Source organism: Macaca nemestrina, chromosome 10 (genome assembly GCF_043159975.1).
Source record: "Macaca nemestrina isolate mMacNem1 chromosome 10, mMacNem.hap1, whole genome shotgun sequence".
Taxonomy (NCBI): Eukaryota; Metazoa; Chordata; class Mammalia; order Primates; family Cercopithecidae; genus Macaca; species Macaca nemestrina.
Window position 1 is genome coordinate 135449742 of NC_092134.1, and position 243367 is coordinate 135693108.

At 39.9% G+C, this 243367-nt stretch overlaps 4 protein-coding genes, 1 long non-coding RNA gene and 2 pseudogenes across 12 annotated transcripts in view; 4 read left to right on the forward strand and 3 right to left on the reverse strand.

The window, feature by feature from the left end:
* Window positions 1–318, forward strand: part of LOC105484239 (growth differentiation factor 3) — a 5897-nt gene extending 5579 nt beyond the window's left edge. The window contains exon 2 of the mRNA XM_011745714.2: window positions 1–318. This exon is cut by the window's left edge and continues 604 nt beyond it. Coding sequence (XP_011744016.2) covers window positions 1–223 — 223 coding nt within the window. The 3' untranslated portion in view covers window positions 224–318.
* Window positions 319–28274: 27956 nt separating this feature from the next.
* LOC105484237 (apolipoprotein B mRNA editing enzyme catalytic subunit 1) lies at window positions 28275–32024 on the forward strand. The gene is made up of 3 exons (XM_011745712.2): window positions 28275–28668; window positions 30342–30460; window positions 31732–32024. The coding sequence occupies exons 1-3, from the start codon at window positions 28362–28364 to the stop codon at window positions 31879–31881; spliced, it is 576 nt and encodes a 191-aa protein (XP_011744014.2). The 5' UTR covers window positions 28275–28361; the 3' UTR covers window positions 31882–32024.
* Window positions 32025–32573: 549 nt separating this feature from the next.
* On the reverse strand, window positions 32574–55522 carry LOC105484238 (uncharacterized). Its single transcript, XR_988827.3, has 4 exons — window positions 55402–55522; window positions 36915–37029; window positions 34154–34320; window positions 32574–32698 (listed from the first exon to the last, which is right to left on the reverse strand). It is a non-coding gene; the product is annotated as an uncharacterized lncRNA (long non-coding RNA).
* Window positions 52199–150343, forward strand: LOC105484236 (MKI67 FHA domain-interacting nucleolar phosphoprotein-like). 4 transcript variants are annotated; one of them, XR_011609415.1, is made up of 5 exons: window positions 52199–55132; window positions 55404–55721; window positions 56297–56423; window positions 61438–61525; window positions 148725–150343. XR_011609415.1 is itself a non-coding variant. In XM_071072274.1 (4 exons), exons 2-4 carry the CDS (start codon window positions 56410–56412, stop codon window positions 72991–72993), a joined length of 393 nt encoding a protein of 130 aa, XP_070928375.1. In that variant the 5' UTR covers window positions 55581–55721; window positions 56297–56409; the 3' UTR covers window positions 72994–73727. The 4 variants fall into 4 exon arrangements, 1 of the variants encoding a protein (XP_070928375.1); XR_011609416.1 differs by lacking the exon at window positions 148725–150343 and adding an exon at window positions 96513–96841; XR_988826.2 differs by lacking the exon at window positions 148725–150343 and adding an exon at window positions 62094–63882.
* Window positions 69336–69815, reverse strand: LOC105484255 (clathrin light chain A pseudogene; annotated as a pseudogene).
* Window positions 81742–82193, reverse strand: LOC139356578 (small ribosomal subunit protein eS26 pseudogene; annotated as a pseudogene). The gene has a single exon (XR_011608604.1). The product of XR_011608604.1 is annotated as a small ribosomal subunit protein eS26 pseudogene (transcript).
* Window positions 150344–188089: 37746 nt separating the features above from the next.
* Window positions 188090–222424, forward strand: LOC105484234 (CD163 molecule). 4 transcript variants are annotated; one of them, XM_011745706.2, is made up of 17 exons: window positions 188090–188181; window positions 189269–189355; window positions 190393–190716; window positions 192641–192961; window positions 194717–195037; window positions 196436–196756; window positions 205871–206185; window positions 206285–206599; window positions 206971–207063; window positions 207144–207458; window positions 208542–208862; window positions 209976–210284; window positions 210650–210688; window positions 210890–211006; window positions 212391–212486; window positions 213651–213787; window positions 222199–222424. In XM_011745706.2, the coding sequence occupies exons 1-16, from the start codon at window positions 188136–188138 to the stop codon at window positions 213776–213778; spliced, it is 3468 nt and encodes a 1155-aa protein (XP_011744008.1). In that variant the 5' UTR covers window positions 188090–188135; the 3' UTR covers window positions 213779–213787; window positions 222199–222424. The 4 variants fall into 4 exon arrangements, with proteins under 4 accessions (XP_011744008.1, XP_011744011.1, XP_011744007.1 ...); XM_011745709.2 differs by having other exon boundaries at window positions 213734–213787; XM_011745705.2 differs by having other exon boundaries at window positions 205871–206599.
* The last annotated feature ends 20943 nt before the right edge of the window (window positions 222425–243367 follow it).

Genomic DNA, 243367 nt, shown 5'->3' on the forward strand with positions numbered 1-243367 from the left:
TTACTGCCACGGAGAGTGTCCCTTCTCACTGACCATCTCTCTCAACAGCTCCAATTATGCTTTCATGCAAGCCCTGATGCATGCAGTTGACCCAGAGATCCCCCAGGCTGTGTGTGTCCCCACCAAGCTGTCTCCCATTTCCATGCTCTACCAGGACAATAATGACAATGTCATTCTACGACATTATGAAGACATGGTAGTCGATGAATGTGGGTGTGGGTAGGATGGCAGAAATGGGAATAGAAGGAGTGTTCTTAGGATAAATCTTCTAATAAAACTACCTATCTGGTTTATGACCACTTAGATCGGAAATGTCAATATATCTGTGTTTATAATTTGTCTTCCTGAAAAACCCAGCATAATTAATGATGCCCATACTTGCATGTGCGTGCACACAGACACACACACACATACACACACACACACACACACACACACACACACACACTGGAGCCCTAATAATCATGGTTAATTTCTGTTCTAACATACTCATTATGCATATGACAGTATGGACACTGGCATTTACTGATGGCCAATTATGGGCAGGCATTATCCTATGTGTTACTTTACAAACATTTCACTGTTGTTTGAGGGAAGCATTGTTGTTTATGCTTTATAGACAAAGAAGCTGAGGTTTAGAGAAGCTAACAAATTTTCCTAAGGTCAGCAGCTATCCCTGGCTCTCCCTGGCAGATCTGATATGCTAATAGTGTTACATTAAAAAATTTTTAGACCGGGCGCGGTGGCTCATGCCTGTAATCCCAGCACTTTGAGAGGCTGAGGCAGGCGGATCATGAGGGCAGGAGATCGAGACCATCTTGGCCAACATGGTGAAACCCCGTTTCTACCAAAATACAAAAAATTAGCCGGGTGTGGTGGTGCTTGCCTGTAGTCCCAGCTACTTGGGAGGCAGAGGCAGGGGAATCGCTTGAACCCTGGAGACAGGTTGCAGTGAGCTGAGATCGTGCCAGTGCACTCCAGCCTGGCTACAGAGCAAGACTCCATCTCAAAATAATAATAATTTTTTTAAAGGAAGCCTCGGCCTCCCAAAGTGCTGGGATTGCAGGTGAAAGCCACTGCGCCCAGCCCTAGTTAGACCAGCGCCTTCTGGTCTTTTATTGATGTTCCATTTGATTCCTATAGTGCAGATCACATTGTACATACAATTTTATTTTATTTTATTTTATTTTATTTTATTTTATTTTATTTTATTTTGAGGGCTGGGCACGATGGCTCATGCTGTAATCCCAGCACTTTGGGAGGCTGAGGTGGGCAGATCACCTGAGGTCGGGAGATCGAGACCATCCTGGCTAACTTGGTGAAACCCTGTCTCTACTAAAAATACAAAAAATTAGCTGGGTATGGTGGCACATGCCTATAACCTCAGCTACTTGGGAGGCTGAGGCAGGAGAATCACTTGAACCTGGGAGGTAGAGGTTGTGGTGAGCTGAGATCGTGCCATTGCACTCCAGCCTGGGCAACAAGAGTGAAACTCTGTCTCAAAAAAAAAAAAAAAGAAAAATTTTGAGACAGGGTTTCACTTTGTCACCCAGGCTGGTGTGTAGCGGCACCATCTCAGCTGTCTGCAGCCTCTACCCACTGGGTTCAGTCGATTATCCTGCCTCAGCCTCCCAAGTAGCTGGCATTATAGGCACAGGCCACCATGCCCAGCTAAGTTTTTTGTTTGTTTGAGATGGAGTTTTGCTCACATTATTCTATTTCTCTACTAGAATCTTCATGTTCGTCAGACCAGTCTACAATAGGCAGAGTATGCACCCTGTAGGCCAAGTTATTGGCTGTAATTTGGGCAGATTGGGGCAAGATAGGACTCTTTATTCCAAAATTTAAGTAAATTAAGCATGTGTGTACAGCACAGCTATTTCAGAACATTTTAAGACTCATGATTTTATTTAATGGCAGTAATTTTTACCATCAATTTAACTTATTTCTATTCAATTTCACATTTACTGAACGCCTTTGTTGGGGGAAAGAGATTTCTTTCTTTACCCATTGCTAAATTCATGACTGAGGCACATATAACATGAGAAAAGAAGGATTGGTCGGGCACGGTGGCTCACACCTGTAATCTCAGCACTTTGGGAGGCCGAAGTGGGCAGATCACGAGGTCAGGAACTGAGACCATCCTGGTCAACATGGTGAAACCCCGTCTCCACTAAAAATACAAAAATGAGCCAGGTATGGTGGCGTGCGCCTGTAGTCCCAGCTACTCAGGAGGCTGAGGCAGGAGAATGGTGTGAACCCGGGAAGCGGAGGTACTGCGGTGAGTGGAGATTGCACCACTCACTCCAACCTGGTGACAGAGCGAGACTCCGTCTCAAAAAAAAGAAAAAAAAAAAAAGGATTAACAAGAGAAAAGCAATCAAATTTATTTAAGTTTTAGTGAAAAGAGAATCTTCAGAAATGAAGACTCAACGAAACAGGGAAACTTGTGCTAAGTTTGATAAAGGGGTGGACAGTTGTGCAGAAGTATGATTGGACAAAGGGAGTCTGATCTAATGGTAATATACTGGGAATAGCTGGGCACTGTTGTGTGAGCCTGTAGTCCTTGCTGCTTGGGGGGCCAAGACATGAGGGTCACTTTAATCCAGGAGTTCAAGACCAGCTTGACCAGCTTGGGCAACGTGGTAAGACCCCCCACCTCCAAAAACAGAAAAACAAACAAACAAAGGAACTGGAGAACTTAGCAAGGCCTGTTTGTTCAGATTCTTCTTAGTGCCTCTGTGTCTTTAAGGATAAAGATATTCCTTTTCTTTGGGAATAGAGAGGATACATCTAGAATGAAGGTTTTGTGCAGAGGAAGGGCAGAGCATTCTTTCATGGCCTGCTTTAAGAAGAAGGGCAGGAGAAAGTGCAAGAGACTTTCAGGCTTCTGTTTCCTCAAATACCAAGGTGCTGTATTTTGGGGTAGCATGTCCTGAGCCCCATTACCTTGAAACGGAGAAAAAAAATAAGATACAGATTCTGTCTTTGAGTAGTAGTTTATCGTAAAATTGTACTTTCTCAAATCAGACTGGGTTTAATTTTTGTTTCTTTTTTTGTTTTCTTTTCTTTCTTTTTTTTGGGGGGGGGAGGACGGCGTCGCTCTGTTGCTCAGGCTGGGGTGCAGTGGCATGATCTCAGCTCACTGCAACTTCCACCTCCCGGGTTCAAGTGATTCTCCTGTGTCAGCCTCCTGAGTAGCTGAGATTACAGGCTCATGCCACCACGCCCAGCTAATTTTTCTATTTTTATTAGAGATGGGGTTTCACCGTGTTGGTCAGGCTGGTCTCGAACTCCTGACCTCGTGATCCACCCACATTGGCCTCCCAAAGTGCTGGGATTACAAGTGTGAGCCACCGCACCTGGCAATTTTTCTTTTAAAATAAAACAATCTTTGCTCCTTATCCACTCCTGCTGCTTCACTTGACTAGCCTAAAATAAATAAATAAATAAATAAATAAATAAATAAATAAATAAATAAAAAAAACCAGGCTCAGTGACGTGCACTCAGCTACTCAGGAGACTGACAGGGGAGAATCACTTAATGCCAGGAGCTCCACTCCATCCTAGGCAACATAGCAAGAAATTAAAATCCCTAAAAAATTTAAAATGAAGGGATTCATTTTTATGAGATGAAGGGACTCATATAGGCTCACGCCTATAATCCCAGCAGTTTGGGAGGCCGACGTGGGCAGTTCACTTGAGGTCAGGAGTTCGAGACCAGTCTGGGCAACATAGTAAAACCCCATCTCTACCAAAAAAAAAAAAAAAAAAAGAAAGAAAGAAAGAAAAGAAAAAAAAAAATTGCTGGGTGTGGTAAAGCGGGCCTGTGGTCCCCAGCTATTTGGGAGGCTGAGGCGGGAGCATTACTTGAGCCTAGGCAGCGGAGGTTGCAGTGAGCTAAGATCACGCCACTGCACTCCAACTTGGGTGACAGAGTGACGCCCTATCTCAAAATAATAATAATTAAAAATGAAAAAATTAAAATTACATAAAAAAGCAATGGAGCATAAACATCAGTACACCAGGGGTTGTTGTAGGATTGTTTTCTCAACATTTTATTGTCTCCTCAAAATGATGTTGAACACTTCAACTCTTATCGCAGTGGTTTCTGTGCTTTGCTTTTGAGTGGAATATTTGGAGCATGTGTCTTTAAAGATCTGAATCTGTTGACTTTTGACAAGAATTTTGACTGAAAACAGGCACCTGTTTCAACAGGAAAAGGGTATGTTCTGTTGTTTTTTTCCACTTTTTGTAGGGTAGAAATCATTGTCAGTGATTGCATATGCCGAGATTTTCTCCTGGACCAAACTTTGGTCGGGCTCTTCTGAGCTTGCTTTTCTACTCAGCCTGACCTTGAGCTTTTTTGTTCAGTTCTGGCAAGAATTCCCAACCTTGATATAAGATCACCGTCATTAAGCGACCAAATTCCTCATCCTGCATTGCCCCCAGGTGATGTCTGATCACCTTGGCCTGTCTTCAGCAAGAATTCTGTTAGGTTGATTTAGCCAGACTCCCCCTTTACTCCTAATGTTTTTTCATAGTAATTTTCCATCAGAGATAAAAGTTTTCCGTCAGAGACTGGAAAATTACTGGTCCTTGGCACTTCATACTTTCATACCCATTTTTCCTTGTTATATTTGGAATTAAGCCCATTCTAAACTAGGCCCCTTTTCCCCTATTGCAATTGTCCTGAATAAAATCTATTTTGACCGCTTCAGCTACTGTTTAGCTCTGGGTTTTCTTCAATACATGCAAACGTATATACATTCCTTTAGGTCCGGGCACAGCGGCTCATGCCTGTAATCCCAGCACTTTGAAAGGCTGAGGCACAAGGATCTCTTGCGCCCAGGAGTTTGAGACTAGCCTGGGCAACACAGGGAGATCCCATCTCTACCAAAAAAAAAAGAAATTAGTCGGGCGTGGTGGCAGGCCGTGTAGTCCTAGGCTGCAGCCACATCTGAGATGGTAGGATCACTTGAGCCTGGGAGTCGAAGGCTGCAGTGAGCTGCGATTGCACCACTGCACTCCAGCCTAGAAAACAGAGCAAGACTCTGTCTCAAAAAAAAGAAAAAGAAAGAAAAAGAAAAAGAACAGGTATATCACACAGACACACATATGTACCACACACATGCATACATATATATATATATATATTCAGGTGGGTTTAATGGTCAGATAGATTCTTTCTTCTCTCTTATAATAACAAAAAGCTTTAAACAGCAAGAGTAGGGGTAATTCTTTCTTTTTTTTTTTTTTTTTTTTTTTTTTTTTTTGAGACGGAGTCTCACGCTGTTGCCCAGGCTGGAGTGCAGTGGCGCGATCTCGGCTCACTGCAAGCTCCGCCTCCCGGGTTCCCGCCATTCTCCTGCCTCAGCCTCCTGAGTAGCTGGGACTACAGGCGCCCGCCACCGCGCCCGGCTAATTTTTTGTATTTTTAGTAGAGACGGGGTTTCACTGTGGTCTCGATCTCCTGACCTTGTGATCCGCCCGCCTCGGCCTCCCAAAGTGCTGGGATTACAGGCTTGAGCCACCGCGCCCGGCAGGGGTAATTCTTTCTAAGCAAAAATTTATCACTGCCATCATTTTACCCTGTTGCGATAACGTAAAATTTATCTTTCTGAGACAGTGAAACTTAATTGAGAATTGTTTTAGCCACAAACTATTTCCTGCTCCTCCTCCTCCTTTGTTTTGAGACAGAGTCTCACTCTGTTGCCCAGGCTGGAGTGCAGTGGCTTGATCTCGGCTCACTGCAACCTCTGCCTCCCGGGTTCAAGCGATTCTCGAAACTCAGTCTCCCGAGTAGCTGGGATTACAGGCATGGCACCACACTCAGCTAATTATTGTATTATTAGTAATGACAGGGTTTCGCCTTGTTGGCCAGGCTGATCTGGAACTCCTGACCTGAAGTGATCCACTAGCCTCGGCGTCCCCAAGTGCTGGGATTACAACTGTGGGCCACCGGGCCCAGACCTATTTTCATCTTTCAAAAAGTAAATCATATGTAATAATTATGTGGTAAGTGATATGGGAGCTTTAGGCTCCTCATGGGGTAATTGTTTTTTTTTTTTTTTTTTTTTTTTTTTTTTTTTTTGAGACGGAATCTCGCTGTGTCTCCCAGGCTGGAGTGCAGTGGCGTGATCTCGGCTCACTGCAAGCTCCGCCTCCCGGGTTCACGCCATTCTCCTGCCTCAGCCTCCCAAGTAGCTGGGACTACAGGCGCCCGCCACCACGCCCGGCTAGTTTTTTGTATTTTTAGTAGAGATGGGGTTTCACCATGTTAGCCAGGATAGTCTCGATCTCCTGACCTCGTGATCCACCCGCCTCGGCCTCCCAAAGTGCTGGGATTACAGGCTTGAGCCACCGCGCCGGGCCTAAAGACTTAGTCCAACTAAATAAAAGAAGAGGTAGGACGCGGTGGCTCACGCTTCTAATCCCAGCACTTTAGGAGGCCAAGGGGGATGGGTCACCGGAGGTCAGGAGTTCGAGACCAGCCTGACCAACATGGTGAAATCCTATCCCTACTAAACACACAAAAATTAGCCAGGCGTGGTGGTGGGCTCCTGTAGTCCCAGCTACTCGGGAGGCTGAGGCAGGAGAATCGCTTGAACTCAGGAGGTGGAGGTTGCAGTGAGCAGAGATGGCGCCATTGCACTCCAGCCTGGGTGACAGGGCAAGACTCCATCTCAAAAAAAAAAAAAAAAAAGGAAGAAGAAGAAGAAGAAGAAGGGCTGCTTATCTTGATATGGTTATTCAGAGATAGTAGTATTTTGACAGAGGGAGATGTCAGGGAATTTGATCTAGAGCAAAGGCAGGAAACAGATGGCAGAAACTGAGAGAGACTCAAGGGGTTTTAGCAATTTCTGTATTGTTGTTGGCTCTGCTAATTCTATTGTTTTTCTGCCCTCTGCTGACTTAAATGGGGAAAAGCAAATCTATGAAAACATGGTTCCTTTCATCTGGGGGATTGAAGGACCCATTAAGAACCTGATAAAACATGTAGACACTCCCCCAGAAAATAATGCACATAAACACAAACTATTTTGCATATAATTTCAGTGGCTTCATGGATAAACCATGGGATGATGAAAAGCACACTCCTCTTGAGTCAGGTATTTTCCCTTTGTCTCTGTTTATAATTGTGTGTGTGTGAGTACGCATGAACTCCTTCGTAATATTCAATTCCTTTTAAGAAACCTATTTCCCACTCCAACTCTTTCTTTCTCTTCCCGTATGGGGTTTCACCATCTTGGCCAGGCTGGTCTCAAACTCCTGGCCTCATGTAATCTGCCCGCCTCAGCATCTCATAGTGCTGGGATTACAGGCGAGAGCCACCGCGCCCGGCCAAAATTGGGTTTCTATTTCAGGTTTGATAGATGATTAAATAGGGCTTGGAGTCCTTGGTTACAGGTATATTATTTTTGAGACTCTGGCTGCATTTTGAGAACGGCAGTACAGGAATTGGAGACTAAAGATTTTGATTTATGGCTTGATCACCCAACAGAGGTGTCATAGTGCCAGATGGTCTCAGAGTCAGTGGTATGAAGGAAAAAGGAAGTCTGTGGACCTCACTGTAAGAGGCTCATGACAATAAAATTGAGTCTGAGGACTCTTCTCAAGCTAATATTTTTAAATAATAATCACTTGGCTCATATTGATTGAAAATTTAGGTTGGGTGCAGTGGCTCACACCTGTAATCCCATTGACTTAGTACAAAATGCAGCTGGTTCAAATGATTCTGGCTGGGATGCCAAATATATAATTCAGATGTTTATCTTAGAAGTATTGTTGTTTCCCTTTTTCCTCTGTATTTACACACACTCACACACACAGACATATATACAATACTCTAGGACACCAAGTGAGTATTTTTTGCAACCCAAACTGAAAATCCATAAGCATACGCATGGCAAACCAAATGGTAGAGATAAGAAAGAGAAGTATTCTTTTTTTTTTTTTTTTTTGAGACGGAGTCTTGCTGTGTCTCCCAGGCTGGAGTGCAGTGGCGTGATCTCGGCTCACTGCAAGCTCTGCCTCCCGGGTTCACGCCATTCTCCCGCCTCAGCCTCCCAAGTAGCTGAGACTACAGGCGCCCGCCACCACGCCCGGCTAGTTTTTTGTATTTTTAGTAGAGACGGGGTTTCACCATGTTAGCCAGGATAGTCTCGATCTCCTGACCTCGTGATCCACCCGCCTCGGCCTCCCAAAGTGCTGGGATTACAGGCTTGAGCCACCGCGCCCGGCCAAGAAAGAGAAGTATTCTTACACAGAAGGCCCTCATCTCCTCAAAATTCCTGAGTTGACATTTAATGTCAATGATGTTCTTGCCATTGAAACAAACATAAAACAGGCATCACTCTGTTGACTTGGCTAGAGTACCGGTGGTGTGATCATAGCTCACTTCAGCCTCCTGGGTTCAAGCAACCCTCCTGCTTCAGTTCCTAGTAGCTGGAACTACCCTGAGGAAGCTGAGTGCAGTTTCCCACACCCGTAATTCCAGCATTTTGGGAGGCTGAGGAGGGAGGATTGCTTGAGCCCAGGAATTTGAGATCTGCCTGGGCAACATAGTGAGACCCAGTCTCTACAAAAAATTAAAAAATTAGCTGAGCATGGTGGCAAGTACTTATAGTCACAGCTACTTGAGAGGCTGAGGCAGACAGGTTGCTTGAGCCCAAGAGTTCAGGATGCAGTGAGCTGTGATTGTTTCACTGCACTCTAGCCTAGGCAACAGAGACCTTATCTCACTTAAAAAACAAATACAAAAGAAAACAAAACACTTAGAGGGATCTCAGAGAGATCTTTGCACACCTGTGTTTATAGCGCCACAATTCACAATAGCCAAAAAGTAGAAGCAATACAAATGTCACTGACTAATGAAAAAGCAAAACGTGATATACACATATAATGAACATTATTCAGGCTTTAAAAAGAAACAAATCCTGTCACATGCTACAACACGGATGAATCTTGAGGATATTATGTTAGGTGAAATAAGAGTGGCTGGGTGTGGTGGCTCACACCTGTAATCTCAGCACTTTGGGAGGCCGAGGCGAGTGGATCACCTGTGGTCAGGAGATCAAGATCAGCCTGACCAACATGGTAAAACCCCGTCTCTACTTAAAATACAAAAAATTAGCCAGGTGTGCTGGTGGGCACCTGTAATCACAGCTACTCGGGAGGCTGAGGCAGGAGAATCAGGAGTTGGGGAGGCGGAAGTTGCAGTGACCAGAGATCTTGCCACTGCACTCCAGCCTGGGCAACAGAGTGAGATTCCGTCTCAAAAAAAAAAGAAAAAAAATTACAAAAAGCCAAATATTGTATGATTCCACTTGGCTGAGGTATCCAAAGTAGTCGAATTTACATAAATGAAAAGTAGAATGTGGATGCCAGGGGCTAGGGAGGAAGGGGAAGTAGAGATTTGTTGTTTAATGGGTATAAAGTTTCAGATTTGTAAGATGAACAAGTTCTGAAGATCTACTGCACAGCAATATGAATACTCCTAACACTGCTGAACTGTACTCTTTTTTTTTTTTTTTTGAGACGGAGTCTCGCTCTTGTCGCCCAGGCTGGAGTGCAATGGCACAATGTTGGCTCACTGCAACCTCCGCTTCCCGGGTTCAAGTGATTCTCCTGCCTCAGCCTTCTGAGTAGCTGGGATTACAGGCGTGCATCACCATGCCTAGCCATTTTTTTCTCTTTTTTTTAGCAGAGACAGGATTTCACCATGTTGGCCAGGGGCCAGGCTGGTCTCAAACTCCTGACCTCAGGTGATCCGCCCGCCTTGGACTCCCAAAGTGCAGAGATTACAGGCATGAGCCACCGCATCCGGCCCTGAACTGTACTCTTCAAAATGGTTAAGATGGTGTATTTTATATTATGCCATTTTACCACGATTAAAATTAAAATAAAATGAATTGACCATAGATGTGCAGGCTTATTTCTGTGTAGAGGTCTTGCATATGCCTTTTTTCTTTTTCTTTTTTTTTTTCTTTTTTTTTTTTTTTTGAGACGGAGTCTTGCTCTGTCACCCAGGCTGGAGTGCAGTGGCCGGATCTCAGCTCACTGCAAGCTCCGCCTCCTGGGTTTACGCCATTCTCCCGCCTCAGCCTCCCGAGTAGCTGGGACTACAGGCGCCCGCCACCTCGCCCGGCTATTTTTTTGTATTTTTTAGTAGAGACGGGGTTTCACCGTGTTAGCCGGGATCGTCTCTCGATCTCCTGACCTCGTGATCCGCCCATCTCGGCCTCCCAAAGTGCTGGGATTACAGGCTTGAGCCACCGCGCCCGGCCCTTCTTTTTCTTTTTAAGTCAGAATCTCGCTCTGTCGCCCAGGCTGGAGTACAGTGGCATGATCCTGGCTCACTGCAAGCTCCACCATCCGGGTTCATGCAATTCTCCTGCCTCAGCCTCCCGAGTAGCTGGAACTACAGGCCCCCGCCACCGTGCCTGGCAAAATTTTTTTTTTTACTAGTTTTAGTAGAGACGAGGTTTCAATGTGTTAGCCAGAATGGTCTCCATCTCCTGACCTCGTGATCCACCCTTCTCGGCCTCCCAAAGTGCTGGGATTACAGGCGTGAGCCACCGCGCCCGGCCTTTTTTTTTTTTTTTTTAGATGCAGTTTCACTCTGTTGCCCAGGCTGGAGTGCAGTGGCATGATCTTGGCTCACTGCAACCTCTGCCTTCTGAGTTCAAGAGATTCTCCTGCCTCAGCCTCTGGAGTAGCTGGGATTACAGGCATGCGCCACCACGCCTGGCTAATTTTTGTATTTTTGGTAGAGATGGAGTTTCGCCATGTTGGCCAGGCTGGTCTCAAACTCCTGACCTCAGGTGACCCACCCGCCTCGGCCTCCGAAAGTGCTCAGATTACAGGCGTGAGCCACTGCGCTTGGCCGCGTGTGCTTCAAGAGATAAAAAGAGAGAGAGAGGGGGGGAAAAAAAATCAAGGTTAAGAGAGAGAAAGGCAATAAAACTGCAAATATGGATAAAATAAAAAGAATGATGAGAATATTATGTGATAATTCAATATTAACAAAGGGGAAAATCATATAAATCATCCCAATAGACGCTAAAAAAAAATCATATGATAAAATCCATACCCAGCCGGCACAGTGGCTCACATCTGTAATCCCAGCACTTTGGGAGGCCAAGGTGGGTGGATAACCTGAGGTCAGGAGTTCTAGACCAGCCTGGCCAACATGGCGAAATCTCATCTCTTCTAAAAATACAAAAATTAACTGGGTGTGTTGGCGGGCACCTGTAATCTCAGCTACTCTCGAGGCTGAAGCAGGAGAATGGCTTGAACCTGGGATCCCGAGGTTGCAGTGAGCCTAGAATATGCCACTGCACTCCAGCCTGGGTGACAGAGCAAGATTCTGTCTGAAAAACAAAAGAAAACAAACAAACAAAAAACCACACCCATTCATGATGAAGATTCTCAACAAAATAGAAATAGAAGGGAGCTTTAACCTGATAAAGGGCATCTATGAAAAACCTACAGCTAACATCATGTTTAATGGTGAATAACTGAACAGTCCACTGAGACTGAAAACTAGGCAAGGATGTTCACTCATACCTTCTCTATGCAACATTTCACTAGAGTTTTTAGTGACTCCACTAAGGTGACAAGAAGAAATAAAATGGCATACATATTAAAAAGGAACAAGTAAAACTGTATTTTTTTTTTTTTTTTTTTTTGGAAATGGAGTTTCACTCTTGTTGCCCATCAACAATGGCTTGATCTCGGCTCACTGCAACCTCTGCCTCCTGGGTTCAAGTGATTCTCTTGCCACAGCTTCCCAAGTAGCTGGGATTACAGGCACACGCCACCACGCCTGGCTAATTTTTGCGTTTTTAGTAGAGATGGGGTTTCACCATGTTGGTTAGGCTGGTCTCGAACTCCTGACCTCAGATGATACACCTGCCTCAGCCTCCCAAAGAGCTGGGATTATAGGTGTGAGACACTGTGCCCGGCCTGTGAAACTGTCTTTAAATGAAGACAACATGACCACATGCCTGGAAAATGCTAAGGAATCTACAAAAAACTCTACTCGAAATAAATGAGTTTAAGCCGGGTGCAGTGGCTCACGCCTGTAATTCTAGCACCTTGGAAGGCCAAGGCAGGGGGATCACCTGAGGTCAGGAGTCTGAAAACAGCCTGGTCCCCGTCTCTACCAAAAATACGAAAATAGTCAGCCGTGGTGTCGGAGGCCTGTAACCCCAACTACTCGGGAGGCTGAGGCACAAGAATCGCTTGAACCCGAGAGGCAGAGGTTGCAGTGCCACTGCACTCCAGCCTGGGTGACAGAGTGAGACCCTGTCTCAAAACAAAACAAAACAAAAAGTAAAAATAATAAATAAATAAATAAATAAATAAATGAATTTAGCAAGATCACAGGTTAAAAGGTCAGTATACAAAATCAATTCTATTTCTATACACTATGAATGAAGAGTCAGAAAATGAAATTTAAGAACCAATACCAACACACAATGGGGACTTTCAGAGGGTGGAGGGTGGGAGGAAGGAGGGGATCAGGAAAAATAACTAATGGGTACAAAGCTTAATACCTGGGTGATGAAATAACCTGCACAACAAACCCCCATGACACGAGTTTAGCCATGCATTACAATAAACCTGCGCTTGTACCCCTGAACTTAAAAGTTAAAAAAAGGAACCAATACCATTTACAATCACAACAAAAACAATCAAATATTAAGGAATATACATAATAAACTATGTGTAAGACTTATACACCAAAAATTATAAAACATCGCTAAATGAAATGAAAGAAGACCTAAATAACTGGAGAAATATACCGTATTTGTGATTTGGAAGCCCTTTTATTGTTTATGTTTCAATTCTGTCCAAGTTGACCTATAAATTTGACACAATGGCAATCAAAATTTCCATAGGCATAGCTATAGAAATTGGCAAACTAACATTTATTCTTCCAAAGCCGCTTTAAAATTTTGGAAAAATCAGGATTTATACTATCTGATTGTAAGACTTACTATAGCTGGGCACGGTGGCTCACGCCTGTAATCCCAGCACTTTAAGAGGCCGAGGCAGGTGGATTGCCTGAGGTCAGGAGTTTGAGACCAGCCTGGCCAATATGGTGAAAACCTGTCTCTACTAAAAAATATGAAAATTAGCCATAATTTCATAAAAATTGAAAATTTGCATAAAAATTTTCATTTCATAAAAATATGAAAATATGGTGGGCTCCTGTAATCCCAGCTACTCAAGAGGCACCATTGCACTCCAGTCTGGGTGACGAGAAACTCCGTCTTAAAAAAAAAAAACTTACTATAAATTTATGATAATCATAACAATGTGGTGTAAACATAATAATGGACATATAGATCAATGGAATGAGAGGATTCCAAAACGAATTCATGCACATATACGGCCAATTAATTTTTTTTTTTTTTTTTGAGATGGAATTGCACTGTTACCCAGGCTGGAGTGCAGTGGCATGATCTTGGCTTGCTGCAACCTTTGCCTCCTGGATTCAAGCAATTTTCCCGCCTCAGTCTCTTGAGTAGCCGAGACTACAGGCACAGGTCACCACACTCGGCTAATTTTGTATTTTTAGTAGAGACGGGATTTCACTATGTTGGCCACACTGGTCTCAAACTTCTGACCTCAAGTGATCCACCCGCCTCAGCCTCCCAAAGTGCTGGGATTACAGGAGTGAGCCACCGCACGTGGTCTTTTTTTGTCGTTTGAGATGGAGTCGCACTGTCACCCAGTCTGGAGTACAGTGGCATGATCTTGGCTCACTGCAACCTCCACCCTCTGGGTTCAAGTGATTCTCCTGCCTTAGCCTCCTGAGTAGCTGGGATTACAGTTGCACACCACCATGCCCAGCTAATTTTTGTATTTTTAGTAGAGATGTTTCACCATGTTGGCCATGCTGGTCTCGAACTCCGGACCTCAAGTGATCCGCCTACCTCAGCCTCCCAAAGTGCTGGGATTGCAGGCCTAAGCCATTGCACCTGGCTGCCAATTGATTTTTTATTTTTTTTATTTTTTATTTTTTGAGACTGAGTTTTGCTCTTCCGCCCAGGCTAGAGTGAAGTGGCTAGATCTTGGCTCACTGTAATCCCCGCCACCTGGATTGAAGAGATTCTCTTGCCTCAACCTCCCAAGTAGCTGGAATTACAGGCACCTGCCACCACGCTCGGTTAATTTTTGTATTTTATTTTATTTTATTTTATTTTTTTGAGAGGGAGTTTCGCTCTCGTTGCCCAGGCTGGAATGCAGTGGCTTGATTTCGGCTTACCACAACCTCCACCTCCCAGGTTCAAGCGATTCTCCCACCTCAGCCTCCCGAGTTGCTGGGATTACAGGCATGCGCCACGATGCCCAGCTAATTTTTGCATTTTTAGTAGAGGTGGGGTTTCACCATGTTGGTGAGACTGGTCTTATACTCCCGACCTCAGGTGATCTGCCTGCCTCGGCCTCCCAAAGTGCTGGGATTACAGGCATGAGCTACAGCACCTGGCCTAATTTTTGTATTTTTAGTAGAGAAGAGGTTTCACCATGTTGGCCAGGCTGGTCTTGAACTCCTGACCTCAGGTGATCCACCTGCTTCTGCCTTCCAAAGTGCTAGGATTACAGGTGTGAGCCACGGCGCCCAGACTACCAATTGGTTTTTAAATAAAGGTGCCAAGATAATCCAATGGGGAAAATGTACATACACATACACACACACATATGTCTGTCTTTCTTTCTCTCTTTCTTTCTCTCTTTCTTTCTCTCTTTCCTTCTTCCCTTCTTCCCTTCTTCCCTTCTTCCCTTCTTCCCTTCTTCCCTTCTTCCCTTCTTCCCTTCTTCCCTTCTTCCCTTCTTCCCTTCTTCCTTTCTTTCTTTCTTTCTTTCTTTCTTTCTTTCTTTCTTTCTTTCTTTCTTTCTTTCTTTCTTTCTTTCTTTCTTTCTTTCTTTCTTTTCTTTTCTTTTCTTTTCTTTTCTTTCTTTCTTGAGATGGAGTCTCACTCTGTCACCCAGCCTGGAGTACATTGGCGAGATCTTGGTTCACTGTAACCTCTGCCTCCCAGGTTCAAGGAATTTTCCTGTCTCAGCCTCCCGAGTAGTTGGGATTACAGGTGTGCACCACCATGCCCGGCTAATTTTTGTATTTTTAGTAGAGACAGAGCTTTACCATGTTGGCCAGGTTGGTCTTGAACTCCTGACCTCAAGTGGTCTGCCCACCTTGGTTTCCCAAAGTGTTAGGATTACAGGCATGAGCCACAGTGCCTGGTGGGAAAAGTATATATTTTTTGAAACAAATGATGCTATAAAACTAAATCTCCATACGGGGGAAAATAATGCAGATATTCATATGTACAGAAAATAATCCTGGCCAGGCGCAGTGGCTCTTGCCTGTAATCTCAGCACTTTCAGAGGCCATGGAGGGTAGATCACTTGAGCTCAGGAGATTGAGACCAGCCTGACCAACGTTGTGAAATCCCGTCTCTACTAAAAGTACAAAAAATTTATCTGGGCATGAGGCTGCACACCTGTAATCCCAGCTCCTTGGGAGGCTGAGGCAGGAGAATCACTTGAACCCAAGAGGCGGAGGTTGCAGTGAGCCGAGATTTCGACACTGCACTCCAGCTTAGGCGAAAGAGCAAGACTCCGTCTCTGACCCTGACATCACACCACATACAAAAATAACTCCAAATGTATCACAGGCTTAGTGTAAAAGCTAAAACTAAAAATATATAAGTACCAGAAGAAAATATAGGAGAATATCTTTGTGCCTTTTGAGTAGACAATGATTTCATAGACAAAAAGCACTAACCATAAAAAGTAATCCTGCCGGGCGCGGTGGCTCACGCCTGTAATCCCAGCACTTTGGGAGGCCGAGGTGGGCGGATCACAAGATCAGGAGATCGAGACCACGGTGAAACCCCGTCTCTACTAAAAATACAAAAAATTAGCCGGGCGCGGTTGTGGGCGCCTGTAGTCCCAGCTACTCGGGAGGCTGAGGCAGGAGAATGGCGTGAACCTGGGAGGCGGAGCTTGCAGTGAGCCGAGATCGCGCCACTGCACTCCAGCCTGGGCGACAGAGCGAGACTCCGTCTCAAAAAAAAAAAAAAAAAAAAAAGTAATCCAATTGATAAACTGAACTTTACTAAAACTTAATTAAACTTCTGCTCTTCAAAAGACACCATTGGCCGGGCGCGGTGGCTCAAGCCTGTAATCCCAGCGCTTTGGGAGGCCGAGGCGGGTGGATCACGAGGTCAGGAGATCGAGACCATCCTGGCTAACATGGTGAAACCCCGTCTCTACTAAAAATACAAAAAACTAGCCGGGCGTGGTGGCGGGCGCCTGTAGTCCCAGCTACTCGGAGGCTGAGGCAGGAGAATGGCGTGAACCTGGGAGGCGGAGCTTGCAGTGAGCCGAGATCGCGCCACTGCACTCCAGCCTGGGTGACACAGCGCGAGACTCCGTCTCAAAAAAAAAAATAATAATAAACAAAAGACACCATTAAGGAAATAAAAAGGCAAACCAGAGGCTAAGGGAAATATATACAGACAGTCCCCAGCTTAATGATGGCATGACTTAGATTTTTCAATTTTACAATGGTGTGCAGGTGATATGTGTTCAGTAGAAATTGTATTTCCAGTACCCATAGAGCCATTTGATTTTTCCCGTTAAGTGCAGTATTCAATGAATTGAATGAAATGTTAAGCACTTCATTTAAAAATAGTCTTGTGTTGGATGATTTTGCCTAAGTGTGTGCTAATATAAGTGTTCTGAGCATGTTTAAGGTAGGCTAGGCTATGATGTTTGGTAGGTTAGGTATATTTTTTATTTTTTTATTTTTTTTGAGACGGAGTTTCGCTCTTGTTGCCCAAGCTGGAGTGCAATGGCTCAATCTCGGCTCACGGCAACCTCCACCTCCTGGGTTCAAGTGTTCCTCTTGCCTCAGCCTCTTGAGTAGCTGAGATTACAGGCATGTGTCACCACGCCCGGCTAATTTTTGTACTTTTAGTAGAGACGGGGTTTCTCCATGTTGGTCAGGCTGGTCTCGAACTCCTGACCTCAGGCGATCCACCCGCCTTGGCCTCCCAAAGTGCTGGGATTACAGGCGTGAGCCGCTGCACCCATCCAGGTTAGGTGTATTAAATGAATTTTCAACTTAACCATATTTTGAATTTATAATGGGATTATGGAGACATGACTTCATTGTAAGCTGAGGAGCATTTGTATACAGATATGACAAAGCTTGTATCCACAATACGTAAAAAACTCTTACAACTCACTAATGAGACAAAGAACCCAATTAAAAAATGGGCAAGGCCGGGCGTGGTGGCTCACATCTGTAATCCCAGCACTTTGGGAGGCTGGGGTGGGTGGATCACCTGAGGCCAGCAGTTTGAGTCCAGCCTGACCAACATGATGAAACCCCTTCTCTACTAAAAATGCAAAAATCAGCCACGTATAGTGGTGCGCGCCTGTAATCCCAGCTACTCGGGAGACTGAGGCAAGAGAATCACCTGAACCCGGGAGGTGGAGGTTGCAGTGAGCCAAGATAGCGCCATTGTACTCCAACCTGGGCAGCAAGAGCAAAATTCTGTCTCCGGGGTGGGTGGGGGGTGGGCGACACAGGAAGGGAAGACAAAAAATTTGAACACGTTTCAGAAAAAAGATATATAAATAACTAATAAGTACATGAAAAGACGTTCATTGCATTTAATTTTAATGCAAATTAAAATTACAATGAGATACTAACACACACTCACAAGTATGATTGTAACTGACAGGGCTGACATTACTAAGTGCTGATGAGGTTGTACTCTTACACACCTGATGACAATGGAAACTGGTAACAACAATTTGGCATTTTCTTCAGTTAAGTGTCGCTGGGTGTAGTGGCTCACACCTATAATCCCAGAACTTTGGGGAGGCCAAGGCAGGAGGATTTCTTGAACCCAGGAGTTTAAGACCAGCTTGGGCAATACAGTGAAACCCTGTCCCTATAAAAAATAAAATCAATAAAAAAAGAAAGAGTTAAATGTGCATTTACCTATTTGATCCAGCAATTCCACTCTTGGGTATTTACCCAAGAAGAAGAAAAAGAAGCATGTGTTTACACAAAGAATTGTACCCAAATGTTCACAGCAACTTTATTCATGAAAGCCTAAAATTGGAAATAACCCAAAGTACATCACACTGACAGAAGAATATACAAATTGTAGCATACCTATGTAATGGAATACTATCCAGCAGTGAAAATTAGCCACCAATACACCTAATCATGTAGACCAATTTTACAGAAAAGCTGAAGACCAGCCTGGCCAACATGGTGAAACCCCATCTCTACTAAAAATACAAAAAGTTGTATAGTGAGATCCTGTCTCAAAAAAAAGAAAAAAGGAAAAGCTGAGTAAAGAACACACAAAAGTGTACACAATGCACGATTCCATTTGTATGAAGCTCTATAGTAGTCAAAACTAACCTATAGGGACAGAAAGAGCAGTATTTGCCTGGGACTAGGAGTAGGAGGATAATGGCTAACACAGAGAATTGTGGGGTGGGGGCTGGCCAGGCATGGTGGCTCACGCCTGTAATTCCAGCACTTTGGGAGGCCGAGGTGGGTGGATCACTTGAGGTCAGGAGTTTGAGACCAGCCTGGCCAACATGGTGAAACCTCATCTCTACTAAAAGTACAAAAATTAGCCAGGCATGGTGGTGCGTCTCTGTAATCCCAGCTACTTGAGAGGCTGAGACATGAGAATGGCTTGAACCTGGGGGGCTGAGGCTACAGTGAGCCAAGGTTGAGCCACTGCACTCCAGCCTGGGAGACAGAGCAAGACCCTGCCTTAAAAAAAAAAAAAAAAGAACTTTTGGGGCGATGGGAATTTTAAATATCTTGACTGGAGCAGTTACATAAGTGTATGTATACATTTTTCAAAATTCATAAATTTCCAGATGCAGGACAGACTTAAACTGAATAGCTACATTTCATACTTGATTATCTTTGACCTCACTTACAAATAATTAACCACATGATAGCCTATCATATGTCATATTTCCAAGTTTTCTTAAACAAAACGGAAGGCGGATGAAGCGCTCAGTAGGCATTCTAGTAGAAAACAAACCCAAGTTTTGCATCCTCTTGGCTGCTGCACGTTTACTTCCTGGGAGCATGTCCTACCATATCAGTTTCCTGTTGCTGCTTTACGAAATTGCCACACACTTAATGGTAGTAAATGACCCACATTGTCTTATAGTTCTGGAGGTCTGAAGTACAAAACGGGTCTTAATGAGCTGACATCAAGGCGTCATCAGGGTAGCATTTCTTCTGGAGGCTCTGGGGGAGAAGCCATTCCCTGCCTTTTCCAGCTTCTACAGGCTTTCCTCATTCCTTGAATCGTGGCCCCCTTTGAGCCAGCAAGCAGAACTCTGCTCTCATCCTCACATCTCCATTTCACATCCTGACTCTTGACTCTTCTACCTCCCTCTTATATGGACCCTGTGATTAGACTGTGACCGTCTGGATAATCCAGGATTGTCTTCTCATCTCAAGATTTTTAATTAATGACAAAGACACTTTTGGCATTTAAGTTCACATGTTTAACAGATTCCAGGGATCAGGACATAGATACTGCTGAGGGCTATTAGCCTACCTTTTTTTTTTTTGAGACATAGTCTCACTCTGTCGCCCAGGCTGGAGTTCAGTGGTGCCGTCTCAGCTCACTGTGAGCTCCGCCTCCCGGGTTCACGCCATTCTCCTGCCTCAGCCTTCCGAGTAGCTGGGACTACAGGCGCCCGCCACCACGCCCAGCTAATTTTTTGTATTTTTAATAGAGACGGAGTTTCACCGTGTTAGTGAGGACAGTCTCGATCTCTTGACCTGTGATCCGCCCACCTCAGCCTCCCAAAGTGCTGGGATTACAGGCATGAGCCACCACGCCCAGCCTTTTTTTTTTATTTATTTAGATGTAGCCTCACTCTGTTGCCCAGGCTGCAGTGCAATGGGGAGATCTCAGCTAACTGCAACTTCTGCCTCCTGGGTTCGAGCAATTCTCATGCCTCAGCCTCCTGAGTAGCTGGGATTACAGGTGCCTGCCACCACGCCCAGCTGACTTTTATATTTTTGGAAGAGACTGGGTTTTGCCATGTTGGCCAGGGTGGTCTCGAACTCCTGGCCTCAGGTGATCCTCCCATCTCTGCCTCCCAAAGTGCTGGGATTACAGGCGTGAGCCACTGTGCCTGGCCTAACCTACTTTTATTCTACAATTATTCTACTCTTGCCTAGCTTAGAAAAATTTGGTCTCTGAAGGGCCTCTATTGATGATGTGGGATTTCTGCCCCTTCTTCAAAACACTGGTCTGTCCCTGTCCAAACACCTGCTTTATCTCATGGAGGCTCCAGATTGACTTTCATAACTAAGTAAAGTCTTGCATGTAGGATTCAAGTTTCAGGTTCATGGGGCCTTGAGATTCAAAGTTCAGGGGTTCTAGATTTGAGACACTAGAGGGAGACTTAGGCCTTGAGAAAGTGACCTCAATTCTAGAAGTAGGTGATGAGACTCAGAGGAATTTTTGACTTGAACTTGACCCAGGGTTCAGGCAACAGAGAGCAATGGCACAGGGAAGTACGGCATTTACTTTTTCAAGGGGGATAAAAAAGCGGAAGTGGCCGGGCGAGGTGGCTCACGCCTATAATCCTAGCACTTTGGGAAGCTGAGGCGGGTGGATCACCCTCGGTCAGGAGTTTGAGACCAGCATGGCCAACATGGAGAAACCCCGTATCTACTAAAAATATAAAAATTATCTGGGCATGGTGGTGGATGCCTGTAATACTGGCTACCCAGGAGGCTGAGGCAGGAGAGTCACTTGAACCCGGGAGGTGGAGGTTGCAGTGAGCCGAGATCGTGCCACTGCACTCCAGCCTGGGCGACAAGAGTAAAACTCTGTCTTTAAAAAGAAAAAAAAAAAAAAAAAAGCAGAAGTGGACTTGGCCACACGCTTAATCTCAGCTTCAAGGATGAAGAGAGCACCAAAGACTGGCACACAAATGAGCTGACTCAGAGGCCAAGGTCCTTGTCGTTTTGCATCTAATAGTGCCCCTCCCCTCTTCAACAGAGATGTGGGGCAAAGAGCAAAATGAGAGGAAGTTGGAAATAGGTGAATAATAGCTGAAAGCCAAGGCCACAGTGTGCTTACCAGATAACATAAAAATTTTCAAGCTATAGTTACAGGTTAAATTTCTCTTAACTTTATTCTTCCTCTCATCTCTCCATTAAAGAATGATGGATGCATCCTAGGCTAGGCCCGGTGGCTCACGCCTGTAATCCCAGCACTTTGGGAGGCCGAGGCGGGTGGATCACCTGAGGTCAGGAGTTCTAAAACAGCCTTACCAACATGGTGAAACCCTGTCTCTGCTAAAAATACAAAAAATTAGGCGGGCGTGGTGTTCGATGCCTGTAATCCCAGCTACTCGGGAGGCTGAGGCAGGAGAATCGCTTGAACCTGGGAGGCAGAGGTTGCAGTCAGCCGAGATCGTGCCATTGCACTGCAGCCTGGGCGACAAGAGCAAAACTCTGTCTCAAAAAAAAAAAAAAAAAAAAAAGAATGCTGCATGTTTGATGCAGAGTAGGAGATAATGAAAAATAAATAAGTAAAACAAAACAAAAAAATATACAAAGAATGACAGATGATCCACCTTGCCTTAATCTTTATTTAAAGAAAGAGAAAGGTTACTAAATTCAGATGTCATCGGAGAAGAACTTTGGAATTTGGTAACCCCAGTGATCCACTCTACAGAATTCATGTCATTTGCATCGCAGGCTTTCTCATCACTGAAGATGCAAATCCCCACGATAAGGTCCCTCTCAGTCAGCCCCTTGTTTGTACAGGCAGCCCAGATTCCCATAACTGCCTGAGATGCAGGAATGAGTCATCCTCTGCCCAAGCAGGTAGCAGTGGGCACACCTGAAGAAACAAAGTCCAGGAACAATCAGCACAACTTATGACTCCAGAGGAAGAAGTCCAGAGACAGAGCACCATGACTTCTGAGAAAGGTAAAATGGATCTGGGGGCCTGGCAAGTATTCTTGAACAATGCAAGAATGGTGTGTGTGTGTGTGTGTGTCTGTGTGTGTGTGTGTGTGTGTTCTGCTGATTCTTGCATCTGTGGGTGTTTTCAAACTTCCCCATTATTGATTAATATATTAGTCTTAAATAAGATGATTTATTATTATTAAGTATTTACATGTTCAAGTGACTTTAGCCAAATCAGTGTTTGTTTCACCATAATAAAAAATTAAGTAGCTGGGTGTTGTGGCTCACACCTGTAATCCCAGCACTTTGGGAGTCCAAGGAGGGTGGATCACTTGAGGCTCAGGGTTCGAGACCAGCCTGGCCAACATGGTGAAACCCTATTTGTACTAAAAATACAAAAATTAGCCAGTCATAGTGGCGCATGCCTGCGGTCCTAGCTACTCCGGAGGCTGAGGCAGGAGGATCGCTTGAACCCAGGAGGTGGAGGTTGCAGTGAGCTGAGATCATGCCATTGCACTCCATCCTGGGCAACAGAGCAAGACTCTGTCTCACAAAAATAAAAAAAAATTTAAGTAAAAGTACAACTGTTTAAATAACAGTTTAAGGAAACAACAGATGTGATAGCATGAGAACAATGTGCTAATTGATAAATGAATTGACAATAACTAATTGATAAATTAGTGCCCAGTAAGTGTTAGAAAAATGCATGGGAGAGGAAGAACACTTCAGGCTGAAGGAAATAATTTCAAATGAGGTAGGATTTGAACTGGATTCTAAGAGACGTGTAGACCTAAAATTTATTTTATTTTATTTTATTTTTAGGGACTAGGGGGTTGGTTCACTACTTTTCCCAGGCTGGTCTTGAACTCCTGGGCTCAAGCAATTCTCCATCCTTGGTCTCTCAAAGTACCAGGAATACAGGCATGAGCCACCATACCTGACCAATTTTTTTTTTTTTTTTAAGACTCGCCCTGTTGCCCAGGCTGGAGTACAGTGGTGTGATCACTGCTCACTGCTGTCTTGACCTCCTGGGCTCAAGAGATCCTCCCGCCTCAGCTTCCTGGGTAGCTGGGACAACAGGCAAGGGTCACCAGGCCCTGCCAATTTTTTTGTAGAGATGAGGTTTTGCTTTATTGCTCAGGCTGGTCTTGAACTCCTGGGCTCAAGTGATCTACTAGCCTTGGCCTCCCAAAGTACTGGGATTACAGGCATAAGCCACCATGCCGGGCCAGAAGGCAGACTTTGGATCGACAAAGAAGAGGAGATTGCAGGTTGATTGAATCCTATTGATAAACAGAATTTAAAAGCTTTAACAGAGACTTGTGTCTGGAATATAATGAATAAACTGGTTAGGCTACAAAACAATTTATGTAAACAATTTGCAGTAAGACTAGAAAGCAAATTTGAAGTGTTGTTATACCATAGAGGACTTTGAATGCTAGGTTCAAGGAATGAAAGTTTTTCTTTATGGTAGAGGGAGTATCTTTGGAGAATTTATGAATAGCACAGAGATATGACTAAAATAGTGCTTTAGACACATTTACTTGACATGTGATGGGTTTTGGACTGGAAGCACGGAGACCAGTTAGAAGACTATTGCAATAGTGTGAGTGTGATGGGGCAGGAGGTAACATAGGTAACAGTTTGGAGTTCAAGTAACAATTTATTTTCTCCATTATGTTCTCCATCTACTAGAATTCTTTTTTAAGTTCGGGCATGGTGGTTCACACCTGTAATCCCAGCACTTTGGGAGGCCAAGGCAGGTGGATCATCTGAGGTAGGGAGTTCGAGACCAGCCTGACCAACATGGAGAAACAATGTCTCTACTAAAAATACAAAATTAGCCGGGCCTGGTGGTGCATGCCTGTAATCCTGCTACTTGGGAGGCCGAGGCAGGAAAATCGCTTGAACCTGGGAGGCGGAGGTTGCAGTGAGCCGAGTTGCACCATTGCACTCCAGCCTGGGCAACAAGAGGGAAATTCCATCTCAGAAAAAAAAAAAAAAAAAAAAGAATTCTTTTTTAAGTGGCATACTGGGGGAAAGACCTAACACATTATTTAATTGTAGTATCTACTACCTTCCCTGGACTTTTCTTATGAAGGTGGTGTGTTCTATACCTCAAACCGTCCCCAGTCATGTGGCTGGTATCCTCGTCTTTGCACCCCAGGAATAATATTGTAGACACAGCATATATCTCACCGTCCCTTTCTGAACTTCTCACTGCTGCCTCAGTTCCTTCAGAGAAAGTGTCTTCCCATCATCAATATGCCTTTTTCCTATGATACGGCCTCTGTTTTTGTAAGGCTCCCTTGGAGTGGATTACCGGTTCAAGGGCCCCAATTTGTACTAAGGTCTGAGAAGAGCTCATTTCAACATGCCAGCCACGCCCTTCCTCCTTCCTCCCAATGCTCAAATTCCCCATTCCTTCTTTAAAAGTAAGAGATTTGTTCTTCAGGTCACACTTGGAATAGTGTTTTCTGACTTCATCCTATTTCCTAGATATCTGGCTAATTTCTCATTTTAGTTCCTCTCCCCAGCTAGAACCACTCTCCATCTACCAAAAAAACATGCCATGGCCAAGAGTCCTTTCTACGACTCCTCTACCATCCAGTGCAGATGCATAAAAAGTAACACACACAGACAGGCACACACACAGCCTAGGGTAAAGCGTGCTCTGTTTTAAAGGAAGTGTCTCCCAGAGCCTGTGACTCTTCTTTGTTCAAAAGTAGCACCTGCGAGTTAAGGTTTGGCCAGAAGAGTGGGATGAATTTCTTGCCTGAATCTCCCCAAATCACCCTTAGAGGTTCAGGCCTTGTCAGTGCCCATTTTTTTGCTAGGAACATCCCCAAGGCTCTGAGTCCTGAGAGGCGCAGGTCTCTAAAATCCAGTACTTTCCCTTGAATCATCCCCATATTCTCTAACGGCTTCTTACACTTAACATACTATCCAGGGCTGGTAAGGCCGTATGGCTTACTCCTTCCATTGCCCATCTCCCTCCACTGCATGTCTTGATCACTCTGACCCAGCCAGGCTGACTTCCTTGCTCTTCGTTGAACAAGTCAAGGTCCACACTTCAGGTCGTTTGCACCTGCTGTTCCCTGTGCTTGGAATCCTCTCCCCTTCCCCAATGTCCACATGTCTTGCTCTCTAACTTGACCTTCAGGTCTCAGCTTTAATGTCCCTCTTTACAGATGTCTTCTCTGACCGCCATCTCTGATGTGGTTGATATGGTGCCCCCACCACCTTTTGTCTCCTTCCAGTACTTTTCTTCTTCTTCTTTTTTTGTTTGAGACAGAGTCTCTCTCGCTCTGTCGCCCAGGCTGGAGTGCAATGGTGCAATCTCGGCTAACTGTAACTGCCACCTCCTGAGTTCAAGTGATTCTCCTGCCTCAACCTCCGGAGTAGCTGGGATTACAGGCACGTGCCACCAAGCCCGGCTAATTTTTGTATTTTTAGTAAAGACAAGATTTTGTCATACTGGCTAGGCTGGTCGGTAACTCCTGACCTCATGTGATCCACCCGCCTTGGCCTCCCAAAGTGCTGGGATTACAGTCATGAGCCACCACGCCCAGCCTCTAATTGCGCTTAATCATTTTTGTTGAAGCCTTAAGGCAGACTACCTTGCTTGGGATTGGGCATCTGGGAAAACAGATTTTGGCAAAGCCCTTAAAATCTTGCTTTTCTTGGGTGCAATGAGCTGGTCCAATACAATTCATCCATGAAAGAATCTTCAAATTCCATCTTCTGAGATGATTTGCAGGTTTGGAATAATAGAACACTTTTTCTTAGCAACTCATTTGATATTTGAGTGTTATTTGACACAATCCTATCTTGGTCAACAGGTCCTTCAACAGGTGACCCCACTCTGAGGTAAGAATAATACTATCACAGTGCACATTTAATTCGATCAAGAATCACTGGGTGTTTAAGAGCTGTGCATGGTGGCACATGCACCTATAGTCCCAGCTACTCAGGAGGCTGAGGCAGGAGTGGGAGGATCGCTTGAACCCAGGAGGTCAAGACTGCAGTGACCTATGATTGCACCATGGCACTGCAGCTGGGGTGAAAGACTGAGACCCTGTCTCAAAAAAAAAAAAAAAAAAAAAAAAAAAAAAAAAAAAATGGAGCTGTGGATATAGCTTTCTTTATTGTTCCTTTTCTCTTTTGTCATTTTCCCATTCTTTCTTTCATTTTTGCCTTTTCCAACTTCATTTTCTATGGTTATTATTTTTTATATCTTTATAAAAAGATTTTCATTGCTTTAAATAAATGATTTTCTAGCTTGCTTATATGTTATTGTCTTTCAATTTCTCTTCTCTTTTTAAATCGCATGCTTTTATAGCCATCACTGAAATACCTGGGAAACTCATTTGCCACTTTAACTTCATCTTATTTTATACTGTCTGCCCGTTTTTCAGACATATGACAGGGAAGTCATGTCAAGAAATATATTATCTAGTGATAGGTGGAAGGATTGATCTATATAAATGAATGTGATACTTTAGGGATGAGTGGGAACTATTAGGATGTAATAAGCTTGTGACTTAACCATATTTCTTTCTTTTTTTTTTTTTTTTTTGAGACGGAGTCTCGCTCTGTCGCCCAGGCTGGAGTGCAGTGGCGCAATCTTGGCTCACTGCAAGCTCCGCCTCCCGGGTCACGCCATTCTCCTGCCTCAGCCTCCCGAGTAGCTGGGACTACAGGCGCCCGCCCCTGCGCCCGGCTAATTTTTTCTATTTTTAGTAGAGACGGGGTTTCACCATGGTCTGGATCTCCTGACCTTGTGATCCGCCCACCTCGGCCTCCCAAAGTGCTGGGATTACAGGCGTGAGCCACCACGCCCGGCGACTTAACCATATTTCAAAGAGGACTCTGCAGCTCAATTCTGAGTTTCCCTTGAGTCACGGCTTTCAGACATAGAGAGTGCTAAATCTAAAGATACCACTGAGAGCAATTAGAATTTCTTTCTTATAGGAGTTAGTATATAGAATCCTACTGTGGAAGAATCTTGAGGCTAAATTGCTCTTTTGTCTGTTCTTGACAATACAATCTTGTTGGCAATTTGGGGCTTCAACACTTGAGAAAATCTGGTTAGAGTCCCTTGAGGAATAGAAAAGATAAGGATTGGAACATGGCACCTTTAGGTGTGAAAGAGAAAAATTGGAATATAGCTAGGCATGGTGGGGCACACCTGAAGTCTCGGCTACTCAGGAGGCTGAGGCAGGAGAGTAGCTTGAGCCCAGGAAGCAAGACCAGCCTGGCCAGCTTAGAGAGACCCTGTCTCAAAAAAAAAACAAAAACAAAACCAAAAAACAGGTTAGAATATAGTGAAGGAAACTTTAAAAGAGAAACAAAGCACACAAAGTCAAGACTGAAATATAATGGTATTAGAGAGTGGTCACCAAATAATGTGACCAGGGTAAATATCCTGTGTACTATGTTTGTGAGAAAAAAAATCTGATAATTCAAACAGACCTCTTCAGATAACTTCGAGACATATACTAGAAAAAGAAGTTTCCTGAGATGTTATGCCTCAGATCAGCCTGATGGAAGAGGGGAGCAGGGGCTGGGCGCGGTGGCTCACGCCTGTAATCCCAGCACTTTGGGAGGCTGAGGTGGGCGAATCGCGAGGTCAGGAGTTGGAGACCAGCCTGGCCAGCATGGTGAAACCCCGTCTCTACTAAAAATACAAAAAATTAGCTGGACATGGTGGCAGGAGCCTGTAATCCCGGCTACTTGGGAGGCTGAGGCAGAAAAATCTCTTGAACCTGGGAGGCAGAGGTTGTGGTGAGCTGAGATCACACCACTGCACTCCAGTCCAGGCAACAGTGTAAGACTCCATCTTAAAAAAAAAAAAAAGAGGCCGGGCGCGGTGGCTCAAGCCTGTAATCCCAGCACTTTGGGAGGCCGAGACGGGCGGATCACGAGGTCAGGAGATCGAGACCATCCTGGCTAACACGGTGAAACCCCATCTCTACTAAAAAAAAAAATACAAAAAACTAGCGGGGCGAGGTGGCGGGCGCCTGTATTCCCAGCTACTCGGGAGGCTGAGGCAGGAGAATGGCGTAAACCCGGGGGGCGGAGCTTGCAGTGAGCCGAGATCCGGCCACGGCACTCCAGCCGGGGCTACAGAGCAAGACTCCGTCTCAAAAAAAAAAAAAAAAAAAAAAGAAAGAAAGAAGAGGGGAGCAGGAAAAGATTTCTAAGATCTCTCTAAATATGGCATGACAGCGTGGGCTGCTTTTTGCATTTCAGGAGAAGAATCGAACCCTGGGAGTTTGACATCTTCTATGACCCCAGAGAACTTCGTAAAGAGGCCTGTCTGCTCTACGAAATCAAGTGGGGCATGAGCCCGAAGATCTGGCGAAGCTCAGGCAAAAACACCACCAATCACGTGGAAGTTAATTTTATAGAAAAATTGACGTCAGAAAGACGTTTTCACTCATCCATCAGCTGCTCCATCACCTGGTTCTTGTCCTGGAGTCCCTGCTGGGAATGCTCCCAGGCTATTAGGGAGTTTTTGAGTCAGCACCCTGGTGTGACTCTGGTGATCTATGTAGCACGGCTTTTTTGGCATACGGATCAACAAAATCGGCAAGGTCTCAGGGACCTCGTTAACAGTGGAGTAACTATTCAGATTATGAGAGCATCAGGTAAAAACAGTAAACAAAGAAACTTCATTGTTTCCAAGAAACTGTGGTGATAGGAGCTGTCTTTAGGCCAGAAGATTGGTTAGTCCAGGCTGGAAGTCTCAGAAGTAAAAGTCCAAAATAATGTGATAAAGGACTAGGTCTGAAATTCATGACAAGGAAAGTAACAAAAATACAACTCCTGGCTGGGTATGGTGGCTCATACCTGTAATCCCAGAACATTGGGAGGCCAAGGCAGGAGGATCACTTGAAGCCAGGAGTTCAAGATCAGCCTGGGCAACATAGTAAGACCCCATCTCTAAAAAAAAACTAAAAAATCAGGCCAGGTACGGTGGCTTACTTCTGTAATCCCAGCACTTTGGGAGGTGGAGGCGGGCGGATCAGGATGTCAGGAGATGGAGACCATTCTGGCTAACACAGTGAAACCTGTCTCTACTGAAAAATACAAAAAATTAGCCGGGCGTGGTGGCGGGCGCCCGTAGTCCCAGCTACTCGGGAGGCTGAGGCAGGAGAATGGCGTGAACCCGGGAGGTGGAGCTTGCAGTGAGCCAAGATCCGGCCACTGCTCTCCAGCCTGGGCAACAGAGCGAGACTCTGTCTCAAATAAATAAATAAATAAATAAATAAATAAATAAATAAAAATAATAAATAAATAAAATAAAGTTAAAAAATCAGACAGGAGGCCGGGCGCGGTGGCTCAAGCCTGTAATCCCAGCACTTTGGGAGGCCGAGACGGGTGGATCACGAGGTCAGGAGATCGAGACCATCCTGGCTAACACGGTGAAACCCCATCTCTACTAAAAAATACAAAAAACTAGCCGGGCGAGGTGGCGGGCGCCTGTAGTCCCAGCTACTCAGGAGGCTGAGGCAGGAGAATGGCGTAAACCTGGGAGGTGGAGCTTGCAGTGAGCTGAGATCCGGCCACTGCACCCCAGCCTGGGCGACAGAGCAAGACTCCGTCTCGAAAAAAAAAAAAAAAAAAAAAAAAAAAAAAATCAGACAGGCATGGCGGCATGCACCTGTAGTCCTACCTGCCTGGGAGGCTGAGGTGGGAACATCTCCTGAGCCCAGATGTTCAAGGCTGCAGTGAGCTATGATTGGATCACTGCACACTGGCCTAGGTGACAGAGCGAGACCCTGTATCAAAAAAGAAAGACAAAAGCAAACAACAACAACAACCCTTTTTTTTTTCTTTTTTTTTTTTGAGATGGAATCTCGCTCTGTTGCCCAGGCTGGAGTGCAGTGGCGGGATCTTGGCTCACTGCAAGCTCCGCCTCCCAGGTTCACGCCATTCTCCTGCCTCAGCCTCCTGAGTAGCTGGGACCACAGGCAGCTGCCTCCACACCCGGCTAATTTTTTATATTTTTAGTAGAGACAGGGTTTCACCGTGTTAGCCAGGATGGTCCAATCTCCTGACCTTGTGATCCACCCGCTTTGGCCTCCCAAAGTGCTGGGATTACAGGCGTGAGCCACCGTGCCCGGCCAACAACTCTTTTCTCTAGTCTTGCCTCTCAGCCATCTTTAAATGAACTGCTTTATTCTTTTTAGGGGGTCTAATGTCCAGCAGCAACTAGACCAGAGACTAGAGGCTTTCTATATGGTAAACTAGGTTGGGGATCTTCTTAAGTAATTTACCACTGTGCTTGTTGAATGAGCCAAGATTCATGTTTCCTTAGAGTATTATCACTGCTGGAGGAATTTTGTCAACTACCCACCTGGGGAAGAAGCTCACTGGCCACGATATCCGCCTCTGTGGATGATGTTGTACGCATTGGAGCTGCACTGCATAATTCTAGTAAGTTACTTTAGAGACACAAATGCTGATGCCAAAAGAAGCATCCTTCTTCAAAGTTCTTTCCTGAGAATTTGACTCATATCTTCTCTTTGACGTTTATATTGAGATTTAGTTATTTAACTAGCTAGCCCGTCTTAAGAAAATCTCGCAGCCAGGTATGGTGGTGCACACCTGTAGTCCCAGCTACTCAGGACGCTTGAGTCTAGGAGTTGCAAGCTGCAGTGAGCTATGATCACGCCAATACGCTCCAGCCTGCGTGGTAAAACAAGACCCTGTTTCTAAAAAACAGCTGGGTACAGTGGCTCATGTCTGTAATCCAAGCACTTTGGGAGGCCTGGCCTGGCCAAGATAGTGAGACTCCATCTCTGAAAAAAAGAATTAGTTATCAAACAAACTAAACAAGCAAACAAACAAACAACATCTAAGCCTAAGAACAAGAAGTACGTTTGTGGGAAGTAAGTGGGAGAAGGGAATTTGGGTCAACAGATCTAAGATATGGGTGGTCCCCATATTAATTACATTTTATCATCTTTATTCTTATTTTATTAGTATTGTCCTTTAAGCCACAGGGTCTCGCTGTGTTGCCTAAGCTGGGGTGTAGTGGCTATTAACAGGCACCATCACAGCACACCACAGTCTCAAACTCCGAATTCCTAGCCTCAAGCAATCCTCTGACCTCAGCCTCCTGGGTAGCTAGAACTACAAGGATATGTCATCATGTCTGGCTTTATCGTTATTATTGTTCTTGTTACTACAACACACATTGGCTCTACTGTATTTCAGATATTCTCCTTTCCCTTATTAGTGCGTGTAGTCTTATTGAAGAGAATGTACGTGTTCCATTGGATTCTCTTGAAAGTGGTTCAGGCCGGGTGCAGTGGGTCATGCTTGTAATCCCAGCACTTTGGGAGGCAGAGGAGGGTGGATGGCTTGAGCCCAGCAGTTGGAGACCAGCCTGGGCAACATGGTGAAACCACATCTCAACAAAAACACACAAAAATTAGCTAGGTGTGGTGGTCCCAGCTACTTGGGAGGCTGAGGTGGGAGAATTGTTTGAGCCTAGGAGGTTGAGGCTGCAGTGAGCTGTGATTGCAGCACTGCACTCCAGCCTGGGTGAATATGCAGTAAGTCCAGAGCAAGACCCTGCCTGGGGGAATAAAATAAAAAAAGTTCAATTGTCTTCCAATTGACATTTTAAAATGTTTGTGGTGATAATACTATTAATTAAAATATTTATCCTAAGGATTAAATAGAATCCTTTTTTATTCCAGAGTCTTCCACCCTGTTTAAAGATTTCAAGAAGATGGCAAAATCATCTTACATTTTTCAGACTTCATCTTCAAAATTGCCATTACCAAATGATTCCACCACACATCCTTTTAGCTACAGGGCTGATACAGCCTTCCGTGACTTGGAGATGAATATAATGATTCTATGTGCGTACTGACTCAAGAACAAGCAATGATGACCCACTAAAGGGTGAATGCCATTTAGAATCTAGAAATGTTCACAAGGTACCCCAAAACTTTGCAGCTTAAACCAACAATAAATATGTATTATCTCTCACAGTTTCTGTGGGTAAAGAATTTAGAAGCAGCTTATCTGTGTGTTCCTGTCTCAGGTCCCCCATGAGGTTGCAGTCAAGATGGCAGCCAGCGCTGCAGTCATTTGAAGGCCTAACTGAGGCGGGAGAATATGCTTCCCAGGTGGCAGGCTCAGATGGCTGGCAAGTTTGTGCTAGTGGCTGGTAGAAGGTTTCAGTTTCTTGCCACGTAGACCTCTCCACAGGGTTGCTGAAATAACCTCAAGACAGGGCAATTGGCTTCCTACAGGTTAAGTTACCTTTTGAAATATTTCCTGCAGAGATGGAGTTTTGCCGTGTTGCCCAGGCTGGTCTCAAAGTCCTGGACTCAAGTGATCCACCAGCCTTGGCCTCCCAAAGTCCTGGGATTACTGGTGTGAGCCACCTTACCTGGCCCAGAGCAAGTGATCTAAGAGAGACCAAGGTGGAAATTTCCATGACTGCAATGAGTTCATTTTGGAATCACACCCTATTTCTTCTGCAGTATTCTATTTGTCACACAGGACGGCCATGATTCAGAGTAAGAGGGGACTTATCCACAAGGATCTGAAACTCAGGACGTGAAAATCACTGGATGCCATCTTGCATTTTCCCTGTAGGGGCTTTCTCTGTTTTCAGGACAAATAATTACATGGAACCAATTTCTGGAGACACAGCTAGAGGGAAACAAAAGACAAAGTAGTAGCACCTGTTTTGATTTGTTTCTTAATTAGAATATCATAAGATTTATAGGTGATCTATAGAGGACTGGATGACCAGATGCAGAGAGGAGCTCCCCTCTCTGTGAGAGCTTCAGAAACCTGCAGACACATTGCGCGACGTGCCTGTGGACGTTGTGTGATAGGAATTCTCATCGGGTTACAAAATAATATTGGTTAGTGATTGGCTGGACATGGTGTCCAGCACGGGGCATTTTGTGGCTGCTTGGCGTCAGTCTAGAGCCCATGTTGCAAGGGGCTTTAAGAGGTAATTAGCTCAAGCAGAGAGTGAGCTGTGATTGCTGTCACATTTAAAATGTTCTTCTGGGCTTGATAATTTAAAGGAGCTCACATTCCTCAAATAAAACGTTCATTTTCTTTCTCAAACCTAAACATAATATTAACCACTGCTATATTATTTTTAGTAGGAGGATGAGAAGGGCTAAGTCAGGCACAATTACAAAAAACTCTTAGCCTATTCATCAATTACTCGTATAAGCTGAATAACAGCAATTCTAATTTATAGCTACTTTATAATAATATTAAATCTACTAATGAGGCTGGGCATGGTAGCTCATGCCCGTAATCCTAGCACTTTGGGAGGTTGAGGCAGGCGGATCATTTGAGGTCAGGAGTTCGAGACCAGCCTGGCCAACATGGTGAAACCCCGTCTCCACTAAAAATACAAAAATTAGCTGGGCGTGGTGGTGGACGCCTGTAATCCCAGTTACTCGGGAAACTGAGGCAGGAGAATCGCTTGAACCTGAGAGGCGGAGGTTGCAGTGAGCCGAGATCGTACCATTGCACTCCAGCCTGTGGGACAAGAGTAAAACTCCATCTCAACAACAACAACAACAACAAAATAGATATATATAATAAATAAATAAATTTACTAATGAGAGAAGAGAGCAAAAAGAATCAGTTAGGCAGATAGCTAGGACTAGTCCTTGGTAGAATTCCTTTCTAACAAAGAAACAGCTTGAAAGATGAAACTGCAAGCACAGATAAGGGGGCAAGGTCCACCATAAAAATGCGTTCTGTGTAACTAACAAGGGTCACATATACATGCTAGGGTTCGGTGAACACATCCCTTTCCTTTTTTGGACATACTCAGATAAGGGAACTTGCATAAAAGCGGGAGGGCTTATTTGAAAGATACCTGCAGCTGCACACATAAGGGGAGTTATATAGAACCAGACATGTCCGCAATGGAGAATTCCATCCCCTAACACATGCACAGTAAGGGAAATTAAACCACATGGAGTCACTTAGGCTAAGAATGCACATGTGCACTACAAGGACAGGGTCAGGAATTCAAAGGGGCTGTCAGGAATTCACACTTTATGCAAATGAAGCACCTAGCCCTAACTGATTTTTTGTGCCTTATGTAAATGAAACATCCCTCCTACTAACCTGTTTATTAAAGGCTTTGTATTCAACTGTAGAATGGCAACCCTCTTTCGGGTCCCCTCTTTGCTGTGGGGAGCTTTGTCCTTTCACTTATTAAACTCTTGCTCCAACCTCACCCTTGTGTCCATGCTCCTTAATTTTCTCTGTTGGTCCTGAGACAACACTGAATCCTACGTCAAACCACAAAATCAAAACATTGTGGTGCATTGGCAAGACTGCAACACGAGTTTATAATTTATACTACATCAACATCAACTATGTTCATGTTATCTAAATATATGTACCACAGCATTATCATCATCATACACATGAAACAAATTACCACTCTGAGCAACCACAGTCTGTTATTTTCCTTAAGAAGTCTACCATCACTTACTGAATTTTACCTAAATGAATTATTATAAATGTCAAAGAACAATGGTATTATCATACCAACATTTGTAGCTATCATAGCATTACTTAGTTTATATTTTTATGTATGACTGATTTACTCCACATCACTTAAAATATTGCCAACTACCAACAACATAAAACCAAAATGCCAGGTCAAGAAAACAAACAAAATAGCCTTTTAATCCCCACTTACGATATTATCAATCCTTTCTTTCTCCCTTGCACAAATATTTTTAGCATTGGATTAAGAATTTAGACTTATCGGCCGGGCGCGGTGGCTCAAGCCTGTAATCCCAGCACTTTGGGAGGCCGAGGCGGGCGGATCACAAGGTCAGGAGATCGAGACCACAGTGAAACCCCATCTCTACTAAAAATACAAAAAATCAGCTGGGCGCGGTGGTGGGCGCCTGTAGTCCTAGCTACTCAGGAGGCTGAGGCAGGAGAATGGCGTGAACCCAGGAGGCGGAGCTTGCAGTGAGCCGAGATCGCGCCACTGCACTCCAGCCTGGGTAACAGCGTGAGACTCCGTCTCAAAAAAAAAAAAAAAAAAAAAAAAAAAAAGAATTTAGGTTAGCCAGTACAAGAACCCTCAAAACCTTAAGCAAGTATGTTAGACTTAATTCCTGAAAAAATAAGGATTGTAAAACTTTATCTTACATTAATTGAATGCAAATAAAACATTTTTTTAAAGCAAAAGCCTCATTAGACTGGTAGGCTCCAACCTCATGAAAATTTAGTTAGCAGCTAAATATCCTAACCAACTGACTTTAATTTACCTTTCCCTCCCTAGAGGAAAAAAGGCAGGAGAATCTCCCCTCTCCTGCCCCCACACTCCAGAATTGAAGCTGCTCATTTAACCTTGCAAATTCAGTGTGAAATTTCACCTCATGACTTGGTAAAAAGAGGGTTTAATCTTTTTTTTTTTTTTTTTTTTTTTTTTTTGGTGAGACGGAGTCTCACCCAGGCTGAAGTGCAGTGGCAAGATCTCGGCTCACTGCAACCTCTGCCTCCTGGGTTCAAGCGATTAACTTCTGCCTCCTGGGTTCAAGCAATTCTTCTGCCTCAGCCTCCTGAGTAGCTGGGACTAAAGGCAGGTACCACCACACCTGGCTACTTTTTGTATTTTTAGCAGAGATGAGGTTTCACCATATTGGCCAGGCTGATCTGGAACTCCTGACCTCTTGGTCCACCCGCCTTGGCCTCTGAAAGTGCTGGAATTACAGGTGTGAGCCACCAGGCCCAGCCCTAATCTCTTTCTTTAGATTTATAGACTAATGCTTACTCAGCCATTTTTGCCTTGCTTTTTCCTATGTTCATTAATTGTTGATTATTCTCAACAAACCACAAAGACATTGGCACATCATGTTTACAAGTTGGTGTCTAAGCCAGAATAGTGGGGACCGTCCTCCATTTTCTTTTCTTTATTTCCCAATTTTAATTTTTATTTAAGTTCTGGGGGTTCAGGACATGTCCATACTGAACTGGGTCAACCAGGAGTTATGTGTGAGGAGATGATCAAATCTGTAATGTTATTATTGCTGCCTATACATTTGTAATAATTTTTCATGGTTTTACCTATTATAATCAATGGATTCAGAAATTGATTAATTCCATTAATAATTGAGGCACCAGATAAAGCATTCCCAGGAATACATAATAGGTTTCTGACTTCAGCCCCTATCATTCCTCCTCTTCCAATAGTCTAAGCTGCTCTTAAACAGGGTGAACGTTCTATCCATTTGTTTTCTTTAAAAAAGGAGATAAAAGGCTGGGCACAGTGGCTCATACCTGTAATCTCAGCACTTTGGGAGGCCGAGGCAGGCTGATCACGAGGTCAGGAGTTCAAGATCTGCCTGGCCAACATGGTGAATCCCTGTCTCTACTAAAAATACAAAGTTTAGCTGGGCATGGGGGTGCGTTCTTGTAATCCCAGCTACTCAGGAGGCTGAAGTAGGAGAACTGCTTGAACCGGAGGAGCTTGCAGTGAACTGAGATTGTGCCACTGCACTCCAGCCTGGGCTACAGAGCAAGACTCTGTCTCAAAAAAAAAAAAAAAAAAGGGATAAAGTATGATTTCATGAATCACATGGTTTATTGCTATACAAAAAGAATTTTTCTTCTAATCACTGGCATTTGCGTGTCAAAGCTTGCCGGCCTGGTTTTTCAAGCTGCCTGTTAGAAAAGAAATGATTTTGGGGTTGCTTCTCATTACAGGAAAATTTCCACTGAGAATCTTGACCCTTTCTAGTGGCCTAAAAATTATTTCTTAATAACTCCTGTATTATTCCCTGCCTCAAGAGAAGTAAACGTAACTGCTGTCAGGGGGTGTTGGACGACGATTCTTTCTGGCTGCTTCCTGTTGAAAAGGCACCTCATGTGAGGGAACAGCAGTTGGTCCTCCTCCTGAGGTTGATCTAAGCGTTCTCGGAAGAATAGTGTGTCCATGTGTGGCTCTGCTCGCAGCATTGTTTGGAGTTCGATTGCTTCTAGGTGAAAAGAGATAAATTTTACAAGAAGGTTTAAAATATAGGGTTAGAGTATGAGTATTAAGATGACCACGGTTAGTGGGAATCCTGTAGACCATAACTGAGTTTAAGATCTGTCAGTGACACCAAACGATTGCAGTACCGGTTTCCCTCCACTAGATGTCGTTGTACATTACCAGAGATTTTAATATAAAAGTAACGTTTTTCCTGAGAAAAGCATACATTTTCTTCTTGACTTCCCATTAGAGAATAATTTTAGGCATAGGCCATTTTTATGAGTTGCAATATGATTGGGAGAAATAAGATATTGGGTGGCTAAAATAACTTTAGCGTTAATCTTGACAATTCCTTTCCTTTAATTAGTAAATTCTTTTGTGACATTCACAGACCCTCTTAGGACATACTCAAACTTTCTGACCTGTCCTAAACGTCCTTTCTGTAAACGACTAGTCATTTCCTTTTAGGACAAGAATTTACCATCCTTCCTTATATAAAATCTCTTTCTTTACAAACTTCTTTTAATAGAGTGCATCCTATTACCAATTTTCAGTAAAAAGTTTTATTAAACTTAATGATAGTAAAACTTTTATACTTTCATGCTTGCTTCGTTTTTTTTTTTTTTTTTTTTTTTTTTATTTGAGACGGAGTTTCGCTCTTGTTGCCCAGGCTGGAGTGTAATGGCGCGATCTCGGCTCACGGCAACCTCTGCCTCCCGGGTTCAAGTGATTCTCCTGTCTCAGCCTCCCGAGTAGCTGGGATTATGGGCATGCGCCACCACGCCCGGCTAATTTTGTATTTTTTAGTAGAGATGACGTTTCTCCATGTTGGTCAGGCTGGTCTCGAACTCCCATCCTCAGGTGATCCACCCGCCTCGGCCTCCCAAAGTGCTGAGATTACAGGCATGAGCCATGGCATCCGGCCTTATGCTTGCTTCTTATCCATAACTATCACTCCTGCTATAAGCAAAATAAGCTTGACTAAATCTTTTCTGCAATTATTAATCCTATGATAAGGAAGATAATAAGGCAAAATATTACAGCAATTAGAATTTTACAACCAAAATTCCGCATTGTGGGTGCCACGGTGTATAGTTCCATTGCGAATAGTGGTGGAATTATAACAATTCCCACAAGAGTGGCATAGTAAATAATTTTCTTTTTTTTTTTTTTTTTTTGAGACGGAGTCTCTGCCGCCCGGGCTGGAGTGCAGTGGCCGGATCTCAGCTCACTGCAAGCTCCGCCTCCCGGGTTCACGCCATTCTCCTGCCTCAGCCTCCCAAGTAGCTGGGACTACAGGCGCCCGCCAGCTCGCCCGGCTAGTTTTTTTGTGTTTTTTAGTAGAGACGGGGTTTCACCGTGTTAGCCAGGATGGTCTCGATCTCCTGACCTCGTGATCCGCCCGTCTCGGCCTCCCAAAGTGCTGGGATTACAGGCTTGAGCCACCGCGCCCGGCCTAATAATTTTCATTTACATTTTTACTTGCCAAGATATAACATTTCCCTTTGGGGATCTACAAAGTTACAAATGCAATCCCATCTATAATTACATCTCGCTGCAAATATGCCTTAAAGGGGGTTTTAATATTTGGTGGCAGATTTTGAGAGGAAAGGCAGAAACAACAAAAAGTATCCAGTGAGGTAGGAGCAGTCCTCACTCAGTTACCTATCTTTTACGATTTTCAGCTTAAGATCTTCTATTTCTCCACACTGATATTCAGGACGTTCCTCTGGGCTGTGAGGGGTTGCTCCCTCAGCTCTTCAGGCTTTGATTTGAATGTGATGTATCCAGGAGTTGATTCCTGTAACTTTTACTGCCAATGGGGTTGAAAGAAGAACAGCCTAAGGCCTTTCCCAGCTTGGCTTAGGGAAGGAGACAGAGATTAGAGTTTTGCTAACACCAACTTTCCTGGGTTAAATAAAGGTGGTTCTGTTTGCTGAGGCTGGACTTCTGCTAGTTGTGTTAATTCTTGTTGGAAGTGAGCTAGAGAGGTTAAGTGCTTAACTAATTTAAGAGGTTTCCTGCCTGAAAACAATCTCTGAGCACACTGGTAAGTTTTATCCTTTCCCAAGTGAAAAGCTTGGTGAAGGATTTTAAGGACATTGGCTGGAGGCTGGCAAATGGCGTTTGCCATCCTCTGACTGTAGCCTTCCTGAGGGCTGGGAAGAACGTCCTCGAAAACTGGCCTATTTTATTTCTGCAGAGGAATATTGAGGTTTAAGTTTTCTTATGGAGCCTTCCTAGATTAGAAGGGGCTTGAAGTGCGTTAATGACTTGAGGCTTCCTTGCCTCTGACTTAACTGCCTGATCAGCTAACCTATTTCCTTTGGCTACCTCATGTGTTCCCTTTTGACGTTCTTTACAATGCATTCCCGCTATTTCTTGTGGAAGAAAAACTGAAGATAACCTGCTAATTTCCTGGTGATATTTTTACAGGGGATCCATTAGTGGTAAGAAAATGTCTTTTCTGGCCGGGCACGGTGGCTCAAGCCTGTAATCCCAGCACTTTGGGAGGCCGAGACGGGCGGATCACGAGGTCAGGAGATCGAGACCATCCTGGCTAACACGGTGAAACCCCGTCTCTACTAAAAATACAAAAAAAAAAAAAAATAAGCCGGGCGAGGTGGCGGGCGCCTGTAGTCCCAGCTGCTCGGGAGGCTGAGGCAGGAGAATTGCGCGAACCCGGGAGGCGGAGCTTGCAGTGAGCGGAGATCTGGCCACTGCACTCCAGCCTGGGCGACAGAGCCAGACTCCGTCTCAAAAAAAAAAAAAAAAAAAAAAGAAAAAAAAAAAGAAAATGTCTTTTCTGTCAAATGGCAGCATGAGCATGGAGAACCAAGAAAGCATACTTAGAATTAGTATAAATGTTAGCTACCTTTCCCTTGCTTAATCCAAGTGTGCTTGTAAGAGCTAATTGAGCGCTTGTGCCTGGGGAGAGACGTTATTTAGAGTGACTGCTGCTTATCCTACCTTATGTACTTCTTGCTTTACTGGCTGTTTGTTGGCTAAGAGCTCCCCCTAGAGGACAGTAATCCTGCCACATTATGTGGCGTGTAAACAGTTAAATTATTTCCTAAGGTTAACTTGGAGGCTTTTCTGATGAGTAGCGCTATCATGACAATGACTTGGAAGCATGTGTCAACTAAGCTTGAGAAAAATACTAGATTAGAGTTTTTCCTGAGATGCCTCTTCTGGTTGTGCTATGGGCAGAGGGGAGGCCTGGATTAGAGAGGAGAAAAAAGAGAGACTTGCTCAGTGTTTAGAAGGAGGTCTACTTTCCTTCTTTTAATTTCCGGAATCACCCGGCGCTCCTGTGCTATAATGGCAGTTTGAGCCGCTGGAGCCGGAGTTTGAGCCCCGGGACCCGTCAGTTCTGTGGGATTATCTGTGAGACTGGTTCTGAACCCAGTGACCTTCACCTCTGGGGGCAGTTCCATCTCCTGTGCTCTCTGCCCCAGGCTGGAGAGGGTTGGGGTGGCTTTGTCTTGCTGTATGGGCATTCTTTCTTAACATGCCCTGGCCTGCCACACTGCTAGCAACCAGCAGATGCATCTCCGGGTCCTGGACTTTGCCAGCCTGCAAGCTGCTGCCAGAGCCTCTGTCCTTCTGACCATTCTCTCTTTCTTTTGGGCCTCCTCCTGGTTCCTATTACAGAAGACCACAGTGGCCACTTTCAGGAAGTTCTCTAAGGTGCTCTCTGGTCCTATAGCTTGCTTTTGTAGTTTTCTTTTAATATTGGGAGCTGCCTGTTTAAGAAACTTCTCCTTTAGGATGAGCTGTCCCTCCACTGAATCAGGGGATAAGGAGGGGTGTTCTGTTAGTGCCGTTCTCAGTTTTTCCATAAAGGCTACGGGATTCTCATCTGGCTTTTTGTTTATCCTGGACAGTTTAGAGTAATTGAGAGGTTTAGCCCTGGTTTTCTGTAGGCCCTGTAATGCACACTTTAAAACGGGCTTCCTTTTCCATTCATCTCCTGAGTTACTGGGGTCCCAAATAGGGTTGTCAAGGGGAACTGCTTTCCTCACAATTGGGAATGGCATTTCTGCTATTTCTTCTCTTTCCTTATCTGCTTTTTTCCCTTTTGGTGTATTATAGGAGATCTGTTGCTCATCTCGGAAATCAGAGCTGCCTGCTTTTCAGCTGCAGTGAGGGTCTGGCTTAGGAGCAGCATAACATCTTTCCATGTGAGGTGAAATACCTGAGTTAAATTTTGGAAAGCTTTTTTTTTGAGATGGAGTCTCACTCTGTTGCCAGGTGGGAGTTCAGTGGCGCGATCTTGGCTCACTGCAACCTCTGCATCCTAGGTTCAAGTGATTCTCCTGTCTCAGCCTCCCGAGTAGCTGGGATTACAGACGCAAGCCACAATGCTCAGCTCAGATAATCTGTTACCCATCTAGAAAGAGAAGCAGAATAAAAGTGTCCTTTTAGTCTGCTTCGTTTCCCTGTGACCCCCGATGGAGAATAAAACAGTGGAGTGTCCTCCTGTTTTCCTTCCCTCGTTCCTGGGTCCTGGCACCCTGTTAAATGTGCCACCCATGGTTGTAGGCATGATCCTCCAAACCATGGGACCAGATGAGCTAAGTGATGGGACTAACTATGCTTTACTTATGCAACCTTAACTTATCGGCCTTGTGTGATTCCCTTTGACTTCCTAAACCTTTGTGATCTACCTGGCTCCCCAAAAAATTGATCTTTGGAGAGACTGTTGTTTTTGGGCAAGGCTCCTTTAACAGAGGCAATGTGCTAGACTGCCTGCTATTACGGCCCATGCTAAAGCATTTACCCTCAGAAAAATGGTTCTGGTTAACCTCTGAACTTAAAATCTCCTTACTAATTATACCATTTTAACAGGAAACAGACTAGGTGTCTTTAAAAAACGTAGGAACAGAATGGCCATTTTCCTGCTTATGGGACAATATCGAGACTAAAATTTGGCAGGAGACATATTATTTCTTTTTGAGACAGAATCTCACTCTGTTGCCCAGGCTGGAGTGCAGCTCACTGCAACCTCTGCCTCCCCGTTTCAAGCAATTCTCCTGCCTCATCCTCCGGAGCAGCTGGGACCACAGGTGCGCACCACCAGGCCCAACTAATTTTTGTGTTTTTAGTAGAGACGGGGTTTCACCATATTGGCCAGCTGGTCTCGATCTCCTGACCTCGTGATCCACCCGCTTCAGCCTCCCAAAGTGCTGGGATTATAGGCGTGAGCCACTGCGCCCTGTTGAGGGCATATTACTTCTAACTGCTGAAGGCAGAACTTTCCCGTTCACAGAAGTAGCTTAGAACCTGATTTCTAGCGGCGCAAAATGAAGCTAATTGTTACTCTAAAAAATGTGCCTCCTGAAGAGGATTTCTACTTCCACTAGGTGGCGATGTTGGCTTAGAAATACCATGTATTCCCCAGAGACGCCCTAGAGCGCGCGCTTACTGAGTTACTGCCTGCAGTGTTTGCCATTTTTCCTAACAGACCTGTTTCACTGAACTGTAAAAATCCCTGCACTTTTCACAGAGAGAGAGAGAGTAAGAGACCGCGGATAGAGAAAGAAGGAAAGTTTTGCAACAGGATAGTAGGAAGAGAGCTTTGAGATTAAAGGAGAGATTTGAGGTTGGGGCTTGCTCTGCAGTCACCACTCCAATGAATGAATTCCCGGCCAATGCAATCAAAATGATACTGCTCTGATGAATGGAGGAACAGCAGGGTCCTTGGTCTAGCATCATTTAGATAAAGCGACATGGACACAGAGAGTGGTTTTAAGGAGTGGAGAGTTTAATAGGCAAGAAAGAAGGAAGAAGCTCCCCATTACAGAGACAGAGGGAGGGGGGCTCCGGGAGAGAAACCCCGTGCGTGGCAGAGTAGTTGGTTATATTAGGAGGCTGAAGGAGGAGGTGTCTAATTTGCATGGGGCCCAGGAGATTGGTTCACGTAGCCCGAAAAACCTGGCACTCCCACCTTAACCTTTAATATGCAAATACAGGCAACCGCGATATCCTGAACACGTGTGAGTTAATCTGGAGGCTGCCATGACACTTGGCACGTGTGTTGACAAGGAGGAGAGGGAGGCACTTGTCATTCTGGCCATGTTGGGTGGACCTAGTTTCTAATCGCCGGCATTTACATATCAAAGCTTGTCGGCCTGGTTTTTCAAGCTGCCTTTCTGTTAAAAAATAAATGGTTTGGGGGTTGCTCTAATTACAGGAAAATTTACACTGAGAACCTTTACCCTTTCTAGCTGCCTACACATTATTTCTTAATTCCTGCTTTATTTGGAGGTGTTTGGGTCATGTGGGTAGATCCCGCATGAAGTAATGAGTTCTCACTCTGTTAGTTCACACAAGAGCTAGTTGTTTAAGAGTCTGGCATCTCTCTTGCTCCCACTCTCACCTTGTGGCACACTGTCTCCCCTTTGCCACCATGATTGTAAGCTTCCTGAAGCCCCCATCAGAAGCAGATGCTGGCACTATGCTTCATGCACAGCCTGTAGAACTATGAGTCAATTTAACCCCTTTTCTTCATAAATTACCCAGCCTCAGGTATTCTTTTAGAGCAATGCAAGCAGACTAACACAGAACTCGTTATATATTTACAGTAGAAATGGATGTTGATACATGAGCATATTTTATATGAGCCACTATAATTATTGCTATTCTTATAGGAGTAAAATTATTCAGCTGATTAGCAAACTTTCACACAGAAAATATCAAATGGTCATTAGCTGTACGATGAACTTTAGGCTTTATTTTCTCATTTACAGTTAGTTGGAGGCTCAACAAAAATTGTATCAGCTAAATTATCATATTATCATTTGATATCAACCTTCACGATAGATATTGTTGTAGTGAAGTAAAGCAAAGTTAAAGTAAAGTAAAGTAAAAGCAAAGTAAAAGGCTACAGAGTGTTAGAAGCAATGAATCCTATTTTAGATGGACTTGCCAAGGATACTGGTAATTTTTTTTTTTTTTTTTTTTTTTTTTTTGAGACGGAGTCTCGATGTGTCACCCAGGCTGGAGTGCAATGGCGCGATCTTGACTCACTGCAACGTCTGCCTCCCAGGTTCAAGTGATTCTCCTGCCTCAGCCTACTGAGCAGCTGGGAGTATAGACATGTGCCATCACACCCAGCTAGTTTTTGTATTTTTAGTAGAGACGGGGTTTCACCAAGTTGGCCAGACTGACCTCGTGATCTGCCCGCCTCAGCCTCCCAAAATGCTGGGATTACAGGCATGAGCCACTGCGCCTGGGCAGATATTGGTAATTAAATAAATGAACAGGCCATGTGAAAATCTGGAGAAAGATTATTTCAAGCAGATGGAAGAAGGTGCTGGCATGCTAAATCAGAAAAAAAAAAAAAACTTGGCATTTTTTAAAGAATAAAAAATGTGGTTAGAGTGCAATAAATGAGATGAGAAAATGAAGATCCAGCCAGGGAGACAAGCAGGGGTAAGATTATGTACGGGGGAATAGGCCATGGAAAGAAATTTGGATTTTCTTTTGAGTAAACTGGATTTAAAAAAATTGTGATAGTGCAGGATTTGTAATGTATTAACAAGAACTGTTGCCTGCTGTGTGGAAAACAGGTATAGTGGGGCAAAAGTGAAGTAAGGAAGTCCAGTTAGAAATGCAGCAGATATCTAGTGAGGACTAACCTCTGATTTTTTATCTCGCCCAAATTAAGGGATATGGGGAGCCACGACCTACAAACCATAAATTCTCATCAGATGGGTTTTATTTAATCCTGTATATTGTGACTTACTTTCCAATCTGACTCTGGCATAACTAGAAAGAAAATAAAAATGTTTTACCCCAAAATATATTTTCTCACTATATCTTGAAATTGCCTGCAAAGTCTCTTGTGGGAAAAATCCACATTCTATAGAGAATCCCCTCCCCTTTTGTTTTCCTTCCTTCCTTTCTCGATCCAGGAGATAATCAACTAAGAGCCAGGCACCCTTTTAAGTCTGGTAGGAAACATTTTACAACCTGCTCTCTCTAAAGTCTGCTATCTGAGAGCTTACTCTACACGATAAACCTTTTTTTTTTTTTTTTTTTTTTTTTTTTTTTTTTTTTTTGAGACGAAGTCTTGCTCTGTTGCCCAGGCTGGAGTGCAGTGGCGCGATCTCAGCTCACTGCAACCTCCGCCTCCTGGGTTCACCATTCTCACCATTCCCACCATTAAATAATTAAAATTAATTCTAAAATTACCATTCTCCTGCCTCAGCCTCCCGAGTAGCTGGGACTATAGGCGCTCGCCACTACGCCTGTCTAATTTTTTGTATTCTTTAGTAGAGACGGGGTTTCACTGTGTTAGCCAGGATGGTCTCGATCTCCTGACCTCGTGATCCACCCGCCTCGGCCTCCCAAAGTGCTGGGATTACAGGCATGAGACACCGCGCCCGGCCTTGCACGATAAAACTTGATCTCCACAATCCTTTATCTTAACCTGAACATTGCTTTCTTTTTTTTGAGACAGAGTCTCATTCTGTCACCCAGGCACGAGTGCAATGGCGCGATCGCAGCACACTGCAGCCTTCGCCTCCTGGGTTCAAAAGATTCTTGTGCCTCAACCTCCCAAGTAGCTGGGGTTACAGGTGCTCACCACCATGCCAGCTAATTTTTGTAGTTTTAGTAGAGACAGGGTTTCATCATGTTGGCCAGGCTGGTCTCGAACTCCTGACTTCAAGTAATCCACCTGCATTGGCCTCCCAAAGTGCTGGGATTACAGGCAGGAACTACCACACCCAGTCTGAACATTTCCTTCCTGTTGATTCCAGGTCTTCAGATAAACTCAACCAATTGTCAACCAGAAAATGTTTAAATTTACCTGTAACCTGGGAGCCCCTGCTTTGAATCGTTCCGCCTTTCTGAACCAAACCAATGTATTTCCTAAGTATTTGATTGAAGTCTCATGCCTTCCTAAAACATATAAAAGCAAGCTGTGCCCCATCCACCTTGGGCACGTGTTCTCAGGACCTCCTGAGGGCTGTGTCACGGGCCATGGTCACTCATATTTGGCTCAGAATAAATCTCTTCAAATATTTTACAGAGTTTGACTATTTTCATCCATACTAGGAAATGTGACTATTATCTCTACTGAAATCAAGATACAAGTGGTGAGAAGTAGTAAGATTTGGGATACATATTAAAGGCTTAGTTGACAGGATTTGTTGATAGAATAAATGTATGCTATAAAGGGAAAACTCATGACTTTTAGGTTTTTAGCAAGAACAACCAGATGAATGATACTGTCATTTACTGAAATGAGGAACACAGGGCTAGGAGTGGTTTGAAAGTGAAGACAAGAGTTCCATTTAATTATGTTAACTTTTAAAATGTTTATTAGACATACATGTGGACAGTTATTCATGTGTGAATTTGATAGAAAAGGTAAAATCTGGGGATAAAAAAACGGGCTTTATCAACATATGCATTGTCTTTTTTTTTTTTTTTTTTTTTTTGAGACAGAGTCTCGTGCTGTCGCCCAGGCTGGAGTGCAGTGGCGCGATCTCGGCTCACTACAAGCTCCGCCTCCCGGGTTCATACCATTCTCCTGCCTCAGCCTTCCAAGTAGCTGGGACTACAGGCGCCCACCACCACGCCCGGCTAGTTTTTTTGTATTTTTAGTAGAGACGGGATTTCACCATGTTAGCCAGGATGGTCTCAATTTCCTGACCTCGTGATCTGCCCACCTCGGCCTCCAAAGTGCTGGGATCATAGGCGTGAGCCACCGTGCCCGGTCGCATTGTCTTAAAGTCACAGGAATGGTTGACCTTACTTAGGTATGTGAATATGAATTGTGGAGATAAGAGAATTGGAGGTCAATCCACAGGATTTACCAGCATCTGGAGATCAAGACAAAGATGAAAAAACGGCAAAGCTGGCTGAGTAGCAGCAGTCAATAAGATAAAAGATAAATCAGAAAACTTTTATCCCAGAAGCCAAGTGGAGAGAAAAGTGTTTTAAGAATGAAGATGGGGAAGATTCTAGGTAGGTGGTTTTAGTACAGTGCACTTTAAAAATCTGCATCTAGGCCGGGCGCGGTGGCTCAAGCCTGTAATCCCAGCACTTTGGGAGGCCGAGACGGGCGGATCACAAGGTCAGGAGATCGAGACCATCCTGGCTAACACGGCGAAACCCCGTCTCTACTAAAAACACAAAAAATTAGCCGGGCAAGGTGGCGGCGCCTGTGGTCCCAGCTACTCGGGAGGCTGAGGCAGGAGAATGGCGGGAACCCGGGAGGCGGAGCTTGCAGTGAGCTGAGATCTGGCCACTGCACTCCAGCCTGGGCGACAGAGCGAGACTCTGTCTCAAAAAAAAAAAAAAAAAAAAAAAAAAAAAAATCTGCATCTAGGGCAGCAAAACCAAGGAGCAATGAACAAAATCCATTTATAGCAAAACTAGATGGTAAGGTTTCCCCATGAACTTTCAATTATGAGAAGATGGTGACAAGTTATCAATAACTACACAACCCACAAAGTATCAGCCTCTGTTTGGGCAGTTGAACAAGATCCAACTCAGGAAAATCTAACAGGGCCACAGTGCAATAAAGTCTAAGGATGTTTGATAAGTCTGGGCCCTACAGACTACCTTTTTAAAATTTTGTTTAACTTTTAAGTTCAGGGTACATGTGCATGTTTGTTACATAGGTAAACTTGTGTCATGGGGGTTTGCTGTACAGATTATTTAATCATCCAGATGTTAAGCCTAGTACCCATCGTTATTTTTCCTGATCCTCTCCCTCCTCCCACCCTTCACCCTCCAACAGGCCTCAGTGTGTGTGTTGTTCCCCTCTATGTATCCATGTGTTTTCATCATTAGCTCCCACTTATAAGTGAGAACAGGTGGTATTTGGTTTTCTGTTCCTGCATTAGTCTGCTAAGAATAATGGTCTCTAGCTCCAGCCATGTTCCTGAAAATGACATGATGTTTGAGCTCATGGATATCACAATTACTTTGATTTGATGATTACATACTGTATGCCCGCATTTGATTATTACATACCGTATGCCCGCATCAGAATATTACATGTGTTCTATAAATATGTACAACTATTACGTATCAGTAAAAAATAAAAATAAACCATGGCAGTCATTTTCAAGCTACAAAATAAAAAAGGCAGTTAGGTCCTACATATGTGCTTTTCCATGTCATGTAAGTCTAACTTGGCTTGTAAGATCAATCAATATCCTACATGGGAATTTGGGACTTTAAGAATTTTCTCTTAGCTTTTAATTTTCTTTAGCTTCTAATACTTCTGTAGATAATATGCCAGTATATTGAAAGTACATATATCACATGGGGGCAACAGTTATTTTTCCATGTAAGAATGTATTCCCCAAATAGTTATTCAACATTTACAATGTGCCAGCCTTGAGTATAAATTAGGAAGCAAATTAGACATATTTCCTATTATGAAGAGGTTACACTTACATATGAGTAGATATTAAAAGCAAATAAACAGGCAGTGTTGTAAGTCCTAAGACAAGGTAAGAAAACCAAATAATGCCTCTTAACTTAGACTTGGAAGAGCAAGGATGTCCTCCTGCAGGGAATGACAACTCAATAAATTTGGTCACTAGTAGAAGTTACGTAGCTGAAGAATTGAATGAGGGCTGTTCTGAAAATTATCACTCTTGGAAAGTATAGCAGTGTGAAGACCCAGGACTAAAAGAAAACGTTGCAGGTATAAGGCTAGAAATTGGGTGAAGCATGATGTGAATGGGTTTGGAGGTCATGGTCAAAAATTAAATTGAATTGCTAAGTGGGAACTTGTAAACAATGTTGAAAGAGTATAAACCTTTTTTTAGAAAAGCATGCAAAAGGGAAAATAAGGTTTGCTACAGAAAGCCTGTGGCAATAGTGGAGAATGGGAGGAAATTGACATTAGGCAGCTATTGTTGAAAGCCAAGAGAGATATGATCATGTAATTGTAAGGAGTGAGAGTGACGATGGAGAAAACTAGACAGACAGATATTAGACCTGAGAAGAATTTACCTACAAGCAGCAAATTCATAGCACAATAAGTATTTAATTTCTTTTTTCTTTTTTTGACATGGAGTTTCGCTCTTGTCATCGAAGCCGGAGTACAATGGCACGATCTTGACTCACTGCAACCTCTGCCTCCCAGGTTCAAGTGATTCTCCTGCCTCAGCCTCCCAAGTAGCTGGGATTACAGGCATGCGCCACCATGCCTGGCTAATTTTTTGTATTTTTAGTAGAGACGGGGGTTTCTCCATGTTGGCCAGGCTGGTTTCGAACTCCTGACCTCAGGTGATCTGCCTACCTCAGCTTCCCAAAGTGCTGGGACTACAGGCGTGAGCCACCGTGCCCAGCTAGGTATTTAATTTCTACTGAGAAGACAGGTTCTAGATTTTTCTGAAATAGACCACAGAGATAATTTTGCTGTATCTTATGTTGCAATGTCACAAATTATAGAGATCTAGGATCATCTAAAGCACAATCCAGTTAGTGTGACAGGAGGAGCTTGAGTGGAGGGACACACCGATTGCCAGAGGTTAGTCTTGCCAATTTACCTTATTGATCCTAAATGGAGTTCAGAACAAGACATGTTGATTCTCAGGCTGACATTCTAGTACTACATGCTACTTTGTCTTCCTAGGTTCCAAGATGGCCGAGAGATCCGAAGTTTTGGGTGTGGCACCTGTCATACTGCAGATGAGCAGAGATCCCACCAACTTCTACATAGGGCGAGCACTGTGGTTCAGCATTGCTCTTCTTCATGCTCCAGTTGTGCATGTAGGGCACATCCCCTGGCTTGATATCAAGGAAGAATTCCAGTGCCACAGGAATAGTGGAAGCCTGTCTAGCAGAGCGCTATGAGAACCACTTCACATGGCCTGTTCCAGGAGTGTGGGACATGGTTGGCTTTATCTTCTCCTCCATCCTTTTTGTGATGGAGTTTGTTGTCTCTCAGAATATGCATAAACAAACCAAGATGCATAAGAAGCAGTCTGTAGATGAAGAAAGATCCCATGACATTGTCAGTGATGCCGACGACGCAAAGATGGAAGACATGACTTTTGACCTATCCCAGCAAAAGTCCCTGTTGAAACAGTGTCTGGTCTACTTTCTGGGACACATGTCTATACAGGTGATCTTCTTGGCCATCCTTCCTCACTATCACTGACCACTGACCACAAAACCCATTTGGTGCAGTGATCATTTGTGTCCTGGGCCTTATTCATGTGTGTTAATGGGGACACAGGAAAAGATAATGTCCGTCATACTGCTGATTACACTTTCAGTCTTATCATGACTGTCTGTCTTATATGCTTCATGTGCACCCTGAGCTCACTCACGGTGGCATTCTGTCAGAGACAGAGGGACTTCATGAAATCCTAACAGAAGACAAAAACAAAGTAGCATCAGGTGGAAAGAATGACTGCATTTCAGCCCATCTATCCATACAGTCCCTGCTGTTGTCGTAAGTGCTCTCAGCAAGGGTACTCAATTGTCTTAGGTGAGAGGAGCATGCTGAAGACATTTTAGGAGAGTGTCAAAGAGAAATAGGCTTATTTCATAATATTTCTTATTATTCTCTCATGTACTAACTCCTTTTTCGAATTTTCTCTTATTAGTCTGTCTTTCTTACCGGCTTTTATTCTCCAACTTCTTCCCATAGTTTATTCAGCTCTCTAGATAGTAGTTATCCATCCTGTTTTCTCTCATCACAAATTCTCAGTGTCATTTCCTTCTTTTTCTAAGTTACGTACCAACCTGTGCCAAGCAACCCACTTCAGCCAACAGTTCTATGACAGCTCCAACTGTCATAGAACCCCCATGGGTACCTGGATGCAGATGCTTAAACGGGAGTCTTCACCACTTCTCTGTGAGGAGTACTTGTTTGAGATGGGTTAATGGACTCATTGGTATCATTTCAGGCTATTCCTAAAGTCAACATTTCCAAAGCCTTTCACCAATTTCAAAACCTGTTTCTGATTAACCAATCAGGAAGAATGAATCAACATATAATAGTTATTGCCTTCTACTGGAAGAACAGATTAAGTTTCTCATTTGCTCTTCATCCTGCTGTTCATTTGAAATTTTCATTGGTTCACAGATATTTTGAGCATCAACCACAGTTTTGAGTGCAGACAATGAATAAGACAGTTTTTGCCTTGAATTATACATCTGATGGTGTGAAGAGTAGTTTGTTTCCCAGTCAGTCTATCATGACCTTCGTGGCTCCTGTGATTTATTTTCCTTTCTATGAACCAAAAACACGTCATCAGACCGATTTACTAATAACCTACTGTAACAGCCAGCCCCTGCTCTAGCCCTCCCTGCCAACATGGCTGGGGCTCTCTTGTGCCTGAGCTGCAGTTCAGATTCTTCCTCAATCCCATTCTGCTCTCTCACCATCGCCACTCTGCTTCCTGTCACAGGTATTCATTCTAGCACGTGTTTTGAATCCCTCACTCTATTTCAGAATTTGCTTCTGAAAAACACAAACTGCAAAACTCCTCTTCAGATCTGTGGATGCCTGGGTGGCAAGCCATACCCACAGACAGAAGGGTTCTTTCTCCAGCCTCGAGGTCACAGTTACTCTACAATTCACTAAGCTTCATCCTTGCCTCAGAGCGCTCTGAAAATAACTCATTGAGCACAGAGAATTGACAGGCTTGCATCAACTATCTCTGTGAGGATTTCCACAGAGCCTGAAGTCTTACATGTTCCACCAAGGACTTGCTGGACTGGTGATTTTAGCTGCTGCTCAACTTCACAGAGGAGAATGCATTGCCATTAAAATTGGAGGGGAGGAAGGTTTCCTTCAGATACTGAAATATGTCTGACAAATCCACCTAACTTTTTAGGTTCTTTAAAAATGTTTTTCTAGTTTCTTCAGTAGAATTTTTACTACACTCTGAACTTGTCTTTGAAGTCTAAATGCGTAGAAAAAAGTACCCAAGTTGGTGGGCGCGGTGGCTCACACCTGTAATCTCAGGACTTTGGGAGGCCAAGGTGGGCAGATCATGAGGTCAGGAGATTGAGACCATCCTGGCTAACATGGTGAAACCCCGTTTCTAATAAAAATACAAAAAAATTAGCTGGGCATGGTGGCAGTGTCTGTAGTACCAGCCACTTGGGAGGCTGAGGCAGGAGAATGGCATGAACCCAGGAGGCGGAGCTTGCAGTGAGCCAAGATCGCGCCACTGCACTCCAGCCTGGGCGACAGAGTAAGTCTCTGTCTCAAAAAAAAAAAAAAAAACAAAGTACCCAAGTCACATTGTTCTGACCTATACCTTTCATAGATTGAGCTCACTCATGTAATTGTCATCCAGGTCAAGAAAAAAACGTTACTGACACCCCCAATCCCATTTGTACATTCCTTCAGTTACCATCCTCCATCACATAACCAAGAGGTAAACATCTCACAATGTAGTTTCCAATATGCTTTGGAAATGCATATAAATAGAATTATAAAGAATAGAATCTCCTCTGTTGGATTTTTTGTTTTATGTATTGTTTGTGAGATACATGTATAATCTCTTTGGCTGTGGTTGTAGTTTTTTCATTCTTGTTACTGTATAGCACTCCAGTGTGTGAAGAGACCACATTTTACTTATTCACTTTACTGCTGGTGTTTTCCAGTTTGGAGCTATTATGAATAGAGCTGTTATGACTATTTTCTACGTGTCTTTTTTTTTGAGACGGAGTCTTGCTCTGTTGACAGGCTGGAGTGTAGGGGTGTGATCTCAGCTCACTGCAACCTCTGCCTCCTGGATTCAAACAATTCTGTCTCAGCCTCCTAAGTAGCTGGGACTACAAGTGCACACCACCAAGCCCAGCTAATTTTCTGTATTTGTAGTAGAGATGAGGTTTCACCATGTTGTCCAGGATGGTCTCGATCTCTTGACCTTGTGATCAAGGCCTTGATTCTCTGACCTTGACTTTCCAAAGTGCTGGGATTACAGACATGAGCCAGCACACCCAGCCTGTAAATGTCTTTTGATGTATTAGTAATCTACTCCCATAAGCCTGAGTGATCTATTTGCTCCATATCCTCATCAACACTTGGAATTTTCAGGTATTTTTAATTTTAGCCATATAGTGGGGATGTAGTTGTATCATATTATGGGTTTAATTTGCATTTATTTGATTATTAACAAAATTGAGCAATTTTCTTTTTTTTTTTTTTTTTGAGACAGAGTCTTGCTCTGTTACCAGGCTGGAGTGCAGTGGTGCAATCTAGGCTCACCACAACCTCTGCCTCCCAGGTTCAAGCAATTCTCCTGCCTCAGCCTCCCAAGTATCTGAGATTACAGGTATGTGTCACCATCCCTGGCTAATGTTCAATATTTGGGTGATGAGTACACTAGAAACCCAATCCCCTCATTAGCTGTATATCCATGTAACAAACATGCACGTGTACCCCTGAGTCAAAAATTAACCCAAAAAAGGAGATCTGAACAAGACAGAGAAGTGAATTAAACCTTTTCTGAGGGGTGACATTTGAGCTCAGTTTGAATTTACTGAAAGAACAGAAAACAAGGCAAAGAAGAGAAGAGCCTTCTAGATATGAGGAAGGGCCCTGATATAGGAATGAGCATGGCAATTATAGAGGACAGAATGCCAATGCATCTAAACCTATCCCTGGACAAATGTACTTAATATTTGCATACAATTTCAGAAACATTGACATCCCGAGGTTCATAAGCTCCAGTACTGCTCTTCTGTCACATGATGGCCATGAAAGAACAAAATGATAAAACCCCTATGGAGGAGAATTTGGCAAAATCTATAAAATCACGTGTTTATCCTTTGACCCACCAATCTCACTTCTTGGATCCTATCTCAAAGATATGCTTGCAAAAATACGAAATGGCATATGCATATGGTTATTTTCACCATTATTTACAATAGTAAAACTGGAGCGCCATCTGAATATTCATCAAATTCAGGACTGATGAGGCAGAGCAACGCAATGTATTATTATGCAGATATACTAGAGAATGCAGAAGTTCTAAAGGAGAGAGTGAACTCTAGGACACAGGGCGAAGTGAAGAAAGCAAGGTGCAGAAATTGCACACAGTATGCCATCTTTTGTACTGGGGAAACGAATTCAAAGCAGCGGAGAAAGGAATGTGCATGCATGTATATGTAAATACAGTCATTAAAACTGAAAACAAAGTGGCACGAATAAGTCTAATTCCCTAGCGAGTTGGCATTGCTGTCTTAACCACACAGAGGAAAGTATTATTACAACTGACTTTGGAACACAGTATCTTCACTGTATTTCTTCAGTACGATATACTCCAAAGACAAAAATACTGCATAGACATCTCAATGTCACTTGAAGTGAAATAACATAAAAATGGGAACAGACTCCTGCTGCTGCGCCAGAAAGATGAACATGAGAAGGGGACCATCATCTCTAACGGGAAAACTTCCGGCCTAAGGGTTGGGCCAAGTCGAGGTTCTGTGTGGGAATTCTGGGCATATCAGCCGGAAGTGGGCAAGGCTTGTCATCTCGCTGAGGACTTGTTTCTTGTCCATGAACGACGAAAATAACATATCTTTCCTGTTTTAAGTAGTGTTCTTTTTCTTTTTTTTCTTTTTCTTTCCTTCTTTCTTTTTGTTTTTTTGTTTTTTTTTTTTTTTTGAGACGGAGTCTCGCTCTGTCACCAGGCTGGAGTACAGTGGCGCGATCTCGGTTCACTGCCACCTCTGCCCCCCAGGTTCAAGCGATTCTTCTGCCTCAGTCTCCCAAGTAGCTGGGACTACAGGTGCGCGCCACTGCGCCCAGCTAATTTTTGTATTTTTGGTAGAGACGGAGTTTCACCGTGTTGGCCAAGATGGTCTTCATCTCTTGACCTCGTGATTTGCCCGCTTCAGCCTCCCAAAGTTCTGGGATTACAGGCCTGAGCCACCGCGCCCGGCTTAGTAGTGTTATTTTTCATATACACCAATAGGCATCTTCGCTCAACATACGAAAGCCCCTTTCCACAGAAACAGCTGCCTCCAGCCTGAAGAAGTTGCCACAGGACATAGAAGGAGGCTCCTTGCCCAAGCCTGGGAGACCCAACCAGAGTGGACAGGGAAGCGGCCCGGGCCACGGTGCCAGACTCAGCAAATAAACACAGCACTCCCAGGTAACTCTGAATTTCAGATAACCAACGAATATCTTTGCATGGTACTATATTTTCACTCAAAAGTAACTCGTTTATCTGAAATTCAAAGTTGACTGTGCATGCGGTACCGTATTGCATCTGACAACGCTGCACCCGCAGCCCTCAGGTTTGTGGACGGGGCGCCCCCTGTTCCGCAGGTGCTGCAGCGCTCTCCACCCAGGAGGAGGAGGGGGAGGGGGAGGAGGAACTCGGCACTGATTGGAGACTCTGGTGCGTCCCAATCAACTCACAGGGCCCAACGGTCGGAACCGCCTCTGTGGTGGGCGCGCAGCCTACGCACGCGCGTACGCTCAATCCGGGAGTCGCCTCAGGCCACTGACTGGAGACGCGGTCGAGTCCTAAGCAACTGACAAGGCCCAACGGTCCAAACCGCCTCTGTCCTGCGCCCTCACCCAATGCACCGGCCTACTCTCTATCTCATTCCGGGCGTCGCCTCCGGTTGCCAGGCAACGAGGGCGCGCGCAGCAAAGAGAAGGCGGTACTGATGGATGAGGAAATTCAGGTTCGGACCGACGGCGTGACTTGCTGAAGATCTCACAGCTAACAAGAGGTAGAATCAAGACTGGAACTTGGGGGGCCGGGCGCGGTGGCTCATGCCTGTAGTCCTAGCTACTCGAGAGGCTGAGGCAGGAGAATCGCCTGAACCCGGGAGGCGGAGGTTGCAGTGAGCAGAGATCGCGCCACTGCACTCCAGCCCGGGCGACAGAGCGAGACTCCATCTAAAAACAATAACAAAACAACAACAACAGCAACAACACAAAATCGCGCCACTGCACTCCAGCCAGGATGGTGAGACCTTGTCTCAAAACAAACAGCAGCAACAAAACAAACCCAAAAACCAAACCAAATAAAAAAACCCTGAAAGTTGAACTTGGTCCCCAGGATGGAAACAGACTACCTGAAGAGGTGCTTTGGAAATTGCCCGCCCAGGCACTGGCACTTGACATGCAGGGAGTATATTCTTCCACGTACAATTACATATGTGCATTCATATGATTAAGTACAGTAGTAGTAGATTATTACATGTTGAAGAGCACTAACACACCACGTACATAATAGAACTGTATTTAATATTTATTTTTGGTAGTGATATGGCACATGAAAATAATTTGTTTTCTCATGTAGAAAACGCAGTGAATGGCTTAAATAGAATTTCAGCTTTGGGAGCTCACGAGTGAGAGGCTTCTTCCTTGATTACCCTGGGAAGGAAGAAATCTTCATTTTTGGTTTGCAAGACCATGAAAACAAGACAGTAAGTACAACAAATGAAATACTTTACACTCAAGGAAACATGTTTTATAAAACAGAGAAGATATAGAAAAGAACTATAAGTAACATATTCAAGGAGACATTAAACGATATTTTATTAATTTTTTTTTTTTTTTTTTTTTTGAGACGGAGTCTCGCTCTGTCGCCCAGGCTGGAGCGAAGTGGCCGGATCTCAGCTCACTGCAAGCTCCGCCTCCCGGGTTTACGCCATTCTCCTGCCTCAGCCTCCCGAGTAGCTGGGACTACAGGCGCCCACCACCTCGCCCGGCTAGTTTTTTGTATTTTTTTCGTAGAGACGGGGTTTCACCATGTTAGCCAGGATGGTCTCGATCTCCTGACCTCGTGATCCCCCCGTCTCGGCCTCCCAAAGTGCTGGGATTACAGGCTTGAGCCACCGCGCCCGGCCTATTTTATTAATTTTAAAAGCCATAGATTATAAAAATAAAAATTTGCCCTATGAAAATAGAAAGAAAACCTTTAAGATAATAAGTGAAGAACAGAATGGATAATGCCAGAAAAATTGTTGACCTGAGAGACCTAAGTAATTCTCCTAAAATACAGTAAAATGGGAATAATGACAAAGAGTATAAAACAGAAATGGAGGATACACATACAGAAATTTCAATATGCAGCCGGGCACGGTGGCTCAAGCCTGTAATCCCAGCACTTTGGGAGGCTGAGACGGGCGGATCACAAGGTCAGGAGATCGAGACCATCCTGGCTAACACGGTGAAACCCCGTCTCTACTAAAAAATACAAAAAACTAGCCGGGCGAGGTGGCGGGCGCCTGTGGTCCCAGCTACTCCGGAGGCTGAGGCAGGAGAATGGCGTAAACCCGGGAGGCGGAGCTTGCAGTGAGCTGAGATCCGGTCACTGCACTCTAGCCTGGGCGACAGAGCCAGACTCAGTCTCAAAAAAAAAAAAAAAAAAAAAAAAAAAGAAATTTCAATATGCATCCAAGTTATAGAAATATATTAAATGGAGTAGAGGACAATCAATAAAAATTATTAACTAAAACAGATGAGACATTTTCAGGATTTAGCTAAAACATAAATCCTCATCTAAATTTCAGAGTGGAAAAACACATAATTCTCAAAGGAAATGCAATTATACTGACTTCCAATTTCTCATCACCAACACTAGGAAGAAGAAATTTAAAAGAAAAATCTTTGTCACTTTGGGTAAGCAGGGAGTTCTTGGACATAAGACCAACACCAAAGGATAAACTGATAAGGTAGATATTATGAAAATTAAAAACTTTACTTCTTCAGAAGACCCTTAAAAGATTGAAAGGCAAGCCATAGTCTGGAAGAAAATAATTGCACATCATATATTTGATAATGTTTGTATCTAGAATACATAAAGAACTCTCATAACTCAAAAAGAGTAAATAATAGGCAAAAAGATTTTAAGAGACACTTCCCCAAGGAAGATACTCAGAAAATAAGCACCTGTTTAAAAACTAAAAAAAAAAAAAAAAAAAAAAGAAAATAAGCACCTGAAATTAACATCACTAGTCATTAGAGAAATGCAAATTAAAACCACAACCAAATACCAATACCCAATGATTAGAATAGCTAAAATAAAAAGACTTTACAATACCACATACTGGCAAGGAGGAGGAGTACCTAAAAATTTCTTATTGTTTAAATGCAAAATGGTACCATGGGGGTTGGAGCCTACGAGTCTAATGAGGTTTTACTTTAATAAAAGTGTTTAATTTTCATTTATTTAATGTGAGATAAAGTTTTACAATCCTTATTTTTCAGGAATTAAGTATGATATACTTGCTTAAGACTTCGAGGGTTCTCGTTCTGGCTAACCTAAATTCCTAATCCAATGCTAAAAATATTCGTGCAAGGGGGAAAGGAAAGGTTGATAATATCCTAAGTGGAGATAGAAAGGCTATTTTTTTTTTTTTTTTTTTGAGACGGAGTCTTGCTCTGTCACCCAGGCTGGAGTGCAGTGGCCGGATCTCAGCTCACTGCAAGCTCCTCCTCTCGGGTTCACGCCATTCTCCTACCTCAGCCTCCCAAGTAGCTGGGACTACAGGCACCCGCCACTTCGCCCGGCTAGTTTTTTGTATTTTTTAGTAGAGACGGGGTTTCACCGTATTAGCCAGGATGGTCTCGATCTCCTGACCTCATGATCCGCCCGTCTCGGCCTCCCAAAGTGCTGGGATTACAGGCTTGAGCCACCACGCCCGGCAGAAAGGCTATTTTATTTGTATTCTTGACCTGGCATTTTGTTTTTATGTTGTTGGTGGTTGGCAATATTTTAAGTGATGTGGAATAAATCAGTCATACATAAAAATATAAACTAAGTAATGCTATGATAGCTACAAATGTTGGTGTAATAAACTATTGTTCTTTGACATTAATAATAATTCATTTAGGTAAAAATCCGGTGAGTGATGGTAGACTTCCTAAGGAAAATAAGATAACTGAAATTGTGGTTGCTTACAGTGATAATTTGTTTCATGTGTGTGATGATGATAATGCTGTGGTACATATATTTAGTAATAACTGCCTTCTACTGGGAGAACAGCTTAAATTTCTCATTTGCTTTATACCCTGCTGCTCATTTGAAATTTTCCTTGGTTCACAGATATTTTAAGTAGCAAACACAGCTCTGAGTGCAGAAAATGAAAGAGTTATTGCCTTGAATTATACTTTTGATGGTGTGAAGAGTAGCTTTTTTCCCCCATCATACTTGTGACCTCTGTGGTTCCTGTGATTTTTTTTTCCTTTTTATGAACTAGAAATACATGATCAGAACAATCTATGGCTGGGCACGCCTGTAATCCCAGCACTCTGGGAGGCTGAGGTGGATGGATCACCTGAGGTCAGGAGTTCGACACCAGCCTGGCCAACATGGCAAAACCCTGTCTCTGCTAAAAATACAAAAAGATTAGCCAGGTCTGGTGGTGTGCGCCTGTACTCCCAGCCACTTAGGAGGCTGAGGGAAGAGAATTGCTTGAACCTGGGAGGCGGAGGTTGCAGTGAGCCGAGATCACGCCATTGCACTCCGACCTGGATGACAAGAGTGAAACTCCATCTCAAAAGAAAAAAAAAAAAAAAAGAACAATTTATTATTGAAATACTGAGTCAGCACCTCCAGCCCTCCCTACCAAGATGGCTTTGTGGCAGGCCAGGTCTCACTAATACAGGCCTCCATAACAACTGTTTCACAGTGGTTAACGATTAAAAGCCAGTGCTCTTATACAAAGGTTGGAATGTAACAAAAGCCCAGCAAGAGTTTTGCCTAGGCCTTTCCTGAACTTTAAAGCATGATTAAACACGTTTATTGGAAGTCTGAAGGAACTCCCCAAACCTCTGTGATTTAGCAGGAGACAAGATAAGGGTAAGTACCCCAGCACCTAGACTCATTTCGACTAAGCAAATTTACTAAGGCTCCAGAGGAAGGTCGTCAGGACTCAGACCTTAGTTACAGATTAAAAGAAGTGAATCACTGGCTGGGCGCGGTGGCTCACGCCTGTAATCCCAGCACTTTGGGAGGCCGAGGCGGGCGGATCACAAGGTCAGGAGATCGAGACCACGGTGAAACCCCGTCTCTACTAAAAATACAAAAATTAGCCGGGCACGGTGGCGGGCGCCTGTAGTCCCAGCTACTTAGGAGGCTGAGGCAGGAGAATGGCATGAATCCGGGAGGCGGAGCTTGCAGTGAGCCGAGATCGCGCCACTGCACTCCAGCCTGGGCGACAGAGCGAGACTCCGTCTCAAAAAAAAAAAAAAAAAAAAAAAAAAAGAAGTGAATCACTTATGTCTTTAGATGAATGCACACTTACACATAGACATACAGCTTAGAAGGTATATGAGCTCTGGAAAACTTTGTAATTTTGAGTTGGTCTGGTGATAATTTCTGGGCCTTTTCCCTGTAACCGGTTACAGAGATAAAAACTCTCTTCCTCCCCAGTAAGTCAGCATCTTGTTATTGGGCCATGAGAAATAGCAGCCCGACCCTCAGTTTGGTCCAGGTACTCAGTTTGGTCTCTGTTGTGCCTGGATCACAGTTCAAATTCTTCTTGTATCACCTTTTGTTCTCTCATCATTCCCCAGCTCTGCTTCCTTTCAAAGTTATTAATTCCTAATAAATGTTTTGCCACCGCCACTTTGTTTTAGCATCTGCTTCTGAAAAATCCAATCTGCAACACTCCTCTTCAGATGGGTTGAAGCCCAAGGAACAAGCCATGCTCCCAGGGAGCAGGGTTCTCCCTCTAGCCCTGGGGTCACAGTTACTTTACAATTCACTATGCTTCATCCAAATAAACTCTCATTAACACAGAGAAATGGCAATCTTGCATCAACTATCTCTGTAAGGATTCCACAGAGCCTGAAGCCTTACATTTTCTACCAAGGCCATGTAAGGATTTTAGCTGCTGCTCAACTTCAGAAAGGGAAATGCCTTGAAAGTAAAATTGAAGGCGGGGGTAGGATCCATTCAGATAGTAAAATATTTCTCACATTCTAGGTTACTTAAAACTATTTTTCTGGTTTCTTCAGTAGAATTTTTAGTACTCTTTAAAGTTATTTTTGAACTTTGAATGCATATAAAAAACCATACAATTATATTGTTTTCTTCTACACCTTTCATAGATTGAACACACTCATGTAATTGTCATCCAGGTCAAGAAAAAAACATTACTGACATCCCCAATCCCATTTGTACATTCTTTCAGTTACCATCCTCCATCACATAACCAATAGGTAAACATCTAACAATATAGTTTCCAGTGTCCTTTGGAACTCCATATAAATAGAATCATAAAGGGTATAATCCTCTGTTGATTTTTTATTTTATATATTGTTCGTGAGATCCATGTACAATATCATTGGCTATGGTTGTGGTTTCTTCATTCTTGTTACTGTATAGCACTCCATTGTGTGAATAGACTACAGTTTATGTATTCATCTTACTGCTGGTGTTTTCTAGTTTGGCGCTATTATGAATAAAGCTGTTGTGGTTATTTTGTACAGGTCTTTTGATGTATTGTGTCTGGAGCTGGTTCCTTCTGGTGGGTTCGTGGTCTCGCTGACTTCAAGAATGAAGCCTCTGACCTTCATGGTGAGTGTTACAGCTCTTAAAGGTGGCATGGACCCAAAGAGTGAGCAGCAGCAAGATTTATTGTGAAGAGCGAAAGAACAAAGTTTCCACAGCGTCGAAGGGGACCGGAGCGGGTTGCCACTGCTGGCTGGGGTGGCCAGCTTTTATTCCTTTATTTGTCCCCACCCATGTCCTGCTGATTGGTCCATTTTACAAACCGCTGGCTCGCTACAGACTGCTGATTGGCACATTTTACAATCCTCTTGTAAGACAGAAAATTTCTCCAAGTCCCTACTCCACCCAGGATGTCCAGCTGGCTTCACCTCTCAGTATTAGTTATACTCCCTCAAGCCTGAGAGATGTATTTGCTCCACATCCTTACCAACACTTGGAATTTTCAGGTATTTTTCATTTTAGCCATTATGGTGGGATGTAGTTGTATCACATTTGAGTTTTCTTTGGTGATTAATTAAATTGAGCAATTTTCAAATGCTCTTTGGTTATTGGAAAATCTCTTTTTGTGACGCATCTGTTCAAGTATCTTGCTAATTTCTTTCTAAGTTGTTTTATCTTTTTTTATTACCTGTAGGAATCGTTTATATATTCTGGATATAAGCCCTTCATAGACATCTGAACTGCAAAACTTCTCCCTTTACGAGAGATACCTTTAAAACTTTTTTAGTAGTGCTTTTTAATGAACAGAAATTCTTAATGTAGACTGGGCACGGTGGCTCATTCCTGTAATTCCAGCACTTTGGGAGGCCAAGGTGGGTGGATCACCTGAGGTCAGGAGTTTAAAACCAGCCTTGCCAACGTGGTGAAACCCTGTCTCTACTAAAAATACTAAAGTTAGCTGGGCGTAGGGGCAGATGCCTGTAATCCCAGCTACTCGGGAGGCTGAGGCAGGAGAATCACTTGAACCCCGGGAGTGGGGAGCGGAGGTTGCAGTGAGCCAAGATTGTGCCTTTGCACTCCAGCCTGGACTCCATCTCAAAATAAATAAATGAGTAAAAGAAATTCTTAATGTTAATATTGTTGGAACTTGTGTTTATTTCCTGTGGTATATGTATACTAGTTAAGAAAACTACTTACTCCAATGTCATGAAGATGTTCTATGTTTTCTTCTGAAAAGTTTATTGCTTTATCTCTTTATGTACTTTATATTAAAGTATACTACAGTGTATTAGTTCTGCAAATGTTGACAAAGGGATATAGTCATGTAATCACCGCCATAATTAATATACAGAAAAGTTAAATTACAACAAAAAATTTCCCTCTGTCCCTTTGTGATTAACTTCTCCTTTGCCAAACCCTATGCTTTCTATTCCTATAGTTTTGTCTTTTCCAGAATGTCATTCATTGAATTCATGCAGTATGGAAACTTTTGTGTCTTGCTTCATTCACTTAGCACAATGCATTTGCGATTCATCCCTGTTGTAGCATGTATAGGTAGTTCTTCCTTTTTATTGCTGAACAGTGTTTCATTGTTTGGATGTTCTGCAACTTGTTAATCCATTAACTAGTTGAGAGACATTTGGGTTCTTCTGGTTTGGGTAGTTACATATAAGGTCACTATAAACAATCATGTACAGGTTTTTGTGTAAACATTTCATTTTGGTAATATGTAGGAGTAGGGTCTCTAAGTTATGTGGTACATTTATGTTTACTTTTATAAGAAACCACCAAATTGTTTTCCAAACGTTGGTACCATTTTGCATTTAAACAATAAGAAATTTTAGTTACTCCTCCTTCTTGCCAATGTGTGGTATTGTAAAGTCTTTTTATTTTAGCTATTCTAATCTTTGTGTATTGGTATTTGGTTGTGGTTTTAACTTGCATTTCTCTAATGACTAATGGTGTTAATTTCAGGTGCTTATTTTCCATCTGAATATCTTCCCTGGGGAAGTGTCTGTTCAAACTTTTCTGCCTATTGTTTACTCTTTAAAATTGAGTTATGAGAGTTCTTTATGTATTCTAGATACAAACTTATTATTAAATATATGATGTGCAATTATTTTCTCCCAGCCTATGGCTTGACTTTTCAATCTTGTATAAGCCATATCAGGCTTATACAGTGAATCTTAGGGAACCAATAGATATTGTGTTTTGGACTATTCCTATGTAACTGAATAATTCTTTTTTCCTGAATATGTTACAACATGTGAAACTCTTCTAAATCTGAGTAAAATAAGAATATAGACTTCTGTAAGAGAAAAAATCAGAAAAAACTTTGATATAAAATTGAGTCTCCTCTTTTTGTGGGATCAAACATAGTAGTATTAAGGTATGTTTGTGAATAGCACAGGTATAGTAATACCAGGGCTAAAACTAGAAGAGAAAGTAGTAAGAGCACAGCTGTAATTAATACAGGTCAAATAAATATCAATTTTTGATGTTGGATATAGTTTGTGGTTGAATATTAATAATTGTTATAATAACATTAGTAGCATCTAACATTGATGAAATACTTGCTAAATGTAATGAGAAAATGGTTTGATCTATAGAGGCTCCTGCCTAGGCTAAATTTCCAGCTAAAAGTGCTGTTTTAAAGCTTTAAAATGATTTCACGTCTATAGTTTGCTATGTGAGTGACTATGGAATATATGGAGTATATTTTGATGTGATAAGAAAATTTATTGTAATTTCCCTTCCCTGCAAGAGTGTTATGTCACACCTCATCAGACCACATATGTGAGTAATTGACCTTAACTACTAGACTCCAAAATACATATAAACCTGAGATTTTGAGAGACACTTTGACAGCTCAGACTGTGGCAAAGCCCCAGACAGGTGGGTAGACTGGTCACCCTGTTTACCAGCAGCTTAGACTATTGCAGGAGGAGGAATGATAGGGGCAGAAATCAGAAACCTATTATGTATTCCTGGGAATACTTTTTCTGGGGCCCCAATTATTAATGGAATTAATAAATTACTGAAACCATTGATTATAATAGGTAAAACCAAAAAAATTATTGCAAATGTATAGGCAGCAATGGTAACGTGACAGATTTGATCATCTCCTAACACGTAGCTCCTGGTGGACCAAATTCAGTAGGGATACGTCCTGCACATGTACCCTAGAACTTCAAATAACAATACAAATTTTAAAAAGCCCACAAGCTACAAAAACAAAAAAACAAACAAAGAAGATGGAGGGCAGTCCCCACTATTCTGGCTTAGGCACCAAATTATAATGTGTCAGTGTTTTTGTGGTTTGTTGAGAATAATCAACAATTAACGAACATAGGGAGAAGCAAGGTAAAAATGGCTGAGTGAGCATTAGTCTGTAAATCTGAAGACAGAGATGGGTGGGCAAATGAGAGGAACTGGTTAAGTTGATCTCTAAGAGTTAAACTGATAAATTCTACATACAGTAGGGTGAGGTCAGATCTTTCTGGGTTTTTTTTTTTTTTTTTTTTTTTGAGATGGAGTTTCGCTCTGTTGCCTGGGCTGGAGTGCAGTGGCTCCATCTCGGCTCACTGCAACCTCTGACTCCCAGGTTCAAGCAATTCTCCTGCCTCAGCCTCCTGAGTAGCTGGAACTACAGGTGTGCACCACCACGCCTGGTTAATTTTTGTATTTTTAGTAGAGATGGGGTTTCACCATGTTGGCCAGGATGGTCTCAATCTCTTGACCTCATGATCTGTCCTCCTCTGCCTCCCAAAGTGCTGGGATTACATGCATGAGCCACTGTGCTCGGCCCTCTGATTAGTTTCAAAGATTTCTTGATTTTTGCCTTAATTTTATTGTTTACCCAGAAATTGTTCTGGAGCTAGTTGTTTAATTTCCATTGAATTGTATGGTTTTGAGTAATTTTGTTAGCATTGATTCTATTTTTGTTGCACTGTGGTTTGAGAGTGTGGTTGGTATGATTTTTAGTTTTTTTTGGTATTTGCTGAGGGTGTTTTGTGTCCAATTGTGTGGTCAATTTTAGAATTTTAAATTTTAGAATGTGTCACATGCACAGACAAGAAGAACGTATATTCTGTTGTTTTTGGGTGGGGAATTCTGTAGATATCTATCAGGGCCATTTTGTCAAGTGTTGAGTTAAGGTCCAAAATGTCTTTGTTATTCTTCTGCCTCAATGATCTGTCTAATACTGTTAGTGGGGTGTTACATTCTACCACTATCATTGTGTGGTTATCTAAATCTTTTCATAGGTCTCTAAGAACTTGCTTTATTAATCTGGGTGGTCCTGTGTTGGGTGTGTATGTATTTAATAGGTCTTCTTGTTGAATTGAGACCTTTACCATTATTTAATTCTCTTCTGTGTCTTTTCAGATCATTGTTAGTTTAAAGTCTGTTTTGTGTGAAATTAGAATAGCAACTCCTATTTTCCATTTTCCATTTGCTTAATAGATTTTTCTCTATCCCTTTACTCTGGGCCTATAGGTGTCATTGCATGTGACATGGGTCTCTTGAAGAGAGCATACAATTGGGTTTTGCCTCTTTATCTAACTTGCCACTCTGTGCCTTTAAATTGGGGCATTTAGCCTGTTTACATTCAAGGTTAGCTCTCATATGTGTGGATTTGATCCTGTCATCATGTTGTTAGCTGGTAATGATGCAGGCTTGTTTGTGTGCCTGCTTTATAGTGTCACTGGTATACGTGCTTAAATTTTGGAGTTTTTTTGGGGGTACTGGCTGGTAACAGTCTTTCCTTTCCATATTTAGCACTTTCTTGGGAAACCGTTGTAAGGCAGGTCTGGTGGTAACAGTTTCTGTTAGCATTTGCTTGTCTGAAAAGGATCCTATTGCTCCTTTGTTTGTAAAACTTTGGCTGAATATGAAATTCTTGGTTAAATTTTTTTTCTTTAAAAATGCTGAATATAGGCTCTAATCTCTTCTAGCTTGTAGGATTTCTGTTGAAATGTCTGCTATTTGCCTGATGGGGTTCTCTTTGTAGGTGAAATGTCCCTTCTCTCTAGCTGCCTTTAACGTTTTTCTTTCATTTTGTCCTTGGAAAATCTGATGACTATGTGTCTTGGGAATGGTTTTCTTGTGTAGTATTTTGCATGGCTTCCCTGTCCCTGCACTTCCTGAATTTGAATGTTGGCCTTTCTAGTGAGTTGGCAAAAATTTTCATGGACAATATCCTGAAATATGTTTTTCAAGTTGCTTAGTTTCTCTTTCTGTCTCTCAGGCACACCAATGAGTCATACACTGGGTCTCTTTACATAAGCCTGTATTTCTCAGAGGTTTTTGTTCATTCTTCTTTATTGTTTTTCTTTATTTTTCTCTGACTTATTTCAGAGAGCCAGTCTTCAAGCTCTGAAATTATTTTTTTAACTTTGTCAATTCTGCTGTTGATACTTGTGATTACATCATGAAATATTTGTGGAGTATTTTTCAGCTCTCTCAGATAATTTTAGTTCTTTTTTTCAATGGCCATTTCATCTATTTTCTCCTATATTGCTCTGTAATCCTTAGATTTCTTGGATTGGATTTATACTTTCTCATGTATATTAATAATCTTCATTTTTATCCATATTTTGAATTCTATGTCTGTCACTTCAGCCATCTTAGTCTGGTTAGGAACCATTGCTGTGAAACTAGTGTGGTCATTCGGAAGTAAGAAGACACTCTGGTTTTTTGAGTTGCCATAGTTCTTGCACTGGTTCTTTCTCATCTTTGTTGCCTGATGTTCCTTCAAACTTTGAAGTTGCTAACTTTTGGGTAGGTTTTTTTTTCTTTTATTCTTTTTATGTCCTTGGGGATTTGATTGTGATATAAGGTGGGTTCAGGCAACTGGCTTTGTTTCTGGAAGATTTTAGGGGTCCAAGGCTCAGCTCAGGACTTCTGGACTGGACTGTGGTGCTCTAACTCTGAGCAGCTGGTATCAACCCCTTGCTTGCTTTTGTAGCTCCCGAATGTTAGAAGCCTGCTATATTGGAGGGACCAATTTGTTCCTGGACCACTGGTCACAACACTGTGATGGATGGTACCAGCTACAGCACTTTGTAGCATGGTAGCAGTGGGATTCATCCTCACTTGCATATGCCAGCAACAGCAGCAGTGCAGTAGGCTGCATGCTCATCAGCTGTAGTAGGGTGCTGGTGGGTGCAGATATGCCAGTCACTGTACAGGCAGTCACAGCTTTGGTGGTGGCTGTATGGCATGGGGGGTAGGGGACCCCACTGGTGCCCACGCACACATTTGCACTGGCAGTAGTGTTGGCAGAGCACTGGTTGGCATGGGCTTGTGTACATCCTCTGTATGCACATTAACATGGGCAGCATCTGCCACTGAGTTGGGGACAGGTCTGCTGGTCTCCCTCGGTAGTTTTCTGCCAGTGGCAGTGTTGGCATGGGGGAATGGTGCTGGTGGGTGCAAGTCTGGTGGTTTCTGTGCCTGTGAATGCTGTTTTCCAATGGTAACAGCGGCACAGCAGGGTGTTGAAGGTGTGCAGTGTACTCATGCTGGCAGCTGTGGCATGTCAGGGTGCATGCCCACATAGGAACTGACAGGGAAGTGGAGGCAAGTTCTGCCCACAAGCACATGCGCCAGCAAAGCAATGTACTACACTTTCTTTATTTAATCTGTCGTTGACTACCATTGATGAGCACCTGAGTTGATTCTTTGTCTTTACTACTGTGAATAGCACAGGGATGAATATACCAGCGCATGTGTCTTTTTGGTAAAATTATATATATATATATATATATATATATATATATATATATATATATATTTTTTTTTTTTTTTTTTTGAGGTGGAGTCTCACTCTGTCATCCAGGCTGGAGTGCAGTGGCGCAATCTCAGCTCACTGCAAGCTCCGCCTCCCAGGTTCACGCCATTCTCCTGCCTCAGCCTCCTGCATAGCTGGGACTACAGGCACCCGTCACCATGCCCAGCTAATTTTTTTGTATGTTTAGTGGAGACGAGGCTTCACCGTGTTAGCCAGGATGGTGTGAGTATATATACAGTAACAGGATTGCTGAGTCACATGGTAGCTCTGTTTTAAGTTTTTTGAGAAATCTCCAGACTGCTTTCCAGAGTGGATGAATTTACATTCCCACCAGCAGTGCATAAGCATTCCCTTTCTCCACAATGCCACCAGCATCTGTTGGTTATTGACCTTTTAATAATGACCATTCTGACTCATGTGATAGTATCTATTGTGGTTTTGATTTGCATTTATCTGAAAATTAATGATGCTGAGTATTTTTTTTTTTTTTTTGAGGCGGAGTCTCGCTCTGTAGCCCGGGCTGGAGTGCAGTGGCCGGATCTCAGCTCGCTGCAAGCTCCGCCTCCCAGGTTTACGCCATTCTCCTGCCTCAGCCTCCCGAGTAGCTGGGACTACAGGCGCCCGCCACCTCGCCCGGCTAGTTTTTTGTATTTTTTAGTAGAGACGGGGTTTCACGGTGTTAGCCAGGATGGTCTCGATCTCCTGACCTCGTGATCCACCCGTCTCGGCCTCCCAAAGTGCTGGGATTACAGGCTTGAGCCACAGCGCCCGGCCGATGCTGAGTATTTTTAATAGGTTTGTTGGTCACTTGTATGATTTCTTTTGGGAAGTGTCACATCCTTTGCCTGTTTTGTTTTTTTTTAAATAGTTTGAAACAGAAATTTATTCTCAAAATAATGCACAAAAGCACAGGTTGAGGCTACTGTTGAGATACTTCCCTCCCTTCTTCTTCCTACTCCCCCTACTCTCGGAATGCCGGGTAGAACACAGTTGAAGAAAACATGCAATCATGAACAATGATCAGCTCTAAAGACAAAAAGATTTGGTCCAAAAGAACTCAACATAATTAATCCAATGACTATGAAGAGCTTCGCTGATTTGGATTAAGATCTTACAGATGTAGTGTATCCACAGGGTGGCTCCTCAGTGCACCAGCAGGGCCTGCTTGAGGGAGATGAGGACTGAGTGCCTGTGTGAGATGTCTTTGGCCTGCTTTCTGGACTTGAGGTTAAAGTTACACAGACAGGCCACACATTCCTACTCAGTGCCTGGGAACAACTGGTCAATGTCATTTACAAAGGCTTCTTCTGCTGCCCTGTTTGTTTTCATTTTCTGTAGCTGCTCCTCCTATCTTGCATATCACACCTCTAACTTCTTTATTGCCTTTTCTTTCCACTCTGCTTCGTGCTCCTGAGAATTGGCATCAAGGGCTTCCAAGTGTTCCGTTTGCTTTTCTCTCCGTTTATGGATACTTTCAGGCTCTGACTGCAATCTATCCACTTGTGAAATACTGCACAACTGTCTGTTGGATCATTACTTTCCTGGTAGTATTTGCCATTCATTACTCCATCGAGCATCTGGACCCCCAGGCAGCTTGCCATGTGGCTGGGGCCTGGGGGCACCACCGTCCAGGATGGTGAAGTCCTCGTCATTCTTTTTTTTTTTTTGAGACAAAGTTTTGCTCTTGTTACCCAGGCTGGAGTGCAATGGCACGGTCTCAGCTTACTGCAATCTCTGCCACCTGTGTTCAAGTGATTCTCCTTTCTCAGCCTCCTAAGTAGCTGGGAATACAGGAGTGCTCCACTACATCCAGCTAATTTTTTTGTGTATTTTTAGCAGAGACGGGGTTTCACCATTTTGGCCAGGCTAGTCTTGAACTCCTGACCTCAGGTGATCTGCCCACCTTGGCCTCACAAAGTGCTGGGATTACAGGCATGGGCCACTGTATCTGGCTGGCCTCGTCATTCTTTTTCTTTTTCTTTTTTTGAGACAGAATTTTACTCTTGTTGCCCAGGCTGGAGTGCCGTTGCATGATCTTGGCTCACGGCAGCCTCCACCTCCCAGGTTCAAGCAATTCTTCTGCCTCAGCCTCCTGAGTAGCAGGGATTATAGGCACCCACCACCTCACCCAGCTAATTTTTCTTTTGTATTTTTAGTAGAGACGGGGTTTCACCATGTTGGCCAGGCTGTTCTCAAACTCCTGGCCTGAGGTGATCCACCTGCCTCGGCCTCCCGAAGTGCTGGAATTTCAGGTGTGAGCCACCATGCCTGGCCCAGCCTTGTCATTCTTGATGCCTGCAATTTCACTCTCCTGCTGTGCCAAGAAGGCTGTGGCCAGATCTTCTTCACTGGCGCTGGCCACTCCGTTCCCCACTGTCGGACTGCCAGGGGTGCAGGCAGGTCACCAAACTCAGCCAGGGCGGTTTGATCCAGCTCAGCCAGGGCAGTCAATTCAATGGCACAGACACAAATGGTGAGAGACAAACCAACCAGCCCATGGACACCATACCTGGCAGCCACCACTGTGGTGGCAACGGGGAGAGGAGGACAAGTGAGAGGAGGGAGAAGACCTTTGCCTGTTTTTTAATGGGATTGTTTTTGGCTTGTTGATTTAAGTTCCCTGTTTTCTGGATGTCATGTCTTTGTCAGACAGAGTTTGCAGATATCTTCTCCCATTCTGAACATTGTCTATTTGCTCTTGTGAGAAACACATTCACCCATCCAAACCCAAAGAAGAGACATGAACAGTGGAAGTGAGACTTTTTATTTTTTAAGATGGAGTCTTGCTCTGTTGCCAAGGCTGGAGTGCAGTGGTATGACCTTGGCTCACTGCAGCCTCCACCTCCTGGGTTTAAGCAATTCTCCTGCCTCAACCTCCTGAGTAGTTGGGATTACAGGCACATGCCACAATATCTGGCTAATTTTTGGGTATTTTTAGTAGACGTGAGGTTTCACCATATTGGCCAGGCTGGTCTTGAACTCCTGACCTCAAGTGATCTGCCCACCTTGGCCTCCCAAAGTGCTGGGATTACAGGCATGAGCCACTGCACCAGGTGGGAGTGAAACTTTTAATAGCAGTCTTGCAAGATCAGGTATCTGGTAGGCAGGCACACCCAGGGCAGTTACAGCAGGCAATTTATTTCCTAGCACACAAGTCCTTCCCCCAGTTCCTCATTAGTCGAGTACTATTGGGTTACAATCTTCCCAGATGTCACCTAAGTTTCAGTATCTCCTTATAGGGTCATACCCTGGTCCCCTTCCTTGCTTAAGTTTTGATTTCCGAATAACAAAACTTTATTCCCTTTTATGGGCTAACCTTCCTCTACCTTCTGTTTGCTTATTATGACTTCCTTCATGCATAAGCAGTGCAGTTTGTCACATCTACAGGCTGACTGCGAGTACTTAGATCTATCATGCCTTGAAAATGGACCATTAAAATGTTTTCTTACAAGTTCCCTTTTCTTTTCTTCTCTTTCTCTGTCTCTCTTTCTCTCCTTCTTCCTTCCTTCTTTCTTCTTTCTTATCTTTTGGTCTTATTTTTACTTTAATCTTTAGGTCCTTTGGTCCTCAAATCATTTTAGGACTACTTTACTTTCTTTTTCATAGTCTGGTTAAGTGTCTAACAACAGTAAGTTATTTTGCTGATAGGTCATGGGCATTTGTTTGTTAATAGCTGTTCCAATTAACCTTTGTGCTAGTCCCCTTAAACAAGGGATAATGTAGCATCCCACTGCTGTTAATGCCCCTGCTACAATTATTAGAGATGTAAGAACTGAAGCTACCACACCTTTCCATTTCCCAAACCAACCTTCTAGCCAGCCAGTAAATCGATCATCAATTCCAGCATTTTCTTCCAGTTGGCAAGAGTTTTCAGTCCTTGTAATGCTTTTGCGATAGTTCAATCTGGGGCAGTATTCTTGGGAATGAAAATACATTTCCCACCCAGCATAACACATAATGCCCCCTTTATCTGCTAGTATCATGTCTAGTTCAAGCCTCTTTTCCCAGGCCATTCAGCCGGTGGCATGTAACTGGCTAGCCACCCCTTTGAGGATGTCCCAAGTATAATTGATGAATCTCTGTTGATAATAATAAATAGAATTAATCCAATCTACATTTTTATTAATAGTTGATCATGAGAAGAGTGTTGACTGAAACCCAGCAGCTGTTTGATTTCAGGCCTTAAATTCATTAAGCACCTCCTCTAGGGACTCCTATTAAGTCAACATATATATTATGATAAGAAAAATTTGTCAGGGAGCTGAGAACCTGACATTTCCAGGAGTGCCTCATGGATTTAGTGATGGCCACTTTTGGCATGGCAGCATTTTCTGTCCCAGCTGGGCCAATCCTGTCACTTAACCCACAGGAAGATGTCGAGTTTCAAAAGGAGGTGGTACAGGTTCGCAAGCGCACAACCCAGCAAAAAGAACAAGAACAACTTACTCCTGCAGTCGTCTTTGTGTGCCACCCACTTAATGAAACCCAGATCTTTTCGTATTTCTCCTAGTTTGGCACTGTTACATGGTTCAGACTGTTCAGAAGTAAAAGGACTGGAAATAGCAAAGGCTCTGCATCTGTGAAGTTTGAGTTTGAGGATGTTGCCAAGATGGTTGCTGAAACAATGAACAACTACCTGTTTGGTGAAAGACTCGTGGAGTGTCATTATATGCCACCTGAAAAAGTACATAAAGAAATCTTTAAAGACTGGAATGTTCCATTTAAGCAGCCATCATATCCATCAGTGAAATGGTATAATCAGAATTGGACACTAACACAAAAGCTACGGATGGAGGAATGATTTAAAAAGAAAGAAAGATTACTCAGGAAGAAATGAACTAAAAAGGAATTGATTATGATTTTCCTTCTTTGGTTTTACAGAAAACAGAAAGTATTTTAAAAACTAATCATCAGACATCTACAAAAGGTCAGGTTTTATGAAAGAAGAGAAAGGTTTTAGGCATTCTTGACACTTCTGAGAAGACTGTGGATAGCCAGGGCCCCATACCAGTTTTTACACCAACATTTTTGGAGAGACAAAAATTTGAAGTGGCTGAAATGAATGATGATGATAAAGATAATGAAATGGTTTTCAAACAGCTCATATCTTGTATAAAAGAAGAAATACAAGAGACTCAGACACCTACACATTCATGGAAAAAAGAAGAAAAAGCAATGAGTGATTTTCAATGTATTATATGTAATATTTCTTCTGAAAAATATAATATTTTTATGAGAAAAAAAGAATTGTCAAGTCTCTCTAGTTTCAATGGCCTTGTGTATTTTCAGGTATTTTATGGAATGCCAGGGTGAAGGGAATGGCCAACTGAACTAAAGCCCCAGGCCTGGTCCAATTAGATGGTAACAGGTTACCAAGGTTCCTGTTCCCATAATACCATCAGACATCAGCCCAGGGTATGTAAGAGCTGAGTAATTGCCATTGCCTGACTTACCAGTGATGTTTAGGATGTGGGTACAAGTCAAGAGTTCTCCTACAGGCTTAATGAACTCTGCCCCTGCCTAAAGAGGCAAGAGGAGTGGTTGATATTCCCTATAGAGAAGGAGAAGATTGCTCTGGAATCTGATCTCCACAATGTCGGAAAGATCAATGACAGACTCCTATGAACCTCATTTCCCCATGCATTCTTGTCCTGGTATGGAGCCTGAAGGGGTGGCCTACCCCTCCACACCTGTGGGCATTTCTCGTTAGGTGGAACGAGAGACTTGAGAAAAGAAATGAGACACAGAGACAAAGTATAAAGAAAAAGTGGGCCCAGGGGACCGGCGCTCAGCATACAGAGGACCCACGCCACACCAGCCACACCGGTCTCTGAGTTCCCTCAGTATTTATTGATAATTATCTTTACCATCTTAAAGATAAGGGAGTGGCAGGACAATAGGATCATTTTAGGGAGAAAATTAGCAGTAAGACATATGGATAAAGATCTCTGTGACATGAATAAGTTCAAAGGAAAATGCTGTGCCTTGATACGCATATGCAAACATCTCCATAAACCTCTTAGCAGCATTACGGCCAGCAAGTCCCGCCAGCAAGTCTCACCAGCAAGTCTCACCTTATGTCATAAGGTGGTTTTCTCCTATCTCAGTAAACAGAGCATACAATCGGGTTTTACACCGAGGTGTTCCATTGCCCAGGGACGGGCAGGATTTTTAACCAGCAAGCTGCCTTCAGGCACTTGTTTAACAAAGACACGTCCTGCACAGCCCAAAATCCATTAAACCTTGAGTCACCACAGCACATGTCTCTTGCAAGGACAAGGTTGGGGGTAGGGTCACAGATTAACAGCATCTCAAATACAGAACAAAATGGAGTCTCTTATGTCTACTTCTTTCTATATAGACACAGTAACAGGCTGATCTCTCTTTCTTTTCCCCACAGGAGCCAACATGCAACACATTTCTTCAGGATCAATATCCCAGGCTAGGGGAAACAAACACCTGTGCCTGAGGTCCTCCCACAGCACACGTGTAGTAGATGCTCTTGTTGAGTGTCTATACCAAAAATTTGAGCCATTTGACCCAGGCATTCACATCTCTGTTCTCTGTCTCAATTTCTAAGATTTGCTTAGATTTTCTTACAAGTCTCAAATTCTTAGGTTTCTAAGGAATCCTTTACTTCAATTATTTCTACTCTTTTAGGGTCATTATTTGGTGGATTAAAGTGTTTGTTAGGGTCTGGGGTTGGAGTAGTCCCAGGCAAATGGGGTTGGTCAAGTTCTCGAACAGTTTGAGAACAAATCACCCTATGGGGTCTTTTCTTGTAATGTCTGCCCCTAACCATATACTCGAGACAGTACGTTTGGTTCTTGGTCTAGAATGGCTGGATTGTCAATGGTGATAAGTGTAGGATTTCATTCTATATTCCAGCAGTTATTTGGTGGGGAGCCCTTGGACAGATGTAGCTTATTCTTCAAGGGTCTCCAGCTCAGTGTTACCCACCTCATGTTTATTGTCCAACCATGAAATTTGGTAGTCCATCATACATCATTCCAGCTGGGGCAGGGTGATGCCCTGTCATAAGCTATATCTTGTTCAGAACAAATATATTTATCCACCTGCAAGAGCTGTCTCTGGTTTTCTAAATTCCCATGAGATAAAACCTGGCAGGCATCAAATCTTATAGTGTGGGGTGCTACTGTCTTGGTCACATTAACCACTAACTTGATTGGGTATGGAGGGGTCCCCTGCCAATTTCCATTTTGACCTTCTGCTCTTTGTGTAGTAACCCATCCCAGCCATATTGACTTCCAGAGATAAGGCCAGCTCATGTTTTCTTTTTAGGTTTTTCTCAGAGTTAACTTTAAGGTTTCCTTGGGTGACCCATGCACTTTGCATTGGTTTTCTTTTCTTCTTCTTTTTTTTTTTTTTTTTTAAGTGGGGCCTTGCTCTGTTGTTCAGGCTGGAGTGCAGTGGTGTGATCTTGGCTCCCTGCAAACTTCACCTCCCAGGTTCAAGTGATTCTTCTACCTCAGCCTCCTGAATAGCTGAAATTATAGGCATACACCACCATGCCGGCTAATTTTTATATTTTCAATAGAGACAGGGTTTCACCATGTTGGCCAGGCTGGTCTCAAACTCCTGACCTCAAGTGATCCACCCACCTCGGCCTACCAAAGTGCTGAGATTACATGTATGAGTCACCCTGCCCTGCCTCCCTTTTTTTTTTTTTTTTAATCTCCCTTCTGTTTTTTGTTAGTTTGTTTGTTTTTACCAGTTCCTTGACTTGAGTAAAGTGAGTCCACTTTTGTTCAGCTGTTTGCATATCTGTTTTCATGGTCAGGAGCACTTGATAGGGACTCTCCCAACTTGGGTGGATCTTGTCTTTTTTTCAAGTCTTAATTAGCACTGTGTCACCAGCCTGGGAGTGGTGAGTCATGAACTCAAGAGGTGGAGTTTCAGTCAGAAGTCCTTTTAACCTAAGGGATGACAGGATGGAGAGTATGGCCAGTATATAATTCCTTAAGAATTGGTCCCTGGTTTCCCTAGTAGGAAGATCTGTAGCTCTGTCCAAACAAGGGAACCCATATAATAACTCATAGGGAGACAATCCCAAGTATTTTCTTGGGGCTGTCCTAATCCTAAGGAGTGCTATTGGGAGATATTTGCTCCAAGGCATTTTCGTTTCTAAGATTAGTTTGGTAATATGCTTTTTGAGAGTTTGATTCATTCCCTCTACCTTTCCAGAGGAAGGGAGATGCCAAGGGGTGTGATAATCCCATCTAATGTGTAAACCTTCCATAATTCCCCTTAGCATCCTTGAGGTAAAGTGGTTTCTACTGTCCAAATCAGTATTTTCCACCAGGCCAAATCTAGGTAAACTCTGTTCTAATATTATTTTTACCACATTCCAAGCAGTGGCTGTCAGAAAGGGAAAGGCTTCCACCCAGCTGGAAAGGTGATCTATGATCACCAACAAATACTTTAGTCTTCCTACCTTGGACATTTCTGTGAAATCTACTTGAATGCTCTGAAATGGTCTTAGTCCAGGAGGTCTTCCTCCAAAGGCCTGTTTTCTAATCACCTTTTTGTTTATTCTTTGACAAGTTACACAGCTTCTACATAGTTGTTTAGTGAGGGTGTAAATCTCTATACATCCATAATTCTTAAGCATTACATCACACAGAGCCTGGGGTCCCCAGTGACTCCGTTTGTGTAACATAGACATTAGTTCTCTCATCTGGGGTTTACTTATCATTTCTCTCCCATCAGGAAGTACCCACCTTCCATTTTCAGTCTGAGTGGCCCCTATCTTGCCTAGTTTCTCTTTCTCTTCTCTAGTGAATTGGGACCTTAGTATTAACTTCAGGATGTCTGGAATTAGGTTAAATAGCCTAATTTCTTCCTGCAGAGAGGCTTGTTTGGCAGCTTAATCAGCAAGCCTGTTCCCTACAGCTTCCATAGCGTTCCCTTTCTCATGGCCACTTAAATGAACTATGGCTATCTCTGCTGAAAGCAGAAGTCTCTTTAAGACCTGCTGACTAGTTTCCCATGTATCTGTTCCTTTCCCTTGCTATTTCTTAAGCCCTGCTCTGTATAGATTTTCTCCAAAAGTGTGTACCATCCCAAAGGCATATTTAGAGTCAGTATATACAGTGCCTTCTTGGCCTTCAAGGAGCTTTAGGGCCTAGTTAAGAGCATATAATTCACAGGTTTGGGCCAACCAGCCATTAGGTAATCTACCTTCCTCACATAGGGAGTATTCATTTCCATCAATGACAGCATAACTATTATATATCTTGCCATCTGTCACTTGGGATGACCTATCCACAAACAACCTAATCCCATCATGTAGTGGAGCTTCTCTAAGGTCTGGTCTAACTTTGGTTTGGCATTCTATGATGTCTAAGCAGTTATGGTCTCATGCCTCTTTGTTCTCCTCTCCTTCCCATAGGAAACTGGCTGGATTCAGTCAAGTATCTGTTGTTACAACCAAATCATCTTTTTCTAGTAATATGACTTCATATTTTAGAATATGAGAATCCATTAACCATCTCCTAGATTTTTGATTTGATATATTCCTGACCTGATGTGGGGTGCTCACTATTAGGGCCCCACCAAAGATTAGCTTTCGACTTTCCTCTGCCAGTGGGGCTGTGACAGGTACTGCTTGCACACATTAGGGCCACCCTTGAGAGTCAGAATCAAGAAGCCTGGGGACAAAAACAACAGATTGCCTCTTCCCTCCCCAGGTTTGAGTGAGCACCCCAAGGACAACACCCTGGTCTACCATTACAAACAGATGGACTGGTTTCTCTAAAAATAGGAGGGCTAGGATTGGGGATGTCATGAGGGCCTGCACCTACAGTAGCCAGTTAAACCTAACATATTTTGGAGCTCTCTCTTTGTTTTAGACAAAGGCAGAACCACTATTCCTGATATTCTTTCTGGGTTTATTTTCCACTTTCCTTCACTAATCAGGTATCCTAAATATTTAACTTCTTTTTCTATAAATTGCAATTTGTTCTTTTTTATTATTATTATTATTGTACTTTAAGTTCTATGGTATGTGTGCGAACGTGTGGTTTTATTACATAGGTATACACATGCCATGGTGGTTTGCTGCACCTATCAACCCATCACCTACATTAGGTATTTCTCCTAATGTTACCCCTCCTATAGGCCCCCACTCCACAGACAGGCCCCAGTGTGTGATGTTCACCTCCACATGTCCTTGTGTTCTCATTGTTCTACTCCCACCTATGAGTGAGAACATTTGGTGTTTGGTTTTCTGTTCTTGTGACAGTTTGCTGAGAATGATGGTGTCCAGCTTCATCCGTGTCCCTGGAAAGGACATGAACTCATCCTTTTTTATGACTGCATAGTATTCCATGGTGCATATGTGCCACATTTTCTTTATCTAGTCTATTATTGATGGATATTTGGGTTGGTTCCAAGTCTTTGTTATTGTGAATGGTGCTGCAATAAACATACATGCGCGTGTGTCTTTATAGTAGCACAATTTATAATCCTTTGGGTATATACCCAGTAATGGGATGGCTGGGTCAAATGGTATTTCTAGTTTTAGATCCTTGAGGAATCAGCACACTATCTTCTACAATGGTTGAACTAATTTACACTCCTACCAACAGTGTGAAAACATTCCTATTTCTCCACATCCTCTCCAGCATCTGTTGTTTATTGACTTTTTAATGATTGCCATTCTAACTGGTGTGAGATGGTATCTCATTGTGGTTTTGATTTGCATTTCTCTAATGATCAGTGATGATGAACACTATTTCATATGTCTGTTGGCTGCATAAATGTCTTCTTTTGAGAAGTGTCTGTTCATATATCCTTTGCCCGCTTTTTGATGGGGTTTTTTTTTTCTTGTAAATTTGTTGAAGTTCTTTGTAGATTTTGGACATTAGCCCTTTGTCAGAAGGATATATTACAAAAATTTTCTCTCATTCTATAGGTTGCCTGTTCACTCTAATGATAGTTTCTTTTGCTGTGCAGAAGCTCTTTAGTTTAATTAGATTCCATTTGTCAATTTTGGCTTTTGTTGTCATTGCTTTTGGTGTTTTAAACATGAAGTCTTTGCCCATGTCTATGTCCTGATTGGTATTGCCCATGTTTTCTTCTAGAATTTTTGTGGTACTAGATCTTATGGTTAAGCCTTTGATCAATCTTGAGTTGATTTTTGTATAAGGTGTAAGGAAGGGGTCCAGTTTCAGTTTTCTGCATATGGTTAGCCAGTTTTCCTAACACCATTTATTAAATAGGGAATCCTTTCCCCATTTCTTGTTTTTGTCAGGTTTGTCAAAGATTAGATGGTTGTAGATGTGTGGTGTTATTTCTGAGGCCTCTGTTCTGTTCTGTTCCATTGGTCTATATATCTGTTTTTGGTACCAGCACCATGCTGTTTTGGTTACTGTAGCCTGTAGTTTGTAGTCAAGTAGCATGATGCCTCCAGCTTTGTTCTTCTTGCCCAGGATTGTCTTGGTTATGCGGGCTCTTTGTTGGTTCCATATGAAGTTTAAAGTAGTTTTTTCCAGTTCTGTGAAGAAAGTCATTGGTAGATTTATGGGGATAGCATTGAATCTACAAATTACTTTGGGAATTATGGCAATTTTTACAATATTGATTCTTCCTATCCATTAGCATGGATCGTTTTTCCACTTGTTTGTGTCCTCTCTTATTTCCCTGAGCAGTGGTTTGTAGTTCTCTTTGAAGAGGTCCTTTACATTCCTTGTAAATTGTATTCCCAGGTATTTTATTCACTTTGTAGCAATTGTGAATGGGAGTTCACTCATGATTTGGCTCTCTGTTTGTCTGTTGTTGGTGTATAGGAATACTTGTGATTTTTGCACATAGATTTTGTATCCTGAGACTTTGCTGAAGTTGCTTATCAGCTTAAGGAGATTTTGGGCTGAGACAATGGGGTTTTCTAAATATACAATCATGTCATCTGCAAACAGAGACAATTTGACTTCCTCTCCTCCTATTAATACCTTTTATTTCTTTCTCTTGCCTGATTTCCCTGGACAGAACTTCCACTACTATGTTGAATAGGATTGGTGAGAGAGGGCATCCTTGTCTTGTGTTGGTTTTCAAAGGGAATGCTTCCAGTTTTTGCCCATTTAGTATTATATTGGCCGTGAGTTTGTAATAAATAGCTCTTATTATTTTGAGATACGCTCCATCAATACCTAGTTTATTGAGAGTTTTTAGCATGAAGGGGTGTTAAATTTTGTCAAAGACCTTTTCTGCATCTATCGAGATAATCTTGTGGTTTTTGTCATTGTTTCTGTTTACGTGATGGATTACATTTATTGATTTGCATATGTTGAACCAGCCTTGCATCCAAGGAATGAAGCCAACTTGATCATGGTGGATAAGCTTTTTGATGTACTGTTGGATTTGGTTTGCCGGTATTTTATTGAGGATTTTTCATTGATGTTCATCAGGGATATTGACCTGAACTTTTCTTTTTTGTTGTGTCTCTGCCAGGTTTTGGTATCAGGATGATGCTGGCCTCATAAAATGCGTTAGGGAGGCTTACCTCTTTTTCTATTGATTGAAATAGTTTCAGAAGAAATGGTATCAGCTCTTCTTTGTACCTCTGGTAGAATCTGACTGTGAATCCATCTGGTCCTGGACTTTTTTGGTTGGTAGACTATTAATTACTGCCTCAATTTCAGAACTTGTTATTGGTTTATTCAGGGATTCGAGTTCTTTCTGGTTTAAACTTGGGAGGGTGTATGTGTCCAGGAATTTAACCATTTCTTCTAGATTTCCTAGTTTATTTGCATAGAGGTGTTTATAGTATTCTCTGATGATAGTTTGTATTTCTGTGGGATCAGTGGTGATATCCCCTATATCATTTTTTATTGTATCTGTTTGATTCTTGTCTCTTTTCTCTATTAGTCTGGCTAGTGGTCTATTTTGTTGATCTTTTCAAAAAATCAGTTCCTGGATTCATTGATTTTTTGAAAGGTTTCTTGTGTCATGTCTCTATCTTTTTCAGTTCTGCGCTGATCTTAGTTAACTTTCTTGTCTTCTGCTAGATTTTGAATTTGTTTGCTGTTGCTTCTGTAGTTCTTTTAATTTTGATATTAGCGTGTCAATTTTAGATCTTTCCTGCTTTCTCTTGTGGGCATTTAGTGCTATAAATTTCCCTCTACACACTGCTTAAAATGTTTCCCAGAGATTCTGGTCCATTGTGTCTTCATTCTCATTGGTTTCAAAGAACATCTTTGTTCCTGCCATTATTATGTTATTTAGCCAGTAGTCATTCAGAAGCAGATTGTTCAGTTTCCATGTAGTTGTGCAGTTTTGAGTTAGTTTCTTAATCCTGAATTCTAATTTGATTGCACTGTGGGTCTGAGAGATTGTTTGTTATGATTTCCATTCTTTTGCATTTGCTGAGGAGTGTTTTACTTCCAATTATGTGGTCAATTTTAGAATGAGTGTGATGAGGTGCTGAGAAGAATGTATATTCTGTTGATTTGGGGTGGAGAGTTCTGTAGATGTGTATTAGGTCTGCTTGGTACAGAGCTGAGTTCAAGTCCTGAATATCCTTTTTTTTTTTTTTTTTTTTTTTAAGTACAATTTCCATTTTATTTTTCTCCAGAGAATAGTCTGTCTCAGTCTTTAAGGACTCAGCTCCTTACATGGGCTTTGGTGGGGGACGTGGGGCAGCACCCGCAGGTCTAAATCGGGGAGGGGGTGTTCGGTCCTTGCAGGCTTCACGAGATCGATTCCTGACTACTTTGCTGTGAATTGCACAACTCACACAGTAATGCAGCTTCACATACAGCTTGGGAAGCACATAGGCATCAAAGACGCTCGCTTCAGAAATGTCCCTGACCGCTGCGGCCTCCACTATGTTTCGAATGATGAATTTCTTAATGGCCTTGTCCTTGGGCACGCATCGGGCACAGTTAGTGCAGCGAATAGGCTGCACATGGCCGCGGCCCTTTTTGGCACGACCGTTGTTCCTTCTTTTCTTTGTCATTTTGGACGTACGGACCGAAGAAAGAAACTGAATATCCTTGTTAATTTTCTGTCTCATTGATCTAATATCGACAGTGCCTGTTAAAGTCTCCCACTATTATTGTGTGGGAGTCTAAGTCCCTTTGTAGGTCTCTAAGGACTTGCTTTATGAATCTGGGTGCTCCTGTATTGGGTGCATATATATTTAGGATAGTTAGCTCTTCTTACTGGATTGATCCCTTTATCATTATGTAATGCCCTTCTTTGTCTCTTTTGATCTGTTAATTTACAGTCTGTTTTATCAGAGAGTAGGATTGCAACTTTTGCTTTTTTCTGCTTTCCATTTGCTTGGTAAATATTCCTCCATCCCTTTATTTTGAACCTATGTGTGTCTTTGCACATGAAATGGGTCTCCTGAATACAGCACACTGATGGGTCTTGACTCTTTATCCAATTTGTCAGTCTGTGTCTTTTAATTGGAGCATTTAGCCCATTTACATTTAAGGTTAATATTGTTATGTGTGAATTTGATCCTGTCATTATGATGCTAGCTGGTTGTTTTTCCCGTTAGTTGATGCAGTTTCTTCATAGTGTTGATGTTCTTTACAATTTGGTGTGTTTTTGCAGTGGCTGGTATCAGTTGTTCCTTTCCACGTTTGGTGCTTCCTTCAGGAGCTCTTGTAAGGCAAGCCTGGTGGTGACAAAATCTCTCTGCATTTGCTTGTCTGTAAAGGATTTTATTTCTCCTTCACTTATGAAGCTCAGTTTGGCTAGATATGAAATTCTGGGTTGAAAATTCTTTTCTTTAAGAATGTCGAATATTGGCCTCCACTCTTCTGGCTTGTAGGGTTTCTGTTGAGAGATCTGCTGTTAGTCTGATGGGCTTCACTTTGTGGGTAACTCGACCTTTCTGTCTGGTTGCGCTTAACATTTTTTCCTTCATTTCAACCTTGGTGAATCTGATGATTATGTGTCTTGGGGTTGCTCTTCTCAAGGAGTATCTCTGTGGTGTTCTCTGTATTTCCTGAATTTGAATGTTGGCCTGTCTTGCTAGGTTGGGGAAGTTCTTCTGGATAACATGCTGAAGAATGTTTTCCAACTTGATTTTATTCTCCTTGTCACTTTCAGGTACACCAGTCAAATATAGATTTGGTCTTTTCACATAGTCCCATATTTCTTGGAGGTTTTGTTCATTCCTTTTCATTCTTTTTTCTCTAATCTTGTCTTCATGCTTTATTTCATTAAGTTGATCTTCAATCACTGATATTCTTTCTTCCTCTTGATTGATTTGGCTATTGAAACTTGTGTATGCTTCACGAAGTTCTTGTGCTGTGTTTTTCAGCTCCATTAGGTCATTTATGTTCTTCTCTACACTGGTTATTCTAGTTAGCAATTTGTCTAACCTTTTTTCAAGGTTCTTAGCTTCCATGCATTGGATTAGAACATGCTCCTTTATCTTGGAGGAGTTTGTTATTACCCACCTTCCAGAGCCTACTTCTGTCAATTTATCAAACTCATTCTCTGGTCAGTTTTGTTCCCTTGCTGGTGAGGAGTTGTGATCCTTTGGAGGAGAAGAGGCATTCTTGTTTTTGGAATTTTCAGTGTTTTTGTGCTGGTTTCTCTCCATCTTTGTGGATTTATCTACCTTTGGTCTTTGATGTTGGTGACCTTCGAATGCGGTCTCTGAGTGGATGTAGTGTTTCTTTCTGTTTGTTAGTTTTCCTTCTGACAGTCAGGCCCCTCTGCTGCCAGTGTGATGGAGTTTGCTGGAGGCCCACTCCCGACCCTGTTTGCCTGGGCATCACCAGCAGAGGCTGCGGAACAGCAAAGATTGCTTCCTGATCTTTCTTCTGGAAGCTTCATCCCAGAAGGGCACCTGCCAGATACCAGCCAGAGCTCTCTTGTATGAGGTGTCTGTTGGCCCCTACTGGGAGGTGTTTCCCAGTCAGGATACATGGGGGTCAGAAGTCCACTTGAGGAGTCAGTCTGACCCTTAGCAGAGCTCGAACGCTTTGCTGGGAGGTCTGCTGCTCTCTTCAGAGCTGTCAGGCAGGAACATTTAAGTCTGCTGAAACTTTGCCCACAGTCTCCCCTTTCCTTAGGTGCTCTGTCCCAGGGAGATGGGAGTTTTATCTATAATCCCCTGACTGGGGCTGCTGCCTTTTTTTTTCAGAGTTGCCCTGCCCAGAGAGGAGGAATCTAGAGAGGCAGTCTGGCAGCAGCGGCCTTGCTGAGCTGCAGTGGGCTCTGCCCCGCTCAAACTTCCCAACAGCTTTGTTTACACTGTGAGCAGAAAACTGCGTACTGAAGCCTCAGCAATGGCGGATGTCCCTCCCCCCACCAAGCTTGAACCTCCAGGTCTATCTCAGGTTGCTGCTGTGGTGGCATCAATAATTTCAAGCCAGTGGATCTTAGTTTGCTGGGTTCTGTGGGGGTGGGACCCACCGAGCCTGACCACTTGGCTCCCTGGCTTCAGTACTCCTTTCTAGGGAAGTGAATGGTTCTGTCTCACTGGCATTGCAGATACCACTGGCATATGAAAAAAAGGAACTCCTACAGCTAGTTTGGTGTCTCCCTAAATGGCTGCTGAGTTTTGTGCTTGAAACCCAGGACCCTGGTTGCATAGGCACTGGAGGGAATTTCCTGGTTTGCAAGTTGCAAAGACCATGGAACAAGTGCAGTATCTGTTTCAGAGTTCCACAGGCTCAGATGCTCACAGCTTACCTTGGGTAGGAAAGACGATTCCTCAACTCCTTGCCCCTGGGTGAGGTGATGCCCTTCGGATTGCCTTCCACGGGTGCCCGGCATCCACTGTCTAACCAGTCCTAATGAGATGAACTGGGTGCCTCAGTTGGAAATTCAGAAATCACCTGCCCTCTGCGATGATCTTGCTGGGAGCTGTAGACCAGAGCTGTTCCTATTAGGCCATCTTGCTAGTAATCACCCCAGCTTACCAAAAAGAGCCACACAGGAGTTTCAGCACAAGTCCAGCTAACTGTAACATGGCATTTTCTTCCCCATTGTCTTCGGTACACTTTTTTCCATGGAGAACCTTGGGAGAAAAGGGGCAGCTCAGCCCCTTGGCTTACCAAGGTAACCAGATACCCCTAAAACTTCCTAAAGCTCAAAATGGCCCCTAACATGCCGCAATTTGTTCTTGAAGACTCACAATTCCCTTTCTTTTTGGAAATTAAGCAAGCTTATGGTGGTTTCTGAAACCTTGGCTCTCCTCTCTCAAGAAATTAAAAGATCATCCACATATTGTAATAACTGGGTTCCCCTGGAAGGTTGGATTTCCTCCAGGACTTAAGACTTGACTAAATAAATGTGGGGCTTCTGTAAAACCTTGTGGCAGTACAGTTTAGTGGTACTGTTGTTTTCTCCCATTCATGGGATTTTCCCATTCAAAGGCAAAGAGGTCCCTACTCCTAAAGTCTAGGGGACATGTTCAGAATCTATCTTTTAGATCTATCACACTAAACCACTTATGTTCATAGGGTATCTTACTGAGGAGGGTGTAGGGGTTAGGCACCACAGGGTGGCAGGTTTGGGCAATTCGATTTATAGTCCTTAGATCTTGCACTAATCTATATGACCCATCAGGCTTCTTAACTGGGAGAATTGGGGTATTGTATGGTGGCATGGAGGGTTACAATAGTCCATCTCTAATCAACCCCTCTATTACTAGTTGGAAACCTTTTCTCCCTTCAATATGAATGGGGTATTGTTTTCTGCAAATTACTTCTCCTGGTTGTTTTAGTTCAGTGTATAAGGGTGTCATTTTTAACACTCCCTTGTTGCCTTCCCTAACCCACACAAGGGGATCGATTTTTCTTTCCTTCCTCTCTATTTGGAGGTCCACCATTACTTTTATTTGTTCCTCCTCTATTCCTAATCCTAAACCCAGTCTCACAATCAAGTCTTGACCCAGGTTAGTTCCTGCTTCAGGAACATATAGGAGTGACCCCTCAATTTGATCTGGTCTCAATATAATTAAAATTTTCTTGAATATCAGAACCCAAAATACCTCCCCTTTTACCCTTGATACTGTCAAGTTTTCCTTAGAGAGTTCTGTACCCTTTGGTTGTTGAGTTAGGGAGGAGCGAATCTCCCCAGTGTCAACCAAGAATGTCACTTTTTCCCCCTTGGGTCCCACCCTCAAATCTATCAAGGGTTCCTGGTGGTACCTACTCAGAAGGAACCCCTGACCCCCTGCAACCTTCATCAAAGGTCATAAGGGGGATCACCTTTTCTTCTTTTTTCCTTTCAGGAAATTCTCTTTTAAAATGCCCTGGCTTTCCACACTTGTAACATCCATTTGTAGTCTTAGGAGCTTTTCCCTGCATTTCCCTTCTTTCTCTATGTCAAAATTTATCATTCCCTTGTCTCTTTTGAGGGAGATCTTAATCTAACCTTTTTCTAACTACCTCTTCCACAGTGAAAAACATGGTTTTCACTTTTTGTTTCTGCTTCTCTTCCTCTCTCCTTACAAAGACCTTCTGAGCTTCCCTCAGTCATTTTTTAATCAGTTTCTCATTCTATCTACCAATACTTTGTAGTTTCTTAGTAATGTCAGGCAGCTTTTAGTTACAAAGTTAACCTTCAAAAGGCCTTACCCTACTGAGTCCTGTGGATCTAATCCTGAGTATTTCCTCATTTGGTCTCTGAGCCTCTGCAAGAATGAAGAGGGGATTTCTTCTTTTTCTTGTTGAATCTCAAATGCTTTAGAGATATTTTTTGTCCTAGGAGTGGACTCTTTAATCCCTTTAATTATTATTTCCCTGAGGTACTGCATTTGGGCGTGATCCATGGGATAATTATTATCCCATTCAGGATGGACATTTGGAAATTTTTGTTCGGCTGATGAGACTCCTTTTCTGAGAGGATGTTGCCTCTCCCAGATAGTCATGGCCACTCTCCCAACCATTCCCCTTTCTTCTCCTATGAATAGAATATTTATAATAGGTATTATTCAGCCCAGGTGTAAAAGCTGGGCCATAGGAATTGGTCCAACTTATCTGCTAAACAAAGGGGATCTTCTAGGAGTGGGTTCATCCCCTTTTTGAAATCGCTAACTTCAGTACTTGTAAGCAGAGCATTTACAAAGCCAGTCTCTTCCTGTCCCGTGGGAAGTTCCCTAATGGGGAACATGCGAGATGTCTGCTGTTTGGAAAGGATAGAGTAGACCTTAATATCCCTTTTACATTGTTCTAATCCTTTTCTTAAATTTGGATAAGGCTCTAAAGGAGCATTTGGTTTGGCTCCCCCGCAGTCTCCAGGTCTTTCTTCCTCTAACCCTCCTGCTGCCCCTTGATCTTCCTGGCCCTTATTCTGTGAGAAATATGGAGGGGGAAAGCATGACAAGGGGTCCCTGGGCTTTTCACCAGACGAGGGCTTTTTATTAAGCTCTTTTTCTTCTTATTCCTTGAGGGGCAACATGGGGGCTAATTCCTTGATCCAACAGAGAAAGTAACGTATCTCTTCTTGTGAGGATGCGGTTTTATCATTCACATAGAGAATTAAAGCTTGGCACACCCAATCCTCATCTGAGCCAAACTTAGGCCAAAACATTGATATATGAAAAGTCTTTGGGCCAGATAAAACAGAAATACTTCATCATCTTTTGCTTTTTCTTGTCCCTGGTTCAAGGGTTGTCTCTCCAAACCTGAAGAATTCTCCCCAAGGAACTATCTGGGGGAATGTTGGAGGAAGTCTTTTTGGCTCCCTCTCTCCTTTGTTCCCTAGGCCTAGAATTTTTGTTTGCCATTTTTGGTAAGTCTCTGTGTCTGTTTTCTTCCTACGTACTCAACTCCCCCTGCTGGAGATTTCTTGCACACCTAGAGAATTGCTTCATTTGTCTGGCTGTTTCCCTCTCTTGGGAGAACGGAATGGTGGATTGGGACTCCGTACTTGCTTGTATCTGGGATATGTCTCAGTCACGCACACACGACCTCCAAAAATGCCCAACCACCAAGGTAGTACTTACAGTCCAACTTTCCTAGCTTGGCTCATGCAGGAGGTTGACTGGTTGCCATGGTGCCAGCTTTTTCTCCCTGCATCACCTTTGCTGCTTCCTGAATAACAGTCTTGGATTTGTCTGTGGCCTCTGTGGGGAGCCAAAATGCTCAGAGTGGGCCATCTAAAATTGGGTGGGACACATCTCCCCTCTCAGCCAGAGTCCCACCTCATGCAGGCGCGGATGAGCCCCCAAGCTTGTGAGAAACACATTCACCTGTCTAACCCCAAAGAATGGGCTCAGAGACACAACAGCAGAAGCAAGAATTTAGTGGCAGTCTTGCAAGATTGGGTGTCTGGTAGGCAGATACACCTGGGGCAGTTACAGCAGACAATTTATCTCCCAGCATGCAAGCCCCTCCCCTAGTTCCTCATTGGTTGAGTACTATGGGGTTACATCTTCCCGGATGTCGCCCAGGTTCCGTTATCCCCTTATAGGGTCATACCCTAGTCTGTTTTCCTGCTTAAGTTTCAATTTCCCAATAACAAAACTTTATTCTCTTTTACAGGCTGACCCCCTTGTCCACATTCTGTTCACTTATCATGGCTTTTTAGGTGCATGAACCATGTGCTTTGTCATGTCCGCAGGCTGATTGCCAGTACTTAGATCTATCATACCATAATGATGGACCATTAAAATGTTTTTTCCACACTATGTTGATCATTTCTTTTGTTGTGCAGAAGCTCTTTAGTTTAATCATGTCCCACTTGTCTATTTTTGTTTTTGTTGCAATTGGTTTTAGGGACTTAGCCAAAAATTCTTTGCCAATGTCTGATGTTGATAAGAGTATTTCCTAGGTTGTCTTCCAAAATTTTATAGTTTGAGGTCTTACATTTAAATCTTTACTTCTTTTTGAGTTAATTTTGCTTGTAGTAAAAGGTAGGGGCCTAGCTTCAATCCTCTGCATATGGCTAGCCAGTTATTCTAGTACCATTTATTGAATTGGGAGTCCTTTCTCTAATGCTTGTTTTTGTGAGCCTGGTCAAAGGTCAGGTGGTTGTAGGTGTGTGGCTTTATTTCTGAGTTTTCTGTTCTGTTCCACTGGTATATTTGTCTGTTTTTGTACTTTTTTTTGGTGCCTGTTTTGTGCCAAGCTGTTTTGGTTACTGTGGCTTTATAGTATATTTTGAAGTTGGATAGTTTAATGCATCTGGCATTGTTCCTTTTGCTGAGGATTACTTTGGCTCTTTGGGATCTTTTTTTGATTCAATATGAGTTTTAGATTAGTATTTTGTAAATCAGTGAAGAATGATGTTGTTATCTTGATAGGAATATCTTGAATCTGTACATTGCTTTGGGCAAATATGGCCATGTTTACAGTATTTATTCTTCCAATCCATGAGTATGGAATGTTTTTCCATTTATTTGTGTCATCTCTGATTTTTTTCTGCAGTGTCTTGTAGTTGTCCTTGGAGAGATCTGTTTTAGATCTGGGTTAGCTGTTTTCCTAGGTATGTCATTTTCTTTGTGGTTATTGTAAGTAAGATTGTATTCTTGATTGTATTCTCAGCCTGGATGTTATTGGTGTATAGAAATGCTCCTGATTTTTCTACATTTTTTTTTTTAAATCCTGAAACTTCACTAAAGTTGTCTATCAATTCTAGGAGCCTTTTGGCAGAATCTTTATGATTTTCCAAGCATAGAATTATATTGTCAGTGAAGGGAGATAGTTTGACTTTTTTTTTTTTTTTTTTTTCTATTTGGAAGCCTTTTTATTTCTTGTCTGATTGCTCTGGCTAAGACCTCCAATACTACATTTAATGGGAGTGGTGAGAATGGGCATCCTTGTCTTGTTCTAGTTCTCAAGGGCAATGATTCAACCTTTTGCCCAATTAGTATAATGTTGGCTGTGGGCTTGTCATAGATAGCTCTTATTATTTTGGAGTATGTTTCTTCTATGCCTAGGCTGTTGAGGGTTTTGTCATAAAGGGATGTTGGATTTTATTGAGAATTTTTCTGCATTTATTAATATGATGATATGGTTTTTGCTTTTGATTCTGTTTATGTGAGAATCAAACATGTTTATTGATTTGCATATGTTAAATGAGCTTTGCATCCCAGGTCTAAAGCCTACTTGATTGTGGTGTATTAACTTTTTGGTGTGCTTCTGGATTGAATTTGCTAGTCTTTTGTTGAGGAGTTTTGCATCTATGTTCATGAGAAATATTCATCTGAAGTTTCTTTGTTTTGACTCTGTTAGACTTTGGTTTCAGGCTAATGCTGGCTTCATAGAATGCGTTAGTGAGAAGCATATCCTCTTCAATTTTTTGGAATAGTTTCAGTAGGTTAAGTATCAGTTCTTGTTTGTATGTCTGGTAGAATTTGTGAATCCATCTGCTGAAGACTTTTTTGCTGTTTTTGATAGGTTCTTTATTACTAATTCAATTTTAGAAGTTGATATTGGTCTATTTAGGGTTTTAGCCTATTTTCTTGATTTAATCTTGGAAGATTGTACACTTCCAGAAATTTGTTTCCTCTAGATTTTGTAATTTGTGTCATAGAGTTGTTCATAATAATTTTTGAGGATCTTTTGTGGGATCAGTGGTAATATCACTTTTTTTGTTTCTGATTGTGCTTATCTGGATCTTCTTTCTTGTTGTTGTTGTTGTTAATCCAGCTAGGGGGGTCTATCAATTTCATTTCATTTTATTTTTTTGAAGAAACAACTCTTTGTTTCATTGATTCTTTTTGTATAAATTTTTGTATCTCAATTTCATTACATTCTTCTTTAGTTTTAGTTATTTCTTTTCTTCTGGTTTAGAGTTGGTTTGTTCTTCTTTTCTGCAGTGTCTTGTAGTTGTCCTTGGAGAGACCTAGGACTTTATGTGCAAAGTTAGATTGTTACTTTGAAACCTTCCTAGCTATTTTATTAAGGCATTTAGGGCCATAAACTTTCCTCTTAACATTGTTTTGTCTGTATCCCAGATTTTGGTAAGTTTTGTCCCTATATTCAATAATTTCAAAGAAATTAAATAATTTCTGCCCTAATTTTTTTTTTTTTTTGAGACGGAGTCTCGCTCTGTCTCCCAGGCTGGAGTGCAGTGGCCGGATCTCAGCTCACTGCAAGCTCCGCCTCCCGGGTCCACGCCATTCTCCTGCCTCAGCCTCCCGAGTAGCTGGGACTACAGGCGCCTGCCACCTCGCCCAGCTAGTTTTTTTTTTTTGTATTTTTTAGTAGAGACGGGGTTTCACCGTGTTAGCCAGGATGGTCTCGATCTCCTGAACTCGTGATCCGCCCGTCTCAGCCTCCCAAAGTGCTGGGATTACAGGCTTGAGCCACCGCGCCCGACCTTCTGCCTTAATTTTGATGTTCACCTAGTAATTATTCAGGTGTAAGTTGTTTAACTTCCATGTATTTGTGTAGTTTTGAGAGATCTTCTTAGTATTAATTTCTATTTTTATTGCACTGTTGTCTGATATTTTCCTTGGTATGATTTTAATTTTTTTCAATAGATTGAGGCTTGCTTTATGACCAATCAAGTGTGGTTGATCTTAGAATTTGTTCCGTTTGCAGATAAGGGGAATGTACATTCTGTGTTTTTTGGGTGGAATATTCTGTAGATTTCTCTTAGGTCCAATTTAACAAGTATTGAATTTAAGTCCAGATTTTCCTTGTTATTTTTTTGCCTTGATGATCTAACATGGTTAAGTGGGGTTTGAAGTCTCCCACCATTATTGTGTGGTTGTCTTATGTGTTTGCATAGGTCAAAAAGTTGTTTTATGAATATGTATGCTCCAGTGTTGGGCACGTATATATTTGGGATAGTTAGGGCTTCTTGTTGGATTATACCCTTTATCACTATGTAATGCTCTTTATGGTTCTTCTTTATTTTTGTTGGTTTAAGGTCTGTTTTATCTGATATAAAAATAGCAACTCCTGCCTTTTTTATTTTATTTTTTGTCTTCTCTGCATGGTAGATTTAAATCCACACTTTTACTTTTAAACTCTGGGTATTGTTACATGTGAGATGGGTCTCTTGAAGACAACAGATGGTTTTGTCACATCTTTTTATCTAGCCTGCCACTCTAGGTCTTTTAAATGGGTCATTTACCCCGCTTATATTTAAAGTTACTATTGAAATGTGTGATTTTGATCCTGTCATCATATTGTTAGTGGGTTATTATGTAGACTTCATTGTGTAATTGATTTGCAGTGGCTGTGGGTTACATGCTTAAGTGTGCTATTATGGTAGTAGGTGTTATTCTTTCAAATCTATGTTTAGCACTTTCTTAAGAACCTCTTCTAAGGCTGGTCCAATTGAAATGTATTCCCTCAGCACTTACTTGTCTGAGAAGGATTTTATTTCTCCTTTAATTATTAATCTCAGTTAGGCAGGATATAAAAGTTTTTGTTCAAATTTCTTTTCTTCAATGATGTTGAAAAGTATGTCCCCAATCTCTTCTGACATGTAAGGTTTCTCCTGAGAAGTCTGCTGCTGCCTGATGAAGTTTCCTCTGTAGGTAACCTGGCCCTTCTCTCTAGCTGCTTTTAAGATTTTTATTTATTTATTTATTTATTATTATTATTATTATTATTATTTTTTGCATTGACCTTGGAGAATCTGTTTACTAGGTCCCATGGTGGTGATCATATTGTATAGTATCTGGCTGGGGTTCTCCATATTTCTTGGATTTGCATCTTGGCCTTTCTAGGAAGATTAGGGAAATTTTTGTGTACTATATCTTCAAATATATTTTCTAAGTTACTTATTTTGTCTCCTATCTCAAGAATGCTGATGAGTCATATATTTGGTCCCTTTACATAATCCCAAGTAAGTGGATCCAAATAAACTGTCTTTAAACTCTGAGATTCTTTCCTTGGCTTAGTCTCTTCTGCTGCTAATATTTTTTATTGTGTTGTGAAGTTCTTTCAGTAGATTTCAGCTCAAGAAGTTCAGTTTTGGTCTTTTGTAAGATGACTGTCTCATATTTCAGCTCTCACATTGTTTTACTGGATTACATGGCTCCCTTGGATTGAGTTTCAACTTTCTCCTCAATCTCAATCAGCTTTCTTTGCCATCCAGATTCTGAATTCCATTACTGTAATTTCAGACAATTCAGACTGGTTTAGAACCATTATTGGGAAGCTAGTGGGCTTGTATAGAGGTTAGGAGACACTCTGGCTTTTTGAATTGCCAGAGTTCTTGTGCTAATTCTTTCTCATCTAGGAAGGCTGGTATTCCTTTAACTGTGTTGTAAATTGAATATAGTCCATTGACTTTGTTTCTGGAAATTTTCAGAGGACTTAGGCTCTGTACAGGGTCTTTCTTCGTCTTTTCCTTAGTTTTGCAGAGGGCATAATTAGTGAAGTGAGTTTTGGTGTTGTAGTTTGATTTACTAGATGGCGTTTCAGAGCAATGGGCAGTAGATAGGCTTTTGTTCAGCCACATGGTTCTTTGTAGTATCTTTGAATTTGCAGTTGTTTCTGCATGCAAGGGGAAGAGGTGACCCCCTCAGCAGGTCTGCTAGTGAGCCTTGGGAGAGCCACCTCAGATCACTGGCACTGTGCCCATATTTTTGTTGTGTTAGAAATAAATTTTTGGTGCATTAAAAAAAAAAGAAAAAAAGCACTTGAGCATAAATTTTCTCAGCAAGGCAATTTACTTCTGTAGAAGCGTGCATCTCATGGATGGAGCAATGGTGAGAGTACACCTGAACAAGGGAGGGGAAGGGGTTCTTATCCATGACACAGGTAGCCCCTACTGCTGTGTTGTTCCCCTATTGTCTAGGGTTGGACTGCACAGTCTAAGCTAATTCTGATTGGCTATTTTAAAGAGAGCAGGGGTATAAGCTGGAGTGGCAGGGTGAGTAGTTTGGTGGGAAGGATGCTTGCAGAACAGGTGACTCAGGATGACTTGGGTCAGAGCAGTTGACCAGGGGTGACTTAGGATGGAGCAGGTGACCAGGGGTGACTCAGGATGGAGCAGGTGACCAGAGGTTACTCAGGATGGAGCAGGTGATAGAGGCTAGGAGGGTGTTTTTTACTGAAACTAGAGGCAAGGAGATGAAGAGAATGAGGAAGTTAAACTTTAAAATGCAGATCAAAGAACAGGGGAGCTGAACATACTGATACATTAGTTCTTTGGAGAGGATCTCGGAACTAATTGTACTTAACAATTGACAGACTAAAACATTTGAAGAGGAATTTATTATATCCTACAGTTGTTAGGTCGTTCTGGCCATGAGGCTCCACTGGGGAGATGTCTGATCAGGAAATAGGCCACATGTTTACTAGACCAGCCCTGTGGAGGGAGACACAACTAGGTCCCATGCCAGTCCACAAACCTGTTCAACTCAGCCTTAGCCATTTTCTGAGAGTATGGGCTCCTCCCCTGTTTAAGTGCTGAGCACAGACCCCAGCTTGGTATTCCTGAGCTGCAGGCTGCTGTCCCGGGGTACTAGGACCTGATGGTGCTCTCTCTCCAGATGCTGGGGGTTGGGTTCTGGCTGCAGTGTGGGAGCTGAAGGGCTCCTAGTCTGAACAAAAGCACTTAGGTGGAGCAAAGCACCTAGGCTGGGCAGCAGAGGCTGCACTGTGTACACACTCCTACAGGACAGCCAGGCGAGTGGGCAAGTAGGCCTGCAGGATAGATGTGCCCCATTTCCGCAGAGAAGCAGTCCCCACTTCTCCTCCAGCAGTTAGCTGGTGCCAGGGCCTCTCAAAGGGAGGGAGACAGGCAGCCCTATGGGGTGTGTGCTTATGGCCAATCTCCCTTGGAGCTGATGCATGGTCAAAGGTCCTAGGATCTGTGCCTGCTTCATCTCTCTCTGTCTAATCTCTGGGGAGATTCTCCTGCCAGCTCACATGTCCATGGTAAAGTGAAGTCCTCTGAAACTAGGATCCCAGAGGTCCACAGCAGAGTGAGCAGTTCTCCAGCCCCTTTACTCACTCACCCCTTTGATAGGTGCTGTTTAGGGCCTGGAACCGGCCACAGCATTTGGGCACTCTACATGGGATTCCCAGCTTTCCCCCTCTTCAGACTCAGCAACTGTGTCTTTTCTCTATCCACATTTGGTATTTTCTCACCAAAGATCTGTTCAAATTATGTTAGTGTAGTCAAAATTTTGGTTTCTCTCTGTGAGAGCAGCACTTCCCAGCTGCATTTAGTCAGCCATCTTTGATAAAGTCCCTCATTTTATTTCTGAAGAGGCATCTAAAGATTCCCACTCTGCCGAGATGAGTCCCATCAGTTTTGCTTTTCATTTTCCTCTCAGTTTCACCTCATCAAGGTTTCTAAAATTCGCCCTATTTCTTAATAACTATTTAAACATTTCCACTTTCCTGGGATGAGTCCTTAATCTCTACTCTTCACCATTCTTTTCTTAACCTATTATTTTTATTAGCATTTGTAAGACTCATGAGAAGAAGCTGAGATAGCAAATTTGATAAGGTCTCTCTGACTATAACTTGATTTTGCAGTGGTACATTTACATGAATGCCCATGCAAAAAGGGCATTCCCCCATCCCTTTTTTAAACATGACCTGGGTAATGGGCATGTAGAATGTGAATGTCTCAGTTCCAGTTTTCATAAAGCCAGTCCCACATGGGTTGCATATGAAGTTGCTTCTTCTGTGGTGTTCCACTTGACATTTATAGATGGAGTTGAACAGTCTGCCTTCTCAGGGTAAGCAGACCTTACAGTGGCTTTTTTATCTCATCCACCAGGTTGGCTGTTCCCTTGGGAATAACCTCTTGTATGTCAAAATCACATATAGCCATCTGTGATTGTTCAATAGTGAGCTCTGGGTCCTGCATCAATCCAAACATATTCTCCCACTCTGCATTTAAAATAAAAGACACTTCTCCTATACAAGTTACTCTTATAATGCATTTTAGTAAAGGTTCCTCAGGGAGCTGATAAGACCAATAGTTTTAATAGTTTCTTGGTTGTTTCCTTCTCCCACATTGATAACCTTTATAGTAACCACAGGTCTCAAATTGTGTTGTCCCTGAATAATTTTGCCCTTATGGGGCAGCTTTGAGGCTAGTGATGAAGCTCAAACTCACTGAAATCTAAGCTTGATGTAGCATCAAGGTGAAACCCAGCACACTCATTTCATTTCATGTTAGCTGTTACAGATAACAATAACCAAATGATTGGATATTTTGCTTTTTTCTTATTAGTTTGCATTTCTTTATGTGTCTAGTGAACCAACTCCCTGTGAGTTGGATTCATCTCTAAATTCCACTGGTAAGTTTTGCCTTTAGTCGTCTTCTACCCTCCCATTCTTTCCATGAGCCAGGGCCATTCTAGCAAATCCCACTCCTAACACCAATTGTGTGTAGAAAAAATAAAAATAAAAATAAAACCTCAAACTGTGTTTTTCTTCTGCTTTCACACCACAGTGATCAACACAGAAGACTTCCATGACCAAATGTGGGAGGGGCTTTCCCCACCAACAAGGAAGCAATCAATTGTGCAGCAGATACCCACTGGGTGTCCTCCAATTTAATTCTGATGTTATCTACCTAAAACTAGTGTCAGATTCCACATGTTGAAGGCTAAGTGTCCACGACTGCTCCTTCCAATTTCAGACATGAGTTGCAAGTTTGGGCTGCCAGAACATCTGATCAACCAGTGATAAATCGACATTCTCAAGACCGCCCCCCCGACCCTTGAGTTCAGTTAATTTGCTAGAGCTGCTCACAGAACTCAGGGGAAACACTTACTTACATTTACCAGTTTTTTTTTTTTTTTTTTTTTTTTTACAAAGGATATTTTTAAAGAGATGAATAAATGTCCAGATTAAAAGATACATTGGGTGAAGTCTGGAAGGATCCTTAGTGGAAGAGCTTCTGCCCCTGTGGAATTGGAGTGCTCTACCTCCTGACACATGGATGAGTTTTTGTTCATCTTCCTATAAGCCTCCACATGTTTAGCTTTTTGAAAGCTCTCCAAACTCTGTCTTTCGAGGTTTCTATCTAGGCTTTGTTATGTAAACATGACTGGTTAAACCTTGGCCAGTAGTGATGAACTTAACCTTCAGCCTCTCTCCTATCCCCAGAGGTTGGGGGTAGGACTAAAAGACACAACATTCTAATCCTGCCTTGATCTTACTGATAACTAGTCCCATCCTGCAGCTACCTAGGGGCTGCCAGCCATCAGTCAATCATTAGCACACAAAAATACATCACTTTGGAAACTGTAAGGATTTAAAAAATTGTATGTCAGGAAATAAGGTCAAAGACCAAACATGTTTTATGATATCACAGGGCCATATTTCTCTCTTCTCTGTGTTGGTTATAAATTTTTTTCTAGGATTTGGGTATTTGTAAAAACAACTATATCTTTCAGTCTTTGTGTACTAAATTTGTGCAAAGGACAGTCTTCACCAATCACCTCAGCTGGAAGTTCTAGGACCTCTCAAATCTTTTCTGATCTCTGTTCACCTTGGTGTCTGCTTATAGAACTGCAGTTCTAATATGTTGCTGTCCTGTGTAAAGCAGCTTCCAAACTCTGCTGCTGTTCCTGTCTGTGCTCTTAGGTGAAATAGGAACTAATCCCTGGGAAACCCCTAGATAAGCCAGAATGTTTGACACACAGTCCACTCTTGCTCTAATCCCAGAGATGAGCCCCATTATTGAGAGGCAGAGATTTTCTCTTTATTACTCCATGGATTGCTGTGTAACAGGGGGATCATGAATGGACATGCCAAATGCCATACATTTTTCTATCATTTTTGCTTAAATTCCTTCTTGACTTTACAGTGGTATGGTTGCTGTAGCTTCTCAACTGGTCTTTAGAGTTCTCACAGATGTATACTGATCAATGTATTAACTCAATGCTCATGGGGGAAAGAAAGCTTGTAGTTTTCTATCTGCCATCTTGCTTATCTTACCAACAAATATTATTAGCTCAGTTAAAATATTTATATTATAGAACATTAATAATATTTGTATTATAGAGCATTAATGGCTGTCTAATATAATATAAATATAATGCTAGTCCATGTGTCGTTAAAAATTTTTCACTGTGAACATTTTCAAAATGTAAAAAGCAACAAGTGAAATTTATTTTACTAACGTAGTTTATTTAACCATCATATCCAACATATTATTATATCAAGATGCAATCAATATAAAAATGATTAATGAGATACTCTACATTCTTTTTCTATAATTTGTCTGAATTCTGTAGTATATTTTATACTTATAACACATCTCAGTTTGAACTAGCCACATTTGAGGAACTCATAACCACAAGTGTTTTTTTTGTTTTTTTGTTTTTTTTACATTTTAAGTTCTAGGGTACATGTGCACAACGTGCAGATTTGTTACATATGTATACATGTACCACGTTGGTGTGCGGCACCCGTTAACTCATCATTTACATTAGGTATATCTCCTAATGCTATCCCTCTGCCCCTCCCCCCACCCCACAACAGGCCCCATGTGTGTGATGTTCCCCACACTGTGTCCAAGTGTTCTCATTGTTCAGTTCCCACCTATGAGTGAGAACATGCAGTGTTTGTTTTTTTTGTCCTTGTGATAGTTTGCTGAGAATGATAGTTTCCAGCTTCATCCATATTCCTACAAAGGACAAGAACTCATCTTTTTTTTATGGCTGCATAGTATTCCATGGCATATATGTGTCACATTTTCTTGATCCAGTCTATCATTGATGGACATTTTGGTTGGTTCCAAGTCTTTGCTATTGTGAATAGTGCCGCCATAAACATACGTGTGCATGTGTTTTTATAGCAGCATGATTTATAATCCTTTGGGTATGTACCCATTAATGGGATTGCCAAGTCAAATGGTATTTCTAGATCTATATCCTTGAGGAATCGCCACACTGTCTTCCACAATGGTTGAACTAGTTTAGAGTCTCACCAACAGTGTGAAAGTGTTCCTATTTCTCCACATCCTCTCCAGCATCTGTTGTTTCCTGACTTTTTAATGATCGCCATTCTAACTCGTGTGAAATGGTATCTCAATGTGGTTTTGATTTGCATTTCTCTGATGAGCAGTGATGCTGAGCATTTTTTCATGGGTCTGTTGGCTGCAAAAATGTCTTCATTTGAGAAGTGTCTGTTCATATCCTTTGCCCACTTTTTGATGGGGTTGTTTGATTTTTTCTTGTTAATTTGTTTGAGTTCTTTGTAGATTATGGATATAAGCCCTTTGTCAGATGAGTAGATTGCAAAGATTTTCTCCCATTCTGTAGGTTGCCTGATCACTCTGATGGTAGTTTCTTCTGCTGTGCAGAAGCTCTTTAGTTTAATTAGATCCCATTTGTCAATTTTGGCTTTTATTGCCATTGCTTTTGGTGTTTTAGACATGAAGTCCTTGCCCATGCCTATGTCCTGAATGGTATTGCCTACATTTTCTTCTAGGGTTTTTATGGTTTTAGGTCTAACATTTAAGTCTTTAATCCATCTTGAATTAATTTTTGTATAAGGTGTAAGGAAGGGATCCAGTTTCAGCTTTCTACATATGGCTGGCCAGTTTTTCCAGCACCATTTATTAAATAGGGAATCCTTTCTCCATTTCTTGTTTTTGTCAGGTTTGTCAAAGATCAGATGGTTGTAGATGTGTGGTATTATTTCTGAGGACTCTATTCTGTTCCATTGGTCTATATCTCTGTTTTGGTACCAGTACCATGCTGTTTTGGTTACCGTAGCCTTGTTGTATAGTTTGAAGTCAGGTAGCATGATGCCTCCAGCTTTGTTCTTTTGGCTTAGGATTGACTTGAAAACGCAGGCCATTTTTTGGTTCCATATGAACTTTAAAGTAGTTTTTTCCAATTCTGTTAAGAAAGTCACTGGCAGCTTGATGGGGATGGCATTGAATCTATAAATTACCTTGGGCAGTATGACCATTTTCACGATATTGATTTTTCCTATCCATGAGAATGGATTGTTCTTCCATTTGTTTGTGTCATCTTTTATTTCTTTGAGCAGTGGTTTGTAGTTCTCCTTGAAGAGGTCCTTCACATCCCTTGTAAGTTGGATTCCTATGTATTTTATTCTCTTGGAAGCAATTGTGAATGGGAGTTCACTCATGATTTGTCTCTCTGTTTGTCTGTTATTGGTGTATAAGAATGCTTGTGATTTTTGGACATTGATTTTGTATCCTGAGACTTTGCTGAAGTTACTTATCAGCCTAAGGTGATTTTGGACTGAGATGATGGGGTTTTTTAAATATACAATCATGTCATCTGCAAACAGGGATACTTTGATTTCCTCTTTTCCTAACTGAATATCCTTTATTTCTTTCTCCTGCCTGATTGCCTGGCCAGAACTTCCAACACTATGTTGAATAGGAGTGGTGAGAGATGGCATCCCTGTCTTGTGCCAGTCTTCAAAGGGAACGCTTGTAGTTTTTGCCCATTCAGTATGATTTTGGCTGTGGGTTTGTCATAAATAGCTCTTATTATTTTGAGATATGTTCCATCAACACCTAATTTATTGAGAATTTTTAGCATGAAGGGCTGTTGAATTTTGTCAAAGGCTTTTTCTGTATCTATTTAGATAATCATGTGATTTTTGTCTTTGGCTCTATTTATATGCTGGAGTTACATTTATTGATTTGCTTAGGTTGAAACAGCCTTGCATCCCAGGGATGAAGCCCACTTGATCATGGTTTATAAGCTTTTTGATGTGCTGCTGGATTCCGTTTGCCAGTATTTTATTGAGGATTTTTGCATCAATGTTCATCAGGGATATTGGTCTAAAATTCTCTTTTTTTTTGTTGTGTCTCTGCCAGGTTTTGGTATCAGGATGATGCTGGCCTCATAAAATGAGTTAGGGAGAATTCTGTCTTTTTCTATTGATTGAGGTAGTTTCAGAAGGAATGGTACCAGCTCCTCTTTGTACCTCTCGTAGAATTCAACTGTGAATCTGTCTGGTCCTGGACTTTTTTTTGGTTGGTAGGCTATTGATTATTGCCTCAATTTCAGAGCCTGTTATTGTTCTATTCAGGGATTCAACTTCTTCCTGGTTTAGTCTTGGGAGGGTATATGTGTCCAGGAATTTATCCATTTCTTCTAGATTTTCTAGTTTATTTGTGTAGAGGTGTTATAGTATTCTCTGATGGTAGTTTGAATTTCTGTGGGATCAGTGGTGATTGCCTCTTTATCATTTTTTATTGCATCTTTTTGATTCTTCTCTCTTTTCTTCTGTATAAGTATTTGCTAGCAGTCTATTAATTTGTTGATCTTTTCAAAAAACCAGCTCCTGAATTCATTGACTTTTTGAAGGGTTTTTTCGTCTCTGTCTCCTTCAGTTCTGCTCTGATCTTAGTTATTTCTTGCCTTCTAGCTTTTGAATGTGTTTGCTCTTGCTTCTATAGTTCTTTTAATTGTGATGTTAGGGTGTCAATTTTAGATCTTTCCTGCTTTATCTTGTGAGCATTTAGTGCTATAAATTTCCCTCTACACACTGCTTTAAATGTGTCCCAGAAATTCTGGTATGTTGTGTCTTTGTTCCCATTCATTTCAAAGAACATCTTTATTTCTGCCTTTATTTCATTACGTACCCAGTAGTCACTCAGGAGGAGGTTGTTCAGTTTCCATGTAGTTGAGCAGTTTTGAGTGAGTTTCTTTATCCTGAGTTCTAGTTTGATTGCACTGTGGTCTGAGAGACAGTTTGTTATAATTTCTGTTCTTTTACGTTTTCTGAGGAGTGCTTTACTTCCAACTATGTGGTCAACTTTGGAATAAGTGTGATGTGCTGAGGAGAATGTATATTCTGTTGATTTGGGATGGAGAGTTCTGTAGATGTCTATTAGGTCTGCTTGGTGCAGAGCTGAGTTCAAGATCTGGATATCCTTGTTAACTTTCTGTCTCATTGAGCTGTCTAATGTTGACAGTGGGGTGTTAAAGTCTCCCATTATTATTGTATGGGAGTCTAAGTCTCTTTGTAGGTCTCTAAGGACTTGTTTTATGACTCTGGGTGGTCCTGTATTAGGTGCATATATATTTAGGATAGTTAGCTCTTCTTATTGAATTGATCCCTTTACCATTATGTAATGGCCTTCTTTGTCTCTTTTGATCTTTGTTGGTTTATAGTCTGTTTTATCAGAGACTAGGATTGCAACTCCTGCTTTTTTGTTTGTTTGTTTTCGATTTGCTTGGTAGATCTTCCTCCATCCCTTTATTTTGAGCCTATGTGTGTCTCTGCACGTGGGATGGGTCTCCTGAATACAGCACACTGAGGGGTCTCCACTCTTTATCCAATTTGCCAGTCTGTGTCTTTTAATTTGGGCATTTAGCCGATTTACATTTAAGGTTAATATTGTTGTGTGAATTTGATTCTGTCATTATGATGTTAGCTGGTTGTTTTGCTTGTTAGTTGATATAGTTTCTTCCTAGTATTGATGGTCTTTACAATTTGGCATGTTTTGGCAGTGGCTGGTACTGGTTGTTCCTTTCCATGTTTAGTGCTTCCTTCAGGAGCTCTTTTAGGGCAGGCCTGGTGGTAACAAAAATCTCTGAGCATTTGCTTGACTGTAAAGGATTTTATTTCTCCTTCACTTATGAAGCTTAATTTGGCTGGATATGAAAATTGTTTTCTTTATGAATGTTGAATATTGGCCCCCACTCTCTTCTGGCTTGTAGAGTTTCGGCCAAGAGATCTGCTGTTAGTCTGATGGGCTTCCCTTTGTGGGTAACCTGAGCTTTCTCTCTGGCTGCCCTTAACATTTTTTCCTTCATTTCAGCTTTGGTGAATGTGACAATTATGTGTTTTGCAGTTGCTCTTCTCGAGGAGTATCTTTGTGGTGTTCTCTGCATTTCCTGATTTTGAATGTTGGCTTGGCTTGCTAGGTTGGGGAAGTTCTCCTGGATAAAATCCTGAAGAGTGTTTTCCACCTTGGTTCCATTCTCCCCGTTACTTTCAGGTACACCAATCAGATGTCGATTTGGTCTTTCCACATAGTCTCATATTTCTTGGAGGCTTTGTTCATTTCTTTTTACTCTTTTTTCTCTAAACTTCTCTTCTCACTTCATTTCATTCATTTGATCTTCAATCACTGATACCCTTTCTTCCAGTTGATTGAGTCGGCTACTGAAGCTTGTGCATTCATCACGTAGTTCTTGTGCCATGGTTTTCAGCTCCATCAGGTCATTTAAGGACTTCTCTACATTGGTTATTCTAGTTAGCCATTCATCTAATCTTTTTTCAAGGTTTTTAATTTCTTTGTGATGGGTTTGAACTTCCTCCTTTAGCTTGGAGAAGTTTGATAATCTGAAGCCTTCTTCTCTCAACTTGTCAAAGTCATTCTCCATCCACCTTTGTTGTATTGCTGGTGAGGAGCTGTGTTCCTTTGGAGGGGGAGCGGCGCTCTGATTTTTAGAATTTTCAGCTTTTCTGCTCTGTTTTTTCCCCATCTTTGTGGTTTTATCTACCTTTGGTCTTTGATGATGGTAACGTACAGATGGGGTTTTGGTGTGGATGTCCTTTCTGTTTGTTAGTTTTCCTTCTAACAGTCAGGACCCTTAGCTGCTGGTCTGTTGGAGTTTGCTGGAGGTCCACTCCAGACCCTATTTCCCTGGGTGTCAGTAGTGGAGGCTGCAGAACAGCGAATATTGCTGACCAGCAAATGTTGCTGCCTGATCATTCCTCTGGAAGCTTCGTCTCAGAGGGGTACCCAGCCATGTGAGGTGTCAGTCTGCTCCTTCTGGGGGTGCCTCCCAGTTAGGCTACTCGGGGATCAGGGACCCACTTGAGGAAGCAGTCTGTCTGTTCTCAGATCTCAAACTCTGTGCTGGGAGAACCACTACTCTCTTCAAAGCTGTCAGACAGGGACATTTAAGTCTGCAGGGGTTTCTTCTGCCTTTTGTTTGGCTATGCCCTGTCCCCGGAGGTGGAGTCTACAGAGGCAGGCAGGCCTCCTTGAGCTGCAATGGGCTTCACCCGGTTCAAGCTTCCTGGCTGCTTTTTTTACCTACTGAAGCCTCAGCAATGGTGGGCACCCCTCCCCCAGCCTCACTGCCATCTTGCAGTTCGATCTCAGACTGCTGTGCTAGCAATGAGTGAGGCTCCGTGGGTGTGGGACCCTCTGATCCAGGTGCAGGATATAATCTCCTGGTGTGCCATTTTCTAAGACCATTGGAAAAGTGCAGTATTTGGGTGGGAGGGACCCGATTTCCAGGTGCCATCTGTCACAGCTTCCCTTGGCTAGCAAAGGGAATTCTCTGACCTCTTGCACTTCCCGGGTGAGGCAATGCCTTACCCTGCTTTGACTCACACTCAGTGGGCGGCACCCACTGGCCTGCACCCACTGTCCAACAAGCCCCACTGAGATGAACCTGGTACCTCAGTTGGAAATGCAGAAATCACCCGCATTCTGTGTCACTCATGCTGGGGGCTGTAGACTGGAGCTGTTCCTATTCAGCCATCTTGGAACCACCTACAAGTGATTTTTAATTGCCACATTAGACATTGCAGGTATAGAGAAATTATCCTGATTATCCAGAAGAAAAAAAAGTAATAGTATTTAGAAAAAAACTATAATGGTTAAAGCTTATGCCTTTTGCACATTGAATCACCTAGAATGCCATATATGTATGAACATTTTGTGTGTGTGTGTGTGTGTGTGTTTGTGTCTGTGTGTCTGTGTTAGCCTGGAAACAGCTAATATTCCAAAGTAGAATTTAAATTAAATTTTAAATTTAGCTCAGGAGAATTGAGTGTAACATAAATATCGCTAGTCAAAAGAGATATAGTTCTTTTAAAGTAAGAAACATCATTTTTAGCAGAAATGTGTTTTAATATAATAACTAGGTTAAGAGCATCCATAAATTAAGAACTTTATAGTTTCTATAAGCTGTATTAATTATATATAACTCTTAACAAATTGCCTTTAAATTTAACTGTTAAAACAAATTTTTATTAGCTCACTGTTCTATGGGTAAGGCATAGGAGCAAGCTTTGATGGGTCTTCTAGCTCAGGATATGCTGAAGGTCTTCAATGAAGGTGTCTAAAGGGGTTATTGTCTCATCTGAAGATTTGACTGGTGAAAAAAAATCTCTTCCACACTCTCTCACATGGATACTGTTGGGATTCAGCTATATGTGGGCTTTTTGACTGAAGGCTTTAGTTTTGGGGGGCTGTTGGCCACTTGCCTCCCTCAGTTCTCTTCCATGTGAGCTTCTACATATGACTGCTTAAAATATAGCAGCTGGTTTGCAGCAGTGAAAATGTAAGAGAGCAAGAGGGACTGAGCAAGGTAAAAGTTAGAACCTTTTTGTACTTAATCTTGAAAGTGACATCCCATCACTTTTGGTAAATGTAATTCATTAGAAACAGTTACTAAGCCCAGTCAACACTTAGGAGATGGAGTTACACAAGAACAATGCTAAACATTCTGAGGAAAGATGGATGCAGTTATGATAATTGGTAACAAATATTTTAGAAGCAAGAGACTATGGTGAATGGTTAATAGATGGAATAGTTCCTAAGTTGAGATAGCTGGGTAGCCAACAAGATTTTTTTATTATAAAAGCAGAAAAAAGCCTATAACATCAGAGACTATGATGGTAGTTGCAATCCCTTGAATCCTGTTTTTGGACCTAAACCAGTTGACAGACATAGAGCCAATTTATTAAAGAGAGATTTGGCAATTTGGTGAAGGTCAAAAATGTGGAAAAGATATTTCATGCAAAGGGAAACCAAAAGTGAGCAAGAATAGCTATTTATATCAGATAGAATAACGATATAACATAAAACAGACTTTAAAGAAACAACAGTAAAAAAGAAAAAGAAGATCATTATATAATGATAAAATGATTAATTCAATAAAAATATGTAACAATTATAAATATATATGCACTTAACTCTAGAGCTTTAAGATTCATAAAGCAATCACTACTAGAACTAAGAAAAGAGATAGAAAACAACAAAATACTAGTGAGGGAATTCAACACTCCATTGACAGCACTAGACTGATCATCAAGGCTGAAAGTGTAGAAGGAAACACTGGTCTTAAGCTGCACTCTAGAACAAATGGGCCTAACAGATATTTACAAAACATTCTACTCAACAACTGCAGAATATACGTTCTTCTCATCAGCACATGGAACATTCTCCAAGATAGACCATGTAATAGGCCATAAAACAAGTCTTAATACGTTTTTAAAAATCAAAGTCATATTAAGTATCTTCTTAGATCATGGTGGAAAATAAACCTAGAAATCAATTCCAGAAGAAACCCTCAAAACTATACAAATATGTAGACATTAAATAGTCTGGTATACATATGCTATAGATGATATGGTTTAGCTATGTCCCCACCCGAATTTATCTTGAATTGTAGCTCCCATATTTCCTATGTGTTGTAGGGGGACCTGGTGGGAGATAATTGAATCATGGGGGTGGTTTCCCCATACTGTTCTCATGGTAGTAAATAAGTCTCACAAGACCTGATGATTTTATAAGGGGTTTCCCCTTTTGCTTGGCTCTTATTGTCTCTTGCTTGCCACCATGTAAGTAAGATGTGCCTTTCGCTTTCTGCCATGATTGTGAGGCCTCCCCAGCCATGTGAAACCGAGAGTCAATTAAACCTCTTTTTCTTTATAAATTACCCAGTCTTAGGTATGTCTTTATCAGCAGTGTGAAAACAAACGAATACAGTGGAATACTGCTCAACCATAAGAAAGAATGAAATGATGTATTTTGCAGCAATTTGGATGCAACTGGAGACCATTACTGTAATTGAAGTAACTTGGGAATCAAAAACCACATACCACATTTTCTTGCTTACATGTGGGAGCTAAGCTATGGATATGCAAAGGCATACACAGTGGTATAATAAACATTGGAGACACAGAACAGGGTAGGTTGGGAAGGGGGTGAGGGATGGAAAACTACCTGTTGGGAGCAATGTACACTACTCAGGTGATTGGTGCACTAAAATCCTAGACTTCACAAAAATCCTAGAGTTCACCACTGTACAATTCATTCACGTAATAAAAGGCCACATGTAATCCTAAATTTCTGACAGCTTTTAAAAAATAAAATGTAAGTATATGTAGTAAATATTCTTCTAATATTTCTTCAAATGGACTTAGCTGCTGTCAGAATTCTTACATAGGTTTAATGACCTGCGGAATAAGAGCAGTTATGGAAGAAAAAGTTAAGTGAAAACCATTAATCTACATCTGTCCCTCAGCACCCCACTCTCAGAGATAGCTAATCAGACATAATTTCACCTTTCTGGGGAGAATTGCAGATATTAGTATGACCAATAAAGGTTTTAAAAATAAAAGCGTGGTGGTCCCTTTCATATTTTCATTTTTTATTCATTTTGTTTTTAAACAGTTTTATTGAGATGTAATTCATATAACACAAACTTTACCCATTTAACCCTGATACCAAAGCCAAAGACACTGCAAGAAAAGAGAACTACAACTCAATACTCCTGATGAACATGAATGCAAAAATTCTGAACAAAATACTAATAAATTGAATCCAACGACACATTAAGAACAACATGCATCATGACCCAGTGTTACTTATTCTTTATTGGTGGATGACATCAATTATTTATTTTATGTCTGTTCCTCTTTTGTCTTTTTGAGCAGTCAGATTTCTACAAATATAATTAAAATGTATCATAAAGTATTTACATTGAATAAGTATATAAAATAAATGTGAAAATTTCCTCTTTCATTATGAATCATAGCATCCAGGTATGGTAACTTAAAAATTTGATATACGAAATTCAATGTGGTATACTAGACAAGAAATAAACAATTATTCAAAGTGAGAATTAGAGAAGCCTTTTGGGGGTGGTGGGTAACAAAACTTTAAAAGCAAGAGGCAGAAGGTCAGTTGGCAAATGGTGTATTCAATTTATTTACTCATTTAAAGTATACAATTCAATATTTTTACTATATTCACAGTCATTTGATGATAACCTAAAAATAATTTTAGAAATTTTCTTCATCCTGTAAAAAATTCTATTTCCTTTTGCAATCATTTTGAATTACCTCCTCTACCACAGACCTATGAAAACTCAAGTTTACTTTTATTTTCCATAGACTTGCCAACTCTGTGCATTCATATGAATGCAATCATAGAATGTAACAATTGTCCATATTTCATTTATTTAGCTGAATATTACATATACATCATTTTATTCATTCATTTACTAGTTATTGAACATATAGGTTTTCACTTGTTCGATTTTCTGAATAATGCTACTATGAACATATATATAAGTTTTTGTTGAGCAGAATGTGCATTTTACTATTGTTGAATGGCATGTTATATAGATACCTGTTAAGACTGCTTGATTCACTTGGCTAAGTCTTCCATTTTTCTTTACTTTTCTGCTTAGTTGTTCTATTTATTATTGCATACAGGATAATGAAATTATTGAATGTCTATTTCTGTCTTGTATTTGTCAATTTTTGCTATATTTTGAAACGTTGTTAGGTGTATACATGCTTGAATTGCTATATTTTCTTAAACAGTTGACTCTTGTCTCACTATGAGATATATGTTTTTCTATGTAAAAATTGTTTTTTGTTTGAAAATCTATTTTGTCTCAATGTAGACATGTGAGCTATTTTACAGTTGAGGTCTTCCTGGAATCTCCTTTTCTATCATTTTACTTTCAATCTCTTTATATCTTTGACTTTAAAGTAGGTCTCCTGTAGACACCATATACTTGGGTCTTGCTTTTTAAAATTTTAACTGACCATCTCTACATTAATGTTGTTATTAATGAGGTTAATTTCCATCTGCCTTTTTGCATTTTGTTTTACATATATATCCTATTTTATTTTTTGTTTCTTTGCTTCTTCTTTACTGCTTTTTTGTATTACTGGATATTTTCTAGTATAATTCCCTTAATATTTTGAAAATAATTTGAGTTATTTTAAAAATAATTGTTCTATGACTTACGATGTGTTCATTAATTTATCAAAAACTACTTCTGATTTATCCTAACTTAATTTCAATGAAATACAGGCAATTTACTTCTATAGAGATTCAGTCTTTCCACCATTTTGGGGTTTATTATTTTTGTGCATATTACATCTCTATATATCACATACTCAAAAATTCGCTCTAAATAATTAATATCACATAGTATTATTTACTGTAGCTTTGTAATAGGTCTGGAAGTTGAGTAATGTCTGTCCTCCAACTTTGTCCTTCTTTGATATTGTGTTTGCTACTCTGCTTTTTCTGCCTTTTCATATAAACTTTACAGTCAGTTAGTCAATATCCACAAAACAACTTACTAGGATGACATTTGGGATTGGATTAAATTTATAATTGATTTTTGTTTTATCCTTTTTATTATTTTATCGCTTTGCATTTCTGTTTTCAAAGTTTCTACAGACATATCTTCAAGCTCAATGATTCTTTCCTTGGCCATGTCTAGTCTACCAATGAATTCATCAAAGGCATTCTTCATTTCAGTTACAGTATTTTTGAATTTTGTTCTTTTAAATTTTTTCTTAAAGTCTCCATCTCTATTCTTACATTACCCATCTTTTCTTGCACGTTATTTACTGTTTCATTATAGCCCTCAGCATATTATTTATCATTATTTTAAATTCTCAGTCAAATAATTCCAAAGTTTGTACCATAGCTAAGTCTGGTTTGATGCTTGCTTTGTCTCTTAGAGTGCTTTTGCCTTTCAGCATGCCTTATAATTTTCTTGTTGCTGATGAAAACTGGACATAATGCAGCAAGTAAAAGGAACTGAAGTAAATACGCCTTAAATGTGAAGGCTCACATTTTTCTGGCTAGGAGTTAGCCTGTTTACTATGTGTTGTAATGTCAGAGGCTAAGATTTTCCCCTTTATGGCCATGTTATTGACTCCTTATTTTCTTTCGATTTTCTTAGAGACTCTCTAAATAGGGTGTGAGCCTTGTAGCATTTTGTAGCTGTAATTCACAGTGTTTATAGTGGAGCCCTGTTGACGTGATGGGAAAGTGTCAGGGGAGGGAAATACTTTTATAGATTGTCTTAGTCTTTTAATGAGCTTGAATTGGTATTTGCCTTCTCACACATCCAGGGTTAGATGGGGCTGGAGTTGTATATTTACCTTTCCCCGGGTCAGTTAGGCTTTGGTAAAACTCCAATAGGTTAGGCTGTGGTAAAATAGTTTCCCTTGAAGAGCAGATACTAAGGAAAACAGAGACCTCAGTGCCTATTTCAAAATGCTTACTGTTCTCCTCCCCCTGCTGGATGCATGACAGGGTTTTTCTCTGGTCCTTAGCATGAGAACCCAAAATTCAAGAAAGCATCCCCCCACCCTGTGCCAATCCCCACTTACCCCCCACCTCCACTGTCAACAATGACTTCCTCAGACATCTTAACTCTCAAGTGAAGCTACACTGAGCTTCCAGAATTTCATCAATTACAGTTTAAAGTATTTCTACCAATACTGGCTCCAGGCGTTGGCTTTGCTCTGAACTTTTCTGCTCCTGATAAGTTGTGATTGTCAGTATTTGCCCTCCAGCCTCTAGTTTTAGGGCAGCAATTTTTCCTGTGACCTCAATTCTCTGATGACTCTAAAAAGAGATGTTGATTGTTGGATTTTTTTCTTGTTCCGAGGACCAGGGTCATGACTTCTCAACTTTTTACATATTAGACCAGTAAGTGGAAGTCTCACACAATGTATTTTTGAAAAATAAATATGAAATTCTGATGTACAATTTACATGTTATAGGTCATGAAATAATTCATAAATTCATAATTATATCTTACCTGTTTGACATAGTTTTTATAACTTACATTAAACATTTTGTATGATTCATTCTATAATTGTTTGCTACTTACTATTGCTAGATACTGAGGATATGATAATGAGGAAATGGAAGCAATATGGTCTATATTTTTGTGGATTCTCTATAGTTATGGTCTCTCTCTCTTTCTCTCTTTTTTTTCTTTTTCTTTTTTTGAGATGGAGTCTCGCCCCAGCTCTGTCGCAAAGGTGTGATCTCAGCTCACTGCAACCTCGGCCTCCCAGGTTCAAGCAATTGTCCTGCCTCAGCCTCCCGAGTAGCTAGGACTACAGGCGTGTTCTACCATGCACTGCTAATTTTTGTATTTTTAGTAGAGATGGGGTTTCACTGTGTTAGCCAGGATGGTCTCCATCTCCTGACTTTGTGATCTGTCTGCCTCGACCTCCCAAAGTGCTAAGATTACAGGCATGAGACACCATACCCGGCCCTCTCTCCCTCTCTCTCTCTTTTTTTAAGTAATGAGGAGATTTAACTTTTACATATAACAGGAGGAACTTTAGAAGTAAGAAGGTCAAGAATTATGCAGTGACTCAGTGATGTCATGGCACTTTACTTGTGTCTCTGCCAAGTCCTCATGGTTGCAAGAAGGTTGCCAGTGCTCCTAGTCAAGGAGAGATCCCAAAGAAGGAAGAGTGAAGTGGGTGAAGCAATACTTTTACATTAATTGTTTTCCTTCACTCTTAAACACAGATCCAAGTGATTTAATAGCAATGAATATCCAGTCGAAGCTACAGATTTATCATTTTCAGCACAGTTAATGTGTGTGTTGTCTTAACTCTAATTTTATGAGACATAAACACATTGACAGTGTCATCAATTTTTTTTCTGTTTTGACTCATATAAATGCAATAAAAGAAAATTGCTGAAAAATATTTAAATAAGTGTACCAACAAAGGCTTCTATCTGAAGCTAGTGGCATTGACTGTGATACTTACTGGGATGTATAATCATGAAACACTTTCAATTATTGATTTATATATAAAAACCTATTTGATATATGAGTAAGAGAACATGATGACTTTATATAAAGTATAAGTATGGTTGTGTAAAAGCTGGATAATTAAAAACTGAACTGAAAGGTACACTTGGGTCAACCAGATACTAAAGTAAAAAAGACGCATATAAATCTAGAAAAAAATTATCCAAGGTTTGATGGTGCACAATAAATCCAGTTAAGCATGGGCATTAAATCTAAATTAATTAACCTAACAGAGTTACAAAACAGCATGAATGTAATAACTAATCCTTAAAAGAGAAATTGAAAACCTAGAGAAATTAGTGATTATAACAGCAATAATAATAACAGTGTGATTCAGAGATCTTTATTTTAGAAACCAAAAATGCAACAGGGTGAGGAGGTAAGAAAGGAAGTAAAATAGGTACATTTCTTAAATTTTCAGGATGTATACTTTTTAATTATTGATGTTGCAAAAGTTAATTTTGAATCGCTTCTCTGTGAATTCAGCATTATTCTTTTTTATAGTTTGACCATAAACCCTGTTTTATATACAATGTATAAAGAGTATATAAAACAAAACTGGGAGAGTATTAGTGGCATATAACACTTATATTTCCCTCAACATCTCCAATATCACTCTTAAAATGTAATTAAGATTACAGTTTAATGCTTGTCTAATATGTCTTAGAGAACGTAGTAAGCATTTTATAAATATTGCCTCATTTAATCTTTTTTTTTTTTTTTTTTTTTTTTGAGACGGAGTCTGGCTCTGTCGCCCGGGCTAGAGTGCAGTGGCCGGATCTCAGCTCACTGCAAGCTCCGCCCCCCGGGTTTACGCCATTCTCCTGCCTCAGCCTCCCGAGTAGCTAGGACTACAGGCGCCCGCCGCCTCGCCCGGCTAGTTTTTTTTGTATTTTTTAGTAGAGACGGGGTTTCACCGTGTTCGCCAGGATGGTCTCGATCTCCTGACCTCGTGATCCGCCCGTCTCGGCCTCCCAAAGTGCTGGGATTACAGGCTTGAGCCACCGCGCCCGGCCTCATTTAATCTTAAGAGACTTTCAATAAAGCAGGAATGATACAGAGAAGCACCAGTATAGGACAAGGTCAATTTATTAATCTCTCTCTCATTTAGATATAGATATGGAAAAGGAGGCAGAAAACAAGTTACCTTCACTGGTAAGTCAAATTGTAGGTCTAAGAGAGTGAAGTAAGGGGTAAACAAGCCTGTATAGAATAAATCCAAGATGCACAAGAAAATAACAGGAGTATGACCTGTTTGAGAAGTGAAGAATGTGAAAGGTGCAAAAGAGGACAGAATACATCAGCTGGGAAACATAAGAGAGTGTGGGTAAAGAATAAGGAAATTCTGGAAAGAGAAAAGTTATGAAGCAGCCTTAGTTGTTGGGAGCTACACCAATAGGAAGCTACACCAGTAGGAATCAAGGAAGAGATGGACACATGGATACACACACACACACACACACACACACACACACACGTATTTGACAAGATGAGACCCAGGAGCTACAACATCAGTGAAAGCTTATCTAACAGATAGACAAAGAATGTCTAATTATGGCATTCAAAGTCGATCAGGGAAACCTTTCATATTTTAAATAACAGTAAAGCATTGAAGGAGTAATTGTTGGGACATAATCTAGAATCTTTCAAAATGTTTTTATTTTTAATTTGTATGAGTACATAGTAGGTGTATATGTTTATGGGTTACATGAGGTGTTTTGATACAGGTATGCAATGTGAAATAAGCACACCATGGAAAATGCGGTATCCACCCCCTCAAGCATTTATCTTTTGTGTTACAAACAAATCAATTCCATGCTTTTAGTTATTTTAAAAGTACAATTGTTATTATTGACTATAGTCACCCTGTTTTGCTATCAAATAGTATGTCTTATTCATTCTAAGTATTTTTTTTTTTACCCATTGACCATCCCCACCTCCACCCCAGTCCCCCACTACCCTTCCCAGCTTCTGGTAACCATCCTTCTACAGTGTATGTTCATCAGTTTGATCGTTTTCATTTTTAGATCCCACAAATAAGTGAGAACATATGATGTTTTTCTTTCTGTGCCTGACTTATTTCACTTAACATAATGATCTCCAGTTTCATCCATGTTATTGCAAATGACAGGATTTCATTCATTCCCTTTTTATGGCTATATAGTACTCCATTGTGTATAGGTACCAGATTTTAAATCTAGAATCTTGTTGAACTTCCTTATTCATATTGGAGTGCTTAATTGTTTTTAATCAGTTATATGGAAGAGCACCATAAGGTGTTCAGGGTTTAAAAGACCCTGAAAGTTTTAATCTGTCTCTCATACAACTCTAGCTACTATTTCTTTTTTATCCCCCATGTCTGTGTAAGAATCACTAGCATTCAAGTAAGATCCAACAAATATTGTATATCATGGTCACAAGGGCAAAAACTGACACAGAAAATTAATGGTCCTTCAACCCAAAGTCATAGCCTTCTGAATCATATGAACTTTCCTGAACACACTGAAATCCTCATTTTCATTGCTGTACTTCAGAATTTACTTCCTTGCTCTGTTTAGGAAAAGGTCATAGGCCTCACATTGACTACATTTCTTCACTCCTTCTAAACTTACTTCCTCTTCATGCTTACTTTCTCCTTCCTTTGCTAGCCCTAGAGACAGTAGCCAGGGAAGGAGGACTGGGGAAGGAAGAACATGGCAAGAGGGAAAAAATGCAACCTCAGAATCTCCTAAATAATAAACTCAGCATTTCCTCTCAGGCTGTTTTGCTGATTCCAAAGGGACTTGCCTAGTACGTCCTGCTGACACACATTTTCTTCTCACTCCCCTTGCTTTCCTCCCTCTTCTGCTTTCCCATATCTTTCTTAGTCATTATGTTTTTGTCTTCCTGAAGTAATTTTGGACACTGTGTGCAGGTGCACATTTTCTAAAACATTGCAAATCTAAAATGTCCTACCATCCTCACACATGACAGATGGTTGGTTGAGAACTACTGGGTCATAAACATTTTCTTACAATAATCCATTATTCTATGTTCATTGTCACCTGTTGCAGAAAATAAGTCTTAGGCCAGTATAATTTTGTTCCTTTATGTTATAGTTTACCTATTTTTAAAATTTATGATTTTTTCTCGTATTTTTTCTCATATACTTAACATGTTGCCAAATAATATGAATAAGTCTCTTTTCATTATTTATTTCCCAAAATACAATGATCCTTTTAAATCTACATGTTTAATTTATCTTTCTCCATTTAGAAAACTTTCGTTATTCCAATCAAATTCTTGATTATTTGTTTTATTCCATTTACTGTGAGTCATACTTAGGGAAGAGCTCTATTCCTCTGGTTGTATTATTCATATCTGCCCCCTATAGATTATTTTTGTCTTACTCCTCAATGGTCTAATGGAGTTTCTCAGTTTCATCTTCCTTTTATACATTTATTTTTCTGGACTGTCGGTTATCTTTACTTGTTCTAATACAGATTTTAATTATACTATTACATTTTTAATGTTCCACAAGGCTTTTCAACTTCACCAAGCACCCATTCCAACTCTTCCTATGTTTATATTATCTTGCTCTCTTCCCATGTGTGTTTGTTTATGTCTCATAAAGGTCACAACATGTGTAAACCTATTGAAGATGACAAAACATCTAACGATTTTTCTGCCTCCTTCCTTTCCTCAAGTATTGCTTGCCCTTCATGTTGACAGTCCTTGTCTCACCTATTAATTTTTAGTAAATATATTGCTGATTTTGTTTTTATTCCTTCAGTAGGTAAAGTATACTCATATAGGTTTTGCTCGTGTTTACTTCCTCATATCTACAGCGGGAGGACAGTTTGATGGGCACTGCTTCCTATGCAGTTCCAATTTCTGGAGTTTATTACTTTACTTTAGCCCAGCTGGACTTAAGTAAATTGCCATTCAATGCTTACTGTCTGGTTTTCACACGTTCAATGTGTGGAATATTTTGAAAATTATAACTAATTCCCATTATTCATACAAGATGTGGACACATTTCAATTCATTTTCTACCACCTATCAGTAATTTTGGTATCATAGTTTTCAAAAGGATATCACATTGGTTTTCTTCAAAATCAGAGAAAATAGAATAGAATGGTGGCTTCCCAGTTTTCTCAGGTAAATATAGGTACAGACTTTGTATTCTTGAGGCAGAAATAGAAAGTAGGAAAAGGATGAGCGATTAGTGAGACAATTGTAAACATAATCATAAAATAGAAGATTATTGTTGTGTAAAACATGATTTCACCCACCCAATACCAGAACGCATAATTAGCTAGAGTCCACATAACAGCATTTTAGGTAATTTAATTGTTCTCTTGATAGCAACTAACATTATTTGAGCTGAAGCACAGGTCTGAGCAGTGGATCTTGATCCTTTGGTGTACTATCCAAAATTTTCACAATCTCCTCCAAATTCTCAGTTAATGTTACCTCCAATTACCAGGAAAAATAACAGAAATATTATTCAGAGAAAAAGGAGGAAACTAATTATGTCGCCCTTTCATGACTAAGACATTTGCTGTTAGATATATTATTTTATTCTAGTAGTTTTCTGATAACTTGTGGGACAGAAAATGTAATTTCAAACACTGGATAGATCTGGACAGTCGTAATTTTTAAATTGTATATATTTAAAGTATTACAACATGAAGTATTGATATACATATACAAGTGGAGTGATTAGTATAGTCAAGCAAATTAATATACCCATCATCTCATATTTCATTTTTTTGTGGCTAAAGTACCTAAAATCTATCTCTTAGCAAATTTCCAGTATTCAATACCATATTATTAACTACAGTCTACATGCCTCACACTAGAGCTCTAGGTTTATTTATCCTACACAACCGAAACATTGTATCCTTTGACTTCCATCTCCTCATTTTCCCCACCATTACCTGTGCCCCGGTAACCATCTTTCTACTCTGTTTTTATGTATTTGAGTTTTGTAATTAAAAAATAATCTTCCACATGTGAGTTCACATGGTATATTTTCCCTGTGTTTGGCTTATTTCACTTAGCATGATGTCCTCTAGGTTCACCTATATTCTTGCAAGTGGCAGGGTCTTTTTCTTTTTTAAAACTGAAGAATATTCCTCTCTCTTTGTGTATGTGTGTGTGTGTGTGTGTGTGTGTGTGTGTGTGTGTCCCACAATTTTTTTATCCATTCTTCCATCGACAGGTTGTTTCTACCTCTTGGCTATTGTGAATCATGCTGTGATGAACACAAGAGCACAGTGTCTTTACAAGGTGGTGATTGCATTTCCCTTGAGTATATGCCCAGAAGAGGGATTGCTAGGATACATGGTGGCTTTTTAAAAAAAAATTCCATTAGAAACCTCCATATTTTTTTCCCATAATGGCTGCACCAATCTACATTTCCACCAACAGTGTACAAGGGTTCCCTTTTCTCCACATCCTCACCAACATTGTTTTATCTCTTGTCTTTTTGATAGTAGCCATTTCCATTTCCCTGATGTTTGATGATGTTGAGCACCTTTCGCTACACCTGTTGGCCATTTTTACTTCTTCTTTGGAGAAATATCTGGTCAGGTTATTTGCCTACATTTTAATAGGATTATTTGTTTCTTTTGCTATAGAATTGTTTGAGTTCCTTATATATATATATATATTTTTTTGAGACGGAGTCTCGCTCTGTCACCCAGGCTGGAGTGCAGTGGCCGGATCTCAGCTCACTGCAAGCTCCGCCTCCCGGGTTCACGGCATTCTCCTGCCTCAGCCTCCCGAGTAGCTGGGACTACAGGCGCCCGCCACCTCGCCCGGCTAGTTTTTTTTTGTATTTTTTAGTAGAGACGGGGTTTCACCGTGTTAACCAGGATGGTCTCGATCTCCTGACCTCGTGATCCGCCCGTCTCGGCCTCCCAAAGTGCTGGGATTACAGGCTTGAGCCACCGCGCCCGGCCGAGTTCCTTATATATTTTTGATCTTAACCCTTTTTCTTATACATTCTTCATAGATATTTTCTCCCAATCCATTGGCTGTCTTTTCATTTTGATCATTTTCTTTGCTGTGTAGTGTTTTAGTTTGATATAGTTCCACCTGTTTCTTTCATTCTTATTACCTGTTCTTTTTGGTGAGATATCAAAGAAAACCCTTGTCAAGGCCAATATTGAGATTTGCCTGTTTTCCTCTAGGAATTTAATGGTTTCAGGTCTTTAATATCCTTCTAGTTTATTTTTGTGTGCAGTGTAAGACGAGGGTCCAGTTTCATCCTTTTTGCATGTGGATATCTGGTTTTCCAAACACCATGTATTGAAGAGACTATCCGTTCCTCATTGTGTCTTCTTGGTAGCTCTGTCAAAAATTAATTGACCGTATATGCTTAGATTTATTTACAGGCTCTCTATTGTTCTATTCTGTTCCATTGGTCCATATGCCTGTTCTTTTTTTTTTTTTTTTTTTTTTTTTTTCTTGAGACGGAGTCTCGCTATGTCGCCTAGGGTGGAGTGCAGTGGCCAGATCTCAGCTTACTGCAAGCTCCGCCTCCCGGGTTTTTACGCCATTCTCCTGCCTCAGCCTCCCGAGTAGCTGGGACTACAGGCGCCCATCACCTCGCCCGGCTAGTTTTTTGTATTTTTTTAGTAGAGACGGGGTTTCACCGTGTTAGCCAGGATGGTCTCGAACTCCTGACCTCGTGATCCGCCCGTCTCGGCCTCCCAAAGTGCTGGGATTACAGGCTTGAGCCACCGCGCCCGGCCTTTTTTTTTTTTTTTTTTTTTTTTTTTGAGATGATGTCTCACTCTGTCGCCCAGGCTGGAGTGCAGTGGCGCAATCTTGGCTCACTGCAACCTCCGCCTCCCAGGTTCAAGAGATTCTCCTGCCTCAGCCTCCTGAGTAGCTGGTATTACAGGTGCCTGCCACTGTGCCCGGCTAATTTTTGTATTTTTAATAGATAGAGATGGGGTTTCACCACGCTGGCCAGGCTGGTCTTGAGCTCCTGACTTCAGGTGATCCACCCAACTCGGCCTCCCAAAGTGCTGAGGTTACCGGCATGAGCCATCGTGCCCAGCCTATATGTCTGTTGTGTCTGTTTTCATACTGCTTCACTATGCTTCTTTTGTGATATAATGTGAGATTAGGAAGTGTGATGCCTTCAAGTTTGTTTTCCTCAACATTGTTTTGGTTACTTGAAGCATTTTGTGGTTTCACACAAATTTTAGAATTGTTTTTCTATTTTTACGAAAAATATCTTTTTTTTTTTTTTTTTTTTTTTTGCTGAGTACAGGGGACTTTATTGATGTTAAATGACAAGGTGGGGCTCCCTAGGTCTTTCCTTCTTCAGAGGGTCTGGAAACTGTGAGGAGAGGAGATTCTGTGTGGTGGGGCACTGAGTGCAGCAGGGAATCCCCAGCAGCTGAGGGTCCCTCTCTTCTTCCCGTGCTCTCCCTGGGGTTAGTGATTGGGGGATTTTACTCCTTAGAGGCCATGTGTACCATGAGGTCCATTACCTTGTTACTGTAGGCAAAATTCATTGTCATAACAGGAAATGAGCTTGACAAAGTGGTCATTGATGGCAATGCCAGCCCCAGCCTCAAAGGTGGAAAGGCAGGTATTGCTGTTCAATTCCGAAGAGACAACCTGGTGCTCACTGTAGCCCAGAATGCCCTTGAGGGGTCCTTGTGTGCCTGCCTCACCACCTTTTTGATGTCTGAAGAAACCTGTCTGGCAGGTTTTTCCAGACAGGAGGTCAGTTCCACAACCAACACTGGTGTTGGGAACACGGAAGACCATGCCAGTGAGCTTCCCGTTAAGCTTAGGAATGACCTTGCCCTCTCATGGCCCATTAACTTGACAGCACCAGTAGATGCAGGAATGGTGTTCTGGAAAGCCCCATGGCTGCCATGCCAGAGTTTCCTGGAGGGGCCATCCACTGCCTTCTGGGTAGCAGTGATGGTGTAGACTGTGGTCATGAGTCCCTCCCTGATGCTGAAGTTGTCATGAATGACCTTGGCCAGGGGATCTAAGCAGTTGGTGGTGCAGGAGGCGTTGCTGATGATTGTGAGGTGGTTTTCATGCTTATGGTTCATGCCCATCACAAACATGGGGACATCTGCAGAAAAGATGCAGATGATGAACCTTTTGGCTCCCTTCTCCAGGTGAGCCCTAGTCTTCACCAAGGTAGTGAAGATGCCAGTGGACTCCATGACATAATTAGCACCAGCATTATCTCATTTGGTTTTGGTGAGCTCTCACTGCTGGAAAATAGTGACAGGGTTTCCATTGATGACAAGCTTCCTATTCCTAACCTTGATGGTACCATGGAACTTGCCATGGGTGAGATCATAACGGAACATGTAGAGCATATAGTTGGGGTCAATGAAAGGGCCATTGGTGGCGACGATATCCACTTTGCCAGAATTAAAAGCAGCCCTGATGACCAGGCATCTAATATGGCCAAATCCATTTACTCCAGCCTTCACTTTCACTCTGGTGTCTCAGGAAGAAGGCTGGTGCTGCATGAGAAAATTGGATATTTGTCGAATGGGAGAAGCAGAGAGGTCACTGGAATTTTGATGGGATTGCACTGAAAATGCTTATCACTTTTGGTGGTATAAACAGTCCTAATATCTTGAGACCAAAGATGTCAGGTATTTATACCTGTTCTTTCCAGTTCCTTCTAGATACCCTCAGCCAAAACAACTAAAAAACATGCATGTCTTATATATGAAATAAGGAAAGTATAAAATGCTAGTGTTACAATTACAATTGTTAAAAAGCCAGTGATAATTCTGTTCAGAGATACAACATACCTACTGTTGACACACACTTAAAGTATTTAACCTGGAAACAAATTATTGCTGGGGTTATAATGCTATCGCTTGAGATAGGAGCCCAACTTAATATACTGCTACTCTTAGCTCATAAATCCCATCCCCCAACCTCTTTTTTTAAATTATTATTTTACTTTAAGTTCCCAAATACATGTGCAGAATGTGCAGGTTTGTTACTTAGGTATATGTGTGCCATGGTGGTTTTCTGCACCTGTTGACCCATGCTCTATTTTCCCTCCCCTCACCCACCAACCCCGCGACAGGCCCTGGCATGTGTTGTTTCTCTCCCTATGTCCATGTGTTCTCATTATTCAGCTCCCACTTATGAGTGAGAACATGCGGTGTTTGGTTTTCTGTTCCTGTGCTAGTTTGCTGAGGAGGATAGTTTCCAGCTTCATCCATGTCCCTGGAAAGGACATGATCTCATTCCTTTTTTATGGCTGCATAGTATTCCATGGTGTAGATGTACCACATTTTCTTTTCCATTCTACTATTGATGCATATATCCTTTTTAAATTGATTCCAACAAAAGTTATGTTTCCTTTTTTTTAAACCAAGAAAAATAAGCTTGGATAAAAGTTACGTTTTCCTAATAAAGAGACATACTTCTTTTTTTTTCTTTTTTTTAAAATTATACTTTAAATTCTAGGGTACATGTGCACAATGTGCAGGTTTGTTACATATGTATACAAGTGCCATGTTGCTGTGCTGTACCCATTAACTCATCATTTACATTAGGTATATCTCCTAATGCTATCACTCCCCTGTCCCCCGACCCCACAACAGGCCCTGGTGTGTGATGCTCCCCATTCTGTGTCCAGGTGTTCTCGTTGTTCAGTTCCCACCTATGAGTGAGAATATGTGGTGTTTGGTTTTCTGTTCTTGTGATAGTTTGCTCAGAATGATGGTTTCCAGCCGCCTCCGTGTCCCTACAAATGACATGAACTCATCCTTTTTTATGGCTGTATAGTATTCCATGGTGTATATGTGCCACATTTTCTTACTCTAGTCTATCATTGATGGACATTTGGGTTGGTTCCAAGTCTTTGCCACTGTAAATAGTGCCACAACAAACATATGTGTGTATGTGTCTTTATAGCAGCATGATTTATAATCTGTTGGATATATACCCAGTAATGGGATGGCTGGGTCAAATGGTATTTCTAGTCCTAGATCCTTGAGAAATCGCCATACTGTTCTCCACAATGGTTGAACTAGTTTACACGCCTACTAACAGTGTGAAAGTGTTATTTCTCCACATCCTCTCCAGCATCTGTTGTTTCCTGACTTTTTAATGATCACTATTCTAATGGGTGTGAGATGGTATCTCATTGTGGTTTTGATTTGCATTTCTCTGACGGCCAGTGCTGATGAGCATTTTTTCATGTATCTATTGGCTGCATAAATGTCTTTTATTGAGAAGTGTCTGTTCATATCCTTTGCCCACTATTTGATGGGGTTGTTTGATTTTTTTCTTGTAAATTTGTTTAAGTTCTTTGTAGATTATGGATATTAGCCCTTTGTCAGATGGGTAGATTGCAAAATATTTCTCCCATTGTGTAGGTTGCCTGTTCACTCTGGTGGTAGTTTGTTTTGCTGTGCAGAAGCTGTTTAGTTTGATTAGATCCCATTTGTCAATTTTGGCTTTTGTTGTCATTGCTTTTGGTGTTTTAGTTATGAAGTCCTTGCCCATGCCTATGTCCTGAATGGTATTGCCTAGGTTTTCTTCTAGGGTTTTTATGGCTTTAGGTCTAACATTTAAGTCTTTAATCCTTCTTGAATTAATTTTTGTATAAGGTGTAAGGAAGTATCCAGTTTCAGCTTTCTACTTATGGCTAGCCAGTTTTCCAGCACCATTTATTAAATAAGGGATGCTTTCCGCATTTCTTGTTTTTGTCAGGTTTGTCAAAGATCAGATGGTTGTAGATGTGTAGTATTATTTCTGAGGGCCCTGTTCTGTTCCATTGGTCTATATCTCTGTTTTGGTCCCAGTACCATGCTGTTTTGGTTACTGTAGCCTTGTAGTATAGTTTGAAGTCAGATAGCATGTTGCCTCCAGCTTTGTTCTTTTGGCTTGGGATTTTTCTTGGCAATGCGGGCTGTTTTTTGGTTCCATATGAACTTCAAAGTAGTTTTTTCCAATTCTGTGAAGAAAGTCATTGGTAGCTTGATGGGAATGGCATTGAATCTATAAATTACCTTGGGCAGTATGGCCATTTTCACGATATTGATTCTTCCTGTCCATGAGCATGGAATTTTCTTCTATTTGTTTGTGTCCTCTTTTATTTCATTGAGCAATGGTTTGTAGTTCTCTTTGAAGAGGTCATTCATATCCCTTGTAAGTTGGATTCCTAAGTAGTTTACTCTCTTTGAAGCAATTGTGAATGGGAATTCACTCATGATTTGGCTCTCAGTTTGTTATTGGTGTTTAGGAATGCTTGTGATTTTTGCACATTGATTTTTTATCCTGAGACTTTGCTGAAGTTGCTTATCAGCTTAAGGAGATTTTGGGCTGAGACAATGGAGTTTTCTAAATATACAATCATGTCATCTGCAAACAGGGACAATTTGACTTCCTCTTTTCCTAATTGAATACCCTTGGTTTCTTTTTCCTGCCTGATTGCCCTGGCCAGAACTTCCAACACTATGTTGAATAGGAGTGGTGAGAGAGGGCATCCCTGTCTTGTGCCAGTTTTCAAAGGGAATGCTTCTAGCTTTTGCCCATTCATATTATATTGAATGTGATTTGTCATAAATAGCTCTTACTGTTTTGAGATACGTCCCGTCAATACCTAGTTTATTAAGAGTTTTTAGCATGAAGGGCTGTTGAATTTTGTCAAAGGCCTTTTCTGCATCTATTGAGATAATCATGTGGCTTTTGTCTTTGGTTCTGTTTATATGATGGATTACATTTATTGATTTCTCTATGTTGAACAAGCCTTGCATCCCAGGGATGAAGCCAAATTGATCATGGTGGATAAGCTTTTTGAAGTGCTGTTGAATTCGGTTTGCCAGTATTTTATTGAGGATTTTTGCATTGATGTTCATCAGGGATATTGGTCTAAAATTCTCTTTTTTTGTTGTTGTTGTCTCTCTGCCAGGCTTTGGTATCGGGATGTTGCTGGCCTCATAAAATGAGTTAGGGAGAATTCCCTCTTTTTCTATTGATTGGAATAGTTTCAGAAGGAATGTTACCAGCTCCTCTTTTTACCTCTGGTAGAATTCAACTGTGAATGTGTGTGGTCCTGGACGTTTTTTGGTTGGTAGTCTATTAATCATTGCTTCAATTTCAGAGCCTGTTATTGGTCTATTCAGGGGTTCAACTTCTTCTTGGTTTAGTCTTAGGAGGGTGTGTGTGTCCAGGAATTTATCCATTTCTTCTAGATTTTCTAGTTTATCTGTAGAAAGGTGTTTATAGTATTCTCTGATGGTAGTTTGTATTTCTGTGGGATCGGTGGTGATATCCCCTTCATCATTTTTTATTGCATCTGTTTTATTCTTCTCTCTTTTCTTCTTTATTAGTCTTGCTAGTGGTCTATGAATTTTGTTGATCTTTTCAAAAAACCAGCTCCAGGATTCATTGATTTTTTTTTTAAGGGTTTTTTGTGTCTCTGTCTCCTTTAGTTCTGCTCTGATCTTAGTCATTTCTTGCCTTCTCCTAGCTTTTGAATGTGTTTGCTCTTGCTTCTCTAGTTCTTTTAATTGTGATGTTAGGCTGTCAATTTTCTATCTTTCTTTCCTGCTTTCTCTTGTGGGCATTTAGTGCTATAAATTTACCTCTACACACTGCTTTAAGTGTGTCCCAGAGATTGTGGTATGTTGTGTCTTTGTTCTCATTGGTTTCAAAGAACATCTTTATATCTGTCTTCCTTTCGTTATTTACCCGGTAGTCATTCAGGAGCAGGTTATCCACCTTCCATGTAGTTGTGCAGTTTTGAGTGAGTTTCTTAATCCTGAGTTCTAATCTGATTGCACTGTGGTCTGAGAGACAGTTTGTTATGATTTCTGTTCTTTTACATTTGCTGAGGAGTGCTTTACTTCCAACTATGTGGTCAATTTTGGAATAAGTGCAATGTGGTGCTGAGAAGAATGTATATTCTGTTGATTTGGGGTGGAGAGTTCTGTAGATGTCTATTAGGTCTTCTTGGTGCAGAGCTGACTTCAAGACCTGGATATCCTTGTTAACTTTTTCTCATTGATCTGTTTAATGTTTACAGTGGGGTGTTAAAATCTCCCATTATTATTGTGTGGGAGTCTAAGTCTCTTTGTAGATCTCTAAGGACTGGCTTTATGAATCTGGGTGCTCCTGTATTGGGTGCAGATATATTTAGGATAGTTAGCTCTTCTTGTTGAATTGATCCCTTTACCATTATGTAATGGCCTTCTTTGTCTCTTTTGATCTTTGTTAGTATATAGTCTGTTTTATCAGAGACTAGGATTGCAACCCCTGCTTTTTTTTTGGTTTGTTTTCCATTTGTTTGGTAGATCTTCCTCCATCCCTTTATTTTGGGCCTATGTGTTTCTTTGTACGTGAGATGTGTCACCTGAATACAGCACGCTGATGGGTCTTGACTCTTTATCCAATTTGCCAGTCTGTGTCTTTTCATTGGGGTTTAGCCTATTTATATTTATGGTTAATATTGCTTTGTGTGAATTTAATCCTGTCATTATGATGTTAGCTGGTTATTTTGCTCGTTAGCTGATGCTGTTTCTTCCTAGCATTGATGGTCTTTGCAATTTGGCATGCTTTTGCAGTGACTGGTACTGGTTGTTCCTTTCCATTTGTAGTGCTTTCTCCAGGAGCTCTTGTAAGGTAGGCCTGATGGTGACAAAATCTCTTAGCATTTGCTCATCTGTAAAGAATTTTATTTCTCCTTTGCTTATGAAACTTAGTTTGGCCAGGTATGAAATTCTGGGTTGAAAATTATTTTCCTTAAGAACATTGAATATTGGTCCCCACTCTCTTCTGGCTTGTAGGGTTTCTGCAGAAAGATCTGCTCTTAGTCTGATGGGCTTGGCTTTGTAGGTAACCTGACCTTTCTCTCTGGCTGCCCTTAACATTTTTTCCTTCATTTCAGCCTTGGTGAATCTGATGATTATATGTCCTGGGGTTACGCCTCTTGAGGAGTATCTTTGTGGTGTTCTCTGTACTTCCTGAGTTGAAACGTTGGTCTCTTTTTCTAGATTGGGGAAATTCTCCTGGATAATATCCTAAAGATAGTCCAACTTGGTTCCATTCTCCCTGTGACTTTCAGGTACACCAATCAAATGTATATTTGGTCTTTTCACATAGTCCCATGTTTCTTGAAGGCTTTGTCTCATTACTTTTCATTCTTTTTCTCTAATCTTGTCTTCATGCTTTATTTCATTAAGCTGATCTTCAGTCTTTTATATCCTTTCTTCTGCTTGATCAATTCAGCTATTGATACTTGTGTATGCTTCACAAAGTTCTCATGCTGTGTTTTTCAGCTCCATTAGGTTGTTTATGTTCTTGTCTAAACTGGTTATTCTAGTTAGCAATTTATCTAACCTGTTTTCAAGGTTAGATGAACCTAGAAAACCTTTTTTCAAGATTTTCTTAGCTTCCTTGCATTGGGTTAGAACATGCATTCAGACCTGACTTCTTTTCTTCAGTCTTGTCTCTCTCGTCGTCATCATCATGGTGCACAAATTCACCCCTCACATTCTCCATCTGATCTGTCAGTGTCACTATCATCAGTACTGTCATCATGCTTATCTTGATCCATGTCCTCAGGAGAGCCATCATTTTCACTGATGCTGGAAACATCATCATTGTGACCCTGCTGGGCAAGTTCAGGACTATATAACATGTCTTCATCTCACCTACAAGGAAGAAAGTCTGGGGCAAAGCCCACTTTCGAGCCATAAATCTGTAAGACTTGAGGAGGAGGTGGACCAGGAGGAAGGCCAGGACATAAATGTGGAACACCATGACCAAGAAGAGGAAGTATATAAACTGCCTGAGTTGGAGGTCCACAGGCTGAGGTTTTCTTAAGGTTAAAGGGCGTCTGGGCACCAGGAAGTGGAATGTCCTGGATCAAAATGGAAGTAGCATGTGACATATCTGGCAAAAGAATACTCTCCACTTCCCAAAGGAATACTCTCCACTTCCACATGCTGAGCATTCTTGACAGCAACAAAATATTGGCTAAGTTGAGCCCTCTTCTGTTCATAGTCTACTTCTAGCTTTCTTGATTCTTTGTAAATATTTAGATTCTCTTTTTCATAGAGTCATAGAGTATATTCAAAGTTTTCATGCAGCTTTCTACTTTCTCATTTAATTGTGGCTGTTGCACTGCATTAAATTTCTTACATCTAATTTCTCCATATTCCAGATAATCTGTTTGGGATCCCTCATTTTTAAAACTGCAACTCATACCATCACGCACTGTTTTTTGTTCTTTAATTCTTTCTTTCTAGCTTTCTTTCAGGTTTAGTCTGTGGGGTTCATAAATTTTCCACTCTTAACTGGGTGCAGTGACTCATACCTGCAATCTCAGCATTTTGGGAGGCTCAGGTGGGGTCGCTTGAGGTCAGGAGTTTGAGTTCAGCCTGAGAAACATAGCGAGACTCTATCTCTACAAAAAAATAAAAAATAAAAAAATAAATTTTCCACTTGGTGGATGATGTAGATTTCTGTCCCATGTTGATAATTTGTATAGTTTACTTGTTTATTAAAAAACAAAAACAAAAATGAAAACAAAACACGTCTATTGTGGTGCCAAGACTGGGAGAATGGATAATTCCTGACTTCTTTTACTTTGTTCATTTTATTTATTTAATGTATTTATTTGCTTTTAACTGATTTTCCCCCACTTGAAGATTATTGTTTTGTTTTTTCCATAAGTTATTGAGGTATAGGTGGTATTTGGTTACATGAGGAAGTTCTTTAGTGGTGATTTCTGAGATTTTGGTGCACCCATCACCCAAGCAGTATACACTGCACCATATTTGTAGTCTTTTATCCCTTCCCCCAACTCTTCTCCCCAAATCCCCAAAGTCCATTGCATCATTACATATATATATATGCACACCATAGTTTATTTATCTACTCATTGATTGATGGACATTTGGCTTGGTTCCATGATTTTGCAATTGTGAATTGTGCTGTTATAAACATGCGTGTGCAAGTATCTTTTTCAAATAATGACTTCTTTTCCTCTGGGTAGATACCCAGTAGTGGGATTGCTGGGTCAAATGCTAGTTCTACTTTTAGTTCTTTAAGAAATCTCCACATTGTTTTCCATAGTAACTGTACTAGTTTACATTCCCACCAGCAGTGTAGAAGTGTCCCCTGTTCACCACATCCACACCAATGTCTGTTTTTTGATGTTTTGATTATGGCCATTCTTGCAGGAGTGAGGTAATATCTCCTTGTGGTTTTGATTTGCATTTCCCTGATCATTAGTGATGTTGAGCATTTTTTCATGTGTTTGTTGGTCATTTGTATATCTTCTTTTGAGAATTGTCCATTTATGTGCTTAGCCCATTATTTGATGGGATTTTTTTTTTTTTTTAACTGATTTGTTTGAGTTCGTCGTGGATTACGGGTATTAGTCCTTTGTCAGATGTGTAGATTGTGAAGATTTTCTCCCACTCTGTGGGTTATCTGTTTACTCTGCTGACTGTTACTTTTGATGTGCAAAAGCTCTTTAGTTTAATTAGGTCCCAGCTATTTGTCTTTGTTTTTATTGCGTTTGCTTTTGGGTTCTTGGTCATGAAATCCTTGCTTAAACCATTGTCTAGAAGAGTTTCCCCAATATTATCTTCTAGAACTTTTATAGTTTCAGGTTTTTAAAAAATTATTTATTTATTTTATTATTTTTTGTGTGTGTGAATTTTCATGCTTGTCACACAGGCTGGGGTGCAATCGTGTGATCTCGGCTTACTGCAACTACCGCCTCCCAGGTTCAAGTGATTCTCTTGTCTCAGCCTCCCAAGTAGCTGGGATTACAGGCACTCACCACCATGCCCAGCTAATTTTTGTATTTTTTTTTGTTAAGTAGAGACAGGAATTCACCATGTTGACCAAGCTGGTCTCGACTCCTGACCTCTGGTGGTCCACCCACCTTGACCTCCCGAAGTGCTGGGATTAGAGGCATGAGCCACCATACTTGGCCACAGTTTCAGGTCTTAGGTTTAAGTCCTTAATCCTTCTTAGGTTGATTTTTGTATATGGTGAGAGATGAGGATCCAGTTTTATTCTCCTACATGTGGCTAGCCAATTATCCCAGCACCATTTGTTGAAAAGAGTGTCCTTTCCCCACTTTATATTTTTGTTTGCTTTGTCAAAGATCAGTTGGCTGTAAGTATTTCTGTTTATTTCTGAGTTCTCTAATTCTGTTCCATTGGTCAACATGCCTACTTTTGTACCAGGACCATGCTGTGTTGGTGACTATGGTCTTACAGTATAGTTTGAAATCAGGTAATGTGATCCCTCCAGATTTGTTCTTTTTGCTTAGTCTTGCTTTGACTATGGGAGCTCTTTTTTAGTTCCATATGAATGTTGGAATTGTTTTTTTTCTAATTTTGTGAAGAATGATAGTGGTATTTTGATGGAGATTGCACTGAATTTGTGGATTGCTTTTGGCAGTAAGGTCATTTTCACAATATTGATTCTATCCATCCACGAGCATGGGATGTGTTTCCATTTGTTTGTGTTGTCTATGATTTCTTTCAGCAATGTTTTGTAGTTTTCCTTGTAGAGGTCTTTTGCCTCCTTGGTTAGGTATGTTTGTAAGTATTTTATTTTTATTTTGTTTTTTTGCAGCTATTGTGAAAGGGGTTGAGTTCTTGATTTGATGCTCCAGTTGGTAACTGTTGGTGTATAGAAGAGCTACTGATTTGTGCACATTAATCTTGTATCCGGAAACTTTGCTGAATTCTTTTATCAGTTCTAGGAGTTTTCTGGAGGAGTCTTTAGAGTTTTCAAGGTCAACAATCATATCATCAGCAAACAGTGACAGTTTGACTTCCTCATTAATGATTTGGATACCCTTTATTTCTTTCTCTTGTCTGATTTCTCTGACTAGGACTTCCAGTACTATGCTGAAGAGGAGTGATGAGAGTGAGCATCCTTGTCTTGTTGCAGTTCTTAGAGGGAATATTTCCAACTTTTCTCCATTCAATATTATGTTGGCTGTGGGTTTGTCATAGATGGCTTTTATTGCATTAAGGTATGTCCCTTGCATGCTGATTTTGCCAAGAGTTATAATTATAAAGCAATACTGGATTCTGTTGAATGCTTTTTCTGCATCTATTGAAATGATTATGTGGTTTTGTTTTTAATTCTATTTGTGTGATGTATCACTTATTTATTTATTTATTATGTATTTATTGAGACAGAGTCTCGCTCTGTTGCCCAGGCTGATCTCTGCAAATTCTGCCTCCCAGGTTCAAGTGATTCTCGTGCCTCAGTCTCCTGAGTAGCTGGGATTACAGGTGGGCATCACCATGCCTGGCTAAGTTTTGGATTTTTAGTAGAGATGGGGTTTTGCCATGTTGGCCATGTTTCACCATGTTGGCCAGGTTGGTCTTGAACTTCTGGTCTTAAGTGATCCACCCACCTTGACCTTCTTGACCTCCCAAAGTGCTGGAATCACAGGTATGAGCCACCACCAAATGTATCACATTTATTGACTTGCATATGTTAAACCACCCCTGCATCCTGGTATGAAACCCACTTGATCATGGGTGGATTATCTTTTTGATATGTTGTTGGATTTGGTTAGCTAGTATTTTGTTAAGGATTTTAGAGTCTGTGTTCATCAAGGATATCGGTCTGTAGTTTTCTTTTTTGGTTATGTCCTTTCCTGATTTTTGTATTAGGGTGATACTGGTTTCATAGAATGAATTAGGGAGGGTTCATTCTTTCTCTATTTGTAGAACAGTGTCAAAAGGATTGGTACCAATTCTTCTTTGAATGTCTGGCAGAATTCTGCTGTGAATCCGTCTGGTCCTGGACTTTTTTTGTTGCTAATTTTTGAAATGCCATTTCAATCCCACTGCTTGTTATTGGTTTGTTTAGGGTATCTAATTCTTCCTGATTTAAGCTAGGAGAGGAGAGTTGCATTTTTCCAGGAGTTTATCCATCTCCTCTAGGTTTTAGGTATTCATAGTAGCCTTGAATGATGTTTTGTATTTCAGTGGTGTCAGTTGTAATATCTCCTGTTTTGCTTCTTAGTGAGGGTATTTGGATTTTTCTCTCTTCTTTTCTTGGTTAATCTTGCCACTGGTCTATCAATTTTATATTTTCAAAGAACAAGCTTTTTGTTTCATTTATCTTTTGTATTTTTTTGTTTCAATTTCATTTAGTTCTGCTCTAATCTTGATTATTTCTTTTTCTTTACTGGGTTTGGGCTTTTTTTCTCTCTCTAGTTCCTTGAGTTGTGACCTCAGAGTGTCAGTTTGCACTCTTTCAGTATTTTCGATGTTGGCATTTAGGGGTATGAACTTTCCTCTTAGCACTGCCTTGGTTGTATCCCAGAGGTTTTGATAAGTTGTGTCATGATTGTTGTTGAGTTTGAAGAATTTTTAAATTTCCATCTTGATTTCATTTTTGACCCAATGGTCATTCAGGAGTAGGTTATTTAATTTCAATGTATATGCATGGTTTTGAAGGTTCCTTTTGAAGTTGATTTCCAGTTTTGTTTCACTGTGGTCTGAGAGAGTGCTTGATATAATTTAAATTTTCTTAAATTTATTGAGGCTCATTTTATGGCCTATTATATGGTCTATCTTGGAAAAAGTTTCATGTGCTGTTGAGTACAATGTCCATACTTCAATTTTTGGATGACATGTTCCACATATATCTGTTAAGTTCATTTGTTTCAAAGTTTAGTATAAATCTATTGTTTCTTTGTTAACCTTCTGTCTTGAAGACCTGTCTAATGGAGTCCCCCACTATTATTATGTTGCTGTCTATCTCATTTCTTAGGTCTATTAGTAATTGTTTTATAAATTTGGGAGCTCCAGTGTTAGATGCACATATGTTTAGGATTGTGATATTTTCCTTTTGGACAAGGCCTGTTACCCATTATATAATGTCTCTCTTTGTCTCTTCTAACTGCTGTTGCTTTAAAGTTTGTCTTGTCTGATATAAGAATAGCTACCCCTGCTTCCTTTTGGTGTCTATTTGCATAAAATGCCTCTTTCCACCCCTTTACTTTAAATTTATGTGAGTCCTTACATGCTAGGTGAACCTTCTGAAGGCAGCAGATAGTTGGTTGGTGAGTTCTTATCCATTCTGCAGTTCTGTATCTTTTAAGTGGAGCATTTAGGCCATTTACATTCAATGTTAGTATTGAAATGTGAGGTACTGTTGCATTCATCATGCTCTTTGTTGCCTGTGTACTTTGTTTTTTGTTGTTGTTGTTTTTTGTTTTTGCTTTTTAATTTGTATTTTTGTTTTATAGATCCTGTGTGATTTATGCTTTTAAGAGGCTCTGTTTCAATGCTTTCCAGGATTTGTTTCAAGATATAGAGTTCCTTTTAGCAGTTCTTGTAGTGGTGGCTTGGTAATGGTGAATTCTCTCTACATTTGTTTATCTGAAAAAGACTGTATCTTTCCTTCATATATGATGCTTAGTTTCACAAAATTCTTGTGAATTCCAAGAATTCCAAGAATTCACAAAATTCTTGGCTAATAATTGTTTCATTTGAGAAGGCGGAAGATAGGGCTGCAATCCCTTCTAGCTTGTAGGGTTTCTGCTGAGAAATCTGCTGTTAATCTGATAGGTTTTCCTTTATAGGTTACCTGGTGCTTCTGTCCCACAGCTCTTAAGATTCTTTCCTTCATTTTAACTTTGGATAATGTAATGACAATGTGCCTAGGCAAAGGTCTTTTGCAATGAATTTACCGGCTTTGGTGGTTTAATGCTCTATTTTTGTTCTTTGTGCTTCTTGTATTTGGATGTCTAGGTTTCTAGCAAGGCTGGGGATATTTTCCTTGATTATTCCCCCAAATATGTTTTCCAAGCTTTTAGAATTCTCTTATTTCTCAAGAACACCAACTATTCTTAAGTTAGGTCATTTAACATAATTCCAGACTTCTTGGAGGCTTTGTTCATATTTTCTTATTCTTTTTTTTTTTTTTGTCTTTGTTGGATTAGGTTAATTCAAAGACCTTATCTTCTAGCTCTGAATTTCTTTCTTCTACTTGTTCAATTCTATTTCTGAGACTTTCCAGAGCATTTCACGTTTCTAAAAGTGTGTCCAAAGTTTTCTGAAATTTTTATTTTTAAAAAACTGTTTATTTCCTTGAATATTTCTCTTTTCACTTCTTGTATCACCTTTTGGATTTCCTTGCATTGGGCTTTGCCTTTCTCGGGTCCCTCCCTGATCAGCTTAATAACTAACCTCCTGTATTCTTTTTCAGATAAATCAGGGATTTCTTCTTGAGTTGGATCCATTGCTGGTGAACTAGTGTGATTTTTCAAATGGTGTTGAAGAGCCTTCTTTTGTCATATTACCAGGGTTGGTTTTCTGGTTTCTTCTCATTTGGGTAGGCTCTATCAGAGGGAAGGTCTGGGGCTGAAGGCTGTTGTTCAGATTCTTTTGTCTCATGGGATGCTCCCTTGATGTACTACTCTCTCCCTTTTCCTATGGATGTGGCTTCCTATGAGCTGAACTGCAGTGATTGTTTTCTCTCTTCTGGATCTAGCCACCCAGAAAGTCTACCCAGCTCCAGGTTGGTACTGGGGATTATCTGCACAGAGTTCTGTGATGTGAACTATCTATGGAGCCATGGATAACAGTGCTTTTTCTGGTTGAGGTGGCAGGGGAGTGCAATGGACTCTGTGAGGGTCCTTAGCTTTGGTGGTTTAATGCTCTATTTTTGTGCCGGTTGGTCTCCTGCCAGGAGGTGGCGCTTTCCAGATAGCATCAGCTGTGGTAGTATGGGGGAAAAACTCGCAGTGGGTGGGGCCCTAGAACTGCCAAGATTATACGTCCTTTGTCTTCTTCTACCAGAGTCAGTAGGAAAGGACCATCATGTGGGGGCAGGGCTAGGTGTGTCTGAGCTCAGACTCTCCTTGGGCAGGTCTTGCTGCCACTGCTGTGGGGGATGGGGGAGAGAGTCCTAGGTCATTGGAGTTGGGTACCTAGGAGGATTATGGCTGCCTCTGCTGAGTCATGCAGGTTGCCAGGGAAGTGGGGGAAAGCTGGCAGTCACAGACCTCACCCAGCTCCCATGCAAACCAAAGGGACCATCTCTCTCCCACAGTGCCCCTGCCAACAACCCCCAGTCTGTTTCCAGGCAGAGTGCTGTATGGGCTTGAAAACCTGTCCCAGGCTATTCACCTCCCAGCTGGGAAAGAAAAGGACTTGGTTCTTCCCCGACCTGCAAAGTCTGCGCACTGGATTTGCACCCTCCCCCAGGTACTGGCAAGGAGGCTTCTCATTGCATTCAAATTGTTACAAAGTTTTAGCTAGAGATTTCCTTCTTCCTGTGTAGTTTTACTTCCTGCTCCTCTCCCGTTGGATCCCTGTGGTGCCAGGCAGGAATGGCCTGCTTGGGGACTCAGCGTACAGGGCCTTTCTGCTGCTTCCTCCACCCCTGTAGTTCACTTGGCTCTCCAAATTGATTCGGCTCCAGGTAAAGTTGGAAGTTTCTCCTGCAAAGAGACCTTCAGTTTCTCCATTGAGGGTGTGGTTTCAGAAGAGGAGGGTCTCCCAGCCCAGTTCCACAGTTGAGGGACTCACAGTTTTGGGGGTGGTCTCCCAGTTCCTGCAGGAGCAGTCCGCTTCCTTCAGAGTGTCTGTGGGTCCTCTTGGGATTGCTGGTTTGTTCTTGCAGTCGATCTGGAGCTGAAATTCACAACGAGAGCACCCACACGCTGCTCTGTCTGGAGCTGCAATCTAGTCCTGCCTCCCGACTGCCTTTATCCACAGTATCCCGGCTTCTTTTACTTTGTAAAGGTCTTCAACTCAGCCTCTCTGTTCATCCCTCAGCCTCCACCATCTTGAAACCTCCAAAACTGTACTTTTTATGTTTAGGAACTATTTACCAACATTTCAATATAATTACGTTGTTTTGAGTATGTGCCAATAACTGTAATCATAACTAAACCTAGAACAAAATTTGTCATCTGGAATTAAAAATTAAAGTGAAGCAAAAATTTTAAATGAAGTAAAAAATAGCAAAGTTAGCTTGTACTTTCCTAGTCTTGGAATTAGCCATTTCTCAAAGGAACTCTGATTCATTTTGTGGAGAATGGCATTTAGAAACCAACATACAAACACTAAGTGAGATACTTGATTTTGGGATGTCATTGCTGGTCGTTTAAGCAGTCAGAACTACTTAGCATACACACACACACAATGTATATCTATGCATCTATCTATCTATCTATCTATCTATCAATCAATCAAAAACCACGAAATCATGTTGACATCTCCAAAATCCAATCCAGTATCACAGGATTCATTCTAACTTCTCTCATTCCATATTTGTAACTCTCTTCTTCCATAGTGACAAATGTCTCCCAGTATATTTATTCAATCCCGGAATACACAGAAGCCTTAATCAAAGGATCAAATTGAACCTCACTAGTAGAAAAACAAACATCCTTTGTCCCTGATATAGTGACTATGAAGGATTTAAAAATGCCTAACCTGAATCTTCTGGATTTAATACAATTTTAATGTTTATTAGTGCATAATCAAAATAACATAATCATAATAAAATCTTTGTAAATAATTGTTAGATAAAAAATGTAATTTTTTTTTTGAAAAGCCTCTCTAACTTAAGTAGATTGGGCTTGGTAGTTGTGGTGGGAGAAGAAGTTATTTACATGTCCTTAAAGTATATTTCCACAAATTACTTATGTAGAAGGAAACATAGTATAGTGACACAATGAAGAAAACTGATAGATACCACTTAGCCAAATAATCAAAAAAACAGATGGTCTAGGATTTACTTTTGCTATAGGGGACATCACTGAAAAAATTAGCAAAATCTGATTAAGATCTATGAATTAAATACATAAGAGTTAGCATCCATGCTAATCTCTTGATTTTAGAAATTTCTCCTGATTTTGATACTCCCACTATGGTTATAAAAGAAAATGTCCTTATTTTTAGAAAAACACGAGGAAACAAGAAAATATTTGCCTGTTTTAATAAAGTATTTAGGATAAAATGGACATCATGTCAACTTTTGGGTTGAGAGAAGAAAATGGGTGTGAGAGAATCATTTCAGATGTTATGTAAGTGCCATTATTGAAACATAACTGGAAACATATAAACATACATTCTTTCCCCTATCCTTTTATATAAGGCAAAAATGAATTATTCATTTTTGATTGGTTTAACCACCTGTAGTTCTGCCTCCTTATTCTTGAATAATCTTATATATAAAGCATTATATAAAATAACTAGTTTCCGATTCTTTAGAGTCAGAACTTAAAGACATTTTTTCAAGTAATCCCTGTGTAGGATCTCTCTAGATTTTTAGAATTTTTTGATATTTTAAAATTTTCTTACATTTAATCTAATTACTTTTTAGTGACTCATTTTCCTGAAATGCTCACTTGATCTTTATAGAAACAACTCTTAATTTAATTCATATTTGATCTATTAGTGAAATTTTATTTATTTATGCACAAGACAATTCCTAAAGGGTACATGATCTGGAATATCTCAACTTGTGTTGGTTTCTCTACATAAATACACTTGAAAGGAGGTCCAATGAGATATTATTAATTGTAGTATTTAAAATATTAAATTGTAATAATGTTCTGGGCCAGGCACGGTGGCTCATGACTGTAATCCCAGCACTTTGGGAGGCCAAGGTGGGCAGATCACGAGGTCAGAAGTTGAAGACCAGCCTGACCAACATGATGAAACCCTGTCTCTACTAAAAATACAAAAATTAGCTGGGCGTGGTGGTATGTGCCTGTAATCCCAGCTACTTGGAAGGTTGAGGCAAGAGAATCGCTTGAACCTGGTGGCTGAGGGTGCAGTGAGCCAAAATCGTGCCACTGTACTCCAGCCTGGGGGACAGAGTGAGACTCTTTCTCAAAAAAAAAAAAAGTTCCAAAAATAAGAGTAAGGTGCCATGATATGTGGGTCTCTTCATCACCTCCCACCGAGTGTTAGTACCAATGAACATAATCAGTTGTTCAGTGTGGGGGAAAACTTGTTTATGAACTACAGTGACTGGGATACATGGCACTAACTGATTTAGAAACAGTCATAACTGATTCTCATTAGTCTACTAAAAAATATGTATAAAGTATTTTTCTAAGTGCTTAGAACATATCAGAGAACAAAATCCCCACCCATTATGGAGCCAATTTTTAGATGTGGGATGTGGAGAAGGGGAGAGATGTACCCCCAGGTAAAAATAGACCAAATCCATAAATAAATTATATAGTATGTTAGAAAATAAAAATTCCACAAACAAAAAGAAAAGTGAATACAGTAATGGAGTTATAAGGATGGGGGAAATGTTTTTAAAAATAATTATGGAAAAGACTAGCTGAGAAGCTGAGTTAAGATTTGAAGGGAGTGAGGGTATTAGCCCCAGTGGCTGTTTGGGGAAACAATATTCAAGGAAAAGGGAACAGCCAGTGCAAAGGCCCTGAAGCAGGACTAGAATTGGGGTGCTTGAGAACAGCAAGATTGCCAGTGTGGGTAGAAATTAATGAGTAGGGAAATAGTCTAAGAAGACTCTGAGAGGTAAGGAGAGTGGTGTAGTGGTGGGGTGAGCTGGTTACTTCCCTATAGACTGACCATTTTAAGTAACTTAGCTTTTATTCTGAATGAGATAGGGACCCTTTGAAGGGTTTTGAATTAACCAGTAACATGATCTGACACAAAATTTTAAAAGTTTACCCTAGTTTTCTTGATGAGAATTGATACTTGGGAAAGGCAAAGGTAGTTAGGAGGCTGGAGCAGGATTCCAGGCAGGGAACAATGGTGACCCTGATCAGAATGACAGTAATGGATGTAGATGTATTTCGGAAGTGGTGCAAATGGGATTTCCTGAAGAACTGGATATGGAACATGGAAGTAAGAGAGGGATCAAGGATGACCCCAGGAATTTTGCTCTGAACACTGAAAATTGGTGGTGTTGCCATCAATATCCTTTTCATGTATGTGACAGTGAAAACCTAGGATCTATATTGGTAATACATGGATTTTCCCCATTTATATCTTGTAATGTCTAATTATACTTAGATTAACAAAGTTGTTCCCAGAGATTTTGCTGCCTGTTTCAGGTTGCCTTTTTAATTTTCTTTATGGAGTGGAGAAAGGATTAAAGCTGAGCTCCAATCTGAATTGGAATCAGTCCCCAGAAATACCCCATTCAGACTTACATAGCTATCCATCTTGGCATATTTCTTGAATCGTTGCTCATACTGGCTCTCTAACAATTTTTCTCTTAGCATCTAAGTCACATTCTTGATTTGGTGTTCAAAATGATAGATGTCATTTATCTTGTTCATAAAAACTGTCACAGAATAATAAACCACTTTTCTTAAATAACAAATGTCTTTTTAACCTACCTGCCATACTTTTCCTTTTTACCAACTGACCCTTGGTCATTACTGTTGGGCACTTGTTTTTCTGCCTACTTGTACATTGAATTTTTTGGGAAGTCATGAAATAGATGAATATTTTTCTCTTTTCTTATTCACTCTCTGAAGATTTTCACTTTCTTTTTTCAGTGCCTCCCCATAATGCCAGACACCTGAGGATTAACTTTTTCAGAATAATCTCAAATTCATATTGAACGCTAAAACACTCATGTACCCAAAAACTTGTGTACCAATATTTGTAACCACATTGAAGATCCCTCTGATCTTCTCCAACCTAGTTGCTTGGCAAAAAATCTGGAAGTCATCTACACCACTCCATTAGTGCCTGCATCCATTAACCAAGTTTATTTACTTCTTTATTCTAATATCTATTAAATATCTTCTCTTAATGTGCCCTTGCATTAATTCAGGGCCTTATCAATTCTTTCTTGAATTACTCCTGCACCACAAACAGCAAAAAATTACTGATTTATAAGCTGTTCCTAGTTACTTCAACATTTAGGAATTGCAGAAGTCATGTTTAGGGGCTCTTTTGTTTGGGAGAACTCAGTTATCCTCGATTATGCCAGGTGAAAGCACTTAGCCAAAACTAGGAGGGAAAGTTCTGCAAAATAAAGCAAAATGATTATTTTTATCGGTGTCAAGGTTACTATATATTAAATAATGACAGATTATTATATTTTTACTTGTAGGGGCCGTGGTAAAGATGTAATAACAAAGAGAGGCCTCTGCTTTGAGTAGAAGCAAGTCCCAGAAACATGAGAAGGTTGGGGCTAAAAAGGGAGTTGTTGGTTCGCCACTAAAGAACCTCTGTGACAGGGCAGTGTTAATGGTCACAGGGCAAGGATTATCTGATATTCACTTTTAAGTTTTCTGTTTTGTCTTGTTTTCCTCATGAATTCTTTAAATCTTCATGAAAGGTTATTAGCAGCAATATTAGGAAGAAAAATGTATAAGAGAACAGAGGTGATCCTAGAGAAGGGAGAAGAGATACTTTGAGAAGTGACCAAATCATGTAAACATCCATGGGAGAGTTTTGGAGATTCTAGGCACAAGGACTGAGTTCTCTGCAGGACCACAGGATAAGGACTCAAATTACAGATAATTTACTATTAAACTGAAGAGTTTTGTTGGTGGTGGTGGTTTTTTTTTTTTTTTTTTTTTGAGACAGGATCTTGCTCTGTCACTCAGGTTGGAGTGCAGTGGCACAATTATGATTAACTGAAACCTTGAACTCCTGGATTCAAGCAGTCTTCCCTTCTCAGCTGCCTAAATAGCTAGGACTACAGGCACACAGCACCATACCTGGCTAATTTTTCTATTTTTTGTAGAGATGGGGTCTCACTGTATTGGCCAGGCTGATCTCAAACTTCTGGCCTCAGCAATCCTCCTGCCTTGGCCTCCCGAAATGCTGGGATTACAGTGAGCCACTGGGCCCAGCTAAACTAAAGATTAACTTTAGATATCAGGAGATTTCATATTCACTTTGAATACACACTTTGCTTTTCATTTTATTTTTTATTCTCCTTCTCAGTTATCTTTCTGTGTTTCAAACGTAATCATATTCCCCTGATAAATTACACTTAGGGAACCCTATGCTATTTTAAACAGTTATTTCCTTTAATATAAAATAAAATATATAGTACAGGTCAGTCAGAAATAAGTAAAGTATAGTTTAATTTTTATCATTTCAGACCTTTTAATATATACATATATATGTATAAAAATGTAAATATGTGTATTTGTAAAATGTAATTATATATTTTAATGTTCTGCAACCTTCCTAACTTATAAAATAATACTGATTTTCTATATCAGCACCTAGAGTGACATTATTATATTTAATAGCTGCATAATAGTCTGTTGAATCGATGTCCTAAATTTTATTGAAAATTTTATCCTCTTATTGGATACACATTTATTTCAAAATTTTCACTACTCTAAATAACTCTGCATATGTATCTTGTTCACTTGTTTCCTTAGGATCTATGCCTATTAATAAATTCTTAAATATTTTTGACTTAAGGATTTAATAATAAGCACATGGGGAAAATCTATGCTTCGTACATTTTGTACTCAGTTTTTATTGTGGATGTAAAAGGCTGAGGTTTTCAGCAAGTAACTGGATGTACTGTTTCTGGGTTTTGCAAGCAGCTACTTTTAAAAAAGGGAAGCACGTTACGCTCTTCCTTTAAAACTCCGTTTATGAAAACATTCATCTCTATGCTCGTAAGCTTTAAAGAAGCTTAACAAGGATGACCATAAATCCCACATACCACTTTTGGAATTTAAGAGAAAGAATAAATTTGGTTGTTATCTGACTTATTACTCCTTTTTTTTTTCTGTAGAGAATAAGAGAAATGATTCCATACTATAAATACGTGGTAACATTCTTCCACCTGGAGCATTGACAATAAAGAAATGATACAAATATTTCTCAGGCCCACTATGTTATCTTTGCCCATTTGTACTGGCACTTTCACTATGGATTTAAGTTTTCCTTAGAGTTTACATTTTTTTTTTCATTTTTCCAACTTCTTTAGCCTAAATGAAAGTTTCTGGTCTCTGGGATTGTGTTCTTTATGATGAAAATTCATTGTGCAATTTGCTTTCCTTTGCCTTAAAGTTTTCTGGGATCTTTTTATAAAAAGTCTTCTAATCCAAACATAGAATATGTTAAATGGAAAGGAAAAGGGCATGGAGTCCATGTGTCACTGTTTCAATCCTTGTTCTTCTACATAATACAATGTTGAGTAAAGCATTTAACTTATTTAAGCCTCAGTTTTCTTATCTGCAAGATGCAGAAATTATTAATGATTTTACAAAGTGCCTGGCAAGATGAAAGGAGGCCATGTGCCTGAAAATGCACAGCACATCCCCTGGGTAAAGAATGGTTCCTCTGCCATTGTTAGTAGACAGGATTGGCTTGACTTCTGCAAAGGCCTTAGTTTTCTTTCTTTTGTTCTTTTATATGTTAGAATCTGGTATTTGTGCTTCTTTGCTCCTGAAGCTATATTTTCCTTTTTCATGTTGAATATCTTATTATTATTATTATTTTGACAGAGTCTCACTCTGTCACCCAGGCTGGAGTGCAGTGGCTTTATCTCGGCTCATTGCAACCTCCGCCTTCCGGGTTCAAGCAGTTCTCCTAACTCAACCTCCAGAGTAGCTGGGATTTACAGGCATGCACCATCACACTCGGCTAATTTTTGTATTTTTAGTAGAGATGGGGTTTCACCATGTTGGCTGGGCAGGTCTCAATCGCCTGACCTCAGGTGATCCGCCTGCCTTGGCCTCCCAAAGTGCTGGAATTATAGGCATGAGCCACCACGCCCAGCCCTAATATCTGATTTTTAAAGTGACTTCTTAATTTTTAAAGGTCTAATTTTTTACAGCTTTGATACATACTTTCTAGACTTTATGATTTTGAAGAAGTAAAAAGACTTCTGCAATGCCCATTTTCTCTCCTGAATATTCTTTGACGTTGGCCATTATTGAAGTTACAAACTTATGGTGGCAATCCTGCTTTCTTATACAAGCATAGCATCAGCATTTTGATGAACCAGAGGTGTGCCATTTTGTCCTACATTTTTGCCTGGTCACTACAACTGGGCTCCACTCCTGCCTCATATCCTGTTTCTATTTTTAACACTAAAGGAAACATTCTCATGTCCTAAGCAGTCTCTGTAATCTGATCAGTCTGTGCTTTCCCCCGACTTTAGTCATTCTAATTTCGTCACTATTTACTGGACCTACTTTTAAATAGTCTTTTATATCCTGCTTTTTTGTTCTTTTAACTTTAAATTATTGGATTTAAAGTGCATTGAAAATTGAACTTGTTATTGTGTGCCACTTGAACCATGAAATAATTCAGTTGCTAAAGCCAAAACAAAAACAAAAACAAAAACAAAACAAAACAAAACAAAAAAACCCACCATGGTTTAGAAGACATTTGTGGAAATGCAGTCAAACCACCATTTGAGAAGGTCTCTGAGGGCTTATAATATAATACTTATAATATAATACTATCCTCTGCTTAAATACTTACAGGTTTTTATTCTGTATCACTTATTTACTTATATAAGTATTTAAAATAGGATTATCTGACATTATTGAACTGGAATTTGTTTTGAACCTTCAATTAGAGTACTAAGAGCAGAGTTAATAGGTTCTTTTTTATATATATTCATAATATCATTCTTTGTGTAAATCTTATAACATCATTTGTAATTGTCTAGTCCCCAGATAATAACATGGTAAATTCTTTGAGGGCAGGGATCATGCTTATTTTATTCCTTGCACTTATCACAGTTTCTAGCATGCATTATCTAAGCTACATGAACTAAGTTAAAGAATGGACAAATAGATCCTTTAAATAAAAATTTTCTCCGTGGTACACCCAGACATTATTTTAGAGCAAGACTCAGATGAGGGGATGTGTATAAAATACCTTTTGAACAAAATATTCTAAAACTAAAGTAGATTCATTCATTTATTCCATAAACAAGCTTTCATTCAGTGCTTAATATTATCTGCCAGGGTTAATATTATGTGGCAGGGTTAATATTATGTGGCATATGGAATGGTAGGTAGTTTTATCCTTTGAATTATTTTATAAATTTAAATTTTCTTTTTGGTAACTTCATTCTAGGGTTCACATTCTAGATGTCTGTTGGTATTTTATATCCCTTGCATTTCTCCTTAGGGACTTTCATGACAGAGTCCTATCTTCCTCTATATTTCATTTCTAAATTCTTGACTTTTTAAAACTGTGCTTTCCTTTGCCCTCCCTGTGAGTTTCATAAGCTTTTAACAACTTATTTGGTAAAGAAATCTCTGTTAGATTATTAATATGTATTAATGGGTTCATATGTCATTATTCTGTGATATAATATTTGTGTTATCTCAGAAACAGCTCATTAGGTTTTTTCCCCAGTAATATTTTCTAATTCAGATATCATTTTCCCCAGGCAGAGTTGCTTTCTGAGCATATATATTTTACTTTTGTGTATGAAAGGGTAAAATCTGTGCATATTTTAAAAATAATTTCATACAGATGGTTAAATTTTAGAAATACCTTCTCATGCAGAGGTGAGGTTTTCAATACCTAAAAGTAATTGTCTAAACTTTTGAAAACGTATTTTTTTTTTAAATTTTTATTTATTTTTTATTGCTGGAGTTACAACATGAAATACAATTTTGTGTGTTTATCTTTTACCTGCAACTTTACTAAACTGAATTATTATTTATAATAGCTTTTTAAAATTATGCTTTAAGTTGTGGGATATGTGTGCAGAATGTGCAGGTTTGTTACATAGGTATACACGTGCCATGGTGGTTTACTGCACCCATCAACCCCTCATCTACATTAGGTATTTCTCCTAATGCTATCCCTCCCCTAGCTCCCCGCCCCCTGACAGGCCCCCATGTATGATGTTTCTCTCCCAGTGTCCATGTGTTCTCATTGTTAAACTCCACTTTTGAGTGAGAACATGAGATGTTTCGTTTTCTGTTCCTGTGATAGTTTGCTCAGAATGATGGTTTCCAGCTTCATCCATATCCCTGCAAAGGACATGAGCTCATCCTTTTTTATGGCTGCATAGTATTCCATGGTGTATATGTGCCACATTTTCTTTATCTAGTCTATCATTGATGGGCATTTGGGTTGGTTCCAAGTTTTTGCTATTCTTAACAGTGCTGCAATAAACGTACATGTGTATGTGTCTTTATAGTAGAATGATTTATAATCCTTTGGGTATATGCCCAGTAATGGGATTGCTGGGTCAAATGGCATTTCTGGTTTTAGGCCACACTGTCTTCCACAATGGTTGAACTAATTTACACTCCTACCAACAGTGTAAAAGCATTCCTATTTCTCCACATCCTCTCCAGCATCTGTTGTTTCCTGACTTTTTAATGATTGCCATCTAACTGGCATGAGATAGTATCTCATTGTGGTTTTGGTTTGCATTTCTCTAATGACCTCTGATGATGAGATTTTTTTGTTTTTTTTGGCCACATAAATGTCTTCTTTTGAGAAGTGTCTGTTCATATCCTTCACCCACTTTTTAATGGGGTTGTTTTTTTTTTTTTCTTGTAAATTTGTTTAAGTTTCTTGTAGACTCTGGATATTAGCCCTTTGTCAGATGGATAGCTTGCAAACATTTTCTCCCATTCTGTAAGTTGCCTGTTGATTCTGATGATAGTTTCTTTTGCTGTGCAGAAGCTCTTTAGTTTCATTAGATCCCATTTGTCTATTTTGGCTTTTGTTGCTATTGCTTTTGGTGTTTTAGTCATGAAGTCTTTGCCCATTCCTATGTCCCGAATGGTATTACCTAGGTTTTCATGGTTTTAGGTCTAACATTTAAGTCTTTAATCCATCTTGAGCTAATTTTTGTATAAGGTGTAAGGAATTGGTCCAGTTTCAGTTTTCTGCATATGGCTAGCCAGTTATTGCAACACCATTATTAATTAGGGAATCCTTTCCCCATTGCTTGTTTTTGTCAGGTTAGTCAAAGATCAGATGGTTGTAGACGTGTGGCATTATTTCAGAGGCCTCTGTTCTGTTCCATTGGTCTATATATCTGTTTTGGTAACAGTACCATGCTGTTTTGGTTACTGTAGTCTTGCAGTATAGTTTGAAGTCAGGTAGTATTATGCCTCCAGCTTTGTTCTTTTTGGTTAGGACTGTCTTGGCTATACAGGCTTTTTTTTGGTTCCATATGAAATTAAGTAATTTTTTTCTAATTCTGTGAAGAAAGTCATTGGTAGCTTGGTGGGGATAGCATTGAATCTATAAATTATGTTGGACAGTATGGGCATTTTCATGATATTAATTGTTCCTATCAATGAGCATGGAATATTTTTCCATTTATTTGTGTCCTCTCTTATTTCCTTGAGCAGTAGTTTGTAATTATCCTCGAAGAGGTCATTCACATCCCCTGTAAGTTGGATTCCTAGGTATTTTATTCTCTTTGTAGTAATTGTGAATGGGAGTTCACTCACGATTTGGCTCTCTGTCTGTTATTGGTGTATAAGGATGCTTGTGATTTTTGCATATTGATTTTGTATTCTGAGACTTTGCTGAAGTTGCTTATCAGCTGAAGGAGATTTTGGGGTAAGATGATGGGGTTTTCTCAATACACAATCATGTCATCTGCAAACAGAGGCAATTTGACTTCCTGTTTTCCTAATCGAATACTCTTTATTTCTTTCTCTTGCCTAGTTGTCCAGGCCAAAACTTCCAACACTGTGCTGAATAGGAGTGGTGAGAGAGGGTATCCTTGTCTTGTGCTGGTTTTCAAAGGGAATGTTTTCCACTTTTGCTCATTCAGTATGATATTGACTATGGGCTTGTCATAAATAGTTCTTATTATTTTGAGATATGTTCCATCAATACCTAGTGTATTGAGAGTTTTTAGCATGAAAGGGTGTTGACTTATATTGAAGGCCTTTTCTGCATCTATTGAGATAATCACATGGTGTTTGTCATTGGTTCTGTTTATGTGATAGATTATGTTTATTTATTTGTGTATGTTCAACCAGCCTTGCATTCCAGGGATGCAGACGACTTGATTGTGCTGGATGAGCTTTTTCATGTGCTGCTAGATTCTGTTTGCCAGTATTTTATTGAGGATTTTTGCATCGATCTTCATCAGAGATATTGGCCTGAAATTTTGTTTTTTGTTGTGTCTATGCCAGGTTTTGGTATTAGGATGATACTGGCCTCATAAAAAAAGTTATGGAGGAGTCTCTTCTTTTCTATTGTTTGAAATAGTTTCAAAAGGAATGGTACCAGCTCCTCTTTGTACCTCTGGTAGAATTTGGTTGTGAATCTGTCTTATCATGGGCTTTTTTGGTTGGTAGGCTATTCATTACTGCCTCAATTACGGAACTTGTTTTTGGTCTATTCAGGGATTCAACTACTTTCTGGTTTAGTTTTGGGAGGGTATATGTCTCCAGGAATTTATCCACTTTTTCTAGATTTTCTAGTTTATTTGTGTAGAGGTGTTTATAATATTCTCTAATGATAGTTTGTATTTCTGTGGGATCAGTGGTGATATCTTCTTTATAATTTTTTGTTGCATCTATTTGATTCTTCTCTCTTTTCTTCTTTATTAGTCAGGTTAGTGGTCTATCTATTTTATTAATCTTTCCAAAAAACCAGCTCCTGGATTGATTTGATTTTTTGAAGGTTTTTTTTCTGTCTCTATCTCTTTCAGTTTCGCTCTGATGTTAGTTATTTCTTATCTTCTGCTAGCTTTTGAATTTGTTTTCTCTTGCTTCTCTAGTTCTTTTAATTGTGATGTTAGGTTGTTGATTTTGGATCTTTCCTGCTTACTCTTAGGGGCATTTAGTTCTGTAAATTTCCCTCTAAACACTGCTTTAGCTGTATCCCAGAGTTTCTGGTACATGTCATTTGTTTCAGATCACTTATTCATTTCTGCTTTAATTTTGTTATTTACCCAGTAGTCATTCAGGAGCAGGTTGTTCAGTTTCCATGTAGTTGTGTGGTTTTGAGTGTGTTTCTTAATCCCGAGTTCTAATTTAATTGTATTGTCATCTGAGAGACTGTTAGTTATGATTTCTGTTCTTTTGCATTTGCTGAGGAGTGTTTTACTTCCAAGTATGTGGCCAATTTTAGAATAAGTGTGATGTGGTGCTGAGAATAATGTATCTTCTGTTTATTTGGGATGGGGAATTCTGTAGATGTGTATTAGGTCCTCTTGTTCCAGAGCTGAGTCTAGGTCCTGAATATTCTTGTTAATTTTCTGTCTTGTTGATCTGTCTAATATTGACAGTGGGGTGTTAAAGTCTTTCACTATTATTGTGTGGAAGACTAAGTCTCTTTGTAGGTCCCTAAGAACTTCGTTTATGAATCTGGGTGCTCCTGTATTGGGTGCATATATATTTAGGATAGTTAGCTCTTCTAGCTCTTCTTGTTGAATTGATCCCTTTAACATTATGTAATGGCCTTCTTTGTCTCTTTTGATCTTTGTTGGTTTAAAGTCTGTTTTATCAGAGACTAGGATTGCAACCCTGTTTTTTTTTTTTTTTTTTTTTTGCTTTCCATATGCTCAGTAAATATTCCTCCATCCCTTTTTTTGAGCCTATGTGTGTCTTTGCACATGAGAGGGGTCTCCTGAATACAGCATACTGATGGGTCTTGACTCTTTATCCAATTTGCCAGTCTATGTCTTTTAATTGGGGCTATTAGCCCATTTGTATTTAAGGTTAATGTTGTTATGTGTGAATTTGATCCTGTCATTATGATGCTAGCTGGTTATTTTGCCTGTTAGTTGATGCAGTTTCTTCATAGTGTCTATGGTCTTTACAATTTGGTATATTTTTGCCATGACTGGTACCCGTTTTTTCTCTATGTTTGGTGCTTCCTTCAGGAGCTCTTGCAAAGCAGGCCCGGTGGTGACAAAATCCCTCAGCATTTGCTTGTCTGGAAAGGATTTTATTTCTCCTTCACTTATGAAGTTTAGTTTGGTTGGATATGAAATTCTGGGTTAAAAATTATTTTCTTTAAGAATGTTGTATATTGGTCCCCACTCTCTTCTGGCTTGTAGGGTTTCTGCAGAGGGATCTGCTGTTGGTCTGATGGGCTTCCCTTTGTAGGTAAGCTGACATTTCTCTCTTACTGCCCTTTTCTTCCTTCATTTCAACCTTGGTGGATCTGACAATTATGTGTCTTGGGGTTGCTCTTCTCAGAGAGTGTCTTTGTGGTGTTCTCTGTATTTCCTGAATTTGAATGTTGACCTGTCTTGCTAGGTTGGGGAACTTCTCCTGGATAATATCCTGAAGACTGTTTTTTTAACTTTGTTCCATTCTTCCTGTCACTTTTAGTACACCAATCATACATAGGTTTGGTCTTTCCACGTAGTCCCATATTTCTTGAAGGCTGTATGTTTCTTTTTATTCTTTCTTTCTCTAATCTTGTCTTCGTGCTTTATTTCATTAAATTGAGCTTTAATCTCTGATACGCTTTTTTTCTCCTTGATCAATTTGGCTATTGATACTTATGTATGCTTCATGAAGTTCTCATGCTGTGTTTTTCAGCTCCATCAGGTCATTTATGTTCTTCTCTAAACTGGTTATTCTAGTTAGCAAATTCTCTGTTTTTCAAGGTTCTTAGCTTCCTTGCATTGGTATAGAACATGCTCCTTTAACTCGGAGGAGTTTGTTATTACCCACCTTCTGAATCCTACTTTTGTCAATTCATCAAACTCATACTTCATCCAGTTTTGTTTCCTTGCTGGCAAGGAGTTGTAATTCTTTGGAGGAGAAGAGGAGTTCTGGTTTTTGGAGTTTTTAGCCATTTTGTGCTGGTTTTTCTTCATCTTCATGGATTTATCTACCTTTGGTCTTTGATGTTGGTGACCTTTGGATGGGGTTTCTATGTGGATGTCTTTTTTGTTGATGTGGGTGCTATTCCCTTCTGTTTGTTCACTTTCCTTGTAACAGTCTGGCCTCTCTGCTGCAGGTCTGCTGGAGTTTGCTGGAGTTCTGCTCCAGACCTTGTTTGCCTGGGTATCACCAGTGGAGGCTGCAGAACAGTAAAGATTGCTGCCTGTTACTTCCTCTGGAAGCTTTGTCCCAGAGGGGCACCTGCCAGATGCCAGACAGAGCTCTGCTATATGAGGTATCTGTCGACCCCTGCTGGGAGGTGGCTCTTAGGAGGCACAGAGGTCAGGTACCCACTTGAGGAGGCAGTCTGTCCCTTAGCAGAGCTTGAGCACTGTTGGCTGCTTTCTTCAGAGGTGGCAGGTAGGAATGTTTAAGTCTCCTGAAGCTGTTCTCTCAGCCACCCCTTCCCCTAGGTGCTCTGTCCCAGGGAGATGGGAGTTTTAACTATAAACCCTTACTGGGGCTGCTGCCTTTTTTTCAGAGATGCTCTGCCCAGAGAGGAGAAATCTAGAGAGGCAGTCTGACTACAGCAGCTTTGCTGAGCTCCAGTGGACTCCACCCAGTTCAAACTTCCCTGTGGCTTTGTTTACACTGTGAGGGGAAAACGGCCTACTCGAGCCTCAGTAATGGTGGATGCCCCTTCCCTTACCAAGCTTGAGCATCCCGGGTTGACTTCAGACTGCTGTGCTGGCAGCAAGAATTTCCAGCCTGTGGATCTTAGCTTCCTGGAATCCATGGGGGTGGGATCTGCTGAGGTAGACCACTTGTCTCTTTGACTTCAGCCCGCTTTCCAGGGGAGTAAATGTTCCTGTCTTGCTGGCATTCCAGGCGCCACCGGGGTATGGAAAACAAAAACAAAAAAAAACCCAAAAAAACCTCCTACAGCTGGCTCGGTGTCTGCCCAAATGGCTGCCCACTTTTGTGCTTGAAGCCCAGGGCCCTGGTGGCATAGGCACTTGAGGGAATCTCCTGGTCTGTGGGTTGCGACATGGGAAAAGCATAGTATCTGGGCCGGAGAGCACCATTCCTCACAGCCCAGTCCCTCATGGCTTCCCTTGGGTAGGGGAGGGAGTTCCCTGACCCCTTGTGCTTCCTGGGTGAGGCAACAACCCACCCTGCTACAACTCACCCTCTGTGGGCTGCACCCACTGTCTAACCAGTCCCAATGAGATGAGCTGGGTACCTCAGTTGGAAGTGCAGAAATCACCCACATCTGTGTTGATCTTGCTGGGAGCGGCCAGTTCCTGTTTCTATTTGACCATCTTGCCAGCAACCCTTGAAAATGGGTTGGCCAGGGGTGGTGGCCACACCCGTAATCCCAGCACTTTGATAGGTCAAAGCAGGTGGACCACTTGAGGTCAGGAGTTCGGGACCAGCCTGGCCAACATGGTGAAACCCCGTCTCTACTAAAAATACAAAAATTAGCCAGGTGTGGTGGCTCATGCCTATAGCTCCAGCTACTTGGGAGGCCGAGGCAGGAGAACCGCTTGAAACTCGGAGGCAGAAGTTGCAGTGAGCTGAGATCACACCACTGCACTCCACGCTGGGTGACAGAGCAAGACTCCATCTGAAAAATAAATAAATAAATAAATAAAATAAATAAAAGGAAAGAAAAAAGAAATAACGTAAGTTATAGGGAATACTTTGGTAACAAATGACTAGAAAGTAGAAGTCATGTTTGATTTGTCAACTTTTGAAAAGATGGAATAAAGAAAAATGCAAATAAAAAATCTGTAGAACTATTTTTATAAATTAAAGATAAAAGTAAACAACCATATATTCTAAATTATAAGGTTTCCTACATTCTGAGGACTAAGATTTAGTGTTTTGGGGACTTAACGATAATATAAGCCTCAAATACAATTGGAGATTTAAAAGATGTTGTCTATTTTTCTTTTTCTTTTTCTTTTCTTTTCTTTTCTTTTCTTTTTTTTTAAAGAAAAAGAGTTTATTTGGCTCATAATTCTCATGGCCAGAAACATTGGGCATCTGCTTCTGATAAGAGCCTCAAACTACTTCCACTCATGGGGGAAGGCTAAGGAGCACAGTGTGAGGAGATCACATGGTGAGAGAAGAAGAAAACAGACGGGCAGGTTCCAACCTCTTTTTTAGAAAAAATTTTAATTTTTGTGGGTACATAGTAAGTGTATATATTTATGGGGTGCATGAGATATTTTGATACAGCGATACAATGCATAATAATCATAACAGGATATATGGAATATCCATCACCTCAAGCATTTATCGTTTCTTTCTTTTTTTTTTTTTTTACTTTTTATATGAACTTTTTTACTTAGTAATATGCACTTAAGGTTTCTCTATGTGTTTTATAACTTGATAGCACATTTCTTTCAAGTGCTGATAAAATTCCAATAATTGAATATATCCAAGTCCCTTTATTCGTTCACCTATTACTAAAATTCCATTGATTGAATGTACCCAAGTTCATTTATACATTCATCCCATTTTGGATGCCTCTAAATTTTGACAATGATGAATAGAGCTGCTATAAACATCCATGTGCAGGTTTTGTGTAGAATTAAATTTTCTATTTTTTTCTTTTTTAATATTTTAAGTTCTAGGGTACATGTGCACAACATGCAGGTTTGTTACATAGGTATACATGTGCCATGTTGGTTTGCTGCATCCATCAACTCATCATTTATATTAGATATTTCTCCTAATACTATCCCTCCCCCAGTTCCCCAACCCCCAACAGGCCCTGGTGTGTGATGTTCCCTGCCCTGTGTCCAAGTGATCTCATTGTTCAACTCCTACCTATGAGTGCGAACATGCGGTGTTTGGTTTTCTGTCCTTGTGATAGTTTGCTGAGAATGATGGTTTCCAGCTTCATCCATGTCCCTGCAAAGGACATGAAGCCATCCTTTTTGATGGCTGCATAGTATTCCATGGCATATATATGCCACGTTTTCTTAATCCAGTCTATTATTGATGAACATTTGGGTTGGTTCCAAGTCTTTGCTATTGTGAATAGTGCTGCAATAAACATATGTGTGCATGTGTCTTTATAGTATTATGATTTATAATTCTTTGAGTATGTACTCGGTAATGGGATCACCTGGTCAAATGGTATTTCTAGTTCTAGATCCTTGAGGAATCACCACACTGTCTTCTACAATGGTTGAACTAATTTACAATCCCACCAATAGTGGAAAAGCGTTCGTATTTCTCCACATCCTCTCCCGCAGCTGTTGTTTCCTGACTTTTTACAGATTGCCATTCTAACTGGCATGAGATGGTATCTCATAGTGGTTTTGATTTGCATTTCTCTGATGACCAGTAATGATAAGCATTTTTTCAAGTGTCTGTTGACTGTATAAATATCTTCTTTTGAGAAGTGTCTGTTCATATCCTTTGCCCACTTTTTGATGGGGTTGTTGTTTTTTTTCTTGTACATTTGTTTAAGTTTCTTGTAGATTCTGGATATTAGCCCTTTGTCAGATGGATAGATTGCAAAGATTTTCTCTCATTCTCTACATTGCCTGTTCACTCTGATGATAGTTTATTTTGCTGTGCAGAAGCTCTTTAGCTTAATTAGATGCCATTTGTCTATTTTGGCTTTTGTTGTCATTGCTTTTGGTGTTTTAGTCATGAAGTCTTTGTCCATGCCTATGTCCTGAATGGTATTGCCTAGGTTTTCTTCGAGGGTTTTTATGGTATTAGGTCTTACATTTAAGTCTTTAATCCATGGTGAGTTAATTTTTTTGTATGGTGTAAGGAAAGGATCCAGTTTCAGCTTTCTACATATGGCTAGCCAGTTTTCCAAGCATCGTTTATCAAATAGGGAATGCTTTCCTCATTGCTTGTTTTGGTCAGATTTGTTGTAAATGTGTGGTGTTATTTCTGAGGCGTCTGTTCTGTTCCATTGGTCTATATATCTGTTTTGGTACCAATACAATGCTCTTTTCATTACTGTAGCCTTGTAGTGTAGTTTGAAGTCAAGTAGCATGATGCCTCCAGCTTTGTTCCTTTTGCTTAGAATTGTCTTGGCTACGCAGGCTTTTTCTGGGGGGGTATATGCCCAGGAATTTATCCATTTCTTTTAGATTTTCTAGTTTATTTGAGTAGAGGTGTATATAGTATTTCCCGATGGTAGTTTGTATTTCTGTGGGATTGGTGGTGATATCTACTTTATCATTTTTTATTACATCTATGTGATTCTTCTTTTTCTTCTTTATTAGTCTTGCTAGTGGTCTATTTTGTTGATCCTTTCAAACCAACTCCTGGAATCATTGATTTTTTGAAGGATTTTTCGTGTCTCTATCTCCTTCAGTTCTGCTCTGATCTTAGTTATTTCTTTCCTTCTGCTAATTTTGGAATTTGTTTGCTCTTGTTTCTCTACTTTTTTTTTTTTTTTTTTTTTTTGAGACGGAGTTTTGCTCTTTCACCCAGGCTGGAGTGCAGTAGTGTGATCTGGGCTAACTGCGACACTCACCTTCCATTTCAAGTGATTCTCCTGCCTCAGCCTCCCGAGTAGCTGGGATTACATGTGCCCACCACCACACCTGGCTAATTTTCGTATTTTTAGTAGAGACGAGGTTTCACCATGTTGGCCAGGCTGCTCGTGAACTCCTGACCTCATGATCTGCCCACCTCGGCCTCCCTAAGTGCTGAGATTACAGATGTGAGCCACCGTGCCCAGCCTCTCTAGTTCTTTTAATTGTAATGTTAGGGTGTCATTTTAGATCTTTCCTGCTTTCTCTTGTATGCATTTAGTGCTATAAATTTCCATTTACACACTGCTTTAAATGTTTCCGAGATTCTGGTATGTTGTGTCTTTGTTCTCATTGGTTTCTAAGAACATTTTTATTTCTGCCTTCATTTCGCTATTTACCAAGTAGTCATTCAGGAACAGGTTGTTCAGTTTCCATGTAGTTGTGCAATTTTGAGTGAGTTTCTTAATCCTGAGTTCTAATCTGATTGCACTGTGGTCTGAGAGACAGTTTGTTGTGATTTCTGTTCTTTTACATTTGCTGAGGAGTGTTTTACTACTAATTATGTGGTCAATTTTGGAATAAGTGTGATAAGGTGCTGAGAAGAATGCATATTCTTTTGATTTGTGGTGGAGAGTTCTGTAGATGTCTGCTAGTTCCACTTGGTGCAGGGCTGAGTTTAAGTCCTGGATATCTTCATTAACTTTCTGTCTTGTTGATCTGTCTACTATTCATAGTGGGGTGTTAAAGTCCCTCATTATTATTGTGTGGGAATCTAAGTCCCTTTGTAGGTCTCTAAGGACTTGCTGTATGAATCTGGGTTCTCCTGTATTGGGTACAGATATATTTAGGATAGTTAGCTCTTGTTGCATTGATCCCTTTACCATTATCTAGTGGCCTTCTTTGTCTCTTTTGATCTTTGTTGATTTATAATCTGTTTTACCAGAGTACCAGAGACTAGGATTGCAACCATCCCCCCTGCTTTTTTTTTTTTTTTTTCTTTCCATTTGCTTGGTAAATATTCCTCCATCCCTTTATTTTGAGCCTATGTGTGTCTGCACGTGAGATGGGTCTCCTGAATACAGCACACAGATGGGTCTTGACTCTTTCTAATTTGCCAGTCTGTGTCTTTTAATTGGGACATTTAGCCCACTTACATTTAAGGTTAATATTGTTATATTTGAATTTGATCTTGTCATTTTGATGTTAGCTGGTTATTTTGCCTGTTAATTGATGCAGTTTCTTCATAGCATTGATGGTCTTTACCATTTGGCAGGTTTTTGCAGTGGCTGGTACCAGTTGTTCCTTTGCATGTTTAGTGCTTCCTTCAGGAGCTCTTGTAAGGGAGGCCTGGTTGTTGCAGGAAGTCAGGGACCCCGAACAGAGGGACCGGCTGAAGCCGTGGCAGAATAACATAAGTTGTGAAGATTTCATGGACATTTATTAGTTCCCCAAATTAATACTTTTATAATTTCTTATGCCTGTCTTTACTGCAATCTCTAAACATAAATTGTGAAGATTTCATGGACACTTATCACTTCCCTAATCAATACCCTTGTGATTTCCTATACCTGTCTTTAATCTCTTAATCCCGTCATCTTCTTCATAAACTGAGGAGGATGAATGTCGCCTCAGGACCCTGTGATGATTGTGTTAACTGCACAAATTGTTTGTAGAGCACATGTGTTTGAACAATATGAAAGCTGGGCATCTTGAAAAAAGAAAAGGATAACAGCAATGTTCAGGAAACAAAAGAGATAAGACTTCTGGCCACCGGTAAGCCAGATGGAACAGAGCCATATTTCTCCTCTTTCAAAAGCAAATAGGAGAAATATTGTTGAATTCTTTTTCTCAGCAAGGAACATCCCTCAGAAAGAGAATGTGTCCTGAAGGTAGGCTCATAGATGGCCCCTGTAAGGCATGCTGCCTTTTATGGTCAAAGCCAAAGGGATGAAATAAGCCCCGGTCTCCTGTAGCACTCCCAGGCTTGTTAGGAGGAGGAAATTTCCCGCCTAATAAATTTTGGTCAGACAGGTTGTCTGCCCTCAAACCCTGTTTCCTGATAAGATGTTATCAATGACAATGCGTACCCGAAACTTTATTACCAATTTTAATTTCACCCCATCTGGTGGTCCTGTGATCTCGCCCTGCCTCCACTTGCTTTGTGATATTTTATTACCTTGTGAAGTATGTGATCTCTGTGACCCACACCCTATTCATGCTCTCCCTCCCCTTTTGAAAATCGCTAATAAAAACTTGCTGGTTTTACGGCTCGGGGAACATCATGGATCCTGCCAACATGTGATGTCTCCCCCGAACACCCAGCTTTAAATTTCTCTCTCCTGTGCACATCTTTCCCTTTATTTCTCAAACCAGCCAAGACACTTAGGAAATAGAAAGGAACCCACATTAAACATCAGGAGCGGGTTCTCTCGACATCTGGTGATGACGAAATCTCTCAGCATTTGCTTGTCTGTAAAGGATTTTACTTCTCCTTCACTTATGAAGCTTAGTTTGGCTAGGTACGATATTCTGGGTTGCAGTTTCTTTTCTTTAAGAATGTTGAATATTGGCCTCCACTCTCTTCTGGCTTGTAGAGTTTCTGTAGAGAGATCCACTGTTAGTCTGATGGGCTTCCCTTTGTGGGTAACCTGACCTTTATCTCTGGCTGCCCTTACAATTTTTTCCTTCATTTCAACCTTGGTGAATCTGACAATTATGTGTCTTGGGGGTTGCTCTTCTCGAGGAGTATCTCTGTGGTGTTCTCTGTATTTCCTGAATTTGAGTGTTGGCCTGCCTTGCTAGGTTGGGGAAGTTCTCCTGGAAGAGTTGGATATTCTCCTGAAGAGTTGGATATTAACTAACTTGGTTCCATTCTCACTGTCATTTTTCGGTACTCCAATCAAACATAGATTTGGTCTTTTCACATAGTCTCATATTTCTTGGAGACTTTGTTCATTTCTTTTTACTCTTTTTTCTCTAATCTTGTCTTCTTACTTTATTTTATTAATTTCATCTTTGATCACTGATATCCTTTCTTCCACTTCATCAAATCGGCTATTGAAGCTTGTGCGTGCATCACGAAGTTCTTGTGCCATGGTTTTCAGCTCCGTCAGGTCATTTAAAATCTTCCCTACACTGTTTATTCTAGTTAGCCATTTGTCTAACCTTTTTTTCAAGGTTTTTGTTTTTGTTTTGCAATGGGTTAGAATATGCTCCTTTAGCTCAGAGAAGTTGTTATTACCAACCTTCTGAAGCCTACTTCTGTTAACTTGTCAAACTCATTCTCTGTCCAGTTTTGTTCCTTTGCTGGCGAGGAGCTACAATACTTTGGAGAAGAAGAGGCACTCTATTTTTTTTTTGAAATTTCAGCTTTTCTGCCCTGGTTTCTCCCCATCTTTGTGGTTTTATCTACCTTTGGTCTTTGATGTTGGTGACCTAGAGATGGGGTTTTAGTGTAGGTGTCCTTTTTGTTGATGATGCTAATCCTTTCTGTTTGTTAATTTTCCTTCTAACAGTCAGATCCCTCAGCTGCAGGTCTGTTGGAGTTTGCTGGAGGTCCACTCTAGACCCTGTTTCCTGGGTATCACCAGCGGAGGCTTCAGAGCAGCAAATATTGTCGCCTGATCCTTCCTCTGGAAGCTTCATCCCAGAGGGGCACCCACCTGTTTGCAGTGTCTGTTGGTCCCTATTGGGATGTGCTTGCTAGTCAGGCTACACAGGGTTCAGGGACCCACTTGAGGAGGTAGTCTGTCCATTTTCGGAGCTCGAACACTGTGCTGAGAGAACCACTGCTCTCTTTAGAGCTGTCAGACGGGGACGTTTCAGTCTGCAGAAACTGTCTGCTGCCTTTTGTTCTACTATGTCCTGTCCCGAGAGGTGGAATCTATAGAGGCAGTAGGCCTTGTTGAGCTGCGGTGGTCTCCACCCAGTTCGTGCTTCCTGGCCTCTTTGTTTACACTGTAAGCTACTCAAGCCTCAGCAATGGCAGATGCCCCTCCCCACATCAAGCTGCTGCATCGCAGGTGAATCTCAGACTGCTGCGCTAGCAAGGAGCAAGAGTCGATGGGCGTGGCACCCACCGAGTCAGGCACAGGAGGGTATCTCCTGGTCTGCTAGTTGCTAAGACTGTAGGAAAAATGCAGTATTTCATCAGGAGTGTACCGTTTCTCCAGGTACAGTCTGTCACAGCTTCCCTTGGCTAGGAAAGGGAAATCCCTCAACCCCTTGCCGTTCCCAGATGAGGCAATGTCCCGCCCTGCTTCAGCTCACCCTCCATGAGCTGCACCCACTGTCCAACCAGTCCCAGTGAAGTGAACCAGGAACCTCAGTTGGAAATGCAGAAATCATCCGTCATTTACATTGATCTCGCTGGGAGCTGCAGACCAGAGCTGTTCCTATTCGGCCATCTTGGAAGTGTTCTCCAAGATATTTTGTTGAGATGCAAATAATTTGAATGCTCTTTCAAATACTATGACAGAACAGCAAGGCCCACACTTCTCCTTCTTCCACTTTATCAGTTCAACCTAGCAGGGCCAGAATTCAAACTCATGTTCATAGAGATTTCATTTAATTTTCAGCAAAGAGCATTGGGTAAATCAATACATTCTTTCTTGTTTTTCATTGCTCCTTGGAACTATATACAGGTGTGCTGTGATTATGGTGGACTGGAATCAGCACAGGATGTAGGAACTCTTGTTGGTCTGCACTGCTGTTTTTCTCTGTTTGCTTTTCTGATGGTAGGTTATGTTAAAGTTATCTTTCTTGTCTTTAATTTCTGAGTTGACACAAAGTAAACAATCTGATATTCCTTTAACATACTATTCCTCTTTCTAAAGACACTGACATTTGACTTTCATTTTAGGAAAACTTTTACTGTCTCTGCTTTTGGGAACTGCAGTGAATGGTTAAGAGTACCAGAAGAACTTGTCATCTATAGCATTCCTGTTAGAATATTTCACAAGGACTAGAAATCTTTTCAGACAGTAAAGTGGAACAGAAAGAATGGGAAGTAGCTCTTTCTTGGCAGGGTTGCAGTATACTGTTTTCTGGAATTAATAAGAATGATGAACTGTTACACAATGATGGGGAAGTTGTGAGTGGGTGACCCAGAGAGACATCATAGCTAAATTTCACTTGGATCCTGTTTCTCATTCTGCTTTCCTCCTTTGGCTGTGACCACTGCTGGATAAAACAATGCAGCTGAGCAGATAGAACACACTTTAAATTACTCTCCCTATCCTCACCTGGGCCCTCAGTTCTGTCATTCAACTCACTCTATCACAATCTGTACTACATCATTTATTCATATTTCACAAAAAGGAAAAATAGCTTCACTGAAACTCTTCTCACCAAGTTCGTTATTGACCTGCACTCTACAAATCCAAAAGAGTCTTTTCAATCTTTATTTTATCTGATGTGTTAATATGATTTGATACATAGACAATTGTCTCTGTTTTGAATATTTCTTTTTTTATGGCTATGGGGTCTCACCTCCTCCTGGATTTTCTTTTTTTTTTGAGACGGAGTCTTGCTCTGTCACCCAGGCTGGAGTGCAGTGGCCGGATCTCAGCTCACTGGAAGCTCCGCCTCCCGGGTTTACGCCATTCTCCTGCCTCAGCCTCCCGAGTAGCTGGGACTACAGGTGCCCGCCACCTCGCCTGGCTATTTTTTTGTATTTTTTTTTTTAGTAGAGACGGGGTTTCACCGTGTTAGCCGGGATCGTCTCTCGATCTCCTGACCTCGTGATCCGCCCATCTCGGCCTCCCAAAGTGCTGGGATTACAGGCTTGAGCCACTGCGCCCGGCCTCCTCCTGGATTTTCTTACATAGATCTGGCCATTCCTTCTATGTTTCTTTTGAAAAGAAAGATCCTGGTAGGTGATCTTTTTGACATCTTTGATTTTCAACTGCCATTGAAGACCAGCTGTTGTGATTTTCCTCGAATTTTTGTTCCAGAAGAGGTTGCAGTGGGTGTTTACAGTGTGTCTTCCATGGGACACTTTTTTATCCTGGAAGGCAACTCATTGCCTAAATGTCTGCCCCTTCACCATGTGTTCCCCTCACAGGAAACTTTTTTAAGCTAGCAGATGTTCTTGCACACTTCTCTCACCTGTGTCCAGTTTATTCCTACCAAGATAGCCACTCTCTAAGAGAGCCCTGCCTGGGAGGAGTGTTCAGTTCAGGTGTATTGCTCAGGTAAGAAACAGAGGAGCCGACACAACAAAACACGTGAAATAACAGAAGCAGTGTATTACTTACAGATCCCAGAGAGAAGAGAGCAGCAAGAAAAATTCTGAGGTCAAATGTTCATTATTTGAACTCTCTCAAGAAACAAAACAAAACAGACGACAAGCAAACTCTACAACTATGGAGCAAACATGTAAAACTTTCTAAGTTTTGTGTCTATCTCTACTTTTTTTCCTGCCTACTTTGAATCTGATAACTCTTCTATTGGTGTTGAGATAAAATGGATGGCTTATGGTGCTCCAGCCAAGACTTTTTAAAAAGTCTTAAAAGCTTTCAACTTAATGGCTCTACAAATTACAACAGCTTCATTATAACCAACAATCTAAGCACCTTTTGAAAATGTAAATATTTAGTTAGGCTTGTATGACCAATGTATGACAGGATGATGGAACAGTTAGTTGAATAATTAATACTTAAAAAAAAAAAAACAACCAGACAAACATTTACAAAAAGTTAGGCTCTCAGATTAAACAGATCAAAATCTTGAGCTCAGAGAAATAATGTAAACTGTATCTGACTGCCACAAAAATTGCTTTGTCTGCCACACAGGGACCAACAGACAAAGCAAAACAAACAAACAGACAAACGTAACTTTTAAAGTGCTTCTCCATCTGCATTGACTAGTCAACCAAACATAAAGTACCTCCTTGCATATGATTTGCAGGATGCCTCACTGCCTTTTGCTCTTTCTCTTTCTCCCCTTAAAAAGGTGTTTGTTTTAATTAGCTGGGGTGATAAATCTCCCCTTCAACTTTTTTGTCAGCTCCCGCAACTATTTTTCTCCAGTTCTAAGTCTGCTATTCTGGACTGATGCTAAAATGTTTGCCTTTATATGAGTACTCATTTACCTAAGACAATCTGAGTAAAATTTCTTAAGATATTTCTGGCTGACTATATCAGATTTTACCATGTAAACACAATATATGACATAATACATGTACACATGGATAAACACACCTAAACACACATACATTCACACAAATATATTACAGCTTTTATTTTAGAATTTTAGCCACAAGACAGTAAAACAAACTTACTGGTTTACAAAAGGCAGTTGGATAAAAAAACTGGATATAGGATATAGTGGCTCATGCTTGTAGTCTCAGCTTCTGAGGAAGCTGAGATGAGCGTCTCCCTTGAGCCCAGTAGTTTGAGTTCAGTCTGGCCAACATAGTGAGATCCTTTCTAAAAAAAAAAAAAAAAAGAAAAGAAAGAAAGAAAGAAAAGAAAAGCAGTTGGATCCAAATTATATTTTTGACAAAATGGGGCCTGTTCACATGGAAAACATCAGTTTTCCTAATTAAGTAAATGGGCCAAAATTTGGGGTAAAGCAGATTCCATAGCTGTTTGATTTTTAGCAGCCTATTTTTATGCTTTTTTTCAATTTTAAATAACTGTAGGGTTACATTTTTAATGTTTACATTTTAGCTAGAACTGGCTGAATTGTATAAAAAAGCTTTTCCTCAATTTGATTCAGTACTAGTGGTTTTTTAAAAAAATGTTTAAATTGTTCCATGTATCCAGGATACTTCCCATACTGTTCTGAAAATCCATGTATTCCCTTGCTCAAGAGAATAGTTTCCTTGTTTGCATTCCTCTATAATACGTGGTACACTCATAGCTTTGGGCATCATTATTCCCACATCTGATTAAAATCAAGTGCCTTCTTCATCAGATTCAACCTCAAGGATATCTAAATGGCCTTCCCATAAGGAGAAGCAATCACAGTGAAGGAGTTTTTGTTTTAGTTTTTCAAATTCTTTTTTATTTTTTTTAAACTTTTTTGGTAACCAGCCTAATAAAAAAAATTTACATTTTATCAGGATAATTTCCCAATGTCATCTTTATCAGTTTTTTAAATTAGAAAAACAGAACTTTGAGAGGTTTAAGGTTTTTTAAATGCATATAACTTTCTTTAATGCTTTTGTAGTCTTTATTGTCACTATGGTTCAATAAATGACTACTATTTCATAGTGACCTATTATTCTGTTTTGATCAAGTGTTTTGAAACTTTTGATATCTTTGGCAGGCTTTTCAAGGACCAGAATTCTAAATGAAATTTTTTTGAACTAAAATTAACTTTGAAATTTTCAAGTTGAACCCCTAGAGAGACTGAAAGAACACATCTCTCATCCTGCAGATTTTAAATGATTAGGCTTATTTGATAAATGATATAAAAAGCATAGTCAAATGATAAGTGATACTAGATCTTTTAGTTGTACTTATGGATAAATTATTGAGATGAATATTTCAAAAATTATATAAATTTATAAAAATCTAATATGTTAGTCATAATTTTAGTTATTAGGTTAAATCTTCTTTTAAGTTATATTTTTATGGATATGTTATTGGTCTAAGTATTCTAAAGATTAAGTGAAATTTATGAAAGTCTGGTGGACCTGTTATGAGCTCACAGTCATGATTCTGGTTGTTATCTTAAAATGTGGTAAAGAAATGACAAGAATACTAAATTTTCTTTTCAACTGTGAACTTTCATCATATTTTAATCATAGCTATTCTAAGTCTTTGTCATTCATAGTTATTATTATTTTTCTCTATAATTATTTATAATTGGCTATAGTCCAAAATTGCTTTTCATAAAAAAGACTCTAAAAAGTACTCTTAAACTCATATTTCTAACAATTTTAAAATTAATAGACTAAATAAAATTTTCCAGAATTCTGATGAAGAAACTGATGGGCTCAGGAAACTGCTAATCAAGGTCAAGCAAACAAAATTTTAATTACATGAGATTTAACAATTGATGAAAATATTACTTTTATAACTTTTATGTAAAACATTATGAGACGGAGAAAGCAAAGGAAGAGAACAAGAGTCTCTGCCTAGTAATTTAGATAATTCACACAGATCTGGTCCAAGACCATCAGTGTGACACACCTACAGGTTTGCAAGAACCACAGTATTACTGGGCTTGAGGTGCCCCCTAAAGCAAATACAGCTTAGATCAAAACACCCAAGCCCTGTGGAATATCTGGAAAGCCTTCTCAAGAAGGATGGGTACAAAGAAGCCAAGACAGTGAAGACTACAGTAAATGCCTAACTCTCCCATGCCCACAGACCAAAGAATGTCTATGAGTATCAACACCATCCATTAAAACATGACCTCACAAAGTGAACTAAATAAGACACCAGGGACCAATCCTGGAGAAACAGAGATATATGACCTTTCATATGGAGAATTCAAAATACTTGTGTTGAGAAAACTCGAAGAAATTCAAAATAACACTGAGAAGGAATTCAGATTTCTGTCAGATAAATTTAACAAAGAAATTGAAATGATTAAAAAGAATCAAGCAGAAATTCTGGAGGAAAAAATTGCAGTTGTCATACTGAAGAACACAACATAATCTTTTAATAGCATAATTGATCAAACAGAAGAAAGAATTAGTGTTGGCCAGACACGGTGGCTCATGCCTGTAATCCCAGCACTTTGGGAGGCTGAGGTGGGTGGGTCACCTGAGGTCAGGAGTTCGAGACCAGACTGACTAACATGGAGAAACCCTGTCTATACTAAAAATACAAAATTAGCTGGACACAGTGGTGCATGCCTGTAATTCCAGCTACTCAGGAGGCTGAGGCAGGAGAATCACTTGAACCCAAGAGGCAGAGGTTGCAGTGAGCCAAGATCATGCCATTGCACTCCAGCTTGGGCAACAGGAGTGAAACTCCATCTAAAAAAAGAAACAAACAAAAACAGTGAAGCACACCTACAGAATCTAGAAAATAGACTCAAAAGGGTAATTCTAAGAGTTATTGACCTTAAAGAGGAAGGAGAGAAAAACATAGGAATAGAAAGTTTATTTAAGGGCTAATAACAGAGAACTTCCTTATTGGAAGGGTTAAGAACAGAGAACTTCTCTTCAGAACCTAGAGGAAGATATCAATATTTGAGTTCAAGAAGGTTATACAACAAACAGATTTAACCCAAAGAAGACTACCTCAGGCATTTAATAATCAAACTTCCAAAGTTCAAGAATAAAGAAAGGATCTTAAAAGCAGCAAGAGAAAAGAAGCAAGTAACAAACAAGGGAGCTCAATACATCTGGCAGCAGACTTTTCGGGAAACCTTGCAGGCCAAGAGAGAGTGGCATTACATATTTAAAGTGCTGAAGGAAACAACAACAACAACAACAACAACAACTTTTACTCAAGAATAGTATATCTGGTGAAAATATCCTTCAAACACAAAGGAGGAATAAACACTTTCCCAAACAAACAAAACTTGAGAGACTTTATCAACGATATACCTGTCTTATAAGAAATGCTAAAGACAGTACTTAAATCAGAAAGAAAAAAAACATAATGAGAAATAAGTAATCATATGAAGGTATAAAACTCACTGGTAATAGTAAATACACAGAAAAACACAGAATATTGTACCACTGCAATTGTATTTTGTAAACTACTCTTATCCTAATTAGAAAGACGAAGCAATGAACCAATCAAAAATAATAACTATGACAACTTTTCAAGACATAGTCAAGACAAAAAGATGTTAATAGAAACAAGAAAAAGTTAAGTTGGGGGATGAAGTTAAGGCATAGAATTTTTTTTCTTTTTGCTTGTTTGTTTATGCAAACAGTGGTAAGTTATTATCAGGTTAAAATAATGGGTTATAAGAGAATATTTGCAAGCCTCATGGTAACTTCAAACAAGAAAACACACAAGCAATACCAAAAAAAAAAAAAAAAAGAAAAGAAAAAGAGAAGCAAGAGACTAAATCCTATCACCAGAGAAAATTATCTTCACTAAAGGAAAGAAAGAAGAAAGAAAAGGCCACAAATAACCAGAAAACAACAAAATGGCAGGAGTAAGTTCTCACTTAATAATACCATTGAATGTAAATAGACTAAACTCTCCAATTGAAAGACATAGACTGGCTGAATAGATGAAAAAACAAGACCTATTGATCTGTTGTCTACAAGAAACGCACTTCACCTGTAAAGACACCAGAGGACTGAAAATAAAGAAATGGAAAATGATATTTCATGCCACTGGAAACCGGAAAGGAGCAGGAGTAGCTATACTTACACCAGAAAAAATAGATTTCAAGGCAAAAACTGTATGAAGAGAAAAAGAAAGTCACTATATGATGACAAAGTGGTCAATTCAGCAAGAGGATGTAAAAATTTTAAATATATATGCACCCAACATGGGAGTAGTCAGATATATAAAGCAAATATTATTAGCACTAAAAGGAGAGATAAGCTCCAATGCAATCATAGCTGGAGACCAAAATCTCACTTTCAGCATTTGACAGATCATCCAGACAGAAAATCAGCAAAGAAGTATCAGACTTAATCTGCACCATAGACCAAATGGATCTAAAATATATTTACAGAACATTTCTTCCAACATAAGAATTTAAAAATTTTTAAAAAATTGAAATAATACTAAGCATCTTCACTGACAACAAAGGAATAAAACCAGAAATCAATAATGAAGAATTTTGAAAATTATATAAATACATGGAAATTAAGCCACGTGTTCCTTAATGACTAGTGGGTCAATGGAAAAATTAAGAAAATGTAAAATTTTCTTGAAACATAAGATAACGGAAACACAACACACCAAAACCTATGGGATACATCAAAAGAAGTACTATGAGGGAAGTTTATAAGTGCCTACATTAAAAAAAGAGAGGAAACTTTAGATAGACAATCTAATGGTGCACCATAAAGAACTAGAAAAGCAAGGGCAAACCAACGTCAAAATTAGTAGAAAAAAGGTAATGAAAGGGGATGGAGCAAAGATGGCCAAATAAAGACATATCTGCTCTAAAGCTCCCACTGAGAAGGATGGTGTATTAGTCTGTTTTCATGCTGCTGATAAAGACATACCCAAGACTGGGAAGAAAAAGAGGTTTAATTGGACTTACAGTTCCACATGACTGGGGAGACCTCAGAATCGTGGCAGGAGGGAAAATGTACTTCTTACACAGCAGTGTCAAGAGAAAACTGAGGAAAAAGCAAAAGCAGAAACCCCTAATAAACCCTTCAGATCTAATGAAACTTATTCACTATCATGAGAATAGCACAAGAAAGACTGGCCTCCATGATACAATTACCTCTCCCTGGGTTCTTCCCACAACATGTGGGAATTCTGGGAGATACAATTCAAGTTGAGGTTTATGTGGGGACACAGCCAAATCATATCTTCCCACCCCTGACCCTTCCAAATCTCATGTCTTCATGTTTAAAAACCAATTATGTCTTCCCAACAGTCCCCCAAAGTCTTAACTCATTTCAGCATTAACCCAAAAGTCCACACAGTCCAAAGTCTCATCTGAGACAAGGCAAGTCCCTTTTGCTGATAAGCCTGCAAAATCAAAAGGAAGCTAGTTACTTCCTAGACACCATGCGGGTACAGGTATTGGGTAAATACAGCAATTCCAAATGGGGGAAATTGGCCAAAACAAAGGGATTACAGGGCCCACGCAAGTCCAAAATCCAGTGGGGCAGTCAAATTTTAAAGCTCCAAAATAATCTCTGTTGACTCTGGGTCTCATATCCAGGTCATGCTGATGCGAGAGGTGGATTCCCTTGGGCTTGGGCAGCCCTGCTCCTTTGGCTTTGCAGGGTATAGCCTCCCTCCTGGCTGCTTTCATGGGCTGGCATTGAATGTCTGTGGATTTTTCAGGTGTACGGTGCAAGCTGTCAGTGGATCTACCATTCTGGGGTCTGGAGGATGGTGGCTCTCTTCTCACCATTTTACCAGGTGGTACCCTGTAGGATGGTACTATAGGACTATGTGTGGGGGTTCCAACCCCACATTTCGCTTCCACACTGTCCTAGCAGACGTTCTCCATGAGGGCCCCCCCACCACAGCAAACTTTTACCTGGGCATCCAGGCATTTACACACGTCTTCTGAAATCTAGGCAGAGCTTCCCAAACCTCAATTCTTGACTTCTCTGCACCCACTGGCTAAACACCACATGGAAAATGCCAAAGCTTGGGGCTTGCATCTTCCGAAGCCACAGCCTGGGCTCTACGTTGGCCCCTTTCAGCCATGGCTAGAGTGGCTGGGACACAGGACACCAAGTCCCTAGGCTGCACACAGCATGGAGACCCTGTGCCTGGCCCACAAAACCACTTTTTCCTCCTGGGCTTCCAGGCCTGTGATGGAGGGTCTGTCATGAAGGCCTTGACATGGCCTTGAGACATTTTCCCCAAGGTCTTCAGTATTAATATTAGGCTCCATGCTACTTAATGCAAATTTCTGCAGCTGGCTTGAATATCTTCTCAAAAAATTGTTTTTTTTCTGCAAATTTTTCAAACTTTTATGCTCTGCTTTCTTTATAAAACTGAATGCCTTTAACAGTACCCAGGTCACCTCTTGAATGCTTTGCTGCTTGGAATTTTTTTTTTTATTATTATTATACTCTAAGTTCTAGGGTACATGTGCACAAAATACAGATTTGTTACATATGTATGCTTGTGCCATGAAGGTGTGCTGCACCCATTAACTTGTCATTTACATTAAGTATATCTCCTAATGCTATCCATCCCCATCCCCCCAACTGACAGGCCCCAGTGTGTGATGTTCTCCATCCCATGTCCAAGTGTTCTCATTGTTCATTTCTCACCTATGAGTGAGAACATGCAGTGTTTGGTTTTCTGTCATTGCAATAGTTTGCTCAGAATGATAGTTTCCAGCTGAATCCATGTCCCTACAAAGGACAGGAACTCATCCTTTTTTATGGCTGCATGGTACTCCATGGTGTATATGTCACATTTTCTTACTCCAGTCTATCATTGATGGATGTTTGGGTTGGTTCCAAGTCTTTGCTATTGTAAATAGTGCCACAATAAACGTATCTGTGCATGTGTCTTTATAGCAGCATGATTTATAATCCTTTGGGTATATATACAGTAATGGGATGGCTAGGTCAAATGGTATTGCTAGTTCTAGATCCTTGAGGAATCACCACACTGTTTTCCACAATGGTTGAACTAGTTTACAGTACCATCAACAGTGTAAAAATGTTCCTATTTCTCCACATCCTGTCCAGCACCTGTTGTTTCCTGACTTTTCAATGATCGTCATTCTAACTGGTGTGAGATGGTACCTCATTGTGGTTTTGATTTGCATTTCTCTGATGGCCAGTGATGATGAGCATTTTTTCATGTGTCTCTTGGCTGCATAAATGTCTTCTTTTGAGAAGTGTCTGTTCATATCCTTTGCCCACTTTTTCATGGGGTTGTTTGATTTTTTCTTGTAAATTTGTTTAAGTTCTTTATAGATTCTGAATATTAGTCCTTTGTCAGATGGGTAGATTGTAAAAATTTTCTGCCATTCTGTAGGTTGCCTGTTCACTCTGATAGTAGTTTCTTTTGCTGTGCAGAAGCTCTTTAGTTTAATTAGATCCCATTTGTCAATTTTGGCTTTTGTTGCCATTGCTTTTGGTGTTTTAGTCATGAAGTCCTTGCCCATGCCTATGTCCTGAATGGTATTGCCTAGGCTTTCTTCTAGGGTTTTTATGGTTTTAGGTCTAACATTTAAGTCTCTAATCCATCTTGAATTAATTTTTGTATAAGGTATAAGGAAGGGATTCAGTTTCAGCTTTCTACTTATGGCTAGCCAGTTTTCCCAGCACAATTTATTAAATACGGGATTCTTTCCCCATTTCTTGTTTTTGTCAGGTTTGTCAAAGACCACATGGTTGTAGATGTGTGGTATTATTTCTGAGGGCTCTGCTCTGTTCCATTTGTCTATATCTCTTTTTTGGTCCCAGTACCATGCTATTTTGGTTACTGTAGTCTTGTAGTATAGTTTGAAGTCAGGTAGTGTGATGCCTCCAGCTTTGTTCTTTTGGCTTAGGATTTTCTTGGCAATGAGGGCTGTTTTTGGTTCCATATGAACTTCAAAGTAGTTTTTTCCAATTCTGTGAAGAAAGTCATTGGTAGCTTGATGGAAGTGGCATTGAATCTATAAATTACCTTGGGCAGTATGGCCATTTTCACGATATTGATTCTTCCAATCCATGAGCATGGAATGTTCTTCCATTTGTTTTTGTCCTCTTTTATTTCATTGAGCAGTGTTTTGTAGTTCTCCTTGAAGAGGTCCTCACATCCCTTGTAAGTTGGATTCCTAGGTATTTTATTCTCTTTGAAGCAATTGTGAATGGGAGTTCACTCATGATTTGGCTCTCTGCTTGTCTGTTATTGGTGTTTAAGAATGCTTGTGATTTTTGCACGTTGATTTTGTATTCTGAGACTTTGCTGAAGTTGCTTATGAGCTTAAGGAGATTTTGGGCTGAAACAATGGGATTTTTCTAAATATAAAATCATGTCATCTGCAAACAGGGACAATTTGACTTCCTCTTTTCCTAATTGAATGTCTTTTATTTCTTTCTCCTGCATGATTGTCCTGCCCTGACCAGAACTTCCAACACTATGTTGAATAGGAGTGGTGAGAGCGGGCACCCTTTTCTTGTGCTGGTTTTCAAAGGGAATGCTTCCTGTTTTCGCCCATTCAGTGTGATATTGTCTGTGGGTCTGTCATAAATAGCTCTTATTATTTTGAGATATGTTCCATCAATACCTAGTTTGTTGAGAGTTTTTAGCATGAAGCACTGTTGAATTTTGTCAAAGGCCTTTCCTGCATCTATTGAGATAATCATGTGGTTTTTGTCTTTGGTTCTGTTTATATGATGGATTACGTTTATTGATTTGCATATGTTGAACCAGTCTTGCATCCCAGGAATGAAGCCAACTTGATGGTGGTGTATAAACTTTTTGATGGGCTGCTGGATTCGGTTTGCCAGTATTTTATTGAGGATTTTTGCATCGATGTTCATCAGCGATGTTGGTTTAAAATTCTCTCTTTTTGTGTGGGTCTCTGTCAGGCGTTTGTATCAGGATGATGCTGGCCTCATAAAATGAGTTAGGAAGAATTCCCTCTTTCTCTATTGATTGAAATAGTTTCAGAAGGAATGGTACCAGCTCCTCTTTGTACCTCTGGTAGAATTCCACTGTGAATCCGTCTAGTCCTGGACTTTTTTTGGTTGGTAGGGTATTAATTATTGCCTCTATTTCAGAGTCTGTTATTGGTCTATTCAGGGATTCGCCTTCTTCCTGGTTTAGTTTTGGGAGGGTGTATGTGTCCAGGAATTTATCTATTTCTTCTAGATTTTCTAGTTTATTTGCGTAGAGGTGTTTATAGTATTCTCTGATGGTAGTTTGTATTTCTGTGGGATCTGTGGTGATAGCCCCTTTATCATTTTTTATTGCATCTATTTGTTTCTTCTCTCTTTTCTTCTTTATAAGTATTTGCTAGCGGTCTATCACTTTGTTGATCTTTTCAAAAAACCAGCTCCTGAATTCATTGCTTTTTTGAAGGGTTTTTTGTGTCTCTATCTCCTTCAGTTCTGCTCTGATCTTAGTTATTTTTTGCCTTCTCCTAGCTTTTGAATGTGTTTGCTCTTGCTTCTCTAGTTCTTTTGATTGTGATGTTAGGGTGTCGATTTTAGACTTTCCTGCTTTCTCTTGTGGGCATTTGGTGCTATAAATTTCCCTCTACACACTGCTTTAAATGTGTCCCAGAAATTCTGGTATGTTGTGTCTTTGTTCTCATTGGTTTCAAAGAATATCTTTATTTCTGCCTTCATTTTGTTATGTACCCAGTAGTCATTCAGGAGCAGGTTGTTCAGTTTCCATGTAGTTGAGTGGTTTTGAGTGAGTTTCTTAATGCTGAGTTCTAATTTGATTGCACTGTGGTCTGAGAGACAGTGTGTTATAATTTCTATTCTTTTACATTTGCTGAGGAGTGCTTTACTTCCAAGTATGTGGTCAATTTTGGAATAAGTGCGATGTAGTGCTGAGAAGAATGTATATTCTGTTGATTTGGGGTGGAGAGTTCTGTAGGTGTCTATTAGGTGTGCTTGGTGCAGAGCTGAGTTCAATTCCTGGATATCCTTGTTAACTTTCTGTCTCATTGATCTGTCTAATGTTGACAGTAACATTAAAGTCTCCCATTATTATTGTGTGGCAGTCTAAGTCTCTTTGTAGGTCTCTAAGGACTTGTTTTATGAATCTGGGTACTCTTGTATTGGGTACATATATTTAGGATAGTTAGCGCTTCTTATTGAATTGATCCCTTTACCATTATCAATGACCTTCTTTTTCTCTTTTGATCTTTGTTGGTTTAATATCTGTTTAATCAGAGACTAGGATTGCAACACCCTGTTTTTTGTTTTGTTTTGTTTTTTGCTTTTGATTTGCTTGGTAGATCTTCCTCCATCCCTTTATTTTGAGCCTATGTGTGTCTCTGCACATGAGATGTGTCACCTGAATACAGCACACTGATGGGTCTTGACTCTTTGTCCAAGTTTCCAATCTGTGTCTTTTAATTGGAGCATTTAGCCCATTTACATTTAAGGTTAATATTGTTATGTGTGAGTTTGATCCTGTTATTATGATGTTAGCTGGTTATTTTGCTCATTAGTTGATTCAGTTTCTTCCTAGCATTGATGGTCTTTACAATTTGGCATGTTTTTGCAGTGCTGGTACTGGTTGTTCCTTTCCTTGTTTAGTGTTTCTTTCAGGAGCACTTTTAAAGCAGGCTTGGTGGTGACAAAATCTCTCTGCATTTGCTTGTCTGTAAAGGATTTTATTTCTCCTTCACTTATGAAGCTTAATTTGGCTGGATATGAAATTCTGGGTTGAAAATTCTTTTCTTTAAGAATGTTGAATATTGTCCCCCACTCTCTTCTGACTTGTACAGTTTTGGCTGAGAGATCCGCTTTTAGTCTGATGGGCCTCTCTTTGTTGGTAATCCGAGCTTTCTTTCTGGCTGCCCTTAACATTTTTTCCTTCATTTCAACTTTGGTGAATCTGACAATTATGTGTCTTGGAGTTGCTCTTCTTGAGGAGTTTCTTTGTGGCATTCTCTGTATTTCCTGAATTTGAATGTTGGCCTGCCTTGCTAGGTTGGGTATGTTCTCCTGGATAAAATCCTGAAGAGTGTTTTCCAACTTGGTTCCATTCTGCCCGTCACTTTCAGGTACACCAATCAGATGTAGATTTGGTCTTTTCACATAGTCCCATGTTTCCTGGAGGCTTTGTTCATTTCTTTTTACTCTTTATTCTCTAAACTTCTCTTATCACTTCATTTCATTCATTTGATCTTCAATTACTGATAGTCTTTCTTCAATTTGATTGAATTGGCTACTAAAACTTGTGCATGTATCACATAGTCCTCATGCCATAGTTTTTGGCTCTGTCAGTTCATTTATCTTCTCTACACTGTTTATTCTAGGTAGCCATTTGACTAATCTTTTTTCAAAGTTTTTAGCTTCTTTGCGATGGTTTCAAACATCCTCCTTTAGCTCAGAGAAGTTTCTTATTACCGATCATCTGAAGCCTTCTTCTCTCAACTTGTCAAAGTCATTCTCCATCCAGCTTTGTTCCATTGCTGGTGAGGAGCTGTGTTCCTTTGGAGGAGAAGAGGTGCTCTGATTTTTAGAATTTTCAGCTTTTCTCCTTGGTTTCTCCCCATCTTTGTGGTTTTATCTACCTTTGGTCTTTGATGATGGTGACATACAGATGGGGTTTTGTTGTGGATGTCCTTGCTGTTTGTTAATTTTCCTTCTTACCATCAGCACCCTCAGCTGCAGATCTGTTGGAGTTTGCTGAGGTCCACTCCAGACTCTGTTTGCCTGGGTATCACCAGTGGAGGCTGCAGAACAGCAAATATTGCAGATGTTGCTGCCTCAACCTTCTTCTGGGAGCTTCATCTCAGAGGCACACCCAGCTGTATGAGGTGTCATTCGGCCCCTACTGGGAGGTGTCTCCCAGTTAGGCTACTCGGGAGTCAGAGACCCACTTGAGGAGGCAGTCTGTCCGTTCTCAGATCTCAAACTCCATGCTGGGAGAGCCACTACTCTTTTCAAAGCTGTCAGACAGGGATGTTTAAGTCTGTAGAAGATCCGGGCGTGGTGGCTCAAGCCTGTAATCCCAGCACTTTGGGAGGCCGAGACGGGCGGATCACGAGGTCAGGAGATCAAGACCATCCTGGCTAACACGGTGAAACCCCGTCTCTACTAAAAAATACAAAAAAACTAGCCGGGCGAGGTGGCGGGCGCCTGTAGTCCCAGCTACTCGGGAGGCTGAGGCAGGAGAATGGCGTAAACCCGGGAGGCGGAGCTTGCAGTGAGCTGAGATCCCGCCACTGCACTCTAGCCTGGGCGACAGAGCAAGACTCTGTCTCAAAAAAAAAAAAAAAAAAAAAAAAAAAGTCTGTAGAAGTTTCTGCTGCCTTTCGTTCAGCTATGCCCTGCCCCTAGAGGTGGAGTCTACAGAGGCAGGCAGGCCTCCTTGAACTGCAGTGGGCTCCACCCAGTTCAAGCTTCCCGGCTGCTTTGTTTACCTACTCAAGCCTCAGCAATGGTGGGTGCCCCTCCCCCATCCTCACTGCCACCTTGCAGTTTGATCTCAGAGTGCTGTGCTATCAGTGAGTGAGGCTCTGTGGGCATTGGACCCTCCGAGCCAGGTGCAGGATGTTATCTCCTGGTGTGCCATTTGCTAAGACCATTGGAAAAGTGCAGTATTAAGGGGGGAGTGTCCCTATTTTCCAGGTACCATCTGTCTTGGCTTCCCTTGGCTAGGAAAGGGAATTCCCCGACCCCTTGCACTTCCCAGGAGAGGTGATGCCCCACCCTGCTTTGGCTCACAATCCATGGGCTGCACCCACTGTCCGACAAGCGCCAGTGAGATGAACCCACTACCTCAGTTGGAAATGGAGAATTCACCCATCTTCTGCATCACTTACGCTGGGAGCTGTAGACTGGAGCTGTTCCTATTCAGCCATCTTGGAACTGCAACCCTGCTGCTTAGAAATTTCTTTCACAATATACCCTAAATCATCTCTTAAGTTCAAAGTCCCACAAATCTCTAGGACAGGGGCAAAATGCCTCCAGTTTCTTTGCTAAAACATAACAAGAATCACCTTTACTCTAGTTTCCAACAAGTTCCTCATCTCCATCTGAGACCTCGGCCTGGACCTTATTGTCCATATTGCTATTGGCATTTTGGGAAGAGCCATTCAAAAAGTCTCTAGGAGGTTCCAAACTTTCCCATATTTTTCTGTCTTCTTCTGAGCCCTCTAAACAGTTCTAGCCTCTGCTGTTACCCAGTTCCAAACTCACTTCCACGCTTTTTGGTATCTTCTCAGCAATGCCCTACTCCACCAGCAGAAATTTATTGCATTCGTCTGTTTTCATGCTACTGTTAAAGATATACCTGAGACTGTCAAGAAAAAAGAGGTTTAATTGGACTTACAGTTCCACATGGCTAGGGAGGCCTCAGAATCATGGTGGGAAGCAAAAGGCACTTCTTACATGGCAGTGGCAAGAGAAAAATGGGAAAAAGCAAAAGCAGAACCCCCTGATAAACCCATCAGATCTCGTAAAACTTATTCACTATCATGAGAATAGCATGGGAATGACTGGTCCCCATGATTCAATTACCTCCCCCTGGGTCCCTCCCACAACTCGTGGGAATTCTGGGAGATACAATTCAAGTTAAGATTTGAGTGGGGACACAGCCAAACCATATAAGATGGAAACTGTGAGTGAACTCTGCATCTTTAATTGAGGTGTTAAAGTTCTCTTATTGGGACTGGCTAGGTGGAGAGCAAGCAACAACAGGGTGAAGCAAGATCCCACCCAGGAGCTGCACATGCAAAAGGAGTTCCCTCCCACTGCCAAGGGAGACAGTGAGGAACTGTGCTTTCCCTCACTGAAAACGAGGTTTTTCCTATAGATCCTTGCAACCTGCAGATGAGGAAGTCCTCTTCTGAGCACATGCTACCAAAGCCTTGGATCCCAAGCACAAAGCTATGCAGAATCATGGCAGCTGCTCGGGTACGTGGCCACTTTGAACAGGCACTGAGACACAGTAGTGTTAGCATACTCCAGCTCTCAGAAATCCCATGAGGAAGATATCTGTCCACTCTCATAAGGAGGGGACCGAAGCCAGGGAGCCAAGTGGCCTTGCTTCCATAGAAGCAAGCCAAAACCCGCTAGCTTGGAATCCTCCCTCAGCCAGCACTGCCAGCTAGAAACTGCCTAAGAAGACTGAGTTCCCCAGGGAGAGGGGCAGCTGCCACCACGTGGCTCCAGGCAGCTGCTTTCCCTCACCACTGGCACAAGTGAGATGGGGAAGATCCACTCCTCCTCACTGGGTGGGGCCTCCTTGTGGGAATCTCAGCATCCCCAGCCAGTGATTTATGGACAGAACACTGGCAACTCTGAAGGGAGCCCCTAGGAAGAGTGGCAGCTGCAGTATCATGGATCAATGATCTTAGTCTTTTTTGTTTGCTGGGTCTGGAGAGGCAGGGCAGCCCAGATGAAGGTAATTTCTCCAAGTTCATTACACCCACCCTGTCAAGGGTCAGACACACTGCTTATTTAAGTGGGTCTCTGACCCTGCTCCTCCTCTCTGAGTGAGACTTCCCAACAGCAGTCTCCAGAACACCTCGTACAGGAGCATTCTGGCTGGCATCAGGCCAGTGCCCCTCTGGGACAGAGCTCCCACAGGAAGGAGCAGGCTGACATCTTCGCTGGTCTACAGCCTTCACTGACAATATCTCCAGGGACAGGAAGGACCCAAGTGAATAGGGGCTGGAGTAGACCCCAAGAAAACTGCAGCAGCCCTAAAGAAGAGACGCCTGACTGCTAAAAGAAAAACAAACAAAATGTAACAACATCAACAAAAAGATGCCACAAAAACCCTTCCAAAAATCAGCAGCCTCAAAGATCAAAGGTAGGTAAACCCATGATGATGAAAAAGGATCATTGCAAAAATGATGAGAACTCAAAAAGCCAGAGTGCCTCTTCTCCTCCAAAAGGTAGTAACATGTCTCCAGCAAGAGTACGGAACTGGGCTAAGGCTGAGATGGATGAATTGACAGAAGTAGGACTCAGAATATGGGTAATAATGAACTTTGCTGAGCTAAAGGATTATGTTTTAATGCACTGCAAAAAAGCTAAGAACCATGATAAACATTACAGGAGCTGTTAACCAGAATAATCAGTTTGGAGAGGAACATAAATCACCCGATGGAGCTGAAAAACACACCACGAGCACTTCATAATGCAAACACAAGTATCAATAGCTGAATAGACCAAGTGAAAGAAAGATATAAGAGCTTGAATACTGTCTTGCTGAAATAAGGCAGACAGACAAGATTAGTGAAAAAAGAAGGAAAAGGAATGAGCAAAACCTCTGAGAACTATGGAACTATGTTAAAAGACTGAACCTACAAATGATAGGTGTACATGAAAGAGATGGGGATAACGGAACCAAGTTGGAAAACACACTTCAGGATATAATCCAGGTGAAATTCCCTAACCTAGCAACCCAGGCTATCAATCAAATTCAGGAAATCCAGAGAACCTCAGTAAAATACTCTATGAGATCAACCCCAAGACACATAATCATCAGATTCTCCAAGATTGAAATGAAGGAAAAAATGTTAATGCTAGCCAGAGAGAATGGCCAGGTCACCTATAAAGGGAAGCTCATCAGACTAACAGCAGACCTCTCAACAGACAACCTACAAGCCAGAGGAGATTGGGGGCCAGTTTTCAACATTCTTAAAGAAAGAATTTTCAACCTAGAACTCAATACCCTGCCAAACTAAGCTTCATAAATTAAAGAAAAATAAAATATATTTCAGACAAGCAAATGCTGAGGGAATTTTTCACCACCAGGCCTGCTTTGCAAGCACTCCTGAAGGAAGCATTAAATATGGAAAAGAAACACCATTACCAGCCACTACAAAAACACACTGAAATACACAGATCAGTGACACTACGAAGCAAACATGTAAACAAGTCTGCAAAATAACCAACTAGCATCATGATGTCAGAATCAAATTTACGCATAACAATATTAGCCTTAAATGTAAAATGGCTAAAAGCCCCAATTAAAAGACATAGAGTAGAAAGCTAAATAGAGTCAAAATCCATCAGTGTGCTGTATTCAAGAGACCCATTGCAAATGCAAGGACACACATAGACCCAAAATAAAAGGATGGAAGAAAATTTACCAAGCAATGGAAAACATAGAAAAGCAGGGGTTGCAATCCTAGTTTCTGACAGAATAGACTTTAAGCCAACAGAGATCAAAAAAGACAAAAAAGGGCATTATGTATTGGTAAAGGGTTCAGCTCAACAAGAAAATCTAACTATCCTAAATGTATATGCACCCAATACAGGAGCACCCAGATTCATAAAGCAAGTTCTTAGTGACCTACAAAGAGACTTAGACTCCTACACAATAGTGGTGGAAGACTTTAACACCACACTGTCAATATTAGACAGATCTTTGAGACAGAAAATTAACAAAGATATTCAGAACTTGAATTCAGCTCTGGACCAAGTTGACCTGATAGACATCTATAGATCTTTCCTTGCCAAAACAACAGAATACATATTCTTCTTGGTGTCACTTACTCTAAAATTAAACACATAATTGGAAGTAAATCACTCCTCAGCAAATGGAAAATAACTGAAATCATAACAAACAGTCTCTCAGACCAGAGTGCAATCAAATTAAAACTCAAGAGTAAGAAACTCACTCAAAATTATACAACTACATGGAAATTGAACAACCTGCTCCTGAACGACTCCTGGGTAAATAATGAAATTAATGCAGAAATTAAGAGAAAACCAATGAAAACAAAGAGACAATGTACCAGTATCTCTGGGATGCAACTAAAGCAGTGTTAAAAGAGAAATTTATAGCACTAAATGCTCACATCAAAAAGCTAGAAAGATCTCAAATTGATACCCTAGCATCACAATTAAAAGAACTAGAAACCAAGCACAAGCAAACCTCAAAGCTAGCAGAAGACAAGAAATAATCAAGATTAGAGAGGAGCTGAAGGAGGCAGAACAAAACAAAACAAAACAAAAAAAAACCTTTCAAAAAAATCAATGAATCCAGAAGCTGATTTTTTTGAAAAAATTAATAAAATAGACTGCTAGCTAGACTAAGAAGAAAAGAGAGAAGAATCAAATAGACACAATAAAAAAATGATAAAAGGGATATTGCCACTCACCCCACAGAAATACAACCATCATCAGAGAATACTTTAAACAGCTCTATGCAAATAAACTAGAAAATCTAGAAGAAATGGATATATTCCTGGACATATACACCCTCCCGAGACTGAACCAGGAAGAATTTGAATCCCTGGATAGACCAATAACAAGTTCCCAAACTGAGGCAGTAACAAACAGCCTACCAACCAAAAAAAAAAAAAAAAAAAAAAAGCCCAGGACCAGATGGATTTACAGCTGAATTCTACCAGAAATACAAAAAGGAGCTGATACCATTCCTTCTGAAACTATTCCAAACAATTGGAAACGAGGAATTCCTCCATAAGTCATTCTATGAGGCCGGAATCATCCTGATAGCAAAACCAGGCAGAGATACAACAAAAAGGAAAACTTCAGGCCAATATCCCTGACGAAGGTAGATGCAAAAATTTTCAATAAAATACTGCAAACTGAATCCAGCAGCACATCAAAAAGCTTATCCACCACAATCAAGTAGGCTGCATTTCCAGGATGAAAGGCTGGTTCAACATACATAAATCAATAAATGTGATTTGTCACATAAACAGACCTAAAGACAAAAAACACATGATTATCTCAATAGACACAGAATAAACCTTTGATAAAATTCAACATACTTTCATGTTAAAAATTCTCAACAAACTAGATATTGAAGGAACATACCTCCAAATAATAAGAGCCACTTATGGCAAACCCACAGCCAATATCATACTGAATGGGCAAAAGCTGGAAGCATTCCCCTTGAAAACCATCGCAGACAAGGATGCCCTCTCTCACCACTCCTATTCAACGTAGTTTCGGAAGTTCTGGCCAGGGCAATCAGGCAAGAGAAAGAAATAAAGAGTATTCAGATAGGAAGGGAGGAAGTCAAAATTTCTTTGTTTGCAGATGACATGATCGTATATCTAGAAAACCTCATTGTCTCAACCCAAAAGCTTTTTAAGCTGATAAACAACTTCAGCAAAATCTCAGGATACAAAATCATTGTGCAGAAGTCACAAGCATTCCTATACACCAACAACAGGCAAGCAGAAAGCCAAATTATGAGTGAACTCCCATTCACAGTTGCTACAAAGATAACAAAATACCTAGGAACACAGGTAACAAGGGAAATGAAGGACCTCTTCAAGGAGAACTACAAATCTCTGCTCAAGGAAACCAGAGAGAACACAAACAAATGGAAAAATATTCCATGCTTATGGATAGGAAGAATCAATATTGTGAAAATGGCCATACTGCCCAAAGTAATTAATCAATTCAATGCTATTCCCATTAAAGTACCACTGATACTCTTCACAGAATTAGAAAAAACTACTTTAAATTTCATATGGAACTGAAAAAGAGCCCGTATAGCCAAGATAATTCTAAGCAAAAAGAACAAAGCTGGAGGCATCACCATACAGGACTTCAAACAATACTATAAGGCTACAATAACCAAAACAGCATGGTACTGGTACAAAAACAGACATATAGACCAATGGAACAGAATAGAGAACTCAGAAATAAGATCACACATCTACAACCATCTAATGTTTGACAAACCTGACCAAAACAAGCAATGGAGAAAGGATTCCCTATTTAACAAATGGTGCTGGGAAAACTGGCTATCCATTTGCAGAAAATTGAAACGGACCCCTTCTTCACACCTTATACAAAAATTAACTTAAGATGGATTAAAGACTTAAATGTAAAACCCAAAACTATAAAAACCATAGAAGAAAATCTAGGCAATATAGTTAAGGACATAGGCATAAGCAAAGATTTCATGATGAAATCGTCAAAAGCAACTGCAACAAAAGCAAAAATTGACAAATGGGATCTCACTAAACTAAAGAGCTTCTGTAGAGCAAAACAGATTATCATCAGAGTGAACAGGCAACCTGCAGAGTGGGGGAAATCTGCAATTTAGCCATCTGACAAAGGTCTAATATCCAGAATCTACAAGGAACTCAAACAAATTTACAAGAAAAAAAAAAAAAAAACTCCATTAAAAAGTGGGCAAAGGACATTAATAGACCCTTCTCAAAAGAAGACATTTATGCAGCCAACAAACATATGAAAAAAAGCTCAACATCACTGATCATTAGACAAATGCAAATCAAAACCACAATGAGATACTGTCTCATGCCAGTCAGAATGGCCATTATTAGAAAGTCAAGAAACAACAGATGCTGGTGAGGTTGTGGAGTAAAAGGAACACTTTTACACTGTTGGTGGGAATGTAAATTAGTTCAACCATTGTGGAAGATGGTGTGATGATTCCTCAAAGATCTAGAACCAGAAATACCATTTGACCCAGCAATCCCATTATTGAGTATATACCCAAAGGAATATAAATTATTCTATTACAAAGATACATGCACATGTATGTTCATTGCAGCACTATTCACAATAATAAGAACAATGGACTCAACCCAAATGCCCATTAACGATAGACTGGATAAAGAAAATGTAGTACATATACACCATGGAATACTATGTGGCCATAAAAAGGAATGAGGTCATGTCCTTTGCAGGGACATGGATGAAGCTGGAAGCCATTATCTTCAGCAAACTAATGCAAGAACAGAAAACCAAACATCACATGTTCTCACTTATAAGTGGGAGCTGAACAACGAGATCACATGGACACAGTGAAGGGAGTAACATACACTGGGGCCTGTCAGGTGGTGGGGTGGGGGCAGGAAGAGTATTAGGAAAAAGAGCTAATGCATGCTGGGCTTAATATCTAGGTGATGAGTTGTTAGGTGCACAAACCACTATGGCACATGTCTACCTATGTAACAAACCTGCACATCCTGCACATATACCCCAGAACTAAAAATAAAAATTTGAGGTAAAAAAAGGAAAGTCATTCTCCTGCCTCTGCATCCCAAATAGCTGGGATTACAGGCGTGTGCCACCACCCAGCTAATTTTGTGTTTTCAGTAGAGGCAGAGTTCCACCATGTTGGTCAGACTGGTCTTGAACTCCTGACCTCAAGTGATCCCCGCTTCTGCCTCCCAAAGTGCTAGGATCACAGGTGTGAGCCACCACTTCCAGCCCAGTCCAGCTTTCTTCCATGGTATTATTAAAAACAAGAATTGCTCTGTTCCTGAACTCCTATAAGCTGAAACTAGATGAATTTTAAGGAGTAAGTCTCATGCTTGATCCTTTGGTCACAAGAAAGTTACCAAACCACCCAATTCCATAATTCCATCTATAAACCATGATGAGAAGTTGATGTTTCCATGCTGTAGAGAGCTTTTCTGAAGGTTTCACAATAAGACTTTATGTCATAATGAGACTCCTATCCCTCTTAATGCCCACTTTTTTACTTGAGAAGATAATGGTTACTTGATTTATTCAATTCGTTGTTTTTAGCTTGAGTTCACGGCTCAAAACCATCACGCAAACTCGGATTGTCATATTAGTATGAATTTCACTTTGTACTTTCCCTTTTAAAACTTCTTATCTGTCACTTGTTAATTTTTTTTCAGAAGTACAATTCCTGGCAAAATAATACTGGCCTAACACTTTGGGATGTTAACAAAAAGCTATGGAATAGACAAAATTAAACTTTATAATGGGCACCATCCAGGTAGACAGCCTGACAGTCACTTCCTTCAAAACTCCCTTCTTGCTCCAATGTTACTAAAAGGGTTTTGACACTGACTGTTAGCCTCCTTTTACTCCTTCCAGTGTGAGATTAGACCAGCAACCTAGAACAGGTTCATCCCAGCACTGAGGGATGTCAAAACCTAACTACAAGTTGATTGATCAATTATGATTTTGGAGAAAGATCTTGATCAAAAGGGGAAAATGAGAAAGTTCTCAGAATCAAGATGGAGTCACTAGTGTTTTGTTTCTTTTCTTTTCTTTTCTTTTCTTTTCTTTTTTTTTTTAAAAAAAGCAAAAACCAAACCAAAACAGAACAAACTCTGACAAATAGAGCTGGGGAAGGCTGTGATGAGAGGGTTCTCATACACAAATGCCTGATAACAAAAATTATCACAAAAAGCTGCAAAAAATACAAGGCCATCGCATCCATACACACACAAAAATGCTTCTGCAAGGACATCTGTCCAGCAATTTCCTGTCTAACCTTGAATTGGTATCACCCCTGTTATTGATCTTTGTAGCCAAGAATAATTATATCAAAATATCAGGTAATCCTCTTCATTTTTTCTTTAAAAAACTTTGTCTTTCTTCTCTGAACATGCACATAGTTTACGATGGCATGTGTTTTCTCATTGCAATGCCATATTCCTGAATAAATATCCTTTTCTTCTAGAAAGCCTCTGTTTGTTATTTAGGTTGACACACATATCCATTTATTTTCTGTTTCTTCTACTTTTGGATTTCAAGCGGACATAATTGAATCAATGATAATCCTTGGGAAATGGAATATTGTTATTGGTACATGTATGTACTTTATTTGGTATATACTTTATTTAGTACATGTATATACTTTATTTGGCAGTCATTTACTCCAGTAGTAATTAAACACTGGTGAGCCCACCTCTACATCCCATCATTTCTACCACACTATATGACCCTTCTATAAGGCATTCTTACATCTACTTTTGCCCTTTTGCAAGCTCTCTTTTATACTGTAGTCAGAGTCATTGTTGAAAACAGAAATTTGATCATATCACTATTCTGCTTGCCAAACTTCAGGGTCTTCCTTATTACCCTATGTTCTATTTCCATAAATATTTTTTGGAAAGCAAGACTCATTTAGACTGAGTTTCCAAATGCATAGCTTAAATTTGTATTCAACATACAGGAATAGTAAGGGGGAAATAATCTGAGATAAAGAACAAAATTCAGTTAATTAAAGAGTAAGAGGAGTCAGGGCTGGGCGCGGTGGCTCACGCCTGTAATCCCAGCACTTTGGGAGGCTGAGGCGGGCAGATCACGAGGTCAGGAGATCGAGACCATCCTGACTAACATGGTGAAACCCTGTCTCTACCAAAAATACAAAAAATAGCCGGGCATGGTGGCGGGCGCCTGTAGTCCCAGCTACTCGGGAGGCTGAGGCAGGAGAATGACGTGAACCCGGGAGGCGGAGCTTGCAGTGAGCCGAGATCGCACCACTGCACTCCAGCCTGGGCAACAGAGTGAGACTCCGTCTCAAAAAAAAAAAAAAAAAAAAAAAAAAAAAGTAAGAGGAGTCAGAAGACACTGTGCTATGGGGTTTTGATGGGGAAAAAATCTGATATGAGCAATTAAGAACTTTCAAAAATGGCTGAAAAGGATAGCTGAAGAAATTGAAACCATAGTTCTAACACTCTAGCAGAAAGGGTAATTAAGTCTAGATGGCCATTCTACCTGAACTGCAACAGATGGCTGGACAATTAATTTTATTCAGTGATTAGGCTGGGCACAGTGGCTCAGGCCTATAATCCCAGCACTTTGGGAGGCCGAGGCAAGTGGATCACTTGAGGTCAGGAGTTTGAGACCAGCCTGGCCAGCATGGTGAAACCTCCTCTCTACTGAAAATACAAAAGTTAGGTGGGTGTGGTGGCACATGCCTGTAATCCCAGCTACTCAGAGGCTGAGGCAGGAGAATCATTTGAACCCGGGAAGCAGAGGTTGCAGTGAGCCAAGATCATGCCACTGCACTCCAGCCTGGGCGACAGAGCCAGACTCCGTCTCAAATAATAATAATAAAAATGAAATACATAAAGAAATGCAGCCTTAAAAAATATTTTTTGTATCCTGCAAATTTACTGAGTTCATTTATTAGTTCTAACAGCTTTTTGGGGGGGCGGGGAGCGGGTAAAGTCTCTAGAGTTGATAGTATATAAGAAAAAAAGAAAATAACACTATTCAGTGATTGAACCTAAGAAAAAGAAGAAGTTGAACTTGAGTTTGCTCAGCATTCTAAAGAGGCTACATATTGGACAAATTAAGAAGAGAGCACAGATTCTGTCTTGTTGGGTGGTAGAAAACTGAGTAAGAAAAAGGCATAGGCTTGTTCTAGAATTTACATAATAATACCATACACCTGCAATTTATATGTAGAGCTTTTCAATGCAGCAATACAGAAACTTATTTCACTGTTAAAAACCTATCTGACTGACAAAATTACTTTATGCCAAAAAGGGACACAATGAGATTACTAACAAGCCTCAAATCTATTCCAAAATTCAGAACAAGTTTCAAAATCTGATACCACTCCCTTTATTTATTCCTCTTCTTTTTCTAATTCTGCATAAATATGCCCACACAAAAATGTCACAGATTTCTGAGTAAATCATCTGCTAACTTCCAGGTCCACTCAACATTTTGGTATCTTCAGCTACCCCCAAGCCTGGCCCTTTGTGGAGGGTTTGACCTGTACCATTATTGTTGTAAACCTTAAAGATTGAGCTGCTGGTGGACTTCTCTCTTTCTTTTGTCCTCCACCAGTGATAGCTCACAAAGATTTTTAAAAACAGCTTTATTGGAGCATAGTTAATATACACTAAGTTGCCCATATTTAAAGTGTTCAATTTGTTTAGTTTTGATGTATGTGTATACCTGTGAAATTACCAACACAATCAAGACAATGAACATATCAATTACTCTAAAAACTTCATCATGATTATCCCTTATTGTGATTCTTCCCTTGAACTCCTTCCCATCCCTCTCTAAGCAGCCACTGCTTCTAGTCACAATTGATTAATTTTCACTTTCCAGAATTCTATATAAATAGAATCATGCAGTATAAGATTTGTAAGAATATACTGTCCAACACCGCTATTGAAATTAACCTATTTTCTGCTTTTACAGCACCAATAACAATTAGCTTTTAAACTTTATCTTTTGCCATTAACTAGCCTTGCACAGTTAATCACATTTTACAAGAGTAAAATTTCACACATCTCTTTCACTGTGTCATAAAATACAGTAAGAAGGAATCAATTTAGTTTACCCAATACCAAATCTGTATTAGTCAGGGTCTTTCAGAGAGGCGGATCCAGTAGGATATATATATAGACATTGAGAGTGAATTTATTAGGGGAATTGGCTTGCATAATTTTGGTGGCTGAGAAGTCCTATGATAGGCGGTCTGTAAGCTGAAGACCATGGGATGACTGTAGCATGACTCAGCCCAAGTCCAAAGGCCTCAGCACCAGGGAAGCCCATGGTGCAACTCTCAGTCTGAGGCTAAAAGTCTTAGCATTCTGGAGCCACTCCAGATATAATTGCTGTAGTTGAAAGGCCAGTGAGCCTGCAGTTCTGCTGTCCAAAGTAGCACAAGAAAAGTCTGTCCCAGCTCTCAGAGAGAGATCAATTTTCCTTCTGCATTTGTTCTCTCTGGTTCCCTGACGCAGGCCAGCACTGAGGGAAGATCTTCCCCACCTAGTCCACTCAGACTCACACACTAATCTTATCCATTATTTCGGATGTGTCTGGAAGCACTCTTACAGACCCATGGAAAATAATGCTTTATCAAGTGTCTAGATCGTCCTTAATCCAATCAAGTTGACACCTAAAATTATGTCTATAAATGCACCCCTTGTCAACTTGGCACCCATACTTAATTGCATCTCCTTAAACTATACTTAATTTCCAAATAAAGGCGATACCAAAGGAATAGTTCTGTCTAACATGTTGTAATTAACAGAATGCACTATCCTGTATGCAACCAAAAATGTATCGATGTCTTCCCCAGAATTCAACTTTCAGAATTTCAACATTCTGAATTGTAATTTCTGCAGTTTTTGATGTTAGGAATTTTTAGATTTCAGAGATGTTGATCTTTAGGGATGTTGAACTTTGGGATTTTAACATTTAGGATTATGGCATTTCTAATTGCATGTTTTGAGATTATAATCAGTACTCCTCCCGACTCCCCAAAAAAGAAACTACACAACATGGACTCAGAGGTTTGTAAACAGCAATTTATTTCTTTGTTTTGGAGGCTGGGAAGTCCAAGATCAAGATCCTGTCAGATTCAGTGTCTGGTGAGAGTCCACTTCCAGGGTTATAGATTACCATTTTTAAGCTGTACTTCACATGGCAAAAGGGATCAGTCGTCTCTCAGGGATCTCTTTCATGAGGGCAGTAACCCCATTCATGAAGGCGGAGCCCTCATGACCTAGTTATCTCCCAAAGGCCCTACCTACTAATACCTTGGAGGTTAGGATCTCAACATATGAATTTTGAGGAGACACAAACATTTAGACCATAGCACTAAGTAATATTTTGTTTAATTCCAGACGTCGTAAACTAAACTTTGCTGAGTTTTAAATTATTTTTATTGCTTTAGATATTTCAAGGTTTAGTCTAGAACACTGTTATGTTCTTGGAAACAATTTGATTCTTTGGATCTTGTCTTTAAAATTTGTTAGGTGGGATCCAAACAGCAAGTAGCTAGGGCTAATTATTTCCCACCACTGTAGTAAGACTCATCTGTGAACTCTACCAAATACCCCATGAATTGTGAGTTTTCCATGTGAACGGTCACTTTTCCTGGCCCTGTGTGTAACTCTAATCCTTTCATTATTCTTTCCCCAAACTCAGGTAATTTGCTCACATGCATGCACTTAACAATACTCAGCTGAATACTCAAAGGGGACTCTACAGATATTCAGCTCTCTCTCCTTGCCTCCTCCCTACTCCCGCTCTCTCTCTCTCTCTCTCTCTCCCTGCAACTTTCTCCTCTATGAGACTATTTCCTGTGAATCCTAGCCACCTTAGTCTCCCAGATTCTCAGCTGCTTCTCCCCAACTCTGGTACTCCTCTGATCATTCTCTGGGTTTCCTACTCCATGGTAGCCTGGAAACTATCTCAAGGCAGTAAACTCAGCTTAGCTGCTCATCACTCATGGATCACAATCCTTGAGATCCAGGCAATAACTATTCTTGTTGCCTCATTTTCAGTGTCTTGAAAATCACTGCTACACATATTTGGTTTGGCTTTTAGTTGTTTCAGGTGGGATGGTAAACACACTTCCTGTTTCTTCATTTTGAATGAAAGCAAAAATGTCTTGTTCACCTAGCTTTTTAATTTTGCACCAGTCTATTTCTTCCATTTTTCTACTATATCTTTTCAAGTAGGCTCTTATTCTACTAGGTTTTTGCTATAATATTCACTTTCACTGCATTTAGTCTTGCTCTTATTTCCATTTTTACCCTGGCCACCAATCATCCTCAAAGTTGCTAGCAAGATGAAATATGTAAAAGACAAAGCACTTTAATATTCATGTTTCAAACTATTAAATGTCATTACTTGCCTGCAGTGTAAAATTATAATTCTTTACCTTGGTATATAAAACTCCTCTTCATGTAGTCCTTGTTTACCTCAGCGATGATAACAACATTATCAACAACAACAAAAAGGTAATATCGAGCCTACCATCTGGGAGGGACTGGTAGATGTCTTTTTTAAAAAAAGGCAGTTCCTATCCTGGTATCTTAAGACTAGCAAGTAAGATAAACAATAAATATAAAAACATAATCGACAGTCCTCATAAGTACAGGGTATCTTGAGTGTTTATTTTCTGGGGTCATTCAGGGTTGGAGTTATTTCTCCTAATGAAGGGATGATTAACTGAGAAATAAAGTATACGTGAGTAAGAATTATCTTAGAGAAAGGTACTGGTAGGGAGGCAGTAAACACAGAAGGAACAATATGTATGACATACCATGAGGCAGGGAGAGATTTGGCATGCCCAAGAAATGGAAGAAAGCAGGGTGCCTTTGTTGACTGGGTTCTAGTGAATGTTTCTTTGGAAGGCTGGAGGTGCTACTTTAATTCCCCATTTCAGGCCCATCACTAACACCTGACAATATGTATGCCATGATGAACTATTAGTAGTTATTTCGAGCTGATATGTTTTTATATATAAATATTCATTTGTATGTGCTATTTCTTATGCCTTAAACTCCTTTATCATTTGTCCCTTTGGCAATGTTTTTCTCATCTTTTAGGACACAATTTAAGCCTTTCCTCAGAGAAAAGAGTTTTCTGACTGTTCATTCCTTTCTCTCAATAGATAGGACTACTTCATCCATTATTTTTACCCCCACACTTTAACTTTATGTTCATTGTTGTTATCATATGTGTTTCTCTTACTTGAATCTGAGTTATATAGAGCTAAAACCATGTTTTGCTAATTTTTGTTTCACCATTTGTAATATCAGTAATAGTCATGGCTAATTCTCTTGGTGTACTTCATCCCATTAGAAAAGAAATGACAAATGCTGTGTCTCAACAACTTACACAAAATTACTCATTAGATACATTTGATTATGGAAATAAAAGTGGATATAATAAAACATTAATTATTTAATTATGTTTTACCTGTTTTGCTTTAGTTTTTTTACATAATTTTTCTACATGACAGTACCTTTTTGTATCTCATCTATTTGTCCAAAATGAAGTTCAAAAATGTAAAATATTTAATTAAGCAACAGCAGCATATGAGTTAGTATTTCCTCTAATTTTTCGAAATCTGTGGGAAGTGTTTCCCAATTTCCTTTGGTTGTTTCATGTCCCATATTGAAGAAAACATGAGTACGAAATGGAACCTCAGCTCTTTCAATGACTTCCCTTTTTGGGTTGACTCCGCCTCCGTATGTAGCCTTTTCATTTTCATGAGAGTGAAGTGATTTTTAGAATTCTTAGTCCTTTTCTTTAGAAGAACATTTCTACGGAATAATACAAGAAGATTTAAGAATCATTGAAGTTATAAAACTTTGGAATGAACAAACTCAGAATGGTGCTACTTGAAGACTCTGGATCTGCTGGTAAAAGCTTCTCATTTATTCTACATTTCCCCTTTAATGGGGTATATTATTATGACAGTCAATGGATGTGATTTAAAAGTGATTGGCATGAGGAGAGTAAGGAGTGGAAAAAGGACATAGGCTTATATGGCAGCATCTTTGATTTGCCATAGATTCAAAATTGAAGATGTGATATAGGAATCAGAGTTGGCATTAATTTTGTAAAACTGCTGAGGTGAAATTAAGTCAGGAACTAAAGTTAACTGAAATGTATTGAGTATGAAAAAATCGTTGTTAGAAAAGATGGAATACGCAGAAATGAATATGGATAGAGAGTTAATTACATAAAGAAGATTATCTACTCTGATAAGTGAGTTATCTATTTCAAGAGTTATTTGGACATGTTAAAATCATTTAGCAGTTTTAGTTTTAAATTAGTGTTGGGTTAGAGTAATAAGAAGATATGAGAGTAATAACAGCATTAAAGAGTGTATTATGTGATAATGATACAGGTAAAGATGACAAGATTTAATATTTGAGCTTTTCAGATATGAATATCGTCACTTTATTCCATCAAGGTATTGTTCAGCTAGCTACTATTTGGCAAGCATCAAGCCAGGTACTGGTGAAATTATGGTGAACATGATAGATATAATTCATTTACTCATGGAACTTATCCTCTATCAGTGCGGCTCAGGTAGTCTTGAAGATGGGGGCATCTGTAATTGAATATCGAGATGGTTAGGGAATAGAGAAATCTCAGGATACCTTCCCTGTGCCTGCTGGGAGAATTGTCTACTATAAGTTTCATTGATGTTGTTCTCATTTTCCAAGTTTTAAGGGTTGCCCTTGCAATTCTCATTTCCACCACCAACCTTCTTCTAGTCCCTCACCTCTAGGTTGCCTATAAACATGAACATTTTCAAAGCTATTTCACTGAAACTATATGAGCCTGGGTATGAATGTTTCCTGCCCACCTTGCAATTTAAAAGGAAGGGTTTTCTGTCTTGGTTTGACCTTCTTTGTTAATTAACCTCTGAAACTGTCTATCTTCTCCAAAGTCTTTTTTTGGGAAGATGCTACTTTTGCCCTCTTTTTTTTTTCACAGACGTCAGAAGACATTTTGTCAACTTGAGTCCCTTCACTATTGCTGTGGTCTTACTTCTCAGTGCCTGTTTTGTCACCAGTTCTCTTGGTGAGTACTCTGTCAAATTTACTTACAGCCTTCACCCACTCTGACAAGAACAGTTAAAAAGCAAACAATTTTTCTGAAGGCTGAGTAGCATCTAAAAACTAGGTGACATGCTCCATGTATTCAAAGGATTAGATATTATTAAAAGCACACAATAAAAATCTAACCATGCGACACCAAAATATTAGCATGGTTCCTCACCAAATAAAATAAACTCACAGCAGAAGGATGAATTTTACTTAAAGATTAGAAATAATGTTGAGCTAAAAAATAGGAAAGAATACAAAGGAGGAGAAACTTCAGAATCATTAGAACAAAAGTGAATTTGGGAAACACATTAGTAAATTCAAATGCCAAAATTTATCTAAAAATGTATTGAGAGATGCCTGGTTGGTGGGACCACTGGATTCCTAAATAAAGCTAAAATAATGCCAAGGAGGCAACTGAGATCATCTATCATCTGGGGGTGGGAAGAGAGTACAAACAGGTTTATTTTATGGTAGAAAATAGCAGGAAAATATATCCATCTTAATTTTTATTTAAGTAGATAAGTTTCAGTCTAGTGTTTTTAAGATTTATTCTATTTTACATATTTGTATGAAATAAGGGTTAAATTTCTTACAACTAGTCTTTTCATCTTCATAAATTCTCTATTAGCCTTCTTTCTATCGACCTTACGATTTTGGAGAAATGTAAAAAGTTCATCCCCATAACGTTTTGTAGAATCTTATTTAACTTGAAAACGCTTCATGGAAATTATATAAATTGCCACTATTAAGACTCTTCAACCATAAAATAAAGCTATTAAACATTATTGAGTTACTTGCCTTTACTGGTTATATAGCACTGCTTAATTTGAAACCAGTAATACTGATACTTATATTTGAATGACTGTGAAATAACGTTCTTCTATTTTACCATGTATAGAACTGGGATGGTTCTCAAATCTGAGTTTGAAGGATAAATAATTTATGTAAAAAATAATTTTTTACCTGCTTTTTGCGACCTTGGCCAGTGACTGTCTTAATCCACTGTTGCAGGAGGAACAACCAAGGAGCTGAGGCTAGTGGATGGTGAAAACAAGTGTAGTGGGAGAGTGGAAGTGAAAGTCCAGGAGGAGTGGGGAACGGTGTGTAATAATGGCTGGAGCATGGAAGCGGTCTCTGTGATTTGTAACCAGCTGGGATGTCCAACTGCTATCAAAGCCACTGGATGGGCTAATTCCAGTGCAGGTTCTGGACGCATTTGGATGGATCATGTTTCTTGTCGTGGGAATGAGTCAGCTCTTTGGGACTGCAAACATGATGGATGGGGAAAGCATAGTAACTGTACTCACCAACAAGATGCTGGAGTGACTTGCTCAGGTAAGACTTGCATTAGTCAAAGCCTCAACACAAAATCCTTGGTGGGGAAGAAATATGCAGATGGGTTAAAACCTAGAATAAGCCACTTTCCTGTAAGCAATCTAGTTCCTGCATAAAAGTACTCAATCCATTGCTAGAAAACCACAAAACACAAGGGCATTTTTTTTTTTAAATGAAAATAATTCTGAACACTGTGATTAATGAGGAAGTGACTGGCTTCAATTTTATACGTGATCTTAACCAAAAAGCCAAAAAGTGATAGCTTAAATTTTATATTCAGTAAGCTTAATGTAACCTACTATTCCTATATCATAGAAATATCATGACATCTAAGTTATTTCCTTTTTCTCTTTCCCAGTGACTTGTTTTGATGTGTTGACCCACAAATTATTACCCTTTTGTCCATTAACTGATAATCAACTTAGTGAACAAAAATCAACTATTTCTAGCTTTAATACATCATTTCTTGTTGTAGGAAGGATTCTTTGAAAGTATAATTGCTTGATCCAGTGTGCAGTGCTATTCATTTCATTTACGTTGTGGTTTTAATTTACAAAACATCTTCATATGTTTTATTGCAATTGGCCCCACAATAACTGAGAAAGCCATGTGTCAGGACTTTCTGCTGGCAAATCCCAAGGGCACATTTCTGACCCAATTCAGATTCCTGGGCTCCCCGTTTCTCCTTGTTTGTTTCATTCTTTTTTTTTTGGAAACGAAGTCTCACTCTTGTCCCCCAGCCTGGAGTGCGATGGTACAATCTCGGCTCACTGCAACCTCCACCTCCCAGGTTCAAGTGATTCTCCTGCCTTAGCCTCCCGAGTAGCTGGGATTATAGGCACCTGCCACCACACCTGGCTAATTTTTATATTTTTAGTAGAGACGGTGTTTCACCATGTTGGCCCGGCTGGTCTCCAACTCCTGACCTCAGGTGATCTGCCTGACTTGGCCTTCCAAAATGCTGGAATTACAGGCGTGAGCCACCATGATTGGCCTGTTTCATTAATTTTTTATGCAACCCTCTCACCTCCCAGCCTCTCTCTCTCCCAGAGGACCGACTATAGAAAGGACTTATCTCTGTCCAGGTATTGTGATGTGATAAGAGAAACACACAGTAGCATCTAGAAAAATGCTGAAATAAATTTTCCATAGCTAATATCCTATGATTTTGTGCAAGTTGTCAAATCTCTTTAAACTTCAGTCTCTGAGGACTCAATGATATAATACATGTAAAACTACTGGCATACTGTTTGGTAAGTAACAGTTGCTGAAGATTCTCATGGTTCTCTTGGTGACTCAGTTCTCTTTCTTCTTTCTCCTCTTCCTCTTCCATCTCCTCCTTCTTTCCTCTTATTTTTAACCACTATGGGAGGTGTGAAATGGAGAATAACAAAAGTAACATCTACTGCAAAGTTTAAAATTATCATACATTTTAGCAGGCTCTTATCATAATTATTGCTGTCTATAGAACGGGCTGTTTAGCTAAAACATCAGTGTAGTACGTTTAGCTCTTATTTTCTGTTGTTTTATAACTACCAGTGGAGTTAATCAATTTGCTTTTTGAAATTTATACACCTAAAGCTTTAGCTGGAGTCAAATTTAAATAAGTTGAGTCGAATTTATCTATTTCTATATAAAAAGTATTTACATCTATCCTAGTAATGGAAGGAAACAAAACAAAACAGAAAGTTTAAAAACTTTAATCTGTAAATATTTTCCTTTGTAAGTAGATACAGATAAAAATCCTAATTGCTTCCTAGATTTTAACATACTAAAATTCTCCACTGTGTGGAGCTGGGCAACATCCAAAATCAGGCACCATTTTAAGGACAACATCAAATCCCAAGTGTCCAAGGAAACTTATTTTCTAAAATCACTTCTAAATGAATGTAACTTCTGAACTCTGGTCTTTTCTCTGCTCCAGATGGATCCGATTTGGAAATGAGGCTGACGAATGGAGGGAATAAGTGTTCTGGAAGAATAGAGATCAAATTCCAAGGACAGTGGGGAACAGTGTGTGATGATAACTTCAACATCGATCATGCATCTGTGGTTTGTAAACAACTTGAATGTGGAAGTGCTGTCAGTTTCTCTGGTTCAGCTAATTTTGGAGAAGGCTCTGGACCAATCTGGTTTGATGATCTTATATGCAGCGGAAATGAGTCAGCTCTCTGGAACTGCAAACATCAAGGATGGGGAAAGCATAACTGTGATCATGCTGAGGATGCTGGAGTGATTTGCTCAAGTAAGGACTGATCTTGGCTCATTCTATTCTCCAGGAGAGGACAAAAGAAAGGGGTAATAAATCTTAAAAGCCTGAACTCTTAAGAACATAATGAAATCTGCTTCTTTTGTCACCACATTTTAACCTAACTTCAGGTTTCAGTTCTGATACCTGTGGACTTTTTACCTTACCTGAAATTAGGAGAAATAGGTTAGGGAAGAAGGGTGTATAGTGAAACTGAGATCCAGGTCGTAAGAAAAGAAGACAGTGTTTAGGAAAAGCCCATAAAGAAAGGGAGAGACCGAAAAGAAAAAGAGGGGAAAAAGGAAGGAAGGAAGGGCTTTACTAGGAAATTTTGCACTATGAAGTTTTAAGACGAAACCACTCCAGTTATCATCTAATCTACAAAAGCCTCCTCATTAGCCTCATTAACCCACTCTTTCCCAAATCATTTTTCAAATTCACGGAAGCAAATCACTTTTTAAAAATCAATATTGGTTTCCCATTAAAATTTTATTTATACTGGATATGCATTGTATCTGTCTAGAGACTTTCACGTTGATACTCAGACTGGGGGCAGGTACAATGGTTTGTGTGTGCAGAGAACCACTCTTCGTTTTTCTGTTGAATTCTTAGTATAAAAGGAGATTGAGTGTGTCTTGAACCCCAGAGAACACTTAGGAAAATAAGAGTAAAAAAATCCCTATCTTCACCAGGTTTCTTTCTCTTTCTCTCTCTCTCTCTCTCTCTCTCTCTCTCTCTCTCTCTCTCTTTCTCTTTTTCTCTCTCTCTGTGCAAATAAATGAACTTCCATTCAAACTCATTTAAAACAAAGAGAATACTGGCTCACAAAACTGGGAAATTCAGAGGGTATAGTTAGCCTCATGCATGGTTGGATTCAGGTTCTTGAACAATGTCATCTGGGTTCTATCTCTTTCTGCATGTCTTGAACAGGCTTTTTCTTGTTGAACAATGTGATCAGCTATAGCCTGAACCACAGTAAATGGAACTCCTACAAGAAAGATAGGTTTTGTTAGCTGAAGAATGTGAAGAATTTGGAGTAGAAAAACCACAGACTATACCTTCCATTCTCTTTTACCCATCAAAATTTCTCTAGGCCCCCAGTTAGCACATGCTGAGGAATCACAATAAATAATATTGTGAGAATGAAAATGGAAACTGCCAGAGGAAAAAACCAGTTTAATTTATTACAGAATATTCTTCAGAATCAATGTCTATTCTTTGAAGAATATTAATTTGGGGAAGGTGAAAATTGTAGTACTGAAGCCTCCTTTCTCTTTGCTCTGCTTTTAAACTAAGGAAGTGGACATAACAGGTTCAGGTATACAACACAGGCTAGGTAGTATCAATGGAGAATGCAGTCAGAGGCAAAAGGGATTGCTAAGTATGGAGGCAAACTGAAGGATGCAGGTGCCAGTTAAACACGTGCAAATATATATTAACCAGAAAAAGTAAACAGTTCTAACAAGAACTCTGTGGTGGTCAAATAGCAGGTCTCTAGATGAAATTCAGTCCCTGGATCTCCTGTTAGAAACACTTCCTGTAATATATGCTGTCTATACTGAGATGTCCATCTTCTTGCCTGATCCACTCCTCCTTCCATCTTGAATGATTTCCAGTGCTAGTACAGTACATCACAGTTTTCTCTGTCTCCACTTACATCTCTCCCGTTTTCCTTAACTCATCTTAGGTACAGCTATTTATAGTCTCATGTTCTTACTTCCTTATCGCAGACCTGTTGTGTATCTGTTACAGAGGGAGCAGATCTGAGCCTGAGACTGGTAGATGGAGTCACTGAATGTTCAGGAAGATTAGAAGTGAGATTCCAAGGAGAATGGGGGACAATATGTGATGATGGCTGGGACAGTCATGATGCTGCTGTGGCATGCAAGCAACTGGGATGTCCAACTGCTATCACCGCCATTGGTCGAGTTAACGCCAGTGAGGGATTCGGACACATCTGGCTTGACAGTGTTTCTTGCCAGGGACATGAACCTGCGGTCTGGCAATGTAAACACCATGAATGGGGAAAGCATTATTGCAATCACAATGAAGATGCTGGCGTAACATGTTCTGGTACGTTAAAACCAAAACCAAAGCACTAAACAAAAAGAAAAGCAGAAAGAGAAAGTCCTGTGCTCCTTAGGAGTAGGAATAGATGTAAGAAGTAGAAATGCCTAGTAGATTCCTTGCTGGGAATTCCTTTATACTTGTAATCTTTGACATGTTCTTTATTCAACTAGTTTGGAGAGTTGTCTGACGTCATTCTCTGTAATAATTACTCAGACTACTGTTATGGAGCACACTTCAAACTCAGAATCTACCTGGAGCTCAGAGAGACAAAATTTCGTAGGAATCTCTTTGTAAAATTTTAAATTTACTTATTTTTTTAACTTTAAGTTCTGGGATACATGTGTTTAATGTGCAGGTTTGTTACATGGGTATACATGTGCCATGGTGGTCTGCTTCACGTATCAACCTGTCATCTAGGTTTTAACCCCCCATGCATTAGGTACTTGTCCTAATGCTCTCCCTCCCCTTTCCCCCCACCCCCTGATAGGCCCCAGTGTGTGATGTTCCTTTTCCTGTGTCCATGTGTTCTCATTGTTCAATTCCCAGTTATGAGTGAGAGCATGAGGTGTTTGGTTTTCTGTTCTTGTGTTAGTTTGCTGAGGATGATGGTTTGTAGCTTCATCCGTGTCCCTTCAAGGGACATAAACTCATTCTTTTTTATGGCTGCATAGTATTCCATGGTGTATGTGTACCACATGTTCTTTATCCAGTCTATTATTGATGGGCATTTGGGTTGGTTCCAAGTCTTTGCTATTGTGAATAGTGCTGCAATAAACATACATGTGCATGTGTTTTTATAGTAGAAAGATTTGTAATCCTTTGGGTGTATACCCAGTAATGGGATCGCTGGGTCAAATGGTATTTCTAGTTCTAGATCCTTAAGGAATCACCACACTGTCTTCCATAATGGTTGAACTAATTTACACTCCCACCAAACAGTGTAAAAGCATTCCTATTTCTCCACATCCTTGCCAACATCTGTTTCCACACTTTTTAATGATCGCAATTCTAACTGTGATGAGATGGTATCTCATTGTGGTTTTGATTTGCATTTCTCTAATGACCAGTGATGATGAGCTATTTTTCATATGTTTGTTGTCCACATAAATGCCTTCTTTTCAGAAGTATCTGTTCATATCCTTCACCCACTTTTTGAGAAATCTCTTTTAAAGCAGAATTGCTCATATCTTTCTGCCATTGACAATTTTTATCAACCCTTGAAACTACAATCCCATTTCTAACAAAAATTTGTGGTCTATCTTATTGTTTCTTAAAAAGTCAGGAAATAAGTAAGCTATAATTTCCAGTGTATCAGTATCAGAGAAGAAAAAAGACAAAAAAAATGCTCTGGAAGCTAACCTCCATATGTATCGATGGTTTAAGTTTATGTTTCTTTTGCAGATGGATCAGATCTGGAGCTAAGACTTAGAGGTGGAGGCAGCCGGTGTGCTGGGACAGTTGAGGTGGAGATTCAGAGACTGTTAGGGAAGGTGTGTGACAGAGGCTGGGGACTGAAAGAAGCTGATGTGGTTTGCAGGCAGCTGGGATGTGGATCTGCACTCAAAACATCCTATCAAGTATACTCCAAAATCCAGGCAACAAACACGTGGCTGTTTCTAAGTAGCTGTAACGGAAATGAAACTTCTCTTTGGGACTGCAAGAACTGGCAGTGGGGTGGACTTACCTGTGATCACTATGAAGAAGCCAAAATTACTTGCTCAGGTATGACTTTCAATCAACTTGTTAAGAAGAAGGGTGTAAATTTCCAGTACTGCCTTTGACATTGAAAAGAAACATTGGTCCTTATGACTAGATCATTCTCAAGAAACCAGAAAATATCTACACAAATTCCACTTGGAGAGACAGATAAGTTTACAATTCACATTTCACTTTAGATAGAAGTGTTTGGGTTTTGCTCACTTTGGTTTTTGAGTAATTTTTAAATCAATAGAAGTATAAGAGATTAAGGAGGATTAAAATTTAAAAAAGGGAATTCAATATTTCTTTCACAGGATGTCGCCAAAAGATTTAAAAATAACCATGTTGGATAAACTGACATAACCTTCAGCTCCCTCTATTGTACTGTGAAAGAATTGTCTTTTTTTTGAAAACCTGTGGATATTTCACTGCAACCTCTTTAAAAAGCTCAAAAATGAGTTGTAAACTGGTTGGGTTTGTGGATAATCTTTAGTATTTTATGCTAATTATATTTATACAAATGCTAACTTTGTTGAAAAGTGATGCTTTTAAAATAATTCTAAAGTAAATGTAACTTTTACTCTGCAACGGAAAGACTTTAGAAAACACAGTGTACAAGAAAACCATTAAACATGTAGAGACCTCACAGAATGGAAACTTGTACGTGTTGCATGTCCTCTAACCAACAGTATGGCTCCAGATACCTCCCAACCTAGGCATGCAGCAAGGGGCATTTCCCTGATGTTACAAATGGTGCTTACCTCTAGTTAAGTGGAAATTATCCTCCGATTGAAAAAAAGGCAATCATTTAAGATGTAAATTTGAATTGCTATATTACTTTTTAGAAAATATTCTTGACCTGGCAATATAATCACCTGGTTTAAACTTCAAAAGAAAAAAGTGTAAACTCTTCCCCCACTACTATCCAATTCTTTTCCTCACAGTCAACTTATGTGGTTGGAATATTTATATATTATTTGAGATATTTCAGGTAAATACAAGAAAATACAAACAAATCTATATATAGCTATCATTTGCTTTCATTAGCCAAAGGGTGACATGTTGTATAAATTGTTTTGTACCTTAAGTATTCACTTAGTAAAATTTCTTGATCAAATTTCACATCAGTATTTAAAGAGCTGTCTGAAATTACTTCCATGTCTATGACATTTCTTAGTATTTATTACCGTGTGTATTCATTTATTCTTTTAATTTATTTTACCTGACAAGATTAGCCATTTTCTTAGCTAAATTTTTTTAGAAAATCATTATTTGGATTTAAAAAAATTAATATTACCTTTATTTGCTTTCGAATTCATTAAAATTTACTTTTCTTTCTAATAATTCTCTTCAGATTTCCTAAAGTTTGATTTCTTTTTGGCCCCTAACTTCTTGAGTTGAGTCTTAAGTTTTATTTCTTCTGTTTTATTAATATAAATATTTTAGTTTATAGGTTTTTCTTCTAAATTTATAATGGTTTGTATATTTTCTTATTAATTGTATTTTACATTGATTAGCATTAAGTTCTGCTGTATGTAAAAGAGAAACAAATAATAGTGGCTAAAGAAAGACAGTGTTTACTTTTTCTCATTTAAAATTAGTCAAATAGGTAAGCAGTTTAAGGCTGTTTTGGTGTCTCTGTTGTCACCAAGAAACATTCAGAATAGATTTGCTGAAGTGATTATCAAACGCTACTGGACAGGAAGGATGAGCCCCCCCACAGCTCAGAGAGTTCCTTGGAAAGCCAATCTAGTAGACGACGTGCAGGCCTCTGAGAAGGTGTCTTCTGTCCACTCTCCTTCATGGGCCCCAGTGTTGCTCTCAGGGTAGTTCTTCCTGGCACATTATTCTTCACAGTTACCTCCAAGTTTGGTTTGGAGAATATCTCTATCTAAGGACAGCACACCTTTCACAATCCACCTTCTGCTAATATTGGTTTAGGGACCTTTGGATTACTTTCAAAACTGACTAATCAAGGGCTGATGTCAGCTACTCTCAAATTCAACAAAAAAGTTCTTTACAAGGTTACTAAGCTTCCAGTCTACTTGCTTTATAACCCAATACCATCTGAAAGGAACTATAGTCCAAGGCCATATAAATATACTTTGATCTATGCTATGACCAGCCCTTCTCTTTAATTATTGACCACTGTCTTAAGGCCATTTGAAACTGTGGGTTTGGGAGGAAGGACAAGACCTAAATTCCGTCTTTGCCTGTGGACTCATTGCCTTTGTATCTGGAGCATCAGTTTTATCTTCTGATAAGGCTATAGTTTTACCACCATCTCAATTTGGGGGACAGGATACTTAGAGTTTTATCTTCAATTTTTCAATTCCAAATTATGGGACTCTTGATTAACTATGTACAACACCTGCAGGCAGACCATACCACCTTATAAAATTGATATTTCTCCTCCCATTTCTGCTTGCATTCTGACTACTGTAGTCTGAATTCATCTTTCTTGTAAATGCTAAAAGTGGCAAGAAGAATCCACGTCATGCAAATATTCTGATTTTTTTGTAGTTTTGTTTCTTGTACTTTGCCCAATAAATTCTGCATTTTTTAAGCATCAGTGAGCACATGGTTTTCTTTTCAAAGTGAGGTTTGCCCAAACATTTTACCATGTGTAAGACTCATTAGCTTTTTAGCCTCTCATACCTGAGTCATTAATCCATTCTGCCCATCGACTCCATTCAACCACACCCATATTTTAGGTTGCATTACTAGAATCCCTTACTTACGGTAACATGTTCTAAATTATTCAGGATTCTATTCAGATGTGTATAATAGAAATCATAAATAATATAAATTTGCAACTTAAGATGGGCTCCATACTTTACAGAGCTGTATTTTTGTTTGCTATTTGCCATGTGCACTTTTTATTTCCTTTTGCAAACTCCTTTGTTATATTTCTTTAGGTTTTGGAAGTTCTTCTACTTATGTTGGGGGCCTTGGTTTTTAGCTTTTTACATGTTTTGTTAGTAATATAGTTTATACTTTTGTTTCTTGATTTACTTGATACTTTCAATGATGACATACTGATACTGTCTCTGTCAATGATGACATGCTGTCTCTTTCAATAATGGACATGCTTTCTCTGTGCCTGCCAAATTCAAGCTACGAATTTGATAATCTGTTTAAATTCTTTAACTTTTATATAACACAGGGCTATATAGCTGAAAAGAACCGGAAGAATTCAACTAAGCAGGAGAATTGGAAACAATTTAAGATAAATTGTTGACAGAAAAAGGTCTAGGAAATTTTGGTCATAAAATTACTTTGAATCTCAGACATTTTGTTTGTGATGTCTGTGTATGTACTAGAGAGGACATCTGACCTTAAGAAACAGTTCATCTGAGCTATGCTGTATTTCAACTTAGGATTGAGAAATAATTCTGAGATTATGATGATCTATACTTCTTCAGAGTCTGAAAAGCATTAGATGTTGAAAATACATTAATGCTTCTTTAAATCATAATTGCATATTTTATTTATCACTAAACAAAAGGAAGTAATTCTAGTTAATTATATCTCTAATTATGTTAAAGCTCTTTGTAGATCTCTTCATCTTTCTAGAGAAAGAAAGGAAAACAGATTCAGTTACCTATGCCAGGGGAAAAGTTGTTGATAATGGCACTAAATCCAGGTGCAAAAATTTACTTAATGGCTTTTATGTAAAAACACAGTCAGAGATTTAGCAGAAAAAAATCAATTAAAGGGATACATTTCCAATATTCTAACCATGTCTAAAGAGTAATGATACAAGCAAAGCGACCCATAGGATAGATTAACATGTTACTAGCAGATTCACGAAATAAAGGCTGAGGATGGAGTCTCCAAGTCACTTTCTGAGTAGGAGAATTTGTCCTCTGCCCTGACTCAAATATGTTAGGACAAAGAAAACAAGAGGATATTTATAGAAGAGACTTTTTTTCAATTGCTTAATGAGTTTTCACAATGGAAAACAAAATATTTGTTTTTTTGTTTGTTTCTTTTTAACTGGTTTTCTTTTGATTTAGTTTGTTCAAGATGGATCCAAACAAAAGAGTAAGAGGTTACAACAAACCAGAATTTGACTTGATCTAGGAAATTGCTTTTACTTAAAGATTTAGGGCTGTCCAAAAGGGGTTGGGATCATATGAATACTAGTTAATGGTATCTTAGAGAAATTTCATGCTTGAATAAAGATTCAAAAAGAAGAAATGAAAGACCATCCCACTCAAGGGTCACAAATTATTTGTGTTGTAGAGGTGTTGTTTGCTTTAAACTCTGACCTATGTTTAGAAAGTAACATGTTTTTCATCTCAAATTTGGATAGGAATTTGCTTTGTGCAGATTTAATGGATAATTGGTGAAATTTTGACATGCTGAGGTATTCTATATTGCTGTAGTACAGAATATGGTCATATTCAAAACATTTTCTAAGACATTTTAGTATCAGGTGAAAGGTTTATGAGAGATGAAAGTAAATCAGAGTATGTAGATTGGCATGGGCTGACGGTGTATCTATATAATGGTGATAGTAACATCAAGAGATTACAAAAATTGTTGATATTCGATAGCAGATATCTATAAAGGACTTAAGACCTTTAGAAGGCCTCATTTTCAACTGAATTTTCTTTTTTTTTTTTATACTTTAAGTTCTAGGGTACATGTGCACAATGTGCAGGTTTGTTACATATGTATACATGTGCCATGTTGGTGTGCTGCACCCATTAACTCATCATTTACATTAGGTATATCTCCTAATGCTATCCCTCACCCCTCCCCCGAGCCCACGATAGGCCCCAGTGTGTGATGTTCCTCTTCCTGTGTCCAAGTGTTCTCATTGTTCAGTTCCCACCTATGAGTGAGAACATGCGGTGTTTGGTTTTCTGTTCTTGCAATAGTTTGCTGAGAATGATGGTTTCCAGCTGAATCCATGTCCCTACAAAGGACATGAACTCATCCTTTTTTTATGGCTGCATGGTACTCCATGGTGTATATGTCACATTTTCTTAATCTAGTCTGTCATTGATGGACATTTGGGTTGGTTCCAAGTCTTTGCTATTGTGAATAGTACCGTAATAAACATACGTGTGCATGTGTCTTTATAGCAGCATGATTTATAATCCTTTGGGTATATACCCAGTAAAGGGATGGCTGGGTCAAATGGTATTTCTAGTTCTAGATCCTTGAGGAATCACCACACTGTCTTCCACAATGGTTGAACTGTTTACAGTCCCACCAAGAGTGTAAAAGTGTTCCTATTTCTCCACATCCTCTCCAGCACCTGTTGTTTCCTGACTTTTTAATGATTGCCATTTTAACTGGTGTGAGATGGTATCTCATTGTGGTTTTGATTTGCATTTCTCTGATGGCTAGTGATGATGAGCATTTTTTCATGTGTCTGTTGGCTGCATAAATATCTTCTTTTGAGAAGTGTCTGTTCATATCATTTGCCCACTTTTTGATGGGTTTATTTCTTGTAAATTTGTTTGAGTTCTTTGTATGTTCTGCATATTAGCCCTTTGTTAGATGAGTAGATTGCAAAAATTTTCTCCCATTCTGTAGGTTGACTGTTCAATCTGATGATAGTTTCTTTTGCTGTGCAGAAGCTCTTTAGTTTAATTAGATACCATTTGTCAATTTTGGCTTTTGTTGCCATTGCTTTTGGTGTTTTAGACATGAAGTCCTTGCCCATGCCTATGTCCTGAATGGTATTGCCTAGGTTTTCTTTTAGATTTTTTATGGTTTTAGGTCTAACATTTAAGTCTCTAATCCATCTAGAATTAATTTTTGTATAAGGTGTAAGGAAAGGATCCAGTTTCAGCTTTCTACTTATGGCTAGCCAGTTTTCCTAGCACCATTTATTAAATAGGGAATCCTTTCTCCATTTCTTGTTTTTGTCAGGTTTGTCAAAGATCAGATGGTTGTAGATGTGTGGTATTGTTTCTGAGGGCTCTGCACTGTTCCATTGGTGTATATCTCTGTTTTGGTCCCAGTACCATGCTGTTTTGGTTACTGTAGCCCTCTAGTATAGTTTGAAGTCAGTAGTGTGCTGCCTCCAGCTTTGTTCTTTTGGCTTAGGATTGTCTTGGCAATGCAGACTCTTTTTTGGTTCCATATGAAGTTTAAAGTAGTTTTTTCCAATTCTGTGAAGGAAAGTCTTTGGTAGCTTGATGGGGATGGTATTGAATCTATAAATTACCTTGGGCAGTATGGCCATTTGCACAATATTGATTCTTCCTATCCATGAGCATGGAATGATCCTCCATTTGTTTGTGTCCTCTTTTATTTCATTGAGCAGTGGTTTGTAGTTCTCCTTGAAGAGGTCGTTCACATCCCTTGTAAGTTGGATTCCTAGGTATTTTATTCTCTTTGAAGCAATTGTGAATGGGAGTTCACTCATGATTTGTCTCTCTGTTTGTCTGTTATTGGTGTATAGGAATGCTTGTGATTTTTGCACATTCATTTTGTATCCTGAGACTTTGCTGAAGTTGCTTATGAGCTTAAGGAGATTTTGGGCTGAGACGATGGGGTTTTCTAAATATACAATCATGTCATCTGCAAACAGGGACAATTTGACTTACTCTTTTCCTAATTGAATACCCTTTATTTCTTTCTCTTGCTTGATTGCCGTGGCCAGAACTTCCAAAACTATGTTGAATAAGAGTGGTGAGAGAGGGCATCCCTGTCTTGTGCCAGTTTTCAAGGGGAATGCTTCCAGTTCCTTTATTTCTTTTAAAGAATGAGTTAAAAGAAATAGTTTGTATTTCTTAAGTACTTTATATTGTGTCTGAGTATTTTCAAAGAAACTCACTTATGTTGATGGTTGTGTTCCTTAACTTGACAAAGAGCATCTTCATAATATAAATTCCATTTATTATTTCTGGTGTGTCTTTTCTTTACATTTTAAATTTCAGCTACAGTAAGTTACTTATAATTCTTCAGTGACACCATGCTATTTAATGAGTATATTCCTTAAAGGTTTTTTCACCCACTCTGTATTTGGCAAACTCCTCATCTTTTTTCAAGATCCAGTTTAGATCTATGGTATTCTCTCCTACAAAGTCTAAAACAGAGCAGATGGCTCCTTTATTTGTTAGTTTTATGTCTAATATATATTTCTATTTTTGGATTCATCACTATTAAAATATGTATATCTTGTAGTGAACTGTGTTTGTGGAGGAGAAGGCTGTTAGTGAGAAATTGAATAGCTTTGAAAAGAAGTAGCTTTTTCCTAGTACATAAGGTAGGGAAATACATTTTAAGTAGAAAGAAAAGTTTCTACAGAGGCACAGAAGTATGAAAATTATGGCATGCCCAAGCATCTTTAGGCTGGAGCATCAAATTTGGTTGATAAAATAATAGATATTAAAGCTTTTAAGGTAACAGCATACTATTTTAAAGTGTACTAAAGAAATAGTGTTTATCACCTCTCCTTAATTTTAATAGCTGGATGAAATTAGGGAATCTGTAAAAGCTGTTTGTGCTGCAGTTTGCTCAGAAGAAAAATGGGAGTGGTAATAGGGCCTACCTCACAGGAATTACACAGTGAGCTATAAGTACATGTTAGCTAATATGATGATGATTATTATTTTTAGTATTATCTATCTTCACTGACAGACTAAACTCTGTGGCAGCCTTTTTAACCCACCCATCATCAGATGCCTAAAATAGTCAGACAACGTTATAGGTTGTTATGTCATAGGTCGTTACACTGATACTTTTGGATTAATTACTGCGTGCATGATTATTACAGAAATCATAAGAAAGTATGTAAGGGATCATTGCATAAATTTTAAGGAAACATTAAGTTAGCTAAAGAAAAAACATCACATGAAAATATTTGAAATTTATTAATATATTTATAATCATGGCATAAATTTCTTGGAAAAAAGACTTAGAAGCAAGGAAACAATTTAGGAAGCTATTGTAGAGGTCTGCATGACAGATGATGACAAATCACTTTACGGCAATAGCAATAAATATGCAGAAGAAGAAATATGCTGGAGGACCAAGAGATATGGTGGTTTTCTACATGTGTAATGTTTCATGAGGGTCAGCACTTTAGGCTCTGGAATATGCTGTCTGGCTTCAAATTCTGTCCTCTTACTAATTCTGTAGTAATTTGTTGTGTTACTTTAGCAAATTACTACATCTCACCTCTCTATGTTTCAGATTCCTTGTCTGTAAAATCAGAATTATATTAACAATTGTCTCCTAAGGCAATCTTAAGGATTAAATGAAATAATGTTTGTTAAATGCTTATTGGAATGCCATATATATAATATAATAGATGCTCACGTAATATTCACTGCTATCATTATTACCATTATTTGTGGTGAGATAAAGTGGTGGTTCAATTTTAGGTGATTCTAATTTGGTCTGCATATCATTAATTAAATAAAGCATATAGTGGGCTTGTCATAAAATAATTCATTCAACTTTGAATATTTTAAGTTCCACATGTCTAAGCAGATATGTTTGTGGATCTAAAATTAAAGAAAAAAGTATGGATGAAAATATATTTATTGGCAGTTGAGACATGTCCATTGAGCAGATGAGAAGGTTACGGACAGAACCTTGACTCAAGGAATACATGAAATGTTTTGATAAAGCAGTGTCAGAAAGAATGGAGGAGAAAATGGTGCAAAGAAGGGTCACGTATACCAAATGTAACAGACATCAAAAGGAAGAAGTCTGATGTTCATTTTGAAGATGAGAAGTATATTGAAAAGCTTTACATAGAACAATTCAAAAAGGTTGAGCAGACCCCAGATTGCAGTGCATGCAGGAATGAGTGCAAGACTAAGAGACAGCGATAGTAGATACACATTGTTTGTGGTCTCTGATGTTATTATGAATAAAGTAAGCAAAATGTTGGAAGAACAGAGTTATCATTGCTTCTGGGGATGGTTGGCTGTGCAAGGTGAAGTCCCAGAATTCTCTCAGATGGATGAGTTCAGCTAGGAATAGGGAGGACTAGAATTATCCATACCCAACTTAAGGCAGAAAAGCCAAGACAAACAAGTGTAGGAAATCACTGAGCACCCTGGTCTCCATTTCCCATTCCACACCACCTTCCTCACCCTCATCATGAATGGAAATCTGGGAATCATATTATCTCTCACTGAAATAATATTTATTTTTCAGCCCACAGGGAACCCAGACTGGTTGGAGGAGACATTCCCTGTTCTGGACGCGTTGAAGTGAAGCATGGTGACACATGGGGCTCCGTCTGTGATTCGGACTTCTCTCTGGAAGCTGCCAGTGTTCTCTGTAGGGAATTACAGTGTGGCACAGTCGTCTCTATCCTGGGGGGAGCTCACTTTGGAGAGGGAAATGGACAGATCTGGGCTGAAGAATTCCAGTGTGAGGGACATGAGTCCCATCTTTCACTCTGCCCAGTAGCACCCCGCCCAGAAGGAACTTGTAGCCACAGCAGGGATGTTGGAGTAGTCTGCTCAAGTAAGACCCAGAAAACATCTTTAATTGGTTCTCATACTGTGAAAGGGACGGGGTTAGGGAATCATAGCTGTCTTTTTCTAAAGCCCTGTCTCCTTCCAGGATACACAGAAATTCGCTTGGTGAATGGCAAGACCCCATGTGAGGGCAGAGTGGAGCTCAAAACGCTTGATGCCTGGGGATCCCTCTGCAACTCTCACTGGGACATAGAAGATGCCCACGTTCTTTGCCAGCAGCTTAAATGTGGAGTTGCCCTTTCTACCCCAGGAGGAGCACATTTTGGAAAAGGAAATGGTCAGGTCTGGAGGCATATGTTTCACTGCACTGGGACTGAGCAGCACATGGGAGATTGTCCTGTAACTGCTCTGGGTGCTTCACTATGTCCTTCAGGGCAAGTGGCCTCTGTAATTTGCTCAGGTAAGAGGATGAGGGGCAGCCAGTGATGAGTCTTAAGAGAAGGTGTACATAGGGTTGAAGAACAAAAGTGAAATGCAGTGATCCATTTTGAAGGGTCATGAAAAGAATGAATACTAATTCATGCTTCAGAGTATTAACCTCATTTGTCTTTCAGAGGGTGAGCAAACCTAATTTTGATGGACTTTATAGTTATCCAGTGCTTACTATGTGCCAAGCCCATCTCAAAGCACCTGATTTATTCCAAACGTGTTGACCATCCACCTTCCCCTCTCTCTCTAAGCTATGTTTGTCCTCAACTCATCCATATAACATTTCGTCTGACTCCCCTAACCTTTTGTATCTTGTATGACTAAGTACTTTGGTGTTTGCAGGAAACCAGTCGCAAACACTGTCCTCATGCAATTCATCATCTCTGGGCCCAACAAGGCCTACCATTCCAGAAGAAAGTGCTGTGGCCTGCATAGGTGAGACTCTGTGACAAATCTATGAAAATATTAATAACGAGCAGAATGCTCGTTATTAATATTTTCATTTCTCTTTGCAGAGAGTGGTCAACTTCGCTTGGTAAATGGAGGAGGTCGCTGTGCTGGGAGAGTAGAGATTTATCATGAGGGCTCCTGGGGCACCATCTGTGATGACAGCTGGGACCTGAGCGATGCCCATGTGGTGTGCAGACAGCTGGGCTGTGGAGAGGCCATTAATGCCACTGGTTCTGCTCATTTTGGAGAAGGAACAGGGCCCATCTGGCTGGATGAGATGAAATGCAATGGAAAAGAATCCCGCATTTGGCAGTGCCATTCACATGGCTGGGGGCAGCAAAACTGCAGGCACAAGGAGGATGCAGGAGTTATCTGCTCAGGTAAATTATGCATATTACCTCTGGTCACAATTACATAGAGAAAGGACTGAGAGAGGGTAGTAAGGGGTATTAATCTTAAAGATTTTCCTGAAAAGTAGGTCCAAAAGGAACTATTGTGGGAGTCAGGACAACAGAAGTCTGGGTTTGATGTGCTGGTGGTACTTCATGAGCAAGGTAGTGTAACATTGTAAAGAGAAAAGACCAGAAATGGTCTTGTATATCATGAAAATGACAACAAAGTTCATAATGAAGGTTTTTAATAAGTATATTTTGGGCTGGATATTAGATAGTGATCCAATGGCAACCCTTGATAATTACAGTGTTAATAAACAAGTAGATTTAAAGGGATAAGAAGAAATACGTATGTTGCATCATTCTACAGAAAAAAAGATAATTATAATGCCCAAGCAATTTTTCATGGCAGATAAATGAGACTTACTTGTCATAGAAACAAAAATTAGCGTGAGGTTACTGCCCTTGCTTTGTATACACGGTGAGTTTTAGAAAACATTCTGAAATTTTAAAATGTACTATTTCATAATATATTGGGGGAAACAGAACTATGATTCAGTAACAAGGAAGTGAAAAACTCTGTATCCCAGAAGTGATTTATTCCTATTTTAATGACATAAATCTGGTAGAAGACATGCATAGCAAAACTGTGAAGTGAGAGATGTACACAGAACATTGATTTTAGTGCCTGAGTGTCTAACAATTTTAACTATCAAAGACAGCTGCAAAAAACAAAAAAAGAATATTTTTGGGAAAAAATCCAAACTATGTAATTGAAAAAGGCTCTGAGCCTTTGAGTTCTGGAAAGTCTGTTAGAATCATTGAGGGCAATCTGAAGAGGTCTCTGAGTCCAAAACCTAAGACTAAAACACCTATAATGCATTTATAGAATAAATAAAATATTTTAATAATATCTATGAAATCATCTAGAAGCTACTAACGAATTATTAGTAACTGACATATTGTACCATTGTACCTATTTTTAAAGCCATTCTTACATCAAGGTAAAGGGAAGGAGTCTCTGAATCTTCAGAAAAGATGCAAAACTACTAATTCTGTGTTTCACTGCAGAGTTCATGTCTCTCAGATTGACCAGTGAAGCCAGCAGAGAGGCCTGTGCAGGGCGTCTAGAAGTTTTTTACAACGGAGCTTGGGGCAGCGTTGGCAGGAGTAGCATGTCTGAAACCACTGTGGGTGTGGTGTGCAGGCAGCTGGGCTGTGCAGACAAAGGGAAAATCAACCCTGCATCTTTAGACAAGGCCATGTCCATTCCCATGTGGGTGGACAATGTTCAGTGTCCAAAAGGACCTGACACGCTGTGGCAGTGCCCATCATCTCCATGGGAGAAGAGACTGGCCCGGCCCTCGGAGGAGACCTGGATCACATGTGACAGTGAGTATCCATTGACCTATATGAAAATTCCATTCCGCAGTCCCACTGTCATCTTCTGATAAGGGACATTGGATTTTATTTTCCTATTCTCACACTGGCTTAAGCTGTTAGATCGAATTAAGCAAGAATGGGTAGCTTGTGGGTAATATCTGTTCTACCTGGATGGTGTAATTGGTTTTATTTAATTTGGCCTGTAGATATTCAGGATCAGCTTTTATTATTCTAAAGAATATCATACTCCCCATGATTGACTTGAAAGATTTATTCAGTTGCTTTCTCTGAGGAGAAGAGAATATGTGATTTAATATTTGACTATTGAGTGGTTTACCTTACCTTCCCATTTTTCTTTCAAATATTATCTTGTTACACTAATATAAGGAGAAAAGCAGTCAGAAATCAGAAAGATCAATTCTCAGGTATTTCCACATTCTACAGGTTTTTTTTTTTTGTTTGTTTGTTTTTTTTTTTTTTTTTTTGAGACTGAGTTTTGCTCTTGTTTCCCAGGCTGGAGTGCAATGGTGTGATCTTGGCTCACTGCAACCTCTGCCTTCCAGGTTCACGCGATTCTTCTGCCTCAGCCTCCCGAGTAGCTGGCTGGGATTACAGGCATGAGCCACCACGCCCAGCTAATTTTGTATTTTTAGTTGAGCCGGGGTTTCCCCATGTTGGTCAGGCTGGTCGCAAACTTTTGACCTCAGGTGATCTGCCTGTCTTGGCCTCCCAAAGTGCTGGGATTACAGGCGTGAGCCACTGTGCCTGGCCTCTACATCTTCTTAAACTGTGAGATTTCTGTCAACCTGCCATCTCCCAAGATCTTGCCTATTTGAAAGAACTTGACATCACATATTTATAACGTTAACTTTAATCATTTAACATTTACTGGGTCACATTATGTATATTATGTGCAGGATGAAATATACTTAGTTGGCTGTAATGACAAGTCCTCTTATAAAAGATAAATTTTGTAAAAATTAAATTTTAAAATGCACATTCAGTAAAATTTTAAATAGGTTTTTGTTTTTTTTTTTAAGTTTCAAATCTTTTTTTTCACCTATGAACTCCTGGAAACTTTTAGAAGTCTTAGAAATAGGCTACATGTCTTTGATTTTTCAGACAAGATAAGACTACAAGAAGGACCCACTTCCTGTTCTGGACGTGTGGAGATCTGGCATGGAGGTTCCTGGGGGACAGTGTGTGATGACTCCTGGGACTTGAACGATGCTCAGGTGGTGTGTCAACAACTTGGCTGTGGTCCAGCTTTGAAAGCATTCAAAGAAGCAGAGTTTGGTCAGGGGACTGGACCCATATGGCTCAATGAAGTGAAGTGCAAAGGGAATGAGTCTTCCTTGTGGGATTGTCCTGCCAGACGCTGGGGCCACAATGAGTGTGGACACAAGGAAGACGCTGCAGTGAATTGCACAGGTAAGTGCCAGAAGCCTGGATTGAGCTTGGAATCTCTGGCAGCAAAGAGGGGTTGGGCAGTGACGTGTGTTGTGTAAAACCCGGACTTATCAACACAGGGATCTGGTGGGGATTGTCATTAGAGAATCATAATGTCTCTACTGAACGAATGATGAAAACAGTTGTTATATGTTGGCCTTCACCAAGGAGACACATACAACCTATATCCCCTGTGCAGAGGAAGAAAGACTAGACGACTCTAGTTTTAGGTGGGAAAGAGTCATTTACTTGGTTGAGAGGTACTAAGGGATCAGACAAGGAAATCAAAATGTTTGTTCTATATATCACGCAAAGAATTAAGCCTCTCTCTCTCTTTTCTCCTACAGATATTTCAGCGCACAAAACCCCACAAAAAGCCCCAACAGGTATATCATGGAGTTTGTGATGATAAGACCAATTATCTGCATACATAGAATTTTTCTTGTTTAGAAATTTTAGGTAGAAGTTCTGAGGATTTGATATTTACCTCAGGGATCCTGTATTTGACCTAAGAGAGAGTCAGTAACTAGCGACCTTGGTCTTTTTGATAAGACATGATCATATCTCTTGATATTTACTTTACTTAGGTCACACATCCCGTCAGTCATCCCTTATTGCAGTCGGAATCCTTGGAGTTGTTCTCTTGGCCATTTTCGTCGCATTATTCTTGACTCAAAAGCGAAGACAGAGACAGCAGCTTACAGGTTTGAGCCAAATTAGGGTTTATCTAGTATGTCTGCAGAATAAGGGGGTTCTTGGGAAGAAAAAAAATTAGACTCAAGTCTAATGGCCAGAAAGACGGAATCTAAAAGAGATTTGAGCAGTTTCTCAAAATAGAGGGAAGGGCCAGGATGGTGGCTCACACCTGTAATCCCTGCACTTTGGGAGGCTGAGGCAGGAGGATCGCTTGAGTCCAGGACTTCAAGACCAGCCTGGGCAACAGAGGGAGCTCCAATTTCTACATATTTTTTCTTTTTTTAAATAGAATAAGATTTCAGAGGAGAAAAGGGACTTTAGGTTGCATTGATGATTCCTGTGTTCTATCTACATGCTTAATTGGAACATTATAGAATTGAAAGTTCAGAATGAATATGTTAGACATTATTTAGGATGACTTTTTTACTTAAACATTTATTTTCTCTTACTATAATCAATCTCCTTATCACAAATTTTACTGTTCTGTTGGGCAATGTATTAGGCTCTGAAGATACAGACATGGACAATAAATCTTGGTGGAACTTCAAGTCCAGTGGAAGAGATATATATGTAAACAAATATACTACAATGTAGCCATTGTACATTAATAGAAAAAAGGAACAAAAGTGGCATAGAGAAAGGCGTAATTGAAAGGGGAGGGGGATTACTGGAGGCTTCAAAGAGGCTTGGGGGACATATTTCAAACATAGAGGCTCAGAGAATTGGGTGAGGAACATTCTAGAGAAGAGTATATACAAGTGTAGAGAAGCCTAAAGGATGAAGCATTTCTTGTTTTTTTTCTGAGGGGTAGGGGGAGAAAAAGTTGAGTGCAAGGAGGGAGGCTGCTAAGTCTGAAGAAGAGAAAAGGCACAAATTATGAAGTTCTTGTGTTTCACATGAGATTTATAGTCATTAGAGTATTATGTAGGGGAGTGAAATGGTCAAGATATCTTTTAGGAAGATCTTTTGGCAACAGGATCTATGAAGATTAAAGGAGGACCACATGACTGACAGGAATGGCATTTTGTAACAGTTGAGGTAAAAAATGAAAAGTACTATAACTATAGTGAGAATGGAGGGGAGAAGAAAGACTTTTAAAGATACTTAAGAAAAGCTCCAGTGAGTTATGGAAGACTGCTTACCCAAATTATGGTCCTTGGGTAAAAATAGTGGGTTTTTACATTAATACAATGGCAGTGGGGAAGATTTAGCCTCATGCCTATTTCCTTTGAGTGTGGGGCGTTATAAAGGAAGAGCTTGGAAGTAGAATGGGATAGAAACAATAGCATGGATAAGGACGAGGTATGTTTGCAGCGCTGGGAAAAAGCACACATACAGGAAGGGAAATTTTATTATGATAGCTGATCCCTAACCTAGGATCTCTGTTTTCAGTTTCCTCAAGAGGAGAGAACTTAGTCCACCAAATTCAATACCGGGAGATGAATTCTTGCCTGAATGCAGATGATCTGGACCTAATGAATTCCTCAGGTCTGTGGGGTTCTTGGAGGGTCTATTGCCCAGGGGTTCAGATCAGGGGCTGCAATTGAGGCATAGACATTTTACTTTGATAAACAGCTAAAAAATTCTGAAAATGTAATAGGAAGCTTAGATGCATATAATGGACAAGAATGACTGAAAATTATTCCTGGAGAACATCAAAATTGCAATCATAGGGAGGCCTTTAGCTTAAGAGGTCTGTGATTATTCCTGATAGAGGTAGGAAAAGAACCATGCAGCAGAATATTATGACTTGGACCTCGTTTTATTAAAACAGAAATTAATCTTATGAAAGACTGTCATAAGTGACAGTTTAACTTTTTTCTTTAAATAAATTTTGTTGTGTATATTTAAGGCATACAGCATGATTTTATGGGATGTATATAGATAGTAAAAATCTTACTAAAGCAAAGCAAATTAACATCATCTGACATAGTAACCCTTTTTTGTGGTGTTCTTGTGGCAAGAGCAGCTAAAACCTACTCACTTAACATGAGTCGTATATACGGTACAATTTTATTGCCTGTAATCCTAGTGTTGTAAATTAGACCTCTAGACTCGTTCATCCTACATAGCTGCTACTTTGTATCTTCTGACCTATGTATGTCTTTCTCAGTTTCTTCCATTCCCATTTCCTGTCACTTTTTTTCTCTAGCTTGATATTTATTATATTTTTCCCTAAAAGTCGAAAACCTTAAACTTTCCATATCTTTATTGCATGAGAAGCCATCAAAATCCACAGGACTAGCCTTATTTCTCATCACATCATGCTGTTGTGTCCTTGAACTTCTGTTTAGCACCAATGCACTAATTGTGCCTCTGGGGCAGGATAACTTTACTGGGTTGGAAGAAATATCCCAAAAACCATTGTCTTTATCCATTAAGGGTCCCTGACCTTCTGAGAGGGGCCTGCCTCACTTCTTCAATCCAAAGAATTATGCATCTGCCACTGTGTCAGGGAATATATTTAAGGTATAAGAAACATGTACTGTGTCAGGAAACATATTTAAGGAATAGGAAAGACTTTCTCTGCCCTGTGACTCACCCATGCTTGCCTTCCTAGTTATGGGTAGTGTTTTCAGTTGCTCAAAGAGCCTCACAGTTACGTGAGGAGAGGTCTGGTTTATTTCCCAGTAATTATTTTCTTCCTTTCAGAAAATTCCAATGAGTCAGCTGATTTCAATGCTGCTGAACTAATTTCTGTGTCTAAATTTCTTCCTATTTCTGGAATGGAAAAGGAGGCCATTCTGAGGCACACTGAAAAGGAAAATGGGAATTTATAACCCAGTGAGGTGAGTGATGAGAATTTATTAGTCATTGTTCAAAACAGCTACATTCCTTTTGAGGATTGAGAGCTCTTCTGGCATTAGAAAGAAAGAATGTAATATACATATTTTATATGCTTATGTGCATATATTTGTATATGTATATATCTATATTGAGAATATATAAAAGCTTATAAATATTCATCTCTTAATTATACACATAAATATATAGTAAGAAATAATAATAACACATCCATGGAGCTAAGGATAAACTGAGTAAGCAAATATAAATTAATCTTTTGAAGACATTACAGGTATCATTTCAGGAAAAAGATAAGACATATTATACATCTGCATTGTATAATACATGCTATGGTAAAGACTGTACAAGACACTACAAGAATACAGAAAGTTTGCCTGAGAAACTTTGGGGTTGTTGTAAGGTGATGTGATATTGAAGGTAAACTTTAAAAATGACTGAAAAATAGACAGTTCCAAAGAAAGTTCACAATATGTGCAAACTAGAGGCAGAAAAAAGAACTATGCCTTTACGGAACTATTAGAAATTTTTTATTCAAAAACATATATTGAACATATTTATGGTAACAAGTAGTACCTCGAGCACTGAAGATACAGAGATAAAAGAGACTATTGGCAAAGACATGATTGTTTAATAAAAGATATCATAGTCTATAGGTGGTAATATGAAGAGGCCATATAGAGAGAAGCGAGGTGGTTAGAATCTAAGCTGAAAAGGCTGCAGAGAGCCCTGTAATGAATGGTCTTACCTGCTATACTTTATGTTCATCTTTCATTTGGGGGTCTGTTGAAGAGGTGATGATGAGCTTTGAAAGTTTCAGATGAGACAAGATGATTAGAATTGCATTTTCACAATTTGCTTTCATGAGAAAAACATAAAAAAAATTTCAAATGTGAACAAGATGTATAGTTAAGCTACACATCAAGAGAAAAAGTTTGTGAAATGAGTTACTAGATACATTTTCTGTTTCTAAAATAATTTGGGGAAGACTACATCTAGAAATGAAATGTAGAAAAAGTTTTTTTATAGAAATACTATATATTGTATATACGAAATATAGATTGAGACAAAGGATAAGAGTTGGAATTCTTAAAGCAAACGAAATGTAAATTGTGAATATCTATAAAATGCACAGCTGATTTTACATACTATATATATACACACATAGATACATGGAGTTCTTATAAACTGTACAGAGCACAAAAGGGTTAATATATGTGAATGTAAATTGTGTGTATGTATGTGTATGTGTAACATCCAATAGATAATTGGGCAAAGCTATGAAAAGACAATTCAGACAAAATGAATTTCAAATGACGGACATTTTTAAATGTCTGGAGGATTGAAATTATAATTAACAATGAGGTATCACTTTATACAAATCAGACTAACAAAAATTTGAAATACCATCAATATTTATTACTGGCTGGAATACAGAGAAAAAGGCCATTTCAAACACTGCTCTTGGAAGTGTGAGATATGGTAGGTAGCCTTTGGAGAAAGCAATCTGGCAACTTCTATTAAAAATTATTTTCAAAGATTCATAGAGCCTTTGACCCAGCAATTCTCTCCCTGAGAATTTCTTCCATACCAATAAAGTCACCAGTGTGTAATGAGAAATACACAAAGATTCCTTTTTGCAAGGTTGTTGAAAGTGGCAACAAACTAGAAACAAAGTGAATGCCAGTTGACAGAGTAGTGGCTGGAAATATTATGGTTTAGGCAACTAAAAAAGAAAAAATCATCTATAAAATATAATAATATGATTCCATTTATGTATGGGCTATAATCAAATATAATGTTTACATCTATAAAATTATGCATTTGTATGTGCATAAAGAAGCTAAAAATTCTAGTGTTGTAAACTGAGAACCATGAATAATATTTGATTTATAATCTGAAGCATATGAATGTTTTCTGATATGATAAATAATAATTGAACTACTTTTCCCTTAAAGAGTAATCACCGCTGAATAACTGCTTCAGAATCACATGAGGGTGCTTTTAAAAAATGGCGATTCTTTTTTTTTTTTTTTTTAAATCTTTAAGTTCTGGGATACATGTGTTGAACATGCAGGTTTGTTACATAGGTATACATGGGTCATGGTGGTTTGTTGCACCTATCAACCTGCCATCTAGGTTTTAAGCCCTGCGTGCATTAGGGGCTTAAATTTGTCTTAATGCTCTCCCTCCCTTTGCCCCCTACCCCGCGGCAGGCCCTGGTGTGTGATGTTCCCCTCCCTGTGTCCACGTGTTCTCATTGTTCAACTCCAACTTATGAGTGAGAACATGCTGTTTTGGTTTTCTGTTCCTGTGTTAGTTTGCTGAGAATGATGGTTTCCAGCTTCATCCATATCCCTGCAAAGGACATGAACTCATTCTTTTTTTATGGCTGCATAGTATTCCATGGTGTATATGTACCACGTTTTCTTTATCCAGTCTCTCATTGATGGGCATTTAAGTTGGTTCCATGTCTTTGCTGTTGCAAATAGTGCTGCAATAAACATACGTGTACTTGTGTCTTTAGAGTAGAATTATTTATAATCCTTTGGGTGTATACCCAGTAATGGGATTGCTGGGTCAAATGGTATTTCTGGTTCTAGATCCTTGAGGAATTGCTACATTGTCTTCCACAATAGTTGAACTAATTTACACTCCCACCAACACTGTAAAAGCATTTCTATTTCTCCACATCCTCTCCAGCATCTGTTGTTTCCTGACTTTTTAATGATCACCATTCTAACTGGCATGAGATGGTATCTCATTGTGGTTTTGGTTTGCATTTCTCTAATGACCAGTGATGATGAGCTTTTCGTCATGTTTATTGGCCACATAAATGTCTTCTTTTGAGAAGTGTCTGTTCATATCCTTTGCCCACTTTTTGATGGGGTTGTTTGTGTTTTTCTTGTAGATTTGTTAAAGTTCCTTGTAGATTCTGGATATTAGCTCTTTGTCAGATGCATAGACTGCAAAAGTTTTCTCCCATTCTGTAGGTTGCCTGTTCACCCTAAATGATAGTTTATTTTGCTGTGTAGAAGCTCTTTAGTTTAATTAGATCCCATTTGTCAATTCTTGGCTTTTGTTGCAATTGCTTTTGGTGTTTTAGTTATGAAGTCTTTGCCCATGCCTATGTACTGAATGTTACTGCCTAGGTTTTCTTCTAGGGTTTTTATGCTTTTAGGTCTTATGTTTAAGTCTTTAATCCATCTTGAGTTAATTTTTGTATAAAGTGTAAGGAAGTGGTCCAATTTCTGTTTTCTGCATATGGTTAGCCAATTTTCTCAGCACCATTTATTAAATAGGGAATCCTTTCCCCATTGCTTGTTTTTGGCAGGTTTATTGAAGATCAGATGGTTGTAGAGGTGTGGTGTTACTTCTGAGGCCTCTGTTCTTTTCCATTGGTCTATATATCTGTTTTGGTACCAGTACTATGCTGTTCTGATAACTGTAGCCTTGTAGTATAGTTTGAAGTCAGATAGCTTGATGCTTCCAACTTTGTTCTTTTTGCTTAGGATTGTCTTGGCTATACAGGCTCTATTTTGGTTCCATATCAAATTTAAAGTAGTTTTTTCCAATTCTGTAAAGAAAGTCGATGGTAGCTTGATGGGAATAGCATTGAATCTATAAATAACTTTGGGCAGTATGGCCATTTTCACAATATTGATTCTTCCTATCTATGAGCATGGAATGTTTTTCCATTTGTTTGTGTCCTCTTTTCTTTCCTTGAGCTCTGGTTTGTAGTTCTCCTTGAAGAGGTGCTTCACATCCCTTGTAAGTTGTATTCCTAGGTATTTGATTCTCTTTGTAGGAATTGTAAATGGGAGTTCACTAATGATTTGGCTCTCTGCTGGTCTATTATTGGTGTATAGGAATGCTTGTGATTTTTGCACATTGATTTTGTATCCTGAGACTTTGCTGAAGTTGCTTATCTGCTTAAGGAGTTTTTCGGCTGAGATGATGCGGTTTTCTAAATATACACTTGTGTCGTCTGCAACAAGAGATCATTTGAGTTCTTTTTCCTGTTTGAATATGCTTTATTTCTTTCTCTTGCCTGATTGCCCTGGCCAGAACTTCCAATACTCTGTTGAATAGGAGTGGTGAGAGAAGACATCCTTGTCTTGTGCTGGTTTTCAAAAGGAAAGCTTCTAGGTTTTGCCCATTCAGTATGATATTGGCTGTGGGTTTGTCATAAATAGCTTATTATTTTGAGATACGTTTCATCAATACCCAGTGTATTGAGAGTTTTTAGCATGAAGCATGTTGAATTTTATCAAAGGCCTTTTCTACATCTATTGAGATAATCATTGAGTTTTTGTGATTGGTTCTGTTTATATGATGGATTACATTTACTGATTTGCATATGTTGAACCAGCCTTACATCCAGGGATGAAGCCAACTTGATTGTGGTGGATAAGCTTTTTAATGTACTACTGGATTTGGTTTGCCAGCATTTGATTGAGGATTTTTGCATCAATGTTCATCAGGGATATTGGCCTGGTATTTTCTTTTCTATGTTGTGTCTCTGCCAGGTTTTGGTATTAGGATGATGTTGGCCTCATAAAATGAGTTAGGGAGGAGTTTCTCTTTTTCTATTGTTTGGGATAGTTTCAGAAGGAGGAATGGTGTTAGTTCTTAGCTCATCTTTGTACCTCTGGTAGAATTTGGCTTTGAATTCTATCTGGTCATGGTTTTTTTTTTTTTTTTTTTGGGTTGGTAAGCTATTAATTACTGCCTCAATTTCATGACTTGTTATTGGTCTAGTCAGATTTGACTTCTTCCTCGTTTAGTCTTGGGAGGATGTATGTGTCCAGGAATGTATCCATTTCTTTTAGATTTTCTAGTTTATTTGTTTAGAGGTGTTTATAGCATTCTCTGATGGTAGTTTGCATTTCTGTGGGATCAGCAGTGATATCTCCTCTATCATTTTTTATTATATTTACTTGATTCTTCTCTCTTTTCTTCTTTATTAGTCTGGCTAGTGATCTGTCTATTCTGTTGATCTTTTCAAAAAACCAGTTCCTGGATTGATTGATTTTTGAAGGGTTTTTCATATCTCTATCCTTCAGTTTTGTTCTGATCTTAGTTATTTCTTGTCTTCTGCTAGCTTTTGAATTTGTTTGCTCTTACTTCTCTAGTTCTTTTAGTTGTGATGTTAGGGTGTTGATTCTAGATATTTCCCACTTTCGGATGTGGGCATTTAGTGCTATATATTTCCCTCTTAACACTGCTTTAGCTGTGTCCCAGAGATTTTTGTATGTTGTGTCTTTATTCTCATTGGTTTCAAAGAACTTCATTATTTCTGCTGTAATTTCGTTACTTATTCAGTAGTCATTCAGGAGCAGGTTGTTCAGTTTCCATGTAGTTGTAAAGTTTTGAGTGAGTTTCTTAATCTTGAGTTCTAATTTGATTGCACTGTGGTTTGTGAGACTGTTTGTTATGATTTACATTCTTTTGTACTTGCTGAGGAGTGTTTTATTTCCAATTATGAGGTCAATTTTAGAACAAGTGCTATGCGGTGCTGAGAAGAATGTATATTCTGTTGATTTGGAGTGGAGAGTTCTGTCAATGTCTATTAGGTCCATTTGGTCCAGAGCTGTGTTCAAGTTCTGAGTATCCTTATTAATTTTCTGTCTCATTGATCTGTCTAATATTAGACAATGGGGTGTTAAAGTCTCCCACTACTATTGTGTGGGAGTCTAAGTCTATTTATAGGTCTCTAAGAACTTGTTTTATGAACCTGGGTGCTCCTGTATTGGGTGCATATATATTTAATATAATTAGCTTTTCTTGTTGCATTGATTCCTTTACTATTATGTAATGCCCATCTGTGTCTTTTTTTACCTTTATTGGCTTAAAATCAGTTTTATCACAGACTAGAATTGCAACCCTTTTTTCTTTTTTTCCTTTTTTTTTGCTTTCCATTTGCTTGTTATGTTTTCCTCCATCCCTTTATTTTGAGCCTATGTGTGTCTTGCACATGAGATGGGTCTCCTGAATACAGCAAACCAATGGATCTTGACTCTTTATCCAATTTGTCAGTCTGTGTGTTTTAATTGGGGGCATTTCACCCACTTACATTTAAGGTTAATATTGTTATGTGTGAATTTGATCCTGTCATCATGATGCTAACTGGTTATTTTGCACATTAATTGATGCGGTTTCTTCATAGTGTCATTGGTCTTTATATTTTGGTGTGTTTTTACAATGGCTGGTACTGGTTTTTCCTTTCCATATTTAGTGCTTCCTTCAGGAGCTCTTGTAAGGCAGGCCTGGTGGTGACAAAATCCCTCAGCATTTGCTTTTCTGTAAAGGATCTTATTTATCCTTCACTCATGAAGCTTAGCTTGGCTGAATATGAAATTCTGGGTAAAATTATTTCCTTTATGAATGTTAAATATTGGCCCCCACTCTCTTCTGGCTTGTATGGTGTCTGGAGAAAGATCCACTCTTAGTCTGATGGGCTGCCCTTTGTAGGTAACCTGACCTTTCTCTCTGGTGTCCTTAACATTTTTTCATTCATTTCAACCTTGGAGAAACTGAAGATTATGTGTCTTGGGGTTGCTCCTCTCAAGGAGTATTTTAGTGGTGTTCCCTGTATTTCCTGAATTTGAATCTTGGCCTGTCTTGCTAGGTTGGGGAAGTTCTTCTGGATAATATCCTGAAGAGTGTTTTCCAACTTGGTTCCATTCTCCCCATCACTTTCAGGTGCACCAATCAATCATAGGTTTGGTCTTTTCACATAGTCCCATATTTCTTGGAGGCCTTGTTGTTCCTTTTCATTCTTTTTTCCTCCAATCTTGTCTTCATTCCTTTTTTCGGTAAGTTGATCTTCAATTACTGTTATCCTTTCTTCTGCTTGATCGATCTGGCTATTGATACTTCTGTATGCTTCATGAAGTTCTCATGCTGTGTTTTTCACCTCCATCAGGTCATTTATGTTCTCTAAACTGGTTATTCTAGTTAGCAGTTCCTGTAACCTTTTATCAAGGTTCTTAACTTCCTTGCATTGGGTTAGAACATGCTCCTTTAGCTCAGACAAGTCTGTTAGTATCCACCTTCTGAAGCCTACTTCTGTCAGTTCATCAAACTCATTATCTGTCCAGTTTTGTGCCCTTGCTGGAGAGGAGTTGTGATCATTTAAAGGAGAAGAGCCATTCTGGTTTTTGGAACTTTCAGCATTTATGCACTGGTTTTTCCTTCTTCATTGATTTATCTACCTTTGATACTTGAGGCTGATGACCTTTGTTGGGGTTTTTGTGTGGGGGTCCTTTTGGTTGATGTTGATGTTACTGATTTCTGTTTGTTAATCTTTCTTATAACAGAGTCAGGCCCCCTTCTGTAGTTCTACTGCAGTTTGCTGGAGGTCCACTCCAGACCCTGTTTGCCTGGATATTACCAGTGAAGGCTGCAGAACAGCAAAGATTGCTGCTTTCTCCTTCCTTTGGAAGTTTTGTCCCAGAGGGGTACTGGCCTCATGCCAGCCAGAGCTCTCCTGTATGAGGTGTCTGTTGACCCCTGCTCAGAGGTCTCTCCCAGTCAGGAGGCATGGGGGTCAGCGACCCACTTGAGGAGGCAGTCTGTCCCTTAGCAGAGCTCGTGTGCTGTGCTGGGAGAATTCTCCATGTCAGGATTTGCTGCTCTCTTTAGAGCCAGAAGACAGGAACGTTTAAGTCCGCTGAAGCTGCTCCCACAGTCGCCCCTTCCCCCAGGTGCTCTGTTCCAGGGAGATGGGAGTTTTATCTATAAGCCCCTGACTGGGGCTGCTGCCTTTCTTTCAGAGATGCCCTGCCCAGAGAGGAGGAATCTAGAGAGGCCTTCTGGCCACAGCCTCTTTGGCCTCCTTAGCACTGTCAGGGGAAAACCGCCTACTCAAGTCTCAGTAATGACAGATGTCCCTCCCCTGACCGAGCTTGATTGTCCGAGGTCTACTTCAGACTGCAGTGCTAGCATTGAGAATTTCAAGCCAGTGGTTCATGGCTTGCTGCGCTCTGTGGGAGTGGGACCCGCTGAGTGAGACCACTTGGTTCCCTTGCTTCAGCCCCCTTTCCAGGGGAGAACGGTTCTGTCTCCCTGGGGTTCCAGGCGCCACTCAGTTGGAAAGGCAGAAACCACCCGACTTCTGCGTTGGTCTCACTGGGAGCTGCAGACTGGAGCTGTTCCTATTCAGCCATCTTGCCAGCTTCTAAAAATGGCATTTCTTAATTTTACTGTATTTCCATGGAATAAAAGTAATTCTTACACACACTGAAGTTAAAAAAAAATAGCATTTAAAATTTCTGCTCGGGAAAGTAGTATAATTTTTAACACAAGTCAGTTTGTCTCTGTGTTATAATGTAATGAATTCTTATATGCATATGAAGAGGAAAATGACAATTTTCTATTTATGGTTTTGGTTCAGCCTTGAAGATACCTTGATGAAGACCTGGACTATTGAATGGAGCAGAAATTCACCTCCCTCACTGACTATTACAGTTGCATTTTTATGGAGTTCTTCTTCTCCTAGTATTCCTAAGACTGCTGCTGACTTTATAAAAATTAAGTTTGTGAATGTGACTACTTAATAGTGTATATGAGACTTTCAAAGGAATTAAATAAGTAAATAAATAAGAATATTACTGATTTGAGTTTGCTTTAATTACTTGTCCTTCATTCTATTAATTTCTAAATGAGCTTCCTAATTTTTTGTAGAGTTTCCTAGGCGTATTATAATGTGTTTTATTTGACAGTGTTTCAATTTTCATGTAGAGTACTATATATACTTTTTCTTATTTGGTTTGAATAATTTTTCTATTACCAAATAAAAATAAGTTTATTTTTACTTTAGTTTTTCTAAGAAAGGGAAAGTTAATGGTATTGAAGGGTCTGTAAATAATATATGGTTAATTTTATAAGGCATGACTCACAACAGTTCTTTAACTGCTTTTTGTTACTGTAATTCTGTTCACTGGAATGAAATGCATAGCCACACCTGGTAAGGGCACAAAGACTCAGTGGTTTAGTTTCTCATTCCTCAGGACATTATAACTAAAGCTGAAATAAATACATAAACTATGTCTTTTCTATATAAATATAATGGTCATAAAGTAAGTTTGTATATTACTAAAAGTTACTTATGATACATATTCACATAAAGAAAAGTTGGCATTTAAAGTAGTACAACATTAAACTTAGGGTCCACTAACTTGCTAACTATCGTAGTTTTCTATGCAATTAATTTTTTTAAAATTTCAGTGGGTCCACCATAAGTGTGTATATTTATGGGATATATAAGATATTTTGATAAAGGCACACAATGTGTAATTGTCACATCAGGGTAAATGAGGTATTCATCACCTCAAGCATATATCCTTCGTGTTATTTTTTAAGTGACAAAATTTTACATATTTATCATGTTTAATATGATATTTTGAAATATGTATACATTGTGGAATGACTAGATCAAGCTAATTGACATATGCATTACTTAACATACTTATTTTTTTCTGGTGGAGAACACTTAAAACCTACTCCTCTGAGTGATTTTCGAGAATACAATACCGGGATATGAACTGTAGTCACCAGTTGTGACTACAGTTGTGCGGTAGATCTCTTGAACTTTCTCCTCCTACCCAACTGAAATTTTGTACCCTTTGACCTCCCGACACCTTCCCCCAGCTACTGGTAACCACCACTCTACTCTCTGTTTCTATAAGTTCAACTTTTTCACATTCCACATATAAATGAAATAATATAGCATTTGTCTTTCTGTGCCTGGCTTATTTCACTTAACATAATGTCCTCTAGGATCGTTTGTGTTGTTGCAGAGCACAGGATTTCCCTCTTTTTAAAGGCTAAATAGTATTCCATTGTGTATATATACCACATTTTCTTCATTCATCCATCAGTGGACACTTAGGTTGATTCCATATGTGGGTTATTGTGAATAGTGCTGCAATAAACATGAGCATGCAGATGTCTCTTCAACATACTGATTGCCTTTACTTTGGAAATGTACACAGAAGTGGAATTGCTGAATCACATGGTAATTCTATTTTTAATTTTTAAGGCTGTCCTAATTTACATTCTCACCACTAGTTTACAAGGGATCCCTTTTCCCCACAACTTCATCAATCCTCATCTTTCATCTTTTTTATTATAGCTATCTAATAGGTATAAGGTGAGGTGATATCTCATTGTGGTTTTAATTTACCTTTTCCTGATGATTAGTGATGTTGAGCATTTTTTTTTTCATATACCTGTTGGTCATTTGTATGTTTTCTTTTGAGAAATATCTGTTGTTTTGCCCATTTTTAATCAGGTTGTTTTCTCAATATTGAGTTGAGTTCTCTCTGTATTTTGGATATTAACCCATTATCAGTATGATGTAAACTCATTTGTTTATGTTCATCTTTGTTGTCTGTGTTTTATTTCCAAAAAATCATTGTCATGAAATTTCCCCCGTGCCCCACCCTTTATTATTATTATTATTATTATTATTATTATTATTATACTTTAAGTTCTGGGACACATGTGCAGAACATGCAGTTTTGTTACATAGGTATACATGTGCCATGGTGGTTTGCTGCACCTATCAACCTGTTATCCAGGTTTTAAGCCCTGCAGGTTTTAAGGTATTTGTTCAAATGCTCTCCGTCTCCTTGCACCCAACTCCCTGACAGGCCCCTGCGTGTGACATTGCTCTCCTGTGTCCATGTGGTCTCATTGTTCAACTCCAACTTAGGAGTGAGAACATGCGGTGTTTGGTTTTCTGTTCCTGTGTTAGTTTGCTAATAATGTTGGTTTCCAGCTTCATCCATGTCCCTGCAAAGAACATGATCTCATTCTTTTTAATGGCTGCATAGTGTTCCATGGTGTATATGTGCCACATTGTCTTTATCCATTCTATCATTGATGGACATTTGGGTTGGTTCCAAGTCTTTGCTATTGTGAATAATGCCACAATAAAGATACGTGTGCATGTGTCTTTATAGTGGAATGATTTATAATCTTTTGGGTATATACCCAGTAATGAGATTGCTGGGTCAAATGGTATTTCTAGTTCTAGATCCTTGAGGAACTGCCACACTGTCTTCCACAATGGTTGAACTAACTTCCACTCCTGCCAACAGTGTAAAAGTGTTTCTATTTGTCCACATCCTCTCCAACATCTGTTGTTTCCAGACATTTTAAAGATCACCATTCTAACTGGTGTGAGATGGTATCTCATTGTGGTTCTGATTTGCATTTCTCTAATGACCAATGATGACAAGCTTTTCTTCATATGATTGTTGGCTGCATATATAAATGTCTTCTTTTGAGAAGTGTCTGTTCATATCCTTTGCCCACTTTTTGATGGGGTTGTTTTTTTCTTGTAAATTTGTTTAAGTTCTTTATAGATTCTGGATATTAGCAGTTTGTCAGATGGATAGATTGCAAAAATTTTCTCCCATTCTGTAGGTTGCCTGTTTACTCTGATGATAGTTTCTTTTGCTGTGCAGAAGCTATTTAGTTTAATTAGATCCCACTTGTCAATTTTGGTTTTTGTTGCCATTGCTTTTGGTGTTTTAGACACAAAGTCTTTGCCCATGCCTATGTCCTCAATAGTATTGCCCAGGTTTTCTTCTAGGATGTTTATGGTTTTAGGTCTTATTTTTAAGTTGTTAACCCATCTTGACTTAATTTTTGCATAAGGTGTAAGGAAGGGGTTCAGTTTCTGCTTTCTGTATATGGCTAGCCAGTTTTCTTAACACCATTTATTAAATAGGGAATCCTTTCCCCATTGCTTGTTTTTGGCAGGTTTGTCAAAGATCAGATGGTTGTAGAGGTGTGGTGTTATTTCTGAGGCCTCTGTTGTGTTCCATTGGTTTATGTATCTGTTTTGGTAACAGTACCATGCTGTTTTGATGGCCTTGTAGCATAGTTTGAAGTCAGATAGCATGATCCCTCCTGCTTTGTTCTTTTTGCTTAGGATTGTCTTGTCTATGCGGCCTTTTTTTGGTTCCATATGAAATTTAGAGTAGCTTTTTTCCAATTCCGTGAAGAAAGTCAATGTTAGCTTGATGGGGATAGCATTGAATCTATAAATTACTTTGGGCATTATGGCCATTTTCATGATATCAGTTCTTCCTGTCCATGAACCTGGAATGTTTTTCCATTTATTTGTGTCCTCTCTTATTTTCTTGAGCACTGGTTTGTAGTTCTTCTTGAAGAAGTCCTTCACATCTATTGTAAGTTGTATTCCTAAGTATTTTACTCTCTTTGTAGCAAATGTGAATGGGAGTTCACTCATGATTTGGCTCTCTGTTTGTCTGTTATTGGTGTACAGAAATGCTTGTGATTTTTGCACATTGATTTTGTATCCTGAGACTTTGCTGAAGTTGCTTATCAGTTTAAGGAGATTTTGGACTGAGAAAGTGGGGTTTTCTAAATATACAATCATGTCGTCTGCAAACAGAGACAATCTGACTTCCTCATTTCCTATATGAATACACTTTATTTCTTCCTCTTGCCTTATTGCCGTGGCCAGAACTCCCAATACTCTGTTGAATAAGAGTGGTGAGAGAGGGCATCCTTGTTTTGTGCCGGTTTTCAAAGGGAATACTTCCAGTTTTGGCCCATTCAGTATGATATTGGCTGTGGGTTTGTCATAAATAGCTCTTATTATTGTGAATACATTCCATTGATACCTAGCCTATTAAGAGTTTTTAGCATCAAGAGCTGTTGAATTTTGTCAAAGGCCATTTCTGCATCTATTGGGACATGTGGTTTTGTCATTGGTTCTGTTTTTATGATGGATTACGTTTATTGCTTTGCTATGTTGAACCAGCCTTGCATCCCAGGCATGGAGCCTACTTGATTGTGGTGGATAAACTTTTTGATGTGCTGTCGGATTCAGTTTGCCAGTATTTTATGGAGAATTTTTGCATCAATGTTCATCGGGGGTATTGGTCTGAAATTTTTTTGTTGTGTTTCTGCCAGATTTGGTATCTGGATGATTCTGGCCTCCTACAATGAGTTAGGGAGGATTCCCTCTTTTTCTATTGATTGGAATAGTTTCAGAAGGAATGGTACCAGCTCCTCTTTGTACCTCTGGTAGAATTCGACTGTGAATCCATCTGGCCCTGGACTTCTTTTGGTTGGTAGGCTATTAATTACTGCCTCAACTTCAGAACTTGTTATTGGTCTAGTCAGGGATAATGACATGATCAAATTCACACATAACTATATTAATCTTAAATGTAAATGGGCTAAATTCCCCAATTAAAAGACAGACTGGCAAATTGGATAAAGAGTCAAGACCCATCAGTGTGCTGTATTCAGAGACCCATCTCATGTGCAAAGATACACATAGGCTGAAAATAAAAAGATGGAGGAATATTTGCCAAGCAAGTGGAAAACAAAAAAAAAGTGGAAGTTGCAATCCTAGTCTCTGATAAAAGAGACTTTAAACCAATAGAGATCAAAATAGACAAAGAAAGGTGTTACATAATGGAAAGGGATCAGTGCACCAAGAAGAACTAACTGTGCTAAATTATATGCACCCAATACAGGAGCACCCAGATTCATAAAACAAGTTCTTAGAGACCTACAAATAGACTTAGACTCCCATACAGTAATGGCAGGAGATTTTAACACCCCATTGTCAATATTAGACAGATCAACAAGACAGAAAATTAACAAGGATATTCAGGACTTGAACTCAGCTCTGGTCCAAGTGGACCTAATAGTCATCTACAGAACTCTCCACTCCAAATCAACAGGGTATGCATTCTTCTCAGCACGTCATCATACTTATTCTAAAATTGACCACATAATTGGAAATAAAACACTCCTCAGCAAATCCAAAAGATTAGAAATCATAACAGTCTCTCAGACCACAGTGCAATCAAATGAGACCTCAGGATTAAGAAACTCACTCAGAACTGCACAACTACATGGAAAGTGAACAACCTACTCCTGAGTGACTACTGGGTCAATAAAGAAATTGGGCAGAAATAAAAATGTTCTTTGAAACCAATGAGAACAAAGACACAATGTACCAGAATCTCTGGGACACATTTAAAGCAGTGTGTAGAGGGAAATTTATAACACTAAATGCCCACAAGAGAAAGCAGGAAAGATATAAAATCAACATGCTAACATCACAATTAAAAGAGCAAGAGATGCAAGGGCAAACAAATTCAAAAGCTTTCAGAAGACAAGAAATAACTAAGATCACAGCAGAACTGAAGGAGATAGGGACATGAAAAATCCTTAAAAAAATCAATGAATCTAGAAGATGGTTTTTTGAAAAGATCAACAAAATAGCCCATTAGTCAGGCTAATAAAATCAAAAAGAGAGAAGAATCAAATAGATGCAACAAAAAATGATAAAGGGGATATCACCACTGATCCCACAGAAATGCAAACTACCATCAGAGAATACTATAAACGCCTCTGCACAAAAAAACTAGAAAACCTAGAAGAAATGGATAAATTTCTAGAAACATACACTCTCCCAAGTTGTTGTTGTTGTGTTATTGTTGTTTTGTGGGGTTTTTTGTGTTTTTTGTTTGTTTGTTTTGTTTTTTGAGACAGGGCCTTGCTCTGTCATCCAGGCTGGAGTGCAGTGGCTTTTTCATAGCTCACTACATCCTCGAACTCCTGGGCCCAAGTGATCCTCCTGCCTCAACCTCCCATGTTGCTGAGACTTTAGATGTGTGCCACCATGCTTGGCAAATTTTTTAAATTTTTTTTTCTAATAGAGACAGGCCCTCACTTTATTGCCTAGGCAGGTCATAAACTCCTGGTCTCAAGTAATCCTCCCTTCAGCCTCCCAAAGTGCTGCGATTACAGGCATCCCCTATGTTTTCTTGTAAGACTTAAAATTTTCAGTCTTATATTGAAGTCTTTAATCTTTTGAGTTGACTTTTATATACAGTGTGAGATGAGACTCTAATTTTATTCTAGTGCATGCAGATATCCAATTTTCTCAACACTGTCTATTAAAGAGACTGCCCTTTCTCTGGTCTGTGTTGTTGGCAACTTTCTTGAAAATCAATTGACCACAAATGAGTGGATTTATTTCCAAGCTGTCTATTCTGTTCCATTGCTTTATACGTCTGTTGTTATGCCAGGACCATGTCGTTCTGATCACTATAGCTTTGTAATATATTTTGAAATAAGGTAAACCAATGCCTTTAACTTTCTTTTTGATCAAAATTGCTTTGGCTATTCAGGGTATTTTGTGATTTTATCCAAATTTTAGGATTACTTTTTGTATTTCTCTGAAAAAAAATGTTATTGAAATTTTGACAGTGATTGCATTGAATCTGTAGATCTTTTTGGGTAGCATGGATACTTTAACAATATCAATTTTTCTAATCCATAAATATGGGAAGTCTTTTCATTTATTTGTGTTTTCATTTTCTTTCATCAATGTTTTATAGGTTTCAGTGTACAAGTAGGCCTTTCACCTCACTGGTTAAACTTCTTCCCAAGTGTTTTATACTTTTTGATGTTATTGCAAATGGGATTTTAAAATTTCTCCCTTAGAAAGTTCATCATTAGTGTATAGAAACACCACTGATTTTTATGTGTTGACTTTGTATTCTGCAACCTTGTTAAATTTGTTAGTTCTAACAGTTATTTGGTGGAGTCCTTATTATATGTGTGTATGTGTGTGTCAGTCTGTCTGTGTCATCTGTAAAAAGGGACAATTTAACTTCTTTCTCTTTCATTTAGATGTCTTTCATTGCTTTCTCTTGCCTAGTTGCTCTAACTAGATCTTCTTGTGTTGACTAGAAGTGGGGAGAGTGGACATTCTTATTCTTTCCTTATTTCAGAGGAAAAAACTTCATAATTTTTTTCAAACCTTGAATCTTGTATTAGCTGTAGGCTTGTCATATATGGCATAAAAATTACTTTGTTTAGGTACATACCTGATGTACCTAGTTTGTTGACTTTTAATTATGAAAGGATATTGGATTTGTCAAATGCCTTTTCTGCATCTCTTGAGATGATTATACAGGTTTCTTTTTTATCATTTCTTCTGTTAATGTGATATATCATATTTATTGATTTGAATATATTGAACCATCCTTGCATTCCACTTGATCATGGTGATAGATCCTTTTAATATGCTGTTGAATTTGGTTTGATATTATATTAAATACCACGTGATGTTTTGATACATGTTTACAATGTGGAATGATTAAATTGGGCCAACTGACAAATTCATCACCTCACACAATTTTTTGTGGTGAAAACATTTCAAATCTATTTTCTTGGCAGTTTTGAAATATATAAGGCATTAATATTTATTAGAGTGACTACTCTGTTAATAGAGCAGTAAAGCTTATTCTTTCAGTAAAGCTTATTCTGTCTAAATGCAACCTTTTACTTTTTATCAATATCCCTCTATTTTCCATTTACTACTCTCCACTGTCTGGTAGCCATCATTCTACTTTTCTATGAGTTCAACTTTTTTAGATTCCACATCTAAGTGAGATTACATGTCATTTGTCTTTCTGTGACTGGCTTATTTCACTTACCATGGTGTCCTCTAGATTCATCCATGTTGTCACAAATGATAGGATTTCTACTATTTTTAAGGCTGAATGGTATTCCAGTAGTATGCCAAATTTTCTTCATCCATTCATCTGATGATGGACATCTAGGTTGCTTCTATATCTTAGCTATTGTGAGTAATACTGCAATAAAAACTGGAGTGCAAATATCTTTCACATACTCGTTTCATTTCCTTTGGATGTATACTCAGAAGTGGTATTGTTAAATTATATGGTAGTTCTATTTTTAGTTTTCTGATAAACTTCCATACTTCTTTCCATAATGGCTGCATTAATTTACATTCCCACTGACAATGCACAAGGGATCCCCTTTTCTATACCCTCACCAACACTTATTATCTTTCATCTCTTTGATTGTAGTCATTCTTTTTTTTTTTGAGACAGAGTCTCGCTCTGTCACCCAGGCTGGAGTGCAGTGGCCGGAACTCAGCTCACTGCAAGCTCCGCCTCCCGGGTTTACGCCATTCTCTGGCCTCAGCCTCCCGAGTAGCTGGGACTACAGGCGCCCGCCACCTCACCCGGCTAGTTTTTGTATTTCTTAATAGAGACGGGGTTTCACCGTGTTAGCCAGGATGGTCTCGATCTCCTGACCTCGTGATCTGCCCATCTCAGCCTCCCAAAGTGCTGGGATTACAGGCTTGAGCCACCGTACCCGGCCTGATTGTAGTCATTCTAAGAGCTGTGAATTGATATCTCATTGTGGTTTTAATTTGCCTTACCCTGGTGATCAGTGACAATGAACATTTCTTCATATATCTGTTGTACATTTGTATATCTTCTTTTGAGAAATGTCAATTTAGGACCTTTGTCCATTTCTTGATTGGATTATTTGTTTTAAAAAAATTTTTTTTTTTTTTGCTATTGAGTTTTTTCAGTTCCTTATAAATTTAGGATATTAGCCTCTTAACAGATACATGGTTGCAAATATTTTATCGCATTCTGTGGGTTCTCTCTTCATTCTGTTAATTATTTTATTTGCTGTAAAGAAGCTTTTTAGTTTGATGCAATTCCATTTCTTTATATTTGCCTTTTTTTTTTTTTTTTTTTTTTTTGCCAGTTCTTTTGGGGTCATACGCAAGAAATCTTTGCCAAGACCAATGTCATTAAAATTTTCCCATGTTTTCTTCTAGTAGTTTTACACTTTCACTTTTTTTTTTTTGTACTTTATGTTCTAGGGTACATGTGCACAATGTGCAGGTTTGTTACATATGTATACATGTGCCATGTTGGTGTGCTGCACCCATTAACTCATCATTTACATTAGGTATATCTCCTAATGCTGTCTCTCCCCCTCCCCCTACCCCACAACAGGCCCTCGTGTGTGATGTTCCCCTTCCTGTGTCCAAGTGTTCTCATTGTTCAATTCCCACCTATGAGTGAGAACATGCGGTATTTGGTTTTCTGTTCTTGGATAGTTTGCTGAGAATGATGGTTTCCAGCTGCATCCATGTCCCTACAAAGGACATGAACTCATCCTTTTTTATGGCTGCATAGTATTCCATGGTGTATATGTGCCACATTTTCTTACTCTAGTGTATCATTGATGGACATTTGGGTTGGTTCCAAGTCTTTGCCACTGTGAATAGTGCCGCAACAAACATATGTGTGTATGTGTCTTTATAGCAGCATGATTTATAATCCTTTGGGTATACACCCAGTAATGGGATGGCTGGGTCAAATGGTATTTCTAGTTCTAGATCCTTGAGGAACTGCCACACTGTCTTCCACGATGGTTGAACTAGTTTACAGTCCCACCAACAGTGTAAAAGTGTTCCTATTTCTCCACATCCTCTCCAGCACCTGTTGTTTCCTGACTTTTTAATGATCACCATTCTAACTGGTGTGAGATGGTATCTCATTGTGGTTTTGATTTGCATTTCTCTGATGGCTAGTGATGATGAGCATTTTTTCATGTGTCTGTTGGCTGCATAAATGTCTTCTTTTGAGAAGTCTGTTCATATCATTTGCCCACTTTTTGATGGGCTTGTTTTGTTCTTATAAATTTGTTTGAGTTCTTTGTAGGTTCCAGATATTAGCCTTTTGTCAGATGAGTAGATTGCAAAAATTTTCTCCCATTCTGTAGGTTGCCTGTTCACTCTGATGGTAGTTTCTTTTGCTGTGCAGGAGCTCTTTAGTTTAATTAGATCCTATTTGTCAATTTTGGCTTCTGTTGCCATTGCTTTCAGTGTTTTAGACATGGAGTCCTTGGCAATGCCTGTGTCCTGAATGGTATTGCCTATGTTTTCTTTTAGGGTTTTTATGGTTTTAGGTCTAACATTTAAGTCTCTAATCCATCTTGAATTAATTTTTGTATAAGGTATAAGGAAGGGATCCAGTTTCAGCTTTCTACTTTTGGTTAGCCAGTTTTCCCAGCACCATTTATTCAATAGGGAATCGTTTCCCTATTTCTTGTTTTTGTCAGGTTTGTCAAAGATCAGATTTTTGTAGATGTGTGGTATTATTTCTGAGGGCTCTGTTCAGTTCCATTGGTCTATATCTCTGTTTCGGTACCAGTACCATGCTGTTTTGGTTACTGTAGCCCTGTAGTATAGTTTGAAGTCAGTAGTGTGCTGCCTCCAGCTTTGTTCTTTTGGCTTAGGATTGTCTTGGCAATGTGGACTCTTTTTTGGTTCCATACGAAGTTTAAAGTAGTTTTTTCCAATTCTGTGAAGGAAAGTCTTTGGTAGCTTAATGGGGATGGCATTGAATCTATAAATTACCTTGGGCAGTATGGCCATTTTCACGATATTGGTTCTTCCTATCCATGAGCATGGTATGTTCTTCCATTTGTTTTTGTCCTCTTTTCTTTCATTGAGCAGTGATTTGTAGTTCTCCTTGAAGAAGTCGTTCACATCCTTTGTAAGTTGGATTCCTAGGTATTTTATTCTCTTTGAAGCAATTGTGAATGGGAATTGACTCATGATTTGGCTCTCTGTTTGTCTGTTGTTGGTGTATAAGAATGCTTGTGATGTTTGCACATTGATTTTGTATCCAGAGACTTTGCTGAAGTTGCTTACCAGCTCAAGGAGATTTTGGGCTGAGATGCTGGGGTTTTCTAAATATATGATCATGTCATCTGCAAACAGGGGCAATTTGACCTCCTCTTTTCCTAATTGAATACCCTTTATTTCTTTCTCCTACCTGATTGCCCTGGCCAGAACTTCCAACACTATGTTGAATAGGAGTGGTGAGAGAGGGCATCCCTGTCTTGTGCCAGTTTTCAAAAGGAATGCTTCCAGTTTTTGCCCATTCAGTCTGATATTGACTGTGGGTTTGTCACAAATAGCTCTTATTATTTTGAGATACTTTCCATAAATACCAAATTTATTGAGAGTTTTTAGCATGAAGGGCCATTGAATTTTGTCAAAGGCTTTTTCTGCATCTATTGAGATAATCATGTGGTTTTTATCTTTGGTTCTGTTTTTATGCTGGATTACGTTTATTGATTTGTGTATATTGAACCAGCTTTGCATCCTAGGGATGAAGCCCACTTGATCATGGTGGATAAGCTTTCCGATGTTCTGCTGGATTCAGTTTGCAAGTATTTTATTGAGGATTTTTGTGTCGATGTTCATCAGGGATATTAGTCTAAAATTCTCTTTTTTTGTTGTGTCTCTGACAGGCTTTGGTATCAGGATGATGTTGGCCTCATAAAATGAGTTAGGGAGGATTCACTCATTTTCCATTGATTGGAATCGTTTCAGAAGGAATGGTACCAGCTTCTCCTTGTACATATGGTAGAATTTGACTGTGAATCCGTCTGGTCCTGGACTTTTCTTGGTTGGAAGGCTATTATTTATTGCCTCAATTTCAGAGTCCATTATTAGTCTATTCAGGGATTCAACTTCTTCCTGGTTTAGTCTTGGGAGAGAGTATGTGTCCAGGAAATTATCCATTTCTTCTAGGTTTCCTAGTTTATTTGCATAAAGGTGTTGCATATAGTATTCTCTGATGGTAGTTTGTATTTCGGTGGGGTCAGTGGTGATATCCCCTTTATCATTTTTTATTGCATCTATTTAATTCTTCTCTCTTTTCTTTTTTATTAGTCTTGCTAGCAGTCTATCAATTTTGTTGATCTTTTCAAAAAACCAGCTCCTGGAATCATTGATTTTTTTGATGGGATTTTTGTGTCTCTATCTCCTTAAGTTCTGCTATGATCTTAGTTATTTCTTGCCTTCTCCTAACTTTTTAATGTGTTTGCTCTTGCTTCTTTAGTTCTTTTAATTGTGATGTTAGGGTGTGAATTTTAGATCTTTCCTGCTTTCTCTTGTGGGCATTTGGTGCTATAAATTTCCCTCTACACACTGCTTTAAATGTGTCCCAGAGATTCTGGTGTGTTGTATCTTTGTTCTCATTGGTTTCAAAGAACATCTTTATTTCTACCTTCATTTTGTTTTGTACCCAGTAGTCATTCAGGAGCAGGTTGTTCAGTTTCCATGTAGTTGAGTGGTTTTAATTTTCTTAGTCCTGAGTTCTAGTTTGATTGCACTGTGGTCTTAGGGACAGTTTGTTATAATTTCTGTTCTTTTACATTTGCTGAAGAGTGCTTTACTTCCAATTATGTCGTCAATTTTGGGATAAGTGTGATGTGGTGCTGAGAAGAATGTATACTCTGTTGATTTGGGGTGGAGAGTTCTGTAGATGTCTAATAGGTCTGCTTGGTGCAGAGCTGAGTTTAAGTCCTGGATATCCTTGTTAACTTTCTGTCTCGTTGATCTGTCTAATGTTGAGAGTGGGGTGTTAAAGTCTCCCATTATTATTGTGTGGGAGTCTAAGTCTCTTTGTAAGTCTCTAAGGACTTGCTTTATGAGTCTGGGTGTTCCTGTATTGGGTACATATATATTTAGGATAGTTAGTTCTTCTTATTGAATTGATCCCTCTACCATTATGTAATGGCCTTCTTTGTCTCTTTGGTCTTTGTTGGTTTAAAGTCTGTTTTATCAGAGACTAGGATTGAAACCCATGCCTTTTTTTTGTTTTCCATTTGCTTGGTAGATCTTCCTCCATCCCTTTATTTTGAGACTATGTATGTCTCTGCACGTGAGATGGGTCTCCTGAATACAGCAAACTGATGGGTCTTGACTCTTTATCCAATTTGCCAGTCTGTGTCTTTTAACTGGAGCATTTAGCCCATTTACATTTAAGGTTAATATTGTTATGTGTGAACTTGATCCTGTCATTATGATGTTAGGTTGTTATTTTGCTCGTTAGTTGATGCCGTTTCTTCCTAGCATCGATGTCTTTACATTTTGGCATGTTTTTGCAGTGGCTGGTACCGGTTGTTCCTTTGCATGTTTAGTGCTTCCTTCAGGAGCTCTTGTAGGGCAGGCCTGGTGGTGACAAAGTCTCTAAGCATTTGCTTGTCTGTAAAGGATTTTATTTCTCCTTCACTTATGAAACTTAGTTTGGCTGGATATGAAATTCTGGGTTGAAAATTCTTTTCTTTAAGAATGTTGAATATTGTCCCCCACTCTCTTCTGGCTTGTAGAGTTTCTGCTGAGAGATCTGCTGTTAGTCTGATGGGCTTCCCTTTGTGGGTAACCCGACCTTTCTCTCTGGCGCCGTTAACATTTTTTCCTTCATTTCAACTTTGGTGAATCTGAGAATTATGTGTCTTGGAGTTGTTCTTCTCGAGGAGTATCTTTGTGGCATTCTCTGTATTTCCTGAATTTGAATGTTGGCCTGCCTTACTAGGTTGGGGAAGTTCTCCTGAATGATATCCTGCAGAGTGTTTTCCAACTTGGTTCCATTCTCCCCATCACTTTCAGGTACACCAATCAGATGTAGATTTGGTCTTTTCACATAGTCCCATATTTCTTGGAGGCTTTGTTCATTTCTTTTTACCTATTTTCTCTAAAATTCTCTTCTCACCTCATTTCATTCATTTGATCTTCAGTTACTGATACCCTTTCTTCCAGTTGATCGAATCAGTTACTGAAGCTTGTGCATTTGTCACATAGTTCTTGTGCCATGGTTTTCAGCTCTATCAGGTCATTTAAGGATTTCTCTTCATTGGTTATTCTACTTAGCCATTTGTCAAATCTTTTTTCAAGGTTTTTAGCTTCTTTGTGATGGGTTCGAACTTCCTCCTTTAGCTCGGAGAAGTTTGATCATCTGAAGCCTTCTTCTCTCAACTCATCAAAGTCATTCTCCATCCAGCTTTGTTCCATTGCTGGCGAGGAGCTGTGTTCCTTTGGAGGGGGAGAGGCGCTCTGGTTGTTAGAATTTTCAGCTTTTCTGCTCTGTTTTTTCCCCATCTTTGTGGTTTTATCTACCTTTGGTCTTTGATGATGGTGACATACAGATGGGGTTTTGGTGTGGATGTCCTTTCTGTTTATTAGTTTTCCTTCTAACAGTCAGGACCCTCAGCTGCAGGTCTGTTGGAGTTTGCTGGAGGTCCACTCCAGGCCCTGTTTGCCTGGGTATCAGCAGTGGAGGCTGCAGGAGAGTGAATATTGCTGAACAGCATATGTTGCTGCCTGATTGTTCCTCTGGAAGCTTCGTCTCAGAGGGGTAACTGGCCATGTGAGGTGTGAGGTGTCAGTCTGCCCCTAGTTGGGGGTGTCTCCCAGTTAGCCTACTCAGGGGTCAGGGGCCCACTTGAGCAAACAGTGTGTCTGTTCCTAGATCTCAAAGTCTGTGCTGGGCGAACCACTGTTCTCTTTAAAGCTGTTAGATAGGGACATTTAAATCTGCAGAGGTTTCTGCTGCCTTTTGTTTGGCTATGCCCTGTCCCCAGAAGTCAAGTCTACAGAGGCAGGCAGGCCTCCTTGAGCTGCGGTGGGCTCCACCCAGTTTGAACTTCCCGGCCGCTTTGTTTACCTACTCAAGCCTCAGCAGTGGTGGGCACCCCTCCCCAGCCTCGCTGCTGCCTTGCAGTTAGATCTCAGACTGCTGTGCTAGCAATGAGGGAGGCTCCGTGGGCATGGGACCCTCTGAGCCAGGTGTGAGATATAATCATTGGGTGTGCTGTTTGCTAAGACCCTTGGTAAAGCACAGTATTAGGGTGGGAGTGACCTGATTTTCCAAGTGCTATGTGTCACAGTTTCCCTTGGCTAGGAAAGAGAATTCCCTTCCCCCTTTTGCTTCGCGGGTGAGGCGATGCCTCACACTGCTTTGGCTCTCACTCAGTGGGCTGCACCCACTGTGCGACATGCCCCAGTGAGATGAACCCTGTACCTCAGTTGGAAATGCAGAAATCACCTGTCTTCTGTGTCGCTCGTGCTGGGAGCTGGAGGCTGGAGTTGTTCCTATTCGGCCATCTTGGAACTGCCCCCTACACTTGCACTTCTTACACTAAAGTGTTTTTTTTTTTTTTGATATATAATAATTGTACATATTTATGGGATACACGTGATATTTGGATACATGCATAAAACATATAACAATCATATCAAGGTAATTGGGATATGTATCACCTTGAATATTATTTCTTAATAATATTTGATTAATTATATTACATATAATTATACTATATTCTTAAAAATATATAAATGTATTATAGTCTTTAAAATGTAATTGATTAAAATCAATTATATAATTTGTTATTTGGAAATATGCAATAAGTTATTGTTAACCACAGGCACACTATTGTGTTACTAAAGACTAGATCTTATCTTTTCTATCCAAAAGTACATTTGTACCCATTAACCTATCTCTCTTTATCCCCCTTCCCCACTCCCCTTCTACCCTCTCTATCTCCATGAGATCCATTTGCTTATATCTCATATATGAGTGAGAACATACCATTTTTTCTTTCTGTGCCTGGCCTATTTCACTTAACATAATATCCTCCAGTTCCATCCATGTTGCTGCAAATGACAGGATTTTATTCTTTTTATGGCTGGATAATATTTCATTGGATGGCATTTTCTTTGTTCATTAATCCACTGATGGATGGCTAGATTAACTCTGTATCTTGGCTGTTGTGAACACTGCTGCAATAAACGTGGAAATACCGATCTCACTTCAATATACTGCTTTCCTTTCTTTTGGTTATATACCCAGGAATGGGATTGCCAGATCATATGGTAATTCTATTTTTAGCTTGTTGAGTAATCTCCATACTGTTTTCCATAGTGGCTGTACTAATTTACGTTCCCATTTGCAGTGTATGAACATTCCAGTTGGTTACTTTCAGTACTATGTTAAATAACAGTGGTAACAGTGGGCATCCTTGTGTGTTCCAGATTTTAGAGAAAAGGCTTTCAGTTTTTCCCCATTCACTATGATACTAGCTGTGAGTCTGTCATATACGGCTTTTATTATGTTGAGATATATTCTTTCTATACCCAGGTTTTTGAAAGTTTTTATCATGAAGTTTTAAAATTTCATCATGAAGGGATATTGAATTTTATCAAACGCTTTTTCAGCATCAATTGAAATGATCATATAGTTTTAATACTTCATTTTGTTGATATGAGGTATCACATTGATTGGTTTGCATATGTTGAACCATCCTTGCATTCCAGGGATAAATCCCACTTGGTCATGATGAATAATTTTTTTAATGTATTGTTAAATTCGATTTGCTAGCATTTTGTTGAAGATTTTTGCATCAATATTCATTAGTGATACTAGTCTGTAGTTTTCTCTTTTTTTGATGTGTCCTTGTCTGGTTTTGATATTGCTGAATTTGGTTTGCTAGTATTTTGTTGAGGATTTTTGCATTAATATTAATCAGTGATATTGGCCTGTAGTATATATATATATATATATATATATATATATATATATATATATATGTCTTTGGTTTTGGTATCAGGGCAATACTGACCTTATACAATGAGTTTCGAAGTATTCATTCCTCCTCTATTTTTTGGGATAGTTTGAGTAAGACTGGTATTAGTTCTCTTCTTTAAATGCTTGGTAGAATCATCATTAAACCCATTGGATCCCACACTTTTTTTTTTTTTTTTTAAATAGGAGATTTTTTACTATGGCTTCAATCTTATTATTGTTATTGATCTGTTCAGGTTTTGGATTTCTTAATTGTTCAATCTTCGTAGGTTGTATGTGTCTAGGAGTTTTTCCATGTCTTTAATTAGCTTATAGTCATAGTTGCCACTAATGATCCTTCGAATTTATGCAGTATCAATTTTCATGTCTTCTTTTTCATCTCTGACTTTATTTGGATTCCCCCTGTTTTTCAGTCTAGCTTACTAAACTAAAGGCTTGTTAATTTTGTTTAATTTTCATAAAACCAACTGTTTGATTCATTGATCTTTTGTATTGTTTTCTTCATTTCAATTTTATTTATTTCTGCTCTGATTTTTATTATTTTGTTTCATCTTCTAATTTTGGCTTTGATTTGCTCTTGTTTTTGCTCTAGTTCTTTAAGATGCATGATTAGGTTGCTTATTTGAAGTCTTTCTACCTTTTTGATGGACATGTTTATTGATCCTGAATGGGTTTGGGGTAAATAATGAAATTAAGGCAGAAATCAAGAAGTTCTTTGAAACTAATGAGAACAAAGATACAATATACCAGAATCTCTGGGACAGAGCTAAAGCAGTGTTAAGAAGGAAATTCATAGCACTAAATTCCCATATCAAAAACTTAGACAGATCTCAAGTTAACAACCTAGTATCACAACTAAAAGAACTAGAGAACAAAAACAAATAAACTCCAAAGACAGCAGAATACAAGAAATTACCAGTCAGAGCTGAACTGAAAAAAAATAGAGTTATGAAAAAACATCCAAAACAAATCAAGAAATTCAGGGGTTGGCGTTTTGAAAAAATTAATAAAATAGACCACTAGTTAGACAAATAAAGAAGAAAAGAGAGAGGATTCAAACATACACAATCAGAAATGACAAGGGGGATATTACCACTAACTCCACAGAAATGCAAACAATGATCAGAGAATATTATGAACACCCCTATGCACATAAACTAGAAAATCTGGAAGAAATGGATAAATTCCTGAACACACACACCATCCCAAGACAACCAGGAAACAATTGATTCCCTAAACAGACCAATAGTGAGCTCTGAAATTAAGGTAGTAATAAATAGCCTACCAACCAACAACAACAACAAAAGCCCAGCACCAGAGGGATTCACAGCTGAATTATACCATATGTGCAAAGAAAAGCTTGTACTATTTACACTGAAACTATTACCAAAAAAATTGAGAAGAAGGAACTCCTCCCTAACTCATTCTATGAAGTTAGCATCATCCTGATACCAAAAACTGACAGAGATACAACAAAAAGAGAAAACTTCAGGCCAATATCCTTTATGAACATCGATGCAAAAATCCTCAACAAGATACTGGCAAACTGAATCCAGCAGCACATCAAAAAGTTTATCCACCACGGTCAAGTAGGCCTCATCCTTGTGATGCAAGATTGCTTCAACATATGCAATCAATAAATGTGATTCATCACATACACAGAATTAAAGACAAGAAACACATGATTATATCAATAGGTGCAGAAAAGACTTTCAATAAAATTCAACATCAATTCATGTTTAAAACTGTCAATAAACTAGTTATTGAAGGAACATACCTCAAAATAATAAGAGCCATCTATGACAAACTCACAGCCAACATCATAGTGACTATGCAAAAGCTGGAAGCATTCCCCTTGAAAGCCAGCACAAGACAAGGATGCCCTCTCTCACACTCCTATTCAACATAGTATTGGAAGTTCTGGCCAGGCCAGTCGGGCAAGAGAAAGAAATAAAAGGCATCCAAACAGGAAGAGAGGAAGTCAAACTATCCCTCTTTGCAGGTGACATAATCCTATATCTGGAAAACCCCATAGTCTCAGCCCAAAAGCTTCTTATGCTCATAAATATCTTCAGCAAAGTCTCAGGATACAAAATGTGCAAACATCACTAACATTCTTATACACCAGCAACAGTCAAGCAGAGAGCAAAATCAGGAACACAGTTGCCATTCAGAATTGCCACAAAAAGAATATAATACCTAGGAATACGCTAACCAGAGAGGTGAAAGATTTCTAAAAGAAGAACTACAAACCACTGCTTAAAGAAATCAGAGCTGAAAGAAACAAATTGAAAAACATTCCATGCTTATGGATAGAATCAATATCATTAAAATGGCCATAGTACCTGATATGGTTTGGCTCTGTGTCCCCACCCAAATCTCACCTTGGATTGTAATAAGGTGATATTTGATATATCACCTATCAATAAGGTGATATGTGGGACCAGTTATCTCCACCTGGTCCCACGTGTCAAGGGTGGGACCAGGTGGAGATAACTGAATCATGGGGGCAGTTTCCACCATGCTGTTCTGATAATGAGTGAGTCTCTTGAGATCTGATGGTTTTATAAGAAGCTTCCCCCTTCGCTCTGCTTTCATTCTCTCCTGCCACCCTGTGAAGAAGGACGTATTTGCTTCCCCTTCCACCATGGTTGTAAGTTTCCTGAGGCCTCCCCAGCCATGCAGAACTGTGAGTCAATTAAATCTCTTTTCTTTATAACTTACCCACTCTTGGGCAGTTCCTTATAGCAGTGTCAGAATGAACTAAAACAATGCCCAAAGCAATTTATAGATTCAATGCTATTTCTGTTGAACTACCATTGACATTCTTCACAGAACTAAAAAAAAGACTATTTTGAAATTCATATGGAACCAAAAAGGAGTCTGAATAGCCAAAGCAATCCTAAGTAAAAAGAATGAAGCTGCAGGTATCATGCTATCTGGCTTTAAACTATACTACAGGGATATAGTAACCAAAACAGTGTGGTACTGGTACAAGAACAGACACATAGACTGACGAAACAGAATAGAGAACCCAAAAATAAGACCACACACCTACAACTATCTGATCTTTGACAAACCTGATAAAAACAGGCAATGGAGAAAGGATTCCCTATTCAATAAAAGGTGCTGTGGCCATGTGTGGTGGCTCAGGCCTCTAATTCCAGCATTTTGGGAGACCGAGGTGGGTGGATCACTTGAGGTCAAGAATTCGAGACCAGCCTGGCCAATATGGTGAAACCTTGTCTCTACAAAAGATACAAAAATTATCCAGGTATGGTGGTGGGTGCCTGTAATCCCAGCTACTTGGGAGGCTGAGGCAAGAGAATCGCTTGAACCCAGGAGGCGGATGTTGCAGTGAGCCAAGATCGCACTACTGCACCCCAACCTCGGCAACAGAGTGAATCTCTGTCTCAAAAAAAAAAAAATGGTGCTGGGATAACTGGCTAATCATATGCAGAAGATTGAAACTAGACTCCTTCCTTACACCATTTACAAAAATTAACACAAGGTGGATCAAAGACTTAAATGCAAAACCCAAAACTATAAAAACCCTGGAAGACAACCTAGGCAATACAATTCAGGGCATGGGCAGGGCAAAGATTGCATGATGAAGATGCCAGAAGCAATTACAACAAAAACAAAAATAGACAAACTGAATCTAATTAAAGAGCTTCTGCACAGCAAAATAAACTATCAAGAGAGTAAACAGACAACTCACAGAATGGGAGAAAAATTTTGCAAACTATGCATCCAACAAAGATCTAATATCCAGCATCTATAAGGAACTTAAATTTACAAGAAGAAAACAACCCCATGCAAAAGCGGACAAAGGACATGAACAGAGACTTCTTAATAGAAGACATACATGCAGCCAAAAGGCATATGAAAAAAACTCGATATCACTGATCATTAGAGAAATGCAAATTAAAACCACAATGTGATACCATCGCACACCAGTCAGAACGGCTATTATTAAAAAGTCAAAAAATAACAGATGCTGACAATGTTGTGGAGAGAAAAGAATGCTATTGTGGGAGTGTAAATTAGTTGAGCCATTATGGAAGACAATGTGGTGATTCCTCAAAGACCTTAAAGACAGAAATACCATTTGACTCAGCAATGCCATTACTGCGTATATACCCAAGGAATACAAGTCATTCTGTTATAAAGAGACATTCATGTGTATGTTCATTGCAACACTATTCACAATGGCAAAGACACAGAATCAACCTAAATGCTCATCAATGGAAGACTGGATAAAGAAAATGTGATACATAT

Coding starts and splice junctions, on each gene's coding strand:
- LOC105484237 (XM_011745712.2), top strand. CDS start 28,362: ATGAGCCCGAAGATCTGGCGAAGCTCAGGCAAAAACACCACCAATCAC. Junction 28,669..30,341: donor TCAGATTATGAGAGCATCAG/GTAAAAACAGTA, acceptor ATGTTTCCTTAG/AGTATTATCACTGCTGGAGG. Junction 30,461..31,731: donor AGCTGCACTGCATAATTCTA/GTAAGTTACTTT, acceptor TTTTTATTCCAG/AGTCTTCCACCCTGTTTAAA.
- LOC105484236 (XM_071072274.1), top strand. Junction 61,526..72,702: donor TGAAGCCTCTGACCTTCATG/GTGAGTGTTACA, acceptor TATTTCTCCTAG/TTTGGCACTGTTACATGGTT.
- LOC105484234 (XM_011745705.2), top strand. CDS start 188,136: ATGAACAAACTCAGAATGGTGCTACTTGAAGACTCTGGATCTGCTG. Junction 196,757..205,870: donor AGCCAAAATTACTTGCTCAG/GTATGACTTTCA, acceptor TTTATTTTTCAG/CCCACAGGGAACCCAGACTG. Junction 212,487..213,650: donor GGACCTAATGAATTCCTCAG/GTCTGTGGGGTT, acceptor TCTTCCTTTCAG/AAAATTCCAATGAGTCAGCT.